The 288,358-nt window shown below is 45.1% G+C and overlaps 1 protein-coding gene and 1 pseudogene across 7 annotated transcripts; both read right to left on the bottom strand.

Moving 5' to 3' along the window:
- Positions 1-14,691: 14,691 nt before the first annotated feature.
- On the bottom strand, positions 14,692-14,871 carry LOC139225940 (U2 spliceosomal RNA; annotated as a pseudogene).
- A 40,408-nt stretch (positions 14,872-55,279) lies between these two features.
- Positions 55,280-250,822, bottom strand: LOC139281419 (voltage-gated potassium channel KCNC2-like). 7 transcript variants are annotated; one of them, XM_070901579.1, is made up of 6 exons: positions 250,274-250,822; positions 60,453-61,383; positions 58,497-58,505; positions 57,040-57,195; positions 56,137-56,220; positions 55,280-55,472 (listed from the first exon to the last, which is right to left on the bottom strand). In XM_070901579.1, exons 1-6 carry the CDS (start codon positions 250,820-250,822, stop codon positions 55,411-55,413), a joined length of 1,791 nt encoding a protein of 596 aa, XP_070757680.1. In that variant the 3' UTR covers positions 55,280-55,410. The 7 variants fall into 7 exon arrangements, with proteins under 7 accessions (XP_070757680.1, XP_070757683.1, XP_070757685.1 ...); XM_070901582.1 differs by lacking the exons at positions 56,137-56,220; positions 58,497-58,505 and having other exon boundaries at positions 57,040-57,204; XM_070901578.1 differs by lacking the exons at positions 55,280-55,472; positions 58,497-58,505 and having other exon boundaries at positions 56,084-56,220; positions 57,040-57,204.
- Positions 250,823-288,358: the final 37,536 nt, after the last annotated feature.

The following is a 288,358-nucleotide window of genomic DNA, read 5'->3' as shown; positions in this document are numbered from 1 at the left end:
ATTACTTTAAGCTGTGCAAATGTTAATGTGCTGCTGTCTCTGTATCGGCACAGTGCCTCAAAACTTTAAGAAGCAATTGGCTCTAAACTGAAAAATGTAATCAACGGTGTTGGAGATGAAGAAGATAACAACCAAGTAACAAATTATATAAAATTACACTTCATAAAATTACACTACTCCACAGTCCATGCAGAAGTAATGAATTAAATTAGCACGTCTGTTTTTATACCAGTGGATAGAAAGCAGAAGGTATAATACTATCAGTTTTGTTTTGTTCCTTTAATTAAACGAAATGGAACTGGATAAAATGCTTCCATTACACCTTTATTATCCCCTGTCATAAGGTGATGAACAGAATTTGCTGCAGGTATAGTAGAAATGAAATTACGCAAAGTGGTGTCATTTCTTCCCTTGGTTCAGTGCCATTTAAAAGTGTATCAAATATACCATCGTTTCTGAAACTAATTTTCATTCAACTATGGCTGTTAGCTTGTACTCCCGAACCTCTTGAGATGCATTTTAATGAGCATATTAGAAATCCAATATTCCACAGCAAGAAAATAGGTCAAATAATAAGAAATGGATAAGGCATAATGTTTCATTTCAGCAAAGTAGGCATCAGTCTTTACTGATGTATTCAGGCTTAATTATAAGTGCAGACTACGAAAAAAAAACAGTAATGTTTCTTTTGAGGTGAAAAATGTATTGGAATTGGCAAATAAGACACAACAAAAACAAAAATTGAATTTGTATAGAGATTCAGATGGAACACTGAATAATGTTACTGAAATCACATTCCATGTACTTATTTTACAATACAGTTCTATATCTCATGTAAAGACATATGTCAGTTTCTGAAAACCTACTTGAATGGTCTGTCTCTTGCTCCTTCTTGACAAAGCCGTACACTTAGACCTGGAGCTGCAGCATTTTATCTCCCACAGGAATTCAACAATTTAGTTCTCACTGAACGGCACATGGAATTTAGAAGGGGGCATCTCTCCCAGTTCTGTGACTATTTCCACTTAGAAACATAGAAACATAGAAAATAGGTGCAGAAGCAGGTCATTCGGCCCTTCGAGCCTGCACCACCATTCAATATGATCATGGCTGATCATGCAACTTCAGCATGCCATTCCTGCTTTCTCTCCATACCCCTTGATCCCTTTAGCCGTAAGGACCACATCTAACTCCCTTTTGAATATATCTAACGAACTGGCCTCAACAACTTTCTGTGGTAGAGAATTCCACAGGTTCACAACCCTCTGAGTGAAGAAGTTTCTCCTCATCTCAGTCCTAAATTGTTTACCCCTTATCCTTAGACTGTGACCCCTGCTTCTGGACTTCCCCAACATCGGGAAAAATGTTTCTGCATCTAACCTGTCCAATCCCATCAGAATTTTATATGTTTCTATGAGATCCCCTCTCATTCTTCTAAATTCCACTGAATACAAGCCTAGTCGATCCAGTCTTTCTTCATATGTCAGTCCTGCCATCCCGGGAATCAGTCTGGTGAACCTTCGCTGCACTCCTTCAATAGCAAGAATGTCCTTCCTCAGATTAGGAGACCAAAACTGTATGCAATATTCAAGGTGTGGCCTCACCAAGGCCCTGTATAACTGCAGTAAGACCTCCCTGCTCCGATACACAAATCCCCTAGCTATGAAGGCCAACATGCCATTTGCCTTCTTCACCGCCTGCTGTACCTGCATGCCAACTTTCAATGACTGATGTACCATGACACCCAGGTCTCATTGCACCTCCCCTTTTCCTAATCTGCCATCATTCAGATAATATTCTGCTTCCCTGTTTTTGCCACCAAAGTGGATAACCTCACATTTATCCACATTATACTGCATCTTCCATGCATTTGCCCACTCACCTAACCTGTCCAAGTCACCCTTCAGCCTCTTAACATCCTCCTCACAGCTCACAATGCCACCCAGCTTAGTGTCATCTGCAAACTTGGAGATATTACACTCAATTCCTTCGTCCAAATCATTAATGTATATTGTAAATAGCTGGGGGCCCAGCACTGAACCTTGCGATACCCCACTAGTCACTGCCTGCCATTCTGAAAAGGACCCGTTTATTCCTACTCTTTGCTTCTTGTCTGCCAACCAATTCTCTATCCACATCAATACATTATCCCTAATACCATGTGCTTTAATTTTGCACACTAATCTCTTGTGTGGGACCTTGTCAAAAGCCTTTTGAAAGTCCAAATGCACCACATCCACTGATTCTCCCTTGTGCACTCTACTAGTTAAATCCTCAAAAAATTCCAGAAGATTTGTCAAGCATGATTTCCCTTTCATAAATCCATGCTGACTTGGACTGATTCTGTCACTGCTTTCCAAATGCTCTGCTATTACTTCTTTAATAATTGATTCCAACATTTTCCCCCACTGCCGATGTCAGGCTAACCGGTCTATAATTCCACGTTTTCTCTCTCCCTCAATTTTTAAAAAGTGGGGTTACATTAGCTACCCTCCAATCCATAGGAATTGATCCAGAGTCCATACAGGGCCTTGGTAAGGCCACACCTTGAATATTGTGTACAGTTTTGTCTCCTAATCTGAGGAAGGACATTCTTGCTATTGAGGGAGTGCAGCGAAGGTTCACCAGACTGATTCCCAGGATGGCAGGACTGACATATGAGGAGAGACTGGATCGTCTGGGCCTGTATTCACTGGAGTTTAGAAGAATGAGAGGGGATCCCATAGAAACATATAAAATTCTGACGGGACTGGACAGTTTAGATGCAGGAAGAATGTTCCTGATGTTGGGGAAATCCAGAACCAGGGGACACAGTCTAAGGATAAAGGGTAAGCCATTTAGGACCGAGATGAGGAGAAACTTCTTCACTTGGAGAGTTGTGGGCATTTGAAATTCTCTACCACAGAAAGTTGTTGGGGCCAGTTCGTTAGCTATATTCAAAAGGGAGTTAGATGTGGCCCTCACGGCTAAAGGGATCAAGGGGTATGGAGAGAAAGCAGGAATGAGGTACTGAAATGCATGATCAGCCATGATCATATTGAATGGTGCTGCAGGCTCGAAGGGCCGAATATCCTACTCCTGCACCTATTTTCTATGTTTCTATAGAATGTTGGAAAATGACTACCAATGCATCCACTATTTCTAGGGCCACTTCCTTAAGTACTCTGGGATGCAGACTATCAGGCCCTGGGGATTTATCGGCCTACAATCCCATCAATTTCCCTAACGCAATTTCCTGACTAATAAGTTCCTACTTGTGATACTTGACGGAAGGGCATTTAAACTATCTTTTATATGCTGAATAAAACATTAGTAAAGAAGCCTGCCATTATAATATATTACAGAATTATGATTTCGTTCTTTACAAAATGCTTTTACAAGCATAACAGCTAATAAATTACAGGGAAGTGGTTAAAATAATCCTTCAAGTTACAACTAAGTTTAAAATCTGCAAAGTTATGGGGCTGAATTTGATCAAACACATGGTCCGCCCGTTTTTCGGTGGTCCGCAGGTGGTGCATCGTTCTCTACCATCCGGTACCGCTGGGGCTGAGTGGGTGGGAATTCCATTGAATTTTTCTCGGCGGTAAACCGAGCGGAGTGCAGCGGGCAGTGTGCGGCGGAGGAGGCCCTTTGACTCAAGAATCTACGGCTCCCGATATGTGCGTGCACGCGCGGCTGTGAAGCTCCGCCCCCGTGAGAGGCACCGACGAGAGGCCAGAGACTGCTAGCCTGAGAGTGCTGTGTGGGGTGGGGGGGGGGAGGGGGGCAGAACTGTTGTGGGGGGGGTGGAGGAGAGAGATCACTGTGAGGTGGGGAGAGAGATCACTGTGAGGTGGGGAGAGAGATCACTGTGGGCAGGGGAAAGAGAGATCGCTGTTGGGGCGGGGGGGAGAGATTGCTGTGGGGTGGGGAGAGAGATCACTGTGGGGGGGAGGGGTGGGAAGAGATCGCTGCGGGGGGGGGGGAGAGAGATCACTGTGGGCGGGGGAAAGAGAGATCGCTGTGGGGGGGGGGTGGCGGAGGAGAGATTGCTGGGGTGGGAGGGAAGAGTTCACTGTGGGGCGGGGGGGAGGGGAGAGATCGCTGTAGGATGGGGGAGAGAATGCCGTGTGTGGCGGTAAGGGTGGGAGTTCGCTGGGTTGGGAGGGGAAGAGATCGCTGTGTGGCGGGGGGGGGGAAGAGATCGCTGTGGGGGGTGGGAGGGGAGGAGAAATCGCTGTGGGGGGGGAAGGAATGATCGTTGTGGTGGGGGGCGAGAGAATACGGTGTATGCGGGTTGGGAGCGGAGATCGCTGTGTTGGGTGGAGAGATTGCTGTGGGAGGGGTGAGATTGCTGTGCGGGGGAGGGTGGGGGGGAAGAGATTGCTGTGGGGGGGGGGGAGATTGCTGTGGCGGGGGGGGAGAGATCGCTCTGGGGGGTGGGGGTAGAGATCACTGTGTGGGGTGGGGGGAGCGTGAGATTGCTGTGGAGGAGGGGGTGAGATCGCTGTGTGGGGGGGGGAAAGAGATCGCTGTAGGGAGAGGGTGGGGGGGGAAGAGATTGCTGTGGGGGGGGGGGGAGATTGCTGTGGCGGGGGGGGGAGAGATCGCTCTGGGGGGTGGGGGGAGAGATGTGTGGGGTGGGGGGAGCGTGAGATTGCTGTGGAGGAGGGGGTGAGATCGCTGTGTGGGGGGGGAAAGAGATCGCTGTAGGGGGGGAGATCGCTGCGTGGGGGGGGGAGAGATCGGTGTGTGTGGGGACGAGAGATCGCTGTGGGGGGTGGGGGGGTGGTGGTGTGAGAGACCGCTGTGGGGGGCTGGGGGGGGGGGGGAGATATCACTGTGCGGGTTGGGGGGGGAATGAGAGACCACTGTGGGGGGGGGGGAGATCTCGCTGGGGGGGGGGGGGAGATCGCTGTGGGTGGGGTGAGAGATCGCTGTGGGGGTGGGGGGGCGGGGAGATCGCTGTGGGTGGGGGGAGAGATCGCTGTGGGGGGGGTGGTGAGAGCCCACTGTGGGGGAGGGAAGAGATCGCTGTGGGGGGGGGGGGTGAGGGAGAGATCGCTGTGGAAGGGGGGGGGAGAGATCGCTGTGGAGGGGGGGGAGAGATCGCTGCGGGTGGGGGGAGATCGCTGTGGGTGGGGGGAGAGATCGCTGTTGGGGGGTGGGGAGGGAGAGATCGCTGTGGAGGGGGGGGGGAGAGATCGCTGTTGGGGGGTGGGGAGGGAGAGATCGCTGTGGAGGGGGGGGAGAGATCGCTGCGGGTGGGGGGAGATCGCTGTGGGTGGGGGGAGAGATCGCTGTGGGGGGGGTGGTGAGAGCCCACTGTGGGGGAGGGAAGAGATCGCTGTGGGGGGGGGAGAAATCGCTGTGGGGGGGGAGAGATCGCTGTGGGGGGGGGAGGGAAGAGATCGCTGTGGGGGGGGAAGAGATCGCTGTGTGGGGGGGAGAGATTGCTGTGGAAGGGGAAGAGATCGTTGTGGGGGGGGAGGGAAGAGATCGCTGTGGGGGAGGGAAGAGATCGCTGTGGGGGGGGGAGGGAAGAGATCGCTGTGGGGGGGAAGAGATCGCTGTGTGGGGGGGAGAGATTGCTGTGGGGGAGGGAAGAGATTGCTGTGGGGGGGGAAGAGATCGCTGTGGGGGAGGGAAGAGATCGCTGTGGGGGGGGGGGGAAGAGATCACTGTGGGGGAGGGAAGAGATCGCTGTGGGTGGGGGAGGGAAGAGATCGCTGTGGGGGGGAAGAGATCGCTGTGTGGGGGGGAGAGATTGCTGTGGGGGAGGGAAGAGATCGCTGTGGGGGTGGGGAGAGATTGCTGTGGGGGGGGAGGGAAGAGATCGCTGTGTGGGGGGGAGAGATCGCTGTGGGGGGGGGGAGGGAAGAGATCGCTGTGGGGGTGGGGAGAGATCGCTGTGGGGGGGGGGGAGGGAAGAGATCGCTGTGTGGGGGGGAGAGATCGCTGTGGGGGGGGGAGGGAAGAGATCGCTGTGGGGGTGGGGAGAGATTGCTGTGGGGGGGGAGGGAAGAGATCGCTGTGTGGGGGGGGAGAGATTGCTGTGTGGGGGGGAGGGAGAGATCGCTGTGGAGGGGGGGGAGAGATCGCTGTGGAGGGGGGGCGGAGAGATCGCTGTGGAGGGGGGGCGGAGAGATCGCTGTGGGGGGAGATTGCTGTGGGGGGGAGAGAGATCGCTGTGGAGGGGGGGAAGAGGGAATGCTGTGGGGGGGGCAGAGATCGCTGTGGCGGGGGGGGGAGATCGCTGTGGGGGGGGAGAGGGAACGCTGTGGGGGGGGTTGAGATCGCTGTGGGGGGGGGGAGATCGCTGTGGAGGGGGGGGAGAGGGAACGCTGTGGGGGGGCAGAGATCGCTGTGGTGGGGGGGAGAGGGAACACTGTGGGGGGGGCAGAGATCACTGTGGGGGTGGGGGGCAGAGATCGCTGTGGTGGGGGGGAGAGGGAACACTGGGTGGGGCAGAGATCACTGTGGGGGGGGGGGAAGAGATCGCTGTGGGGGCGGGGGAAGAGATGAAGAGATCGCTGTGGGGGGATGGGGGAGAGATCGCTGCGGGGGGAGAGGGAACGCTGTGGGGGGGGGCAATCGCTGTGGGGGGGGGAGAGAGATCACTGTGGTGGGGGGGAAAGAGTTCCCTGTGGGGGGGAGAGATCGCTATGGGTGGGGGGGGGAAGATTGCTGTGGTGGGGAGGTGGAGAGATCGCTATGTGGGGGGGGGCAGCGAGAGATTGCTGGATTGCTGTGGGGGGTGGTGAGATCGCTGTGGGGCGGGGGGGAGAGATCGCTGCGGGGGGGAGAGGGAACGCTGTGAGGGGGGGGAAGAGTTCCCTGTGGGGGGGAGAGATCACTGTGGGGGGGGGGGGGGGATGATCGCTGTGGTGGGGAGGTGGAGAGATCACTGTGGGGGGGGGGGACGATCGCTGTGGTGGGGAGGTGGAGAGATCGCTGTGGGGGGGCGGGGGGTGCGAGAGATTGCTGGATTGCTATGGGCGGGGGAGAGATCGCTGTGGGGGGGGCGAGATCGCTGTGGGTGAGGGAGAGATCGCTGTGGGGGGGAGGATGGGGAGTTAAGAGACTGGGGGTGAGAGACACAAAATTTTTTTATTGTAGTTAATTAATAAAGCAGTAAATAAGGCTTTATTAGAACATTTATATTATTACCTTACTACCATCCATTTAAAAATGCATTAAACTGTGGAGAACTATAAAGATCAAACAAACCTGTCAGCTTTGTGTACATACTGCCCATAAAATATCGACTTAAAAGCACATTCTCCAGGACAGTATACAGCGCCAGTGGAAGTCACGAACATTTGGCGGTATGTCAGCTGTCTGCATGGGTGGGCAGTGTTCATATCGCCCGGTGGTATATCACTGATGAATTTTCCGCCGGGCGGTATGTTGGCGATATGAAGGCGATGTTTGACGAAAATTGCATTTTTGGGCGGTATGCCGGCGGTACACGGCCTGTAAGGGGCGGTATGCCCACCAATTTAGGGCCCTTAAATTGCTACACATTGCATTTGAGGCTTTTCTTTTTTTTATTATACATCCCAGTAGTTCAGTGAAAAGGTGATTTACTGGGTTATGCAAGTTCTGCAAGCCACGTTCAGTGATGATTTATTTTCCACGCGATATTAATTTCACATTCTTTAATCCATTAGCTAAGGATTACATTGGCTATTAATTTAGAGTTTATTTAAGTAGTTTACCCCAACAGGTTAAGAGAACATGGCAACATGGAAGGCAGCAGCACGTCCCATTGATGATTGTGGCTTTTGGTGAATTCAATGCAGAGGTGCCCGGACTGATGTATGTTTTATTCATGTATGTCATAACAATGTATAGGACTGGAAAAGATCATTGCAGCCCATCTGGTTGGTCCAAAAGTTCAAAATGAATACTACGATTATACTCGCATAAAGCCTTTAATCGCTTGTTTCATCAATAAACCATCCAACTCCCTTTTGAATTTGTCAACATTAACCAACTGAGACCCTGAGCAGACTGTTCTACACATTCATACCATCTGTGAGATAAAGGGGCGGGAAATTGCGTTGTGCACCGTTTGAGGGCGGTCACAGCCACGGAAGTCCCGCCCCACGACCTAGATTCGGGTTACTGCTCCCGGGAGCAAGTGGAGCGCAAAATATACGTGACATTTGCTCAGTGGGGTGGGAGCAGAGCAGAAGGGATCAGTGAGGGGCAGAGCGCTACACGGCCGTGTAGACAGGGCCTTTCCCTTCATTAAAGGGGAGGGCCAAGCTTCCGACTCTGTGGGGGAAAAACGGCTCCCTACCCCACCAGCGGGGTGCCGGGCTGGAAGATCGGGGCACGGACCCTGAGATTCAACATCCAGCAGGCCGCGACCGGTAAGTCGGACAATTTTTTTTTCAAATCGTCACCTCTGCTTTAAATTTCACACCGCGAGCAACCTACAGCCCGGTATGCGCCCCCCCTGAAGCTATGACTGCCATCGCCCCGTGCAGCTTCAGGGGGGCGTTACTGAATTTTCGCTTCGGGATGAAATCAGTTTGCTGCGCGCGGTGATGATATCATCATCGCCGGCGAAATGGGCGCTACTGGTGACCTCCATCGCTAAACTCCCATGGAATTCCACGCGAGTCATTAGCGGTGCCGCGCACGGGCGAAAAATCCTTTGTGTCCCATTAGCGTCCCCCAGGGGTGCTAACGGGAAGCGTAAACACCCAGAATTTCTCGCCCCCACTTTCTTTCTTATCATCTTAAGTCTATTTGTTATCAAGCAATTTACCTATTGCATCAAGCAATTTGTTAGGGTCCAAGTTATCTGTATCTCTTACGATCCTAAAGACTGGTAAGGGCTCCACCGGGCCTTCATTCTTCCAGTGCAAACATTTACAACTTCCACAGTAGTTCCTCACAGCTCAGGTTACTACTCCTCAGCATTAGATTTGTTTGGGTGCCCTCCCCTATACTCTAGAGTGTGGAGGAAGTGCATCTGGGAGGGCGCTGAGCACCTCGAGTCTTGTCGCCGAGAGCATACAGAGACCAAGTGCAGGTAGCGGAAGGAGCATGTGGCAAACCAGTCCCACCCACCCTTTCCTCCAATAACTATCTGTCCCACCTGTGACAGAGACTGTAATTCCCATATTGGACTGTTCAGTTACCCAAGAACTCACGTTTAAAGTGGAAGCAAGTCTTCCTCGATTTCGAGGGACTGCCTATGATGATGATGATGACTCTTTGCAAAACCAGGTTGTCCCCACTATAGTAAAGTGACTAAAATTGTATATTGTACTTTAAGTAGGGCTGAGCCAGGGCTCAAAACAAATTATAGTCCATCCCTCTGGCTTTACCCCTTTATTCTGTTTGCTTTTTTAATTTTATTTTTTACAGTATCTTGGTGGTTAACAAGCTATGCAGCTTTATCCTGAGATCCTTCTCTTGTAGTGTATAGTGTAGTTTACTACCATTCATCTCATACTTTTGCTGCTTATTCCCTTGTGCCGGTCTCATTACCTTGCATTTTTCCAGATTAAACAACATTTGGCCTTGTCAGTTCAAGCGCCCAATATATCTGGATGCTTCAGTATTTGGAACCAATAATCTCCAGGGAAAGGATGCTGTAGCAAAGATCTGGCACAGCGGATCACTCATCCGTTGTAGAACCTGCACAATTTTCATCCCATCTGAATGAAAACCAGGCTGATTGTACAATGGGCAATATGCCCCACCTGCCCAGGCAGGTGACTTTACTGTACAAAGGGGACAACTTCATGGATGCAATATACATGGTTAGTTGCAATTTTTATAGAAATATACCGCATTCCTAGCTATTCAAGGCAGAAGAATATATTATTATTTCTCCATCCATGCATAGTTACTGTAATAATAATATTCTATTTGCAAACCCAGTTAAAGCAATGTGAGCATTTAGTGCTTGAGACCTTGTTCGTCAGTACTGTCAATGTGGCATTAGAAAGATAAACGTAACTCTAGCTGTCAGCTTAAATGTGCATGATATTTGCTGACAGAATCTGGACGCCAGTTTTTAAAGACTTCTCTCATCTATTAACTGGTGTTCCATCAACTTTTCTAATGTGATGCAAATGATTCACAAAGTTGGTGAACTACTTGATCCTAAAGAGTCAGCATTGCAAAACATGAAGGTTATTTTCCAATATCTGGTGTAGTGTCAGACACTAGACAGGAATTTAAAAGTTGGTAGTTTCTGTTTCTGTGTACTGTCTTTGAAATGTAAATATAGACTAGTGATCTAAATGGATGGAATTTCATCTTATTAGACTTAATTTCTGAATAACTAACAACACAGGAAGATTTTCTAAGATTGTCCAATTCAATCTATCTTCTATATTATATAACGTATAGAAAGATGCAACAGTATGATCTGTTTAGGATCACTTATGCTTCTTTAGTTTATATAAAACTCTGGGAATGGAAGGCAATGTGGCATTTTAAATATCTTATTAACATACGCCAATCGTGTGTTACTTCTTAAATACATTAAGAAATCAAGAAATTAAACCAAGCAGTATATATTGCTCCAGTCACCAATGTGAGCAAAAAGGTGGTTTTCCTGTTGCCCATTTAATACTAGTGCTGACTTTTTGCAGAGAAAGCAGAGAAAAAGGCTTCTATAATGTTGAGGTGCTCTGTTTTAACTGGCAGAACTTGGGCAGAAAAACTGTTGAAAAACATTTTGAATTATATAACTAGTTCTGTAAAAAATAAATCATTAAACGATATAGAAAATAAATATTAAAGTATTTTAAGACCACTTAGTTTTTGAAAGACAGGGTAGATTTAAGTGAATATATGGTATACTATCAGCTAAGTATCGAATATTTAATGTAATTCCTCATCTTACTTAATATCTTCTAATTATTAATAATGGGAGGTGGGTCACAACATTCCATTTCAAAATGCATTGAAAACTATGGTTAGCTGTATCCTGTGGATCATCCCATTATATAAGTGTCTACATTTAGCTGCAACACCTATCAGGTCTATGGATGATGCTGTTATAGGGGTATTTAGTGTTAAACTTTGCTAACATTAGCAACACAATAACGTCTTATCTCAAGAACAAATGTGGAAAAATCATAACATTAAGGGTAAGCATTGTTCTGCTTTGTAAAAATTAATTAGAGCCCTTTCAAACCTGAAATAATAGAACCTCTTCACGACCAGAAAAATCCAGGCCTCCTTAGTTATTGGATGATCGGAAAGTTCCACTGGGCCCCCCCTCCCCGTTGAAGTACTTTTCAATTCCCTCTCCCCACTCAAAACTGAGATACTGCTCCACCCTCCCCACTGAGTTCCATTTCCAATCGCTCCTTTCCCCTTTGAGTTACCTTTCGGAAGTTTTGCACTGCTGCAAGGCAGTCTCCAATTGCAGCAATATTAAAGTTGCAGGAGAGACCCAGAATCAGAGACTGACCTGCCGGAGATAATGGGGCCAAGTTTCGGCCTGAGTTGCTCCTGTTTTTTTGGAGCAACTGGTTAAGAATGGAGTATCTTAGAAATTTGAATTCTCGGCATTTAGTTTGCTCCAGTTCTAGTCAGTTAGAACAGTTTCACTTTGGAACAGAATTTTTTTTTCAAAAGGGGGCGTGTCCCGCTACTTACGCATGTTTTCAAAGTTTAGGCAGTGAAAACTTACTCCAAACTAACTTAGAATGGAGTAAGTGAAGATTTTTGTACGTATGAAAAAAACCTTGTCTGCACTTTAGAAAATCAGGCGTAGGTTACAAATTAGGCGTAGGGAATGGGGTGGGGGGGGGGGGGTTTAAAGGGAAGTTTACAAACATTAAACACTTCAGTTTTACAAATAAAGAGCCATCAACAATAATAAATGACAAATACATCAATAAATCAACCAATAAATCAATCAAAAAAAATATATAAAAATATATTTTTTTAAATAATCAATAAATAAAACATTTTCTACTTACCGACTGCAGCACCGGGAGTCCTCCAACAGCATGCTGGGACGGCCCCCCCCCATAGTGTGTCTCTGTCAGTGTCTCTATCTCTCTGTCTGTCTGTGTGTGTGTATCTCACTCTCTGTCTGTCAGTGTCTGTGTTTCTGACAGCGAGGGGAGGGGGAGAAGGGGGGTGGGAAGGGGAGAAGGGGGGTGGGAGAGAGGGAGGAGGAGGGGGGTGGGGAGGAGGAGGGGGTGGGGGGGTGGGAGGAGGAGAGGAGGTGCGAGGAGAAGGGGGGTGAGGAGGAGAAGGGGGGGAGGAGGAGAAGGGGGGGAGGAGGAGAAGGGGGGGAGGAGGAGAAGGGGGGGAGGAGGAGAAGGGGGAGGAGGAGAAGGGGGGGAGGAGGAGAAGGGGGGAGAAGAGAGGAGGGGGGAGAGGGGGAGAAGGGGGGAGAGGGGGAGAAGGGGGGAGAGGGGGAGAAGAGGGGAGTGGGGGAGAGGGGAAGAAGGGAGAGAGGGAGAGAGGATGGAGGGAGGGAAGGAGAGAGGAGGGAGGGAAGGAGAGAGGAGAGAGGGAGGGAAGGAGAGAGTAGGGAGGCAGGGAAGGAGAGAGTAGGGAGGGAGTGAAGCAGAGAGTAGGGAGGGAGGGAAGCAGAGAGTAGGGAGGGAGGGAAGAAGAGAGTAGGGAGGGAGGGAAGGAGAGCAAAGGGAGGGAGGGAAGGAGAGCAAAGGGAGGGAGGGAGGGAAGGAGAGAGGAGGGAAGGAGAGAGGAGGGAGGGAGGGAAGGAGAGGGGAGGGAAGGAGAGAGGAGGGAGGGAGGGAAGGAGAGAGGAGGGAGGGGGGAAGGGCCGGGCCCAGGACTTCGGGCTGGAATTACAGGTAGGTGGCGTCGGGTCTCGGGGGGGGGGGGGGTCGTGGAGGTCCGGGGGGGGGGGGTAAGAGTCGTGGAGGTCGGGTGGGGGGGGGAGAGAGAGTTGCGGAGGTCAGGGGTTGAGAGAGTCGCGGAGGTCGGGTGGTGGGGGGGGGAGAAAGAGTCACGGAGGTCGGGGGGGGCGCGGAGGTCCGGGGGGGGGCGCGGAGGTCGGGTCGGGTTGCCAGGGGGGGAGAGCAGGGGTCCGGTCCGGTCCGGTCGGGTGGGAGGAGTCTTATCCACGCAGCCCCAGTGAGGCCATTCGGCCAGGGCTAGGGGCTGCGTGCTTCGGGCCCCTCCCACAGTTTTAGGCGCCTGGAGCTACTGCACATGCGCGCCCACTGTAGCGTGCATGTGCAGAGGTCCCGACACTGTTTTCAGCGCAGGGACCTGGCTCCGCCCCCCACAGCTTGTACTGCGCAGTGCCCAGCTCCAGAGGACCTGCAGGGAGCCGGAGAATAGGTAAGTTTTTTTTAGGCGCACTTTGTGGCGCGAAAAACGGGCATCAAGGCGCGGCCCGATACTTGGGCCCTATCACACAACACTACGTGGAATCTAAGCAGAGGGGCTTTACGAAGTGCTCAGGGAATTCCTTGAATATTTGTTAAATTTATCTGCTGCCTGAATTCACTAAATGTTTAAGTGTTAATGGCTGAAAAAGGACCCCTGTGCAAGCTTAGACACAAATATGGGCAGAGCTTTCTTCCAGCAATTGGAAATTTAAATGTTTAGAGAGCAGGGAGGATAGTGGAATGCACACTCTTTAAATATTTAAATTAAATGAATGTTGGTTAGCTTTAAAAAGTGTCAGGAGGTCCAAACACCCCTTTGTAAACCAAAAGTGAAATGGGACTGCCGTCTCCAAGAAGTCCCATTTCATTTTGCTCCTGAACTGGATCAATGATAAACTTGCAGTATAAATGCACCAACGAGTAGGATTAACGTTTATGCTTTTTCCAAGCACTGAAACCTTGCTGTACTAGGACTGGGAGTGCTCGACACCAACACTGAATGTAGCATCAGAAAATGTTGCAGCTCTGATATTTGTCATCTTGATGAGCACAACATTCATTCAAAATAAAATAGCTGCTTAAGAGTGATGTAATTAATAACATTTTATTAATGTGATACAGCTATGTAAATTAGACATTTATCAATGGCATAACAATTCTAACATTTGCTCCAAAAGCTTTTGTATTAATCACCGTCAGCTGAGCATCACAGCTATTGCTATTGAAAGCCTCTGGCCTAGAAATTAGTGTTCGCCACGAGGTAACGGCCGCTGAAAATGGCCTCAACGCTAAGGAGAATAAATTCGTCTGGGGGTGCTGGAGATTGGTGGTGCAGCGCTAACCTTCTTTGCAACGCCTTCCTGTTGGCGTTAGTGGAGACCTCCGGAGCAAAGTTCCATCCTGAAGTGGTGCTCGAGCTTCGCGCAGCCTGTGGGAGCGAGGCTATTGTGCTTGCAAGGAATTGTGGGCAATTAAAAGGACTATGAATTAAAGGGGCAATGCACTCAGAACTAATGCAAATTAAAATACAGTGCAAAAATACAATTTTTAGGCCTTCCTGCCTTTCAAACAAAAATTTAACGTTAAAAAGAAGTTCCAAATCTGATTATTCAGCTCTGAAAGCTGAATTCTCTTCTGAACCTCAAAAAATGGAATAACTGATTTAGCACTAACACAAATAATTCAGCAAGCCGGGGAAGGGGCACCCAGGGTCTCGCACGCAGCACTCCAACTTTGTGCAGGGGTTTAAATCTGCAAGACAGATTTATTTTTTCATTCTTGTCAGATCAACTCCAGCGCCAAAGATCACTTTGCGCAATTTACACTTGATCTTAGCCAAAAGGCCGAGAGGGGAAGCTGCACCGTTCCTGGAAACACTGCCATACCAGGTCGGTGCGTGGAGTGGACGGAGCAAGCCCCTGTTCCATCTCCCTGTTCCAAAAAACAATTTAATATTTGGTCCCCATAGGGGATATTAAACTGATAAGAACAGATACTACACTTGATCTTAGCCAAAAGGCCGAGAAGCGACAGATTCTCTACCACAGGGGCCAGGAGGCCCTCCAGAAAAAAGGATGCGGGACTACATCACCGAGGCCAGCAGTGCTGCCCCCACCACCTGGCTCCAGTGCCCAAAGAAGCTTCATGACCTCAGACCACTGGTCAAGGTCAGTGAATGCATCTTCAAAAGCTGTCTCCTACCAAGTGCATCACTAGCCTCACACACTGCTCAATGCATGACTCCCACCCCGAATCACTCAACGACCAATAATCTGCACCATACACAAAGCACATCTCCCATTCCTAGCCTCACCTCACCTCTTGGAGGAGACGGTGCAGAGCATTCTTGGCAGGGGCATGGTAGAGCCCTTGGCCAGCAGCAGTGCTGAAGGGAGCAGCATCGCGAGAGGAGGTCGGCAGGTGAGCGGGACTACAAAGGGCGGCAGCTGAGAGCGAACAGTGGCAGAGAGGGAGCAGCTAGCTGCAGCTGCAGCAGAGGCCGGTAGTAAACAAAGAAGTAAAAAGTAATCGAGGTGTGACATCATAGCCAAGAGGGTAAGTGATTGGCTGGCTGATTGGGGAGTAGTTTTTCTTTTTTCTTTATCTTTTTTCTTTTTCTCATCAGTAGGAAACCTTTGTCATTGTTGCCAAATTAAGCAAATTAAGTAATTTAAGGGTTAAGTCATGCCAGTTGAGCACAGCGCCGTGCCATGTTATTCCTGTGCTACGTGGGAAATCAGTGTCCAGCTCCAGCTCCTGACAGACCGCATTGCGGCACTGGAGCTGCACATGGATTCACTCTGGAGCATCCATGATGCTGAGGATGTCGTGAATAGCACTTTTAGCGAGTTGGCCACACTGCAGGCAAAGGTTACTCAGGTAGAGAGGGAATGGGTGACCAGCAGGAAGAGCAGTGGAAGGAAGGTAGTGCAGGGGTCCCCTGTGGTCATCACCCTCCAAAACAGATACACCGTTTTGGGTACTATTGCGGGGGAATGACTCATCAGGGGAGGGCAGCAGCAGCCAAGTTCATGGCACCATGGGTGGCTCTGCTGCACAGGAGGGCAGGAAAAAGAGTGGGAGAGCTATAGTGGTAGGGGATTCTATTGTAAGGGGACCAGATAGGCGTTTCTGCGGTAGCAACCGAGACTCTAGGATATGTTGCCTCCCTGGTGCAAGGGTCAAGGATGTCTCGAGTGGCTGCAGGACATTTTGGAGGGTGAGGGTGAACAGCCAGTTGTCGTAGTGCATTTAGGTACCAACAATATAGGTAAAAAAACGGGATGAGGTCATACAAGCTGAATTTAGGGAGCTAGGAGTTAAATTAAAAAGCAGGACCTCAAAGGTAGTAATCTCAGAATTGCTACCAGTGCCATGTGCTAGTCAGAGTAGAAATAGCAGGATAGCTAAGATGAATACTGAGCTTGAGAAGTGGTGCAGGAGGGAGGGATTCAAATTCCTGGGACATTGGAATCGGTTCTAGGGGAGGTGGGACCAATACAAACCGGACAGTCTGCACCTGGGCAGGACCGGAACCAATGTCCTAGGGGGAGTGTTTGCTAGTGCTGTTGGGGAGGGCTTAAACTAATATGGCAGGGGGATGGGAACCTATGCAGGGAGACAGAGGGAAGTAAAATGGGGGCAGAAGCAAAAAATAGAAAGAAGAAAAGTTAAAGTAGAGAGAAACCCAAGGCAAAAATTAAAAAGGGCCATATTATAGCAAAATTCTAAAGGAACAAAGTGTGTTAAAAAGACAAGCCTGAAGGCTCTGTACCTCAATGCGAGGAGTATTCGTAATAAGGAGGACGAATTAACTGCGCAGGCAGCTATTAAAGAATATGATATAATTGGGATTACGGAGACATGGCTCCAGGGTGACCAAGGCTGGGAACTCAACATCCAGGGGTATTCAACATTCAGGAAGGATAGACAGGAAAAGGAAGTGGGGTAGCGTTGCTGGTTAAAGAGGAAATTAACACAATAGTAAGGAAGAATATTAGCTTGGATGATGTGGAATCTGTATGGGTAGAACTGCAGAATACCAAAGGGCAGAAAAAGATAGTGGGAGTTGTATACAGACCACCAAACAGTAGTAGTGAGGTTGGGGACAGCATCAAACAAGAAGTTAAGGATGCGTGCAATAAAGGTACAGCAGTTATCATGGGCGACTTTAATCGACATATAGATTGGGCTAACCAAACTTGTAGCAATACGGTGGAGGAGGATTTCCTGAATGTATTAGAGATGGTTTTCCAGAACAATATGTCGAGGGACCAACTAGAGGCTGGCCATCCTAGACTGGGTGATGTGTAATGAGAAAGGACTAATTAGCAATCTTGTTGTGCGAGGCCCCTTGGGGAAGAGTGACCATAATATGGTAGAATTCTTTATTAAGATGGAGAGTGACATAGTTAATTCAGAGACGAGGGTCCTGAACTTAAGGAAAGGTAAATTTGATGGTATGAGACATGAATTGTCTAGAATAGATACTTAAAGGGTTGACGGTGGATAGGCAACCGCAGACATTTAAAGATCACATGGATGAACTTCAACAATTGTACATCCCTGTCTGGAGTAAAAATAAAACGGGGAAGGTGGCTCAACCGTGGCTAACAAGGGAAATTAGGGATAGTGTTACATCCAAAGAAGAGGCATATAAATTGGCCAGAAAAAGCAGCAAACCTGAAGACTGGGAGAAATTTAGAATCCAGCAGAGGAGGAAAAAGTGTTTAATTAGGAGGGGGAAAATAGAATATGAAAGGAAGCTTGCTGGGAACATAAATACTGACTGCAAAAGCTTCCATAGATATGTGAAGAGAAAGAGATTAGTGAAGACAAACGTAGGTCCCTTGCAGTCAGAATCAGATTAATTTATAATGGGGAACAGAGAAATGGCAGACCAATTGAACAATTAGTTTGGTTCTGTCTTCATGAAGGAAGACATGAATAACCTTCTGGAAATACTGGGAGACCGAGGATCTAGTGAGAAGGAGGAACAGAAGGAAATCCTTATTAGTCAGGAAATTGTGTTAGGGAAATTAATGGGATTTAATGCCGATAAATCCCCAAGGCCTGATAGTCTGCATCCCAGAGTACTTAAGGAAGTGGCACGAGAAATAGTGGATGCATTGGTGATCATTTTCCAACAGTCTATCGACTCTGGATCCAGTTCCTATGGACTGGAGGGTAGCTAATGTAACATCACTTTTTAAAAAAGGAGGGAGAGAGAAAATGGGGAATTATAGACCGGTTAGCCTGACATCAGTAGTGGGGAAAAGGTTAGAATCAATTATTAAAGATGAAATAGCAGCACATTTGGAAAGCAGTGACAGGATCGGTCCAAGTCAGCATGGATTTATGAAAGGGAAATCATGCTTGACAACACTTCTAGAATTTTTTGAAGATGTAACTAGTAGAGTGGACAAGGAAGAACCAGTGGATGTGGTGTATTTGGACTTTCAAAAAGCTTTTGACAAGGTCCCACACAAGAGATTGTTGTGCAATATTAAAGCACATGGTATTGGGGGTAATGTTTTGACGTGGATAGAGAACTGGTTGGCAGACAGGAAACAGAGAGTCGGAATAAACGGGTCCTTTTCAGAATGGCAGGCAGTGACTAGTGGGGTGCCGCAGGGCTCAGTACTGGGACCCCAGCTATTTACAAAATACATCAATGATTTAGATGAAGGAATTGTGTGTAATATCTCCAAGTTTGCAGATGACACTAAGCTGGGTGGTGGTGTGAGCTGTGAGGAAGACGCTAAGAGGCTGCAGAGTGACTTGGACAGGTTAGGTTAGTGGACAAATGCATAGCAGATGCAGTATAATGTGGATAAGTGTGAGATTATCCACTTTGGTGGCAAAACACGAAGGCAGAATAATATCTGAATGGCGGCAGATTAGGAAAAGAGGAGGTGCAACGAGACCTGGGTGTCATGGTTCATCAGTCATTGAAAGTTGGCATGTCGGTACAGCAGGCAGTGAAGAAGGCAAATGGCATGTTGGCCTTCATAGCTAGGGGATTTGAGTATAGGAGCAGGGAGGTCTTACTGCAGTTGTACAGGGCCTGATGAGGCCTCATCTAGAATATTGTGTTCAGTTTTGGTCTCCTAATCTGAGGAAAGACATTCTTGCTATTGAGGGAGTGCAGCGAAGGTTCACCAGACTGATTCCCGAGATGACAGGACTGACATATGAGGAGAGACTGGATCAACTGGGCCTGTTTTCACTGGAGTTTAGAAGAATGAGAGGGGATCTCATAGAAACATATAAAACTTTGACAGGACTGGATAGGTTAGATGCAGGAAGAATGTTCCCGATGTTGGGGAAGTCCAGAACCAGGGGTCACAGTCTAAGGATAAGAGGTAAACTATTTAGGACTGAGATGAGGAGAAACTTCTTCACTCAGAGAATTGTGAACTTGTGGAATTCTATACTGCAGAGAGTTGTTGATGCCAGTTCGTTAGATATATTCAAGAGGGAGTTAGATATGGCCCTTATGGCTGAAGGGATCAAGGGGTATGGGGAGAAAGCAGGAATGGGGTACTGAGGTGAATGATGACCCATGATCTTATTGAATGGTGATGCAGGCTCGAAGGGCTGAATGGCCTACTCCTGCACCTACTTTCTATGTTTCTATGTTTCTCACATTCACCTTTTGCTTTCCTGCACTCCCATCACCACAACTCCACCCTTGTACCTTCCTCATTTCACACACCCAAGAAATGCAGCCTGCCCAGACAGTGGTTGACCACGAAGTGGGAGAGGGCAGAAGAGGATGAGGAAGAGCAAGATGAAGAAGCGTCACTTGATTTGACACTCCCAGTTACCAGCTCCTCAAGGTTGACCAACAAGGCCATCTGCTGTGCCCCCCCACTGAAAGTCAGCAGCCTTCCATCAGCCATGCTGCAGCCACTGGGGTAGCACTGCATTACATCAGTAGGATAGGCAAAGGCACTAAGAGAATGCATAAGGGCAATGAGTTGATTTCTTGATGACATATTGGATGGATAGACGTATAGAGTTGGATTGAAAGTTTGCTTTGTGGTGGCTTTAGTTTCAGCATTGAGGCCAAGAGGATGCTGTGATGGTCAATAACAGAGGGAAGGTAAGGTGTGGGACAAATGTGGGAAGGGGAATTGGGATTATGGTCATTGGTACCACAGGCAGATGATTCCATCCCGGATACTCTGGCCAGAAAGGGGCTGTCTGGATTGCATCCTTCTGCTTCTTCCTCTTCTGTGTCTTCCTCGTCCCTCTGCGAGCAGAGGCTGTAAATCTGAAATGACAGTATAAAATGCCGAAATTACTCAACTGGTCAGGCAGCATCTCGACTTGAGACATGAACACTTATTCCCTTTCCACGGATATTGCCTGACCTGCTAAGTATTTACAGCATTTTCTGTCTTCTCAGAGGCCTTCCTTTACCATCTCACAAGCGTCGAGCAGCGTTCGCTCGTTCCACTTCCTGTTAGGGCAGTATCCAGGGCGCTACTGGGGCACGTCTGTCAGAGCGTTTCAATGCCCTTCTTCGGCGGTTAAAGGGGAGGCCCACTGCACACTCTGCTGGGCCTCTGATGGGCTCCACTGGGCCACCAGGGTGGCGTGGTGCTGAGGCCGCAGTCGGGACACAAAACGGAGTGCTGTGCTGCACAATGGCGGCCCGGACCAAGCAACAGAGGAAGAAGTCGGGCCGACCAGTGAGCCGGCCAAACTGGCAAGATGGTGGCGAATGGGCGATCCCCCCTTTTCCTTTACCTATCGGCCCGCGAGCGGATGTTGGCTCGGTTCACGACCGGTGAGACTGGCGCTGACGCCGCTCCCGGCAACCTCGCTGAGCTTTGGCCAAATTCCGCCGCGGGGCGGAAAGGGTTCGCCGCGCACGCCGATGACATCATCGTCGGTTGCGGGGCGGCCCCAGGCGCTCCCGGCGGGTTGCAGCGCCACCGCTAACACCCATGCAATTTTGCGGGAGCCGGTAGTGCCCCCCTTCCCCCGGAGGTGCTAACCGGCGGCGCTAAACAGGGCAATTTCGACCTCTTAACATCTATGGCAGCAAGCCACTACTTCCATCCAATCAAAGAAACGCAGTCCAAAAACTTAAATCCAAACTTACCTGAAAGATGTGTGTGTCCCTTTAAGAGATACTGACATCGCCGCTGTCACCCTGGTGCGCTCAGGACCCAGTGCTGAATTCAGCACTAGAGTTGAAGTTCGGAGTGGCAACGTTAAGTCGTCGATTTATGTCGAATAAGGTGCCATCATTTATTTTCCCCGGGCATTGCCAGTTACCGGCAGTGCAAGAGGAGGGAGGAAAATGGTGGCCGCCCCGGGACCTGCCACCAGCTGGCGAAAGAGTGGCAGCCGCCATTGTTACGCCATTTCCTGGTGCTGCGGAGTGGCGGTACGCAGATAAATCTCTAGCTCCCTGTCTTTGAATGACCTCCAACTAGTTTTTATAACTTGTGTTGTCCTGCCACTGTTTGCCACTGCTCAGAAGAACTCCAATTCATCCATATTAATGTAATATTCTTCTTGCAGCATGGCTAGCTTTTCATTCGGTTTTTCTCATATAAATTGCACAGTGAATGAACAATTGGCAGGGAATCTGCTACTGATACTCAGCATGTTCTTCTCACGGCAAATTACTGCCCAGCCTCCTATATACTTATTATTTCTCATCTCAATGGCCACTATTGATCAATCTCTCCATGGTCCAACTGTTAATTTTAATTCATTAATTTTGCTTACTTTTTTCAAACAGGTTATGCCTGGTATTAAAATTATTAAGACTGCTCTCTCTAATGTAAGAAAAAAATGAAATTCTTGTCAGATCCACCACCATTTCAGAATATATAATTACAATCAACATATTGGCCTTGAAATCCCGGCCTCCCCGGGTCCGTACAGAGTGTGTACAGACCCGCAAGCGCCAAAAAACGGCTTTTACGATCTGTCAAGTCTGAGATCGCACGCATCTCGGCAGCAAGGGCAATCGCGCGGGCGAGATTGTGGTATTTGCCCATCTCTTGCTCAGCGCATAGCCTACTGTTACCAGCATAAGAGTTTTAAAACATATAAAAAACATATTAAAAAAGAATTTCAAGTCACATTTTTATGTTAAAAATCCTGCCCACTACGGTAAGTTTAATTTAACCCCTAATTACAAGCCTTAGAAAAAAAATATATTTTTCTGATTTTTTTTTTAAGACATTTATTAACTTTAATTTCAATTAGTTTTAATTATGTGAGGTACATTTTTTATTTTTTATGTTGTGTTTAGTGTGTTTGTTTTTTTTTTCAATGGCCCTGAAATCCCGGCCTCCCGGGGTCCGTATGGATTGTCTACGGACCCAGGAAGACATCGCAAAAGCTGTTTTTTGGTGCGCAATGTGCATGCGCCGAAAACCGGCTTTTCCGATCTGCCAAAGTTTCTGGCTTGACAGATAGCCACATCTCGGAAGCGAGGACATACCCACGGCAGAGATTGCGGGATTTGCCCATCTCATGCCCAGTGGATTGTCCTTAAGACTCTTGTGCCTGGTAAAAGCAGGCGCATAGCCTACTTTTACCAGCGTAAGAATTTAAAAACATATCAAAAACATGTAAAAATAAAATTTAAAAATACATATTTATGTTAAAAATCCTGCCCAATCAGGTAATTTTATTTTAAACCATAATTAAAACTTTTGTCAAAAATCGGCAAATTTTTTTTTTTCAAAAACATTTCTATCAACTTTAATTTCTGTGTGAGGTGTTTTTTTTAATGTTTTATATCGTGTTTGGGTGTTTGGAGATGTTTCTCATTCATAGTAATAAGAGCTTCGGACTTACGAAACTCCTATTGCTACAAATGAGAAAATACTTTACCATGATTGGGTGTCCAGGCCCACACGACTCCTACGGACGTCCCAACGTGAATGCATTCCGTTGCGCAAGAAGAGGATTGCGAGTCCGGGATCTCTGGCGAGCGTTCGACCAAAAGGTGAGTGCGCATCTTTTCTCCTATTTTTAGCTGAACGCCCGCGGGAAGAAGAAACCGGGATTTCAGGGCCGGTAAAAGCAATGAGAGCTCGCAGATACGGAGTTCTCATTGGTATTAATGAGAATACTGTAACTGATTGGTTGAGCAGTCACACGTGACCGCACCTTCTGCATTGGAACCTCGAGCACGGGGAGTGCGCTCCGCAGCGTGGGAAGAGAAGGCCTCCCCACCGGAATCGCCAGCTCCTCCGGGACCATCAGGTAATTTCGTAAAGATTCTCGGGTCAGGGGCATTCGTCCGAAGGAAGCCTCCGACGGGAATTTCGGGGCCTATATCTTATCCCCTTGTGGCTTTGTATTTCTTTCTGCACACTAGCTGCAACTTGGAACCACCCAGATACCAACTAGAACATGCAAGATTGGCATGGCATTTTGCGAAATCATCTCGGTAGTAATTTTAAAATCAAGAAACCAGTTATAATGTAAGAACTATCACATCATCACTCCAATTATCCATGCAAGCGAGATCATTCCTTGTGTGATAGTAATATAAATATTGACCATATTGAGCCATTCACTGACAAGATCACTGAATGAGCGGGTGAGCAGTTGCCAGATTCTTCTTTGTTTTGGAATTGATAGAGGCATATGACAAGTGTGCTTGTTATCGTCCGTTATTCCATCTATATTTAGAATGAATTATGGGTTAACTTGAAGACGTCGACATTGATGGAATAAAAATTAACAATCTGTGGTATGAAGATAGTGTCATACTCCTTGCTGAATTAACAAAAAACACTCAGATTTATAGCAGGCTTTGGATAAGGTCACCTTAGTCTTTGACTGAAATTATGACTGAATGCATAAAAAACAATGAGTTGGGAAAATACAACAGAAATTCAGCATCAAAATATGTCAAGCTCAACTAAAACAAGCCAATGCCTCAATTAACTTGGAGCTTTCATTAAAGGATTATGAACATGTATTTTTTGGAATATAAAGTAGATTTGCAATGGCAAACACTGTTTTGTCGGGACAGATAAGTTGTCTAGATATAAAGGGACCAAAAATAGCTGATCGCAATCCTGACGATTATGCCAAGGCTGTGCCCGCCAGTGCATTTCAGTGGTCACCCCTCCAGATTTGCGAGGTCAGTGGGAGGGCACCTCACAGGCACATGACAACCTGAAACTCTGGCACCAACCAATGCCTTGGTGGATCCATTGCCCCAGGCACGCCCATCACCAGCCATGTCCTTCTCGTCCAATCTCCCTTTTATTTAAAAATAAGTGGGTTCAGGCCACTTTCCGTGAGTGCCCGGCCCTGGCTCCGCCCTCTTGCCATAATTTGTTTTGTAAGGGTTGGGCAGAGAGTCCACCCTTCTCATGGCAAAATGGCAGAGACTTGACGTTTTCTGGAGGGTTCCACCCGTCTCCTGTCAGACAAGGGGAGACAGGTGAAATCCATGAGGAATTTCGGCCCCTCAGTTCTGCTTGCTGAAGGCTGAAGTTTTTTATGGGGTGGGGGCAGTTGGGTGCCAGATGTGCACAGAAACCCAACACCATGCTTAAGTGTTTCTAAACCAAGCTAATGAGAAATCTAATTCAGTAGAGTTCCCTTTTATCTGACATGAATGCCTAATCTCTTAGTGCAGGGATGCATTCCACATACCTAAGGCAAGGCTTGAAGACCACAAGGGCTAGATTTTACCAACCTCGGCAGGTTTGGGGCGGGCGACCTCCGTTGGGTCCGAACTCCGCAACTGTGTTGATCCGGGCCTCTGACATGATTTTACCGTGATGGGGTTTGTTAAACCCGTCCTGCGAGGTTCCCGGCCAATGAGAGGAAGCGGGTCTGATGATGTCATCTGATGATGCGTTATCGGCCGGTTTCCTTAAAGAGACCATGGCCACATACATTTTGATATACAGTTGTGCTGTCAGTGTTCTACAGCATTGAGCTGCTGCAAACACTGACATGCACTGCACAAAGGTGCACAGCTGCACCCAGGCTCTCCTATCACACCCTCCAGATGCTTAGGGAGTCACAGCATGCAGGGAGGTTCTCTTCCCTTTGAACGGACAGAAGAGATCTCCGCAGGACACCAGCACAGCCTGGTTGCACAGGACACAACCAGGGATTTCATCAGGAGGACCTGGCTGCAGTGGCGCAAACCTTTCAACGATCTCAGTGGATCACGAAATGTTCCATCCCTGGCGTCCCGGGCAACAATGTGGTCAGGTGCAGATGCCCCGTGTCCTGTGTAGCATCAGGTGATTGTGGAGAAGGTTGGTGTTGCTGTTGGTGATGCTGGTGTGCCTGGCGATGTTGGTGTTGGGGCAGATTGTGAATTCCAAATAAAGCTGAAAGGTCTATTCCAAATCCTGAAGGCTCCAGCTTCTTTGATTATAAAATTGAACAGCTGTGAAATGGTAGCTTTTATCGCACTTCTGCAGCTGTCAACTAGTCAAAGCAATCCAGAGTTATTGAGAACCTGACATATTAACCTGACGTGATATCCGAAGAAATGTGAACCTCATTAAAAAAAAACTTGGAAAAATCCCCCGGAACTGGTAAAATGCTGCTTAAAATAGTTTTAGGCAGCTTGTTAACTCGTACAATTGTCGGACACATCGCTTAGTGCCAGAGCCCGGCATTTTGAAATTCACATGGAGGCGGGTTCAAAGCGGACTTCCGCCCCGCTGTCAATCACGACCATTTTGACTGCGGGCCCGCCTCCAAAACTCGCACTGGCAGGGCTGGTAAAATACTGGCCCAAGTGTGCACAGGGGTGCTGCTTAAGCTTAACAGGCTTAAAGATCAGAGCTATCCTCCGAAGCTCCGAAGCTATGGCTGATGAACCCACTGAAAAGACCCTGAACAGCAGTTTTGGGGCCCACAATATAGGAAGGATCTTGAGGCAGTAGAGAGGGTGCACAGAGGGTACTCGGATGAGGAAAAATTGGGGCTGTTTTTGTTAGAAGGTGATTTAATAGAGTTGTTTAAAATTAGAAAAGAGATGCGACATGGTAGATAGAAACAGACTGTTTCCAGTGGTTGAGAGGTCTCAAACGAGGGAGCATAGATATAAGATTAAATGTAAAAGATTTAAGACAGAGAGCAGGAGAAATGTTTTGACACAGAGGGTTGTGAGGCTGTGGACTGCACTACCAGAGTTAATGATTGAAGTCGAGACCATGTCAACGCTTAAGAATAGATGAGATGGGTAGTTGAAGGAAAAGGGAATGAAGGGGTAGGGAAACGGTGTAATGTAATTCACTGAGAGATATTGTGGAAGAAAACAATCTATGTCCTGTAGTAAAGGAAAGGGTTAAATTCACTTTTTGCTTATTCTGTAGAATTACTGGGGCTAGAAAAACACTCAAACTTCTCAGCCTTGAAACAAAGGATGTTGTTTTTTAGTGACCATCTGGTGTCTGTAAGTCTCAAGATACCCGCTTATCAGGATACGGACAGGGAGAAACTATGCAAGGACAGTTAAAGTGTGCCTTCCAGGATGACCTTTGTATTCACAGAATGAATGATTAATGTTCATGCATGGTATGTTTAAGAAAAACTCCTGTTTTGACTGTATAAATATAGAGCGGGTTTGCTTGTAGAGTTCAGAGTTTTGCCTCAGTGCGGACTGAGCGGACTCTCCGAGATATCTTGTTAGAAAATAAAATTCTCTCGAAGTGCAATTCTGAAAGTCTCCGCCTGAGTTAATTTAAGCTAAAATTTCCTCGACAGATATAAAATGTAATTATGTGATTGGAACAAAACGTAATGGCCGAGACATTTGGGCCTCATTTCCCTGAAGTGGGCAAGCTGCATAGAGTATGAGGCAGCTCTCCCAGCGAAGTGACGCTGAAGATCGGGCCACCACCATGCTAACAGTGGCTCTCAGGTAAGTGAGGAGAGGGGGCAAACAGAGGCCAGGGAAGGGGAGGAATTGCTGGAGGGAGTAGGAGCAATGATAACTGGGGAGAGGGAGAGAGGGGGTCAGGAGGAGCACTATTTACTCCCCATCCCATCCCCTCCTGGAACCTTGCTTCCGTAGGCCTACAGTCAAATTGTAATATAGCTCTTTCGTATTCTTCAGTTCTTTTCACATTTAAAGTTTCTGGACTGTCCTCTGCAGGCGATGCCTAGTTTCATTCTTAACTATAGCCCAAGGTTTGTCTCTCTAATACACAGACTTAGTATCTCACCTACTTGAATAAAAGTCGGTGAAGTATTAGATTAGAAATTATAATTTCAGAATATTCTGATTTCAATAATAATCAAAATAATGTGAGCTGATGTGATTCAGACAACTTTTCCACTCCTGACAACTTTACATGTCAAATATTTTGTTTGTTCTACACTTATGTCCTGTGACTTGTCACCATTACTTTCCCTCAGAGTCACCTCTACGCTGTTCCTTCCTCTGTTCCTTCCTCTGTTCTTTCCGTCGCCCCTCGGTCAAGGGCAGGCATGACCTAGAGGATTTAATGTGTGGCCCTTTTTTTATTACTGTGACTTAGTGGGACAACTATCTATTCTGCTGACTCATCTCTCAATTTATCGCTGCTGCTGCCATAACAACCTTCTGAAGCAGAAGCAACCACAGTAATCATGACAATAAGCTGTATTTTCAACACTTGTAAACTTTCATGTTTATGCAGATTATTAATTCCTGGATCCACATTACATAGAATTATGTACAGCACAGAAACGGACCATTCTGCCCAACTGGTCTATGCTGACATTCATGCTCCATACATTTTCCATGTTCCCTCAACATGTTCATATTTCTCGGACTGCTGTTATGTTACTTCCCGAAATTTGTGATCAATTTTTTAGTTAAAAATACATATATTAATGATTCTACAGCCATTTATTAAATAACTAATGCTATTGTCAGAACATTCCAAACGATGTTAAATGCAAGTTAATCTAATGCTCTGATCATGCTTTGGTCCATCTGAAACAAAGTGTTACCAATTTTCATTGTGAGTATAGCAATATTTTATCATCTTTAGCTTGTACATGTTTAACTGGTAAATATTTATAATACAAAAATTGGACATCAAAGCCATAGTTGGAAAATATGCATGATATTAATGCTTCCCTTAAATTTGCCAAGCTGAGCAACCATGATTGATAAGTTCCACTCATACGGAAATGCAATTTTAGATAAATATTTGTACAGAGAAAATCTGCACAGAAGAGAGTAGCTTTAATACTGAAGTACTGAAGGGAAGTTATAAATATTCATTTGGTTTTTATAAATTTTCAACCACTCAGTTTTATTTATGGAATTTTCAATGTTAAAAAGCAGGGCCTTGTCAAAATAATTTTATCACTTGTGGTATGAAACAGCAAGCCCCGGAGGCAGCTGAATACATTCAGAGTTCTTTTTGGCTTTATGTTTTGTGTGTAATTGAATGGAAGGCACAAAAAATCTCCATTAACTATTAATTTAAATTGAATCTTTTATAATTGTCCACATCAGCTACACTGTTGTTCCACACACAAGCATAAAGAGGTCTTTAATCGGCACAGGGTCAAAGGACACAGAAAGGGCACCGCAAGACTTATAGGTACATTCATGAGAATTAATATTAAATCCGTTCAGAAAATGCTGAGTAAACTCAGGATTTTTTAGGGCAGGTTTATCACGGAGAATGGAGACCAACTAATCTTCTACCAAAGCATCCATTACCAAACTGATGGATATCACAACAGGCCATTTTCAGTTGTTGAGGACATTTTGTCACATAGCTACATTTTTTAGTTTTCTGCAAAATTACAGATTGAAATATTTTGATTGGTACTGAAGTCAGAATTTTCTGAAATTATCGTTTCAATTTCCTAGCTGCCACAGTGGGATTTGAAGTCATGTCCCTGGATCATTCACCCAGCTCTCTGAATGTCTACTCCAGTAACATAGGCCCCTATTTTCACCACAATTGTGCGCCGTTTTTGGGCGTCCAAATTTTTTTGGCCGTGAAATACTCATTTTCCAACTTTCGCCAATGTTTGGATGCTGTGCCGACCATGTGCGGCAGTTTGACATTTTTTTTTGGTGCAGACACGAGTCAAAACGGGATCAGATGCCGTTTTTGTGAACTTAATCAATTTTGGCCGTCCATGATTTTTTTTCAGCATGGCACACATTGCCCAAAAGCCCCGCAAAAAAAAAACATACATTAGCTTAAGGAATCAGCGCGGCACACAAGTGAACAGGAGCGAGGCAATAAGTATACACAATAAAATAGCTTTTTTTTCCCACAGGGAACTCCTTTTGGAGCAAGGGAAGAAGATTTCCGAGCCAAAAGGACTGCAATCCTGGGCCAAAAGGACTGCTCCCCACCGGCTGGACCCGCTGCAATCCTGGGCCGAATAGGCCCCCGCTCAGTCCTGCTCCCCCTGCGAGTTGAAGTTCGGGAACCTTCTCGAGGGCAATTAGGGATGGGCAATAAATGCTGGCCTTGCCAACGAAGTCCACCTTGCGTGAATGAATTAAAAAAAATTAAGAACCCTTGACTAGATTGAATAAGTCTCAATCTAAAAGGTTCAAAAAATGTTAACTTGGTGGAAAGGACACTTTCAATAACATTCATTATTCTTTGTCTCACAGCAGAGCAAACAGAGGTCTTGTTCGAGTAACCCTTCCAGATGGTGGAGAAAGTAAGTAGGATGGTGTAAAAGATAAAAGGTAACAGGTTCAGACATCAGGTCTGAACTAAGTAATTCAGGCATTTTGTGATGCTATCTGAACCCCTCAATTGTTTTGCTACCTTGTAATTTACTCAATACACAGTCTATAGATAAAGGGACAATTGACAACCCTGTAATACTGGCTACAGGCTGATTGAAAAAGAGCTATGACCTAACTGTGAGTCTCTTAAAATCACACAGTTCACTGTGAGGATTCATCAGATTATTTTAAAATGATAAAGGACAATAATGGTCTGAAAGATGACTGTATTCTTCCCCATGATTTAATGTATTTCCAATGGAATCTTTGACAGAGTAAGTTATTGACCTTCCATTTGTGGCAGTTGAATAAACTTGCAATTATCTTGCAAATTAGACCTGATACTCACTGCACCCAATGCTCCTTTCTATTGAAGTTATGGAAGGCAAATTGGGCGGTGTCTAACAGGCGGTTGATCCGTTGCATCTTAAAAGTACTTCATTGGCTGGAAAACAATTTGGGACATCCAGAGGTCGTGAAAGACGCTATATAAATGCAAGTTCTTTCTTTCTTTGAATATGAATCTCACCCGGACTTCAGAGTCTGCATTCTCAAGCAATTATTTCATAGGGCTTAGTTAATATGGATATTGTGGCACAAGGCTGATTATGTTAAAGTCAGCCATCATTTTTGGTCTTTTTACAATTTCCTTTGATTTTATTCTGATTAGTTACTTCCAATTATCCTTAATATCAACCGAATCTTCATTATACCATGCCTTAATTAGGTCATGAGGTAACACTTATGCGATGTAGGGGTAGAAATTGCCCCCCCACCGGAAATAGGGCGCACCTACCATTTTTGAAGTGTTCTGGCCTCCGCAATGATGCAAAATTCAGCTCCTCAGGGGTTTTTTTGTCCAGCGGGGTGGAAGTGGATCATCCAGGGGGCGGAAGTGGGAATGGAACGCAGTGGCCATTACTAGCGGGGCGGAAGTCGAGGCTGAATGGAGAGTCCACAGCTGTCAGTCATCAGCGCTGTGCTGATGATGTCACCGCGCTGGTGCGTCACAACGTCGCTCCTCTTCAGTTAAAGGGGAGGGCTGCTGCCAATTCTGGGCCTCCAGGGAGGGATTCGACCGGCCAGCGGCCTGGCACGCAGGACAAAAAAAAAATAACATGGCGGCTGCGGCAGTGCGCCCTCCCCTTTAAAGGCGGTGGCGCCGCCATTTCACACAGAGCGCACCGACAGCAAAAGCTGTCGGGGGCACCGGCCTGTGGCGGGGCTACTCACACGGTGCAATTTCGGATTGGGGCGATTTTGCAAGGGGGTCCCCGCCAGACGGTAAGGGGTCGGCATACGCACGCCGTGGTGGTCCCGGACACTGCTCCACTCCTGAGGAAGGGCAAATTCTAAAATGGCGGCCCCTCCACAGAGAGTCGGCGGCCATTCTGCACTGCCCAGTGGCCGCTGCTTTCCAGCGGTTGGAAGCCTTATCGAAAGGGGCAATTTCTGCCCCATAATTTTCATAGATCTTCTATTTGGTGACACACTTATTCTAACATGTGAAACTATTATTCTATTTATTCTGTTTACATTCTCAATAAAATAATAAAATGATTTTCTGAATTTAAATAATGCTGAATCAATCATGTCAAAACATTCAAAGTGCATCACATAATAAATTACTCGTAAAGTGCAACGACTCTTGTTATGTTTACAGTGGAGCAGAGCAGATATCATTCACTAGTTGAATATGGTATTTGAATAATCGATGGATACAATACCATGACATATTCACAGTTATCTCGTGGCCTACTTGCCAGATAAATACTGTGCCTGGTGGGTCACTTCTGTGCATTTTCATTTATTAACCCATCGTATATGCAGTATTAATCTAAGTGACTCATTGTTTGTGCCTAATATCAGATAAACCATATCAATACTTGGCCGATTTCAAATTGAATGTAATTAGATTGATTGCATCTGTTTGAGCGAATCAATGTGTGTGGCATCTAATGATCAGGATAGCTAAAAGCAAGCTGGCTGACAGAGAACGAGAAAATGGGTGTACTCCCAGCTGTCTATATATATATTTTTTAGTTTAATCTGTGTTTGAAAAACAAGAGAGCAAAACTGGCAAGCTTGAAGCAAGGATACAGGTCAGATCGTTTCTCACCCCACAGAGTAGAAATGTGGAATAAACTCACACCTTAAATTCTCAATAAGAGAGGACAATATGCATGAACTCATTGAATGGCGGTGCGGGCTCGAAGGGCCAAATGGCCGACTCCTGCACCTATTTTCTATGTTTCTATGTAACAGCTCAGCAAAACCGGAAACTATAGGGCCCAAGTTTTTTGGAGCAACTGGTGTAGAACGGATTATCTTAGAAATTCAAATTCTCGGCATTTAGTTTGCTCCAGTTCTAGTCAGTTAGAACAGTTTCACTTTGGAACAGAATTTTTTTTTCAAAAGGGGGCGTGTCCGGCCACTTACACCTGTTTTCAAAGTTTCGGCAGTGAAAACTTACTCCAAACTAACTTAGAATGGAGTAAGTGAAGATTTTTGTACATTCCAAAAAACCTTGTCTACACTTTAGAAAATCAGGCGTAGGTTACAAATTAGGCGTAGGGAATGGGGGGGGGGGGGGTTTAAAGGGAAGTTTACAAACATTAAACACTTCAGTTTTACAAATAAAGAGCCATCATCAATAATAAATGATAAATACATCAATAAATCAACCAATAAATCAATCAAAAAAAATTAATAAAAAATAATTTAAAAAAAAAATCAATAAATAAAACATTTTCTACTTACCGACTGCAGCACCGGGAGTCCTTCAACAGCGTGCTGGGACGGTCCCTCCAGTGTGTCTCTGTCAGTGTCTCTATCTGTCTGTCTGTGTGTGTGTCTTTCACTCTCTGTCTGTCAGTGTCTGTGTTTCTGACAGCGAGGGGAGGGGGAGAAGGGTGGGAGGGGGAGGGGGAGGGGGAGGGGGAGAAGGGTGGGAGGGGGAGGGGGAGGGGGAGGGGGAGGGGGAGAAGGGTGGGAGGGGGAGGGGGAGGGGGAGAAGGGGGGGAGGGGGGGGAGGGGGAGAAGGGGGGGAGGGGGGAGAGTGGGGGGGGGGGGGAAGGGGGAGAGGGGGAGAAGGAGAGAGGATGTAGGGAGGGAGGGAAGGAGAGAGGATGGAGGGAAGGGAGAGAGGAGAGAGGGGAGGGAAGGAAGGAGAAAGTGGGGGAAGGAGAGAGGGGGGAGGGGGAGAAGGGGGGGAGGGAGAGAAGGAGGCTGAACGGCCAGGCCCAAGACCTCGGGCTAGATTTTACAGGTAGGTGGCGTCGGGTCTCGGGGGGTGGGGGGGTCACGGAGGTCCGCGGGGTGGGGGGGGGAGAGAGAGTCGCGGAGGTCCGGGGGGGGTGAGAGAGAGTCGCGGAGGTCCGGGGTAGGGGGGTGAGAGAGTGTCGCGGAGGTCCGGGGGGTGGGGTGAGAGAGTATCGCGGAGGTCCGGGGGTGGGGGGGGGGAAGAGAGTCGCGGAGGTCCCGGGGGGGGTGGGGGAGAGAGCATCGCGGAGGTCCGGGGGGGGGGGGGGGGGGAGAGAGTGTCATGGAGGTCCGGGGGGGGGCGGGGGGAGGGGGGAGAGAGAGTCGCGGGAGCAGGAGCCGGGTCCGGTCCGGAGGAAGCAGGAGCTGGGCGTGGGAGGCAGCCTTATGCACGCAGCCCCAGTGAGGCCATGTGCAGAGGTCCCGGCACTGTTTTCGGCGCAGGGACCTGGCTCCGCCCCCAACAGCTCGTGCTGCGCCGCGCCCGGCTGCAGAAGACCTGCAGGAAGCCGGAGAATCTGGAAGTTTTTTTTAGGCGCACTTTCTGGCGCAAAAAACGGGCGTCCAGGTCCGGGCTGCGCTGTTTTAGGCGCGTCCTGAAACTTGGGCCCAATATCATAAAACACCACTGTGGACTTTTCAGGTTGTTGGTCAGACCTCACATAGTCAGATCTTGACACACAGTTATGAAATTATGTTTCCCATTAAATATATCCAGCCATGTAGCATTGAGCTTGCACTAAAACAGTACATTTTATAGCACCTTTAAAGTAGAAAAATGTCCCAAAGCAATTTATAGATGGTGATTGGGAGTGAATGTGAAGCAAGGAAGATAGAAAATAGGGTTGTAAGTGTGGCTAAGGAAATAGGTTTTGATAATATTTTTAAAGGTGAAAAGAGAGATGGAGAGGTGCCGATGTCTGAGGAGAGAATTCTGGAGAGCAAGACCAATGCGACTTCAGGATCTACATCCCATGTGGGAGTCCCAATATAGCTCACCTGATTCAGTTCTGTGCACCATTGGTTGGCCCCAGATGGTAAGATCTGAGGAGCGGGGGTTTGCAACCACAGAAGGGGGGAGTCTGGGACACCAGCAGCCCAGATTATTTTGATGGAGCCTAGAGGACCATTTTTGCTCCTCTTGACTCCACAAGCATACTTTTTTAAAAACCCATCTTTGAGGGCCTCCATGTCTTGACTAACAGGTTCTACTGAACAAAGCATCTACAGCAGATGCTCTGCCCAAGAAGCCATAATAATGGCTTCAGATTTCTATCTGGGTATTATGACCCTATTTAAATGTATTCATGAGGCTCCTGCCAAATCGGGGTGCAAGGCAATTTCACCCCCAGAAAATCATGCAAATAAAAAAGTCTCTGTGAGCTTGTAAAACAGAAACGGAAATGTGAAGCTTTGTTTGTTAATAAATCAGTTGATAACGGAGATAAGCGTCAATCTAGTTTATGAAATAGTGTCAAAAAGTGAAATCAGACCTGAATAGATTGGTCGAGTAAAGAATATATTCAGCATGCCTAACTTTGATCCACTGAAAATCTTCGATTTCAGCAAAACCATGTCAGAATTGCAAGAAGGCACCACGGAGAAGGAAAGGTCAGCTTTCTTGTTTTTAAAATGGGAAAGGAAGTGGAGGACATTTATAAAACATTCACATTTCAGATAAAGAAACCAAAAAATACGATTAAAAAGTAATGCAAAAATGTGATGACCACTTTGTGCTAAGATTATAATCAGTATGATAGGACATTAGCTTGGATTTTCCCATTGCAGAGTGTGTGGGTTTGGAAGCGGGTCGGCGGTTAAAAGCGTGGAAATTGACATCGTGTCGGCAACACGGCATCGTCCTGCTAACTTCCGCATTTAACTTGGGCGCATTTCGAGGCATGTCACTGGCCTGCTTGGGAGAGACGTGCGGCCTCATTGAGGAACTTCATTGCTCGTTTACTCTTAACTGCCTTTTTAATGTCAGGTTTGGACTTTAACTTGTTGCGCGAGGAATTCATGCACCTTGGGAACATTGCCTGTGAAGGAAAAGCGGGAGCTCAGTGGCCATTGTGCGAGTTCATTACAGCTGGAGAAAAAACACACGCTCACACCATACACCCGCTTCCTTGTCTCACGGAAAGGCTTTTGCTGACACCAATTTGTGCAGGGATTTAGCTTCCAGGGGTTTGCAGGTCATCTCACCACATTGCTGGTTACTCTCACTACGTTGAAGGATTGTGCCTCTGATCTTCACTTTACGTGCCATCTATCAGATCAGCATGGGTGCCGCTCATGCTGTCTCACCTTGGACCCCAGAATCGGACCAAGATGAGCCCCAGCATCAACAACACCAGCCAGACCAGCAGCAACAGCCACAACACCAGCAGCAGCAGCAACCACACCAGCAGCCATCTCCCCACCGAGCTGATGCTCCACAGGAGGGGGAGGATCAGCAGAGGGGCGCAGCGCACTGGAGGCGATACCCCCAACACAGGGTATACAGGCAGAGGATGAGCTTCCTGGACATGACTGAGCAGCAGTGCTAAAGAAGGCTCACGCTATCACACCAGGTCGTCGCAGACATTTGTACCTTACTGAAAGAAGACCTGCAGCCCAGAGGAGCGGGTGGACTCTCCTTACCAGTGGCTGTCAAAGTCACCACCGCCTTCAACTTCTTCGCTTCAGGCTCCTTCCAGGGATCTGTAGCAGACATTTGCGGGATCTCCCAGTCGGCTGCCCACAGATGGATCACCCAGGTCACCGATGCCATGTTTCACAAGTCAGCCAATTATGTCTGTAATGTCTGTAAGCTTGTAATGTTTGTAGTTCGACACTGTGGATGTGGATGTATTGTGTACTGCAACTACAGAGTTAATAATTAAACAGAAGCAGCAGGTTCCGGAGGCACCCGAGAGAGCTGCCTGCCATGTTAGAAAGCTGTGTGTGCTGTGCTCTGTGAATATATCACATTTGGCGGCGAGATGGGATTTTTCGGATGATTTACAGCTGAAATTTTGTTGCTGAAGGATTTAGCCAGCCGACAGAGAGACTTTGGAAGCTTCTGACTTTGGAAAAAGCTACAAAATCTGAGGTAAAAAAACAGCACACTGTGAACAGCTAGAAATTAAAATGGCAGCACTCGCAGGTGTAATGGGACATTTGGGGGAATATAGACATGACCGGGAACGCTTTAAAGTTTATGTGAATCGGCTAGAAATGTATTTCACTGCAAATAACATAATCGAAGTTCCAGACAATGCAGTCCAGAATCAGGTGATATTGGAATGGAAGCGAGCTATCTTCTTATCGGAAGCTGGACCGGAATTGTTTGAAACTCTGATAAATCTGCTTGTGCCTGATGAGCCAAGGACACAACGCTTAAAGAGATTTTAATGAAGCTGGAGCAGCACTATAACTCTAAACCGTTAGAAATTGCTGAAAACTATCATTTTGGTATACGAAGTCAAAAGGCTGATGAAAGTATCAGTGATTACATTGTAGCATTAAAAAAGCTATCTATTCACTGTCATTTCGAAAACTTTCAAAACTGAGCATTGCGGGATCGTTTTGTTTGTGGGGTGAAAAATGATGCGCTCAGAAGGAAGTTATTGACGAGGGATGACTTGACTTTTGAGATTGCTTGTCAGACAGTGAGGTCGATGGGCATGCCGATAAATATTCCCGAGAATTAAATAATAATTACGGTCATGAGTCAACCGAGGTGAATTGCCTGCAGGTTCAAAGTAAAAGACGGTGGGGGCCCAAAGTCTCAGAAACTGGAAATTGTAACAGAGCATCGAAGTCGTGCTATCGGTGCCTGGGACAACACATTGCTCAAAGTTGTCCATATGTGAAGGCAGAGTGTTTCTTCTGCAGAAAGACTGGGCATCTTGCGAAGGCATGCCAACTGAAGGGTAAACCAGCTTTCAAAGCTATGAATCCAGTTTTCAAAGCTATGAGTAGAAATCCTCAGAGACTACATAGCATGGAAGAACAACAACAGGACATGGAGATGTTAGAGTTACATGTCATCAGGAGCACGAGGTTAACGGACAGCCATTCAAAAAGTATCAAAATCCACATAGATGTTGCGGGATTCAAGATACCAATGGAATTTGACACGGGTGCATCCATGAGTGTAGTATCAGCGTTGCTGTACCTCGACAAATTGCGTGATTTCCCATTGGAGAAATCCAAGATGGAGCTGCGAGGCTACTCGGGAGAGAAAATTCCTGTGGTATGTCGTATCACTGTACCGGTGAAATACAAGGACCAATTTCAGAACTTGCCTCTAATAGGAGTGAAAGGAGACAAGCCTGCTTTACTAGGAAGAAATTGGTTGAGATCTCTGATGCTGGATTGGAGTGAGATTTTTTGTATTGAAACGAGATTTGCATCAACGGATGATATTATCAAGAGTTATCCAAAGGTGTTCTGTGAAATGGGCAGTCCAATCCAAGGCTTCAAGGCGAGTGTCAGGGTACAAAAGGACACTAGATCTTACTGCAAGCCACATTCCGTACCATATGCACTCAAGGAGAAAGTTGAGCAAGAACTCAAAAGATTAGAGACTGAGAACACTATTTGTAAGATAGATCGATGTAATTGGGCTACACCCATTGTTGTTGTACCTAAGTCCGATGGTAAGGTAAGATTGTGTGGTGATTATAAAGTAACCGTAAACCAGGTTCTAGAGGGTAATGTCTCCAATACATTGCCAAATATAGAAGATTTGTTCACAACACTGATAGGTAGTCAGATCTTCTCAAAACGGGATCTTACGAATGCCTACTTACAGCTTGAACAAGATGAGGAATCCAAGTTATGTTTGACTATAAATACTCATCTAGGCCTATATCAATTTAATAGGCCACCGTTTGGAGTATCTTCCGCCCGTGCCATATTCCAAGAGGTGATGAACCAGATTTTGCAAGGTATTGAAGGGGTAGTATGGTATTTAGATGACATACTAATTTCAGCACCAAATAGGTAAATTCATAACATATTGAATGAAGTCCTCAAACGACTAGAGAAACACAGAGTGTGAGTGTCTGCTCATAAGTGTGAGTGATTTAAAAACTCAGTGGAGTACTTAGGGCACAGAGTAGACAAAGATGGTTTACGTCCAACCATGGGAAAGTTGGATGCAATTAGAAATGCACCCACTCCCAGGAATGTCATTGAACTTCGTTCATTCTTGGGTCTTTTGAACTATTATGGGAAGTTCCTACCAAATTTGGCTACAGTATTACATCCACTGAATGTACTATTGAAAAAAACAGGTCCATTAGAAGTGGTGAAGAGAATGTGATGCAGCATTCAAGGAGTGTAAAAGCAAATTGATAGAGAGCAGTATGTTAGTTCACTTGGTCTCCAGTCGTCTTGGTTAACCCTTGCCACTGGATCAAGACCTAGTTCTGTTAAGCCCTTGTGGTGGCTGGTGTGCAATGGCCACCCCACGTTAAAAGAATCCACGCACAGGCATGCTCTACTCTTCAATATCTAGTTTGGGACCTAGAATGTCACGTCCCTCATTGAAACACCGGTGAACTCATCCCTTTTTGGTGTGGAAGTGGGTCACCCTCGATGCGAGTGATTGCCTAATACTAATACTAGTTCACTATGACATATCTAAGGCGATTAAGCTAGCATGTGATGCCCCTCCATATGGAGTTGGGGCAGTGATCTCTCATGTATCACGTAGTGGGGAGGAGAGACCAATTGCTTTTGCTTCACGCACTCTCAGTGCCAGTGAGAGTAATTATGCACAAACTGAAAGGGAAGCTTTGGCATTAATTTTTGGGGTCAAGAAGTTCCACAAATACTTCTATGGTCGTAAGTTTACCATCGTTACGGACCATAAGCCCCTAACAGCAATCCTCCATCCAAAGTCCCCAGTTCCAACATTAGCTGCAGCCCGAATGCAGAGATGGGCTTTGATTTTGTCAGCATATACATATGATATTGAATACAGATGATCAGCTGCTCACAGTAATGCTGATGCAATGTCTAGATTGCCTTCCCCATCACAAGTTGCACCCGAGAGGGAAGAAGTGTTTTATTTTTCATACATTGATGAACTGCCAGTCACAGCTGAAGAGATTGGTAGAGCAACCAAATGAGACCCAGTGATGTCAAAGGTGTATGATTATATTGCAAATGGATGACCAAACTATATAACAGACAAAGATATTCATCCATTCTTCATTCGTAGGAATGAATTATCAGTCGACAAAGATTGTATCATGTGGGGTGCAAGAGTGGTTATACCAAATAAATTCAAGTCCAAATTATTAGGAGACCTCCATGACCAGCACCTGGGAATGTGCTTGACCAAGATTTTTGCACGCAGTTATTTATGGTGGCCAGGTCTTGATAAAAATATAGAGTACATCGTGAGTCTGTGTCCGACATGTCAATCGGTAAGCAAGCAACCACCATCAGTACCATTACAGCCATGTAAATGGCCTCCCAGGGTGTGGCGAAGGCTACATATTGATTTTGCTGAGCTAGAAGGACAACAATTGTTCAATGTGATTGATAGCCATTCGAAGTGGTTAAGGTGTTCCCAATGTGGAAAATAACAAGTAAAACATTGGACAGTTTGCGAAGTTTATTTTCTTCATTTGACCTCCCAGAAGAAATTGTTTTGGATAATGGACCATAACTTTGTTCCGAAGAATTTGCACAGTTCACGAGAAAAAATGGCGTGAAACATACCAATGTTCCACCGTACCACCTTGCCTCGAATGGTGCAGCAGAGCGCACTGTACAAATTCTAAAACGTGTCTTCATAAAACAAGTGTTAGATCCAAAGCCATTGGATCACAAATGAGCTAATTCTTTGATTATATATCGTGATACTCCTCATACAACTACTGGTTAAACACCAGCAGAGTTGTTTCTCAAACGACAGCCATGAACCAGATTTTCGTTGTTAAAACCAAATTTGGCACAGTCCGTAGAAGAGACACAATTAAGACAGAAAGAGAATCATGATAGAGGTGGAGTAAAAGAGAAAAGTGTGAAATTAAACCAGAAGGTGAGAGTGAAGTACCATCACCATAAATGGTTAAAGTGGTTACCAGGAAGAGTGGTAAAGATATGTGTTCCTCGCACATATTTGGTCAAGATGTTTGATAATGGACAGGTTAGGTTTGTTCATATTGATCATATTTTACCTACAGACATGGAAGGAGTTGAAAGCGGGAATGATTCAATTATTTCTGACTCATCAGATAGTTTTGATATACCAGTAGCATATCCTACATCCAATGTACTGGAAATAAATCCAAGAGAAAATCAGAATGTAAGTCTCTGAGTCCGAGTTAGGAAAACAAACAGCCTGAAGTTAGAGTGAGTTCAAATGAAAATCAAGGAAATTCCGTGGAGGAAAACATTCCTCAGGATGAGTCTCGAATGAGTTTAGATTCAACACCATGTTTGGAAGGATCTGTTCGAGAGTAAAGGTATCCTCTTCGAAACAGAAAACAAGTGATTAAATTAAATTTGTAAATATGGAAAAAATAAGTCTATTTCCTGTGTTATGTATAAACATGCAAATTCTGTATGTTGTTGTAACTTCTTCATTAAGGAGGGAGAAGTGTAATGTCTGTAAGGTTGTAATGTTTGTAGCTCCACAATGTGGATTTGTACATATTGTGTATTGCAACTACAGAGTTAATAATTAAATAGAAGCAGCAGTTCCGGAGGCTTCTGAGAGAGCTGCCTGCCATGTTAGAAGCTGTGTGTGCTGTGCTCTTTGAATATATCACCGTCAACTTGGCCACTGATGAGGCCAGTGTTAGTGAGCGGGCGCTCGGCTTTGTGCTCTGGCTGGCTTCCCACAGGTGCAGGGTTTTATCGACTGCACACATGTGGCCACCAAGGCACCCCCACATCACCCAGGAGTGTTTGTGAACCGCAAGGGCTTCCACTCCCTCAATGTGCAGCTTGTCTGCAACCTTAAAAAATCATCATGCATGTGTGCGCCAGATTCCCTGGCAGCTGTCATGACTCTATGGTGAAATCTCTGCCCCACAAAAGCCTTGCTCACTGACAGCACATCATGTGAAACATTGGCCAAATTTCCAAAGTGTGGTTCCGGTGAGCAAACTTCCCTGCTGGTAGCACAAAGTTGGGAAATTACCCCGCTAACATACCGTGTGCTTAGTGTTTCCATGACCCAGTGCAGCATTCTCCATTACGTGTACAAGTGAGCAAGAATAGCATTTAGACAAGAGATTGAAATTTCTCTAATGATTTTTTTCAGCCTTAATACAATTAGAAAGCGACGCAGAAAAATCTAGCATAGCATCATTATTCTCTCTCCGAATATCTTGAACAATCAGGATCAAAACAATTTTTGCTAATGATTGTAATTGTAGCAGATGGGAGCCTCAGTCTTTGAAAAGGTGGTGCTGGAATTGAAGCTGGAAACTGGCAGGGCCTCAGGAAGGAAACTGCAAACCTAGTAGAAATAATTGCTCACCACCTCAGGAGGGAGGTGATGACTCAGAGACAGGGCAGGATATGGATCCTGGAATGCTACAGTCTCAGCTTATTTGGACCAGATGTTTCCCTCAGTTCAAGGATATTAGAGATTTTCAATTTGCAATGGTTCAGCACGAGAACAGGATGAAATGGAAAAACATCAAACATTATTTGATGTGCGCAACCATCATTGGCTAGGAACCAGTAGAGAGTAATCACGTCATAATTGCAGACCTAATGCTAAAACGTGCATAGAGATATGAGGACTGACTTTCAGGTCCATGTGTGAGGATGGGTAGGAACCATACATATCCAATTGGATAAATTGGCCCAGTCAGGACTTTTGGGGTCAGCCTTATTTTAATAAAGGGGTGCTAAACTCCTGGTCATATTGGGCCTGGCACTGGGAGCTCATCGAATCGGTTTAGGACATTGTGTGGGTAAAAACCTTAAAGGGCTGATTACAAGGGATGACGGGAAAAAATTAGTCTTGACAAAGGTTGGAAATACTTTTAATGCAGATTTGAATTTTTTGAAAAGCTTTGTGGGACAAGCAAATGGTGGGCAAGACCCAATGGTTGTCAAAATCGTCATGTAATCAGAATATGGAGTTTTTGCATTAGCAATGGAGCAGTACATTGAACTTGGTTTGGCGGCTGCTGAAATGAGGTGTTGCTGTATGAGGTGCTGTGAGGCATTTTGCCCTGTATGTCACTCCAGAGTACTCTCCACAGAGGACAATATGCCTCATAGGAGGAGAAAGCCATGTTCAATGCTACACACAGTTCCACAGGTCTGGGAGCAGAAGTGGAAGTAGATGGAATGTCTTAAGCTGTCAAGATAAGCCCACCCAGCAATTTCATTTACCAGGCTAGTGACTATACATGCATGACATTTAAGTGTTGCTGGGCAACCTGTTGCACATTACTGCTAGCCCATGCCAAGGCACACATATTGCTGACCATAGCTACCCAAGGGGAAAAAATATAGCTTAACATTCAAAGCCTTGGCACAACCCCAAGTGAATTTCTGTCGGAAAGTCTTGTCTGCGGTAACTTTGGCAGAAGAGGCATGGAAACTCCAGAAAAATAGCATAACTGCTGTGTCAATCCTAGAATTCCCTACTTAATACCATTGGGAATAGTCCAAGGAGAAAATCCACCCACCACCACCTTCTCAGGTCATTTATGGATGGGTAATGAATGTGCCTTTAGCAACATCACTCATATGGCGAGAAAAAATAACAAACAAATCTCATTGCTCAGTGTGTGGGACCTTGCTGTGCGCTAATTGTCTGCCACATTTGTCTACTTAACAGGAGTGATTATACTTCAAAAGTAATGCATTAGCTATTTGGGAAATCCTACTGATGTGAAAGGCACTTTATAAATGCAATTTCTTACCACCAGTGCTTACATTTTGTCTCCCGTTTATCACTCAGTCCAACAGAGGCATTCACACAACAACACAAACAGCACATTAAACTAAGATACAACGCTGTGTCTTGGAGACAGCTTTGTAACATTAGTCACTGTTTTGCCGCTTTAAGCCTGCGACAATAGCCTCCCAGTGCTGCCAACAGGCCTTGGCAGCACAGCACCTCACAGCACCCTGCATCTCACTCACCAACCTTACCTTCCCAGAGGATGCAAGTTGTGAGCTTGAGGGGATAAGACAGGGTATCCGAGGGCACAGATGATGAAAAGCCAGTAGTACTCCCATAAGAGAAGCAGGAACCTTCTGATTTACATCAAGGACACCATTACGTTGGGAAATGCAGGTGTTTGGTGACACTGGATAGCCGTGCTACACCTGTATTACATGTCGGCAGAAAAGCAGATGATATACACACCAGGTCCCATACATCTGTGGACATCACACTGGCTACAATGCAGATGACGCGAGCTTGGTAGTAGGCAGAGCCAAAACAAATGAGTGGACCCGTAACATTGCCCATCAGTGATAGTGCCAATCCCATGGCACAGGTTGGTAGCAGGATCGTTCCAGCATTTGGCACAAAGCTGTCACAGCTTCCATTGGCAAGCTTATCCGATGCAGACACCGCACCTGGGATTAATCCAGGTAAATCCACCACTGCATGTGCGTCCGGTTGGGAGGGTGATGGCGACTAGGTGCAGTCCTCCTCTGGCTCAATCTTACCTGCTCGGCATCCCTCCACTCCTCCTCTTCTCCCTGCAGGAAACATAAACGTAGCAGATTCCCATAAGGAAATCTACTGCCACAATTTGCAACATCTATTATAGTATAGAATCATAGGAGCACAGGAGGCCATTTGGCCCATCGTGCCTATGCCGGCTCTTTGAAAGAGCTATCCAATTAGTCTCACTCCCCTATTATTGCCCCTTGGCACAATTTTCTTTTCCTTTTCATGTATTTATCCAATTCCCTTTTGAAAGTTATTACTGAATTCTGCTTCCACCATCCTTTCAGGCAGCGCATTCCAGACCTCATGTCACCTTTGGGTCTTTTTCCAATTACCTTAAATCTGTGTCCTTTGGTTACTGGCCCTTCTGTCACTGGAAAGTTTCTCCTTATTTACTCTATCAAAACTCTTCATGATTTTGAACACGTCTATCAAATCTGCCCTTAACCTTTACTGCTCTAGTCGTGCCAGAACCCATAGCATTACATCCTTTTCATCAACCTAGCGAATCAGAGAACACTTACGCAGAAACACTTACAAAGCATTCTTTCAAGCCTGGTCTTGATCATGCTCTATCCCTTTAAAGAAAGACGTTAACTTATATGGTTACCCAGCAGCCTTAGATGCCCATTGCAAATTAACATAATTAATGGAGAGCACAAATCCGGCAGGAAGGCTGAGGGATACCGAGATGTCTACCACCCATCATTAAAATGCTGAAAAGACAGCCCTGCCTGTTTCAGCAGATGCTCCATGCATTATGTATAATGCCCATGAGAAACCACAGAATGTTACAGCATACAAACAGGCCATTTGTCCAATCATGTCTGCTTCCGTGTTTGTCTCCACATGAGCCACCTAGATTCCCACTCCTGCCTGCAGTGCCTCCAACACACGATACATCAGCAAGAGGCAGACATCCAAAACTTCACAGTGGCACAAGTGGAGCCCTTCAAAGGGGCAAAAGCCAATTTCTTTACAGCAGTTGTTGCAAAGTGACTTCTTCGAAAGAGGCACCTTCTTGATATAGAATCAGAAAATGCTGGAAATACTCAGCAGGTCAGGCAGCATCTGTGGAGAGAGAAAGAAACTGAGTTAACGTTTCAGGTCAATGAGGTTGCCGACCTGAAAGGTGAACTCTGTTTCTCTCTCTCCACAGATGCTGCCTGACCTGCTGAGTATTTCCAGCATTTTCTGATTCTATTTCAGATTTCCAGCATCTGCAATATTTTGTGTTCATGGCACATTCTTGATCTTTGCTTTCATCTACTATTGGCCCAGCCTGCCCCCCCGCCTTCCCACTGTCCTCCCCCCATGCCTGCCTTCCCACTCCCTTCCCTCCACCCTCGCCTTCCCCAACCCTCCCCTCTCCCCCCTTCCCACTGCAGCTGGCCCCGCTGCATATTCCTGCCCCTATCACCTAGCAGCAGCCAAGCTGTGCTGTACTGGCCTAATTGCCCAGCACCTACATGCTAATTACCTGAACCCGCAATTCCAATGGGGTCAGCTCCTAAGTCACTGGTGAATCGGTGGCGGAGCTGGATCATTGGTTTATTGGGTCATAGCATTTTTAAAATTTAAATACAAAATGACTGAAATAAACCCACAGCCACAACCTTTAGAAGAGAACAGAATAAGGTTTTGTGTAATGGTTAATAATTGCCATACCTTATCAGAATATTGGAAAGAAAAGAATGAGAGAGGTTCATTTTAAATACTTCCACTGTCCATGTAGAGTCTGTTGAATATTAGTCACCTGTTATATACAGAAAACTCAAACAATAGGACTGATTATATTCACTGTTAGTTTCAGCATTAATAGCATAAAGAGACACAATTTTGGTATTCTATTAATGGACAACGCAATGTTATGCATCACTTATAACCTGTAAATTCCACTTTAGACATAAATCAAAGAGTGTAAATTATTTTGTGTACTATTATAATTAACTGGCTAATAGGCAAAATTTCTTAGTTGGCTATTTTAACAAAGTTAATTATTGAAAATGGTTACACAAGGGGAATTTTTTTACTTCAGCAATCTCAGTGCATGGCTAGAGAAGCTACATGACTATAATATCAGTTACTAGGGTCAATGGAATGTTGGCCTTTATTGCAAGGGGGGTGGAGTATAAAAGTAGGGAAGTCCTGCTATTACTATACAGGGTATTGGTGAGACCACACCTAGAGTACTGCGTACAGTTTTGGTCTCCTTATTTAAGGAGGGATATACTTGCATTGGAGGCAGTTCAGAGAAGCTTCACGAGGTTGATTCCTAAGATGAAGGGGTTGACTTATGAAGAAAGGTTGAGCAGGTTGGGCCTATACTCACTGGAGTTTAGAAGAATGAGAGGTGATCTTATTGAAATGTATAAGATTCTGAGGAGGCTTGACAGGGTAGATGCAGAGAGGATGTTTCCCCTCGTGGGAGAATCTAGAACTAGGGGGCATAGTTTAAGAATAAGGGGTCACCCATTTAAAACGGAGATGAGGAGGATTTCTTCTCTCAGAGGGTCGTGAATCTTTGGAATTCTCTGCTCCAGAGAGTTGTGGAAGCTGGGTCATTGAATAAATTTAAGGTGGAGATAGACAGATTTTTGAGCGATAAGGGAGTGAAGGGTTATGAGGAGCGGGCAGGGAAGTGGAGTTGAGGCCAAGATCAGATCAGCCATGATCTTATTGAATGGCGGAGCAGGATCGAGGGGCCAAATGGCCTACTCCTGCTCTTATTAAAATTGATATCACCTGCAGGATGGCTGACTCCAATCAGTGAAGCTTGGCACATGATCTTAAGAGCTGCTCCTTCTGGGAATCCTGCCAAGTGGGTGCCCGACCGGCAAAAGAACAGGAGAATAATGTGCGAGGGCTGGGAACACCATCTACCGCCTCATTGAAATGACTACCTCTGGTCTACACCTATTGCAAGTACAGATAGTCTGCCCCCTTGCAGGAGGCCCTGAAAATCCTGGTACAATGTAAAGAGTGATGACCCAACATCTCTGCCTCTATTTACTGGAAGAACGCATTGGGGACAGACCGCCGGAAAATTGGTCCTAAAGGTCCTGAGATTTGTATAAAATCGATATGAAATCTGAATTAATTTAATCCAACCACTCAACCCAACTCGAACTCTTGTTAATAAATCAACTTATTAATATTTAATATGCTCCATTTATATTTAATTAGTTGAACAATTATTCTTGTGCCATGCAAAGATTTATTAGAATATGGAATGCAATACTGCAAGTGATGATTTATGTTGAATTAATCATGGTATTTAAGAGGGAATTGGAGAAATATTAATGGCTATGGGGAAAGAGAGCAGGGAAATGGAATTTGAGTAGGTAGTCCTCATGTGGAGTGGTACTGCCATGGGCATGATGGGCCAAATAAGCTTCCTTCTGTGCTGAAATTCTAGTTTTGTCGGGTATCAGTGATTAACTTTCCAAAAGCACACAATCCACAGTCTGTTAACTTGGAGGGAGCTGACTGTCAGAAAGTGATCTAAATGAATGACTATTATACTGAAGAATCTGTTGTCGGGTTAACATTTTAAAAAAAACTCACAAATACTGAAAATCCAAAATCTGAAGGGCCTGCAGCTGAAATGTGAACCTGCATTTTCATTTTTTAAAAATCAAATCTGTGCATTGCCAATACCTGTATTGTATTAATCTCATGTTTGTGAAGTAACGCTAAAATAATGGATTGCAGGAAGTATGCTCCAAGGCTTGAGCTCTTTACCACCATCAACTGACCCTCATCATATGTTATAACTTTCAAAAATGTGTTTTTTTTGTGTAATATATGTAGAAACCAAAAAAAAACTCACCTCATGATGAAATTCAGAGGCAATGAGCTGAGCAGTTGTATGTTCCTAGAAGCCCTGATTGGCACAAACAAAATGCAATCACAAGTGTACCATATAACTCTAATGAAGTGATACGAACTTTCATTTGATTAATATAAGGAAATAACATGCCTTGATTATATCAGAGAGAAACTGTACATCTAGTAAATATTGCACTTGGAATGATTACATTGCATAGTATAATTCAAACATTGTAAACTCTACAATGCAGCATTCAAATACTTAAACACTCTCCATTTATATTGGAATATGCAGATTGTGTGATTATACTGGGACCAATCTTCCTGAGCTTTGCCCCCAAGAAACACCTATTCCCAAGGTGCAGTGGTTAGGAATATGGGGATGGAGACCAATTATACCAGGTCTTTCCCCCCGTTATAATGCTCCAGGATTCTCGGGACTTCCCTGTGGAAGGGTAATAGGTGCAGGCCCAGTGTTGCTCGGGTAATGAGTAGGAAGGGACATTTCCATCCTCCTACCTCTATTTCCTCCAGTAACATACATGGGACACCATACACAAAATCACCTCAAAAAGTTGGCGATGGGACTTGTACCAAGACCCTGGCTCAGATTAGAAGGTTTGAGGAGCAAGCTGAAGAGGACCAAAATAGATACGTTTCACTTTTTTGCCTACTTACCATATGGCTCTTTGGTAGCCAAAAGACCTTGAAACCATTAGCCAGGATTACACCTGCAGGCCTCTTAGACCTGGAGCTGCACTCCTCTTTCCTCCCTCATTGGCCAGTGAAAGGCCCTGCTTGGAGGTGGGCCTGAACTGGAGATGTGTCCAGACCATGGTAATGTTACTGGCCTGATACATTCAATGCTGCATAAGCTGGATAGTTGCAGCACACGTCAGGTCGACTGAGCCAGTCCAGTGTCAGGACACGGGGTGCCAAGAAAATCAGCCTCTGAATGATGCCAGTAATTTCTGATGAACACATTAATGGCAAAGAACCTCAGCCGCACCACTATGTACTTGGAACCTTTAGGCCAAAACCTTATCATTATCTTGAATCCAAATTACTCAGTTTTGTGTGATGCTGAGTGAGCAATGGCATCCTAAAACCCTGCCGTTTGCAAGCTTCCTTTTTTTAATATTACCTAACTGCATGTTCAGTTTGGCTTAGTTTCAGAACCTTTCTTGTTTTTATTGGTTGAGATGCTCTTGCTAAATTAGGACAATTGTAGACATCAATGGGACCCAATATCAACAACTATCAAACACAACCCCCTGGCATTTTATAGCAATATTGGATGTAAAGGTGTGTGTTTGTACCTGTGTCTTTAAGTCTGAGCATATCAGTGGCTGCTCCAGTTTCACCTCCCAAAATTCAAAATCCTGGTACATCATTTTTTATGTTAATCTTTTCAGCTAGGGTTGAATGTTTGGATAAACTTGGAATTCAGAATCAAATTGCTGCAAAATTTGGATGATATAAATCTGAATTTAACCTTTGAAAGAAACTGACTGGGATGAGCAGGGGTGAAGGAGATTTTTTAAATTTGAGGTAACCATAAGAAACGCGCATCACCAATATACAGAGCAGACCACTGGAGAAATTGACACTATAGGCCGTTCCCCTCTCCCGCTGAATTGCTGGACAACTGTTATCTTTAAGCTGTCATTGAAAGAATTATCACAGATAGAGACCCTCGTCTTCAGGATATGGACATTACAGGCCCAAATCATCCCCCAAATCATCATGGAAATTGGTGCTATAATTACCAAATATACTACAGAAAGCTGGAAATAACACTAGACTACCACAGTATTAGATGCCACGGACATATAGTGCACCACATCACCATGGAAACCAAAATTAAATAGGCACAAACAATTTTGTTTTAATCAGCTACTATTCCCTTCCTGCCATGCAGAGACAGAAAAATGGAAGGACAAATGTAAAAATAGTGTTGACATGCACATGATAACAAAGAAAGTATTCATCTATTAAAACTGATTTAAAGCCACAGAAACTTTCAGCACAGGAGGAGGCCATTCGGTGTCCGTGTCAGCTCGCTGCTAGTGCAATCCCAAATTAATCCCAATGCCCCACTTTGTCTCCTATATCAATCCCAAATTAATTCCATTGCCCCACCCTCTTACCATAACCCTGTATCAATGCCAAGCTAATCCCAGTGTTCCACTCTGCCCACAGTCCTGTATCAATCCCAAACTAATAGCATTGCTCCACTCTCTCCCTGTAGTCTTATATCAATCCCAAACTAATCCCAGTGTCCTACTCTCTCCTCTTAGTCCTGTATCAATTCCAAACTAATAGCATTGCTCCATTCTCTCCCCGTAGTCCTATGTCAATCCCAAACTAATGCCCTTGGCGCACTCCCCCCATAGTCCTGTATCAATTCCAAACCAATCCCACTCCTTCCCTCGCTCCCGATAGCCCTGTATCAATCCAAAACTAATCGCACTGTCCCATCTTCTCCCCATACCCCTATATCAACTCAAAGTGCTTACAACAACTTGAAATTACATCGTGCTTTTCACGTAGAAAAACAACATTTGACACCAAGCCACGTAAGGAGATATTAGGACAGGGAAGAGGTCGGTTTTAAAGATCGTCTTAAAGGAAGAGAGGTAGATTTATTCAATATTTATATAACTGCGCATAATAAGTGTCTGGAAGTCTGCTTAAATTTATATCTACAGATATATATTCATTTTATGTTCTATGTGTGTTTACACATTTTCACAAAAGGAAAACAGCAACAAAAGACTCTTGCTTGCTAAATTCCATGACAAACACACATCTTATCATCAATTATCTAAACACAGTTCTCAGATTTGTTGTACATAACAGTAATTATTGCATAATATGGCCTCCTGTGCATCCCCAATTTTAATCGCTTCACCATTGGTGGCCAGAGCTGATTGGGCCCTGAGCTCTGGAATTCCCTTGCTAACCTCTCTACCTCTCTCTCCTCCTTTAAGACGATCCTTAATGACTACCTCTTTGACCAAACTTTTGGTCACTTGTCCTAATACCTCCTTATGTGATTCGCTGTCAAATGTTGTTTGATAATGCTCCTGTGAAGCGCCTTGGGACGTTTTACTATGTTTAAGGTGCTATATAAATTCAAGTTGTTGGTGTGTGTTTTGGTAATCTGTGGATTTTTCTGGTAGACAACTGCAAGTTATTTCTTAATGAATTATGATAATGACGTGCCAATCATTAATCCTCTGTGTGAATTTCAGTGAAGCATCAATGACCAGGAGCATCCATACTGAAAAGTGCTGTCCTCACAAAACTGGGTCACAAATTAGAAAAAAGTGCTCCATAAAAGTGTATATAATTAGTTGATCTTCCATGGCATGGCTCATAGACAAAAATAAAGATAGAAATTGTGTGCCTTTTCCTGTAGTAGCTATTCAGTTTCAATCCACTTGAGTGTTCATTTCCCCTCTCTGTGCCTCTCTATATACGGGGCTCATGTTTTCTCTTGCTGTCATCTCTGTACTTTTTTTCATATCTTTTTCCTACATTTTGGTCCTTTTCTTTCTGTAAGCCTGCCCTTCTCTGTGTGTCTACTCTCCTCTGTACGTTTGAAAAAAGTGTACTGAGACCTACAGCTCTAAGCTGAAACAGGAAAGGAACACATGGGTCTAGAGATCTGAATCTGAAGAGAGAAGATTTGAGGCTTAAGAAAGACAGGGGAAAGAGTAACTTTGTAATTCCTTTGTATTTAGTTACCAAGGGGTGTTGCTGGCCTTAAAGTCGGTGCAGACCTGGTATTGATCTGGCTAGCAGTGCCAGTTTCAGGAAGGCACATTAGGATTGGAACTTCAGCTGATTTCCTGAGCTGCCTCTCTGCTTTAATTTTTAGAATCAGTAAGAACAGTGCCTGGAAAATCTCAAAGTCTTTTATGCACCGGTACTGGGACCACTGCTTTTCTTGACATGTAGTAATGATTTGGACTTATGTGTACGGGACACTATTTCAAAATTTGCGGATGGCAGAAAACTTTGAAGTATAGTGAACAGTGAGGGGGATAGGGATAGAATTCAAGAGGGCATAGACAGGCTGGTGGAATGGGCAGGCATGTGGCAGATGATGTTTAATGCAGAAAAGTGTGAAGTGATACATTTTGGTAGGAAGAATGAGGAGAGGCAACATAAACTAAAGGGCATAATTCTAATGGGGGTGCAGGAGCAAAGAGACCTGGGGTAAATGTGCACAAATTGTTGAAGTTGGCAGGACAGGTTGAGAAAGCAGTTAAAAAAGCATACAGGATTCTGGGCTTTATAAATAGAGGCATAGAGTACAAAAGCAAGGAAGTAATGATCAATCTTTATAAAACATTGATTCGGCCACAACGGACGTATTGTGTCCAACTCTGGGCACTGAACTTTAGGAAGGATGTGAAGGCTTTAGAGAGGATGCAGAAAAGATTTGCAAGAATGATTCCAGGGATGAGGGACGTCAGTTACGTGGATAAACTGGAGAAGCTGGGGTTGTTCTCCTTAGAGCAGAGAAAGTTGAGAGGGTGGTTGATCGAGATGTTCAAAATCATGAGGGGTCTAGACAGAGTACATAGTGCAGGGGCCGAGAACCAAAGGACACAGATTTAAGGCGATTGACACAAGATCCAAAGGCGATATGAGGAAAAACTTTTTTTGCAGCGAGTGGTTATGATCTGGAATGCACTGTCTGAAAGGGTGGTGGAGGCAGATCCAATCATGGCTTTCAAAAGGGAATTAGGTAAGTACCTGAAGGAAAAAAAATCAGGATTATGGAGAAAGGGCGGGGGAGTGGGACTAGCTGAAATGCTCTTGCAGAGTCCCGGCACGGGCTCGACGGGCCGAATGGCCTCCTACTGTGCTGTAACCATTCTATGATCCACTTAAAACTCAGATTCCTGGTCTGCACCATCCTGCTGCACCAAAGTTGTGGAGTGGGGTTTGAAGCCAAGAGCGCAGAAGGAGGGGGGTCATGGAGTTTGGAGAGCGACAAGAGGGGCAAATGGCACCGATAAGAGTGACTTTATAGTAAGATAACAAATGTTAGTTTATTGTCATACTTCCTGTCCTCTTATCCTCCATACATGAGTAACTATATGCAGCTTACATCAATTCTCATCACTTAAAACATAAGACCACTGAGGGATGACTGCCAAACAAAAAAGAAGCCAACCATAATATAAATGGCCAACAGTGCACAGCGCCCTGGGGAACTCAACTTGTTGAGAAGCCAAGAAGGTAAGCATGCTCAATTATCAATTACTTTTTGGTTTTTTAGTTTGGCTCCAACTGTTTCTGATGTTAGTTTTCCAAACAGGGATAGAGATAAGTAACCAGAACCAACTGTCACTAATTTTGATTTCTGAAAATCTCTCTGGGGGTTAATTTTATCTTTTTGTATAAGTAATAAAGTGGTTGATATCGGATTGGCCGCCCATTATACGTCTCTCCTGATTTTCCTTTCCATTGACTGACACTAACACCAAAAGTTAAACTGACCCCCTCTGCTACTTTATTGAGAAAATCATTCTGTAGTGGCAATTCAACACCTCATACTTATATTAAACACAGTTTTTTCCTGTTCATCGGGGAAATATTTCCAGGGCAGAAAGTATGAAATGACTAGTTGGGTTATCACAGTCAAGTTTTTAAAGTTTCAAAATTTTGCAAGGGACTTAAATTTATAAATGACGACAACAGTATTCGGCTGAGGTAATTCCAACATACGGCTAATCTGTGAAAATGAACATCTTGCATCATTCTTGTTACTCCAGTTATTATTTATTTGTTGTATGCAATGTGATTCATCTCTTTTGCTGTAGAGCTTGAGTTCCTATGTGATTGTGCGAATGTTTTTGAGGCTTGTGCAGCACAAATGATTCATCCAAAATATCCATAAAGTTGTAATAGTGGCCAGTTTGAAAAGTAACTTATTCATTGCGTGGAAAAGTGATCTATCTTAAATGCTGCTTTGAGGAAAATTTCACAGTACAAGTGTGAGGCCCAAATCGTGTCACTCCCAACTTCAGCTTTATCATGCCAACAAGTTAAAAGTGTCAATAAAAAGCTTCACTGTATCGCAGCATCACAGTGTGGTTCCAAAACAAATCTTGCTCATTATTCTGCTATTCAATGTAAGGAGAACACTTAAGAGAACTGACCCATATTGTCGTCTCTCCCAACATAGTCTGTAATGTGATTAATCAATCAGTAACTAAAACTGGTTACTGCTACCTTCTCTAAAGTTGCTGTCGCTAACATTTTGGGTGTCTGTATTCTGAAAAATCTACCGAGGTCATACTCAGATCATGAGCTACAATGTTCAGCCCATTATACGGCTCCCACATTATATGGTGCTATTTTCATTACACATATGGAGATAATAGAACATCCTGATTGTTTAAATCCAGGTGCCTGTCTTCCTTTCAATCATATCAGAGGAAATCAAGGTGCTGAAAAAGCAACTACACTGCCATCAATGAACAAGAGGCCTAAACTAACCAATGGGAACGTTTTCTGCAATCACAGCCATGACAATAGTGACAGAACCAATTATTTTGCTTTGAGATATCACATCTTCCACCTCACATTGTTGTAAAGTGCCACATCACCAAAGACCCACAAATTTTAATTCTATTTTTGAAACTATTCTAATCTAAGGAGAAATTAATCTTTATTTCTGTTGATACCTCTGATAGTTGACTTGTAACACACTTGCAGTTTTCCATGCATATATCATTTAGTCTGCTTGTTGGGTGAACATTGTACCCAATAGGCCCCTAATGCATATACTCTATTTATATTCTGGTGGTGCTGTGATTTTTTAAAAATAAAAGGGTCAATGTTATCAAGTTAGGTCTTCCTTTGGCTTACGTCATCTGATACTAGAAAATAACACGTTCTTTTATTCCATCTATTAGAAATAGGACTATGCAGTTCAGTTATTTTATGTGATTAACAAGGAATGACATTTTCTCATCCATTATCTTACCTTTAACACTACTACGAATCTGAGACAAATAGTTTAAGGATTTGCAGACTGTACCTATATCATGTACATTACAGACCACAAAAACATACAGTAAATTAAAAAATAAATGTTTAATATGTTCATATGTTCACAAACATAAAATATTGAACAATAACAATAGGTTGTAACAAAATTGCACAAAAATATTTTATATTAACGACTTCACAAAAATAGCAGAAAATAATTCAAGATGGATATGATTAAATGTCAGATGATTTTTAAATTTTTATTCCAGCAGTGTTTCCTGTAATTGCGTGCTTGTACATGTCTAAAGCACTAAAGTGTAGACTTATTGCAGGGAACAGGGTTAATACAGAAAAACATTGCTATTATCAATGATATACATGTTTTATATACAGTTTCAGTAATGACTGATTTCAGCATAACTAGACCCTGCCTCAGTAAACAACCAAAGCACCCCATACCGCATATACACAATATTTATAATTCGCTCATCCACTTTACCACTTATTTACTTCATGGACAACTGATTCCAGATACTTACATTTGTTAAATGATATTTTAACTCAATTTAAATCTTTCCAATGACACTTCTGAGACAAGCTATGCTTAACACCACTTCACATGCAGCATTTGTCCAGAAAAATCCTTATTATGGCTAAAATCCCTTTACCTTTTCAAAAGTCTAAAATCCTTGATACCAGTATAACACTGCAGTCAGTAACAGCAGCACCAATATTATATTAAATCCATTGCTGAAATCTTTAAAATAAATATATTTGCTGATGATGTTAACAAAATTGAACAATGTACATCTCTAAATATCAGAAATGTATATTTCCATTGATACATATTTTACAAGAAGTTATCATGCAGATCATGCTTATAGGAATAGAACTATATACACATAGTAACTAATCTAGTTAACAGGTACATATATATGTTGATAATTAAGACATGAATATGGATGTCCAGTATGGTTTCAGTTAAACCTGCTAGGCATTTCTTGTTGGATTGAAATGTTACCCCAGATGATGGATATGTTACCTCTTTTCATGTTTGTGCCTTCCTGAAGCCATTAAGATTGAGCGCTTGTCTCTGCTTGCGTGTAACCAGTAAAGACAACATCTTTGCAGTTATCTGCATGTAAACAATCGGAAACACTCAGTTCTATACACCATTACTCATCGGCTCTATAGAACAGTAATAAATTCCAACATGCAGCACAGTTGGCCAATGCTTTGTTCAGCAAATGGTGCAATACACACATATATCCAGAGCCATCCACGTCCTAGAAAGTGCACATTGCTTGCAGACGATGAGACAGAATGTTCCATGCAAATGATTTAACCCAAGCCACACTGCGTGGACTCAGACAGAAGTCAAGACATCTTCGAAATGGATCAAAGTCACAGAAATGAAGTTCCAATGGAGTGATATCATTTGGAAGCACATATTTGTATTCAGTATCTCCCTGAAAAACACTTGTCATTGAACATAGTGGCTAAGCAGATCTTCTAAATGCCCTTAGTTTGCAACAGTAATGCAATAAAATTAACATATAAGCAAGAAGCATTACTTTGCAAAGATTAAATGCAAAGGTCAGAAACTTCAGCTAATGCAATATCTTTATATTTACAGTTATAACATGCAGTTTTTAAGTCTTGCTACTAGGTCTACGCTTAAAGCTGTTGTCTTAATTATATTATAATGCGGTAGAAGGTAACTTGAATAAATTATTCTAAGTTTGTTTACAGTATAGATGGAATGGGAGATCGAGAACGTCTCAAGGGACAAGGTGAGCTGTAGGGTGAAGCTACTGGAGACAGTCTTAGAGCATTACCAGCCAAGCCAGTTATGTTGTTTAAGCTTCTGGACTTTTCATATCCTTTTACGAAAAAAAAATGCACAGATATCAGTATGCATCAGTTAACAGCCATGAAAACAACATTACAAAATGCAATGCAATCAAATGTGCTTTTCTTTACTACAAGCTGGTTTGTTTATAAACTGTCACTTTAAGAGTGATCTGGGGTTTGTAGTTACCTCTGTGCCAAAATGCATTATGAATGTGCTAAAATAATGCAGAGAGGAATTTAGTACAACATATTAACTAGATGTGCTGCAAATAGAGCACAAAGGAAATTACATTTCTAACTGTTAAAAGGACACTAACTATTTGTAGTAATTTTTATAATATGGTTAATTCTGACCACTGGAGAAAATATGGCCAACATATACAAACAGATAAGCACTTACAAATGTAATAGCTTTTGGAACTACATCATTGTATAGAAATTAGAAACTTACAGTGTGCATCTTTTACTTAATAAATATACTGCGGTAAAGGCAAGTAAAGTAGAAAAATTTGTTTGGCTAAGGATATTCTGTGCTATTTTAAAGAATCAATTGAAGTAACAGAACGTAACTTATTGGTTAATGTTAATGGTGAACTATACAGATATGTCTGTGCTAATTGAGGCATTAATTGACTTATATGTGTGAGAACTGACTGTAATTTGATTAAATTTAAAACATACACAAACATACACTTAAAAATGTATACCAGGATGTTCTTTAGTTAATGCATTACAAGAAACATGATTGCACAGAAAAGAATGATATGAAAAATGCACCACGGTTTCTAAATTAGTTTATTCAATTAATTTCAAAACTTCTTTTTAGCTTTCTAAGTAGAATTGCATACCTTTCCTTATCCCTCCATCAGCAGTACACGCATAATCACCTGTTGTCAGCAAGAAACACGTTCCCCTTCTTCTGTTTTTGTCCTTGGCGCTAGACCGTCTGACTGGAAGCCTGTCTTCAGGTGATAGCGGCTGGTCACTTCCTGCACTGTCTTCACCTGACAACATTGTTCACATCACCATTCTATTTATTGTTTCTGAATGCATACCACTAGTTCAAAACAACAGTTTACAATCTGTATTCATAATAGAGACATGCAAGTTTGCAGATGATGTGGCCTCTTGAAATATTTCTTTCTTATCTGGAAACAAATTACTGAGGCATGGCGAAGCAGCGAAAATGCCAAACACATCAGGCAAGGGGAAGAGACACTCACTGGGGAGTAGAGTTTCATGGTGGCCTACAGTTATCACATGAACATGCATATACATATACAGCATATATTGATGCAGTCACAAAGAGAGACTTGCCATCATGCACTACTGTTGCAAATACAGCTACTGATTATTATATAGACCATTCCTTTTCAAATGCGTCAGTACATCATGAGCAAAAAAAACACTGTCCTTCAGTACAGCAATCAGCAAACTATATTATTTATTAATCAGAAAGCAGGCGTCTAAGAATGTTGGTTTCATTTAATTGCACTAAAATCTGGCATTTAATAAAACAATTCTGGTCCATTCTCCTTTTTATTCAATAACAAACCTAAACGTTAAGGACTTGTTTGCATAGAACTCGCAAGAAAATGGCAGATTTAAATCAAATTAAAGTTTAGTTGAAAATGTACACAGTTAAAAAATATAATTTTTTTACGCAAAGTTGCGAAGACTTTCATGTAAATGTAAAGAGAAAATATATTTTATGAAACATAACAGAGTGCCTGAGAAATCTGTGCTGTGGGTTTATATTTTGTAGATTGTATTTCATTTTATTTGCACTTTAGATCCAATGTAACCAAGACTCTTTTGAATAGGAAGAACTAGTGTTACAATCATTCAAAATTCTCACGGGTTCTTGATAGCTTATACTACATTTCACATAGAACTGGAGGGCTGATTTTCTTCCTCTTGTGCATAAGCGTAAAGGATTGACTGGGCACAGAGCATTGAGAAAGCTCACGTAATGGAGTCTGGCCAGTAACTTCAATGGATGAAAAGTTAGACATGATCCACATGCGCATGCAATCCTCCCCAGCAGCTATCCATCTATGTTCTGCATTCAGATGATCATTTATACCAAAAAGGAAAATCTGCTCTAAGATTTCCACATAAACTAAATTTGTCTTGGCAGTGATGTTAAATGGGCGATAACAAATAGACAGCTCTTTTGGTCATTCCGCCCAATGTCCTTTTCCATTCCATGCCAATTCGCTGCTTCCCATTTTGTGCTACAGCCCAAGACAAATTTTAACCTCACTGCTGACTAAACGCAGTTATTTTGAAGCTGATATTCTACTGTCCAGAACTAATGTTAATATTAGTGTAACATTCTGAAGCAGAAAGTTACAGAAATGTTGGGTCATCACTTAGAGCAGCAAACTTTTATCAGTTTATCATGGGTGTGGAGGAGGGAGTTGTCCGGGTCCCACATGAATAATTTCAAACTTACCTTTGCTGGGTCTCTTTGGCTCTCAGACCCCAATTTGCCTATTGAAAGGGGACTACTGCCTAAAACAGGCAGGCGCAATATGGTGCCCAGCGATAGGCCTCTTTCAAAATGGCACTGGCTGCATTGTCAGGGTTAACTAGGCAGTAAGGCCACCAACCCCATTTTGAGGCTGTTACCACCCCATTAATGCCAAGCGCAACAAGTTATAATCGCTGCAGTTGTGTGTAAGCATCAAGCACTTTTTGGATATTAAGGGAATTTTCGGATATTAAGGGAATCAAGGGATATGGGAATAGTGCAGGAAAGTGGAGTTGAAGTAGAAGATCAGCCATGATCTTATTGAATGGCGGAGCAGGCTCAAGGGGCCGAATGGTCTACTCCTGCTTCTAATTCTTATGTTTTTATGTACTTTAACATGCTCTCATGACATTTCTTTAATTTGCCACCGGTTTATTTGAAATGGGTGAATGCATTTGTTAAAATAGTGGTCAGAGCAATTGAATATGAACACACGTCGCATTAACATTGCACAGTGGAATTTCAATCGAATAAACATTTTTGCGGCCTGCAGAAAGAGTTGCTATGGAAAATTCTACAGAAAATAGTGCAACTGCACTTCTTCAATGATAAAGAAATGTTTAAAAAAACTCACTAAAGGCATAGCTAGATATTTTACTGCAAGGCACACCCTGGGCGATCTTTAACTTCCGTTTGAAATTGGCATGAAGTCAGTAGAGTGGTTGTGCTAACCAGCCAAAGCCGCCAGTGAGCTGCAGGCGTGAAACAGGAAAGAACAGTACCTCCTGGCATCACAAAAATAAGCACTGAAACTTTACTTGGCCATTTTTTTGAGTTTCCTCTAACAATCCCTTTGAGGATACCCTGGTTAGGCCTCGCAATGCCTGGTACAAATGAGCAGAGGGTGCACAGTGCAACTTCGCCGATTTGTACCTGAAAATTGAAACCGAGGTCCGACAACCAGCGTAGGACCAGGATTTGAATACTTAAGCAGCCTCCCACTGGAAACAGGTGAAAATTGTATCAGGCCGGCCTTGGGTATCGATTGGGCAACCGGGGTCCCTGCCTCCCTGTCCAGTTTTATCGGCCTCTCATTTTACAGGTGAGAAACAGGTGAACATCAGTTGAAAAAACCCAACACTTCTTCACCCAGAGAGTGGTGAACCTGTGGAATTCTCTACCACAGAAAGTTGTTGAGACCAATTCACTAAATATATTCAAAAAGGAGTTAGATGTAGTCCTTACTACTAGGGAGATCAAGGGGTATGGCGAGAAAGCAGGAATGGGGTACTGAAGTTGCATGTTCAGCCATGAACTCATTGAATGGCGGTGCAGGCTCGAAGGGCCGAATGGTCTACTCCTTCAACTATTTTCTATGTTTCTATGTTTCTATGAAAATCCCCCTCGTTAGAATTAAGCCTGGTTTCCTTTTTTTGAGGAGATGAGCATTTGGTGAATGGGAATGTACATTTAGTCACGTACTGATTCAATCCCATCAAATCTATGTTGATTGATTAACAGGGATAAATTGGAGAAAGGTAAGCGTTGCTTAGCACACGGATATCTCTATTAGGAGCTTGAATTGGGCCTGAAATGATCAAGCTAATTTATTTTAGAACAATTCCATCCCATTGTACAGATCCATGCATCTTGACGTGCTCATGACTGAGGTTAAAAAGTTAGACAATCTAACTTTTTAAATTGACCAGATGTAGACTGCAGTCACTTTTCAACTACAATGAGTGGACTGGTTTACTTCCAGAATTCACTGCAGGTTTGCCTTACCTGTTCTGTCGCGCTCCAGCTTATCTTTCCCAAAAGGACATACATCGCTCTGAGTGCTGTTGCAAGGTGTATTCAGATCTGTTTTGCAGTACGTTGGAGACCCTGCTTGAGGAGCTTGGGATATGTGTTTCTTTCTCTTTCTTGGAAGCTTCTGTTTTGCCATGGCCAGTGAATAGTACATTCCAAAATTATTGACAATAACAGGTACAGGCATTGCTATCGTAAGCACACCTGCAAGGGCACAAAGTGCTCCGACTAACATGCCTGACCAGGTCTGAGGGTACATGTCTCCGTATCCAAGTGTTGTCATAGTGACGACTGCCCACCAGAATCCAATAGGGATATTTTTGAACTTAGTATGGTCACTGGCAGTTGGATCATTTGGGTTCGCTCCAATTCTCTCAGCATAGTAAATCATAGTAGCAAATATCAACACACCCAGAGCCAAGAAAATGATTAAGAGTAGAAATTCATTCGTGCTAGCACGGAGAGTGTGTCCAAGTACTCTTAGTCCCACAAAGTGACGGGTTAGCTTGAAGATTCGTAAAATTCTGACAAATCTTACCACCCTGAGGAAGCCCAGCACATCTTTCGCAGCCTTCGATGAAAGTCCACGGAGTCCCACCTCCAAGTAAAAGGGTAAAATTGCAACAAAGTCAATGATATTTAGAAGATTTTTGATGAATTCAAGTTTGTCAGGGCAGAACATAATTCGGACTAAAAATTCAATAGTAAACCATACTACACATACACCTTCAACGTATGTCAATGCCGGGTCTGTTTCTATCTCAAGGTTTTGGATTAATTTAGATGAATTCCCATTTTTTATGCGTTCTGTTTTGTTAACAATCTTGTTAAATGCCTCGTGCGTCTCAAGGCAGAAGGTGGTAATGGAGACGAGGATGAACATTAAAGAGGCAAAGGCAACAAACTGAAAAAGAAAGAGCAGAAATGCAATTATTTACATTTTAAATGATAACAGTTTCAAGCGATGTGGTTAGTAAAAAAAAAACTAGAAACAGATTACTCACATTTAAATCTGTTTATGACAGCATTTTTACATCTAATCTTACAAAGATATTGTTTTACAATATTCAGAAAGTGCCCAGAGATGACGAAGCTATTAGTACCATATACCTTCTCACTATATTTTACAAGTATAAATAATATATTTGTGCATGTATTTTCTTATTAAACTAAGAATGCACAACTATACATGGCTAATGTCATCTTGCATAACCAGTCTTCAATCATAACCTCAATTTTGCAGTGCAGTATGCGCAAACTGCACTATTATTGTTCAATTGCATCTTATTAAATGGTCTTATTGAATGGTGGAGCAGGCTCGAGGGGCTGAGTGGCCTACTCCTGTTCCTAATTCTTATGTTCTTATGTTAACACTTTTTACATTACCATTTGCATTCATGTAATCCAGTATCTAAATATATTTTATAATCTATCAGCATTCAAATGAAAAGTGATTCCTCATAACTTTACTAATGTCTTTTCTGAAACATGAGAAAATTGCAGAAAAGCACTCTTATAAGTGTTTATATCATACAAAGTGTTGTCTTTGCAAATTTTGAGAGCTGTAAAGGGAATGTGGTAGACGGGTTTAAATTAACAAAATAACCTAGAATGCTCACCATGTGTCTAAAAGCAATACTTACTTGTATTTATTGAAGTATACTCAAAACAAGGTTTGGGGAAATTTACTCAATATGCTCTGTGAGATCAGCTATATTACAAATAGCATGTAACTAAACTGCCAATAAAAATGCTCCTGTAATAATGCTGCTGAGCCACTTGCTAAACTGATAACCACGACGGTAATGAGCGTAAACCAAAAAAGTTAGCTAATTCCACTGTGTAGTGCATATAGCTCAATTGTTTTTTGTTCTGATTGGCACAGGTAAAAGTTTGGACAACCTAAGGTACCCTCAATTCCCTGCATTTGCTCACGCCTGTATTGGCAACCATTCTACTTTATACTTATAAAATTACAAGTAATTAATTGCAGCAATTCTTCTTGTCATTTTCATATGACCACTTCTACCATGTGGTAATGCCTCTTTGGATGACTAAGTTCTGTAAGAGGCAACAAACCACAATGCTCTTGGAGACCTTCAGAGAGCTATACTGTAACATCCACTTCATCTGTCAATGTATCAGAACCTTTGTTTCAATATTCTGATAGTCTACTCAATCATGATCCTGTTGGTCAAGTGTTATGATATGGTTCCTCAGCTCTTGCTTGTGGCTGTCCCAGATAGGTCATGAGTCATGACTAAAAGTGGTGACTCATGGGGGCCGAAATTCATCACCTCACCGCCCGCTGTCGCCGACTGCCGCCCACTGCCGCCGACATTGCTCTTGCAGATCCGTCCAGTGCCACTTTCGAGGTGGCCTGGAGCGGGCAGGAAGGGAGAACCACTGGGAACCGCCCACTGACGTCAGCGGACGGCCGAGTGGCGCAACTGACCTCCCGCCTTCCGAGCTCCCATATTGATGCGGGCGGGAGTCGGCGGCAGAACGGGGGTGGACCGCTGGCTGGAGGCTGGTCTGTCCCCGACGGCAAGTCTGAAGAACCTGAAAAAAAGGTCAGTGAACATTTGACATATTCTTTTTCCACAGCCACTTACCTGGATGGGGGTCACCTGAAGGTCTTCCGATAGTTTATTTATTTTTTTACTGTTGATTTTTTTTTTCAGGTCTTCGACCCTCCGTGGGCCCGACTCCATCCTCGGCAGCACTTGGGCGGCAAGCGCCTCTGCCGCCGAGAATGAGATCCCCTGCCCGCTGCCGCCCAGGTTGGCGGCGTACATCATCCACTTACCGCCCGCCGACCTTCGAGGGACCTCGGCGATGAATATTACGCCCAAAGTACCGCCTGGTACCTCAGCATCCATCGGCGGCACTTTGGACGGCACTTGGGCGAGCGGACGCCTTGGTGCAAATCGGCCCCATTGTGTCTGAGCACTAAACTATGTTGTCTTTCTGACCCTTTAAACAATGGTGATATAATTGAGAGCCATGGAAGAAAGGACTATGACTGCTGCTAAGATAGCAGTCAATCACGTGCATCATTTTCATCATCATCATCATCATCATAGGTGGTCCCTCGAACGAGGATGACTTGCTTCCACATGAGTTTGCAGATGTTTCAATGAAGGACCCGATGTTCCAGTCCTGAACTCCAATTGAGGGGTGGAAGATGCCTGTGCGTACAGCAGAGGAGCGGGAAGGTCGTGGCAGACTTGCGACACGTGATCGGGGCGGAGGAGCGGCGAGGGATCGTGGCTGAGATTTGGTGGGTGATCGTGGCGGAGGTTCTGCGAATGTTTGGTGCGGTGGGAGATCGTGGCGGAGGTGCGGCAAGTGTTTTTGTGGCGGAGGAGCGGCGCGGAATCGTGGTGGACGTACGCCGACTGTTTGTGGCGGAGGAGCGGCGAGGGATCGTGGCGGAGATGCATTATACCAATGTTGACAGATGAGCTGCACATTAATGGAGCCCAAATCCTTTCTGTAAAGAGATGAGATTGGGAGTGGGGACTTGGACCTGTACTTTGAGGAAAGCAGCTACACTGCACTGCGTTAGGTTTGAGTTTGGAAAGATTTACTCAGTCACTTGAGCTGGTTGCATTTCTATCATGCCTTACATGCATCAGTTCAATAGGGTGTAATAGACTGGAAAGATGGGTATAGACCTTTAACACCTGGTTTGCACTGTTCTTTTATCAGATGCACATTTCTGTGGAACTCGTGGTTGGCACAGGAAGCATCTGCCTCATATATATATAATCATATAATTTTGTTAGCGAATGGACACAATTTTAGCGCCAATTCTGCAGTGTTTGACTATTTTTTCCCTACGGTGTCGATTATTGCCACCCATCGGAAAACCTTGAAGATGTGAAGTTTTTTTTTAAGAGGAGCAAGAGGAAAATCAGTGAAGAGATGCCATTTAGGTCGAGTTGCACCAAAGGTTTTCTGGACCCATCTGACAGTATGCTCATTATCTCATCGAAAAACAGAAGGGCTTATAACTTGTTTTGGAAAATCATTTATCCTATTCCCAAAGGAAGTTGGGACAGCAGGCACAATGGTGCATGTAAGATATATGAAGACCTGACTAACCATAATGCTGACTAATTTTTTGAATTGAAAGAAAGAAAGAGTTTCATTTATATAGCGCCTTTCACGACCACCGGATGTCTCAAAGTGCTTTACAGCCAATGAAGTACTTTTTGAAGTGTAGTCACTGTTATAATGTGGGAAAAGCGGCAGCCAATTTGTGCACATCAAGCTCCCACAAACAGCAATGTGATAATGACCAGATAAACTGTTTTTTTGTTATGTTGATTGAAGGATAAATATTGACCAGGACACTGGGGATAACTCCCCTGCTCTTCTTCGAAATATTGCCATGGGATCTTTTATGTCCACCTGAGAGAGCAGGCGGGGTCTTGATTTAACGTCTCATCTGAAAGACGGCACCTCAGACAGTGCAGCACTCCCTCAGCACTGCACTGGAGTGTCAGCCTGGATTTGTGTGCTCAAGTTCCTGGAGTGGGACTTGAAGCCACAACTTCTGACTCAGAGGCAAGTGTGCTACCCACTTTAAAAAATATATAATTTATTCAGCATTATAAACATTTACAACACAGTGATCATTCCATTGTATCATACAAATCCTTTCCGCCACTCTGCACAACCGTTTCTCCAACACATATTAACATCAAAACCTGAAGTTTAATTTGTCTCCCGTAACATATATTAATCTATTGTACTTTAAAAATTGATCATAACCGAACTCTTTCTAGGATATCCTCATCCCAAAAGGTTTCTTGCAGACACAACAGGTCAGTGCCTTTAAAACACTGCAACAACTGCTGCAATTTCTTCTGCCCCCTCAGTCCGTTCACATTAATCGAGACCAATGTAATCACGGCTCCTATTAAAGTAAATGTGCCTGATAATCCCCCCATCATTTAATCTCCGGCTGTTCGCTCCTCTCATGCTCCTTCCCAACTTGTTGGACAGCTGTTGCTTTCTTCGGCAACCTCTGGCTCTTTTTCACCTCCTGTTTGAACCTTCCCTGCTATTTCAGCCTCTTCCTTACATTAGGTTCAGACCGAGGAGCTGCCCCTTCTCCCTCCTTCTGCCCCTCACTAACCTTTCCCGTTCCACATGATGCCACCTCACCCCCCACTTCCATGTCTCCAACCCCCCCCCCCCGACTCCTCACTCTTCTGTAATCTCCCGGCCCTGCTCCCCGTCGGCTACCCACGTTCCAGGATAGTATCTCCTCATTATTACCCAGAAAATTTGAATGCCCCACGACTGCAACTTTTTTAGTAGCACATCGTCCTCAATATAAAGCGGCAGGTTTAAGAATGAGACCACCACCTCTTCAGAATACAGCAGAGATACATCCAAGACCTCATCACCGACCTTCAGGCTCAGTAAAAGTCTTTCCACCTCCTCTCGGCCACTGACCGTCACCTCGAACCCAACATTCGGCTTTGGTCGGCAAGCAAAGCAGCTTCCCTCACTGCAGTCCTCATGTACTGCCTTGGATGATATCCCAAGCTCGCATCTCCTTATCCTCGCACTGAACCACCACCGTGTTTTCTTTTCCAAACCTCCTGGGGTCCTGGCACAAATCTTTGGACCTTTTATTCTCCCTTCCCCCAACATTTTCTCCCCAGATTAAATTCAGCCTGGGAACATTGTCTTATGATGGGCCCGGCACCCCAGGCCCTCAGCATCCATCTTGCTGCTGTTTATGGGCCAAAAAGGAACTAAAACCTTAAAAAAAAACACCAACTTTTTACAAACTCACTCCAACTCCCTGCAGTAATCAAACACCCAGAACACCTACTCACTCCTAGCCCCTACCACCGAGAGAGTGCTGCCCATTGAGCTACAGTTGAATGCTTTATCACAGTGGTACTGCATGAAGTGAAGTAAAGCATATGAGGGTCATCCACTGCCAATATAGTTTGGCTATATTCATCACAATGTCACTGACCATACCTACATGTATTAGGGCACCTCTCTGGCAATGAACATGGAGAACTGCCTTTACATAGTCCACATCAGCAGAGAGGCAGATGCAGAGTTTAGGCATCTGTTGAAAAGTGTACCTGCAGCTAAGCTGCAGCACAGGACTGGTACGGCCAGTGATAGTAATTGTCAAGTTTTGGGCATGTTGCAAGGCTAACAATGAGGATGGTGCCCTGGAGTGATAAACCAGGACCCATCCTCTCATCCACCTCCTTCACCATCACCCCATTTCAGTAGCCATCAAACACGGGGTTGGATACTGGGATGCACTGTTACGTCTAGCTGAACAGTGAATTTCCTATCTCTTCATGCTTTCCGATCATTTCTTCGCCCTTTTTCCCATTCACCTCGGGAAGAGCCCTCCTGCCTGTTTCAGGCAATAGCTATGGCTGCCCAGGGGTAAGCGCTTTCCAAAGGTGGCATCCAAAACGCAGAATTAATGGAGTGGTAAGTCTACCAACCCCATTTTGAGGCCCTTACTGTCCTGTTAATGTGGATTTGCGGAGTTAAAATTGATCCCCTAGTGTGTTCCGGGTACATGTCCAAAATTGCACCTGGAGCTGTGAATAATTATACAAATGACCCGACCCATGAAAATTCGCGATTATTATTACACTTCTCATCAACCTTGGCAAAAGGGATGAGAAGCCTTTTGAGCCTTTTCTAAAGGTTGTTAACATTTGTTCATCCTACTGTTCTGCCATTTCTGTTAAATTGTTTGCACCCATTTAAATGTTACTTAAATGCAATTTTACTGTTTCCACCATTGTGGATCTACTTTCACTTTTTGACAGCCAGTCAGTGGACCACACTGGCCTGAGCCTCATTAAAATCTGCCCGCTGAGCAGCAGACGCCAAATGGCCAGCTCACTGGTGTTGGACCACAGGACTGTCGGCCATGTGGGGAATCGGTGGCAGGCAGGTCCCAGGAGGGTAGGGGAGGCCAGCCTGAGGGGGGTGAGCCCGGGAAAACACTGGCCCGTAGAGTTTTTGTGAAGCGAGGAGCAGCACTCCTGTTCCTTCCGACTCTACAAAAATACAAATTTGTGTGTCCATTTCCTGACCGCTGCTTAGGCTACTCAGTACCAGTATACATGTCTCAGGCTCCACCCATGTGTCCCTTAAAATTGCAATAGGGGTGATAACAAAAAAGCAAATGGTATGTTGGCCTTTATTACAAAAGAGGATTTGAGTAGAAGAGTAAAGACGTCTTACTGCAATTATATCGGGCCCTGGTGAGACCGCACCTGGAGAATTGTGTGCAGTTTTAGTCTCCTTATCTAAGGAAGGATATACTTGCCATTGAGGGAGTGGAACGAAGGTTCGTCAGACTGATTCCTGGGATGGAGGAATTGTCCTATTAGGAGAGATTGAGTAGACTAGGCCTATATTCTCTGGAATTTCAAAGAATGCGAGGTGATCTCATTGAAACATACAAAATTCTTACAGGGCTTGACAGGGTAGATGCAGGGAGGATGTTTCCTCTGGCTGAGGAGTCTAGAACTAGGGGTCACAGTCTCAGAATCAGGAGTCGGCTATTTAGGACTGAGATGAGGAGAAACTTCGTCACTCAGAGGGTGGTGAATCTTTGGAACTCTGTACCCCAGAGGGCTGTGGAGGCTCGGTCTTTGAGTATACTCAAGACAGAGATTGATAGATTTTTGGATATTAATGGAATCAAGGGATATAGAGATAGTGCAGGAAAGTGGAGCTGAGGTAGACAATCAGCCAGGATCTCACTGAATGGCCAAAGACCACCCTAAGTAGAGGAAGAACATCTGGGAGGCCGCCGAGCACCTCGAGTCTCATCACCGAGAGCATGCAGAAATCAAGCGCAGGCAGCGAAAGGAGCGTGCGGCAAACCAGACTCCTCACCCACTCTTTCCTCCAACGACTGTCTGTCCCACCTGTGGCAGAGACTGTAATTCCTGTATTGGACTGTACAGTCACCTGAGAACTCACTTTTAGAGTTGGAGCAAGCCTCGATTTCAAGGGACTGCCTATGATGATTTAGAATGGCGGAGCAGGCTCGAGGGGCCGAATGGCCTACTGCTGCTCCTAATTCTTATATTCATATGTTATGTTCTAACTGCATCATTAGGACTCTGATTTTATTCAGTAAGAGCCCTACCGCCTGTTTCAGGCAATAGCTTTAGCTGCTCAGGGGTAGGCGTCTTCCGAAATTAATGAAGCGGTATGTCTACCAACCCCATTTTGAGGCCCTTGTTGCACTGTCAAGGTGGATTTGCCGAATTAAAATTGACCCCCTAGTGTGTTCTGGGCACATGATCAAAATTGCACCTGGAGCTATGAATAATTATGCAAATGACCCGACCCATGAAAATTGAGTGTTATTATTACACTACCACTCTAGCCAGATTTGTACCCATTATTAACCATTTCGAACTGACTTCCACCGACCGGTACATGAAAACCGGCCCCGCTATTCGGAATTCCGAGCGAAGTTTGACCATTTTATCATATCCCTGACATTAGGAGCAGAATAGAAATGTGCTTTACGAGTCGACAAATGTTATAAATGTGATATTCTGAAGGCCATTTGACAAAAATGAGGAATAATGATCCAAATAGAAAATGCAGCCTGAAGCAAGGTTGTTGTCATTGCCAGCCTGCTTAGTAATAACAAGATGGAGTTTAATTGGGAAGTCAAGGAACAAGAGGCACTATCAGAGAAGCAAATGACTGCAGCTACTTTGGATGAAACATCACTGCATATTAAAAATCTAAAAATGTCAATGGGTGACGAAGCGACGGGTACCTATGACAGGAAATAGTATCTCTGACAAGAATATCTTTGAAGGGATGATACTTTGAAAAAAGTTGAAACTAGTGAATTTAAAAATAATGATGATCAGACAACTCACTCAAGACGAAACAATTCCAAACATGTGGGTTTCCCAGCAGGTGTGGAAGGCACCAATATGTTTCTTCGGAGAATGATGTTGGTAATTTTAAATCTATCTGTAGTGTGATTCGTTGGATACATAGGGCTTCCCAATGGCAACAGCAGGGGAATTTTCTCGGCAGTGGAGGAAATGGTTCTTGCTGCTGGGTTGGTGATGGGGGGATGGGGGCGGGGGCGTTGGGGGGGGGGGCGCGCGCGGCGGAGGGTGAGGTCGCTGCCCTCTGCAGGCTTAAATGGAAAGACCAATTCACAGACAAAGAAATTCCAGGTAAGTAAAGTCAACCAGGACCAATGACAAGCTGATGAAGAATGGGTTTACTCCCACTGGTTTTGTATTGGTTGGTGTTAGTGTTGCCAGGATATGGGAGGGAAGAAGTTTGTTACTTGGGTTTTTTTCAATGATGTGTTCCACTTTTTGCACAGTTGTGTGTATATCTAGGCAGTCTAGCCTAATCTGGAGTTTGGGGAACAATTTATATTTGAAGAATTTGCAATTTCAGGCAGAAGATTGGGGTCAAAATTCGGTATCGCCCCGTTTGGGGTCGGTAACCGAGGCGAGTCCTGTCCCGGCCGTGAAATTGGGGTTACCGCCCCCGACAGGAAGTGGAGCACAATGCCAGCAGCTCCACTTCCTCTCAGGATGGTGGTAAGCACGTGCATTTTCCAGCACTATGCAGCCTCTCTGGGCTGAGATCAGAACAGGGCCCTCCCCTTCCGTTTAAGGAGAGGGCACGCTGCGAGCACTGCAGTGGGACAAGGGGTCTCCACTAGGCCACCAGGGATGTGGCGTGCTGTGGCTACAGCCCAGCACAAAGGCAGAGTGCCGGGCTGCACCATCGCGACACAGAACCCACAAAATACACCATGACCGACTGGACCGTTGATTTTCGTCCTGCGAGCGGAGTACGGCCTGGTTCGCGACCCGCGTGGCTGGTGCCAGCGTCGCCCATGTCGGCCTCACAGGGCGCGGCCCAATTTCCACTGCTGGGCGAAAATGGGTTCCTGCGGGGTTAAAATGGGTTGCTGCGCACGGTGATGACGGGAGGCGCAAGCAACGCGAATCTTTCCCCCAACGTCTTCCTAGAGGACAGTTACGTATTGGTTAGAATTAATCTGAAATTTAGGCCGCGATTTCGCGGTGGGTTAGCGGGCGGGATTGGTGGCGGGTCAGGTTGGAAACGGTGTGAACCCGCTGTCATCCCGCTGCCACACGCCTTTTTCAATGTCGGGTCTGTCAGCGCTGAGCAGACCCGACAGGCAGTGGCGGACGACCCAATTAACAACATTAGCGTCGAGTTGACAGATGCATAACAGGCTTTTTTTAACGTACTTTTTGACTTCAACTGCAAACTGCATGACCACGGGAATCACACTAATCAGGGACCACGTCTGTCATCCTGAGACGGGAGTTCAATGGCCATTGCTGCAGCTGATTACTTGACAGCTTCAAATGTACAGTAAAAGCTCCCACCTGACAGATCATGATTTACCTCAGCCACCAACTGTTTCTCAGTCCATTTCGAGCACAGATTCTACAGGCTTTCCACTTTCCATCCAATCTCACCTTATTGGAAGAACTCTCTCACCATTTACAGAATGCTTCTGTCATCTCTACTTTACCGGCTATCTATTCCATCAGCAAGGTACTGTCTCACCTTGGTCCTCAGAATCCGACCATGGTCAGCTGATGCTGCACAGAACACCAGGGATGGCCTCACCATTCCAGATTTACTTCACTTGACGCTGTACACCCTGGCTGCCACATGATGTGCCAGGTTGGCACCACCCAACACCAACACCTTAAAGCATCCCTGCAATGTCCAAGCCATTCCTTTCACACTCATCACCATTCACTGCAACTCACTAGGTTACTCCCAAAGACTCACACAAATCAATCCAAGAACGAAAAGTGTTGAAAATAAAGGTTCCAATGTTTGACTGCATATTAACAGAAACAGAGGGGTAGCTAGTGAGATGGGGATGTGATAATGTAGATAGAGAGAGAGGGATGGGTGGAGGTGTAAGATAAGCTGGTGTGAGTAAGGATGTGCAGGAGTAGGGTAGGGAAGGCAGAGTGTTGGGGATGTGATGCGAGGCACAGCAGGATGAAGATGAGTGTGGCTTTGTACTAACGCTTCGTGACCTAATGAGATTATTGAAAGGTTTGCGCCACTGCAGCCTAGTCCTCCTGACCACATCCCTGTTTGTGCCCTCCTGTGTAATGTGCAACTAGGCTGTGTTGGTCTCCTGGGGAGGTCCCTTCCGCCCATGGAAAGGGAAGAGGACCTCCCTGTGTGCTCTGACTCCCTCCATAAACATATGGACAGAGTCATGGAAGAATCTAGGTGCAGCCCTGCACCTCTGTGCAGTCATTGTCAGTGTTTCCAGCACCTCAATGCTGCAGAACACTGACAGCACAAATGTCAAAAGTAAAATGGCCATGGCCCCTTAAAGGAAACCTGCTGATGATGCTTTATGAATGACATCACCAGACCCGCTTCCTCTAATTCAGCCGGGAAACACGCTGGGTGAGCTTAACAAGCCCCGTTGAGATCATTTCATTTTCCAGAGCGGGATGAAGCCAACATCGGGACTGTGACCCACCACCAATATGGCCCACCCCAGACTCGCCAAGGTAAGGAAAATCTCGGCCTTAGTTTTTATTGGCACATCAAATGTGAAATCATTTTTCTTTTCACCAAGGTGATAACTAAACTGGCTCAGTAGTCAGGGAATTTATTGAGAGTGACTGTAACACACCTGAATGTTTGACAGTAGTCAATATATACATCGGGTTATCAAAAAATAAAAAATAATGACTTGAATTTATAGAATGCCTTTCATGGCCTCAGGACATCCCAAAATGCTTTACAGACATTTAAATATTTTTGAAGTGCAGTCACTGATTAATGTAGAAACGCGGCAACCAACTTGCGCACAGCAAGGTCCCACAACTAGCAATGTGATCATTACCAGATAATCTGTTTAAATGATGTTGGTTGAAGGATAAATATTGGCCAGGACACTAGGCAAAACTCCCCTGCTCTTCTTCAAAATAGTGCTATGGGATCTACCTGCGAGGGCAGACGGGACCTCGGTTTAAAGTCGCATCAGAAAGACGGCACCTCCGACAGCGCAGCACTCTCTCAGTACTGCACTGGAATGTCAGACAAGATTTTAGGGACAAGTCTCTGGAGTGGGACTTCTGACTCATTGGCAAGAGTGCTACCCACTGAGCCATAACTGACACCTATTTGGAAGCCATAGTTCAGTTCTAAAGTAAAATGGGACTATTATATTGATGAAGAATTAACGTCAGCCTATGAAAGGAGCATATAAGCCAATTATTTTCCCCAAAAACTTACCAGAGGTCACGGTTAGTTTGAGGGTATTTTCTGAATTTACATTTTTACTTATTATTTGCTATCTTATATACCTCTATAAGTTTGCACCTCAGTCCATCTCCTTTCCAGACTGAAAAGAAATAACTTTTATTTATATAGTGCCGTTACACCCTCAGGATGTCCCAAAGTGATTCACAGCCAATGAAGTACATTGGAAGTGTAATCACTGTTGTAATGCAGGGAAATATCGCAGCTATGAAATAAATGACTGGATAGTCTATTTTAGTGCTGCTAGCTGAGGATTAAATGTTGGCCAGAACAGCTCATCTGCTTTTTTTTTTCCAAATAGTGCCATGGGATCTTCTATATCCACCTGAAAGTGCAGCTGGAGCCTTAGTTTATTTGTTCATCCAAAAGACAACATCTCTGATAGTGCGGCACTCCTCAGTACTCCACTGGAGTGACAGCATAGATTATGTACTCAAGTCGCTGGCCCTTCTGATTCACAATAAAGAGGGCTACCACTGAAACAAGGCTGACATCCGATGCTCAGGTTTCTCCCACCTCTCCTCACAATTCCTCTGATACGACAGGAATAAGTCCTGTGGCACTTCTCTGAAATTCCTCCACAATGTGTCTTAATGGTCAAAACAGAACAGAATGTACAAGGTGTGGCATGGCCATATCACTGATCAGTTTGGGCATAACTTCTGACTTGTACTCTCCTGTTCTGGCTATGTCATTCAGCACTCTGTTTGCTTTGCTAATTGCTGCTCTGGATATGTTGAGTGTTGAATCCATTAAAACATCTACATCACTTTCAAATTATCCATTATTTTGACACTATCATGGAGAATAAAAACTCTTCTAATATGCAGTACTTTACAATTGTTCATATTATGTTTCATTTGCCAGTATTCTGTCATTTTTGGGATAATCTATTCAAGTGCTGCGAGTTACATAGAAACATAGAAAATAGGTGCAGGAGTAGACCATTCGGCCCTTCGAGCCTGCACCGCTATTCAATAAGATCATGGCTGACCATTCACCTCAGTACCCCTTTCCTGCTTTCTCTCCATACCCCTTGATCCCTTTAGCCATAAGGGCCATATCTAACTCCCTCTTGAATATATCTAACAAACTGGCATCAACAACTCTCTGCGGTAGAGAGTTCCACAGGTTAACAACTCTCTGAGTGAAGAAGTTTCTCCTCATCTCGGTCCTAAATGGCTTACCCCTTATCCTTAGACTGTGTCCCCTGGTTCTGGATTTCCCCAACATCAGGAACATTTTTCCTGCATCTAACCTGTCCAGTCCCGTCAGAATTTTATATGTTTCTATGAGATCCCCTCTCATTCTTCAAAACTCCAGTGAATACAGGCCCAGTCGATCCAGTCTCTTCTCATATGTCAGTCCTGCCATCCCGGGAATCAGTCTGGTGAACCTTCACTGCACTCCCTCAATAGCAATAACGTCCTTCCTCAGATTAGGAGACTAAAACTGAACACAATATTCCAGGTGAGGCCTCACCAAGGCCCTGTACAACTGCAGTAAGACCTCCCTACTCCTATACTCAAATCCCTTAGCTATGAAGGTCAACATACCATCTGCCTTCTTCACCGCCTGCTGCACCTGCATGCCAACTTTCAATGACTGATGTACCATGACACCTAGGTCTTGTTGCACCTCCCCTTTTCCTAATCTGCTGCCATTCAGATAATATTCTGCCTTCAGGTTTTTGCCACCAAAGTGGATAACCTCATATTTATCCACATTATACTGCATCTGCCATGCATTTGCCCACTCACCTAACCTGTCCAAGTCACCCTGCAGCCTCTTAGCATCCGCCTCACAGCTCACACCGCCACCCAGCTTAGTGTCATCTGCAAACTTGGAGATATTACACTCAATTCCTTCATCTAAATCATTGATGTATATTGTAAAGAGCTGGGGTCCCAGCACTGAGCCCTGCGGCACCCCACTAGTCACTGCCTGCCATTCTGAAAAAGAACCTGATTATCCCGACTCTCTGCTCCCTGTCTGCCAACCAGTTCTCTATCCACGACAATACATTACCCTCAATACCATGTGCCTTCATTTTGCATGCTAATCTCTTGTGTGGGACCTTGTCAAAAGCCTTTTGAAAATCCAAATACACCACATCCACTAGTTGTCCCTTATCCACTCTACGAGTTACATCCTCAAAAAATTCTCGAAGATTTGTCACGCGTGATTTCCCTTTCATAAATCCATGCTGACTTGGACCAATCCTATCACTGTTTTCCAAATGCGCTGCTATTACATCTTTAATAATTGATTCCAACATTTTCCCCACTTCCGATGTCAGGCTAACCAGTCTATAATTCCCCATTTTCTCTCTCCCTCCTTTTTTAAAAAGTGGTGTTACATTAGTTACCCCCCAGTACATAGGAACTGATCCCGAGTCGATTGACTGTTGCAAAATGATCACCAATGCATCCACTATTTCTAGGGCCACTTCCTTAAGTACTCTGGGATGCAGACTATCAGGCCCCGGGGATTATCGGTCTTCAATCCCATCAATTTCCCTAACACAATTTCCTGACTAATAAGGATTTCCTTGAGATCTTCCTTCTCGCTAGATCCTCTGTCCCCTAGTATTTCCGGAAGGTTATTCGTGTCTTCCTTCGTGAAGACAGAACCAAAGTATTTGTTCAATTGGTCTACCATTTCTTTGTTCCCCATTATAAATTCACATGATTCTGACTGCAAGGGACCTACGTTTGTCTTCACTTATCCCTTTCTCTTCACATATCTATAGAGTTGAGGATATTTTGTCCAATTCTAGCTGTTCGCACAGAAACAAATGTTCATTTTAGTTTGATATCATTTACAAATATAACATACTTGCATTGAGTTTCTGAATCCAAGTTGTTAATGTAAATTAGAAACAGCAGTGTCACTCCATTCACTGCCTCCACCACCCTAGCTTAACATGCAGGTACAGCAGGTGTTGAAGGAGGCAAATGGCAGGTTGGTCTTTATAGCGAGAGTATGAGAGTATAGGAGCATGGAGGTCGTACTGCAGTTGTACAGGGCCTTGATGAGGCCATACCTTGAATAGAGTATACAGTTTTGGTCTCCTAATCTGAGAAAGGACATTCTTGCTATTGAGGGAGTGCAGCGAAGGTTCACCAGACTGATTCCAGGGATGGCAGGACTGACATATGAAGATAGACTGGGTCGACCAAGCTTATATTCATTGGAATTTAGAAGAATGAGAGGGGATCTCATTAAAACATATAAAATTCTGACGGGATTGGACATGTTAGATGCAAGAAGAATGTTCCCGATGTTGGGGAACTCCAGAACCAGGGGTCACAGTCTAAGAATAAGGTGTAAGCCATTTAGGACCGAGATGAGGAGAAACTTCTTCACTCAGGGAATTGTGAACCTGTGGAATTCTCTACCACAAAGTTGTTGAGGTCAGTTCATTATATATATTCAAAATGGAGTTAGATGTGACCCTTACGGCTAAAGGGATCAAGGGGTATGGAAAGAAAGCAGGGATGGGGTACTGAAGTTGCATGATGAGCCATGATCATATTGAATGGTGGTGCAGGCTCGAAGGGCCGAATGGCCTACACCTGCACCTATTTTCTATGTTTTCTATGTTTCTATGCAACACCTCTCAGCAAGTATACACTGTTTTTTTACCCTTCAGACAATTTCTGATCCATTCCCATGTTTCATGCTGAATCCTCACTACTTCGAACTTAACTAATAGCCTTTCATGAGGAACTCTCTCAAATGCTTTTTGAATCTTTTGCTGGGATCTCGCAATAACAGAAACTATGGACAGAACTTTCTGGGGGTTTAGCGGGTAGATCAGTGGTGTGTCAGGTGGAAAAGTGTTTTATTTTCACAGCGGGTCATGACCCCGCTGTCAACCTGCCACCATGCGCTTTTCCAAATGTCGGGTCAGTCAGCACTGAGTAGACCTTAGCTGTTCACTTTATCCGCTCGCCCATGGTGTCCATGCTGCTCGGGGATCATGTGTGTTAAGCTGAGGCGGGATTTGAATGGCCATTGCAGCAGCTGATTACTTGACAGCTTGAAATGAGCTATGAAAGCTCACACTTTCCTCAGCCACAAGCTGTTTCTCAGTCCATTTCCAGTACAGATTCTGCAGGGTTTCCACTTTCCACTCTCCATCCAGTATCACCTCTTTGGAAGGACTCTCACCTGTCATCTCTACTTCACCTGCCATCTATTTCATCAACATGGGTGCCCTTTTTACTGTTTCAGCTTGGTCCTCAGAATCTGACCATGATCAGCCCCAATACCAGCAGCACCAGGCACACCAGCAGCACCAACAACACCATCAACCTGATCCGCAATCACCTGATGCTGCACAGGACAGAGGGCATCAGCACCTGAGTATATTGCTGCCCGGGAGGCCAGGGATGGCCTCATCATGGCCAGATTTACTTCACTTGATGCTGTACACCCTGGCTGCCACATGATGCATCAGGTTGGGATCAGTAGGTGGAGGTGCAGGGTAAGTTGGTGTGAGTAAGGATGTGCAGGAGTAGGGTAGGGAAGGCAGAGGGATGGGGATATGATGAGAGACACAGCAGGACAAAGGTGAGTGTGGCTTTGTACTAATGTTTAGTGAGCTAATGAGATCATTGAAAGAATTGTGCCACTGCACCCTGGTCTTTCTGATCACATCCTTGCTTGTGTCCTCCTCTGCAATGTGCAACCAGGCTGTATTGGTCTCCTGGGGAGGTGTCTTCTGCTCATTTGAAGGGAAGAGGACCTCCCTGCATGCTGTGACTCCCTCCATAAGCATATGGAGTCATGGGAAAACCTGGGTGTAACCCTGGACCTCTATGCAGTAATTATCAGTGTTTGCAGCACCTCAATGCTGTAGAACACTGACAACACAAATGTCAAAATAATTTTGGCCATGATCCCGTTAAGGAAACTGGCTGATGACGTGTCATGAAATTACTTCACCAGACCTGCTTCCACAAATTGGTCCAGGAAACGCGCAGGGCAGGCTTAACAAGCCCCATCAATGGAAAGTAATTTAACAGAGCGGGATGGAGCCAGCAGCAGGGCCGTGACCCACCACCAACATCGCTCGCCCCGGACCTGGCGGGGTAAGTAAAATTGTGGCTTACATGTGAAATTATATGATTTCAGATCAAACTCTGAAATGGCAAACCCATCTCCCTCTCTCACAAAAGAAAATGCACCATTAAAGCCCTGTAATGGAGATTCAATATTAACTCACTGATAACAAGAGAAAACACAGAGATAATCTGAAAGGAAATGAGAGGATTGCTGTCGATCAATCTGTGGAATCAGATGTTGCCATCTGGGAAATTCTCAGGGGGACTATAATTAGTTATGCAGCTGGAAGGAAAGGGCTGGTGAGATAACACCATAAATATTCTCGAGAAAGAGCATATCAGGGAAAGGGATGTAGGGACTTTCAACAAATCAACAAAAAAGAATCATTAAATGGCTTTATCCAGAACATCAGGAAATTGCATTACACGTAACCAATCAATTATTTTACAATATGAAAGGTGTAATGAGCTAGGTATCTTGAGCAAAGTTGCAATATATAAATAGATTTAATAGGATGGTTGGGCATTGTCAGATTTAACCTGACAAATCTGAGAATGTTTGAAAAGCAGGATGCAGCTCAAGTAGCAGTGTTATAGCAGGCTTAGATGTTAATAGCTAAAGTCTAAGGCCTAGAAATTCGGACGCACAGCACCCATTTCTCGGGCACGAAGTGGCCTTCAAAGCCTTCAATATGGCGTCTAGGAAGCACATGCTCATATTGGTAATGGCGTTCAGTTCTTTGCATGTGCAAATAAGAGGCCTCATGCCTGTTTGAGGCCCCCACTGTAAGAGTGGTTTCCCCCGAGGAGCCTCATGCCTGTTTGAGGCCCCCCCTGTAAGATTGGTTTCCCCCGAGGGGCCTCATGCCTGTTTGGGGCCCCCCCCCTGTAAGATTGGTTTCCCCCGAGGGAGCTGGCGCCAGCTGCACTCAGGAAAACCAGGTCTACGCACGGCCTAACGTGGAGCATGAAAAGGCCTTAAGATTGTAAACATCGTAACAGTGGAACTTTGTTATACTGATCACTGCTTGTGGTGATCAGCCACTTCTAATGATCAAAATCTGCTTTCCAAAACCACAACACATTGGATACTGCAAATTTTTATATCAGTCAATTCGTCAATTCAGTTTAGGTCAATTCAGTGGCAGCTCCCCATTGTCTTAGTTGCAGCATTGTTAAGCGCTATGATATAATATATGAATGTTGTCATGTATGTAACCATCATGCAACGGTACTCTTCATGTAACTGTAACCTTCATGCAACTCCTGTACACTGTACTTATACCCTAGAAATGCACACCCTGACCACAGGGGGTGAACTTGTGGGAGACACTCCTCACCTGGGTTTCCAGGTATAAAAGGGGAGGCCCCACCCAGGGTCAGCACCTCTTGGTCCTGGGAATAAAGGTTAAGGTCACGTAGTGACTGTGTCTGCAGTACATGCCTCGTGTGAGTTTGTAGTACGGTGCAGGGTCACCGCAAATGTCATCACTAAAAGGCTGTTATTTATGCCTAACTAGTTTTAAGTGGTTAAATGTAAAGGATCCTGAAGATACCTTGGTGGCTTGGTACTCAGCAGCACTTTAGAAAGATTTGCAGTGCTCAACTCAGAATGGATCAAAAATAATGAATGGAACAAAAGCACTAACATTCTTTTCACAGCTCTATCATTCTGAGCAACACATTGCAATGATAGATGAAGAAGCACTTTAATCAGTTGATTAAAATGTTAGTGAGTACTGAGTAACAGTGCTCATCAGTACAGTATGCGTCATGAGGGTGAATTTCCCCAGCGGTTCTCCCACTTGTCCATCGTAACTTCGGTGGATGAGCCTCAGAGACCTTGGAGACCCGTGTAAACACGGCTTACACTGTGTTTCTGACATTTATGTTTACACCATTTTTTTTTGCATTTCCGCCAATGTTACAGTGGATGAGCGGGAGATTCCCCACAGAATCTATGGGCCCAAATTTCCCCCATGAGTTGCATCGTTTTTTTGGTGTAACTTTATTTATATGGTCTATCTTTTTAGTTGCAAATATGGGCATTTAATTTGCGCCAGTGTAAGTGAGTTAGTTAGGTTTTTTGTTAGGTCAGTTTTTTTTAAAAAAGGGGGCGTTCCCAGCCACTTACACCATTTATGCCAATTTGGCCAGAAAAAAGTTTTACTAAACTAACTTAGGGCAGCGTATGTGTCCACTTTTGTCTGCACAGAAAGAGCTTACTTACAGTTAAGGAATCGACGCAAGTAACTACATTTAAAGCACCACCAAGCACCAAACAAAGCACAAAAAGTAATGAGCAATTAATTAACAAATAAAATAGAAGGAACCCTGCCCCTAAAGCACCAAAATCAATCAGTAAATAACAAATAAAAAAATAGAAGTCCTACCTTAGGGGCCGCCGATGAGGGAGCCCATTTGGCCAGGGCTCGGGACAGCGTGCTTCGGGCTCCTCCCACACAGCCTACAGCGCGCGTTTGCAGAAACTGTCTGCCAGGAGCTACTGAACATGCGCGCACTCTAGCGCGCATGTGTAGAGGTCCCAGCATTGTTTTCAGTGCCGGGACCTGGCTCCGCCCCCAATCCATTGGGCCACGCTGCGTCACAACGGAGGAGAGGCTGGGGAGTGGCCAAAGTACTCAGGTCTTTTTTCGGCGCGCTTGGAGGCGGGCAAAAGCGGTGCAGTTTGAGTGAGGGCGCCAGAAAATGAGGTTAGGGAAATTTGGGCCCATTGTGTGTCACAGAACATTCAACATGAACTCAAACCCAAGCACTATTAAGCAAATAAATAGGAGCAAGCAAATAAATAGGAGCAAACAAGGCTATTTTCTTCAGTTAATCCATGTATACATCACACATAAGGGCTGATTCGGTATGCTCAGTGGAAAGCGTTCACAAAGAATGCATTATGGATAACCATAGGTGCATAGATGATACAATTGAAGTGACTTTTGTTCTGTAGGTATGCAATCTGCGCATAGCTAATGAAGTTGTCCAGAATCCAGAATTATTGTCCAAAAAACACATTCTTTGAGGCAAAATCCAAAATCCAGCATGGATTCGGTCGAGGATTCCGGATTTCAGAGAAGAAAATCAAGTCTGAAATTAGGAATCCTTGATCAAATCCGTGCCAGATTTCGGGTTTTGCCAGATTTCGGACCTCATCGCTCAAAACCAGACACGGATACGGAAAAACCCAAAAAGCGGAATGGACTATATCCCGAGGATTCCGGATTTCGGATGTTGTACTTGTATTGATAGATGCAAGAATCAGGACTAAGACAACTATGTGCTCCTCTTCAAATAGCACCGTGGGGTCCTTGCATATATGTGAACCATTGGATCAGACAGCCAAAACCACAGTGTAACATCTAATTTTCAGATTTGACAACTCCACTATTTCAGTATTCAATATTTGTTGGTTCTTTGCAATTCTTCAGCAAATCTACATGAATAAATGTAGACAGTCAAGTCTCCATATTTCTGTACCAATTTCATTTTGTTTAAAGCATTATTTAAATGATATTACAACAATATACTTTGAAATAGGAACACTGTAGCTTAAATAACATACTTTTAAACTTCTCAGAATAAAATGAGAAAGGGTAACAGGATTAAAACCTGTTCGAGACACTTTAGCTTTCATAATACTTTTTTCATATAATGTATCTTCAAAAATTAAATTTCTTTAAGTTTGTAGTGGAAAACGTAAGAAAGTAAGAATTACAGAAATGCATGTAAACTAACAATATTATTTAATGTTATTGTATGTTGACTATAACCATGATATTTGTTGTATATGCTAAAGCTTCATGCATATTTTTGTGAAGATATGGGGAGTAAGGTATAGGGTAGTTTATAGAGTTCTTTTTACCAAAACGGCAATCATAAACTATACATATGTCACCTCCATAGTAACTGGTAAAATGCTTGTAAGTCTTGTATTATTTTTAATTTTGGAGCAACAGTATTTCTGCACTATTCAAAAGGTTTAAACATTTTAGGTTATTCTAAAATTACTTTAATTTTAAGCACTTTTGTGCTTTTTTACATACCATTTTAAAATTATAACAAAATATTTATGGAGAATATCTTGAAAAAGATATCACATGAAATTGAGATGCATATATTGGAACATGGATACTGAAAGGGATAAAAAAGATAGCGCTCACACTTGTTAAAACTTGACTGGAAAAGTTCACGATGAGAAGTATTGAATTATCATGGACACTATTTGTTTCCCAAAATTAAGTAATTACGAAGCTTTTAAGATGGCAGAAGGTACATCTTATTAAAAAGTACTTCATCCGAAGGCTGTGACATATCATGAAAAATTTTATCTATTTATAAAGAGTACTATGTCTTTTGATGTATTTTGAATAGAAAATGGTAATGGTGGTACAAATGACAGTACTGCATGGAAATATCCTGTATTTAGTCTCCACCTACTGTCCTTACATGACCTGGCATCCATCACTGCATTGCATGATATCCAGTCCATCAATACAAGAGACGGCTCCTGGCACTAAACAACACATGCTCAGAAACATGAGAGACTTGCAGATAACTGACAAAATAATCCTGTCATTAATGATTAACATTTTAGGACCATTCCTGTCTAAATTTAGGGCTTGCCATTTTAATTTAAGAATTCTCAAGCCACAAAGAAAACAAACAAAATGTTTTTCAGCAGAGCAATCAGTAAATCCACTGGCTCTATTATGTCCTTTCATTTCTATTATCATTGTAACCACAGAACAATACAGCAGGTTTTAAATACAGATGCAGTTAGTTCTTCACATAACAGTGCCTGTATAATTTGATAAAAAGCAGATAGAGACCAAGTTAACTGACAGGCTCCAGAGTGTCCACATATACTAATGTGTAAGTCAAATTGTTTTCCAAAAATAAAACAAGGAAGAGGCACAATAAATCAACATTGTGCTGGCAGAAAATGTAAAGTTCGAACTTTCCATTTGCTTCTTTAAAGTTACTGAACAGATACTGTACATTGAATGGATATTTCATCCAGCATGTTTACCCACTCTACAACTGTAATACTCACACTCCTTCCACTCCATATGGAAGGTATATGGTGAGTTTTGCTGATTTACTGAAAGATTGAGACACAGAATGACATTGGCTGTATAATTCATGGCCCTGCGTCACACTGATCTAATTTGCTTGGTTGCATTTTTCCTATAAATTATTGACTTCCATTGTACATTGTAGGTACAAGTGCAGCGCCTAAAATCCGGAACCCTCGGGACCGAGGCTGTTCCGGATTCCGGGCTTTTCCAGACTTTCGATTTGTTTTCTGACGTCACGAATCCGGAAACACCTGAGCCCAGGTTCGATTATTTCCGGATTTTGTAACATCAGAATGGGGGGTGGGGGGGATTCCCACCGAGGAGTTGTTCGGGCTTGTTCAGCCCCGCCAAGGAGGATGTCTGGCTGTCCGGCCCCACTGAGGAGGTTGTTGTCGGGCAGGACCCCGCCGAGGAAGATGTTGTCGGGCCGACCAGCCCCGTCGAGGTTGTTGTCGGGCGGGCCGGCCTCATCGAGGAAGTTGTCAGGTGGGCAAGGCCCCGCAGAGGAGGTGTTCCTGCGGGCCGGCGAGGAGGCCTCGAGGTAAGGGCAGCGGCAGTGGGGCGAGGCCCAAGGCCGGGCAGCAGCGGGGGCCCCGAGGTCAGCAGGGTCGTCGGGTCCGGATTCCGGATTCCGGATTCCGGAACACTTTACGGATTCCGGACGACCCTGCCACGGATCGGTCCGGAGTCTGGATTCCGGAACATTCCGGAACTCTGGATTTTCGATGCTGCACCTGTATCACATTGAAATAACTATATGGGGTGAATCGTAACCCTACCCCCCCACACACACACAAAATGGGTGGGTTCGGTTCGGGTGGATGTTAAAATAAAAATCTCAAACATGACCTGACTTCCGGCTTTAACGGAGGTGGGACAAGGGGCGAGCAGCCAACCCGCTCCCAGGAGACAGGTTGGCAATTTAATTATTTTAATCAGGCGGCAGCCTCTGATTGAACCTGTTTTTAAGGTTTAACAGTGGCCAGCCAGGTTTCCAAGGCCTCGGGAAACCCGACAGCTGAAGGGAGATGTGGTCAGCTTTGGGGAGAAGGTAAGTTCCACTGCTTGTAGACGAGGAGGAGCAGGAGTTCTACCACCAGACCCGCAAGCTCTCTCCTCCCACCCCCACGTCCCCATCAGACCCCCAGGGCCGAGCACTGGAATCCCCTCCCCCCACCCTGGGGTCGGGCTTTAAAACCTCCCTGGGATCGGATCACACGCACACTCCCAGTCACAGCTTCAGGCTCCCTACCTGCTCCTGTGGCCTGCTCCGGAGTCCTCCCTGCCCGACTGGATGCCATGCCTGTCAATCAAGCTAACTTCCAGGCGGGAAGCCTGTCAAGGTGAAAAGTCGCATGCTGTGGAGTTAACTGTGATTAAACTTGGAACCATCTTGTTTGATGCGGATAAGTACCACATTGAAACTCCACACCGGGTTTCCCATCTGAAACTCTGCCCCCCCCCACCTAGCTCCGCCTACGCAACCCGCCCCATGTCTATATCAGGGCCTACATCTTTAGTTGGATTACTTCTGTATCCTATGTTGTCTAATTTTACAAGTTGAGTTGCATTACTTTTAAGAATCACATTACACAATGGGAGAAATTTTAACCCTCACTGTTTTGGACAGTAAACTGGCAAAGCCTGTCATTGAACCTACCTAATTTCCATTAATCTGAGAAATAATCCACACAAATAAGCCATCAATATATCATTTGATTTTTTTTTTGTAGAAGATTTTCTTCATTCCTGGCTGCTGTCATCATTGCAGTTCTATTTGCGTAGCTGGGAAATAATCTAAGGAGTCAAATACAACCAAACAAAAATCTCTACATGTGGATAAATCATCTGATAAAAAACAAAAACAAGTTCAACTAAACAATGAGTGTTCGCAAGCAGTTTGGTGTGGAGTGGGGCTGTTTGGAGGTTAAGACATGACAGAGGAGTCTGATGCTGACCCGTATGACATCTTCCAATAGGAGTTCTGGATTGCAATCAGGAGGGGGAATCCTGGCTAACTTTTTCCCCCAATCTAGGTTGCAGATATTGAGATTAATTGTTGTATGTGCATCCTCAGCCAACCCCTCTCCCCCAGTCTTCCCCATTGTCTCTGCTGAGATCAGCTAACTCAACAGACCAGGGATTAAACTTGGAATCATCTTGGTTGATGCGGAGAAGCACTACATTGAATGATGCATTTAACAAATGAGCCATCACAGGGGACTGAGAATAGAGGGCCAAAATTCAGCAGCCGTTCTGGTAGGAGAGGACGCAAATTAGGTGGGACCTGGGCATTCCATGGGCCTTGTAATAGGTAGAGCCTCTCCCCATCCCAATGAAGACTACTGACACAGTAAGGGGCAGGATCAGGGGTGGAGACTCCCAATGCCTGGAGTTTCTGTGTCTTTGACCTCTCAGTAGTCACAGACGACATCGGCAGCCAAACAAGGCAGACCAGGTAGCTGTATGATGGATGTGGGCCACACATGGGCATACAAGCCTGGGTCATGACTGAACCACCGAAGATTCTACAAATATTAGATCATTGGCCCCCTCACAAAAAAGGCAACTCACTTGCCTTTTTGGAGAGGAACCTGGTACCCCGTGTGAACCCAGAAACCAGTCACAGTTTGCAACCTCCTTTAGCAGGTAGCCCGCCCCCCCCCCTCAGTTGGGCGGGCACCCACTGTAGTTATGGTGATGAGAAATGTCTGCTGGGATAATAAGTGGAGGTTTCCGATGAGTATATCTTGGCACTCGCTCCGAGAGGCATCCCTACAAAGCTTTGGCCTCCACATTTTAGGACAATCATAGACTGGAAACTAATATGATTGTTTGTTAAAATGCTTTCAGTAGATCAATGATTTTAATGAAATTATTTTTATAACATTAATTTTTCCTTACATTACTGAGTTGCTGCCGTAAATAGATCCTCTGAATGTGTGTAAATAATATGATACAGTATTTAAAAGTAATTACATAGAATAACGCTTAAAATTTAAACCACTGGCTCTTCACTCAGCTTTCATTCCAAACTCTTATTTAGGCGAGACTTGTAACTTGCTCGTTGGTAACCATTATGTTACATTATTTATGATTATAACAAAAGGAAAATCTCCAAATATAGAAACAAATGAAGCCCTTGATATTGCAGTATTAAGTATCGGATGCTGAGACTAACTCATTCTTGTGGTTATTAACATGTATAGTTTATGACATTCTGAGAATTCTAATTATGTTTTCCAGCTGCTTGCTTTGTGCTTGACTTAACAGAACTACAATTCCCAATGTGTATTACAGTCAACACTGCTGCTATTTCATGGTTTGATCGTGATTTTTCTGGTTTTCTAAAGTTATATTTTGAAAACAAAATATTTACGGTTTCCTCCTCCTCCTGAGGTCCCCACCATCACAGAAACCAGTCTTCAGCCAATTCAGTTCACGCCACATGACATCAAGAAATGGCTGAGCGCACTGGATACAGCAAAGGCTATGGGCCCCGACAACATGCCGGCTGTTGTGCTGAGTACTTGTGCTCCAGAACTAGTCACGCCTTTAGCCAAGCTGTTCCAGTGCAGCTATAACACTGGCATCTATCCGACAATGTGGAAAACTGCCCAGGTATGTCCAGTCCACAAAAAGCAGGACAAATCCAATCCGGCCAATTACCGCCCCATCAGTCTACTCTCAATCATCAGCAAAGGCTTCATCAACAGTGCTATCACGCGGCACTTACTCATCAATAAACTGCTCACCAGTGTTCAGTTTGGGTTCCGCCAGGACCACTCGGCTCCAGACCTCATTACAGCCTTAGTCCACACATGGACAAAACAGCTGAATTCCAGAGGTGAGGTGAGATTGACTGCCCTTGACAAAAAGGCAGCATTTGACTGAGTGTGGCATCGAAGGGCCCGAGTAAAACTGAAGTCAATGGGAATCATGGGGGAAAACTCTCCACTGCCTAGAGTCATACCAACACAAAGGAAGATGCTTGTGGTGGTTGGAGCTCAATCATCTCAGCCCCAGGACATCGCTGCAGGAGTTCCTCAGGGCAGTGTCCTAGGTCCAACCATCTTCAGCTGCTTCATCAATGACCTTCCCTCCTATCATAAGGTCAGAAGTGGGGATGTTTGCTGGTGACTACACAGTGTTCATTGCCATTCGCAACTCCTCAGTTAATGGAGCAGTCCATGTCCGCATGCAGCAAGACCTGGACGACATTCAGGTTTGGACTGATAATTGGTAAGTAACATTCACGCCACACAAATGCCAGGCAATGACTATCTCCAACAAGTGAGAGTCCAACCACCTCCCCTTGACATTCAATGGTTTTACCATCGCTGAATCCCCCACCATTAAAATTCTGGGTGTCACCATTGACCAGAAACATAACTGGACCAGCCACATAAATACTGTGGCAACAAGAGCGGGTCAGAGGCTGGGTATTCTGCGGCGAGTGTCTCACCTTCTGACTCCCCAAAACCTTTTCACCATCTACAAGGCGCAAGTCAGGAGTGTGATGGAATGCTCTCCACTTGCCTGGATGAGTGCAGCTCCAACAACACTGAAGAAGCTCGACACCATCCAGGACAAAGCAGCACAGTTGATTGGCACCCCACCCACCACTTTAATCATTCACTCCCTCCACTACCGACGTACCGTGGCTGCAGTGTGTACCATCTACAAGGTGCACTGCAGCAACTCGCCAAGGCTTCTTCGGCAGTACCTCCCAAACCCACGACCTCTACCACCCAGATGGACAAGGGCAGCAGGCGCATGGGAACACCACCACCTTCACGTTCCCCTCCAAGTCACACATCATCCTGACTTGGAAGTATATCGCCGTTCCTTCATTGTCACTGGGTCAAAATCCAAGAACTCTTTCACTAACAGCACTGTGGGAGTACCTTCACCTCACGGACTGCAGCAGTTCCAGAAGGTAGCTCACCACCACCTTCTCAAGGGCAATTAGGGTTGGGCAATAAATTACATGCGACGCCCACATCCCATGAACGAATACAAAAAAATGTCCAGCTCTTTTTTTCAAAGTTCTTAGTAATTCAGGTAAATTAATTTCAGATTTTAGAAAATAATGACTACTGGAGATTTATACATTTTTATTGTAATGAGACCAAATATTAAAAAATCACATAGCACAGAAAAGGTAGACCATTCGGTCCATCTAATTCACCCTTCCTTAGAACACTGTGATTTCCCTTATCCCTTGTCACAGGGTCTAATTGGCATGAACATTTTTATGATGCTAGCTACCTTTTATAGTGGCATTAATCAGGTGACCAGTATTGCAAAAATGAGCAGGAGTTCAGTTTCACCACAGTCCATCCACTTTTTCTGTGTCGAAGTCTCCGGACAGTGGGGTTCAGTGACATGGGAAGCATCTGTCTTAAACAACCACTTCATTTAAATATAAATGTGAAGGCACATCTATTCTGCATAATGTTATCTCATGTACACGCATGCACATCGGCAGTTCTAAAGGACGCTCATTTAAAATGGGCATCCCGGTTTGTTAGAGAACCAGCTGTGAGGGTTGCTGATTTAAAGTAGACAGGTAAGTTATGTTAATATTTCAGTCAATTTTTTGACAGTTTTTATTTTTAAAAATTGATGCTACTTAGGTTCTCAGGTGCCTTGGTGTTACCATGATTACGCTCCACTGTGCCTCCATCCTTATCTATCTTATAGGTGCCAAGGTTGTATACCTATTGTACAAGTTCAGGCTCACAGAGTTTTTCTGTACTGGTTCTTTCTGATTCCTGTTCCTGCAGCATGGAGTCATAAGAACATAAGAAATAAGAGCTGGAGTAGGCCATTTGGCCCCTCGAGCCTACTCCGCCATTCAATAAGATCATGGCTGATCTTCTACCTGAACTCCACTTTCCTGCACTATCCCCATATCCCTTGATTTCCTCAATAACCAAACATTTATCGGTCATTGTCTTGAATGTACCCAACGACTGAGCCTCCACAGCCCTCCGGGGTGGAGAATTCCAAAGATTCACCGCCCATTGAGTGACAAAATTTCTCCTTATCTCAGTCCTAAATATACGACCTCTTATTCTGAGATTGTGACCCCTGGTTCTAGACTCCCCAGCCGGGGGAAACATCCTCCCTGCATCTACCCTGTAAGAATTTTGAATGTTTCAATGAGATCACCTAAACTCTAGAGAATATAGGCCCAGTCTACTCAATCTCTCCTCATAGGACAATCCCCCCATCCCAGGAATCAGTCTGGTGAATCTTTGTTGCACTCCCTCTACGGCAAGTATATCCTTCGTTAGGTAAGGAGACCAAAACTGTACACTATAATTTAGGTGCGACCTCACCAGGGTCCTATTTAATTGCAGTAAGACGTCTTGGGGAAGAAATTGCCCCGTTCCACGATTGGGGGCGGTAACATCCGGGGCCAGGGCTTTTATCGTATTGTCCGGAAGTCCCACCCCCGACGCTGAACTGGGCCTACCCGCCCCTCAAAGGAAGCTCTCTCCGGCGCTCCGCTTTTTTTGGGGGGGGGTGGGTCCAGGGGGGCTACCGCGGTGCTGAACCCAACGCTACATGGATGCTCCGTATAGTGCTACAACGCCCCTTCCCGCCCCTTCGATTAAAGGGGAGGGCCGCTGCACACTCTGCAGGCCCTTTGGTGGCCGCCACTGGGCCACCAGGAAAGTGTGAGACCGGGCCAGCAGCCCAGCACCCAAGACGGAGTGCCGGGCTGCACGATGGCCTCCATCGTCGAGCCGACCTGAGAGTCGGCCGACAAACAAAGATGGCTGCTCAGGGCGCTGGCGCCCTCCTCCTTAAGGGATGCCCTGAGAGCGGATTTCTGCCAACTTCGTGAACCGCGATGGGGTTGGCGTGGGGTGTTGATGGGTTACTAACCGCAGGACGTGGCGCTGCTGAGTCATCACCTCCAAAACCTCCAGGGCAATTTCCAGGAGGCAGTACCACCGCCCTCCCTCAGGCGAAAACTGCCTTGCACCCCAATAGCGCCCCCCTCCCCCACCCCCAAGGATGCTAACGAGTCTATAAAAAGGGCCAATTTCGCTCTCCTTAATGTTATACTCAAATCCTCTTGTAATAAAGCACAACATACCATTTGCTTTCTTAATTGCTTACTATACCTGCATGTTAACTTTCAGTGATTTGTGTACAAGGACATCCAGGTCCCTCTGAACACCAACATTTCCCAACTTTTCTATTTTTCCGACCAAAGTGGATTTCTCCACATTATATTCAATTTGGCACGTTCTTGCCCACTCACTTAGCCTGTCTATATCCCCTTGGAGCCTCTTTGCATCCTCCTCACAACTTACATTCCCACCTAGCTTTGTATCAGCAGCAAACTTGGATTATATTACATTTAGTCCCTTCAACAAATCATTGATAAAGATTGTTGATAGCTGAGGCCCAAACACTGATCCTTGCGGTAGCCCACAAGTTACAGTTTGCCAACCTGAAATTGATCCGTTTATTCCTTCTCTATTTTCTGTCCATTAACCAGCCCTCAATCCATGCTAATATATTATCCCCAATCCCTTGAGCCCTAAATTTGTTTAATAATCTCTTGTGTGGCACCTTATCGAATGACTTCTGAAAATCCAAATACACCACATCCACTGATTCCCCCTTCTCTATTCTGCTAGTTACAACCTCAAAAAACTCTACCAGATTCATCAAACATGATTTCCCTTTCATAAATCCGTGTTGACTCTGCCCAGTCCTATTATTATTTTCTAAGTGGCCTGTTACCATGTCGTTAATAATAGATTCCAGTATTTTCCCTACGACTGATGTCAGGCTAAATGGTCTGCAGTTGCCCACTTTCTCTCTCCCTCCTTTCTTAAATAGTGGGGTTACATTTGCTACCTTCCAATCTGCGGGAACCATTCTAGAATCTATGGAAGTTTGGAAGATGACAACCAATGCATCCACTTTCTTAGCCACCTCTTTCAAAACACTAGGATGTAGGCTATATCAGGTCCAGGGGATTTATCGGCTTTCAGTCCCATTAATTTCTCCAGTACTATTTTTTTTACTAGTACTAATCTCTTTCAGTTCTTCACTAGACCCTTGGTTCACCACTATTTCCGGGAGGTTATTTACATCTTCTTCCGTGAAGACACAAAATATTTATTTAAGTTCTCTGCCATTTCCTTATTCCCCATTATAATTTCTCCTGTCTTGGCCTGTAAGGGGCCCACATTTACTTTCGCTAATCTTTTTCTTTTTACATACTTATAGAAGCTTTTAAAGTCTGTTTTTATGTCTCTCACTAGTTTAGTCTCATATTTTTTTCCCTTTCTTTATCAAGATCTTGGTCCTCCTTTGCTGAATTCTAAAATCCTCCCAATCCTCATGCTTCCTCTTTTGGCAACATTATAAACCTCTTCATTATCTAATACTATCTTAACTTCTCTTGTTAGCCATGATTGGACCACTTTTCCTGTGTGGGTTTTGTGCCTTAAAGGAATGTATATTTGTTGTAAATTATGTATTAATTCTTTAAATGTTAGCCATTGCTTGTCTACCATCATACTTTTTAATGTTGTTTCCCAATCTACCTTAGCCAACTCGCTCTCCATACATACGTAGTTTGCATTGTTTAGATTTAAGACCCTAGTTTCAAACTTAATATAAAGTTCTATCACTTTTCCACAAGGACCCCTTTACTACAAGGTTATTAATTAACCCTTTTCATTGCATAATACTAAAAGTAAAATAGCCTGTTCCTTGACATACTGATCTAGAAAACTATCTTGTATACAGTCCATGAATTCGCCCTCCACACTATTACTGCAAATTTGGTTTGCCCAGTCTATATGTAGATTAAAGTCTCCATGATCACTGTATTACTAGTGTTACCTCTAATTTCCTGATTTATACTCTGCCCTACATTACAACTATTGTTTGGGGGCCTATACACAACTCCCACCAAAGTTTTCTGCCGTAGCTCCACCCAAACTGATTCTACTTCGTGATTTTTGGAGCTATGATCCTTTCTCTCTACTGTCTGTATCCCGTCCTTTATTATCAGGACAACCTCTCCTCCTTTTCCATTTTGCCTATCTCTACTAAAAGTTTCCTGGAATATTTAGTTTCCAACCCTGGTCACTTTGCAATCATGTTTCTGTAATGGCCATTAGATCAAACCTATTAATTTCTATCTGCGCTATAAATTTATTTATTTTGTTGCGAATGCTTCACGCATTCAAATATGGTGCCTTTAGCTTTGACTTTTTTCGATTATTCGCTGATGTCACCTTAGTCACTGATGCACTGTTACTCGCTCTGTCCTTTCCTGACCCACTCTGCTTATTTTTACCCAAGTCTGCTCTGCTCTAGAGCCTTGACATTTCTCTTGCTGCTTTTAAATTTACTCTTTCCTGATTCCTCCCATCTTCCCCTTCATTAGTTTAAAGCCCTGTTTAATGCTCTAGTTATTCGATTCACCAGCACACTGGTTAAAGCCCGGTTTAAGTGGAGCCTGTTCCAGAGAATATTATCTTTGATGTTCTGCTTTTTAATTTGGACTCCAACTCCTCAAACTCTCTCAGCAGAACCTCATTCCTAGTTGTACCTCTGTTATTGGTTCCCAACTGGAACGTGACAACGAAATCCTCCCCTTCCCACTCCAACCATGATAAGATGTCTTTAACCCTGGCACTGGTCGGGGAATACAACCTTTGGAACTCCCGGTTGCGGCTGCAGAGAACAGTATCTCTCCCTCTGACTATACTGTCCCCTACCACAACGACATTCCCTTTCACTCCCCCGACTTGAATAGCCTCCGACACCATGGTGCTAAGGTAAGCTTGCTCATCCATCCTGCAGGTTTTTCCCTCATCCACACAGCCAGCAAAAATCTCATGCCTTTTGGATAAGGACAAATGCCAAGGGTGCACAGTTGCAGTCACACCCTCCTGTCCCTAATCACTAACCAGACCTGTACCATTTCCTAACCTAAGGGGTGTGACTGCCTCTTGGATCTTAGGGCCATAATTTGGCCAGGAGTTGCTGGTTTTTTTTGGAGCAACTTGATTTTTCTGGAGTATCTTAAAAATCCCCATTCTGCACATTTAATTTGCGCCAGTGTAAGTGAGTTAGTTAGGATTTTTTTTAGTTTCGTTTTTTTTTCAAAAGTGGGCATTACCAGCCACCTATGCCTGTTTTGGCCATTTAAGCCAGTTTGGACAGCTAATAGTTGCTCCAAACTAACTTAGGCCAGCGTATGTGGCCACTTGTGGCACGCACAGAAAACCCTTGTGGAGAGTTAAGAAATCAGTGCAGCTAAGTACATTCTAAAGCACCAAGCATTAAACAAAGCACAAAAATAAGCATTCCATAACAAATAAAAAATACAAGGACGCTGAGAGAACCTGCACATAGCACCAAGACTTACAAAGCACTAAACAAAGCACAAAAAGTAATAAACAATTAATTAATAAATAAAAAATAGGAGAAACCCTGCACCTAAAGCACCAAGATCAAAGTAATAAGCAATCAATCAATCAATAACAAATAAAAAATAGAAGTTCTACCAAAACACCTCCCGGGAAGGCAGTGGGTCGCCGATGAGGAAGACCATTCGGCCAGGGATAGGGGCGGCGCACTTCGGCTCCCCCCACACAGCCTGCAGCACACTCTCACAGATTCTGAGTGCGAGGAGCTACTGCGCATGTGCGCACACGCGAGCATGCATGTGCAAAGGTCCCGACACTGTTTTCAGCGCCGGGACCCGGCTCCGCCCTCAAATCCAGTGGCCACGCTATGCTACCATCGAGGAGAGGATGGGGAGCGGCCAAACTCGGCCCAAAGATTTTTGGAGCATTTCGAGGCGGACAAAAGCAGTGCACCGCTGGTGAGTGCGCCAGAAATCTGTACTGGCCAAATTTTACCTTAGAGTGTCCAGGTAACTCTCCCCCTCCCTGATGTCCTGCAATGTCTGCACCTCTAAAGTTTCTCAAGATGCAGACATTTACTGCATACATAGAAACATAGAAAATCGGTGCAGGAGTAGGCCATTCAGCCCTTTGAGCCTGCACCACCATTCAATAAGATCATGGCTCATCATCCACCTCAGTACCCCTTTCCTGCTTTCTCTCCATACCCCTTGATCCCTTTAGCCGTAAGGGCCATATCTAACTCCCTCTTGAATGTATCCAATGAACTGACATCAACAACTCTCTGCGGTAGGGAATTCCACAGGTTAACAACTCGCTGAGCGAAGAAGTTTCACCTCATCTCAGTCCTAAATGGCTTACCCCTTATCCTTAGACTGTGTCCCCTGGTTCTGGACTTCCCCAACATCGGGAACATTCTTCCTGCATCTAACCTGTCCAGTCCCGTAAGAATCTTATATGTTTCTATGAGATCCCCTCTCATCCTTCTAAACGCCAGTGAATAAAGGCCCAGTCGATCCAGTCTCTCCACATATGTCAGTCCTGCCACCCCGGGAATCAGTCTGGTGAACCTTCGCTGCACTCCCTCAATAGCAAGAACGTCCTTCCTCAGATTAGGAGACCAAAACTGAACACAATATTCCAGGTGAGGCCTCACCAAGGCCCTGTACAACAGCAGTAAGACCTCCCTGCTCTCATACTCAAATCTCCTAGCTATGAAGGCCAACGTACCATTTGCCTTCTTCACCGCCTGCTGTACCTGCATGCCAACTTTCAATGACTGATGTACCATGACATCCAGGTCTCGTTGCACCTCCCCTTTTACTAATCTGCCGCCATTCAGATAATATTCTGCCTTCGTGTTTTTGCTCCCAAAGTGGATAACCTCACATTTATCCACATTATACTGCATCTGCCATGCATTTGCCCATTCACCTAACTTGTCCAAGTCACTCTGCAGCCTCTTAGCGTCCTCCTCACAGCTCACACCGCCATCCAGTTTAGTGTCATCTGCAAACTTGGAGATATTACACTCAATTCCTTCATCTAAATCATTAATGTATATTGTAAATAGCTGGGGTCCCAGCACTGAGCCCTGCGGCACCCCACTAGTCACTGCCTGACATTCTGAAAAGGACCCGTTAATCCCGACTCTCTGCTTCCTGTCTGCCAACCAGTTCTCTATCCACGTCAGTACATTACCCCCAATACCATGTGTTTTAATTTCGCACACCAATCTCTTGTGTGGAACCTTGTCAAAAGCCTTTTGAAAGTCCAAATACACCACATCCACTGGTTCGCCCTGGTCCACTCTACTAGTTACATCCTCAAAAAATTCCAGAAGATCTGACAAGCATCATTTCCCTTTCATAAATCCATGCTGACTTGGACTGATCCTCTCACTGCTTTCCAAATGCACTGTTCTTTCATCTTTAATAATTGCTTCCAACATTTTCCCCACTACTGATGTCAGGCTAACCGATCTATAATTACCCGTTTTCTCTCTCCCTCCTTTTTTAAAAAGTGGTGTTACATTAGCTACTCTCCAGTACATAGGAACTGATCCAGAGTCGATAGACTGTTGCAAAATGATCACCAATGCATCCACTATTTCTAGGGCCACTTCCCTAAGTACTCTGGGATGCAGACTATCAGGCCCTGGGTATCTATTGGCCTTCAATCCCATCAAATTCCCTAACACAATTTCCCGCCTAATAAGGATATCCTTCAGTGCCTCCTTCTCACTAGACCCTCGGTCCCCTAGTACTTCCGGAAGGTTATTTGTGTCTTCCTTTGTGAAGACAGAACCAAAGTATTTGTTCAACTGGTCTGCCATTTCTTTGTTCCCCATTATAAATTCACCTGAATCTGACTGCAAGGGACCTACGTTCGTCTTCACTAATCTTTTTCTCTTCACATATCTATAGAAGCTTTTGCAGTCAGTTTTTATGTTCCCTGCAAGCTTCCTCTCATACTCTATTTTCCCTGTACTAATTAAACCCTTTGTCCTCCTCTGCTGAATTCTAAATTTATCCCAGTCCTCAGGTTTGCTGCTTTTTCTGGCCAATTTATAAGCCTCTTCCTTGGATTTAACATGATCCTTAATTTCCCTTGTTAGCCACAGTTGAGCCACCTTCCCCATTTTATTTTTACTCCAGACAGGGATGTACAATTGTTGAAGTTCATCCATGTGATCTTTAAATGTTTCCCACTGACTGTCCACCGTCAACCCTTTAAGTATCACTCGCCAGTCTATTCTAGCCAATTCACGTCTCATACCATCAAAGTTACCTTTCCTTAAGTTCAGGACCCTAGTCTCTGAATTAACTGTGTCACTCTCCATCTTAATAAAGAATTCTACCATATTATGGTCACTCTTCCCCAAGGGGCCTCATACAACAAGATTGCTAATTAGTCCTTTATCATTACACATCACCCAATCTAGGATGGCCAGCCCTCTAGTTGCTTCCTCGACATATTGGTCCAGAAAACCATCCCTAATACACTCCAGGAAATCCTCCTCCACCGTATTGCTACCAGTTTGGTTAGCCCAATCTATATGTAGATTAAAGACGCCCATGATAACTGCTGTACCTTTATTGCATACATCCCTAATTTCTTGTTTGATGTTGTCCCCAACTTCACCACTACTGTTTGGTGGTCTGTGCACAACTCCCACTAGCGATTTCTGCCCTTTGGTTGTCCAGGATCACAATGCTCTCCACAAACTCCCACATGCTGCAGTTGTGGCACACCACCTGCACTGCCGTCCCTATATTACCTTGTTCTATTTACTTAAATTTGTATTTAAGTAACGTAGTTTACAGTCTAGTTTCTTGACTACTTAATTTATCTTGATTAAGTTATGGGTAATGAAATGAAATATCTACCTGTAACACAAAGCATTACAAGTAGTGCAGGCAGAAATCAGCAACTCCTTTCCCCTCTTCTCCAAATTTGCACTTTTTCCAAATTCCCAAATAAAACACTCTGTTTAATCCCACTCTGTGCAGACCGCCATGGTTCACTATTTCTCTCCATCTGTGGTTAGCCACCTTCTGGAATGTATCTTCCAGAAATACTCCTCCCTGCATATGTTGCGTTGTGTTGCTAGTTGATCCTTTTGCTCAGTACTCCTCTGCTTGAACAGCACAACTTTCTGACACTCGATGCATGTATATTGCTTACGTCTGGTATCCCCTACACTGTGTATGCCATCGTCATCACAAGTCTAGCTCCTGATGGTACCATTTTGATTATCCCAGCCGTTGTGCTATTCCCAGCTATGAACTCTTGAAGCAATTTTTTTTTTCTGGGTCCCATTCCTTCTTAGTACCAAACTTTCTCTTATAAGAAATAATAGCAGTAGGCCATTCGGCCCCTCGAACCTGCTCCACCATTCAAGAAGATCATGGCCAATCTGATCTTGATCTCAACTCCATTTCCCTGCCCGCTCCCCATAACCCTTGGCTCCCTTATCTTCCCTCAGCTCAATCTAGCTCTGTCACCTTTTGGCTCAAGTGGCCTCTTGTGTCATGAGTGCCCTCGCACTTGCACACCAACTAATTTAATGCCATTTTTTTACAGTTGCTGTGCATATCGTTCTGTCGGTGGTCTCACACTCTCATTTACTGGCATAACATAACTTTAAATATCAGAAAGGTCAAAATTCTTGAATCTGGGAAGGCACTTTCTGATTAATTTAAGGCAGGGCTTAGTTCTGCCGGATCACTTTTGTAGATGATGCAAAATTCCTATGGGAGAGGAGTCAGGCGCTCCAGTCATCCACCTTCCCAGTGCTGACATCAGAAGAGGAGGCAGAATTGGCCACAAGACATCCATCAAGTACCTGCTGTGATTTGACATTTTTGAAAAAAGATAACTCATCTCACTGAAATAATGTAACTGTGTACTTTAAAACAGAAGAATACAACCTTCAGAAATGTGCACAACAACAACACACACATATTCATAAATCATAAATAATGTATTATAGTGATTACCAAGGAGCAAGTTACAAGTCTCACCTAAATAAGAGGCTGGAATTAAATTAACAACAGCTGAGTGAAGAGCCAGTAGTTTAAAAATGGTTTTAAATTTTAAATGTTATTTTACGTAATAACTTATAAATAATGTATTCACATTCAGAAGATCTATTTACGGCAGCAATTCAGTAATATAAGAAAAAACATTTTTTTTAAAAAATAATTCCATTAAAATAAGTGAATCTATTTATAGCATTTTAACAAATAATCATATCCGTTTCCAATCTATGATTGTCTGAAAATGTGGGGGGCAAAGATCTGCATCCCAGTGTAAGTGTCGAGATGTACCCCTCGGGGATCTCCACTGCTTTTCGCAGCAGACATTCCTCATTACCATTAAAATACTGGCTGCCCGCACAACTGGGGTGGTGCCAGCAAAAGAAGGTTGTAAATTGTGAATTGTTTCTGGGTTCAGATGAGGTGCCAAAAGGACAAGAGAGGTGCCCATTTGTAAGGGAGCAACAATATGATTCTTATTGTGCCGAATCTTCAATGGTTTAGGCCATAACCCAGGCCTAGATGCCTGTGTGAGGCCCACATCCATTTTCAGCTGCCTGGTATGCCTAGTTTTGCTGCCTATGTCCTGTGTGGCTACTGAAAGGTTGAAGACACCGGAACTCTAGGCACTGGGAGTCTCCAGCCCTGATCCTGCCCCTATTATATCAGCAACGTTGATTGCGGTTGATAGGGGCTCTGCCTTTTACAAGGCCCATGGAATCCCCAAGCCCACCTAACTTGCGCCCTTGCCGACCAGAAGGAACGTGAATTTTGGCCGTATATTCTCAGTCCCTGTGATGGATCAATATTTAAATGCACCATTCCATGTAGTGCTTATCCACATCAACCAAAGCTGATTCCAAATTTAATTCCTGGAATATAGGACAGGAGTCAGCTATTGAGCTCCTCGAGCCTGTTCTGCGATTCAATGAGATCATGGTTCATATTCCTTAATACCTTTGGTTAACAAAAATCTATCAACCACAGAGATAGAGAGACTGAGGGAGAGAGAGAGAGAGAGTGGGGGAGTGAGGGAGAGAGAGTGGGAGAGAATGAGAGAGAGAGAGAGAGTGGGGGAGAATGAGAGAGAGTGGGGGAGAAAGGGAGAGAGAGTGGGAGAGAATGAGAGAGAGAGAGAGAATGGGGGAGAGAGCAGGAGAGAGTGGGGAGAGACAGAGGGAGAGTGAAAGTGAGAGAGAGAGTGGGGGGGAGAGTAAAAGAGAGAGGGAGAGAGTGAGAGAGAGTGGGGGAGGGAGAGATTGGTGGAGAGGGAAAGATAAGGACTGGGGGAGAGAGAGAGTGGAGGAGAGAGTGGGAGAGAGTGTGGGGAAGAGAGAGAGGCAGAGCGGGAGTGAGAGGGGGGCAGAGAGCGCGTGACTCGGGGAGGGTGGGGCAGAGAGAAACTGAGAGGAGGCAGAGAAAAGGGAGGCAGGGAGAGAGAAGTGATGGGGAGAAGGGATTGGAGGAGGAAAGAGAGGGAACTCAGGGAGAGGAGGTCAGGAACTTGGTGGGATGGGGTTTAAAGAGCACGGAGAGCACAGTGGGGATGGGGAAGAATGCGATCCCGGTCTAAGCAGGGGGTTGAGAACGAGAATGTGATTCAGAGGGTAAGATGGATCATGTTCTTCCAAACCCACCCCCTTTAACGCATCACTTTCTGCCTCTCCTCTCCCTGCACCTGCTTCATTTCTCAGAAAGTTCACTGCATGTATGCCACGCCATGTGACATCATTGGACTGGGCAAAATCTGGAAGTCATGGCACTGTCACTATTCACTTCATACCCAATAAATCCAATATGGGGGAGAAGGTCATGAATCCATGGAGGAGGAAATTGGGCAGGGGGATGTAGGGGAGGACGAAAACCCCCTCATTTTACCCAGAAGGAAAGGGGCTGTGGGATCGGTCTGTGCTGTGAATTGAAACCGATGGAAGGAAAACTTTGGGACACAAATGGAGACCCCCCCCCGTGTTTGGACTCATAGGAAAGGGAATTTAATTTGGAACTATCTACCAGAAAGTTTGAAATCCTAAAGTGCACATGGAAGAAACTATGAACTTTAATCGAATTTGGGATTTTTTTTAAAGGTCTGCAAGAAAAGGGGTGGAGTCAATATCAAAAGGGCCAGTTTGGACATTGGAACTAATCAAATTGTCTGGGAACTGTATACCCTCGAAACTTGCCCCTTGAAAACATTAGCATTTAAACAATGCCACATACATATTCCAACACCTTTTTCATCAGGCATAGAAATATCTGGCTCAGGCCAGACTAGCACAATGGCTACAGGAGGCCAATGCAATCAACACCCACTCAAACCTTGAGTAGGTTAAGATCAGTGGGGAAAAAAACCTAAAAACCTCAAACTGTTGCATTTTTCAAAATCAAAAGTCCACCAATGAGAAGAATCGACTTCAGCAGGAGAGGCGGACTGGATAATCTGGCTATAAAAAAAGGGGTTTCTGACGTAGTGAAGGAGAGGAGTGATGATTTTCCCTGCCCTGGTGATTCAACAACCACAACCACAGGCCTCTCGACACGGAAGGAAAACCAGTGTCCGAAGACACTGAAGATAGAAGAAACAAACCACCAGACTGCAGAAGGCACAGTAGTGAGTATAACCTCTGGTCCCCAGAACTCCCAACTCAGTTAGGTCAGGAAAGGTGGGAGGTTGGGCATTGTACTGCTAAACTGGGGTAAAGATTTTCGTTGTGTCCGTTTAGTGGGATTTAGGGGGATTGTTTTGTTGGTGTATTGCTGTTTTGTTGAGTTACACCTTGCCAAATAAATTGGAAGCCTAAAGTTCCTCTTGGAATCACCTTGTCTCAGTTCTATTGTATTACATCTCCTGATCGTGAGTCTTATGTCAGAACCGTGTAAGGGAAGCTAGGAGCGCCTCGAAAACGCTCAACTGTGTGTCACAGGCTAGGGAAGAAGGGGTTAGGAGTGTTTGACACTCACAGGTGCCTCACAGGCTAGGCATAAGCTGTGGGGACGCACGAGTCTCAAAACCCCCTTCATAAGCTGTGGACACAGTCTCTCCAGGGGTGCTCTTGCAGCACTCAGGGTACCTCACAGGCCAGGCATAAGCTGTGAGGGCAGAAGCCCAGAGAGAGACACCCAAGGCACAACAACAACCCTGTGAAAACCCCTTACAGGGAGAAGATCAAAAACCTGGGGGGGGGTGGGAAGAAGGTCAGGAACTTGGGTAAGGGGAGAATGTTAGAAACTCGGGCAGGTGGAGAGGGACAGGAACTTGGGTTGGTGGGGTGGGGGGCAGGAGGTCAGGAACTTGGGCTGGATGAGGGTGGGGGAGGGGGGAAGGTCAGGCACTTGGGTGGGGTAGAATGTCAGAAACTGGAGGGGGGGAGGTCAGATATGTGGGCTTGGGGGGGAACATCTGAAACTTGGGCTGGAGGGGTGTGGGGGAGGAACTTGTTTAGGGCGTGGGAAAAGGTCTTAACCTGTGAGAGTGAGCCATGTCTGTTCCAAGTGAGTCTTCTGTCTGGAATCGGCAGTCAGGATGGCTCGAATTACACTTTGCAAAGTCACTGATTACGTAGGCAGAGCAGTTCTAATTACACATTCGAGAGAAACAGCTGAGTGTGTCTTATCCTCCAAGGGGACCAATCAGCAATTGGTCTTGTGATCAAGGGGACCCAATCAGAGCTTTAGCTGTTGCAAACTAACGCGTCCTTGTTTAATTGTCCACCACCATTCACGACTGGATGTGGAGGACTGCAGAGTTTTGATCTGAGCCGTTTGTTGTGGAATTACTTAGCTCTGTCTATAGCACAATGCTTCTGCCGTTTAGCATGCACGTAGACCTGTGTTACAGCTTCCCCAGGTTGGGACCTTATTTTTCGGTAGGCCTGGTGCTGCTCCTGGCATGCTCTTCTGCACTCCTTATTGAAGCAGGGTTGGTCCCCTGTCTTGTTGGTAATGGTAAGAGTGAGGCAAACACTGGGCCATGAGGTTACAGATTGTAGTGGATCTCAGCAGAGGCAATTTGGAGGGACACATACAACAATTGATCTCAATATCGACAGCAAAGCTAGCCAGGGTTCCCACTCCTGATTGCAATCCAGAACTCCCATTTGAAGTTGTCATATGGGTCAGCATCAGGCTCCTCTGGCACACCCTAACCTTTCAACAGCATCATCAAACTGCTTGTGGACTCATTATTTAGTTGAACTCATGAAGAATGGTATTTTGGATGAAGAACTGAAGAGTTGCCAAGTTCCAACCCAAGCAAAGGTCACTCCTTCAGGAGAGGAAGGGAAGAATTTTGGGGGTGGGGCGGGTGGGGGGGTGGTGGGCAAAATATTTCCTGAGGATTTATTGACTGATACCAGTTTACTGTTAAATGCTTACCAGTATTTCTACACAGCAAGAAATAAATGCTTATAATTGGTGAATTTGATCCTGTTTGCGCCAGTATATTGTAAAATTACATTTCCCACATTACAACAGTGACTACACTCCAAAAGTACTTCATTGGCCGTAAAGCACTTTGAGATGTCCGGTGGACGTGAAAGGCGCTATATAAATGTAAGTCTTTCTTTTAACACAAAATGCCCAGGAACATGCCCTTTAAGTTTAAGTTTCTCTTGAAATTATGGAAAGTATAATAGTGTCATAAATTACACCTTATTGAGCTGATCGTCACATCAAAGCCACATTACAGCCAGATCAATCAATGTTTCTGCTTTTTATCAGAAAAGATCTATCACATTGTTTGTGCACACTGTAAGGTTTTGCAGCACCAGTGTCATGTACCTGCTGTGATTTGACATTTTTATAAAAAGTATCTCATCTCATTGAAAGAATGTAACTGTGTACGATAAAGCAGAACAACAAAAGCTTTAGAGACGCGTTTACTATGCAGAAGAACAGCACATGTATACATGCATAATGCATTCAGTGGTTACCAAAGTGCAAGTTAAAAGTCTTTAGTTTCTAAATAAGCGTTCCAAATCAAATTACCAACAGCTCAGTGAAGAGCCGGTAGTTTAAAAATTATTTTACTTTTTAAAGAGGTAATTTGCATATACTGGCCCCGTAGGTGCCGGGACATGCCTGTCGAGAACATTCACCGCTGACTCCCAAGTAATTCCGGGTTCGGGGTCCCGGGGCAATCTCTAATTCTAATGATTTGGGTGGAAGCCTGTGTCACTGGGTTGCATCTTGTTGCCCATCGGTGAGACCGCAAAGCTGGACCGAGGTTATTCGCTCGGTCAACGGGGTGCTGGGGTTCCTCCAGAAAACTGATGGCTTGTGACTGAACAAGCCTCTTTATAAAGAGGCAAGCAAATCCTGCAAATTGTCAAAATTCTCCATTGGCTGCCTCCTGGAGCAAAAGGTCCAGGTAACTTTCTCCCTCCCAGATGTCTCGCAATGTCTGCAGCTCGGACTCCAGCCAGTGTCTGAACTGCTTTTTGGTGTACTTCATTCTCTGTTACACCAATATTACAATGCCTCATCCTTTCTTATCTACTCTGTCCTCTTTAAAATATTATAACCAGTGGCCACTCGTGCCCATGGATATTACATCAAATTCAAATGATTTAAAATAAGCAAATAAACTGATCACAGATTACTACTGCAATTATACCCACTGAGAAGTAGCAATAAGCTTGAGGACTGTTAAGACATTTTCAAGGGAATCAGCACTGTGACATTTTAGTTTAATTACTTCAAGCTGTGGGGCTAAAGATTTGATTTCCTGAAGTCTGTGGGGGTCTGCAAATCTGTGGCAGTAGAGAATAAGTATTTCATGTGCTGAAAGTGATCAGTTTATTTGCTTATTTTACATCATTTGAATTTGATGTAATATCCATGGGCACGAGTGGCCACTGGTTATAATATTTTAAAGAGGACAGAGTAGATAAGAAAGGATGAGGCATTGTAATATTGGTGTAACAGAGAATGAAGTACACCAAAAAGCGGTTCAGACACTGGCTGGAGTCTGAGTTGCAGACATTGCAAGACATCTGGGAGGGAGAAAGTTACCTGGACCTTTTGCTCCAGGAGGCAGCCAATGGAGAATTTTGACAATTTGCGGGATTTGCTTGCCTCTTTATAAAGAGGCTTGTTCAGTCACAAGCCATCAGTTTTCTGGAGGAACCCCAGCACCCCGTTGACCGAGAGAATAACCTTGGTCAAGCTTTGCGGCCTCACCGATGGGCAACAAGATGCAACCCAGTGACATGGGCATCCATCCTTGTGGGGCTGGTCGGAGCACGCTTATTCCTTCTGGCCCGCAAGAAAATCTAATAGAAATTTCTTAAAAACCTCTTTGTGCCCCATTTTCTGCTGTCTCCAGGCTTGGCTCAGTGAGGGAAGCCAATGAGAGCTTTCTTGCACAGGTCTTTTGTTACTATTGGAACAAGGGCCCCTCCAGCTTTGCAGCAGTTTATTCGCTGCATACAATTCAAAATTGTAGTCGGCAGGATTGAGGCAGTAAGTGCCCCATTCTATTTTAACTGCCCCTCCCAGCGCCGTTTGTAAGGAGTAAAATCCCCCCAAACACCATGTAATAGATTATTTAATGATGGGAATTAGCTCATAAACTCAACTTGCCATTACATTAAAAAAAATCCTAAAATTAACTTAGCTTATCTTCCCAGATCAAGATCGCCAGATTCTCAGTAAAGTAAAAGCTGGACTTTAAGTCCTTCCCATTAAGATATAGATCAACATAACTCTTAGGATTGGTTAGTGCATCACCATTCTCCAGATGAGAAATGAAGTGTTGGAAATACTGCTTACGTTAATTTTTTCCATCTGCTAAAATTACTCCGAGAATAAACAACTGTACGACACTGACCCTGTATTAATGGTGCTTGTTAAAAACTTGCTAAGGAGCAAGTGACGGATTTATCCTTAAATCCCACAGGTTTGACTTTTCGCAGAAGTGGAAGGGTTGGGAAGATGTATAAAGTTACCTGAAACAGGAAAAAAAAAGTATTTTTTATGTACTGAAAATCTGACAGGTTCTATAACGGGAAGGTGAGCCATTGTGCCACACTGCTGCCCAGGGAATGAAGATGAAAGTTTACCCTCTCTGTTGATGTCCAGGACATGTGTTACCACTGATATCGAGGCTATCTGATAAGTTGTTGTGGTACAGTATATCTGCACTTCAGAAGGAAAAGTTGCAAAGTGACAACAATCTATTTTAACTTATTAGTTACTTAGGGTCAGCATTTTACGAACAGGACTACCCACATTTAGCACAGCCAGCCTGGTGTTAGCATAGCAGGATTGAATTTGACTTTTCTGTGTAACACAGCTACTCAAATTGTGAAAGTAGAAAGGACATGCCATCATAGGCAGTCCCTCAAAATCGAGGAAGACTTGCTTCCATTCCAAAAGCGAGTTCTCAGGTGACCGTACAGTCCAATACTGGAATTATAGTCTCAGTCACAGGTGGAGGAAAGGGTGGGTGGGGAGTCTGGTTTGCCACACGCTCCTCCCACTGCTTGCGCTTGTTTTCTGCATGCTTTCGGTGACGAGACTTGAGGTGCTCAGTGCCCTCCCGGATGCTCTTCCTCCACTTAGGGTGGTTTTTGGCCAGGGACTCCCAGGTGTCGGTGGAGATGTTGCACTTTATCAAGGAGGCTTTGAGGGTGTCCTTGAAATGTTTCCTCTGCCCATGTGGGGCACGCTTGCCGTGTAGGAGTTCCGAGTAGAGCGCTTGCTTTGCGCGTCTTGTGTCGGGCATGCAAACAACGTGGCCTGCCCAGCGGAACTGGTTCAGTGTGGTCAGTGCCTCGATGCTAGGATGTTGGCCTGATTGAGAACACTAACGCTGGTGCGTCTGTCCTCCCAGAGGATTTGCAGGATCTTGCGGAGACACAGTTGGTGGTATTTCTCCAGCGATTTGAGGTGTATATGGTCCATGTCTCTGAGCCATACAGGAGGGCAGGTATCACTATAGCCCTGTAGACCATAAGCTTGGTGCATGATTTGAGGGCCTTATCTTCGAATATTCTCTTCCTCAGACGGCTGAAGGTCATGTAATTAAAGGACATGTAATTAAAGGCTGTGTTTTGTCAATGGGAACTGACTGAGTATAAGAGATGGTTTCTCCTACTGCCAGGCCAGGAACACTTGCCTGCCTTGTCACTTCTTTATTACTTACAAATATCATGAATATGTATTTGCGCAGACATCCCCAAAATTATAGTTGAAAATCATCGTCATATTCAATAGGCAGTCCCTCGGAATCGAGGAAGACTTGCTTCCACTCCTGAAGTAAGTTCTTTGGTGGCTGAACAGTCCAATATGAGAGCCACAGACTCTGTCACAGGTAGGACAGACAATCGCCGAGGGAAGGGTTGGGTGGGACTGGTTTGCCACAGGCTCCTTCCGCTGCCTGCGCTTGACCTCTTCACGCTCTCGGCGTTGACTTGAAGAGCTCAGCGTCCTCCCGGATGCACTTTCTCCATCTAGGGTGGTCTTCGGCCAGGCACTCCCAGGTGTCAGTGGTGATGTTGCACTTTACCAGGGAGGCTTTAAGGGTGTCCTTGTAATGTTTCCGGTGCCCTTTGGCTCATTTACCTTGAAGGAACTCCGCGTAGAGTATTTGCTTGGGGAGTCTTGTGTCTGGCATGCAAACTATGTGGCCTGCCCAGCGAAGTTGATCAAGTGTGGTCAGTGCTTCAATGATGGGGATGTTAGCCTTTTTCGATCTTACAAAGGCCTTTGACACTGTCAACCGTGAGGGTCTATGGAATGTCCTCCTCCATTTTGGATGCCCCTAAAAGTTTGCCAACATCCTTCGCCTGCTTCACGATGACATGCAGGCCGTGATCCTTACCAACGGATCCATTACAGACCCAATCCACGTCCGGACCGGGGTCAAGCAGGGCTGCGTCATCACCCCAACCCTCTTCTCAATCTTCCTCGATGCCATGCTCCACCTCACAGTCAACGAGCTCCCCGCTGGAGTGGAACTAAACTACAGAACCAGTGAGAACCTGTTTAACTGGTGCCGACTCCAAGCCAGGTCCAAGATCATCCCAACCTCTGTTGTTGAGTTGAAAATAAAAGCAGAAATCTGGAAATAAATAACAGGCTCATCAGTATCTCAAAAGTGAGGAAGGGGTTACCATTTCAGGTGGATTTCTTTCATCAGAACCACTGAAAGGGAATCGAGGGAGGTTGGGATCGGGCAGGACAGTGGAGTTGAGGGCGAAGATCGGCCAGGATCTTATTGAATGGCAGAGCAGGCTCGAGGGGCCGAATGGCCTACTGCTGTTCCTAATTCTTATGTTCTTATGAAAGGCAAATTCCTATCGAAGCATTAGTCTATATTTTGTCATTTCAAATGCTGAGGCACCTGCTGTATCTTTTCAGCATTTCTGTTTTCATTTTAAACTTCCAACATTTGTACTTTTTTCCTCTTGAACATTTCATTGCATCTCCTACATAGGACGGGATAACACTTTTCAGCTCTAACTCATACTTCCTGTTGAAACCTTTAACGTAGTAAAACACCCCAATGTGCTTGCTATACAATTTCATCCTCACAGTTTAAAAAAATAATTGACCTGTTCCCTGCGTTAATGTTTAGGTGTTTTGAGGCTGGTTGTAAGTCATAACAAAAGGGACAGCAAGGAGTTCCCGCAGTCACAACAAAAAGTACTCAAAGTGCGGCGAGCATGAGAATGAACTAACCTTTGTAGGTTTGAGCTCATTAATTGCATTGCTCGCAGCTTAACAATGGCTTGGAAGCTTTATAGTTGGTGCAGGCTGATTGGCTGCTCAGGAGTTTGATCGTTGATATACAATAACCTCACAGAAAGGGCACCGAGTAAAATTCACAGACCTGTCAGTGCTGCAAAAAAGGAGAGTAGAAACTGGCTCTCATTTAACACATTCTCAGTGTGCTATGAAAAAAAGAATCCCTCTATAAAGCCCAGCTGTGAAATATAACACGTTTAAGCAAAACAATTAAATGATTTCTACTTCGTACAAGTTGAAATCCATCACTGTATTATTTTTAGCACACCGGTTGATGTATTTTGTGGCAATTGTCTATGCATTACTTTGACAAAGTCATTAAATTATTTATATTAAGCTTTGGTTCATAAGAGCTTTCTAATATTATAGATCCAAAGAACATACTTAACTAGTTCAGCGTTAAAGCAATTTCATAATGCTGCAAAGCAAGTATTGACCCGTCCAAGATCTTACACATACCAGGTACAAATTTATGTGAATCCTTTTTTCTCTTTTCGCACCAATGTTCTTCTCTCCTCTCTCGAATGTGTTGACTTACGATTCATTAAATTCTAACTGTTCTCTGCCACTTCACTAGATGTTTTCCACCACATAATGTATGTGCGAGCGTTGGCGGTGAACGTTTGCAGACTATTTAACTATGTAGAGCATCACATCCACGCCTGTTCCTATTCTCACTAAATGTCATACATAGGCACCTCCAGCAGGTAATACTGGACAGTAGTCAGGAACGAGAAGCCTGCCTGATTTTCTTCTCCCGAAATCAGTATCACCAACAACAACAACACGAGTTAGATGAAGTCCTTACTACTAGGGGGATCAAGGGGTATGGCGAGAAAGCAGGAATGGGGTATTGAGGTTGCATATTCAGCCACGAACTCATTGAATGGCGGTGCAGGATAGAAGGGACGAATGGCCTACTCCTGCACCTATTTTCTATGTTTCTATGAATTTGTATTTAACATAATAAAACATCCCAAAGCGCTTTACAGGAGTATTATAAGAAAAATAAATTGAGACGGAGCCACATAAGGAGAAGTTAGAGCAGGTGACCAAAAAAGAGGTAGGGTTTAAGGAGGGTCTTAAAGGAGGAAAGAGGGAGAGAGGCGGAGAGGTTTAGGGAGGGAGTTCGAGAGTTTAGTGCCTTGGCAGCTGAAGGCACGGCCACCGATGGTTGAGTGATTACAATCAGGGATGCTCAAGATGACAGAATTAGAGGAGTGCAGATACCTCAGGGGGTTGTGGGGTTGGAGGAGATTATAGAGATAGGGAGGGGCGAGGCCATGAAGGGATTTGAAAACAAGGATGAGAATTTTGAAATCTAAGGCCAATACTGGTGACCCTATCATGGGTCTGGCTGCAGCTCAGACAAGACAGGGATTGAAACTCATTTTCCTGGTCTATATGATTCAGCTGCTATTGGATAAACTTGCTAAATGGTTGGGGAGCTCCAGGTTTGAACTTTGATGGTCAAAATATTGTTAGGCTGGCTGAGACACGGTATAGGGCCTAAAATGGATTTAACAATGCTAACTGGCTAGTCGCATATCAATTGTACATTGGGTAATCTCGGTGTTTGAAGTAGTTTGTTTACAATGCACTGATTATGGAAGTGTATTTTAAATGAGTTACAAATTTATTTCAAATGCACTACAATAATGCAGACAGGAAGATAACATGAAAGCAGTAACCAGTGTGCTAAAAGTACACAGAATAAATTAGACTGAACAGTTACTATTGTGAAAGACCAACGGCAATAAAAGAACAGGCAGGATGGGCAGTTTCTAAGACCATTTTGGGCAAAATTTTATCTCATAATACTCCTGTGAAGCACCTGGAGACATTTCACTATGTTACAGGCGCTATATAAATACAGGTTGCTGTTGTTGTGAGAGAGAGTAGAAACTCTGAATCAGCTTCATAGATTATAACTAATAATGATTAGGTTATTGCCAGTCTTAGAGTTCACCTCGGCTGGTAAAATAATGTGTACAATATGATCTAGGAGTAACTTGCTCGATGCACTAAGCTGGTGCACGTGTTATTGCTGCGTGAAGAATAGTAACATTGTGACAATGTCAACTTTTAAAATTTTTTTTGCGACGTAGTTGATATAGACTAGGCCACATTTATTGCCCATCTTAGTTGCTTTGCCAACTGAGTGGCTTCTAGGCCACTTCAGAAGGCAATAGCATGGGCTAGAGTCACTCATAGACCAGACTAGGTAGGGGGTGGTATGTTTCCTTCTCTGAAGAATATTAGTGAACCAGTGTGTTCTTTTTAATGAAAATCTGGCAACCTTCCTCATCATATTGCCTGGGGCCAGCCCACAAATGATCATATTTCTTTCAATTTGAACTCATGACCTGAGTTGCTAGTCCAGAACCATTATCATTGTACTACAATACCATCATCGTCATAGGCAGCCCCTCGAAATTGAGGAAGACTTGCTTCCACTCCAAAAATGAGTTCTTAGGTGACTGAACAGTCCAATACGGGAATTACAGTCTCTGTCACAGGTGGGACAGATTGTCGTTGAGGGAAAGGGTGGGTGGGGAGTCTGGTTTGCCGCACGCTCCTTCCGATGCCTGCGCTTGTCTTCTGTATGCTCTCGGCGATGAGAACTACCATACACCAATTGTGGGGGTGTTAACCTTTTCTACACAACTTGTTTGTGAGAGTACATATTTCTAATCCATGATAATATACAGAACTGACATTAACACTTCTTTTGGTTGTTAACTGGTGGTTAAGTAGCCAGTGCTGTATAATGTATGGATTTACTCAAGATTTGTTTAATCCCAACCTTGTATTATTTTTTCCTATTTGATGTTACAACACCAAAGGAAGATGACTGAGCTCCAATGGTGAACAGAGAAGGGCATATTGTTAATGGAGGAACCTTTTGATGATCGCTGCAGTATAAATCTAATAGTAGATCCTTTGGAAGAGGAAGAGTAGCAAAAGCAGGAATGTTGACACCATAGGAGGAGGATTTGCTGCTGATCCATCATCTATCTGGACCTCAGCAAAGAACAATGCAAAAAGAGGATGCTCCTTGAGGTATCTGACTTCAAATTTACGTCAACTCCTGCAGTCGTGGAGCAAAACCTAGACAGATCCTCCGTGCGCGTGAAAATGACCACTGCATGCACATTCTATACTATTGGGCTTTAGAGCACCAACAAGAGTTGCAGTTCATTAATGCATCACTGGGGTAACAAGTTTTCTCTTTTGCCACTTCTCCCTTACACTCAGATGGTATGCAACCTTTAGCAAGAAGTTATGCAAGTTAGTACTTGTGTTCTGGGAAGTGCTTATGACACACACATGTTAAAGGAATCAGCGTTCCACAACTATTTCAGGAGAAGACAGAATACAAAGTTTGCTTCTGGGAGATATGTATTCCCGATCCAAAACTGGCTATCAAGTCCACATGTCAAATCCGTTATGTCCAGCTGAATTCTCCTGTGAGAATTATCGGCACCAACACCCTGGCTGCACGTGCTTGCAAACATCACATCACCATACCTACGCCGGGGATATGCAGTCTCCAAAGAATACAATCACTACACCAGCAAAGACATGCTGATCCAGGCCGACTTGAACAACCTACCACCAACCCATCTCAAATCTAGAAGGCCATTTTGGACCATCGCTGAAGCCCTTCAGCTTTGATGATCGATGGCAAAATGCTCGGAAGAACTGCGACGTACGGAATAGATTACTTAGAGGACGCCACAGTACAACCTGTAGGATCAAACCTTCCTCGCAAACAGTGGACAACCATCAACTGCCTCAGAACTGGTCATGGTAGGTGCTGCCACCTTCTCCACAGGTAGAAGATTAAAGCATCGCCATCATGCGACTGTGGAGCTCCTAATCAGACCCTGGAGCACATCATTGAGCACTGCCCTCAGAGGAAATGCACCGGCAGCCTACAAGATATCCACACTGTTACACTGGAAGCTTTGGCCTGGACATTTGATATGCTGTGCTACTACCATACAAGAAGAGGAATCCAAACATGGCTGTTAACACCATTGAATGATCTCATAAGAATGGGGCTACAACAATGTGCTTTCGTACGGCTGAAATATAAAGGAACAGACTACATTTCCTAAAATGTTTCTGATACTTGGATCACACTGGTGGTACCTTACAGAATGAGCAAGTTGGCAGAATAATTGTATATTGGCATGCAACACAATGTTGCACTGAAAAAGAGCTGCAGAAAGGCAAGCCCAAGGAAGAGGATGAGGGGTGGGACATAAAGCAATGAAGCATATCAGCTAGAGCCCCACATGTCACAGAGTGATGGGAATTGATCAATGCTTTTATTTACTCTTGACTCTTGCACACAGCACTTACTGAAAACAGGATAGAATGTTGCATTGTACATATCCATTTTAACTAAAACTGTTCCATATTTTTAGAGGACCTACAAGAAGTGCTTCCTTTTCTTTGCCATGTTTATAAGGAAAACAATGTATTTTTTTCATTAGTTTGGCTATGAAAAAGTACGATTACACATGTTATGTAGTGTAAGAGTGCATCGGTGCCATATAATTAACATGATATGCCACCTCGCCATCCTCCTGGGCTTTCTGGCCTCCTTGTATGAGTTAAGTGGTTTTATCTGTGGTCTGTATCACCAGCTGAGGCACAGTGCTACCTGCTGAAGGCCATCTACAAAGGAAAATACAATATGCATAATTTTACAGAGAGAAGCAATGTCTGTACAGCTGTGTACCTATTGTCAGGTCTAGTAGAATGAAATCTAAAATATCTTTCTAGTTGACTTTGGAACAGCAGACCAAGTGCTTTAGTGCAGCCAGTTCTGTCTGTGCATGTTCTTTCTCATGTACTGCTTCTAAGTGATAGCCAACTTAAAGTAGTATATGGGGAAGATTCAGGAGAGGTCTCCTGTGGACCTGTTTATCAGTAAGATGTCTACCTAAGATGTGCGGCAACCCCTCACCTTCCTGCGCTGACCCCTTAATGCCCCGTGGGGGAAATTGCCCCATGAGGTACGAAACTGGCGGACATCCACTTGCGGAGCGCTGTTTAAATGGGAGGCCTGCAGCGGCCTGGGCTGCCATCTTTATGTGTCTGCCAACTCTTAGGTCGGGTCGAACACGGTGGCCTCTAGCATAACCTGTGCCGCCATCGTGCAGCCGGCACTCCGTCTTGGGTGCCGGGCTGCTAGCCCGGACTCACACTGCCCTGGTGGTCCAGTGGCGGCCATCAGAGGCCGTGCACTGTGCACAGCAGCCCTCCCCTTTAATCGAAGGCGGAGTGGGGTTCAGCACTGCAGGAGTGCCCCAGGTCTGCTCCTAGAGGAAGCGGAGCACTGGAGACAACACTCCGCTTCCTGTCAGGGGCAGCAGGACTTCCGGACCGGGTGATAAATGTCCCGGCCCCGGAAGATTACCGCTCCCAATCGGGCCGAGGGGCAATTTCCCCTCCTTTATTTTTCTGCAAAAAGAACAGTATGCAAAACTGGACATAAGTTTGAAAAGAGAAAGAAAGCTATAAAAATGTATACATATTGCCAGGTGTATTTGAATGACATCCAAATCCCTTCCTTGTTAAACATGGAAAAGCAGCAGGTACTTTTGTGTAGCCAGTTCTATGTGTGCAAGGATAGATAATGAACGTATTTTCTCAATTGCTGAGAAGCAAGTCTGTCTTTTTCGAACCTGTTGTAATCGTTCTGAAATATCCTCATTACCTTTCTTTTGCGCCTCTGGCTAAATGCAAATTAATAATAGTCTCATGAAAACTATTCAAGCAAACATGGTTGACACCTGCAAACTCCTTAGATAGAACTGAGTAAATCTGCTGTCAAATTATAGGGTTACTTTCATTGCGTGATTTTAGTGTCCAGTCAGAATGGTGGTTCACTGGGTAGGGAAGCAGATGGTGTCAATCAAACAAAATCGAACTCCTTACGTTTTGGGTTGAGCACCTTTAGATCCTGGATGAAAACAAGAAGCCAGATAGAGTCAGACAGCATTGTGCTTTGAACCTTCTCAACAGAGTTACTGATATTGATCAAATTCCTTCATGCTGAGTTTATATCAGTTACAATTTCCATACACACATCTGTTTACTTATATTACATGCTCGAAAGGGATCTACATTGCCAATTGGCCTTTCATTGGTCCAGTCACCTGAAGTGGCAACTTCTTCATGCTATCAAATTTTGTTTGATAACGCTCCTGTGAAGTACCTTGGGGCGTTTTACTATGTTAAATGTGTTATATAAATGCAAGTTGTTGTTATAGTCAAGAGTACTCAAGGTCATACATTTTTCATTGAAAATACAGATGTTTTTAGAAGGTTTTTGCAGGGTTTAGAAGATTTTACAGAACCTTTTTACAAGAAGGCTCAAGAAAGATTCTTGCAAATTGAGAGAGGGTTTAAATTATAAAGTTAGAAGGGTCACGAAAGGTTAACTTGTTCAAAAGTTTAAAATAGAAGTAGGCAATGCAAAGTGTGCTACAATAGTTAATTCAATACAGAGGCAGATATGGCTTCCCAAAGCAGACATGGGATTGTTTGACGCAGACACGGCGGCCTGGGAGCAACATGGCGGGATACCACTTCAGGGAGCAGTGCAAGCTGGTGCAGCAGGTCGACGGCTGGATTGGATGTCACCATAACCCAGGGCGGTGATTGGAGCGTGGGCAGGTACAGCAGGAGCGGCAAGATCAGGGCGAAGGAGCGGCGAGAGATCATGGAGCGATCGGGGCCCAGGAGAAGCGTGAGTTCGGGGCCCAGAAGAGGCGTGGGCCCAGGGACAGCACGGGCCAGCCCATACTACGATATGTGTGCGCACTAGGTCTGTGCAGCAGAGCTGGTCTCCAGTTGTCTTGGTTTACCCTTGCCACTGGATCAAGACTTAGCTCTGTCAAGCCCGAGTGGTGGCTGGTGTGCATTGGTCACCACATGTTAAAAAAATCCACGCACAGGCATCTTCCATCCTTCAACATGTAGTTCGGGACCTGGAATATTAGGTCCTTCACTGAAACACCTGTGAACTCATTGAACTCATCCCTTTTTGGTGTGAAAGCAAATCATCCTCGATTCGAGGGATCATCTAAGAAGAAGAAGGGATTGTTTGGTATGCTCAGGGGAAAAGAGGCTTCCATTCACAGGGGCATTCGGCAAATCTCCCGGTTTCTCAAATAGCTTGCCCGCTACCGATTGAATAGCTTAAGGGGGAGAAATTTGGCTGCTTTGTGCCTCTCGTTAGTGTCAGCAGTGGGCGGTAATGGGGCGCTAAGGGGTTATTGACCAGATGCGGCCAATTCTCAGATGCCCGCAAACTTCCCTGGCGGTTTTGCGTTGGCGCTAACACTTACCGCCTCGCTCTCTTGCGCCCCATAGATCGCGACGTCATCTGGTGCGCAGTGCCCTGTTTCTGCCTCGGATCTGATATTCGCTCCCGCCCCTTGCTGCATCATCGGGCGTCAACAACGGCAGCAGCAGGAGGGGTTGTCACCTTGGCTGGCCACTTAGGTAGCAGAATTTAAAGGCAGTGCTGGTCAGGTAGGGCAAATTTTATTCTTCGCACCAGTCTGGTGCCTGCTGATTGTTTTTGACGGTGTATTGCTGCCCGATGTCCAAGCCCTCCACTCTCTGAGAGTGCTTAGGGCTGTAATGAAAGTCGTGCATGTCCCTTGGCCCCATAGAAATCAGAGGAAGAATCTTGCAACCCAGCATTGGCCCTTCCCTTTAAGTGCCTCTGATGCTGGCAGCACTGCACTAAACATTCTTCAGTGCTCTGCCGCTACTGCCCGGCTCAGGCACTTTAGCGCTCTAAGAGAAGTGGTAGCGCTTGATTTAGCGCTCCACTTCCCTCTTGGAGCACTAAAGTTGAAGTTCCTGGGATGAAAAAAGGATTATCGCTTGGCGATACTTTTCTCACCTCATAAGTTATCGGTCCAAATGGGGCGCAACGGAATATCTAGCCCAAAGTTTCTAAACACAAGAAAAGATGCCGTATAATAGCTCATTATAGCTCAACTGAGAAAGTTATGTATGTGCAAGGTTGGCCAAGGTTAAGAAGAAAGAAGATCATTGAAAAAAGTGAAGATGACAAATCGTAGACACAAACCAAACAGAGAAAGCACAGTCTGACGCTGCTGCCAACCTACCACTTGGGAGAGGATGTATGATTTTATGCTTATATTACCAAGAGACAGGAAGCCTACCAGTGATACATTGATTATAGACTGTAAACTTAGCCTTGTGAAGTCCATAGTGTAATCTTGGACATTGAACCTAACTCTTCTATAGTTGTTAAGCAAAATCCAGCTAATGCCAAGATATTCGGCCTTAGAAAATGTCTCCTAATATCTCAGAATCAACTGAAATTTGCTCAGTAACTGTATGAGAATTATATTCAGTGTTCAAGGTTACAGTATCACTGGTAGACTTCTCGTGTTCGGACTGTCTCTTGGTAACAGTAAGCATAAAATCAGACACCATCCCGAGTAGCATGCAAACTGCAGTGACGGGCAATTCTGTCTTCCTCTGTGCTGCTTTGGGTTCTGTCCAATTTGGATGAAAAATTATAGGCAATGCACGCATGATTTTTTTTGCAGAGTCACTCACTGCATACAAGGCCCCATTAATGGTGCGAGGTCTTGGAAAATTCCGCAAAAGAAAGTTTCCTGCAATTAAGTTTTGATTCTGTTGACTGACATTAAGTATCGATTTAATTCTACTGTAATCAATAATGCCACAACTTGTGATGGTTCCAATTGCATTATTGTAGGTATAGTTGATTGAAATACCATTAGTAACTTATCTCTGTCTATGAGAAGCATCTGAATCCTCTGGCAAGTAATTGTTTAATTGTATTTTGCTGTGAACTGTGGTCTTGCTGTGGGAAAATATGCTTTGGTTATTTTTTGAACTGGGTAACATAGAACAATTCAAAACAATCAAATGTAGGCATCATATATGAAACCCTTAGCATAAGTAATACATCTTGATTTAATTTTCATATATAATATTTATATATATTAGTGGAAGAGGGGGGATGATTCATCTGATACCATTCCATTAATGCAAGTACATATTGCAATTTCTCAACAAATCGATACTTAATGTCAGTCAACAGAATCAAAACTTAATTGCAGGAAACTTTCATTATTTTGTGGAATTTTCCTATGTTTCCGCCCAATTAATCGGTATGAACTGGGTGAATGTGACCAAAAAAATTGGATGGAGTTCCTTTAAGTTATCTCCACTCCTTTTGTTCTTGGCCCATTTCCCACTGTTACATCCAGTTAAGTAATATTTACCAATGAACTATGCTCAGGTACATTAAGAAAATCACAGATGCATTGCTTGCTAGAGCCTGTACTTTCATCTTCCCAATGGACAAACAGCAGCAGCATAATAGCCCGCTGCAATTTTATAGAGTGGTCGGAATACAGAACGACCAAGGAATCATAGATTGCACCCAAGCGGCAGTATAGACGCCCAGTTACAGCTGTGTTAACAGGAAAGGATTCCACTCTCTCCATGTGCAACTCCTCTACAACTGGTGACAGTGCATCATGGAATCAATGTCCACTGTAAACTGCCACGATGCCTTCAAGGCAGTCCACCATGCAAGCACCATTTGACCCAGGTGGCTCCTCAGAGACCAAGGCTTTTCTCTGCATTCATGACCCATGACATCTGAAAGTTGTTCCTGGACACAAGTTGAGCACCATAGTATTAATTGTACATACTTTGGCACGTTGAAGGCATGCTTCTAGTCCTTGAATCTATGTGGAGATGTCTTTCAACATAGTCTAGCTGGAATCTCAAACATCTTGATTGTGTGCTGAATGCTGCACAACTTTCCTTTATAAAGAGGCCTCATTGTGGGGGCTTCAAGGGAGGAAGGAACAAATGGGCAGCAAGCGAATAGAGAAGAGGAGTAGCAGCAGCATAAAGAGAATGTGATGGACATTCATTCCACTTCCATATAGTAGGTCATGCCTTGGCTTTACATCTGACCATTGTACTAACAGTCTTATCCATATCTTCCTCCTTCCCTCCACAAAGATATCATTGCCCATAAACCTATCTCTGTGCACAATCATTGACCAGCTCTTATTGATGCTACCTGCAGGAAACTACTTTTACACATCTGCAAAAATAATGGCTGGACTCCGAACAACTTTAGTGTTGTCATAATTTTAATAAAAACCAATGTGCTAGTCCTTTTCAACAGTGCTTTCCATTTGTGCCAGAGCCTGAAGTCTGAGTTCATGGGGCCGAATTTTTTCTCGGCGGCCCCTGGGCAGCACCTACCTTTTTGCCGCTGGCTACCGCCGGGTCCCGTTGGGAACCACTTTCGGCTCCGTTGTGTGGGTGGCAGTGGCAGCGGCAGGCAGGGGCAGTCGGCAGGTGGGAACGGGCGGGAGCAGGCGGGAGCGTGAGTGAGCGGCCAACGTCATCAATGTGTGGCAGTTGGAGGCCTCTCCGCTCGGGGATCTTTGGAGGGCCTCCAATGCGATTCTGCCTATGTTGCCATCCTGAGAGACTGGATCATCATCCATGCCTGTTCCTTCTATCTCACTAGTACTGAGCATTGGCTTAGCATGGCCAGTGATCTGCAGGAAAAACAGCCTTAATGATCCAAATGTGAACAGTGATGTTTTTCTGCAACCTATCCCCAATTGTTTGGAGGCCCTCCGCAATCTGGCTCCACAGGATTCTACAGCAGCGGTCTGAGCATTGATGAAAAAAGCATAGACTTCCCTGAGACCCATTGTCATGAAATTCTTTGCTACAAATATCTCTGGAGCTGCTCCATGCTTCAAGTTGGACTGCAGAGTGGCGAACCTATCCTCCAACATCATGTGCATGATACGAGTGTATATTTTCAATTGAGCCAACCATCTCCAGCACTCTGCCTGGTATTGCCCCAACATTTCTGAAACCATCAGTCTTTTAAAGTCTGGCTCCGAGATCCTGAACCCCAGGTTCTTTGTCTGAGGGGCTTTGCAAGCTGGTCCTCCAGCCAGCAACATCTTTCTCCTCGTCTGCCACCAACAGTTTCTCTTGCTCACATGTGCTCCATGTGTCATCCAATACACTCCCCTCTGTGTCACTCTCTAACTTCCCACAATGCAAATATCTGAGTTGCTGTTTGGCAGGGCTTGTCTCTTATTCCTCCGAGAGGCTACAATGGCTTCATGCTGAGCATAGTTCACATGCAAATTGTGCAGAGTTTCATGATATGCTGTGCTGACAGTTCATATAGGATATAGTAGAATGAAAAGGAATAGAAGCAAATGTTTATGCCAAACATATAGCTGACACATACCTTCCTCCCTCCCCAGGATTTGCTGCACTTGCTTCCTGTAGGGGATGAGAGGTCAGAGGTGTGCGAGGCCACCACCTGTTGCAGATCCCTCTCTCTCTTTCGTTGCACGGGTCATCTTTTGCTTGCAAAACAATGTAAAAAGTGAGAACTAGCTTCCGTCACCATGACATGCAGCAAGAACCAGGTGTCAGCCTGCAGCCCATCATGGACATAATGACAGCTGCATGCAACAAGCAATAGGTTTTATGCAAGGTTCTTGTAGGTGTATACTTGTAAGGAATGGATTAAAAGTACACTTCCAGTTGAAGGATATGGGTGCCAACTGCATGGGACTGCCTCAGGGCACTGATGGCAAGTTATCAAACTTTAACACAGTCTGACGGTAAGGTAATGTAAATAGAAGATGTGCTTAGTACAGTGCATTCTTGGCTGCCTTGATAAGGTCATTAAACTTCTGGCACTGGCTGGCCTAGCAGGGGCGCAGTTGGCACTCACTGTCCTGGCAATCTCTTGTCATTGCTTTTGGTCAGCTTTCTTTGAGGCCCTGTAACTCTATGTGGCAAAGAGTATCACCTTCCTTTTCCTTACTTCTTGCAGCAATATTTCTGCTGCTCCATCACAGAATCTGGAGGTTCTTCGTCCTCCAATAGGTCTGGTAGCAATTCTGCAATCTCATTTCTTCTTTTCCTGAACACAAACAGTCATGATGATGCCTGCTCCTTTAAGCTACCACAGGCACACTCTTCTCTACCTCAAGCAGGAAAGCTCTCAGTTAGCGGGGGTTCGAATGCCTGAAGTTCACCCAAAATGTTATAATATGGCCTACTCCAGGAACTATGTAAACCCTCATCAAATTGCACGTCACTGTATGTTCAGTTAGGCTTGCACCTGATCAGAAACACAAGCTATATGGTCAGTATTATGTGGGATTTAGTGTTCACATATCGACATGCACGGGGATGTAAAATAGTTGGCAGTCATTTATCCATGTATAGCAGTGTAACATAACTGACGGTGATCCTCGTTGCTTACCTTGGCACCTCCCTTCAAATTGGATACATTCTCCTGCACAAGTAGAGTGGGTTACTTCCCATGTCAGTTCAGTAGTGGGTTGCCCTTCTGACCTGCAGGCTACTTTTCTCTGAAGCTTCATGTTATCTATAACAAACTGCAAGCCTTCTTCAGAAAATGACCCTTTCTGTGTCGTATTGCCTGCATCAATTGCCAATTTGCAGTCTATGGTTATTTCTTACATAAGATATACGGCACAGAAACAGGCCATTGGGCCCAACCAGTCCATGCTGGTGTTTATGCTCCACTCGAGCCTCCTCCAGTCTTTCCTCATCTAATTCTATCAGTGTAACCCTCTATTCCCTTCTCCTCATATGTTTGTCTAGCTTCCCCTTAAAATTACAGCTTATATTTATAATTACAGTTGCACACCTATTAGATAGGATTAATATTGAATGGTATTTCAACACTATTCTTGCTGATTTTTTCTGATTGTCTCGTCAGTTAGTTGTAAAATATTTCAGCTCCAAGAATACACTGTGAGTGAACCTATGTACTCCCGAAAACGTGGTAACAAAAATGGGGGAAAAATTAACTCTCACTTAATTTAAAATCAGGATGCTAACACCAAATTAAACCCTTTAATAGCTGAAAAATATGGTTTACATTTAACTTTTTTTGAAGTCTGAATAGTCAACACCTATTCAGAATCTATTTTCAAACATATAAATCCCCAATAGTTGCTCTTTCCTCCTTCCCAGAGTATGGTCAAGAATTGAACCGCCCTGTTTACCAGCAGTTGCAAAACATACGGTTTGAAATTTCACTGTGTTTATAGTAATAAAGGTGTTCACACATCTGTATGAAATTTCTACTTCAATCATGTTAATCTTCAAATTCTGGACAATGGAATTTCATATGAATGTGTGAACACAATTATTGCATTTCACAATTTCAACCCAATCGAAAGGTAAATATAACAAGATCCAAGGAATCAGGCAGAGAATCTTTTGTCACTGTAATCTGGCTTACTGGGTGCAGCATGTGCTGTCAAATGATCCCTTAATTTTGTTTCTTTTAAGATTCATTCACGGGATGTGGGCGTCGCTGGAAAGGGCAGCATTTATTGCCCATCCCTAATTGCCCTTGAGAAGGTGGTGGTGAGCCGCCTTCTTGAACCGCTGCAGTCCGTGTGGTGACGATGCTCCCACAGTGCTGTTAGGGAGGGAGTTCCAGGATTTTGACCCACCGCCGATGAAGGAACAGCGATATATTTCCAAGTCAGAATGGTGTGTAACTTGGAGGGGAACGTGGAGGTGATGGTGTTCCCATACGCCTACTGCCCTTGTCCTTCTGGGTGGTAGAATTCGGGGGTTTGGGCGATGCTGCTGAAGAAGCCGTGGCGAGTTAGTGCAGTGCATCTTGTGGATGGTAAACGCTGCAGCCATAGTGCACCGGTGGTGGAGGGAGTGGATGTTTAAGGTGGAGGATGGGGTGCCAATCAAGTGGGCCACTCTGTCCTGGATGGTGCCGAGCTTCTTGAATGTTGTTGGGAGCTGCACTCATCCAGGTAAATGGTGAGTATTCCATCACACTCCTGACTTGTGTCTTGTAGATGGTGGAAAGGCTTTGGGGAGTCAGGAGGTGAGACACTCGCTGCAGAATACCCAGCCTCTGACCTGCTCTTGTTGCCACAGTGTTTATGTGGCTGGTGAGTTAAGTTTCTGGTCAATGGTGACCCCCAGAATGTTGATGGTAGGGGATTCGGCGATGGTAATGCCGTTGAATGTCATGGGGCGACGGTTAGACTCTCACTTTTTGGAGATAGTCATAGCCTGGAACTTGTGTTGTGCAAATTTTACTTGCCACTGATCAGCCCAAGCCTGAATGTCATCCAGATCTTGCAACATGTGGGCATGGACTGCTCCATTATCTGAGGAGTTGCGAATGGCACTGAACACTGTGCAGTCATCAGTGAACATCCCCATTTCTGATCTTATAGAAACATAGAAAATAAGTGCAGAAGTAGGCCATTCGGCCCTTCGAGCTGCACCATTATTCAATAAGATCATGGCTGATCATTCACCTCAGTACTCCTTTCCTGCTTTCTCTCCATACCCCTTGATCCCTTTAGCTGTAAGGGCCATATCTAACTCCCTCTTGAATATATCCAATGAACTGGCATCAACAACTCTCTGCGGTAGGGAATTCCACAGGTTAACAACTCTCTGAGTGAAGAAGTTTCTCCTCATCTCAGTCCAAAATGGCTTACCCCTTATTCTTAGACTATGTCCCCTGATTCTGGACTTCCCCAACATCGGGAATATTTTTCTTGCATCTAACCTGTCCAGTCCCGTCAGAATCTTATACGTTTCTATGAGATCCTCTCTCATTCTTCTAAACTCCAGTGAATACAGGCCCAGTCGATCCTGTCCCTCCTCATATGTCAGTCCTGTCATCCTGGGAATCAGTCTGGTGATCCTTCGCTGCACTCCCTCAATAGCAAGAACGTCCTTCCTCAGATTAGGAGACCAAAACTGAACACAATATTCCAGGTGAGGCCTCACCAAGGCCCTGTACAACTGCAGTAAGACCTCCCTGCTCCTATACTCAAATCCCCTAGCTAAGAAGGCCAACATACCATTTGCCTTCTTCATCACCTGCTGTACCTGCATGCAAACTTTTAATGACTGATGTACCATGACACCCAGGCCTTGTTGCACCTCCCCTTTTCCTAATCTGCCGCCATTCAGATAATATTCTGCATTCGTGTTTTTGCCACTAAAGTGGATAACCTCACATTTATCCACATTATACTGCATCTGCCATACGTTTGCCCACTCACCTAACCTGTCCAAGTCACTCTGCAGCCTCTTAGCATCCTCCTCACAGTTCACACCGCCACCCAGCTTAGTGCCATCTGCAAACTTGGAGATATTACACTCAATTCTTTCATCTAAATCATTAATGTATATTGTAAATAGCTGGGGTCCCAGCACTGAGCCCTGCGGCACCCCACTCGTCACTGCCTTCCATTCTGAAAAGGACCCGTTTATCCCGACTCTCTGCTTCCTGTCTGCCAACCAGTTCTCTATCCACGTCAGTATATTGCCCCCAATACCATGTGCTTTAATTTTGCACACCAATTTCTTGTGTGGGACCTTGTTAAAAGCCTTTTGAAAGTCCAAATACACCACATCCACTGATTCTCCTTTGATCACTCTACTAGTTACATCCTCAAAAAATTCTAGAAGATTTGTCAAGCATAATTTCCCTTTCATAAATCCATGCTGACTTGGATCGATCCTGTCACTGCTTTCCAAATGCGCTGCTATTTCATCTTTACTAATTGATTCCAACATTTTCCCCACTACTGATGTCAGGCTAACCAGTCTATAATTACCCACTTTCTCTCTCCCTCCTGTCTTGAAAAGTGGTGTTACATTAGCTACCCTTCAGTACATAGGAACTGATCCAGAGTCGATTGACTATTGGAAAATGATCACCAATTCTAGGGCCACTTCCTTAAGTACTCTGGGATGCAGACTATCAGGCCTCGGGGATTTATCGGCCTTCAATCCCATCAATTTCCCTAACACAATTTCCTGCTAATAAAGATTTCCTTCAGTTCCTCCTTCTCCCTAGACCCTCAGTCCCCGAGTATTTCCTGAAGGTTATTTATGTCTTCCTTCGTGAAGACAGAACCAAGGTACTTGTTCAACTGGACTGCCATTTCTTTGTTCTGCATTATAAATTCACCTGAATCTGACTGCAAGGGACCTACGTTTGTCTTCACTAATCTTTTTCTCTTCACATATCTATAGAAGCTTTTGCAGTCAGTTTTTATGTTCCCAGCAAGCTTCCTCTCATAATCTATTTTCCCCCTCCCAATTAAACCCTTTGTCCTCCTCTGCTGAATTATAAAATTCTCCCATTCCTCAGGTTTGCTGCTTTTTCTGGCCAATTTATATGCCTCTTCCTTGGATTTAACACGATCCTTAATTTCCCTTGTTAGCCACGGTTGAGCCACCTCCCCATTTTATTTTTACTCCAGTCAGGGATGTACAATTGTTGAAGTCCATCCATGCGATCATTAAATGTTTGCCATTGCCTATCCACCGTCAACCCTTTAAGTATCATTCGCCAGTCTATTCTAGCTAATTCACGTCTCATACCATCGAAGTTACCTTTCCTTAAGTTCAGGACCCTAGTCTCTGAATTAACTGTGTCACTCTCCATCTTAATAAAGAATTCTACCATATTATGGTCACTCTTCCCCAAGGGGCCTCGCACAACAAGATTGCTAATTAGTCCTTTCACATTACACATCACCCAGTCTAGGATGGCCAGCCTCTAGTTGGTTCCTCGACATATTGGTCTAGAAAACCTAATACACTCCAGGAAATCCTCCTCCACCACATTGCTACCAGTTTGGTTAGCCCAATCAATATGTAGATTAAAGTCATCCATGATAACTGCTGTATCTTTATTGCACGCATCCCTAATTTCTTGTTTGATGCTGTCCCCAATCTCACGACTACTGTTCGGTGGTCTGTACACAGCTCCCATTAGCGTTTTCTGTCCTTTGGTATTCCGTAGCTCCACCCATACCGATTCCACATCATCCAAGCTAATGTCCTTCCTTACTATTGCATTAATTTCCTCTTTAACCAGCAATGCCACCCCACCTCCTTTTCCTTTCTGTCTATCCTTCTTGAATGTTGAATACCCCTGGATGTTGAGTTCCCAGCCTTGGTCACCCTGGAGCCATGTCTCTGTGATGCCAATTACATCATATGATGGAGGGAAGGTTGTTGATCGAGCAGCTGAAGATGGCTGGGCCAAGGACACTACCCTGTGGAATTCCTGCAGCCATGTCCTGGGATTATGGTGATTGGCCTTCAACCACCACAACCATCTTCCTTTGTGCTAGGTATGACTCCAGCCAGTGGAGAGTTATTCCCCTGATTCCCACTGACTTCAGTTTCACTAGGGCTCCTTGATGCCACATTCGGTCAAATGCTGCCTTGATGTCAAGGGCAGTCAATCTCACCGCACCTCTGGAATTCAGCTCTTTTATCCATGTTTGGACCGAGGCTGTAATGAGGTCTGGAGCTGAGTGGTCCTGGCGGAAGCAGTGTTGGCTAAAAACAAACACACTATCAAAACATAACATGGACCACAAATCATTAGATAAATGCATTCAATGTTAAACAGGTAAATGAACAACAAATAAAATAAAAGATTTACAGTAAATACAGACTTCACAATTCTCCTCAAATCAAAAACAACAAGCTTGCTTCCCCTGCACTTACTTACCATATAAAAGCCACCTTTGAAACAGTTCCTTAGATTAGCCACGTACCTCTGATGGTCTCAGGTTGATTTCCATCTTGCTGCAAAACAGCCCAAATGCTTCAAATTCCTTTGAAGACATCCCGGAACAAAGGGAATTTAAAATACATGTTTCTCCAATACAGACAGAGCTGTCAATCAAACACATACTTTAAAATGTTCCACAGGATGTCAGATCCAAAGGCTATTTGTTGGTTAGGTAATTCTCTCGAAGCATTTGAAGCAATTGCAGATATTTCACATTTTGGCTCAGTGGTCACGCTCGCATCTCGGAGTCAGAAGGTCATGGGTTCAAGCCCACTCCAGGATTTGGCTACACAACCCAAGTTGACACTTCAGCGCAGTACTGAGGGAGTGCTGCACTGCTTGCAGTGTCCTCTTGTAGCTGATTAGCCATGCTTAATTTTAGTTAGCCATGCTTAATTTTAACCCGATGTGTATTGTGACCAGCAAGATAGAATCCAATAAATAATCCATAATTGAACAACATTCGTTTCATCGAATCCCTTGTGAAGGGCATGTAAGAAGCTGTAAGCCGTACGGTTGTCATCAGTAACACCTTGAACTTCAGAGAAATCCTGTTATGTGAAACGATTGCAGTCTCCTGCCAGTTGCTAATGGTGAACAAAGTATCAGTTACCTACTTGATATATCTGTGAGCCGCAGGTTTGACGGGCCATGTTGATTCAATGTTCCCATTAAGCCACGTGGCCACGCAGCTGTCTACAGGTTCCGTGCAAGCCTTTACAATGGGAAAAACCGCGCACGCAAGGAAATCTGAATGGGCCGCTTAGCCCATTAAAGGGGCCACGCACCTCCCCAAACAATTAAAGGGAACATTGGTTGATAGTCCCTGTAACAGCTTGAAATAAGCCAGTCATGTAGAATTTCAGGGTTAAGGAGATCTTGTGAGCCACTGACATTCCCATTCCCAAATGGAGGTTAGCTGGAGGTCAGCTTCTAAGAAATGGCATAATTCCGTCATTCCATCCCTAGCCTAAAAAGGAAGTTTTACTCCAACACTCGAAGATAGCTGTGTCTCTGCTTGTGGATACAGTCATGCTGCCTTGGTTGCAATTTGACCAGCCTTGTTTCCCTCCCATCATTGTCTTTTTTTTCAATTCAAAAGAGAGGAATCTCCATTGGAGTGACCTTTTGCAAAATCAGAACTGCAGTGATAAAATGCTGTGGTTACTAGAGCAGGTCAGAGGCAGTGCATTCTGTGGCAAATCCTTCTGACTCTCCAAAGCCTATCCAACACATGCAAGGCACACGTCAGGAGTGTGCTGGAATACTCTCCAGTTGCTTGGATGAAGTACAGCTACAACAACATCCTGCAACACCCATGAAGTTCAACACCATCCAGGACAAAGCAGTCCACTTGATTGGCACCGCACCCACTGGTTAAGCAACCACTCCCTCCACCATCAGTGTACCATGGCCGCAGTGTGTACCAGCTACAGAAAGCACTGCACAAATTCACCAAGGCTTCTTCAGCAGAGCCTCCGAAACCCGTGACTTCAACTACCTAGAAGAACAGGGGTAGCAGGTGCATGGGAGCATCATCACCGCCAAGTTCCTGTCCAAGTCACACACGATGTGCTGACTTGAACATAACTCACTGTACCTTCATTCAATATGGGTCAAAATCCTGCAACATTCTTCATAACAGCATTGTGGGAGCAGCTTCACCATACTGACTGCAGCGGTTCAAGAAGAATGCCCCAAACCACTTTTTCAGAGCTACTAAGGATTGGCAATAAATGCCAGCCTTGCCAATATTGCCTAAATCTTGAGATTGAGTGAACAAAAAAATAAAAAGGTTAAGAAAAATGCTACTTTCTGAGGTTTTTCTCAAAACTCGGTGGCTCCCCCTTAAATACTGACTTTTTATTAGTCTAGAACATGGTATGCAGGTACAGTAAATGATCAGGAAGGCCAAAGGTATCTTGGCCTTTATTGCAAAGGGGATGGAGTATAAAAACTGGGAAGTCTTGCTACAGCTATATAAGGTATTGGTGAGGCCACACCTGGAATATTGCGTGCAGTTTTGGTTTCCATATTTACGAAAGGATATATTTGCTTTGGAGGTAGTTCAGAGAAGGTTCACTAGGTTGATTCCGGGGATGAGGGGGTTGACTTATGAGGAAAGGTTGAGTAGATTGGGCATCTACTCATTGGAATTCAGAAGAATGAGAGGTGATCTTATAGAAACGTATAAGATTATGAGGGGGCTTGACAAGGTGGATGCAGAGAGGATGTTTCCACTGATGGGGGAGACTAGAACTAGAGGGCATGATCTTAGAATAAGGGGCCGCCCATTTAAAACTGAGATGAGGAGAAATTTCTTCTCTCAGAGGGTTGTAAATCTGTGGAATTCGCTGCCTAAGAGAGCTGTGGAAGCTGGGACACTGAATAAATTTAAGACAGAAATAGACAGTTTCTTAAACGATAAGGGGATAAGGGGTTATGGGGAGCGGTGGGGAAGTGGAGCTGAGTCCATGATCAGATCAGCCATGATCTTATTGAATGGTGGAGCAGGCTCGAGGGGCCGTATGGCCTATTCCTGTTCCTATTTCTTATGTTCTTACGTTCTTATACCTGCTTTCATAACCTATTTTAGTTGGGAAAATTCAACATTGTGGAGCTTCTTTTCATTGCTGTAAAATAATCTAGTGGAGTGTCATGGAATAATATTGGCAGAACTATCATCAGAATAAAGTATGTGCTACAAAATTATGGCAAGATATCCGAGACAAGAGAACCACGGCAATACTTTTTCCACGCAATGTGTACCAATATAAATTAAAATTTACAACCCAATAAAATGATGTAATTGTGTTCATTAGATGAAGCAAAATTCCCAAATATTTGCCACAACTGTGATTTCTCTTCATATGGTTCTTCCTTCCTGCCCGCATGATCACCTCTTGTGTCACAGACTACATCCTCAGTGCCTCGCATTCATCATTTACATGCTACACTTAGCAACATCATCACAATGGTCAAGTTTCAGATTTATGTGGATGGTACCTGTACCCCGGGTTGCCTCTCTGCCACCAGCTTTCGCTCGAGAACTGTTGGTTAACTATTCAACAAGTCCTGGATCAGTCAAAATATCCTACAGCTTAACTTTGACAAAATATCCTACAGTTTAACTCTGGCCATTCTGTTTGGCTCTCACCAGCATCTACACACCTTTGGCTCAGGCTCCATCAACGTCTCTGGTTGTCCACTTAGGCTAGATTGTAGTTTGATCCTAGTCACCAGGAATTTCTCCTTTCGTTTTATGCCCTACCTCACCTCACTGTTGAAACTCTTATCCATGCCGTCATCATTTTCAGGGTTTCTTTTGCTGGCTTCCCCACCTTCAATTTTCACGAATTTTAGTTAATCCAGAGCTCCCCAGCCCAGGTCCCCATTTTCCAAAAGTCCCAGTCATCCATCCTCCAGTCCTTGCCAGTGTCCACTAATTCACCAATCATTTGATTTGAAGATTCTCATCCTCATTTTAAAATCCTTCCACTGACTTTCACTAACCTATGTGAGAAATCTCCATTGCTCATATGTCCCAGCCTTCAACTTCTGTTCCTCTACACTCACACTTCTTCATGTTACTGCTATTGGAGGCCAATCTTTCATCCATTATGAGAAACCAACTTGAACTTTCTAACTCTTATTCGCTCTTGCTTTCAAATGCATCATTAAAATCTCTCTTTGTACTATCTCTTGGGTGACCCTATCTAAATTTCATCACATTTTGCTTGTTATCCACCACTTGCCCTTGCATATTGCACTGAGATGTTCTTTCATGTGAGAAATGCCATTTAAGTATAAATTGTTGCAGTATTTCCATGTTCATTTCCTATTCTGCAGACTGGAAACAGTAGGGTAGAAGTTAACTATTGAGTGGCTGACCTAGTGGTAGAGCATGCTGACTCCAGTCTTGTGCAATACTGAGTGACCCAAAGCCAACCTGGCCAGCAGCAAGGAAGCAACAGTGGTTCGTGCTGGGACCCCAACTATTTACAATCTATATAAACAACTTGGAAGAAAGGACCAATTGTAACGTTGCCAAGTTTGCTGATGATACAAAGATGGGAGGAAAAGTAATGTGTGAGGAGGACACAAAAAATCTGCAAAAGAACATATACAAGCTAAGTGAGTGGGCAAAAATTTTGCAGATGGAGTATAATGTTGGAAAGTGTGAGGTCATGCACTTTGGCAGAAAAATCAAAGAGCAAGTTATTATTTAATGGAGAAAGATTGCAAAGTGCTGCGGGACCTGGGCGTACTTATGCATGAAACACAAAAGGATAGTATGCAGGTACAGCAAATGATCAGGAAGGCCAATGGTATCTTTTATTGCAAAGGGGATGGAGTATAAAAGCAGGGAAGGTATTGGTGAGGCCACACCTGGAATACTGCGTGCAGATTTGATTTCTATATTTACGAAAGGATATATTTGCTTTGGAGGCAGTTCAGAGAACGTTCACTAGGTTGATTCTGGGGATGAGGGGGTTGACTTATGAGGAAAAGTTGAGTAGAATTCAGAAGAATGAGAGGTGATCTTATCGAAATGTATAAGATTATGAGGGGGCTTGACAAGATGGATACAGAGACGATGTTTCCACTGATGGGGGAGACTAGAACTAGAGGGCACGATTTTAGAATAAGGGGCCACCCATTTAAAACAGAGATGAGGAGAAATTTCTTCTCTCAGAGGGTTGTAAATCTGTGGAATTCTCTGCCTCAGAGAGCTGTGGAAGCTGGGATATTGAAACATAGAAACATAGAAAATAGGTGCAGGTGTAGACCATTCGGCCCTTCGAGCCTGCACCGCCATTCAATAAGATCATGGCTGATCATTCCCTCAGTACCCCTTTCCTGCTTTCTCTCCATACCCCTTGATCCTTTTAGCTGTAAGGGCCATATCTAACTCCCTCTTGAATATATCCAATGAACTGGCATCAACAACTCTCTGCGGCAGGGAATTCCACAGATTAACAACTCTCTGAGTGAAGAAGTTTCTCCTCATCTCAGTCCTAAATGGCCTACCCCTTATCCTAAGACTATGTTCCCTGGTTCTGGACTTCCCCAACATCGGGAACATTCTTCCCGCATCTAATTGAATAAATTTAAGACAGAAATAGACAGTTTCTTAAATGATAAGGGGATAAAGGGTTATGGAGAGCGGGCAGGGAAGTGGAGCTGAGTCCATGATCAGATCAGCCATGGTCTTATTGAATGGCGGAGCAGGCTCGAGGGGCCGTATGGCCTACTCCTTCTCCTATTTCTTATGTTCTTATATTCTTATTATTCTTCTGCAGCCTGGAGGAGTAAGCCCACAGAAATAATTTAAACTTATCGTTTTTTGCCTCTTTGGCTGTACTGCTGGGTAAAACTGGGCAGAACATTCACGGCCAGTTTTCTCCCAAAATGGCAATCAGGGTCTTACCTAGGTTGTGTTAACAGGACCTACTATCTGAAACATGCAGATGCTTTGGCCGTCCAGTGGTCGGCTCCTTTGAGGATGGCATCGACTGGATTGGGACTTTGAACAGGGCAGTAAGATTTACCTCGCAAGTATTGGGACGTTACTTACTGCCCTGGTTCAGCCCTTTGGTATCCATCAAAATCTCCACCAGAAAAAAGAAAATCTGTAAATGCTGTGAAGTTGTAATTAAAACAAGTAGTGGGAATACATAGTAGGTCAGTCAGCATCTGTAAAGAGAAAAGGGTGGTTAACATTTTGGGTGTAGGCAATTCAGCAGAACTGGAAATGATAAAATAGAGTAAGAACAGGTTAAAAACAGAGTTAATAACGTTACCTTCTGTCACACAGATGCATGTAATGGATTTACTGTTTTTTTGAAAGAGGTAAAAATATACAGAGGACTTCTCAGTGAGGTCATGAAAAGACATTAAAAGATATGAAAATAATTTATTTTTCCAGTTCTGATGAAGGATTTATACGCAAAACATTAGTTAGTGTTTCCTTTTTTCAGATGATATCTGTAATGAATCCTTTGGTACGGATCACGGTCTGCATGTCGTCGTGGAGCAGGCAAAGGATGTTGAGGAACTTTTGGGGGCATCCGAAACGGTTGAAACGAATGGCTCCATAGACCCTCACGGTTGACTGTGTCAAAGGCTTTGTAAGGTCAAAGAAGGCCATGTATAAGGCCTGGCGCCGCTCCCTGCATTTTTCCTGCAGCTGTCGCGCTGCAAAGATCACATCCGTTGTGCCCTGTAGGGGACGAAATCTGCACTATGACTCCGGGAGCAGCTCCTCGGCCACAGGGAGAAGATGGTTGAGGAGGACTCTAGTGATAACATTCCCAGTGGCTGATAGCAGGGAGATTTCTCTGAAGTTGTCGCAGTCAGACTTGTCCCCTTTTTTAAAGATGGTCACGATCACTGCATTTCTGAGATCTCCCGGCATGCTCTCCCTCCCTGCAGATGAGAGAGGTGAGGTCATGTATCTGTGCCAACAGCGCCTCTCCACCATACTTCAGCGCCTCAGCAGGGATTCCACCCGCTCCCGTAGCCTTGTTGTTCTTGAACTGTCTTATGGTTTTTCCTACCTCGTGCAGTGTTGGGGTCTCACTGAGGTGGTGGCGGGTCGCATGCTGCGGGATGGAGTCGAGAACACTCGAGTCAAAGGCAGAGTCTCGATTGAGGAGATCTTCGAAGTGCTCCTTCCAGCAAGCCCTGACTGCCTCGGTGTCCTTGATGTGTGATTCCCCATTCTTGGCCAGCAGTGGGGTGGGGCCTTGGGAGTTTGGACCGTAGATGGCCTTGACTGCGAATCCTCGCACATCATGGCTGTCGGCCAGTTGTTGTATCTCCTGTGTTTTCTCCATCCACCACCTGTTCTTTAGGTCCCGGGTTTTTTGTTGGACCTCAGCCTTGAGCCGCCTGCAATCTTGCTTTGCTGCTCCCGAGTTGGGTTGTTGCTTAAGGCTCAGAAATGCTCTGCGCTCTATTAGTTCTTGGATCTCCTGATCATTCTCATCAAACCAGTCCTGGTGTTTCCTGTTTGAGTGACCAAGTGTCTCTTCGCAGGCACTGGTTATGGAAGCCTGGAGGGCAGACCAAGCGCTGTGGGCATTCAGCATCTCAGGGTCATCAAGGCACACCAGGTTAGCTGTGAGGCACTGGCTGTATAGGGCTCCCTTAGCTGGGTCTGTAAGTGCCCCGGCATGGACTTTTTGTGGCACTGCTTCTGCTGTCCCCTCCACTTTAGGGCTATGTTAATGTCGATGATGGATCGGATTCGGCGGTGGTCTGTCCAGCAGTCGTCAGCTCCTGCCATGGCGCGGGTGATGCGCACATCCTTGTGATCTCTGGCTCAGACGATGACATAGTCGAGCAAGTGCCACGATGCCTTGTATTTGTCCCTCTGGGGGAACAAGGTTTTGGTGATGAGGAGTTCATGTTCTAGACATTTTGTCAGAAGTAGGGTACTGCTGGAGTTGGCTTTCCCTATTCCCTCTCTGCCAATCACGCCTCCCCAGAGGGCTGTGTCTTTGCCGACCCTGGCGTTGAAGTCATCTAAGAGGATCAGTTTGTCGCCCACGGGGACGCGGGACATGGATTTTTCGAGGTTGGAGTAAAAACCCTCTTTAGTCTCATCCATTGCATCAAGTGTTGGGGCGTATGCACTGATGACTGTGGTGCATTGGTTCCGGGATAGGGTGAGTCGAAGAGTCATGAGGCATTCGTTAACCCCGCAGGGAGAGTCTTTGAGGTGGTCGACCACCTCGTTTTTAACATAGAAACATAGAAAATAGGTGCAGGAGCAGGCCATTCAGCCCTTCTAGCCTGCACCGCCATTCAATGAGTTCATGGCTGAACATGAAACTTCAGTACCCCCTTCCTGCTTTCTCGCCATAACCCTTGATCCCCCGAGTAGTAAGGACTTCATCTAACTCACTTTTGAATATATTTAGTGAATTGGCCTCAACTACTTTCTGTGGTAGAGAATTCCACAGGTTCACCACTCTCTGGGTGAAGAAGTTTCTCCTCATCTCGGTCCTAAATGGCTTACCCCTTATCCTCAGACTGTGACCCCTGGTTCTGGACTTCCCCAACATTGGGAACATTCTTCCTGCATCTAACCTGTCTAAACCCGTCAGAATTTTAAACGTTTCTATGAGGTCCCCTCTCATTCTTCTGAACTCCAGTGAATACAAGCCCAGTTGATCCAGTCTTTCTTGATAGGTCAGTCCCGCCATCCCGGGAATCAGTCTGGTGAATCTTCGCTGCACTCCCTCAATAGCAAGAATGTCCTTCCTCAAGTTAGGAGACCAAAACTGTACACAATACTCCAGGTGTGGCCTCACCAAGGCCCTGTACAACTGTAGCAACACCTCCCTGCCCCTGTATTCAAATCCCCTCGCTATGAAGGCCAACATGCCATTTGCTTTCTTAACCGCCTGCTGTACCTGCATGCTAACCTTCAATGACTGATGTACCATGACACCCAGGTCTCGTTGCACCTTCCCTTTTCCTAATCTGTCACCATTCAGATAATAGTCTGTCTCTCTGTTTTTACCACCAAAGTGGATAACCTCACATTTATCCACATTATACTTCATCTGCCATGCATTTGCCCACTCACCTAACCTATCCAAGTCACTCTGCAACCTAATAGCATCCTCCTCGCAGCTCACACTGCCACCCAACTTAGTGTCATCCGCAAATTTGGAGATACTACATTTAATCCCCTCGTCTAAATCATTAATGTACATTGTAAACAGCTGGGGCCCCAGCACAGAACCTTGCGGTACCCCACTAGTCACTGCCTGCCATTCTGAAAAGTACCCGTTTACTCCTACTCTTTGCTTCCTGTCTGACAACCAGTTCTCAATCCACGTCAGCACACTACCCCCAATCCCATGTGCTTTAACTTTGCACATTAATCTCTTGTGTGGGACCTTGTCGAAAGCCTTCTGAAAGTCCAAATATACCACATCAACTGGTTCTCCTTTGTCCACTTTACTGGAAACATCCTCAAAAAATTCCAGAAGATTTGTCAAGCATGATTTCCCTTTCACAAATCCATGCTGACTTGGACCTATCATGTCACCATTTTCCAAATACGCTGCTATGACATTCTTAACAATTGATTCCATCATTTTACCCACTACTGAGGTCAGGCTGACCGGTCTATAATTCCCTGTTTTCTCTCTCCCTCCTTTTTTAAAAAGTGGGGTTACATTGGCTACCCTCCACTCCATAGGAACTGATCCAGAGTCAATGGAATGTTGGAAAATGACTGTCAATGCATCCGCTATTTCCAAGGCCACCTCCTTAAGTACTCTGGGATGCAGTCCATCAGGCCCTGGGGATTTATCGGCCTTCAATCCCATCAATTTCCCCAACACAATTTCCCGACTAATAAAGATTTCCTTCAGTTCCCCCTCCTTACTAGACCCTCTGACCCCTTTTATATCCGGAAGGTTGTTTGTATCCTCCTTAGTGAATACCGAACCAAAGTACTTGTTCAATTGGTCTGCCATTTCTTTGTTCCCCGTTATGACTTCCCCTGATTCTGACTGCAGGGGACCTACGTTTGTCTTTACTAACCTTTTTCTCTTTGCATACCTATCGAAACTTTTGCAATCCACCTTAATGTTCCCTGCAAGCTTCTTCTCGTACTCCATTTTCCCTGCCCTAATCAAACCCTTTGTCCTCCTCTGCTGAGTTCTAAATTTCTCCCAGTCCCCAGGTTCGCTGCTATTTCTGGCCAATTTGTATGCCACTTCCTTGGCTTTAATACTATCCCTGATTTCCCTAGATAGCCACGGTTGAGCCACCTTCCCTTTTTTATTTTTACGCCAGACAGGAATGTACAATTGTTGTAATTCATCCATGCGGTCTCTAAATGTCTGCCATTGCCCATCCACAGTCAACCCCCTAAGTATCATTCGCCAATCTATCCTAGCCAATTCACGCCTCATACCTTCAAAGTTACCCTTCTTTAAGTTCTGGACCATGGTCTCTGAATTTACTGTTTTATTCTCCATCCTAATGCAGAATTCCACCATATTATGGTCACTCTTCCCCAAGGGGCCTCGCACAATGAGATTGCTAATTAATCCTCTCTCATTACACAACACCCAGTCTAAGATGGCCTCCCCCCGAGTTGGTTCCTCAACATATTGGTCTAGAAAACCATCCCTTATGCACTCCAGGAAATCCTCCTCCACCGTATTGCTTCCAGTTTGGCTAGCCCAATCTATGTGCATATTAAAGTCACCCATTATAACTGCTACACCTTTATTGCATGCACCCCTAATTTCCTGTTTGATGCCCTCCCCAACATCCCTATTACTGTTTGGAAGTCTGTACACAACTCCTACTAACGTTTTTTGCCCTTTGGTGTTCTGCAGCTCTACCCATATAGATTCCACATCATCCAAGCTAATGGCGAAGTTGACTCCGTGAAGGCGGCATTCGTCCTCTGGTTTCCCTTTCCACAAAAAGGTGTAACCTCCACTTTGTTCCCTGAGTTGGCCTTCCCCTGCCCGCCGAATCTCGCTTAGGGCGGCAATGTCGATGTCAAACCTCTAAGTTCACATGCAACTATGGCGGTGTGACGTTCCGGCTTGTCGCTGTTGGAGTTGTCCATGAGGGTCCTGACATTCCAGGTCCCGAATTTCATGTTAACGGAGTAGAAGATGCCTGTGCGTGAGTTCTTTTAACATGGGGTGGTCGTTGCACACCAGCCACCACAAGGGCTTAGCTGAGCAAAGCCTTGGTCCAGTGGCAAGGGGGTCCAAGACGACTGGAGTCCTGGTACTGCTGTACGAGCCTAATTGCCTACGGCGCGATGTTGGCCGCAAGCTTGGCGCCGGGTAGCGCCCTTGATGGTAGGTGGTCCAAGGCTTGGTTGGGGGCAGGCATTGGGAGGGTCAGTAGTCCGCTGGAGATCCGAGTGGGAGGTCAGCAAGGAGTGGGAGGGTGGAAGAGTCATAGCCGTGAAGCTCACCAGTAGTAGAGACCAGGTCACCAGTGGGGAAGGAGAGGTCCAACCGTCAAGGAGGAGCGGGCCGATTGCCGCTGGAGGGATGTAGGCCTGCTGCAGGAGGGTGGGGTGATGTCCCGGTCGCCTGGTCGGAGGTTCACCTGCTCACCGGGCGTCGCCGTGAGTAACCCGGTTTCAAATGACTGAAAATGATGCTAATAAAACACACCAAACTATTTTCTAGTTAGATTGGGGTAAAGTAAACATTTTTAAAAGACAATAATAGGCCATGATTCTTACCAATGGATCCATTACAGACCCAATCCACGTCCAGACCGGGGTCAAACAGGGCTACGTCATCGCCCCAATCCTCTTCTCAATCTTCCTCGCTGCCATGCTCCACTTCACAGTTGACAAGTTCCCCGCTGGAGTAGAACTAAACTACAGAACCAGTGGGAAGCTGTTTAACCTTCGCCGTCTCCAGGCCAGATCCAAGACCACCCCAGTCTCTGTCGTCGAGCTACAGTACACGGACGACGCCTGTGTCTGCGCACATTCAGAGACTGAACTCCAGGACATAGTCGACGTATTTACTGAGGCGTACGAAAGCATGGACCTTACGTTAAACATCCGTAAGACAAAGGTCCTCCACCAGCCTGTCCTCGCCGCACAGCACTGCCCCCCAGTCATCAAGATCCACGGCGTGGCCTTGGACAATGTGGGCCATTTTTCATACCTTGGGAGCCTCTTATTAACAAAAGCAGACATTGATGAGAAGATTCAACACCTCCTCCGGTGCACCAGTGCAGCCTTTGGCTGCCTGAGGAAAAGAGTGTTCAAAGATCAGGCCCTTAAACATACCACCAAGCTCATGGTCTACAGGGCTGTAATAATACCCACACTCCTGTATGGCTCAGAAGCATAGACCATGTACAGCAGACAGCTCAAGTCGCTGGAGAAATACCATCAACGATGCCTCCGCAAGATTCTACAAATCCCCTGGGAGGACAGACGCACTAACATTAGCGTCCTCGGCCAGGCCAACATCCACATCCTCAGCACTGAAGCACTGACCACACTTGATCAGCTCCGCTGGGCAGGCCACGTAGTTCGCATGCCAGACACGAGACTCCCAAAGCAAGTGTTCTACTCGGAATTCCTTCATGGCAAACAAGCCAAGGGTGGACAGAGCCTCCCTGATAAAGTGCGGCATCCCCACCGGCACCTGGGAGTCCCTGGCCAAAGACCGCCCTGAGTGGAGGAAGTGCATCTGGGAGGGCGCTGAGCACCTCGAGTCTCATCGCCGAGATCATGCAGAAATCAAGCGCAGCAGTGGAAGGAATGCGCAGCAAACCTGTCCCACCCTCTCTTACCCTCAACGACTGTCTATCCCATCTGTGGTAGGGACTGTGGCTCTCGTATTCGACCGCTCAGCCACTTAATGACTCCTTCTAAGAGTGGAAGCAAGTCTTCCTCGATTCCGAGGGACTGCCAGTGATGATGATGATTTTCAGATGGTAATGAGCCTGTCATATACTTCCATCCTTTTGTGTTTTTATTTAAAGGAGTCCCATTCCTATCTGAATGCACGTGTACTAAATCATGATATGATCACTTTTGTCAAACAAAGTCATTGATCTGAACAAAGGTTTAATTTGACCAGAGTTAAAATTGCATTATTACCTTGGGCATTGGATTTCATAGTAAGTGGTATTAGATTAAAGTGTATGGTCATTTATGGCTGCCATCATGTTCTAAATGTTACATATAGAGATAAGAATCAAAGTTGAAAACAAATCAATAATCTGTATAGAATTAACCTTTAATGTGTGTAGGTTGGAGAACAGGAAAAGGCATTATACATTCGATATTGTAGAGCAATGCCAAGGCAATTCTTTTATCATGTTAGCAGAAAACTAAATCGGTTGCTCGACCTCTGTTTGATTACGCACAAACTGAGGACCATAGGAAAATGCAAAACCAAGCAAGTGCATTTGGCTGGAGAGGACAGTAATAATAATTCAAGTGTCTAGATTTCTAAAATGAGGGAAGAGCCCATGCATCAGTTCAACAAACCCATAATTTCCGATGTCTACTCCTTATACTCAGAAAATATTTCTCTCTCGTTTTACTACCTCCATTATTTCCTGCTTTCAGTCATTCACATGAGTGCTGAACCTGCTGTTTCATGCGCTTAGTATGGATGTCCTTCCCTGAGGCAGGCTAGTCAGAACCCAGCAGATCTTGTCAGAGAGACCGCAAATTGAATCAGGGTCTTCCAGTACAGCAAGTGCCAGTATTATTCAATCTACGTAAAAAATATCCCACTTCTGCCACTGTTGCTATCTTTAACAGTGCCAGTGGAGGGTAAAGAATGTTGTGAAATATTTAACCTGAAGAAGGTGCAATCCAGCATTAAAGGAAATTTGTTGTTTTTACAAATTTTGCAAACTCCATTGATTTATATTATGAGAGGACATGATCATTATTGCAGAAAGAAGCCCCAGAATAAAATATAAGAAAAGGCAAAGAAACCAAGAGAAATTGTACAAAAGAAAAGGGCAGATTGATTTATTGATTTAAAAAAATGAAAGTAGGTAAAGAGGAAAAATAGTTTTTTTTTAAATGACAGGAGGCTGGAGTTTCTGCTTTGGGCAAAATTGGCAATCCGGGCACAAATTGCGCTAGTTTTCTGAATTGAAGTTGTGGTTCAAGTTTTCGGTCAAGCTCACTTGCATAATCACAAACGTAAACTCTTCCATGAATCAGCGCAATCAGGCGGTATTTTAGAACAAAACTGTTTTTCTTTCCTTGCTTTAAAAATATTCCTTGATGTATTTAATAACATAAGAACATATGATATAGGAACAGGAGTAGGCCATACGGCCCCTCGAGCCTGCTCCGCCATTCAATAAGATCATGGCTGATCTGATCTTGGCCTCAGCTCCACTTCCCCGCCTGCTCCCCTTATCCCCTTATCGTTTAAGAAATTGTCTATTTCTGTCTTAAATTTATTCAATGTCCCAGCTTCCACAGCTCTCTGAGGCAGAAAGTTTCACAGATTTACAATCCTCTGAGAGAAGAAATTTCTCCATCTCAGTTTTAAATGGGCAGCCCCTTATTCTAAGATCATGCCCTCTAGTTCTAGTCTCCCCCATCAGTGGAAACATCCTCTCTGCATCCACCTTGTCAAACCCCCTCATAATCTTATACATTTCGATAAGATCACCTCTCAATCTTCTGAGTTCCATTGAGTAGAGGCCAACCTACTCAACCTTTCCTCATAAGTCAACCCTCTTATCCCCGGAATCAACCTAGTGAACCTTCTCTGAACTGCCTCCAAAGCAAGTATATCCTTTCGTAAAAATGGAAACCAGAACTGCACGCAGTATTCCAGTTGTGGCCTCACCAATACCTTGTATAACTTTATTAAGACTTCCCTGCTTTTAATACTCCATCCGCTTTGCAATAAAGGCTAAGATACCATTAGCCTTCCTGATCACTTGCTGTACCTTTTGTGCTTCATGCACAAGTACCCTCAGAATCCGCTGTACTGCGGCACTTTGCAATCTTTCTCCATTTAAGTAATAACTTGCTCTTTGATTTTTCTCTGCCAAAATGCATGACCTCACACTTTCCAACATTATACTCCATCTGCCAAATTTTTTCCCACTCACTTAGCCTGTCTATGTCCTTTTGCAGATTTTTGTGTCCTCCTCACACATTGCTTTTCCTCCCATCTTTGTACTGTCAGCAAACTTGGCTACGTTACACTCAGTCCCTTCTTCCAAGTCATTAATATAGATTGTAAATATTTGGGGTCCCAGCACTGATCCCCACTAGTTACTGGTTTCCAACCAGAGAATGAACCATTTATCCTGACTCTCTGTTCTCTGTTAGTTAGCCAATCCTCTACCCATGCTAATATATTATCCCCAACGCCATGAACTTTTATCTTGTGCAGTAATCTTTTATGTGGCACCTTGTCAAATGCCTTCTGGAAGTCCAAATACACCACATCCATGGTTCCTCTTTATCCACCCTGTCCGTTACATCCTCAAAGAATTCCAGCAAATTTGTCAAACATAACTTCCCCTTCATAAATCCATGCTGACTCTACCTGACCAAATTTTGCTTTTCCAAATGTCCTGCTATTGCTTCTTTAGTAATGGACTCCACAGAGTGATAACCTGATGCAGTTTTAATATAGCTGAAAATGGGTTTATCATAAAAAATAAGCATTTTAATAAACATTTTTAATAAGTCCACCACCTCAGAGTGACCTGATTTTAAATATCTGAAAATGACATTAAAAAAACTACATTGATCCATTTACTAGTTTCACTGGTGTACGTGAGTCAGTTTCTAAATAAATGTAAAATTATACTTTTAAAAGGTGCCTATTAGTGTCTTTGCACCTTAATAAAAAAGGCTTAATTTTAAGACCCTCTTCAAAGGGCCACAAATGGGCACAATTAGTGGAAACTCCCTATGTTGATCAATTCGATCTGGGGGACATGCTCACTTTTGTGGTTCGGGCCTGCTTCCAGCGCAATGGTTTTAAACCAGTGCAAAAGATCATGGAAACAGGATTTGCACTAGACGTTACTTGCATTTGAAATTCCTCGATCATTTGTGTGGTTTAATCTAATCATAGCCAGAGAATCACCTCCAATGGCTTCTCTTCCCTCCCCTGCATCGTTACCTCTTGTGTACCCAAAGGATCTATCCTTAGCCCTCTTCTATTTCTCATCTACATGATGCTCCTTGACGACATCATCTGAAAACACAGCATCAGTTTCCACATATTAGCTCATGACACCCAGCTCTACCTCACCACCACTTCTTTCGACCCCTCCACGGTCTCTAAATTGTCAGACTTCTTGTCCGACATCCAGTTCTGGTTGAGCAGAAATTTTCTCCAATTGAATATTGGGAAGACCAAAGCCATTGTTTTCAGTCCCCGCCACAAACTCCATTCCCTAGCCACTGACTCCATCCCTCTCCCCAACTTTTGTCTGAGGCTGAACCAGACTGTTCGCTACCTTGGCATCATATTTGACCCTGAAATGAGCTTTCGACCACATATCTACAGCCTAACTAAGACTGCCTATTTCCACCTTCGTAACATTGCCCATCTCCACCCCAGCCTCAGCTCATCCACTGCTGAAGTCCTCATCCATGCCTTTGTTACCTCTAGACTTGACTATTCCAAAGCACTCCTGGCTGGCCTCCCACATTCTACCCTACGTAAACTAGAGCTGATCCAAAACTCAGCTGCAGGTGTCCTAACTCGCACCAATTCCCGCTCATCCATCACCCCGGTGCTCATTGGCCTCGAATTCAAAATTCTCATCCTTATTTTCAAATCTCTCCATTGCTTCGCCCCTCCATGTCTTTGTAATCTCCTCCAGCTCCACAACCCCCTGAGATGTCTGTGCTCCTCTAATTCTGCCCTTTGAGCATCCTGATTATAATCGCTCAACCATTGGTGGCCGTGCCTTCTGTTGCCTAGGCCCCAAGCTCTGGAACTCCTTGCCTAAATCTCTCCGTCTCTCTACCGCTTTTTCCTCCTTCAAGACGCTCCTGAAAACATACCTCCTTGCCTTCGCTAATTTCTACGTTGTCAATTTAAAAAAAAATCTCATAAAAGTCCTGTGAAACGCCTTGGGACATTTCACTACGTTAAAGGCGCTATATAAATACAAGTTGTTGTTGTTGTTGTTTGGCTGATTCCCGGCAAATTGCACTTGAAAACCAGCGCAACCCAGCAGAAACTCTATCCCGGGTTAGTTTCTTTTTATTCTGCCAACCGGGAGAACCTGTATATGTCTCCGGCAGAGCCCTGGAAGGATCCAGAGGCAAAAAACATTGAAGGCGGTGGTGACTTTGACAGCCACTGGTGACGTGTGACTACCAGGTCCAGCAAGGAATCGGCTGTGTGTGCATATGCGAATGTATATCCATATGCATAATCAAGCAGTCTTGTGAGCAGCTTGCTAATAAAAGGTTTCCATCACATGCTGCCCATTCAACTCGAATCCAATCTTCATTGCCCATAAGTGACGGAATTTCTGAAATTGTTTATCTTGTCGGACACATCTAGGAGGCTGCAGATGTCTCACACCATCTGACGCCACAACCTGAGCCTCCTGAGACTGCTGTTCCGGACATGTCAAGGAAACTCAGTCTCTGCCTGAACACCCCGTGTTGTGGGTAGTGCCCCCTGTAAGCTGCACCCCTCTGCAGCATCCCTCTCTGCTGCTGTGCAGGTCACTGAACAGCAGGCTGGTTCTGCTGCTGGTCATATTGGTCCCAGTCCGAAGTCGAATCTAAGGCAGCTGTAGTGCCACCCATCCTGATGTGATTGAGGAAACCTCCAAAGTGTAGAAAGTAACCTCTCAGCAAAAGTACTGTGAACAAACCCTTTGCCACGAGCAGGTAAGGCAGCAGCTGAGAATACTGGGTAATTATTGCAGTATTTCCATGCAATTGAGTCTGGTCCATCAATTATCGCTGTGTTCTCGCCATGACTTAATTGGGGAGTCTTAGGAAGCCCAGGAAACCCGTTAAATTTAAAAGTGAGTTGAAATATCGCTGCAATGGAGCAACCGGCATATGTCTCCTGGTGGGGTGGCACGCGCGCAGCCTAACGCACTCCAGTTAAATGCGGAAGACCAGCGAGTTGGAGCCAGCTATCCAATGCACTGACATTCTTGCTGGGTTTAACCGCCCGCCTCCCCCTCCCGCCCTCACACCCTCACACCCAAACCTACTCACTCCTCCAGGTGACAATTCCCCTCATAGTGGTGGAAGAAAACTGATTAAACAAAAAAGTACTTCACATTTCCACATTATACAAGTGTAACTTGTGTAAATTTGCAAAGCAGAAATGCCACTGGTTTGATATTCATTTATAGGCAATTCCATCATGTTCAGACAACGAGTACAGAACACTCACCTGGTTTCTTACTTTTATTAGCATTCTCCTTAGGCTAATTTTTTCTTACGAGAATTCTGCAAAATCTTTACATTTAGATACAAGCAATATTTGTTAGAATTGATTATTAATTTACCTTTAATACTTAGTTCTCCGCAAGGAATAACTTTAATATCTGGATTTGCAGTGCACAAATAATTAATGTGAAATACTCGTCTGGCCCGAATCCAATTACCAGCAAAATAAATTCATTGTAATGAATGATATCAATGTTTTACTGAATAAACAAATTAGGCAATTTTAATTTGAATTACAGTGGTACCCCTTTATAATTGTTATGTGCCATATTAAAAGGTTATTACAAATGGGGTTTCAATCTAACGGGAAGTGCTGTAGGTGGGCTCAATGGTTTCCCTTTGTGAATTTGTTGTACTGTATCTAGAGACAATGTGAGCACTGATTCTATAATGTTCTGGTTTGAGGGTTCAAATGTTTGTGCTTTTAGTTGTACATCACTGTCAGAGCCACCTCCCTCCACAAAGTGTAATTAGAGGGAGGTTTAGAGGAGATATGAGGGGAAATTTCTTCACCCAGAGGGTGGTGGGGGTCTGGAACTTACTGTTGAAAGGGTGGTAGAGGCAGAAACCCTCACCACATTAAAAAAATGTGCACTTGAAGTGCCGTAACCTACAGGGCTACGGACCAAGAGCTGGAAAGTGGGTTTAGGCTGGATAGCTCTTGGTCGGCCAGCTCGGACATGGGCCCTCCACCACCACACCCTCTCCCCTGCCATATAGGGCCCATTAATGGGTTAACTCCCACCTGCAATGTCTGCCCATGTATCTGAGGCGTCTGAAGCTGTATTTACACAACTTGTGGCCCGTAATTGATGATAGGGCCAGCACTGCAATCTGAATGCTGGGTTTGTCCCACAGTTCCTCAGTTGTGACAGCATCTTGCGCTATTAGATCTTTGGGCCCAAAGATGTTTATCACATCAGTCTGTGTCAGACTCAAACCAAACCAAAGCTTTGGAGGTGAAAGGTCAGTGCTCTAAGTCACTGCATAACCAGTTCCCCCATTGAAATATATTTTAATGGATTCATAATTTATTTAACTTACCTATGATGTAAAATAAGATAATCTCAATTAGTCCATTGGCCCTAATTATTCCATAAAGGTTGACGGTGGATAGTGTTAGCTGAAATTACTTAATATGGACATGTATCACTATGTCTTGAACAGACAACATATACAGGAGACTATTTTAATAAATAGCTGTCAGCTGTGGCTCAGTGGTAGCATTCTCGCCTCTGAGTCAAACGGTTGTGGGTTCAAGCTCCACTCAAGAGACTTGAGTGCAACCTCTAGGCTGACACTCCAGTGCAGTACTGAGGGACTGCTGCACTGTCAGAGGTGCCGTCTTTCAGATCAGATGTTAAACTGAGACCTGTCTGCCCTCTCAGGTGAATGTAAACTGTTACAGGGGGGAGCTCCCTCGTGTCCTGGTTAATATTTATCTTTCAATCAACCTCACTAAAACAGAAGGTCACATTGCTGTTTGTGGGATCTTGCTGTGCGAAAATTGGCTGCCGCGTTTGCATCATTGCAACAGTGCCTACAGACTACACTTCAAAAATACCTAACGTTAAACATTTCTGATCCAATAACCTGGTTGTGAAACACTTTAGGACACCCTGAGGTTGTGAAAGGCGCTATATACATGAAAACTTTTAAATAAATGCTTTGAAAACCATGCTCGGTACATACCCAAATTTCCCATTTTTGCTTAGCAAGTGAAGCTCCTTGCTGGGAGTGCCAGGTAAGAAGATTGTCCCTAAAGTGCAAAGACCAATTATGGAGCCTCTTAGACTTGGTTTGGAACTAAATCAATGGAGCACCAGTCCATTTAATCCACATAGTCTGGCAATTTGTGCATAAGCCTCTAAGTAGTGATTTAATTCTGTTCGTAGCTGAAAACAGTTTCAATGATTGCAAAATCTAAAAATGGAGCTTAATTGCATTTTAACAACGTCAGTAGTACTTAAATGTCTGTAAAAAAAGCATATCTTTTTTTATTGATTGCAAAGGGAAAGGTTTAAGAACAATTAAGCACTTATATGATTGGCAAAAGAACCAAAGGAGACATAAGAAAAAATGTTTTTTACACAGGGAGTGGTAAGGATCGCAAATGCACTGCCTGAAAGGATGGAGGAGGCAGACTCAATCGCAGCTTTCAAAAGGGAGTTGGACAAGGAACTGAAAGAAAAAAAATTTGCAGGACTACGGGGAAAGGATGGGGGAGTGGAACTAGCTGAGGTGCTCTTGCAGCAAGCTGGCACGGGCTCGATGGGCCGAAATACCTTCTTCCGTGCTGTAACCATTCTATGATTTTATGCTTAACTCCAAGGAGGTGAAATTCAGCCTCCTGATAAGATCTGCCACTGTCGGAAAGAGGTGGCCACGCAGCGGAGTCAAATGGCCGGCAATTCTTTGTCGAATGGCCGCCGCCAGCGAAATTCTCCTCAGTAGTTTTTCTGGCGGTCCCCACTTGCGCCCCGCTGAACCCTCATAAGTGCGTCATCAAAGCGCGCACCGACGATCTCCCGCCCTGCAAGCAAAATTCACCACAAAAAATCTTGCGGCTACTGCTCGTGCCCCCAACATTTTCTTTCTGACGGTGCACTGTGCTTACAGTGTGTGCAAATGAAAGGGGAGGGCGCACTGCCACAGCCACCATCTTATTTTTTTTTGACTGCCAACTGCCGGGTAGGCCCGACAATTATGCACCCGTGTTCAGCCGGGCCGCCAACAGGCAGCCTGGCACACCCTCTTGGGTGCCAGGCTACTGGCTCGGCCGAAACCCTTCCTGGTGGCCCAGTGGATCTAACTAAAATAATCGTAGAGCTCGCAGCGGTCCTCCCCTTTAAGTGAAGGGGAGAGACATGGTGACGTGCCAGCGTGATGATGTCATCAGCGCCACGCTGATGACTGACAGCACCCGACATTCCGCTCGCCCCCCCCCCCCCCACTTCAGCCCCTCTTATGACGGACATGTCACTATCGCCCCGACTTCCACCCCCATTATGACCCACTTCCGCCCCGCTTGAAAAAATAAGAAAAAGAGTGGAATTTCGCGCAAGAGGCCGCCGTATCCCCCACGGCAGTGAAAACACAGGAGAAACAGTAGGTGCGATCCATTTCCAGCGAGGGTGAATTTCAGCCCCCCCGCCCCCCCACCCCTCCAAAGTCTTTTAATCAAAGGAAATGGTTTCTTCGACACCAACATTTCTTTCAAGATCCTTCAAGCAATTCAAAATATTTTAGCCAAGGATCCTAAAAAGATAGGCCTAGAAATGCGGTGCATTTACACCTCACATTACCACCCCCAGGGGGCGCTGACAACAACTCCCGCCATATTGGGCGGGGGTTTAGCGGCAGTGCTATGGCGTTGCGCCCCGATCTCCTGCACCCGGAGATTGTGACATCATCGCCACGTGCATGGCCCGGCCCCGAAATTGACGTTCGCCCCCTGCAGCAGCGCCGGGTGAAAACACCGGCAGCTGCAGGGGGCGTGTATCGGGCAGCCAGCCGTTACCGGGGCGATGATTAATGGCGAGGTGGCTGAGGTAAGTAAAAAAATTTACATTTGTTTTCGCTGTGTCATCATCATCATAGGCAGTCCCTCGAAATTGAGGAAGACTTGCTTCCACTCTAAAAAGGAACAGTCCAATATGGGAATTACAGTCTCTGTCACAGGTGGGACAGACAGTGGTTGGAGGAAAGGGTGTGTGCAGCGCTGCTGAAGTGCTGGATTTAGCTCTCCAGTTCCTTCTGGGAGCGCTAAAGCAACGTTTTTGAGAGGGGGGGAAACTTTAGCGCCTGGGGCAAATGGGGCGATAATCAAGTTCTCCCTCGTAATCTTTAAATAAAATGCTAATACAAATAGACTTTCAACTTCATTACATGAACAATTAGACTGAATGACTGCAAATAAGTCATTGCATGTCTCCCTGGAAGGCTCACTGGATGAATTACCAACAGTAATCCTCTGGTTGAAATGTGACTGTGTGGACAGGGGCTGGGGACTAAGTTGAGCTGTGATGTCCGCCCCAACCACCAGTTGAACATCCTGGTGTCAGTCACTGTCTGGGGTAACACATTAAGAAATAAAGGGCAATGATAAGTTACTGACGCTCTGTTGAACCACAAACCAGCAAAAAGCCAACAACTTTGGGAGAGGTAGGTGCACGGAGAAAAATGGAGAATGAAAGCAGAACGAGAAAAATTTCACATGGAAGAGACCTTAAGGGGCCGAAACTGCCCACCGCTGGAAACGGGGTGCATGCACCCCATTTTTAGTGTTTTTACCGCTGCGATGGACGAGGTGGTCTCTTGAGTGAAATTCCACTCTTTGGCTTTTTTTTCAGCGGGCCGGAAGTCAGTCACAATGTGGGCGGATATGCGGCAGTAAGCACACTGGAGGGGTGGAAGTTGGGGCGGGGTGTGGTGCCTGCCGCTGCCAGTCATCAGCATAGCGCTGATGACGTCATCACGGCGCCGCGTCACCGTGGCTCTCCCCTTCACTTAAAGGGGAGAGTCTGCGCGGTTTTTAAAGTTCGGTTCACTGGGCCACCCAGGGAGGGTTTCTGACGGGCCAGCGGTCTAGCACCAGTGAGAGGATGCCAGGCTGCCTATTGGCAGCCCAGCCGAACCCAGGGGCATAATTGTCGGCCCGACATGGCAGTGGGCCGACAAAAAAAAAACATGGCGGCAGTGGCAGTGCGTCCTCCCCTTTAATGGGAGCCGCACCACCATTTTAGAAGGCCACAGCCTCAGTGGACTGCCAGAAAAAAGCAGCTTTCAGCACCGCCCGGCAGGAGGAAGATTACCTCGACAGAATTTCACCATAGCGGGGGGGGGGGGCCAGGGGCAGGGTGGAAACAGCGGTGATGCGCACTTTGATGACGCACTTAGGATGGATCGGCAGCAGCGGAGCAGTGGGGGGGGGGGGTGGGGGTGGGACGGATCACCGCCGGGATACCGCAGGAGCGGAATTTTGATAATGGCGGCCATCACATGAAAAATCAATGGGCATTGCACTCCGCAGCATGGCCGCTGATTTCCGGTGGTAACAGGCCTTAAGGAAAGGGGCAATTTCAGCCCCTAGACGTTCTGGAGAACATAGTGTGAGAATAGAATCTGCTCTTTAGTGCATGATGTATGCACATTCCTGCTACAGTTCAAGGTTATTCATCACCATTAATATTATTGTTATTTTACTGCCATGCAGTCAGAATTGGTGAAAGCGCTACTTCCCAATTATGTGGGAGTTGAAAGCATTTCCCATTTCTTGATTCACTCAGTATAACTTTGGATTGGATATTTTGGGCACTTTCGACCTTAATTTCTGATACACGCTTCTGGTGGGTACATCTCCTTACCTCGAGCGTGGACTCATGAAATTAACACCATTATCTTTACTTTAATAGAAGTTGATAGAAATGTTTGTCATTTTCAGCAATAATGGTTAATTTCAGGCAGGCACGTAAGAAGTCACATGTGCCAATGTGGAAAAAGTTATTTCAGTCTTATTTAAACAGTAACGGGAAGACATATGGGGCTCAATTTCCCCGAATGACGTTGTTTTTTTGGCTTATTTCAAGAGTTACGCCCTTTTTTTTTGGCCCCGACTACTCCAAAAAAATAACTTGAAAGTTTCCGCGTTCTAATATTTATAATTGGCGCTGCACAGCCTATCCTTTAGCTTCGTGGGTGGAGCCTAATGTGTGCGCCGAAAAAATGATGCCCCCTCTTCTGCGCATGCGCGGGGAAAAAAGTGATGTCTTTTACATGACTGCTATGGGCGCGCATGCCCACTGCATCCCCGGTCTGCATTCGGCCATTTTTAAAGAGCCAGTTGTTTGTGAGAACTGTGTGAGAACTTCCAATTATCAGTGGAAAAAAATCGGAGCTGCAAGATGCAATGCAGCTGAAGGAGCAAGAATTTCTCACAAGAGGAAATGGAGGCACTGGTTACTGTGATTGAGGCCGGATAACACGAGCTGGACACCAGCAGAGGTCACATAAAAGTTGCACCGAAACAAATGAAGAAACGCTAGAACCAACTTGCAGAAGATCACTGTGCAATGGTGACCACCCCGAGGTCTGGAGGCCAGTGGGAAAAGAAGTGGCAGGACCTTGGTGGAGTAGTTAGTGTAAGTAATATTTTCATTTATTCAATGGAATTGCAATTGTAAATGTGACCATCTATATGCCCCACCCAGCAGAAAGACACCCACTCTAAAAAGTTATATTTTCATCTTTGCAGAGGAACACAACAAAAGAGAGACAACGCGAACAGGAGGGGGTCTGGCAAATCTACACCCACACTGACACGCTTGGAAGACAGGGTCGCTGCTTTGATGGGTCCTGCCTGGAGAAAAGCAACCACCACTGCACAAGCTGGGCCCTCACTCGAGGGAGAGGGTAAGTCCGGCAAATTCCACGGTCTGGCTTTGCTAAATGTTAAGTACTGCACGGACTAGCAATGCTTCGGTTCATGGGGATGTCTCCGTCAACTACGCTTCGGTTGATGTAATGTGCTATCATTCATTGTGGTCCTTCAAATGAGCCTGCTGCCTGCGCTGTGTGAGCCTACTCATGCCACCCACCCTGCCCCCTCCTCTGCTGCTAACTATTTGTCAGTTCTGTTATATTTTGCAGAACTTAAGGCCAACCCTTACGAGGGTGAAGCTGTTGCAGAAGAAGATTCAGACGAGGACGAGCCTGAAGAGGAGAACATCTTCCAATCCCACCTTCCAGACCAAGGGCATAGGGGTGAGGGGGAGGGGGAGGGGGAGTAGCAGGGGGAGGGGGAGGATGAAACCCACACTGTTGTATTTACTCTGGAGGAGGTGCTGGTGCCGCCCATTGTGGTGCCAGCCATTTTCCTGAGCGGTACGAGTGTTGGGACATTCCATGGTTTCACACAGTCCGAGGCTGCAGGTCCCAGTGGGTTGCACCGAGCCACAACCAGAGTGAGGAGGGGAAGGAGAGCTCGACAAGCACTCTCCTGAGGTGCAGGATGTAACAGATGTGGTTCAGATGATGGCAATGAGTAGGGAGAGCATTGACCTTACGCGATCACTCCTGGACACCGTCAGTGGGGTGGGTGATGAGGTATCGGGACTGTCGGGAGAAGTAACAACACTCTCACGAAAAATGGGAACACTGTCTGGGAACATGAGGGAGGGAATGTCGCAATAAGTTGAGATGCTGTCAGGGGACATGAGGGAGGGAATGTCGGAGTTAGCTGCTGCAAAAAGGGAACACGCCCAGACCCTGCGGCCATTGACGGAATCAACAGCGACTCTCACTCCAATCCCCAGACCAGCCTCTAAAGAGGCCCAAGCTGGGCCTTCCACGTTATCGCCTGCCCAAGACCCCCATCAAGAAGTGTGCATTACACGAGATGCTCGAAAGAATATGCTTGGTACCAACCCGAGAAATGCTGTACCACGGCCTGCGGGCAGGGATGGAATCTCCAAGACCAATCTTAGCGGGCGGTCTTAGAGTAAGGTGGGAGAGATGGGTGCAGCCTTTCTTTGCTGCTGTTGTTATTATTATTATTGTTACTGTTGTAACTGTTGTTCTCAAATTAAAAGTTTTTTGTAAGTTATGTAAATTTACAAGTTTATAAGTTTGTAAGTGATCTTAACTGAAAACTTTAAAGTTTGATTTAAGAATATTTTAATTAAAGTTAAGTTAAAGTACAAACACATCTTAAACTTTTGAATAAAATATATTTTATATTATAACTGAATCAATTACATTATTTGTTCCATTATTAACACAACTTTTTGAACTAAAGAAGAATCATTTACATTATTTGTTCCATGAACACAACACAACATTACGGAACAGGTCCGAACAGTAAACAAGGTCCATTTTGAATAGTTGCCACTGAGCCTTCAGGCAGCAAAGCGTTCACGGATGAACTGATGGCGCAAGGCTCGCGCAATCGTTAAAGGGACACGACGGCCCGCCCTCCTCTGCCGCCCTTGCTCTGGGTTCAGATAGTTACATGGCTCCCTTGTCCTCCTCCTCCTCGTCATCTGCATCTTCCTCATCATTATCATCAGCCACTCTCACCTCAGCTGAGTCTTCTACTACCAGCTGCTGCTGTCTCATGATGGCTAAGTTGTGCAGCATGCAGCACACAACAGTGAACTGACCGACAATCTCAGGGAAATATTGCAAGTAACCTCCGGAATGGTCCAGGCATCAGAAACGCAGCTTCAAGGTGCCAATGGTCCTCTCTATTATGCTGCGTGTTGCAATGTGCGACATGTTGTATTCCCAGTCAGCATCCGTCCGGGTTACGCGTAGGGGCGTCATGAGCCAAGTGGCGAGGCCGTACTCTTTATCGCCCAGCAGCCAGCTCTTCCCTTCTGGCTGCTGCTGCTGAAACATGGCAGATAGAGCGCTCTCGCATAGGATGAATGCATCATGGGTGCTCCCAGGGTATCTCGCATCAACTGACATGATGCGATGCATGTCGTCACACACGAGCTGCATGTTAATGGAGTGGAAGCCTTTTCTGTTCCTGTACATCTCAGAATCCTTCAAAGGTGCTCACAGGGTGTTGTGGGTACAATCAATGTAGCTCTGTATCTTTGGGAAGCCAGCAATCGTGGAGAAACCCATGGCCCTGTCACGCATTGCCTGGGCGGTCATGGAAAACTTTATGGAGTCATTCCTCCGGGCATATAGTGCAGCAGTCACCTGCCGAATGCAGATATGTGGTGCATGTTGAGAAATGGAGTACACATCCCCAGTTGTGACCTGGAACGATCCAGATGCATAAAATGGAAGTGCAGCTGTAACCTTCACTTCAACTGACAAAGCAGTCCTCCTGACGCTTCTAGGGTGCAGGTCTGCTTTTATTAACTCACAGACCTCAGTTACAACTTCTTTGCGGAAACTCAGCCTTCTCTCACAGTCTGCATCAGTCAGGTGCACGTATGAACACCTGTCTCGATATACCCGATGTGGGCAAGGCCTCCTGCCCATCATCCTATGTGCTCTGAGGCTCCTCATGTGATAATGTCGAATCAATCTTCTCCTCCGCAGCACAATCATGCAGAAGCCTTGCACGAGGTAAGGCATTGTCAATATTGCCCCCATAATTTAATTGTAGCTTTGCAAGAAGCTCAAAACAACAGGACAAAGCACTCACACCTTCTTTCCTCTCTCTCTCCCCATGGTGGACGCCCTAGTATGGACCACACTCTGGACTGCGCATGCGTAATAGGCTGGCTTTGAACAGGAAGCTAGGCATTCAATAAAGAAACAAAGTCTAACGCGATTCTTCAATGTTTTATTTTTTTCCAAGTACCACCCCTCACCGGGCTCGAGGGTCGGCCAGCAGAATCGTTCCCTCACCCAGACACAGGGGCTCGGCATCCACCCCTACCCCTCCCGAGCCCCAAGCCCCTGTTTCCGGGCGAGGGAGCGACTCTGCCGGCTGATGCTCTGACCCTCGGTGGAGGCTTTGTACTTTGAAAAAAAATCAAAAATTAAAGAATTGCATTAGACTTCCATTTTCTCCATTTTGACTTTGAAAAATGTAAGCTTTATGATGCATATTCTTTGCCTTCTTGACTCCTTCTAAAACTTCGCCTAAAAACAATGGCGCCTTTCTGCACCAATTTTTTAATGTGCGCTGCTTTTTCTTAAGTGCCCAGAAGCTTTTTTGCGAGTGGTCACATACACTGTCCTCGGAAAAATGTAAGTTGGCCAAACTTGCTTAAATGTGAAAAACTGGTGCAGACATCAGGTTACGCCCCCGATGACACAAAAAAATACTAAGCTAAAAAAATTGTAACTAACTGAGTTACATTGGCGCAGAAACTTTGGGGAAACTGGGAGATTTTAATTTACGCCAAAAATAGTGGCACACGCCAAAAAAACAGCGCAGATAACTGGGGAAAATTGAGCCCAGGGCTTGTTGTTCCTTCATCACCATTTTTCTCAGAGGATTGGAAATGGCATGTAAGGCAACGTCTATAAAGTTGCTGTCTGCAATTAAGTCTCTGGGATTCTAGCTTGGTGGGATCGGGGGAGAGGAAGTTAGCATGGGGGGCAGGTGACGCAAAGAAAATGACCTGTTATCACGCTAAGTGTTAATCTAAGATATTGGGATAAAATCATCCAATTTTTTGTTGCTTAATGGCTATCCTAAGTATTAGAAGTCAATGGCTTTACCTGACAGCTGAGTACCTTGTGCTTTACAATTATTGCTACATAATAGAATAATAGATTTATGGAATGATACAGCACAGAAAGAGGCCATTTGGCCCATTCTGTCTGGGCCGGCTCTTTGAAAGAGCTATCCTATTAGTCCCACTCCCCTGCTCTTTCCCCATGTCCCTGTAAATGTTTCCCTTCAAGTGTTTATCCAATTCACTTTTTAAAGTTATTATTGAATCTGCTTCCACCACCCCTTCAGGCAGTGCATTCCAGATCACAACTCGCTACGTTTTTTTTTTAAAGTTGTCATGTCGCCTCTGGTGCTTTTGCCTATCAATAAATCCGTGGCCTTTGGTTACCGACCTTTCTACAGTTTCTCCTTATTAACGCTATCAAAACCAATCATGCTTTTGAACACCTCTATCAAATGCGCACTTAACCTTCTCTGCTCGAAGGAGAACAACCCCAGCTTCTCTAGTCTCTCCACGTAATTGAAGACCATCATCCCTCGTAACATTCTAATCAATCTCTTCTGCACCTTCTCTAAGCCTTGACATTCTTCCGAAAGTGTGGTGCCAAAAATTGAACACAATACTCCAGCTGAGGCCTAACCGGTATTTTATAAAGGTTTAATATAACCTCCTTGCTTTTGAATTTTATGCCTCTATTAATAGAGGACATGCTTATTTGCAACAGCAAAATGCTCTGATTGGGTCTGCTTGATCACATGACCTGATTGCTGATTGGTCCCCTTGGATGATAAGACCCAGCATTTTCTCTGGAATGTGTAATTAGAACCGCCCTGCCGACGTAATCAGTGACTTTGCAAAGTGTAATTCGAACAATCTGACTGCCGACTCCAGACAGAAGAGAGCTCACTTGGAACACGGGTTAAGACCTTCTCCCATCCACCCAATCAAGTTCCTGCCCTCGCATCCCACCACCCAAGTGCCAGACCTTCCCCCCCCCCCACCCCCCCAAGTTCCTGACCTGGTTCCCCTGCCCAAGTTCCTCCCCCACGGAATTATGATCAACTTCCCCCCAAGTTTCTGACATCACCCCCGCACCCACACCCCCAAATTTATGACCTCCCCCCCAAGTTTCTCATATTCTCCTCTCCCCCCACTCCCATGGAATCATGACCTTCTCCCCAAACAAATTCTTGACCTTACCCTCCTCCCCCCCCCCCCCCACGCCACGCCATAGATGCGGCACTTTGTGTGGGTCATGGATTGTTAACAGGTTTATTCGGTATGAAGTGAATAGTGACAATGTCATGACTTCCGGATTTCATCCACTCCAACGCTGTCACTTGTCACACACGCACCGAGCTTTCCGAGAAATCAACCAGGTATAGGGGGAGGAAAGGGAGAATGTGGTGCAGGTGTAATGGGGGTGGTGTTGAAAGAACATTATCCATCTTCCCAGAATTCCCTCTCTCTCTCCCCTCCAATTCCCTCGCCCCCCAACACCCCCAAGTCTCTCGCTCTCACCTCCCAATCTCTCTCTCTCTGCCCCACTCTCTCTCTTCCTGCAGTCTCTCTTTCTCCCCCAGTCTCTCTCCGTCTGCCCCAGTCTCTCTCCCTCTCCCCCAGTCTCTCTCTGCCCCAATCTCGCTTTCTCTCTGCCCCAGCCGCTCTCTCCCCAGTCTCTCACTCTCTCTGCCTCTGCCTCAGTCTCTCTCTCTCTCTCTCGCTCTGCCCCAGTCGCTCTCTCCCCAGTCTTTCAATCTCTCTGCCTCAGTCTCTCTCTCTCTCTCTCTCTCTCTCTCTCTCTCTGCCCCAGTCTCTCTTTCTCTCTGCACCAGTCGCTCTCTCTCTCTGCTCCTATCTCTTTCTCTCTTTCCCCCCCAGTCTCTCTTTCTCACTTTCTCCCACCTCCAATTTTTTCTCTCTTTCAGAAAGCCGCAGAAATGTTCAGGTTATCACAGAGATATTCTAGGCAAAAGTTGTGGAGATAACCCAAAAGTCCTCGAAACAGCTCCAGCTCCAGGCTGAAGTGGCAGTGAGCTCCATGCAGTTCGTGGTTTGGCAACACTTCCGGCTTCCTCGTATATCGCACTGCGCATGCGCGGCAGGATCGAGCGCGCATGCACAAAACATGGTCGGAGTCCGCGGGCGCGCAGGTGCAGAAGAACACAAAAAAGTTGTTGCAAATTATCACTCCGATTAATAAAGCTAAGGATCCTATATGCATTTTTAACAGCCTTCTCAATTTGTCTTAACACCTTCAAAGATTTGTGTACATACACCCTACATCTTTCTGTTCCTGCACCCCCTTTAAAATTGTACCATTCATTCTTCCTACCAAATTAAATAGTTTCACACTTCTCTGTGTTTCATTTCATCTGCCATCTGTTTGTCCATTTCACTAGTCTATGCCCTTCTGAAGTATGTTCCTACCCTGCTCATTGTGTACTGCGTATCCGAGTTGCATGTCATCTGCAAACTTTAAAATTATGCCTGTATACCCAAGTCTAGGTCATTAATATACGCAAAAAAAGAGCAATGGTCCTAATACTGACCCCTGAGCAACACCATTATATACTTCCCTCCAGTCTGAAAAACAACCACTTACCACTACGCTCTGCTTTCCAGCCCTTAACCAATTTCATATCCACGTTGCCACTGTCCCTTTACTCCCATGGACTTTAATCTTTCCTTACAGGTCTGTTATGTGGTACTCCATCAAACGTCTTTTGAAAGTCACACATCATCAACAATAGTACCCTCAGCAGCCCTTTTCATTATTTTATCAAAGACCTCAAAAAATGTTAGTCAAATACGATTTGCCTTTAACAAAGTCGTGCTGACTATCATTTATTAGCCCATAATTTTCCAAGTGACAATTAATTTTGGCCCAGGTTGTTGTCTCTAAATATTTCCCCACCACTGACGTTAGGCTGACTGGCCTGTAGTTGCTGGGTTTATCTCTCTCCTCTTTTTGAACAAGGGTGTAACATTTGCAATGCTCCAGTCCTCGAGCACCACCCACACATTTAAGGAGGATTGAAAGATTATGGCCAGAGCCTCTTTAATTTCCACCCTTACTTCAGTCAGGAACCTAGAATGCATCCCATCCAGATCGGGTGACTTTTCGACTTTGAGTACTGCCAACCTTTTAAGTACCGCCTCTTTATCTATTTTACTCCTTTCCAATATTGCTACTACATGCTCCTTTACTGTTACATTGGCAGCATCCTCTTCTCTAGTGAAGGCAGGTACAAAGTACTCATTTAGTATCTTAGTCATGCCTCTGCCTCTTCAAAAAGATCTCTTTTTTGGTCCCTAATCAACCCCGCCCTTGCTTTGACTATGTTTTTTATTAACTTTTTATATGTTTATAAAATACTTTTTGGTTCCCTTTTATGTTAGCGGCTAATCTATTCTCAAAATCCCTCTGTGTACCTCTTATTCCCTTTTTTAGATCTGTACTTTCTGTATTCAGCTTGGTTCTCAACTGTATTATGAACCTTACATTTGTCATAAGGCTGTTTTTTCCGTTTCATTTTGATCTCCAGATCTTTAATCATCAAGGGAGCTCTAGCTTTAGAATTCCTTCCTTCCCCCCCCCCCCCACCCCCCATCTCCCGTTGTGGGAATGAGACTACACTGTGCCCAAACCATCTCCTATTTGAAGGCCCCCCATTGTTCAAATACTGCTTTACCGACCTATTTTTGATTCCAGTCCACCGGGGCCAGATCCCTTTTAACTCACTGAAATTAACTCTCCTCCAGTTAATTATTTTTATGCTTGATTGTTGCATGTCCTTTTCCATAACTATTCGAAACCTTATGATATTATGCTCCCCCACTGAAACATCAAGTCGCTGGAGATATATCATCAACGATGTCTCCGCAAGATCCTGCAAATCCCCTGGGAGGACAGACGCACCAACATCAGCGTCTTCACCCAGGCTAACATCCCCAGCATCGAAGCACTAACTACTCTCGATCAGCTTCACTGGGCAGGCTACATAGTTCGCATGCCAGACACGAGACTCCCTAAGCAATTGCTCTACGCGGAGCTCCTTCATGGCAAACGAGCCAAAGGTGGGCAGCGGAAACGTTACAAGGACACCCTCGAAGCCTCCCTGGTGAAGTGCGACATCACCACTGACACCTGGGAGACCCTGGCTGAAGACCGCTCTAGGTGGAGAAAGTACATCCGGAGGGCGTTGAGCTCTTCGAATCTCAACGCTGCGAGCGTGAAGAGGTCAAGCGCGGGCAGTGGAAGGAGCGGGTGGTAAATCAGTGCCCTCCCTCCTTCCCCCGATGACAGGGTCTGTGGCTCTCATGTTGGACTGTTCAGCCACCGAGGAACTCACTTTAGAAGCAAGTCTTCCTCGATTTCGAGGGACTGCCTAGGGTGATGACTGAAACATGCTCCACTTGCCTCACTTCATTCCCCAGAACGATATCCAGCACTGCTGCCTCATTGGGCTGGAACACACTAATCAAGACATTTCTCTTGTACACTTTTCAAAAATTCCCCCCCTTTGGTGCCTTGACACTGTTACTATCCCTGTTTATATTAGGATAATTGAAGTCTCACATTATGACTACTCTATAGTTCTTGCATCTTTCTGTAATTTGCCATTTGGTGGCCTATAGTATGCATCCAGCAGCATAATGGCTCCTCTATTGTTCCTTCATTATAACCAAAATAGATTCTGTCTTTCACCCCTCAGCTACATCATCCCTCTCCAGTGCTATCATAGTTTATTTGATCGATCCTGCCACTCCCTTTATTTTCTTCCCTATCTTTAATCAATACCTTGCAGCCAGGAATATTAAGTTCCCAATCCTCCCCTTCTTTGAGCCAGGTCTCTGTTATTGCCACCGTGTCATAGTCCCATGTGGCGTCTTGTGCCTGGAGCTCTTCAATCTCATTTATCATACTATGTGTATTTACACAAATGCACTCGAAACCCGTCTTCGAATCATAGACATTGACAGCACAGAAGGAGGCCATTCGATCATCATGCAAGCCAACAAAGGGCTATCCAGCCTAATCTCACTTTCCATTTCTTGGTCCGTAGCCGTGTAGGTTACGGCACTTCAAGTGCGTATCCAAGTACTTTTTAAATGTTATGAAGGTTTCTGCCTCTTCCACCCTTTCAGGTACTGAGTTCCAGACACCCACCACTATCTGGGTAAAAAAAATTCTTCTCAAATTCCCTCTAAACCTCGTACCAAATACTTTAGATCTATGCCCACTGGTTATTGACACCTCTGCGAAGGGAAATAGGTCTTTCCTATCCATTCTATCTCGGCCCCTCATAATTTTAAACACGTCAATAAGGTCTCCCCTCAGCCTCCTCTGTTCCAAAGAAAACAACCCCACACTATCCAATCTTTCCTCATAGCTAAAACTCTCCAGTCCAGGCAACATCGGCGTAAATCTCTTCTGTTCCTCTCCAGTTTTATACAGTTCAAGCATAACCTCCCTGCTCTTATACCCTATAAAGGCAAGTATCCCTTATGCCTTCTTAACCACCTTATCCAGTGGGTGTTTTTATGACTGGAGGGCTGTATCCAGTGGGGTTCTGCAGGGCTCAGTGCTGGGTCCCTTGCTTTTTGTGGTATATATCAATGACCTGGACTTGAATGTTGGGGGTATGATTAAGAAGTTTGCAGATAACACTAAAATAGGCTGTGTGATTGATAATGAAGAAGGAAGATGCAGATTGCAGGAAGATATCAGTCAGGTGGGCAGAACAGTGGCAAATGGAATTCAATCTGGAGAAGTGTGAGGTAATGCATTTGGGGAGGTCTAACAAGGCAAGGGAACACACATTAAATGGTAGGACACTGAAAAGTGTAGAGGAACAAAAGGACCCTGGAGTGCAGGTCCACAGATCCCTGAAGGTAGCAGGCCAGGTAGATAAGGTGGTTAAGGAGGCATATGGAATACTTGCCTTTATTAGTCGAGGCATAGAATACAAGAGCAAGGAGATTATGATTGAAATGTATAAAACACTGGTTAGGCCGCAGCTGGAGTACTGTGTGCAGATCTGGTAACCACATTACAGGAAAGATGTGATTGCGCTGGAAAGGGTGCAGAGGAGATTTACAAGAATGTTGCCTGGACTGGAGAATTTTGGCTATGATGAAAGGTTGGAGATGCTAGGTCTGTTTTCTTTGGAACAGAGCTGGCTGAGGGGGGTCCTGGATAGAGTGGATAGGAAGGACCTGTTTCCCTTGGCAGAGGGGTCAACAATCAGGGGGCATAGATTTAAAATAATTGGGGCGAGGTTTAGAGGAGATAAGAGGGGAAATTTCTTCACCCAGAGGGTAGTGGGGTTTGGAACTCACTGCCTGAAAGGGTGGTAGAGACAGAAGCCCTCACCACATTTAAAAAGTACTTGGATGTGCACTTGAAGTGCCGTAAGCTATAGGGCTACGGACCAAAAGTTGGAAAGTGGAATTAGGCTGGATAGCTCTGGGTCGGCCGGCGCGAACACGAAGGGCCGAAATGGCCTCCTTCTGTGCTATAAATTTCTATGTTTATCTACCTGGCCTGCTACCTTCAGGCATCTGTGGACAAGCACTCCAAGGTCCCTCTGTTCCTCTACACTTCTCAGTGCCCTACCATTTATTGTGTATTCGCTTACCTTGTTAGCCCTCCCCAAATACATTATCTCACATGTCTCCGGATTGAATACTATTTGCCACTGTTCTGCCCACTTGATCAGTCCATTGATATCTTCCTACAGTCTACAGCTTTCATCTTCATTGTCAACCACACAGCCAATTTTTGTATCATCTTCAAATTTCTTCATCAAACCCCTTACAATCAAATCTAAATCATCAATATATACCACAAAAAGCAAGGGACCTAGTACTGAGCCCTGCAGAACCCAACTGGAAACATCCTTCCAGTTACAAAAACACCCATCAAGCATTACCCTTTGCTTCCTGCCTTTGAGCCAATTTTGGATCCAACTTGCCACTTTGCCTTGGATCCCACAGATTTATACTTTCATGACCAATCTGCCATGTGGGATCTTATCAAAAGCCTTGCTAAAATCCATATACACTACATCAAACGCACTATCCTCATCGACCCTCCTTGTTACCTTCTCAAAAAATACAATCAAGTTAGTTAGACACGACCTTACCTTAACAAATCCATGTTGACTGTCCTTGATTAATCCATGTCTTTCTAAATGAAGATTTATCCCGTCCCTCAGAATTTTTTCCAATAATTTTCCCACCATCGAGGTTAGGCTGACTGACCTGTAATTATCCGGTCTATCCCTTTCTCCCTTAAATTGGCAGACTGCTTGTCCGACGTCCAGATCCAGATGAGCAGAAATATTCTTCATTTGAATATTGGGAAGACCGTTCTCTGGACACTGACTCCATCTCTCTCCCCAACTCTTGTCTGAGGTTGAACCAGACTGTTCACAACCTTGGTGTTATATTTGATCCTGAAATGAGCTTTCGACCAAATATCCACAGCATAACTAAGACCACCTATTTCCATCTCCGTCTCCGCCCTTGCCTCAACTCATCCGCTGCTGAAGCCCTCATCCATGCCTTTGTTATCTCTAGACTTGATTATTCCAAAGAAGTCCTGGCTGGCCTCCCACTTCCTACCCTATGTAAACTAGTGGTGATCCAAAACTCGGCTGCGCGTGTCCTAACTCGCATCAAGTCCCGCTCACCCATCAACCGTGTGCTCGCTGACCTACATTGGCTTCCGGTTAACCTCGATTTCAAAATTCTCATCCTTATTTTAAAATCCCTCCATGGTCTCTCCCCTCCCTATCTCTAATCTCCTCCAGCCTCACAACCCCTCGAGATGTCTGCGCTCCTCTAATTCAGCCTTCCTGAGCGTCCCTGATTATAATCGCTCAACCATTGGTGGCCGTGCCTTCTGTTGCCTTGGCCCCAAGCTCTGGAACTCCCTGCATAAACCGCTCTGCCTCTCTACCTCGCTACGTCTCTTTCCTCCTTCAAGATGCTCCTTAAAACATACCTCTCACCTGCACTAATTTCTCCTTATGCAGCTCGGTGTCAAATTTTTATTGCATAATGCTCCTGTGAAGCGCCTTGGGACGTTTCACTACGTTAAAGGTGCTATATAAATACAAGTTGTTGTTGTTGATGTGGATGTGACAAGTATGCAATAAATGCAATGGTGAGATTGTGCCAGTCCAGAAGCAGACTCCTGGCTCTATAGAATTTATAGTGAGTTCGCTGATTTTGTCTCCAATAGGTAGACTAATCAAGCAATGTGTATGAAATGCAACCATACCTCATGCTCTCATTATTCTCCATCCTGGTGTGGGTGGATTTCGAATGATTTACTATTATCCAATTGTCCTGCATCTAATGTTACAGGAATTTACTGATCCACTTCACTTCACTAAAAGTTCAAACACTTGTGCTGTAATTCATAAACTAAATTGGACAAAAATGGGAAGACTGACAGTCTGATCATGGAATAAGACAATGGCAGCTTTTAACTTCAATACTTTTGGCTTGTTCATTATTTGTAGAGATCTTACAAACATCAGCCAGCCTGCCATATATAACATTTTAAGCAGTTTATGGCTGATTAGTCAACTAAGTAGGATTTATATATCTTTTTCCTATGACATGGTTTCTTTCATGTGTGCCTGTTCAGCTCAGATGTGCTGAATGGCTTGTTCCTCAGTTCCCTTTTATTTATCATCAACACGCTACCCCTCAGGGGCATTATCTGCGAGCATACATGCCAACCTAAAAAACTAACAAAATCTGATCTTCAGCTTCAAAAAGGCAGACACAGTTTCAAAAAGCTACCAGACCAAACAAATCCCAGAAAAAAAGAGTGCTTTTTTGCCAAGGTGTTCTTATAGTGGCGCGCATATTGAGAAACAGCGTGTACACAGCCCATGATTTAATGCCCATTCACTTTGGCATTTTCAACGACATCAAAATGTGTGTACATCAAGCTCAAAAATCATCTTCTTTATAAGGAGTTATAGGGAACAGGCAGGGAAGTGGACCTGAGTCCATGATCGGATCAGCCATGATCGTATTAAATGGCGGAGCAGGCTCAAGGAGCCATATGGCCTACTCCTGCTCCTATTTCTTACGTTCTTATGTATAAACCATGTAAACCAACAAAATAATACACAAATGTAAAATTGCAAAGTGAAAAAAATACAAAACTTAAAATGATGCTTTGCTTAACCTCTATTCACTATCAACAAGGGCAGGCATCGACAACAACATCCAACACCGCCTCCAGTGCGCCAGTGCAGCCTTCGGCCACCTGAGGAAAAGCGTGTTTGAAGACCAGGCCCTCAAAACTGCTACCAAGCTCATGGTCTACAGGGCTGTAGTAATTCCCGCCCTCCTGTATGGCTCAGAGACATGGACCATGTACAGTAGACACCTCAAGTCGCTGGATAAATACCACCAATGATGTCTCCGCAAGATCCTACAAATCCCCTGGGAGGACAGATGCACCAACATTAGCATCCTTGTCCAGGCCAACATCCCTAGCATTGAAGCACTGACCACACTTGATCAGCTCCATTGGGTAGGCCACATAGTTCGCATGCCAGACACAGACTCCCATAGCAAGCGCTCTACTCGGAACTCCTTCACGGCAAACAAGCCACAGGAGGGCAGCGGAAATGTTACAAGGACACCCTCAAAGCCTCCTTGATAAAGTGCAACATCCCCACTAACACCTGGGAGTCCCTGGCCAAAGACCGCCCTAATTGGGGGAAGTGCATCCGGGAGGGCGCTGAGCACCTTGAGTCTCGTCGTCGAGAGCATGCAGAAATCAAGCGCAGGCTGCGGAAAGAGCGCGTGGCAATCCAGTCCCACCCACCCCTTCCCTCGACAACTGTTTGTCCCACCTGTGACAGGTCTGTAGTTCTCGTATTGGACTGTTTAGCCACCTAAGAATTCATGCTAAGAGCGGAAGCAAGTCTTCCTCGATTCCGAGGGACTGCCTAAGATGATGATGATGATGATTCACTTCGTAGAGGTATATATATATTTATTAAATTACACCTATTAGTCAACTGAGTTGGGGTTATTTGCTCTTGAGCTCTTGTGTGACACAAGAGGATTCTGGGTGGCCCTCAAAGGAAGGGTTGGTGTTGATATCCTTTGTTGGCCTAAATCTCTGAAGACTGCCAATGATTACTCAGATGCATAGTATTACAGAACTCCCTGAGAGACCTGACTCAGAAACTTTTGGACCTTCCAACTGACTGATGTCTTGGGGATTTTTTGCTTTGTTCTGTTCATAGGCTGCATGAATTCAAATCAGCACACTGACTGCAGTATTGACATGCTGACTAGATTCAGTCATCTTGAAGGGGAGAAGAAATAAAGAAGGAAAGATGGAAGGAAGAAAAGATGGGAGGAAGGAAAGAAAAGAAAGAAAGAAGAATTTCTGCATATGGGGGACAGAATTCTTAGCAAAACAATGGCTTCGATATTAACCACCTCCGCCCGCCCCTCCCCCAAAATGACGGGACCCCAACCTGAAATGTATGTGCCTGCTGCCGTGCCCTGTGAATATTAACATACTTAAATCAGGCTCCCACAGTGCAATCGGGAGCCTGATTGAGATTTAACTGCTGCCGGACTGGTTTCCCGAGTCCTGGAAAACCCACCAGTAAAAAGGAGGTGGGAGAACTGCCTCCCGAAGGTAAGTGCTATTTACCGCACTGCTTGTGGGCCAGGAGGCACAGGAGTGCTCCCTCGGACTCTCAAGGAACCCTGCGGCCTCCTTTCTGCCAATCGGGCCTCTTTCTCGCCCCTGCCACGATCCGTAACCTCCCACCGTCCGTTCCCTGACCCCTGCCCCTAAGCCCCGGTCTGCACTGGGATCTGAATGCCAGAGACTGTCCCCAAGGGTTCCCGACTTGCTGCCTCCTGCCATTGTTTTTCCCACCTGGCAGCCGGCTTGCCTGTCAATTTGTCAGCTGCCGGGACAGAAACGGAATAAAGAAACAATAATAAGGTCCTACCATTAACCGGCAGGACCTCGGTGTCCTGGCCTTTGGGCCTCCCCCACCATCTCCCTGCCTACCAGTAAATATTGGGCCCAATGTCTATGAAGGAGTTCTGCAGGCAGCAGAAGTAGTGTCTAGAGCTTCAAAATAGACTTTCTGAACTGATGATGAAGTGCAATAACAGCAGTTATAGTTCCAGAATAAGGGGTCGCCCATTTAAAATGGAGATGAGGAGGAATTTCTCTTCTTAGAGAGTCGTGAATCTGTGGCATTCTCTGCCCCAGAGAGCTGTGGAGGCTGGGTCATTGAATATATTTAAGATGAAGATGGACAGGTTTTTGAATGTTAAGGGAGTCAAGGGTTATGGGGAGCGGGCAGGGAAGTGGAGTTGAGGCCAAGATCAGATCAGCCCAGCCATGATCTTATTGAATGGCGGAGCAGGCTCGAGGGGCCAAATGGCCTACTCCTGCTCTTATTTCTTAAGTTCTTATGTTCTTATCGTATTCCTGGCAAAACTATACAGATAAGTTTAAAGCACTACGCTGTGATGCCTTGGTTGTAGAGCTCTTCCAGATCAATAATAGGTTGACCACATATCTCCTGCATTGTAGAGGATGGGCTCGTAATGTAATAAGCCATCTTTGAAATCTAACCAAATACTATATATAGCTGCTATATGTTACTACAATATGTGTAGTGTGCAGTGGTCTTGTATCTGAAATTTGAAACAAAGAGGGAAAGAACAGACTGTTACCATGACAGTGAGAATTACGAGATTCAATAATTAAGGACTAATGGCATTAGTAAGGAACGTCCATAAATACACTGCAGCTATTTGACCGCATGCCCTGCAGCACTGCAAGCAACAAAGCTTGAAGCATTTAAGGTTCTTACTTTAACAGAGATTTAAACAAAAAATGTCAATTTAACTTTTTAATTGCACACTTTTATACATATTCAGAAATAATAGAAAATTTTAAAATGCATTTTAAAAACAGGACTGATTGAAATAATTGGAATACTGGTACAATTTACATAATAAAGGACTTAAATTGATAATAAATTGATCATTAGCACAGATTCTAAATGTAATTTTAAACCATTTTACAATGTTATTAAAAGCAAATTTCATAATATATGTCCGTCTGGATTGTGAGAATCTGGTGATGCCAGTGAGGCTCATATTGGACTGGCAAACTAAGCAGATTACTATTACTCATCCTTCTCACTGCACCCTCAGGCACCAGATCATGTCTCTGAGTGCTTCATAGTCTGCATCTATACGAGAACATAAGAAAACATGGAACGATAACAGACATTTTGATACATCAATCCCACTCCTTCCACAGACCATGTACCACTTACTCTCGCATGGGCTCTCCTCCACCTATTTAGTCCCTAATCCCCAAAATTAATCAAGCCAAAATATGTATTCATTCCTACCCCTCCTCTATTCAATCTAGTTGATTGCCCCCTCCCCACCCCGCACAAACAACAACCTCCATCCCAAAGCCCCAGCAACACCGCAGTCTTCATGTTCCGTAGACTTCAACGCCAAAATCTACATCATTAACCTTCAATCCCATTCTCACACAGATTTGTATTCAGCTTGTCCTTTTGAAACAATTAATCGGCAGAACATCATATTGCTTTTGATGGGAGTCTGTCCCGCATATTCACTATCTCTGGGAAAAACATTTCATCTAGAAATATCCCAAAACACCTCATAAACAATGAATTAATTTGAAATGCAGTTATGCAGGCAACATGCAGTCATTTTATCCACAGCAATAACCCACAAACAGCAATTAATTATTCATTTAATCTGATCTTTGGTGGTGCTGGATGAGAATAAAATGTTGACCGATGCGCCAGCTCTTTTTCAAATAATGACGTTGGATCAGGCAGAACCTGATAACACCACCAGAAATGTGCTCAAATCCTAATCGGAACTTGAAAAGAAATCCTTTAGAGCCAGAGGCCAGTGTTTTACTAACTGAGCCAAACAACAGCAACAACTTGCATTTATATAGTGCCTTTAACATAGTAAAACGTCCCAAGGGGCTTCACAGGAGTGCTACAAGACAAAACAAATAAATAAATTTGACACCGAGCCACACAAGAAGAAATTAGGGCAGATGACCAACAGCTTGGTCAAAGAGGTAGGTTTTAAGGAGGTAGAGAGGCGGAGAGTTTAAGGAAGGGCGTTCCAGAGCTTGGGGCCCAGGTAGCTGAAGGCACGGCCACCAATGGTTGAGCAGTTACAATCAGGATGCTCAAGAGGGTATAATTTGAGGAGTGCAGTTATCTCGGGGGGTTGTGAGGCTGAAGGAGATTACAGAGATAGGGAGGGGCGAAGCCATGGAGGGATTTGTAAACCAGGATGAGAATTTTGAAATTGAGGCGTTGCTTAACTAGGAGCCAATGTAGGTCAGAGAGCACAGGGGTGATGGGTGAACAGGACTTGGTGCGAGTTAGGACACGGGCTGTCGAGTTTTGGATGACCTCTAGTTTACATCGGGTAGAATGTGGGAGGCCAGCCAGGAGTGCTTTGGAGTAGTTGAGTCCAGAGGTAACAAAAGCAGATGAGCTGAGGCAGGGGCAGAGACGGGCAATGTTACAGAGGCGGAAATAGGCGGTTTTAGTTGTGGCCGGAAGCTCAGTTCAGGGTCATATATGACCCCAAGGTTGAGAACAGTCTGGTTCAGTCTCAGACAGATGCCAGGGAGAGGGATGGAGTCAGTGGCCAGGGAACACGGTTTGTGGCGGGGAACAGAGACAAACTAGTCGTAGCACCCGACATGTGACTTTATTCCCACTTATCATTCCTTCTACTTCCTATTGTCAAGTCAGTTTTCAAACCAGCTACCTAATTTGCCATTCTTTTCATGAGTGTTAATTTTCTGTAAAACCTTATCAAATGCCTTTTGAAAATCCATGTCAATTATATTTGAGTAAATTTGAGTAGGACTTCCCTGCTGGGAGCGTCTGATCATTTATATCCACTGGTCTGCTGCCATCCACAAGTTTATTTACCACCTCAACGAACTCAAGCTTATTAATAATAGTAGAAAAACTGCGAGCAACCATAATAAGGAAAAGATTCGTGAAATCAGAGATAATCAGTGTGGATTTGTAAAGGGCAGGCTACACTTGACTAGCATAACTAATTCTTTGAAGGAAATTGCTGAACAGACGGATAAAAGGGAATGCAATAACTTTGATATGTTTGGAATTCAAGTGCTGCATAAGAGAATTGTTACAAAGACCCAAGATATTAAAGTTAAAGTTGGATCGAAGGATGGATGAGAGTTAGAAAGCAGAGAATATGAAGGGTCATTGACCTGAAACGTTAACTCTGTTTCTCTCCCCACAGATGCTGCCTGACCTGCTGAGTATTTTCAGCATTTTCTGGTTTATTTTGCTTTCGAATACGAGTAAATAGATGTCCTCAGGTTGGAGAATTGCATCATGCCCCAGATCTATGTGGAATCTCACTTCACTTTCATATACATAATTGAACTGGTAATGAGCATAAAGGGGATAATACATAATATCTACTTATGGGGACATGGCAAATTGTGTCAAAGAATACAGGACATTACATTGATAGGTTAGGTGAATTGACAGACATATGGCAAATGCAGTTCAATAAATATGAAGAGCGAAAACAAAGTTAGTGGAAATATACCTTAGAATCCTAGGGGTCAAGTTTCGGGCCGCGCCTAGAACGGCGCAGCCTCGACATGGACGCCCGTTTTTCGCGCCTAAAAGCGCGACAAAAATCTACCTCGTAATTCTCGGGCTCCTTGCTGGTCTCTGGGAGCTCGGTGCGGCGCACAGACAGCAGCGGGAGACAGAGCCACAGAGGCACGCCGATTCTACAAGTGGAGGGGGGCGGGGCTAAGTCAAATGAGGGAATGTCGTGCCGGCAGCCCTGCGCGTGCGCATTGGAGTGCGCGCGCATGTGCAGTAGCCCAGAAACATTGGCACTCGGCCATTTTTAAAGGAACTTAAAGAAAAGTGCTGATTTGTCTCGCGGACCTCTGGAAAGGCTTGGGATTGAATTTTGGTGATTTATTGGTGTCTGAAGGAGTGCTTTTAGCAGCACTGTTGAATAAATTACCTCCTGAAATCATTGAGTGCTGCTTTTCACTGCTAAACTTCCGGAACAGGTGCTGCATAGGTGCATGCAAACTAAGGACTGTGTGTTTTGAAAAATAAGAGTGTCAATTCAATACAGCAATGGAACAACGTCCACCAAGAAAAAAGAATTTCTTGCATGAGGAAGTGGAGATATTAGTCAACGTCATTGAGCAGAGATGGCAGGAGCTAGATACCAGCAACAGAGGTCGTATAAAAGTGCCACCTAAAGAAATGAAGAAACGTTGGAACCAAGTTGCAGAAGATTACTGCGCAGTGGTGCATACCATGAGATCTGGAAGCCAGTGTAAAAAGAAATGGTACAATCTTGGTCAAGTAGTCAGTGTAAGTAATATTTTCATTTTTTAATGTAATCGTAATTATAACGTGACTATCTGTATGTCCCACGCTGCAGAAAGAAGCACTCTGTAAAAAGTTATATTTTACTCTTTGCCCACAATAAAAGGGAAGCAACTCGGACAGGAGGAGGCACGCCCAATCTGCATCCACTGACACCCTTGGAACAGAGGGTAGCTGCTATGATGAGTCGTACATGGAGAAAAGCAATCAGTACAGCACAAGCTGGGCCCGCACGCGAGGAAGAGGGCAAGTCCTGAAAATGCATCGTGGCCCTTCAAATCAACCTGCTGCCTGGCCTGCTATGTGTGAGAGTACTCATGCCACCCATCCTGCCCCCTCCCTTGCTATTAAACATTTGACTGTTTTGATGTATTTTGCAGAACATGATGATGATGACGATGATGATGATGCTGCCAACCCTGAGGATCCTGAAGATACAGAACAAGAACCAGTACAACCAGATGCGGACGATCCAGACTGGATGATGGCAGCGATGACTGAAATGTCTACAGGGGAGAGCTTCCAAATTAATGTTTATGAGCCCCCATTAAGGGGCATCAGAGTTTCAACCCCTTGTATAGGTTCTGGTTCCACCTTCCATGGTTTTGATTCCGATGTTGTGGGTCCCAGTGGTGCTGCTGGTGTAATGCAGCATTCTACAGTCACTGCACTACCGTCCGAGCCTGCGCTTACCACTCGCATAGGTTCTGGTTCCACCTTCCATGATTTTGATTCCGACGTTGCGGGTCCCAGTGGTGCTGGAGCAGTTTACACCCATTCACCCACCATCCCAGCCCACGGCTCGCACTCGAGTGCTGTCATCTAGAACACTGAGCGCCCCACCTTCCCAGCCCGCACCTCTCTCTCTAGTACTGTCATCTGGAACACAGAGCGTCCCACCATCCCAGCCCGTGCCTCTCTCTCTAGTACTGTCATCTGGAACACAGAGCGTCCCACCATCCCAGCCCGTGCCTCTCTCTCTAGTACTGCCGTCTGGAACACCGAGCGTCCCACCGTCCCAGCCTGCGCCTCCCGATATAGTGGTGCCGCTTGCAACACCGAGCGTCCCACCATCCGTGCCCGCGCCTCCCAGTGTAGTGCTGCCACAGGGCAGACCAGGCAGAGGAGAAGGAGATTGGAGATACGCTCTCCTGAGATGCAGTGTGCAACAGATGCGGCTCAGATTGTGGCATTGGGTGTGGAGACCAATGAGCTTACCCGATCACTCATCGGTGGCGTCAGTGCAGTGGGTGAAGAGGTGACGGTCCTGACGGGAGAAATAGCAGTAATGACACGGGAACTTAGGGAGGGAATGTCCGAGGGAGTGCAATCGACGGCACAGGCCGTCAGGGAGGGCATGCAAGTGGCAGCACAGGCCATCAGGGAGGTAGCTGCTGCAATAAGGGCACACAGCCCCACCAATCAAATGACACCCCCATGAAGAAGTGAATTGAACATTCACTGAGATGTGGATGAGACATGGTTGCAGCCTTTCTTTGCTGCTTTTGTTCTTGTTCTTGATGTAGCTGTAGTAGCGTTTTTCAAATTGTAACTTTCCAACTTATAAGTGATCTTAGGGTTTTTAAGTGATCTTATATATGTAAATGCTCTCATATTTTGTTTCTTATTTGATTTTGCATCTAAAAAGTGATCCTGAAGTCTAAGTGATCTTAAGAGTGTAAGATTTTTCACATTGAAATTGTTTTGTAACTTTACAAGTTTATAAGTGATCTTAAAGTTTTTAAGTGATCTTTAAGAGTCATATTAAAAAGTAAAGTTTGATACAACAAATATTTTACTACAGTGACGTTAACTTTTCAAGAAAATATTTTTTCATTAAAACTGATTCATTTTCCATTAACACAACACAATGTAGGAACAACAGCAAAGAATAAACATGTCCATGTGCAACAGTGGTCGCAGAGCCCTCAAGCATCAGTAGTTGAAGCGTTCACGGATGAGCTGCTGGCGCAAGGCTCGAGCAATCGTTAAAGGAGCACGATGGACGGCCCTCCTCCGACCTCGTGCTCCGGCATCAGGCACTTGCATGCTTTCCCGATCGTCGTCATCATCCTCATCCTGCTCTTCCAAAATACTATCATCATGCGCTGGACCCTCACGTGAGTCTTCTGGTTCCACTACCAGCTCCTGCTGCCTCATGATGGCTAAGTTATGGAGCATGCAGCACACAACAGTGAAGTGACCGACAATCTGAGGAGAGTATTGCAAGTGGCCTCCGGAATGGTCCAGGCATCGGAAACGCTGTTTCAATATGCCAATGGTCCTCTCAATGATGCTGCGCATCGCAATGTGCGCCATGTTGTATTGACGGTCAGCTTCTGTCCGTGTCACACGTAGGGGCGTCATGAGCCAAGTGGTCAGGCCGTACCCTTTGTCTCCCAGGAGCCAGCTCTGCCCTTCTGGCTGCTGCTCAAATATGTCAGATATAACGCTGTCGTGTAGGATGAACGCATCATGGGTGCTGCCAGGGTATCTCGCATCGACTGACATGATGCGCTGCTTGTCGTCACACACGAGCTGCACATTGATGGAGTGGAAATCTTTTCTATTCCTGTATTGCTCGGAATCCTCCACAGGTGGAGGCTATGTGGGTACAATCAATGCAGCTCTGTACCTTTGGGAAGCCGGCAATCCTGAAGAAGCCCACAGCCCTCTCATGGATCGCTTGTGCGGTCATTGGGAAATTGATGAAGCCATTCCTCCGCGCATACAGTGGCAGCCGTGACCTGGTAAACGCAGGCATGTATTGCACGTTGAAAGATGGCGCACACATCTCCAGTTGTAGCCTGAAACGATCCCGAGGCATAGAAGGCAAGTGCAGCTGTTACCTTCACTTCAACAGACAAGGCAGTTGGCGTTCTGCTTCTGGGCTGCAAATCTGCTCTCAGCATATCACAGATCTCAACGACAACTTCTCTGCGGAAACGCAGCTTTTGACACAATCAGCCTCGCTCACGTCCAGGTATGCGCGCCTGGCTCGATATTGCCGACGTGGGCAAGGTCTCCTGCCCATCAGCCTAAGGGCGGTGAGCTCTAATCAATTCTCTCCTATGCAGTGAATTGCTGGCGAACCATTGCATAATCCGTGGTGTTGACAATGCAGCACCCATTCTGCAATTACAAATTTAAGTTTCAAACTGGCTGCCTCTCCCTGTCCCTGGCCGAATGGCCTCAGCTTCCCTCACAGCTCAAAGGCTGCTTGCTGTGTCTTCGGCCGCCGTCAGCCACTGCCGCCGCCCCTGTCCCTGGCCGAATGGCCACAGTTACCCTCGCAGCTCGAAGGCTGCTTGCTGTGCCTTTGGCTGCCGTCAGCCACTGATGCCGCCCCTGTCTCCGACATGGAAGGAAGGCCTGCATTAAGCACTGCAGCTCGAAGGCCGCTGCTGCTTCACACAGGTAAGAATATTCAATATTTTGTATTTGCTTTGTTTATAATCTTTTATTCAGGATGGCTCTTTATTTGTATAAGTAAGACTGTTGAAATTTAAATACATCCCTTCCCCGCCCCGTCTCATTCCCTACGCCTGATTTGTAACCTATGCCTGACTTCTAAAGTGTAGGCAAGGTTTTTCTGAGCGTACAAAAATCTAGACTTACTCCATTCTAAGTTAGTTTGGAGTAAGTTTTCACTGCCTAAACTTTCAAAACAGGCGTAAGTGGCCGGACACGCCCCCTTTTGAAAAAAAAATCTGTTCCAAAATGAAACTGTTCTAACTGACTAGAACTGAAGCAAACTAAATGCCGAGAATTACAATTTCTAAGATACTCCATTCTAAACTAGTTGCTCCAAAAAAAATTGGAGCATCTCAGGCCGAAACTTGACCCCATAGAATCATAGAAGTTTACAGCACAGAAGGAGGCCATTTCGGCCCATCGTGTCCATGCCGACCAACAAGAGGCTATCCAGCCTAATCCCACTTTCCAGATCTTGGTCCGTAACCCTGTAGGTTACGGGACTTCGGGTGCACATTCAAGTACTTTTTAAATGTGGTGAGGGTTCCTGACTCTGCCACCCTTTCAGGCAGTGATGGTAAAATTCTCAATTGAGTGCAGGAACATAGTGATCTAAGCGTACAGATATACAAAGGATTGCACATGGGCGAAGCCATATAAAGGCAAATGGGATTCTGGATTTTATAATTGAATACAAAAGCAAAAAGCCATGGAGATGGCATAATGCAGACTCAGCAGGATTAACTTGTGCTCCTGGCAGGGAGCAATGCTCACAAGAAGCTCATTGCGGAAAACTGTGCGTGCAAAGGCTGTGAGTCTTTGCCCATTGAGGTTAATTGAAGCACAGGAGAGCTGCATTGGGCCAATAGTTACGATGAGAGCCTTGAAAAAATAATTGCCAAAACTTTCAACTTTGGCAGGGGCGTAAAACCGGAGAAAGTGGATCGGCTGCCAATTATATATTCCGCCCGAATTTACTTTCCATCGAAGTCAATAAGACAGAATTTGACTTTGTGTGATAGTGATGTCAATGGAAATAAAAGTCAGGAGAGATGTTAGACAGGCTGTCAATTCGCTATCACCCGTTTTGCTCCATCGCACAAAGTCAAGGAATATCCCAACTTGAAATTAAAACAAAAACTGCTGAAAGCAAGTCAGACAGCATTTGTGGAGAGAGAAACAGAATTATCGTTTCAGGTCAATGACCCTTCATCAGAACTGGGAGATATTGGAAATGAACAGCTTTTAAGCATACACTGAGCTTGGGAAACGGGGAGGGGGCAGGAAAGAACAAAGGGGGTGGTGCTGGAGGTGGCGGAGGGTGATCCATTGTATGTGGAGGTTGGTGGGGTAGAAGATGGGGACTAGCGAGTCACTATCATGGTTCTGGGAGGGAGGGGAAAGGATGAGGGTGGAAGTGCCAGAAATGGGATGAACACGGTCAAGGGTCCTGTCAACCGCAGTGGGGGGATTCCTCAGCTGAGGAAAAACAAAGACATTTCAGATGCAACGGAGACAGATAAATTGGGAGAATAGAGACCTTGCAGGAAGCAGGGTGGGTGTAAGTATAACCAAGGTAGCTGTAGGATTCGTTGGACTTGTAGTAGAAACCCCAATGTGCCCTAACCAATGTTCGTCCCTCAATTGACATCACCAAAATGGATTAACTGGTCATTTGCAGTGTGTGGGATATTGCTGTGTGCAAATTGATTGCTGCATTTGCCGACATAACAACTGTGACTGAACTTCAGGAGTAATTCATCAGGGGTGAAGTGCTTTGGGATGCCTCGAGGAAGTAATAAGGAGCTACATAAACGTAAGTTCTTTCTTTTCTTTATTCACTGGAGCAGCGATCTAAGACAAGTGTGCAAGATTATGGAAGGGTTTGAGCGGGCAAATAGTGAACAATCATATCCACTGGTTAGTGAATTGATAACAAGGGCACATAAATTAGAATTAGTGTTGGAAACATTAGGGGGAGGTAAAAAGAAATGGTTTATCTGAATGGTGACAGATTAGGAAAAGGGGAGGTGCAAAGAGACCTGGGTGTCATGGTACATCAGTCATTGAAAGTTGGCATGCAGGTACAGCAGGCGGTGAAGAAAGCAAATGGCATGTTGGCCTTCATAGCAAGAGGATTTGAGTATAGGAGCAGGGAGGTCTTACTGCAGTGTGTACAGGGCCTTGGTGAGACCACAACTTGAATACTGTGTACCGTTTTGGTCGCCTAATCTGAGGATGGACATTCTTGCTATTGAGGGAGTGCAGCGAAGGTTCACTGGACTGATTCCCGGGATGGAAGGACTGACATATGAAGAAAGACTGGATCAACTGGGCTTATATTCACTGGAATTTAGAAGAATGAGAGGGGATCTCATGGAAACATATAAAATTCTGACGGGATTTGACAGGTTGGATGCAGGAAGAATGTTCCCAATGTTGGGGAAGTCCAGAACCAGGGGTTACAGTCTAAGGATAAGGGGTAAGCCATTTGGAACCGAAATGAGGAGAAACTTCTTCACTCAGAGAATTGTTAAACTGTGGAATTTTCTACCACAGAAAGTTGTTGAGGCCAGTTTGTTAGATATATTCAAAAGAGAGTTAGATGTGGACCTTACGGCTAAAGGGATCAAGGGGTATGGCGAGAAAGCAGGAATGGGGTACTGAAGTTGCATGATCAGCCATGATCATATTGAATGGTGGTGCAGGCTCGAAGGGCCGAATGGCCTACTCCTGCACCTATTTTCTATGTTTCGATGTTTCTATGCAAAGGGTTATCAGCATATGGAATGCATTATTATAAACACCTATTAAAGCTTTCTTGATCAATATCTCCCTGCTTTTTAATATCAAGTTAATGGCCCAGAATTTGTGGTCTGTAGCGAAGCGAAGGTGATGCCTTTGTTGGAGGCTGTTAATGACTGACCGCAACTTCAGGATTAATCCCCAACGCTGCCCAAAAAACGGGCCGATATTTGCTCCATTTATTCAGAGCTATATCCTGTGTTCATAAATATCCTCAAAACATTGCTAAGTAGCTTCATCTACTTTTTCTCTCATTTTCTTTTGGATTCTTGGACATGTTTTTATTTATTCTGGGGATGCAGGTGACACTGGCAAGGCAGCATTTATTGCCCTTCCTTAATTGCCTTAAAGGCATTAAGGCTCAACCATGTAATGTGAAACTGGAGTCACATGTAGACAGGGTAGGTGAGTCAGAGTCCCTTACAACAATCTGACAGCTTTCATGTAATCTTTCTGATGCAAGCTCATAAATTACCAGGTTTATTTAATTCAATGTTATACCTTGTCGTGGTGGGATTTAAACTCACAGTCTCTCGTTGCTAGTCCAGTATCACTAGGCTATTATACCCTCACCTAGCCCAACTGTTTTGTCAGAAAGATGCAACTAGCATTAATATAGCACGTTCCATGTCCTCAGGTATCCCAACGTGCTTCACAGGCAAATAATGATTTTTAATGTCTAATCACTGTTATGTAAGCAAATGCAACAGCCAGTGTGTGCGCAGCAATGTCTCACAAAATAACCAATGAGATGAAAGACCAGGTAGTTTGTTTTGGTGGAGGGATAAACGTTTGTCAAGGTATGGGAAAAACATTTTGCTCTTCTTCAAACAGATCATAGCATTTTCTGCATCCACTTGAACAAGCAACTTCAGTTTAATGTCTCATTTGAAAGACGCCACTTCTAAGCAGAAAGCTATAATACTCCACTGAAATGTTAGCCGAGATTATGTGCTTAGTAATTGTGTGCTCAAGTGGGGTTTGAACCTACAACCATATAACTGAGGGGAGTGAGTGCTTCCACTGAAGCAAGCTGACATGGCAGGCATTTGAGGGTAAAAATTACTCTCAGTAATGTGATCATATGAATGGTTAATTGCTTTCTCCACTATTTTAACAGAGGCATTAACTTTTTTTTATTTTAAATAGATTAAAACATCCATTAAAGTGACAGAGAAAAGATTTTGACTCAAGTTAATTCAGTGTTTATATAACTTTGCCAACAATAATATCTAACATTTAGTTGACCAGCTCATAGATTTTAGTGCCTTTATAAAAAATGACATTTGCTCATATTTGTGGCAATATCTGTGATTCAGTGCTTGGTCACTGTATAGGATGCATGGAAATATTTTGTATACAGTTTTGCTGGTTCTGCCTGTCTTATATTTCCAGCATGTCATAGTTGAGTGCTATTATAGAAGTTCTGTGTGGTTCAGTAGTGCCTCTCAGTCAGAAGGTTGTGGGCTCAGGTCTCACTCCAGATTGTGTGTTCCAGGTTCTAATACAATTTTTTCCCTCCCCCCCCCCCCCACCACCACCTCCTTCCACTATCTTACAGTTCCCTGAATGCTTACCATGCATGGGCATTGTGCAACACGACAACTTTTGCACCAGCAATTTTTCCTTCTGTCATCATCATCATTATAGGCAGTCCCTCGCGGTCGAGGATGACTTGCTTCCACACTAAAAACGAGTACTCAGGTGACTGATGAACTCATTTTAAATGGTGGAAGATACCTGTGCGTGAATTCTTTTAACGTGGGGTGGTTGTTGCACACCAGCCACCACACGGGCTTGACGGAGCTCGGTCTTGGTCCAGTGGCAAGGGGATCCAAGATGACTGGAGACCAGACTCCGCTGCATCTATCACATATATAAAGGGATACAAGCCCCTTAACATTCTTACATCTGAGTGTAGCTACAGGGCCGAAATTGCACTCCGCCCGTATTAAATTAATATTCTCCGTCCGAATCCATGGGGCGGAAAATAGAGGGAAATTGACCTCTTTGCATACTTTTAATTGTCGGGGCAGTGTTTGGGGTGGCTGAGGGGTGGAAGTGGTCTGGGAGCGGGGCGGAAGGCGGGCGTTGTCCTCAGCGCCCCGTGCTGAGCACGTCAACACGTCGCTGATGATGCCAATGCGGCATGGTTGTGACACATCGTGCTGACGCTTGTTGGCGGCCCGGCCGACATTGTCGGGTCGACTTCAGAGTCGCCTGACAATTAAAATAAAATGGCGGCCACAGCGGTGCCGATGCGCCACCCGGCCACTGGCAGCTTCCCGCCGGGAAAAGCTGTCCGGGGCACCAACCTGCAGCAGCCGTGCTCCTGCGGAACAATTTCCCTCGCGGGACGGAAAGGGGACTCCGTGAGGCGGTAAGGGTTGGCACGTGCCGGACGGGACAGGAACACGGGGCGTGACGGAAACCTGCTTCCCTCGCCTCCGGCCCGGGGGAAATTTCGGATGGGTCAGCCCATCCGCCTGCCGCAGGTCGGAAAGGCCTTACCGTCCTTTAGAGACGGTCGTATGGCTTAAAGATAGGGGCAATTTCACCCCCATGCTGCGGATCCATGTTCACACCCACAAGGGGCTGCAGGACATTAAAAGACTCTTACGTATGTTCCTCTGTTAAAAATCAAATTCTCAACCCCTACCCTCTGTCTGGAAGATTATGAGGCATCACATCTGCTGACATGGCAGAGCCAAGGGCTGGGTTACCTCAGTCCCAAGAGACTCCTGCTGACACACAACACTCTACCAACTTACTTACTCCATCATAAGGGAGCACCTTGAGGGACTGCTAAGTTAGGATCTCGAGCAAATAAACCATAAAACAAACACTGGGATGCTAAATACAAAGCACACACACATACTTGTCACTTTTAGGTCATTAACATTTGGTTACACTTCAGCTCAACTGTATACAGATAGTGTCCTTTATATAGTGTTGCATAATGGCTCAGTAGAAATAAGGAATGTGATCCATGGTGCAGAAAACAGGTGAGGCTGTATTTGGGTGCATCATGGTGACGATGCAGAGATGGCTACTGATGCTTTGGGAAGATGAGCTACTTAAGCAAAGGTTTCATCTCTGACAGCCGGTAAAGGTGCTTCTGCAGGAAGATACTCTGGCTTTTCCTGTCCGTGGTCCTTGTCTCCTGGCTACAGCTGTGGGTACTCGACCAACTGCTCCACACTTCTGCTTTGTTGCATGGCAAACTTGTACAGCTTGCAACCGATGGCAGTGATAGGAGAGTTGTTCTGGACTGCACTGGGGCATGCACCCTGACATGTCATGCCGTCTGAAATACCGCTTCAGGATCATTACCGTGTGTTCTCTTATAATCCTCACAGCTGTTTGCACCTCATTGTACCCGCTGATGTTAGCTGTTGCCAGACTGGTGTCGTAAACTATGACTCGAAGTGACAACCTTGACCACCGAGCAGCCATACTTGCATTTTTCTGCCTGACTCAAATAATGGAGGCACCACTGAATTGCTCAGAATGGTCAAGGAAGAGTAGACCTTGCCGTGCGTGACGACAATCGAGTTGTGAGTAAGGGCCACATGCTTTAGACTCTGGGGAATCTGGCTCTGGGGAAAGATTGCACATCACTCTCTCATGCTACTGCAGGTATTCCAGAGGGAATGTGATGAACTGGTTTGCTCATGCAAGCAATGCAACAGTGATCTGCTTTATACACCTGAGCACTGCTAATTGATATATGTGGCTGATGTCCCATGTGGCACCGTTGAAGTACCAGGATAAAAATTGAGCGGTATAGAAACTTTAACAGCCACTGGCAGGGTCATACTTGTGATGGAGTGTGGCTGGAGATCAGTTTGTAACATGCGGCACAACTAGGTCACAATCTCTCTTATGAAGTATAGCCTAGAAAGGCACAGTACCTCACACAAATCCAGGTAGGTGCTTCTCCATCTGTAGGTACAGGTTGGATGGTAACAATAGATGTAATATGTACATCTCCAGTAAAAACCTTGGGGCTGAAATTGCCCTTTTTTATAACCTCGTTACCGCCTCGGGGAGGGGGCCTAACAGAGTGCAATGCTGTTTTCAACCAGGTGAGGGGGGGGGGAGGTGATTGCGCCTCCTGGGAAATTGCCCTGGAGGTTTGGGGGGCACTGCCCCGGTAGCACCGCGCCCCACAATCAGCGCCCCAGTCCGGCGCACGCCCGACGATGACGTCACCGCCATGCGAGAGCCGATCCCTTTGCGCCCCGTGGGGGAAATTGCCCTGCGGGCCACAAGGCTAGCGTGGGCGGACGTCCGCGCTGGCTTCGTGCCAAAGGGAGGCCTTTAGCGCCCCAGGCCGCCATTTTATTTTGTAGGCCGTCACTTGCATGGGCCCATCAGTGGCGACCCTCGCATCGAGCGGACGGCATCTTTCAGCCCGACATGCTGTTTTGGGTGCTGGGCCGCTGGCCTGGTCAATGGCATCCCTGGAGTCCCAGTGGCTGGCTATTAAAGGGCCTGCAGAGTGCGCAGCGGCCCTCCCCTTTAAATGAAGGGGAGGAGTGTTGTAGCGCAGTGCTCCTGGACTCAGTGCCACGCTCCCACCCCGGGCACGCCCCTCCCCGGAAGCGGAGCAGGGGAGACAGCGCTCTGTTTCCTTTGAGGGGCGCACATGCCCAATTCCGTATCGGGGGCAGGACTTCCAGGCCGGGCAACAAAAGTCCTGGCCAGGACGGTTAACGCCCCAATCAGGGCACGGGACAATTTCGGCCCCTTATCTGCTGAACTTCCCTCCTTTGCTTTTCCTCCTCTAAATAATATAAATATTGAAGGATTCCTCAGTATTTAGAGGATACCCCACGCTGTTAGTTGAAGTAACACCATAAAGCGTACCACCAAAACCATTGTATCAAAGTTAATCCCAACAAAATGCTGGCAAAGGAAGTACATAGACCACCAACAATATGCATGTACTGCACGCTGCACATCTGATAAACAAAAATTGCCAGTAGAACTTTAAATCCCCTAAGTCCTGCCTAACTGCAAATTGTTGAAATGTGCATAAAAATTGTGGCTGTGATGACCTTAACAGTTACTGACTACTCAGATGGAATAAATTATTAAAGAATCTTCCCTATAAAGTTTCTGATGAATTAGAACAAAGTTTAATTTCTGATTGGCTATTTCAGCCTTATTTTGTCATTTCACACTCAAATCCTCATTTACCTGCAGATCATTTGAACAACCACTTCCCAATAGAACTCCAGTAGCCTTCCAAGGTCCTACTTTCAACCTCTTAGGGGTGGAAAACATAAGTTCAAAGAAATATCTAGGGTCACCTTTACTGCATAACATCAAAAAATGTCTCGAGACCTGATGAGCATATGAGATTGCTTGTAGAAACAAACAAGCCTCCCGACAGAAATTCAAATACAACTAAAAACAGGAGATAGATTGTACAACATACAGCTCACGACTGTATATTTCTATGTTGTACGAACAGTCTACTGTGTGGAAATGGACAGAATTCACAGAGCATTAAGAAAATCTTAAAACATACAAACAAGTCCACATCAATCCAGCAAACAATGAAATGAACCATTTTGATCTTTTGACCAAATATACTTCTGAACTAAATGAGTCACACATTTCAAACTGCAACACGAGGTATTGCTGAACCTGATGCCTCCATGGGCTGGATTTGCCTCAAACTTCTGGCTGCTACCACCACCTCGGCCCAGCCTCCTCCCTGTGGCCTATTTAACTGTACAGGAAAAGCTCCCAGTGGACCCTTCATTACCATGAGGTAGCCTGTCACCACGAGGAATGAAATGCAGCCAAGATTACAGCAGAAGACTTTTTGCAGGAGTCTTTTGAAAGGGAAAGAACAGCCTTGAAGATTATTTTTTTCCTTTTTGCCAGCACAACCTTTGAAAAGAGGTAAGGGAGCCTTATGAGAAGGAAAGGATCCCACTACTAGACCCTCTCTCTCCAACATGGTGCTCAGCAGCATTCCCTGTGTTGCCCTCAGGGGCCTTCATCCACCCTTCTCCTGGCAGTCCTTTCAGCCAGTGATGTAAGGCCAACAAAGCAGGCCAGTTCCTGGGTTCCTCCTTCCCTCCACCGTTTACACACAGGTGAGCAGTAAAAGTGTGACCAGACGGCCTTCCCAGCTGGGGAGGAGAGAGGAAAATGTAGGTCAGGGAAGGTGTGTGGTGATAGGTCTCCCTGCCCGATTTTTCAGCTGCTTCCGCCGGTATACCATCTTACTTAGGGTGGCATAGCACAGGAAAATCCAGGCCCATATAACTATCACTAGAAATTATGTCATTGACGTTGTTTTTGTAAGACTTCAAACTGATAGCTCTGGTTCAGAAAGTGAGCTGCTCAGCCAAGTGGACCAGGAGGTTCAGACTGAACTCCCAGGCTTTGCTGAGTTAGCTGATCTGAGCTGAAGTGATGGTAATGGTGTAACAGATAGCCTCCACACAAAGGTAAGGGAGAGGAATAGCAGCTAGGGATCCCACTCCTGATCGTTAGTCAGTGGTTCCTGGGAGAAAAAGTGTGTGGATGTTGACAGGTGAGGACTGGCTTGGGCCTGGTTATTATTCCCCTGCTGTTGAATAGCTTACCAACACTCACTCAGCTTGCCACCTGGACATAAAACTGGTGGTGTTGTGGATCAGCCAGCCATTATAGAAACACTCAGCCTGTCCTCGCCGCATAACACTGCCCCCCAGTCATCAAGATCCATGGCGCAGCTCTGGACAACGTGGACCATTTCCCATACCTCGGAGCCTCTTATCAACAAGAGCAGACATTGAAGACGAGATTCAACACCGCCTCCAGTGCGCCAGTGCAGCCTTCGGCCGTCTGAGGAAAAGAGTGTTTTAAGACCAGGCCCTCAGAACTGTCACCAAGCTCATGGTCTACAGGGCTGTAGTGTTACCTGCCCTCCTGTATGGCTCAGAGACATGGACCATGTACAGTAGACACCTCAAGTCGCTGGAGAAATACCACCAGTTATGTCTCCGCAAGATTCTACAAACCCCTGGGAGGACAGACGCACCAACATTAGTGTCCTCGACCAGGCCAACATCCCCAGCATTGAAGCACTGACCACACTTGATCAGCTCCGCTGGGCAGGTCACGTCGTTTGCATGCCAGACACGAAACGCCTACTCGGCAAGTGCTCTACTCGGAACTCCTTCACGGCAAATGAGCCAAAGGTGGGCAGAGGAAACGTTACAAGGACACCATCAAAGCCTCCCTGAAAAAGTGCAACATCCCCACCGACACCTGGGAGTCCCTGGCCAAAGACCACCCTAAGTGGAGGAAGTGCATCCGGGAAGGCGCTGAGCACCTCGAGTCTCATCGCCGAGAGCATGCAGAAATCAAGCGCAGGCAGCGGAAAGAGTGTGGGGCAAACCTGTCCCACCCACCCTTTCCCTCAACGACTGCCTGTCCCACCTGTGACAGGGACTGTGATTCTCGTATTGGTCTGTTCAGCCACCTAAGGGCTCATTTTAAGAGTGGAAGCAAGTCTTCCTCGATTCTGAGGGACTGCCTTTGATGATGACTCAGTTTTTAATGGAAGTGTAAATCCATCAGTTTCTGTAATGGGCGACTAATCCGCAACACCGGTTTCCCACACTAAGTTGAAAATCTACCCTCACGTGTTAATATAATGAAAATCATAATTGTGCCACTGTGAGTTGCAATCACTATTATTGAGACGGGGAAAGAATGGACCCAACATACAAAGAAGTCTGAAGACGACAGGCAGGCAGGAACTGGGTGCAGGGAACAATCCCTGTGCTGGAACAGGTAGCCCCCGAAGGCCGAGCAATTTTGGGGCTTGGACCTCATTATGATAAGTTTGGTGAGCTGCGGACATCTAACTCCAAAGCGGCTCGCCAGCAAAGCAAGGGTGAATGTCGGGCTGCTGCAATGCTCAGCTAGGAACTGTGAGGAGAAGAGAAGGGGAGGTGATCAGGATGGGGGATGAGCAGAGGCTGACAGCAGCCCACAGGAGTGCTAAGGAGCAGGATAACTTACCTCATTGATGGTGGCTGCCAGCAGTCCCTTTGAACCGGAGAGGGCAAAGAATTTCCAGAATTTCCGGAAAGTGTGAGGTCATGCACTTTGGCAGAAAAAAATCAAAGAGCAAGTTATTATTTAAATGGAGAAAGCTTGCAAAGTGCCGCAGTACAGCGGAACCTGGGGGTACTTGTGCATGAAACACAAAAGGATAGTATGCAGGTACAGCAAGTGATCAGGAAGGCCAATGGTATCTTGGCCTTTATTGAAAAGGGGATGGAGTATAAAAGCAGGGAAGTCTTGCTACAGCTATACAAGGTTTTGGTGAAGCCACACCTGGAATACTGCGTGCAGGTTTGGTTTCCATATTTACGTTACTTGCTTTGGAGGCAGTTCAGAGAAGGTTCACTAGGTTTATTCCGGGGATGAGGGGGTTGACTTATGAGGAAAGGTTGAGTAGGTTGGGCCTCTACTCATTGGAGTTCAGGTGAATGAGTGGTGATCTTATTGAAACGTCTAAGATTATGAGGCGGCTTGACAAGGTGGATGCAGAGAGGATGTTTCCAGTGATGGGGAGACTAGAACTAGAGGGCATGATCTTAGAATAAGGGGCCACCCATTTAAAACTGAGATGGGGAGAAATTTCTTCTCTCAGAACGCTGCATATCTGTGGAATTTGCTGCCTCAGAGAGCTGTGGAAGCTGGGACATTGAATAAATTTAAGACGGAAATAGCCAGTTTCTTAAACGATAAGGGGATAAGGGGTTATGGGGAGCGGGCGGGGAAGTGGAGCTGAGTCCATGATCAGATCAGCCATGATCTGAGTGAATGGCGGAGCAGGATCGAGGGGCCGTATGCCTACCCCTGTTCCTATTTCTTATGTTCTTATGTTCCTAAAACAGCGTTAGGCACTTCACTAATATATTCAAGGGGCCCAGGGGCAACACGTGCCAGCCCACACTGCGATATTGGGGGTATTGGGGGTAATGTACTGATGTGGATAGAGAACAGGTTGGCTAACAGGAAGCAGAGAGTCGGGATAAACGGGTCCTTTTCAGAAGGGCTCAGTGCTGGGACCCCAGCTATTTACGATATACGTTAATGATTTGGATGAGGGAATTGAGTGTAATATCTCCAAGTTTGCTGATGACACTAAGCATGGATGGCAGTGTGAGCTGTGAGGAGGATGCTAAAAGGCTACAGGGTGAATTGGACAGGTTATGTGAGTAGGCAAACGCGTGGCAGATGCAGTATAATGTGGATAAATGTGAGGTTATCCACTTTGGTGGCAAAAACATGAAGGCAGAATATTATCTGAATGGCGGCAAATTAGGAAAAGGGGAGGTGCAGCGAGACCTGGGTGTCATGGTACATCAGTCATTGAAAGTTGGCATGCAGGTTCAGCAGGCGGTGAAGAAGGCAAATGGTATGTTGGCCTTCATAGCTAGGGGATTTGAGTATAAGAGCAGGGAGATCTTACTGCAGTTATACAGGGCCTTAGTGAGGCCTCACCTGGAATATTGTGTTCAGTTTTGGTCTCCTAATTTGAGGAAGGACGTTCTTCCTATTGAGGGAGTGCAGCGAAGGTTCACCAGACTGATTCCCGGAATGGCAGGACTGACATATGAGGAGAGACTGGATCGACTGGGCCTGTATTCACTGGAGTTTAGAAGGATGAGAGGGGATCTCATAGAAATATATAAAATTCTGATGGGACTGGACAGATTGGATGCAGGAAGAATGTTCCCGATGTTGGGGAAGTCCAGAACCAGGGGACATAGTCTAAGGATAAGGGGTAAGCCATTTAGGACTGAGATGAGGAGAAACTTCTTCACTCAGAGAGTTGTTAGCCTGTGGAATTCCCTACCGCAGAGAGTTGTTGATGCCAGTTCATTGGATATATTCAAGAGGGAGTTAGATATGACCCTTACAGCTAAAGGGACCAAGGGGTCTGGAGAGAAAGCAGGAAAGGGATACTGAGGTGAATGATCAGCCATGATCTTATTGAATGGTGGTGCAGGCGCGAAGGGCTGAATGGTCTACTCCTGCACCTATTTTCTATGTTTCTATGTTTCTATGATATGTGCGCGCACTAGGTCCGTGCAGCAGAGCAGGTCTCCAGTCGTCTTGGATAACTCTTGCCACTGGACCAAGACCTAGCTCTGTCAAGCCCGTGTGGTGGCTGGTGTGCAACGGCCACCGCACGTTAAAAAAAATCCACCAACAGGCATCTTCCACCCTTCAGGATGTAGTTCAGGACCTGGAATATTAGGTCCTTCATTGAAACACCTGTGAACACATCCTTTTTGGTGTGGAAGCAAGTCATCCTCACTTCGAGGGACTGCCTATGATGATGATGATGATACTTAAGTGGCCCAACGTCTGATTTAGGTTGATCCAGTGACACCTCTACACTACCCGAAACACTTCGCAAGAATGGCAGGTTGTCCCCTTAAATTGGACCTTTCTGCCAGGGTTTTTCACCCAGAAAGTGGGTGGACTGAGGTCTAATTTCACCCCAATATCTTGGTTTCAAAGAGAGAATAATACAGTAGCCGATGTTCATTCAATCGCCTGCCAAAAAGTGGACTGAAACTACATTTTAAATTTTAATATCAAAATTGATTTTAAACCTTTTCTTTATTCACTTGATAAATTCCTGAAGCCAAAGTTAAAATTCATTTACGCTGAATTCTGTATCTGGCTTTCTGCCCATAGATAATATGGAGAAGTGAAGCAATGCCTGCAGTCTGTATTTAATATCCATTTATTATGGTGACTTTTGCCAACTTCAGGGATGGCATTAGTGGCCTGATTGAAAATCACTTGTGTTCTGGTTCCTTTGCAATGTTGAGTAACTGGGTGGAGGTACCGAGGCAAATAACGCATCTTAAAATAAATAAAAGACGGTCATTATTAAGTTGGTGTGAAAATTAAAACCACATTCCCCTGATAATTTTCCACTATTGATCACTTGTTATTTTGAAAATTGACAAACTGTGATAGCAAATCGCTTTGAAAATTCAGCAACACTAATCTCTCGATAGCAGCACTGATTGACAAGTTTCCTAATACCTTGTCCTGCTCTGACACATTGCTTCCTGACAAGCCAATTAAGTTCAATTTTATGAAAAATCACTAATTCAGTTACCACCGCATTTAACTGGTCACAATTTCCGTGCTAGCCTTGACAAGACTATATTTGAAAGTTAGGTTGAAAATAAAATTGACAGATGTGTTGATGGTCGGCTGGGGAAGTACTAAAGTGATTTTGGCTGCAATTTACATTACTGGTTTGAGTGCAGTAGTTTTAGTACAACCGCTGAAACAAAAGCTATTCTATAGATTGCACCTGGCTTGCAACTTATATTCTGTTGTCCCAGAGGACCACTTGTAAATCCGTGCTCAGAAAGAGAGTTTGACATTCCTGGCAGCTACATTTTAATGTTAGGAGTGTATGGGTGGCAGCGTCCACTTTCTAGTAACATTAAAAATATGCAATACAAAGTGCGCAAAAGATCTAGTGGATTATCTAACCATTCTTCAAATCTGGCTTCACTACAAATTGGAGCTATATTCCAAACATGGTGATCTGATTGGAGTTTTCAGGATATTAAGGGGAACAGATAGGGTAGATTGAGAGAAACTATTTCTGCTGGTTAGGGATTCTAGGACTAGGGGGCATAGTTGAAAAATTAGAGCCAGACCTTTCAGGAGTGAAATTAGGAAACACTTCTACACACAAATGGTGGTAGAAGTTTGGAATTCTCTTCCGCAAATGGCAACTGATGCATAGAAACATAGAAACACAGAAAATAGGTGCAGGAGTCTCCGAGCCTGCACCGCCATTCAATGAGTTCATGGCTGAACTTGAAACTTCAGTACCCCATTCCTGCTTTCTCGCCATACCCCTTGATCCCCCGAGTAGTAAGGACTACATCTAACTCCTTTTTGAATATATTTAGTGAATTGGCCTCAACAACTTTCTGTGGTAGAGAATTCCACAGATTCACCACTCTTTGGGTGAAAAAGTTTCTCCTCATCTCGGTCCTAAATGGCTTACCCCTTATCCTTAGACTGTGACCCCTGGTTCTGGACTTCCCCAACATTGGGAACATTCTTCCTGCATCTAACCTGTCTAAACCTGTCAGAATTTTAAACGTTTCTATGAGATTCCCTCTCATTCTTCTGAACTCCAGTGAATACAAGCCCAGTTGATCCAGTCTTTCTTGATATGTCAGTCCCGCCATCCCAGGAATCAGCCTGGTGAACCTTCGCTGCACTCCCTCAACAGCAAGAATGTCCTTCCTCAAGTTAGGAGACCAAAACTGTACACAATACTCCAGGTGTGGCCTCACCAAGGCCCTGTACAACTGTAGTAACACCTCCCTGTCCCTGTACTCAAATCCCCTCGCTACGAAGGCCATTTGCTTTCTTAACCGCCTGCTGTACCTGCATGCCAACCTTCAATGACTGATGTACCATGACACCCAAGTCTCGTTGCACCTCCCCTTTTCCTAATCTGTCACCATTCAGATAATAGTCTGTCTCTCTGTCTTTACCACCAAAGTGGATAACCTCACATTTATCCACATTATACTTCATCTGCCATGCATTTGCCCACTCACCTAACCTATCCAAGTCACTCTGCAGCCTTATAGATCCTCCTCGCAGCTCACACTGCCACCCAACTTAGTGTCATCCGCAAATTTGGAGATGCTACATTTAATCCCCTCATCTAAATCATTAATGCACAATGTAAACAGCTGGGGCCCCAGCACAGAATCTTGCGGTATCCCACTAGTCATTGCCTGCCATTCTGAAAAGTACCCATTTACTCCTACTCTTTGCTTTCCGTCTGCCAACCAGTTCTCAATCCACGTCAACACACTACCCCCAATCCCATGTGCTTTAACTTTGCACATTAATCTCTTGTGTGGGACCTTGTCGAAAGCCTTCTGAAAGTCTAAATACACCACATCAACTGGTTCTCCCTTGTCCACTCTACTGGAAACATCCTCAAAACATTCCAGAAGATTTGTCAAGCATGATTTCCCTTTCACAAATCCATGCTGACTTGTTGATCAATGCTCGATCAATTGTTAATTTTAAATCAGAGATTGCTAGCTTTTTGTTAACCAAAGGTACTAACTGATATGGGCTAAGGGCGGGTATATGGAGTTAGATTGCAGATCAACCATAATCTCGTTGAATGGCGGAACAGGCTCGAGGGGCTGAATGGCTGACTCCTGTTCCTATGTTCCCTGTGCAAAGTGCAGGTACGTTGAGGCCTGGCCTCTGGAGAGGTCTCACACTGCTTAGCTTTGATGTACTTGAGAATCAGAATGGATCCTGACGCCGGTATTACATTGCCATTTTTGCATTGATGCGTGCCTGAAACAGCTCTGTAACAATAATACGGCAGTACTACATAGAAACATAGAAACTAGGTGCAGGAGTAGGCCATTCGGCCCTTCTAGCCTGCACCGCCATTCAATGAGTTCATGGCTGATCATGCAACTTTAGTACCCCTTTCCTGCTTTCTCTCCATACCCCTTGATCCCTTTAGCCATAAGGGCCACATCTAACTCCCTTTTGAATATATCTAACGAGTTGGCCTCAACAACTTTCCACAGGTTCACAATTCTCTGATTGAAGAAGTTTCTTCTCATCTTGGTCCTAAATGGCTTACACCTTATCCGTAGACTGTGACCCCTGGTTCTGGACGTCCCCAACATCGAGAACATTCTTCCTGCATCTAACCTGTCCAATCCCGTCTGAATTTTATATGTTTCTATGAGATAGCCTCTCATTCTTCTAAATTCCAATGAATATAAGCCTAGTTGATCCAGTCTTTCTTCATATGTCAGTCCTGCCATCCCGGGAATCAGTCTAGTGAACCTTCGCTGCACTCAATCAATAGCAAGAATGTCCTTCGTCAGATTAGGAGACCAAAACTGCACACAATACTCAGGGTGTGGTCTCACCAAGGCTCTGTAGAACTGCAGTAAGACCTTTCTGCTCCTATACTCAAATCCCCTCGCTATGAAGGCCAGCATGCCATTTGCCTTCTTTACTGCCTGCTGTACCTGCATGCCTACCTTCAATGACTGATGTACCATGACACCCAGGTCTCGTTGCACCTCCCCTTTTACTAATGTCACCATTCAGATAATAATCTGCCTTAATGTTTTTGCCACCAAAGTGGATAACCTCACACTTATCCACATTATACTGCATCTGCCATGCATTTGGCCACTCACCTAACCTGTCCAAGTCCCCCTGCAGCCTCTTCGCGTCCTCCTCGCAGCTCGCACTGTCACCCAGCTTAGTGTCATCTGCAAACTTGGAGATATTACATTCACTTCCTTCGTCTAAATCATTAATGTATATTGTAAATAGCTGGGGTCCCAGCACTGAACCCTGCGGCACCCCACTAGTCACTGCCTGCCATTCTGGAAAGGACCCGTTTATTCCCAATCTTTGCTTCCTGTCTGCCAACCAGTTCTCTATCCACGTCAATACATTACCTCCAATACTATGTGCCTTCATTTTGCATGCTAATCTCTTGTGTGGGACCTTGTCAAAAGCCTTTTGAAAATCCAAATACACCACATCCACTGGTTGTCCCTTGTCCACTCTACTAGTTACAACCTCAAAAAATTCCAGAAGATTTGTCAAGCATGATTTCCCTTTCATAAATCCATGCTGACTTGGACCCAATCCTGTCACTGTTTTCCAAATGCGCTGCTATTACATCTTTAATAATTGATTCCAACATTTTCCCCACCACCGCTGTCAGGCTAACCGGTCTATATTTCCCTATTTTCTCCCTCCCTCCTTCTTTAAAAAGTGGGGTTACATTAGCTACCCTCCAATCCATCGGAACTGAACCAGAGTCTATAGAATGTTGGAAAATGATCACCAATGCATCCACTATTTCTAGGGCCACTTCTTTAAGTACTCTGGGATGCAGACTATCAGGCCCTGGGGAGTTATCGGCCTTCAGTCTCTTCAATTTCCCTAGCACCATTTTCTGACTAATAAGGATTTCCCTCAGTTCCCCCTTCTCGCTAGACCCTCGGTCCCCTAGTATTTTCAGGAGGTTATTTGTGTCTTCCTTCGTGAAGACAGAACCAAAGTATTTGTTCAATTGGTCTGTCATTTCTTTGTTCCCCATTATGAATTCCCCTGATTCTGACTGCAAGAGACCTACATTAGTCTTCATTAATTTTTTTCTCTTCGGTACCGGTACAGCGACCCCACCCCCCCCGCCAAACCGCCAGGACAATTTCCCCGGAGACGCTACCGCCCCTTCCCCTGGGCGACAACTCGAATAAAAAGAGTCAAGTTTGGCCCCATAGTACAGTCGAAAAGGTCCAATTGAAGTGAAGGCACAAGTTCACGTCATTTTGTGCTGGAAATGGCAGGCAACATGGTATGCATAATAAAACAGCATCTATAGACTTTAGAGCAAGCAGTGTGACACAGTATAAATTATTTGTATCAACATGAGCTCTTATTTTGGTCAACTGCATTCTTTTTCAATGGTCAATTCCTTTATCTGCAAATCTATATCGGCAACAAGATGATTAATTAAAGATATTGGGAGCGAAATTGCCCCTTGCCCCGATTGGGGGCGGTAACCTTCTGGGGCTGGGATTTTTATCGCCTGGCCCTGAAGTCCCGTGCCCCGCCGTAGAATTGGGCTGTGCGCCGCTCCACAGAAGCTGTCTCCAGCGCTCCCGTTCCGTGGAGGAGCACTCACGGGGTAGCAGCGCAGCGCTGATTCCAGCGGGGCACTGAGGACGCCAGCGTTACGTGGCTCCACGTAGTGCTGGTGTGCTACAACGCCCCTCACCTTCAATTAAAGGGGCTGCTGCACTCTCTGCCTGCCCTCTGCTGCCACTGAGTCACCAGTGATCCGACTGACCCGGCGGCTCGGCAACCAAAATGGACAAAATGTGTCGCCGTTGTCAGGCCGATGCAAGAGTCGATCGACAAAATAAAGTGGCAGCCCAGGGCGCTAAAGGCCTCCCCTTTAAGGGGCGGCCCAGCGGCAGATGTCCGGCAGTGTTGCGCCCCGCGAAGCTGGCGTTGACATCGGCCCGTGCCAGCCTCGCGGCTCATGGGGCAATTTCCCCCACGGGCCACGAAGGGGTTGGCGCGGGGCGGTGATGGGTCGGTGCGCACGGAAATGACGTCACCGTCTGGTGTCGGTCCGGAGGCGCTAATCGTGGGCTGCGGTACCGGTACAGCGCCGCCCCCCCGCTTTCCCAAACCGCCAGGGCAATTTCCCTCGAGGCGCGAGCGCCCCTTCCCCTGGGTGACAACTCGGATAAAAAGGGTCAAGTTCGGCCCCATAGTACTGGCTTCCACTGACTATTCTATGATCTGCCAGCAATGGAAATAATCGGCTAAAAATTATTTGCGTCCCGTTTCCGGGCGCAAAATAGGCGACAAGCTGCAAGTACCGCACCAGAAGCCGGTGGCCCGAGGCTCACCTGAAATTGGGCCTTGGGCCTCATTGTATATGCTGGAGCTGCTGGCATCCAGAGGAGCTCGCCCAATGTCGGAGGTGAAATTTGGGACTCACTGGCAACGGTCCCCAGGTAGCTCCTGAAGGGCGGGGTGGGGGGGGGGAAGAGAATGTTGGGGGAAATTGTGAGTCAGCAGCCATTCTCTGGAGTGCTCCTCCTGGCTCCATGGGAAGATAACTAAAATAAAAATACTTATGGTTTGATAGAGGCCACTATTGAGATCGCAGCAATCCGTCCAAAACCGACACCTGCTCCGCTGAATGCTGACCGATGTTGCTGAGGGGTCGTTACACTGGCGTTAGGCCCCTTGTTAGCATATGTAAGGGGCCTAATGCCTGTTTAAGACAGTCACTTGGGATGCCTGAAAATCATCCAACGCCAATAAGGTGTCAGACATATTTCAGGCGTCCTTGAGCCAGGAGGTTGTGGGTTCAAGTCCCACTCCAGAGACTTGAGCACAAAAATCTAGGCCGACACTCCAGTGCAGTGCTGAGGGAGTGTTGCACTGTCGGAGGTACTGTCTTCCAGATGAGTCGTTAATCCGAGACCCCATCTACTCTCTCAGGTGCCCCCAAAAGATCCCACAGTATTATTTCGAAGAAGAGCAGGGCAGTTATTCCCGATGCCCTGGCCAATATTTATCCCTCAATCAATATAACTAAAAAGCAGAGTATCTGCTCATTATCACATTGCTGTTTGTGGGAGCTTGCTAGCCTATTGGCTACCACATTTCAACAGTGACTACACATCCAAAAAAAAAACTGCGTTGGCTGTAAAGTGTTTTGGGGCATCTGGTGGTCGTGAAAGTTACTATATAAATGCAAGTCTTTCTTTCTTTTGAGGCACAGGACATAGTCCTGCAAAATTGGTCTTTTTGTCTCTGTTTTGCACCTAGAAAATGGGCATAGTGGGGACCAATTACTACCCCAGTAACTTCAATGCAGTGTTAGTATGTTACATGGAAAATAAGCATTTATGAATTGTAAAGTATTTTGTCATAACATGTGAAAAACACAGCTTTATACATGTAGAATGTTAGTTGTATATGTAATATAGAGCTCCCCCTAGTGGGCTACTGTGGTAATGCAACTGTTGATGTAAATACAATAAAGGGTCATGTGACAAGGTCACATGATGACAAGTTCCTGTAGAGCCATCTTGTGTATGTGTGTGTTTGTGATATCATAAAGAATATATCACAGTATAGGTATAAATGCTGAAGCAAAAATGACTTGTTGCATCATGACAATGTGAGTTAATGCAAAGTGGAGGGTCTGCAGAGAGTGGGGGGGGGGATTACATGCAGCAGAAAATAAGATTAAATATTGTGCAAAGGAATGTAATTTATTAGCAATTTACTTCCATGCCAAATGTGTTACCTTAGGGCTTGAGTACACCTGAGTCACCATGGAGGAAATGAATCATACTCTACATTGTGTTAATCGGTGACTCAAAAAACGAATGATTTATTGATTGGTGTGTTCAATTCTAACTTAAATTATCATTGCATCTAGAATAATTGATATTGGACAGGGAGTTGTAACGTTGCTTCAAATTCAGGAGTGTCACTGACATCATAAGCCATGAGTACAACTCAAGTGGTTTATGAACATCAGCAAAACCCCTACACTGAATCACAGCTTGAATCTCACTTACATAAGTAGTCATTATGTATAATTTATTGAAATTTTTTTTCACTGTAACATGGTCAACTTTGCTGCTGACACAAAAATGGAGAGAGCAGTAGGGACAGAAAATACAGCAAACGATTTAGAAAAGATTAATTGTACAATTGGACAGAGACAAGGAAAAAATGAATTCAAACATCTAGAATTTTTAAAAAGTGGGGCAAAAGTGTACAATTAATGGATCTGAATTAGGGAAAGGGATCTGGGAGTACATATGAATACAAGAAATAGGAGCACGAATAGGCCATATGACCCCTTGATCCTGCTCCGCCATTCAATAAGATCATGGCTGATCTTCTACCTCAACTCTACTTTCCTGACCTATCGTCATATCCCATTCTTCCTTTTCTGTGCCCAAAAATCTATCGATCTCAGTCTTCAATATGCTCAATGGGTGAGCATCCACAGCCCTCTGGGGCAGAGAATTCCGAAGATTAAAAACTCTGAGTGAAGAAATTTCTCCTCATCTCAGTCCTAAATGGCCGACCCCTTATCCTGAGGCTATAACCCCAATCTCTAGACTCTCCAGCTAGGGAAACAGCATCTACCCTGTCAAGCCCTCTAAGAATTATATAAGTTTCAATGAGATCACCTCCCATTCTTCTAAATTCCTGAGAATATAGGCCCATTCTCGTCAATCTCTCCTCATAGGGCAACTTTCTCATTCCAGGAATCCGTCTAAAGAACTTTCGTTGTACCTCCTCTAAGGCAAGTATTTCCTTCCTTAGGTAAGGAGACCAAAATTGTACACAGTCCTGCAGGTATAGTCTCACCAAAACCCTATATAATTGCACAAAAACTTCCTGGGGCCGAAATTGCCCCTCCCCATAAGGCCTCTGGCCACCAGAAAGTGGGGGCCACGGAGCGGCGCGGAATGGCCGTCGATTCTCTGCAGAGGGGCCGCTATTTTAGAAAGTGCCCTAACTCAGGAGAGGAGCGGTTTAGGGACCCGCTGAACCATTACCATCTGGTGGGGTCCCGCTCGCGAAATTGCCCTTGACCCGAAATTGCCCCGACCCGAAATTGCCCCTGACCCAAAAATTGCCCCGCAGGAGAGGACCCGCTGCTGGCCGGTGCCCCCGACAGCTTTTGCTGTCAGTGCACTCTGTGTGAAATGGTGGCATGATCGCCCTTAAAGGGGAGGACGCACTGTCGCGACCACCATGTTATTTTTTCTTGTCGGCCAACCGACAGGTCGACCCGACAATTTTGCCCCCGGTTCGGCCGGGCCTCAACAAGCAGCCTGGCACCCCCTCTTGGATGCCAGGTCACTGGCCCAGCCAAAACCCTCCCTGGTGGCCCAGTGGACCTAACTAAAATATCTGCAGAGTTCACAGCGGCCTTCCCCTTAAACTGAAGGGGAGAAACGTTGTGACGCGCCAGCGCGATGATGTCATCAGCGCGGCGCTGGTGACTGACAGCTGCGGACACTCCGTCCCGCCCCACTTCCGCCCCGCTGGTGATGACCACTGTGCTCCACTCCCACTTCCGCCCCCATGATGATTCACTTCCGCCCTGCTGGACAAAAAACCCCGAGGATCTAAATTTCGCCGGATAGGGTGAACACTTCAAGAAGGGTAGGTGCGTCCCGTTTCCGACGGAGGGCAATTTCTACCCCTCTTACTCTTATACTCCACCTGCTTGCAATAAAGGCTAACATAGCATTTTCCTTCCTAACTGCTTCATGTAGCTGCATGTAAAATTTCTGTGATTCATGTACAAGGACACACAATACCCTCTGCATGCCAACATTTACTAGTCTCACCTTTTAAAAAAGATTCTGCTTTTGTATTCTTCCTACAGAAGTGAATAACTTCACAGTTCTCCACATTATATTCCACCTGCCACCTTCTTGCCCAATCATTTAGCCTGTCTTTATCCTTTGGCAGCCTCTTTGCATCCTCCTCACAGCTTACTTTCCCACCTAGCTTTGTATTGTCAGCCAACTTGGATACGTTACACTGAGTCCCATCATCTAAGTCATTGATGTAGATTGTAAATAGCTGAGGCCCCAGCACTGATCCTTTCGGCCCCTTACAAGTTACAACTTGCCAAACTGTAAATGACCAGGTTATTCCTACTCTCAGTTTTCTGTCCGTTAATCAACCCTCAATGCAAGCTAAGATATTACCCAACCCCATGAGTCCTAGTGGTAGAAATTGCCCTCCACCAGAAACGGGGCGCACCTACTGTTTTCCTCCACCTCAGTCCATGGAGCCAGCATCCTGATCAGGCATCAGCGCCGTGCTGAGGTGTCCCAACGGCTCGCCCCTTCAATTAAAGGGGAGAGCCGCTGCGAACTATGCAGCCACTGCAGTGGCCCCCACTGAGCCACCAAGGAGGGTTTTGGCCGGGCCAGCGGCCTGGCACCCAAGTAGGTCTCCGCCCCTGCCTCAGCTCATCTGCTGCTGAAACCCTCATCAATGCCTTTGCTACCTCTAGACTTGACTACTCCAACGCACTCCTGGCTGGCCTCCCACATTCTACCCTACGTAAACTTGAGGTAAACCAAAATTCGGCAGCCCATGTCCTAACTCGCACCAGTTCCCGTTCACCCTTCACCCCTGTGCTCGCTGACCTACATTGGCTCCCAGTTATGCAATGACTCGATTTCAAAATTATCATCCTTGTCTATAAATCCCTCCATGGCCTCACCCCTCCCTAAAAACAGATACAAACCCTCAAGGTCAATTTAGGGAGAAAAGAGATCTTGAGAAATTCCTCTCCTACCTCCTAAGTCAATCAAAACTAGTCCAGGAGACTAGAGTGACCATGATTTATATTATCTAGTATCGCACCTGCCTTTTGTACACCATGATTTCTGCCCCAGCTAGGTAGTCTCCTTCAGCATCACAACCTCCCGAGATATCTGCGCTCCTCTAATTCTGCCCTCTTGCGCATCCCTGATCATAATTGCTCAACCATCGGTGGTCACGAAGCTCTGGAATTTCTTCCCTAAACCTAGCCACCTCTCTTTGCACTTTAAGATGCTCCTTAAAACCTACCTCTTTGACCAAGCGTTTGGTCAGCTGCTGTAATTTCTTCTAATGTGGCCCGGTGTCAAATATTTGTCTTGTTACACTCCTGTGAAGCACCTTGGGAAGTTTTACAATGTTAAAGGTGCTATATAAGTACAAATTGTTGTTGTTTACTAATATTAATTACTTTAAGTTCCTCACTCTCATTAGACCCTTGTTTCCCCACTTGTTCCAGTATGTTTTTTGTGTCTTCTCGTGTCTCTTCTTATAATTTATTGTATCTCTGCCTCTAAGTGACTGCATTTACTTTCCTAATTTCTTCCTTTTGCCTACCTGTAGAAGCTCTTGCAACCTGCATTTACATTTCTTGGTAGTTATTCTCAAATTCTATTTACTCCCTCTTCATCAATTTCTTGGTCATCCTTTGCTGACTTCTATAATCCTCCCAATCCTCAGGCTTACTACTCTTTTTGGTGACATTGTAAGGCTCTACTTTTAATCTAATACTATCCTTAACATGTCTAGTTAACCACGGTTGGACCACTTTTCCCGTGGAATTTTTATTCCTCAAGGGAATTTGTTCTCATTGCGAATTATGAATTTTGAGTAATAGTGTCCAGATAATAGGGGAGGATTTCCTCGGTCTGTGTCAAGCTTCACTGATGACCTTGGGTGCAGTGGATATATATTTTTTTAAACTCGTTCACGGGATGTGGGTTTTGCTGGCAAGGCCAGCATTTATTGCCCATCCCGATTTGCCCTGGAGAAGGTGGTGGTGGTGAGCCTCCTTCTTGAACCGTTGCAGTCCGTGTGGTGAAGGTACTTCCACAGTGCTGACTTGGTTGTAGCGATTTGGTGCAACGGAATGGCTTGCTAGACCATTTCAGAGGGCAGTTAAGAGCGAACCACATTGCTGTGGGTCTGGAGTCTCATATAGGCCAGACCGTGTAAAGACGGCAGATTTCCTTTCCTAAAGCACATTAGTGAACCAGTTGGGTTTTTCTGACAATCTGGTAGTTTCATGGTCACCATTGCTGATACTTGCTTTTTAAAAATTCCAGATTTATATCATGAACTGAATTTAAAGTCTCGGGAAATTGGAAAGGTCGGAATGCAGCATAGCTGCAAAGGAATCTGCCAGATTCCATCAATTTAAATTAATAGGGTTGTGTTTATTAGAACAGAGGAGATTGTGGACTAATTTGGTCGAGGTGTTTAAAATGATGAAGGGGTGGGATAGAGTTAGATAGAAACTGACAGTTTTGAGTGGTTGAGGGGTATGGAATGGGTGGGGGGGGGGGAAGGAAAGTGATACAAGATTAAACTTCAGAGAGAATAGGACAGGGAGCAGGAGGAACTTCTTTGGACAGGGTCGTGAGGCTGTGGAATCAATGATTGATGCAGATATTTATCAACTTTAAAAAATAGTTTAGGAAAGATGATTGAAGACTGGTTGGGCGGAACAGCCTGTTTCCATGTTGCAGTCTCAGTGTAATTCTATGTCATCCAGTGTACTTCACACAGACCCAGAAAAATCTCCCCTAACAAGTTTATTCAACCTCCTAATACTCACTGCAAAAGGCAACATCCATAAGCAGGCTTGCGCCTCTAACCAACCAAAATATAATCTGATATATGTAGTGAATGGGATGCAGCATGCCACAGTGCCAACAACTTACGCTTTCTACCCTCAGTTAACCTACAAATAACACAAGGTGCCCACTGTATACTTTTGATCTTTCCAAGAAATTACAAAAACTCCACACTGCTAAATAAGAACATAAGAAATAGGAGCAGGAGTAGGTCATTTGGCCCCTTAGCTCCACTTCCCTACCCGCTCCCGATAACCCTTCACTCCCCTATCATTCAAAAATCTGTCTATCTCCACCTTAAATATATTCAATGACCCAGCCTCTACAGCTCTCTGGAGCAGAAAATTCCACAGATTTAAAACCCTCTGGGAGAAGAAATTCCTCCTCATCTCAGTTCTAAATGGGCGACCCCTTACTCTTAAACGATGCCCCCTAGTTCTAGATTCCCTCACGAGTGGAAACATCCTCTCTGCATCTACCTTGTCGAGCCTCTCAGTATCTTAGATGTTTCAATGAGATCACCTCTCATTCTTCTCAACTCCAATGAGTACAGGCCCAACCTGCTCAACCTTTCTTCATAAGACAACCCCTTCATCTCAGGAATCAACCTAGTGAACCTTCTCTGAACTGCCTCCAATGCAATATATCCCTCCTTAAATAAGGAGACCAAAGCTGTACGCATACTCTCGGGGCCCGAATTTGGTGAACCTATTGCCGGCTACCGCCAGCGGGGAGAGAAGACCACTGGGGAGCTTCCGCTGATGTCCGCTGGCGTGAGCCAACGTGCAACGCCGATAAAAGTACTCCCTCCTGCTCCCTCCCGCGATTGGTCTGGGCGGTCCTCCGCTCCAGCAGCAGAAAAGACCGCCATGTGGAGGCAGGTCTTACCTGGAAGGTAGTTATGAAGACCTACAAGAAAAGGTTAATGAAATGGTTTGCTTTATTTCTTTTCCAGTGATTTTGTTTGATAGGGTCCTCTGAAGGATTTGTAATGGTTTGTTTTTCATTTGTTGAAGATTTTTTTTTCCGTTGCCTCTCCCTGAACCCGACTCTAGCTTCAGCGTTACTTTGCCGAGGATCGTATTTGCCGTCGAGAATCCGACCCACTGCCCGCTGCCACTCAGAGTCGGCGTAAAATGCCCCTTTTTAGCGCCGGGCGTTTTTTTCCCCATTTTTTCATCAAACTTCCACCCAAGATACCATCAGGATCTTAGCGGTCTTTTCGATGGTAAATGGGCAGCACTTAGGTTTGGGTTTGACCAAATTTGGGGCCCATAGTGTGGTCTCACCAATATCCTGTACAGTTGTAGCAGGACTTCCCTGCTTTTATACTCCATCCTCCTTGCAATAAAGACCAACATTCCTTTTGCCTTCCTGATTACTTGCTGAACCTGCATACTAACTTTTTGTGTTTCATGCACAAGGACCCCAGATCCCTCTGTATTGCAGCATTTTGTAATCTCTCTCCATTTAAATAATTTTATTTTTTATTTTTCCTACCAAAGTGGATAGCCTCACACTTTCCCACATTATACTCCATCTGCAAATGTTTGCCCACTCTCTTAGCTTATCTATATCGCTTTGCAGATTATTTGTGTCCTCCTCACAACTTGCTTTCCCACCCATCTTTGTGTCATCAGCAAACTTGGCTACATTACACTCAGTCCCTTCATCCAAGTCATTAATATAGATTGTAAATAGTTGAGGCCCCAGCACCGATCCCTGTGGCACCTCATTAGTTACCATTTCCCAACTGGAAAATGTGCCATTTATCCCGACTTTTTGTTTTCTATTAGTTAGCCAATCCGCTATCCATGCTAATATATTACCCTCAACCCGTGAACTCTTATCTTGTGCAGTAACCTTTTATGTGGCATTTTATATAATGCCTTCTGGAAATCCAAAGACACCACATCCACTGGTTTCCCCCTTATTCATCGTGCTCTTTACATCCTCAAAAAACTCCAGCAAATTTGTCAAACATAATTTCCCTTTCATAAAACCATGCTGACTCTACTTGACTGTATTATGCTTTTCGAAATGTCCTGCTACTGCTTCCTTAATAATGGACTCGAGCATTTTCCCAACGACAGATGTTAGGCTAACTGGTCTATAGTTTCCTGCTTTCTCCCTCCTTCCTTTTTTAAACAGGGATGTTACATTTGCGGATTTCCAATCCGCTTGGACCACTCCAAAATCCAGGAAATTTTGGTAGATTGTAACCAATGCATCTGCTATCTCTGCAGCCACTTCTTTTAAGACCCTAGGATGCAGGCCATCAGGTAAAATCAAATATTTTAGACTAAGCTGCAAGTTGTTTATTGTGATGCAGAACTAAATGAAATCAGATGATAAAATAACAATACAGTACTCAGTTCTCATATACTTTTCACTATTTTCATAGAGCTCAGCAACAAAGATTCTTGCAGTTATTTTTTAGAATCCAAACAAGAGCTTTTCACATAAGCACACAGCCCTGTGTTCATGGAGTTCTGTCTCAGCACCTGGAAATACAATTGAACCGAGTGACCTAATCATAAGCAGTGATTGCAAGGGATTTATGTCAGGGAAGCCTTTTATGTCGCAGGTGCTAATTTTTAGATCTTTGTCATTTTCATGGAAGGATAACCCCAATGGGCCAACCATTATGATTAATAGCTCATCTCTTTCTCACAGTGACAAGCTCCACACACTGCCTGAGCAACAATGTTGTCTTAATCGGTAGCTTTAATTAATGTAAATGGAAGTCAAACATACTTTGAAACTGGCATCTATATTCCAGTCTATAGCCCCGATTTTAGATTTGGGGTTTTAGAGTTTTGGGCGGATAGGTGGCAAGGTTACTCGCTACTGCAGAAATCAGGCTCAGGCTATTTTAACTCCCAGACCTCATTAACATTCTTCCCATGTGTTCCAGGCGGGAAGCAACTGCTGGCCTCCAGAAAATCGGGTGCCCCATGACCCCCTGATTTTGTCAGCTGATTTGTGGCAAGTGGCATTCACGGTACACAGTGTCAGGTAATAACCAGCTCCACTAGAGAGAGAATAACCACCTGCCCTGACATTCAAATGATATTACCATCACTGGGTCCCCTACCATCAACATTCTGGGAATCATCATTGACCAGAAACTCAACTGGACCAGCCATATAAATGCCGTGGCTACAAGAGCAGATCAGAGGCTGGATATTGTGTAGTGAGTAGCTCACCCCCCTGACTCCCCAAAGCCTCTTGAACACAAGTCAGTTGTGTGATGGAATACTCTCCACTTTCCTGGATCATTGCAGCTCCAACAACATTCAAGAAGCTCGACACTGTCCATAACAAAGCAGTGTGCTTGAGTGCGAGCCCATCCACTGGCCTAAACATCCACTCTCTCCATGATCGCATACCATAACTGCAATGTGTACTATCTACAGGATGCACTGCAGCAACTTGCCAAGGCTTCTTCTGCAGGACATCCTAATCCTGCGACCTCCACCATCTATAAGCACCAAGGCAGCAGATGCATTGGAATATCATCCTCTCCAAGTCACGCACCAACCCAACTTGGACACGGGTCAAAATCATAGAACTTCCTAACTAACAGCATGAGCACCTTCAGCAGACAGAGTGTTCAAGAAGAAGGCCTACCATGCGCTGTATTAGGCGCATAGTACGATGGTTAATGCCAAAAAATGGGCACTGCAGCTGAATTTATGGGCCACTATCATTATGGAATAGGTGGTAAACTTGGTTTGCCATATTAGATCTCTACAGTCAATAAAAGTGCACATACTATTGGATGAAAATGATATTTGCCTATTTAAATTCTTTGGGGAGAAATTGCCTCCTTTGTGCCTCCCGTTAGCACCTCTGGGAGTGGGGGGGGGGTGGGATAACGAGGAGCAAATGGGTTTACAATTGGACACGGCGAATTTATCGATGCCCGTGAACTTCCCTGCCGGTTTTGCGCTGGTGCTAACATTTGCCGTCTCGGTCCCTACCGTCCCGGATCAGAAATTCCATCTACCTCCACAACAACAGGAGGAGGAGTCAGATGACCGCAGGAGGAGCGATATTTAAAGGCGTCAGCGTCCGCTTTATTTGGTTGGCAAAGAATGCTGCCGTATCAGTTTGACATTGGAAAACAGCCCACTTGGGCGATTTCAGCGTTTTCACTTTCATGTGTCTTCTGCCTGAGAAATATTATTCAGTATCATTTAGGTGAGATTTAAAAGTGCAACATTTCCATACGTTACTGGGGGCTGTACTGGCACATGACCTCGCCCTCCAGCATCAACGTCGGAGACAGCAGAGGCAGAGAGAAAGATTGCAAAATGTGGCCAGAGGGAAGTGGGCCAACAGAGCTCTCAACAAACGGCCTTACCGTCCCGGGGTATTCCGAGAGCACTTCTCCTACATCAATTTCACTGAGGAGCAGTGTCTTAGAAGGCTCCGCTTCATCAAGGACATGGTTACAGAGCTCTGCCACCTCCTGCAAATAGATCTCCAGCCTCAGACCAGGGTGACCACAGCTCTCTCAGTGGCAGTCACGGTCAATTTCTATGCCAGTGGATCCTTTCAGCGTGCAACAGGAGACATATCTAACATCTCGCAGTTCGCCATCCATCGCTGCATCCGAGAGGTCGCAGAGGCTCTCTACAGAAGGAAAAGGGACTACATTTCCTTCCCCATCCCCAGAGAGAAGCAGCATGAGCGTGCATGTGGCTTTGGAGGAGGGGGAGGAGCAGGAGGAGGAACAGGAGCAGGAACAGAAGTGATGGAGGAGGCAGCCACTCAATTGACCTCCTCATCAGACATCTGTTCCCATGAATTTGAGGCAAACTTCCCGGTTGCTCAGCACTTCCCCATTATTCCATCAATTTCTCATTCCATATCACACCACAAAGGTGAAATGAGACACAGCACCAAATCTGTCACATTGCATTAATAATTTTATCCAAATTCAGTAACCACATATATACAACAACAATATTATCGAATCACCCTTGTGCAAATCCTTACCTCCCCTCCTTACAGTGCTTTTTCTTAATCTACTGCTCCTACATAGTGTCTCCTGAGTAGTTGCAGCAGGGCTGGTGGAAGACTGCTGAGTGTCAGGGCCAGAGACTACAGATGCCCTTGCAGGCCGCCCTCGACTAGCTCTGGGCCTGGAAGGCCTGGCTGTAGACTGCACCACCTCAGGCTGGGCGGCGGCAGTCTGGACTGGCTGGATGACAGGCAACGACAAGCAAAACAAAAAGCAGGAAACTATAGACCAGTTCGCCTAATATCTGTGGTTGGGAAAATGTTGGAATCCATTATTAAAGAAGCAGTAGCAGGACATTTGGAAAAGCAAAATTCGATCAGACAGAGTCAGCATGGATTTATGAAGGGGAAATCATGTTTGACAAATTTGCTGGAATTCTTTGACAATGTAACGAACAGGGTGGATAAAGGGGAACCAGTGGATGTGGTGTATTTGGACTTCCAGAAGGCGTTTGACAAGGTGCCACATAAAAGGTTACTGCACAAGATAAAGGTTCACGGGGTTGGGGGTAATATATTAGCATGGATAGGCTAAATAACAGAAAACAGAGAGTCGGGATAAATGGTTCATTCTCGGGTTAGCAATCAGCAACTAGTGGAATGCCGCAGGGATCAGTGCTGGGAGCCCAATTATTTGCAATCTATATTAACGACTTGGAAGAAGGGACCGCGTGTAACGTAGCCAAGTTTGCTGATGATACAAAGATGGGTGGAAAAGCAATGTGAGGAGGACACAAAAAATCTGCAAAAGGACATAGACAGGCTAAGTGAGTGAGCAAAAACTTGGCAGATGGAGTATAATGTTGCAAAGTGTGAGGTCATGCACTTTTGCAGAAAAAAATCAAAGAGTAAGTTATTATTTAAATGGAGAAAGATTGCAAAATGCTGCAGTACAGCGGGACCTGGGGGTACTTGTGCATGAAACACAAAAGGTTAGTATGCAGGTACAGCAAGTGACCAGGAAGGCCAATGAAATCTTGGCCTTTATCGCAAAGGGGATGGAGTATAAAAGCAGGGACGTCTTGCTACAGTTGTACAGGATATTGGTGAGGCCACACCTGGAATACTGTGAACAATTTTGGTTTCCATATTTAGGAAAGGATATACTTGCTTTGGAGGCAGTTCAGAGAAGGTTCACAAGGTTTATTCCGGAGTTGAGGGGGTTGTCTTATGAGGAAAGGTTGAGTAGGTTGGGCCTCTACTCATTGGAATTCAGAAGAATGAGAGGTGATCTTATTGAAACGTATAAGATTATGAGAGGGCTTGACAAGGTGGATGCAGAGAGGATGTTTCCATTGAGGGGGAGACTAGAACTAGAGGGCATGATCTTAGAATAAGGGGCCGCCCATTTAAAACTGAGGATAAATTTCTTCACTCAGAGAGTGTGGATCTGTGGAATTCACTGCCTCAGAGAACTGTGGAAGCTGGGACATTGAATAAATTTAAGACAGAAATTGACAGTTTCTTAAATGATAAGGGAATAAGGGGTTATGGGGAGTGAGCAGGGAGGTGGATCTGAGTCCATGATCAGATCAGCCATGATCGTATTAAATGACGGAGCAGGCTTGAGGGACCATATGGCCTACTCCTGCTCCTATTTCTTATGTTCTTATGACAAAGGCAATGGTGGAGTGGCAGTGGGATCAGAAATGCTGTCATCCTGAGAGAGGACATCAGGTTCCTGCTCCACTGACCCACTGCCACTCCCCCAGGGCAGCACATCAGCATCCATACCTATCTACTGGAGCAGTTTGCTGACCTGCTGCGACACCTTGAGATCCCCGGTGGATTGTGGTGGACCCAGCGATGATGGCAGCAGTCAGAGCTTGCGTGGCATCCAGCTGAGACTGCATGAGAGCAGTCTGAGACACGATGCCACCAACCATTGACTGCACTAAGATGTTGCATGGCTTCTGCAATGGAAGTTGCCACATCGTCCATGACATCATGAGGTCTGGATCCGCATGGTCTCTCTGGGAGTCCACCATCGTCTGCAGAATGGAAGCGATGGGCACCATGGTGTGCACAGAGCTCTGAGCAATGTTGGAGGCGGACTCCTCTACGCTCCTTACTCTTGTCGAGAGGCTCTCGGGCAACCTTGCCATTGGAACTATCATCTCGGAGTGCATGGCCATCACCCTTGTTGTGAACGCTTCCCCATCGAGGTCCTCATCTGAGTCCTGTGCAGCAGAACTCACCCTCCGGGGAGCTGGCTCCCGAGCTACCCTTTCCCCCTGGCCTTGCTGCAGCCCACTCCTCCCCGGTGCATCACCTAATGCAGACCCCTCGACTAAACCTGCCTCGAAAGATTGCGTAGTGCAAGTATCTGAGGTGGTGCCTACGGGTGAGAGATACAGTGACGCAATGCTTTGATCCTCCTCCTCTTCTCCCGCCTCACTCTCAGTGGGGGGGCTGAGCGGCAGGCTGCTGATCTGGTTACTGATTATCTGCAAGCATAAAGGCACAAGACTCGTGTTAAGGTGAAGGCAGGGGGAGCAGGAATACAGACATAATCAGGAGCTAGAAAGGCTTGTGGTGTGAGGGGGAAGTGGGATGAGCGACGGTGAGGGGATGAAGATAACATTGTTGCCCCCAAGGGGCTCAATGTCGGCCACAGCACCTACCACCTGCTGCCCAATGAGTTGCAGCACTTGCTCCTCAAGGTCTGTAAGGTGCTGGAGCTGTGCAACGCCCCCACCTGTTCTCTGCTGCTCCCTCTTATTGTGGGCCACCTTGGCCTGCAAGAGAAACAAATGTGTGTGAGTGAGTGCAGCTATGTGTTTAGGATATATGCGTGCTGCAGTTAAATAGCTGTAGTTGTAGGCAAGGCCTGAGATGTGGATGTGACCTTTAGTAGGTGGGGATGCTTGGTGGGTGTGTGGTGCACGTGTCGTGGTTCGTGCAGTGTGTACAGACTGAAGTTCAGATGCTGGTTTGAAGGACCTGTTGAAGCATGTATTCACCCTCACTACCCGAGTGAGGACGTTGAATTTCTTCCGGCACTGTGTCAGGCTCCTCACGACCACACTGCTGGCCGAGACCTCCTGGGCCACTTCCCTTCACATTGCCCTGAAGATCTGGGGCAATGACCCCCGTCCAGTGGCCAGGAGCAGCACTGCCCTCCCTCACTCCACTCCCACGGCCAATGCCTTCAAAGCCTGGTCCGTGAAACGACGAGCTCTCTCCCTGGGAGTGGGATCAGTCATGACAATCAGTGGATTCAGTTGGTTGCAGATCGCCTTCACAGGAAGGAGCCAGTGTGAAGGATCATTGCCGATTGCATTGCACCTGAAATTCATGACCGCTCTGCTGTTAGTGTCCCTGTAGCACCCTAATGAGGTCATTAGCACTTGATTTAGCGCTCCAGTTCTTTCCTGGGGCACTAACAGCCAATTTAGTGGAAGCTCAGGATCATTAACGCCTGGCGGTAATTTTTCAAGATTTTAAAATTTCTAATTTCTCGCTCTTTAACTAATTTTGATACCACACTACCGAATCCAGTGTACTATGTTTGCAATGTCATTTTCCTAGTTTTGGTTAGGAAAAAAAAATGTGTCCTTAAATACGTACCTTTCCTGAATGATGTTTTTTGCATAGATCCTTTTGTAAGTACATCAAATGACATTAAAGATTTTTAAAAATCCACTTTTTTGAACTTTTCTCAAGCAAACTTTTAGAAGCATGAGGGTAATATATAATGAAGGCATATTGGAAGACATAGGTTTGCACGAGTAATTCAATACCCCACAAAGGGAGTTACACATCTTTTTTATTTGTTCATGGGATGTGGGTGTCACTGGCAAGGCGAGCATTTATTGACCATTCCTAATTGCCCTCGAGAAGGTGATGATGCCTTCTTCAACTGTTGCAGTCCATGTGGTGATACTACTTTGTAGCAGTTTGGTACAACTGAGTGACTTGCTGGGCCATTTCAGAGGGCAGTTAAGAGTCAGCCACATTTCTGTGGGTCTGGAGTCACATATAGGCCAGACCAAATAAGGACAGCAGATTTCCTCCCTCTGATATATTCACAGAGCACAAGCACACACAGCTTCCAACATGGCAGGCAGCTCTCTCGGAAGCCTCCGGAAATCTGCCTGGTTCTGTTTATTATTAACCCTGCACTTGCAGTACACATTCACAGTGCGGCACTACAAACATTACAAGCTTACAGACATTACACTTCTCCCGCCTTAATGAAGAAGCCATCATAACAAACATCATACATAACTTTCATGTTTATACATAATATAGGATATAAACTTTTTTTTCCATATTTACAAATTTAATTTAACCACTTGTTTTCTGTTTTGAAGAGGATACCTTCGCTTTCAAACAGAACCTTCCAAACATGGTGTTGAATCTCAACTCATTCGAGGCTCATCCTGAGGAACGTTTCCCTCCATGGAATTTCCTTGATTTTCATTGTAAATCACTCTAACTTCAGGCTCTATGTTTTCCTGACTCGGACTCAGACTTTCATTCTGATTCTCTCCTGGATTTGTTTCCAGTACATTGGATTTAAGATTTGCTACTGGTATATCAAAACTATCTGATGAGTCAGAAATAATTGAATCATTCCCACCTTCAACTCCTTCCATGTCTGTAGGTAAAATATGATCAATATGAACAAACCTAACCTGTCCATTATCAAACATCTTCACCAAATATGTGCGAGGACCACATATCTTCACCACTCTTTATGGTAACCACTTTTACCACTTCTACCATTTATGGTCTAATTTCACACTTCTCTCTTTTACTCTACCTCTATCATGATTCTCTTTCTGTCTTAACTGTGTCTCTTCTATGGATTGTGCCAAATTTGGCTTTAACAACGAGAATCTGGTTCGTGGCTGTTGTTTGAGAAACAACTCTGCTGGTGTTCTACCAGTAATTGTATGAGGAGTTTTCGATATGTAATCAAAAAATTAGCCAATTTGTGATCCAATGACAACTGTCGTTTCCTTGGATTTGGATCTAACATTTGTTTTATGAGGGCATGTTTTACAATTTGTACAATGCGCTCTGCTGCACCTTTCGAAGCAGGATGGTATGGTGGAACCTTGATATGTTTCACTCCATTTTTGCTCGTGAATTGTGCAAATTCTTCTGAACAAAATTGTGGTCCATTATCTGAAACAATCTCTTCAGGGAGGCCAAATGAAGAAAATAATTTTCGTAAAATGTCCAATATTTTACTTGTTATTATTTTCCACATTGGAAACACCTCAACCCACTTCGAATGGCTATCAATCACAATGAACAATTGTTGTCCTTCTAACTCAGCAAAATCAATATGTAGCCTTTGCCACACCCTGGGAGGTCATTTCCATGGCTGTAATGGTACTGGTGACGGTTGCTTGCTTACCGATTGACATGTCGTACACTGACTCACGATGTACTCTATATCTTTATCAAGACCTGGCCACCATAAATAACTGCATGCAAAAGTCTTGGTCAAGCACATTCCCAGGTGCTGGTCATGGAGGTCTCCTAATAATTTGGACCTGAATTTATTTGGTATAACCACTCTTGCAGCCCACATGATACAATCTTTATCGACTGATAATTCATTCCTACGAATGAAGAATGGATATGTATCTTTGTCTGTTACCTGGTTTGGCCATCTATTTGCAATATACTCATAGACCTTTGACATCACTGGGTCACGTTTGGTTGCTCTACCAATCTCTTCAGCTGTGACTAGCAGTTCATCAATGTATGAAAAATAAAAAACTTATTCCCTATCGGGTGTAACTTGTGATGGGGAAGGCAATCTAGACATTGCATCAGCATTACTGTGATCAGCTGATCATCTGTATTCAATATCATATGTATATGCTGACAAAATCAAAGCCCATCTCTACATTCGGGCTGCAGCTAATGTTGGAACTGGGGACTTTGGATGGAGGATTGCTGTTAGGGGCTTATGGTCCGTAACGATGGTAAACTTATGACCAGACAAGTATTTGTGAAAATTCTTGACCCCTAAAATTAATGCCAAAGCTTCCCTTTCAATTTGCGCATAATTACTCTCACTGGCACCAAGAGTGCGTGAAGCAAAAGCAATTGGTCTCTCCTCCCCACTACTTAATACATGAGAGATCACTGTCCCAACTCCATACGGAGAGGCATCACATGCTAGCTTAATCTCCTTAGATATGTCATAGTGAACTAACATAGTGCTCTCTACCAATTTGCTTTTACACTCCTTGAATGCTGTATCGCATTCTTTTGACCACTTCCAATGGACCTGTTTTTTCAAAAGTTCATTCAGTGGATGTAATACTGTAGCCAAATTTGGTAGGAACTTCCCATAATAGTTCAAAAGACCCAAGAATGAACGAAGTTTAGTGACATTCTTGGGAGTGGGTGCATTTCTGATCGCATCCATGGTTGGATGTAAACCATCTTTGTCTACTCTGTACCCTAAGTACTCCACTGAGTTTTTAAATAACTCACACTTGTGAGCGGACACTCGTACTCTATGCTTCTCTAGCCGTTTGAGGACTTCATTCAATATGTTATTATGAATTTGCCTATTTGGTGCTGAAATTAGTATGTCATCCAAATAACATACTACCCCTTCAATACCTGCAAAACCTGGTTCATCACTCCTTGGAATATGGTAGGGGTGGAAGACACACCAAACGGTAGCCTATTACATTGATATAGGCCTAGATGAGTATTTATAGTCAAATATGACTTGGACTCCTCATCTAGTTCAAGCTGTAAGTAGGAATTCGTAAGATCCAGTTTTGAGAAGATCTGATGTTGTGAACAAATCTTCTATATTCGGCAATGTATTGGGGACATTACCCTCTAGAACCTGGTTTACGGTTCCTTTATAATCACCACACAATTTTACCTTACCATCGGACTTAGGTACAACAACAATGGGTGTAGCCCAATTACATCGATCTATCTTACAAATAATGTTCTCAGTCTCTAGTCTTTTGAGTTCTTGCTCAACTTTCTCCTTGAGTGCATATGGTACGGAACGTGGCTTGTAGTAAACCGATCTAGCGTCCTTCTGTACCCTGACACTCGCCTTGAAGCCTTGGTTTGGACTGCCCATTTCGCAGAACACCTTCGGATACTTCTTGATAACCTCATCTGTTGATGAAAATCTCGCTTCCACTCAGAAAATCTTACTCCAATCCAACTTCAGTGAGCTCAACCAATTTCTTTCTAGTAAGGCAGACTTGTTTCCTTTCACTACTATTAGAGGCAAGTTCTGAAATTGATCTTTATATTTCACCGGTACGGTGATATGACCTACCACAGGAATTTTCTCTCCTGAGTAGCCTCACAGCTCTATCTTGGATTTCTCCAGTTGAAAATCAAGCAATTTGTCACGGTATACTGACTCCGGTACTACACTCACGGATGCACCCGTGTCAATTTCCATTCAATCTTGAATCCCGCAACATCCATGTGGATTTTGATGCTTTCCGAATCGCTGTCCGTTAACCTCGTGCTCCTGATGACGTGTAACTCCAACATCTCCTCATCATGTTGTTGTTCTTCCATGCTATGTAGTCTCTTGGGATTTCTACTCATAGCTTTGAACGCTGGACTCATAGCTTTAAAAGCTGGTTTACCCTTCAGTCGGCATGCTTTCGCAAGATGCCCAGTCTTTCTGCAGAAGAAACACTCTGCCTTCACGTATGGACAACTTTGAGTAATGTGTTGTCCCAGGCACCTATAGCACAACTTCGACGCTGTTAGAATTTCCAGTTTCCGAGACTTTGGGCCCCCACCATCTTTTATTTTGAACCTGCAGGTGATTTACCTCGGTTGACTGATGACCGTAATTATTATTTAATTCTCGGGAATATTGTTCGGCGATGCCCATCTGAAAAGCAATCTCAAAAGTCAAGTCATCCGTCGTCAATAACTTCCTTCTGATCGCATCATTTTTCACCCCACAAACAAAATGATCCTGTAATGCTCAGTTTTGAAAGTTTCCAAAATTACAGTGCATCGATAGCTTTTTTAATGCTACAATGTAATCACTGATACATTCATCAGCCTTTTGATTCTGAATCCCAAAACGATAGCTTTCAGCAATTTCTAATGGTTTGGGGTTATAGTGCTGCTCCAACTTCGTTAAAATCTCTTTAAGCCCCTTGTGTCCTTTGGCTCATCAGGCACACGCAGATTTACAAGGGTTTCGTATAATGCCGGACCCGCCTCCGATAAGGAGATCACTTTCTTACGTTCCAACACAGCCCTGTAATGCTCACTGCATTGTCTAGAACTTCAATTACGTTATTTGCAGTGAAATACATTTCTAGCTGATCTACATATGCTTTAAAACATTCCTGGTCGTGTCTATATTCCCCCAAATGTTCGATTACACCTGCCATTTTAACCTCTCGCTGGTCACACCATGTGCTGTATTTTACCTCGGATTTTTGTAGCTTTTTCCAAAGACAGAAACTTCCAAAGTCTCTCAGTCGGCTGGCTGAATCCTTCACCTACAAAATTTAAGCTTTAAATCATCTGAAAAATCCCATCTCGCCGCCAAATGTGATATATTCACAGAGCATAAGCACACGCAGCTTCCAACATGGCAGGCAGCTCTCTCGGAAGTCTCTGGAAATCTGCCTGGTTCTGTTTATTATTAACCCTGCACTTGCACTACAAAATACGTCCACATCCACAGTGTGGAGCTACAAACATTACAAGCTTACAGACATTACACTTCCATAAAGGACATTAGTGAACCAGATGGGTTTCTGCGACAATCCGGTCAGTTCATGGATACCATTACTGATACTAACTTTTTAATTCCAGATTTAATTCCAGATACTACTGGGTTTTATCATTTTGAGGAAACAAGTGATGAAGGGGTGTTTTCCCAGAGACAAAGAAGGAAAATGAAAGTGTCACTTCTGGGAAGCTTTATTGGTACATCCTACAGATTGATTACAAAGAGAAATTGGCAGAGGCCTAAAAATGAGTGAATGATCTAATGTATTGTCAAGCACAGTGCTCAACACAAGAATACCACATAAAGAGATGGAAGAAAATAACATAGGTAGACATTCCAGTCATCGTCATCATAGGCGGTCCCTCATATCGAGGATGACTTGCTTTCACGCCAAAAAGGGATGAGTTTGCCGGTGTTTCAATGAAGGACCTGATTTTCCAGGTCCCAAACTACATGTTGAAGGATGGAAGATGCCTGTGCGTGGATTTTTTTAACCCAACAGTTAAATAGCAGAACCAGAACGCAGTGAGCCTTGGCTTGCTGAAGTCACGACCATCCAAATCATGAGGGTTCATGAGGTTAAGCATAATAAAATCTTGTTTCACCTGGGCCTGTTAGCAGGAGCTTGCTGTCAGAGGGAAGTGCAAAGTAGCACACAACTACAACTCTTAGAGGTTAGAACTTCTATTCGAGAGGGCTCCTTGATTGTTGTGGAGTACAGACCTTGGCAGTAGATGTCCAAGGATGCAGAGCACCTCCATTATCTGATGCTGCCCTGAAGGTGCTTGTGCAAGTTGTGCAGCAAAGAAGGTTGCATTTTTAGTGCCCCCGGGCACCCACCCCACAAGAGCTCCATCCTCTCTATTTGGCATGTGGTGGAACATAGATGGTGTGCCCAACAGTTAAAGAATGTGGAGACAGATGAGGAAAGCGTTTAACAGCTTGAGATAGTCTGCAAAGTGGATTGGCAAATTATGCATTCACAATGAGTTTTCTCTCTCAAAGTTAAGTCATAAGTGTGGATGCATGCCAGGTCCTCAGGAAATAGCTCCTTTGAAGCTTCACAGGCAGGTCCAAGCTGTAGCAGGGGAGACCTTATTATGGCAATTCCACGTTGGAACTAGTTTCATATTATTTCAAAGGTTAGCCCATAGAGTAACCTTATAGCACACATTGCAGCATGATGTATGTAATTTATTCATACAGAAGCTGGGATGCAGGGTGGACACAGTTTATTTACTCTTCAAACTTCTAACATCTTATTTGTACTTCTCTGTAAATAATAGGGAAAGCAAATCTGAATGGGAGGAGGGCCCACTCATTTTGCAACTTTGAGTTAGATTGAATCGGCCATGCATAGGACTAGAGAACAAAAAGGAAGTGAGCCAGTTTGAAGTCGGATACCTTCCCAAAGCTCAGAGTCCCACCTCTTTTCCCTGTAATTCTTTCTTCAGACACATTTACTCACTCGCAAACCCACATACGTTCTCGTATATCATAACAACATGGAAGCTCTGTTTGAAGGAGTGTCTTACAGTCAGTACTCTTGTTTCCATCGGTGCATCATCATCATCACAGACAGTCCCTCAAAATCGAGGAAGACTTGCTTCCACTCTAAAAGTGAGTTCTCAGGTGACTGTACAGTCCAATACGGGAATTACAGTCTCTGTCACATGTGGGACAGAGTGTGGTTGAAGGAAGGGGTGGGTGGGGAGTCTGGTTTGCCGCACACTCCTTCCGCTGTCTGCGCTTGATTTCTGCATGCTCTCGGCGAAGAGACTCGAGGTGCTCAACACCCTCCCAGATGCTCTTCCTCTACTTAGGGCGAGTCTTGGGCCAGGGACTCCCAGGTGCCGGTGGGGATGTTGCACTTTATCAAGGAAGCCTTGAGGGTGTCCTTGAAACATTTCCTCTGCCCACCTGGGGCACGCTTACCGTGTAGGATTTCCGAGTAGAGTGCTTGTTTTGGGAGTGTCGTGCCGGGCATGCGGACGACGGAACTGGTCAAGTGTGGTCAGTGCTTCAATGCTGGGGTTGTTGGCCTGAGCGAGAATACTGATGTTGGTGCATCTATCCACGTTGCACCGAGCGCTACACTGCGTATGAGTGAGCAGGAACAAGCAATGGTGGTAAAGCATAAACTGATTGACGGAGGGCCAGTGCACAGCCTTCCCAGGGTGCAAAGCACAGGGACTTGGACCTTGCAAGGCCAACATTTAAAAGGAGGATGATATCTGGGCACCAATAACGTTTGCTGCCATGAGAGAATGTGTCAAGTGCCCTGAAAGGTCTGTCAATGACAGGGGAGAAGTTCACTACCAGCATCAGAGCAGTTGTACACAACCACTTACCAGAAGTACAGTCCAGTATATCTCCAGGGACATCTTCAATGCGGTGGTCTCGGGTTGGTGGATCACTGCAGCCTACGGCAGCAGTCAATTCTGTTGGGTGGTCCTTCGAGCTGTTGGAGGTGTGAGGTTAGTAACCAGCATCCATCCACCTCAGAGGCTGAGAACTTGAACAAAGTGTTAGGCTGCAGCCAGCAACCTTGAGGAAGCTTCCGCCCCTAACTACCTCTTTGCCCTTCCCGTTCACCCACTTTTATACTTCATTTTGATGTGCTGGTGGATAACTGGTGTCAATCATCTTTACCCATCCTATAGAGGGTATCACCAACAATCCCCTCCCCCTCCTCTTAAGGCCAGCTTCATTCCTATCTCTGTGCTAGATGTCTTGTTATATTTCTTTATTGTCTTACTGGCTCCACACTGTCTTCTCTAGGCACTTCTAGGAGCATCTTGTTTATTCTACTGCTCTGTGCTGTGCTCCTTTATCACTTCAAGCATGTCTAGGGAGGTCTTGTCCTTGTTTACCTCTAGGCCTTTGTTCTTATCGGATCTTGGTTAACATTCCTTTAGCCAGCTTTCAGCTGCTGGGTTACAAAGCTTGTTTTTCACAGGTTTATTATCCCTTTATAACTTTAAGGGCTCAATTTTCCCCAGTGATTTGCGCTGTTTTTTTGGAGCAGGCCGCTTTTTTTGGTCTAAATTTAAAAAAAAACACTTTCCTCAATCAATTTGCACCAGCGTAACTCAGTTAGTTACGATTTTTTTAGCTACTTTTTTTTCAGCCAAAGGGGGCGTAACCTGCCACCCGCGCCAATTCTGGTCATTTAGGGAAGTTTGGCCAGCTGAGAGTTACTCCAGTTCTGCTCAGGCTAGCGTATGTGGCCTCTGCAGAAAAACATTCCGGAGAGTTAAAGAAATCGCCGCAGGTAAGGAAATCGCCGCAGGTAAGGAAATCGCCGCAGGTAAGGAAATCGCCGCAGGTAAGGAAATCGCCGCAGGTAAGTGCAGCAGATGGCTGGACAGCAGCAGCAGGAAAGGCTAGAGAGAGGGGGGGAGAGAGAGGGTGGGAGGGGGTGCGGGGTGCGGAGAGAGCGTGGGTGGGGGGTAGGGGGAAGCCTTTCGGCTGTAGTTAGGTGTGGGGACTGGAAGGGAGGAGGCCATTCGGCTGTAGTTAGGTATGGGGACTGGAAGGGAGGAGGCCATTCGGCCTGGGATAGGGACGGGATCGGCAAGGCACTCGGGGCTGAGGGGCGGGCTAGGGAAGCAGACCGGCAAGCCCTTCGGCCAGGGCTAGGGGTGGGGGAGTGGGACTGACACCAGCAAGACACTCGGGGCTCGGGCCAGCAGGGGAACAGACTGGGAGGCCCTTCGGCCTGGGATAGGAACGGGGATTGGCACTGGCATCGGAGGTGGGCGGGACTTTAATAATTGAAGGTAAGTTGCTGCAGTGTATTTTAATGTGTTTTAAGTTGATGCAATGTATTTTAATGTGTTGCGAGCTGACTGTATGTTTCACTTTGCAGCCTCAGCCCACATTCTGTCCCTGGTTACAGTGACAACCCGATCTTTTTGGCGCAGATCAAGGCTCCACCCCCAAAACTAAAGGACGGGTTAGGCCACGCCAAAGTGAAGAAATCCAACGGGGAAACTTAGAATTTTTTCTTTTGGCGTACTTGGGCCCCCAAAAAATGGGTGTAACTCTTCAAGTATGCCAAAAGAAAGCTTTGGGGAAAATTGAGCCCTATGATTTCTTTGGATTTAAAATCCTACTTTGAGATGTAACGATTTCTTACAGCCCCCAGTGACAGAGATCCAGTTCAGTCAGAATGTCTCTCAGGAATGCTCAGACTGCTGCAATTGAGGCCTTAAGCTCCAATCAACATTCTTGATGGGGGAATCAGATGAAGAAAGCCATCATGCTTGGCTTTTAGCCCTCCTAGTTGCTCAGAGATCTGCATCCGTTTAGATCAGCGGACTTGCTGAGGTAGAGCCAACAGCAGTGGATGGCTGGAACAAGCACAGAGGAAGCTGTTGCCTCTCAGGATGAAGCCACATTTACAAAGCCACATCTGCCCATCCACATCTATCCTCCCCCACCCAAATGACAGGCAGGACTACCCAATCATCACAATGTCACACAGTGGGAATGTATACCCCTGATTTGTCTATACATAAGAAGCACTGCTTCTCTTCCTCATACAAAGGTGATTAATTCAAATTATCTGCACATTTTTTTTTTAGTACTAAAGTCTCACTTTGATGTATTTACCTTACTCCAAATTATTGGATAATTCATCCTTTAGCATTCTTTAGACTTCGAATTATCAGTCAACTGTAGTGTGCCTCATAATAATCCTTGGTTGCATTGGACTTATATCTTTATAGGACAACTGTGGTTGGCTGTCTCAATGATGTAAGCAGCCAAGGCTGAAGAGAGTAGCGGATGCCTACCATATTCTCATGTCTGGTGAGACCATACCTGGAGTACTGTGTATGGTTTTGGTTTCCAGCTGTGGCTCAGTGCGTAGCACACTTGCCTCTCAATCAGAAGGTTGTGGGTTCAAGTCCCACTCCAGGGACTTGAGCACAAATCTAGGCTGACACAACAGTGCAGTGCTGAGGGAGGTGCCGTCTTTCAGATGAGATGTTAAACCGAGGCACGTCTGCCCTCTCAGGTGGACATAAAAGATGTCATGGCACTATTTCAAAGAAGAGCAGGGAGTTATCCCAAGTATCCTGGCCAATATTTATACCTGCATCAACATAACAAAAATAGATTATCTGATTATTATCACATTGCTGTTTGTGGGAGTTTGCTGCACGCAAGTTGGCTGCAGCATTTCCCACATCACTCCGAAAGTACTGGCTGTAGCGTGCTTTGCGATGTCCAGTGGACATGAAAGGCACTATAGAAATACAAATCTTTCTTTGTTTCCTTACCTAAGGAAGGATATACTTGTCATAGAGGGAGTGCAACAAAGGTTCATCAGACTGATTACTGGGATGGGGAGGGTGGTTGTCCTATGAGGACAGATTGAGTAGTCTAGGCCTATATTCTCTAGAGTTTAGAAGAATGAGAGGTGATCTCATTGAAACATTCAAAATTCTTACAAGGCTTGACAAGGTAGATGCAGGGAAGATATTTCCCCTGCCTGGAGAGTCTAGAACTAGGGGTCACAGTCGCAAAATAAGGGGTTGGCCATTTAGGACTGAGATGAGAAGAAATGTCTTCACTCAGAAGGTGGTGAATCTTTGGAATTCACTACCCCAGAGGGCTGTGGAGGCTCAGTCATTGCGTACATTCAAGACAGAGATCAATAGATTTTTTGATATTAAGGGAATCAAGGGATATGGCGATAGTACAGGCAAGTGGAGTTGAGGTAGAAGATCAGCCATGATCTTATTGAATGGCGGAGCAGGCTCGAGGGGCCAAATGACCTACGGCTGCTTCTATTTCTTATTTTCTTAAGTCTTTACTGAAAGGAAGTGAAAATCAGATTGTTAGCTCAATGGCCCTGAAATTCGGGTCGGAGGCTTCCTTTCGAGAATTTTTTCCGAAAGTACCTGGTGGTCCTGGAGGTGCCTGAGATTCCGGTGGGAGGCCTTCTCTTCCTGCACTTCGGAGCGCACTCCAGTCCTCGAGGTTCGCATGTAGAAGCTGGAGTCACGTGTGACTGGACAACCAATCACAGTACAGTATTCTCATTGATAGCGATGGGAACTCCGTATCTCCGAGTTCTTACTGCTATCAATGAGAAAAAACTCCCACAACACATTAAACTCAACATAAAAAAATAAAAAAACACCACACATATTTAAAATTAATTGAAATTAAAAAGTTAATTAAATGTTTTAGAAAAAATATATTTTTTGGGGATTTTTTTTGTGTTTTAATAGGATTTAAAATAAACTTACCTCAGTGGACAGGTTTTTTTTAAACTTGAAAATGTGTACTTAAATTTTATTTTTATATGTTTTAAAACTCTTACGCTGGTAAAAGTAGGCGATGCGCCTGCTGTTACTATGCGCAATAGTTTTAAGGACATTCGCTGGGCAAGAGTTGGGCAAATAGCTCAATCTCGCCCGCGCGAATGTCCTGGCTGCGGGGATGCGTTCGATCGGTCAAGCTAAAGCTTGCTACATTGCGCACCTAAAACTGGCTTTTGTGGGGCCTTGTATTCCATACGTACTCCGTACGGACCTGGCGAGGCCGGAATTTTAGCCCCAATATATTCAGTCTAAAACTAAGTCAGATTTATTTACCATTTAAATAATATACAGAAGCAGAAAGATGTAGCACACTATTGAAAGATGGAATCAGTCCACGTGACGTTACAATACTCTCTTAAACTGTATTTCTCACATAGCTTAATATAGGTTCAGAATGTTTGAATAAAATTGTCTATTCTAGATCTTCACGATGTAATGCAGTGTATCAGTGACACAAACTTCTAATTCATAGAGTTCATCTCTCTAGACAGAATTAAAGCTTAATAATGAGAGTTGTAATTGATTGCCATGGGAATCCTTTCACATTACAATTCTGGCTTTGAAGTCAGCTCTTGTACCTTATGAAAAGTGCTGCTAATCTCCAGATGTTACCATCTTCCTGCAAGCATCTCGCTTTGGTGGTTCGGCAATCGGAATAATTAAATTTGTCTATTCCATGGACTATTAATCTGCATCAGTGAACAATTCAAGCACCCAGTCCCAGTAACTTCTGACTTTCTTTATTTTAGAACAGAGGTGTGGGCACAATCCAGGCCAGAATCTTCCATTGCTACCATTTGATTGGGCAGCCAGTTTTGTGTATTGGTCACTATTGCCAAATAAATAATGGGGGTCATTTTTAACGTCGGCTGGCGCAGAAAATTGCCGGTACCGAATGGGTCGTCTGCTATCTGTCCCAGCTGAAGTGGGTGGGGTATATAACAGCGAGCCGATCAGCTGTTACGGGTTTTCCACGCACCAAAGTTGAAAATGACCTCAATGGCTTTTGCCCAGTAATACAGCTGGCTAAAGCCATTTCTCCTGTCTAACTAATTATGAGGGAGAAAGGAATAGAAGGATGTGCTGATGGAGTGAGATGGAAAGGGCTGGAAGGAGCATAAACAACAGAATGGACCAGTTGGGCCCAATGGCCTGTTTCTGTGCCGTAAATTCTACGTAATTCTGTGTAAATTATGGATAAAATATAATAAAGCAATTCTCCATTCCACCTCAAATGCACAAGATTATGACAGATTTAAACCTTTACAATCCTCTGAATATATTATAGGGCAATATAGTAATTAATTAAAATTACTTCAACGCCTCTTACAGAAATATTTGACAGGCCTTTACATGATCTAATTCTTCAGCAAACACATAATTTTGAGGATTTAAAATACAAATACAGTAAAAATATTATGTTTTTTTTTAACAACAGACTTTTAAAATAAATGCAACATCTTCAATCTAAAGTGAACAATCTCGTTCCAAAATGTTGGTATCACTATTGGAACTAGCTAACAGCTACTCAGATCATCAACTGCTGTCCCAGAAATGGTAGCAAATCCAGTTGCTAAATTAAATATACCATTTCAAGTGACAAGTTTGTACCCGTTTAATTGTAGGTACAAGGGATATCTAATTAAACTGAAACTTCCATTATCTTTCATTAATTTTTTTAAATAATGACAGTTAAACTGTATAAACTGTCACTAATTAAACATGCACATCCACTCAGAATAAATTTATAATTTATAATCGGCTACCTGCATCCCGTCAGGAATTTAAGCTGTCTTTAATTTTAAACTTTCCGATACTATTGTGAATGCAGGATTACTACTCAAATAGGACTTCTTCATTTAAATCCTAAAATAGAAACACCCAGAAACTTCATTCCTGGCACTGTGAACTTTGTTGTTATTGTTACAGTTCTCTTGTCAGTTGCGGCTCAATAGGTAGTACCCTCATCTCTGAGTCAGAAGGTTGTGGGTTCAAGTCTCCCTCGAGCACAAAAATCTAGGCTAACACTCCAGTGCAGTACTAACGGAGTGCTGCACTGTGGGAAGTGCCATCTTTCGGTTGAGATGTTAAACTGAGATCCCGTCTGCTCTCTCAGGTGGACGAAAGAGATCCCATGGCACTATTTTGAAGAAAAGGAGGGGAGCTATCCCTGGTGTCCTGGCCAATATTTATCCCTCAATCAACATAACAAAAAACTGATTATCTGGTCATTATCACATTGCTGTTTGTGGGAGTTTGCTGAGTGCAAATTGGCTGCCGCATTTCCCATATTACAACAGTGACTACACTTCAAAAAGTACTTAATTGGTTGCAAAGTGCTTTGGGATGTCTGGTGGTCTTGAAAGGCGCTATATAAATGCAAGTCTTTTTTCTTCACAGATAATAATGAAGTATTAAAGATCCTTTGATAAAATGTAACATCCCCACCGACACCTGGGAGTCCCTGGCCAAGACTGCCCTAAGTGGGGTAAGTGCATCCGGGAGGGCGCTGAGCACCTCGAGACCCACCGCCGAGATCATGCAGAAAGCAAGCGCAGGCAGCGAAAGGAGCGTGCGGCAAACCAGACTCCCCACCCACCCTTTCCTTCAACGACTGTCCGCCCCACCTGTGACAGAGACTGTAATTCCCGTATTGGACTGTTCAGTCACCTAAAAACTCATTTTAGACTGGAAGCAAGTCTTCCTCGACCTCGAGGGACTGCCTGTGATGATGAAAGATACTATAAAACTTTGCAGTGTTTGTCCAAATCTTGAGTCTCCAGGGATAGACTTATATTAAGTCCACTATATGGAGAATCACTATTTCCTTCGCACAGCCACAGGAAAAAGGGAAGTGAGGGGCAGGGGATGAGGGGGTTAAGAGACATCAAATGTTTGCTCTGTCTTTCATGTCTCGGGATTTCTTGGAATTGCCCCAACATGTGTAACTTAGGCTGCATTAAATAAGTGTAGGATTGCATCACAGAAGGAGGTCTTTCAATCCGTCGTGCCTGTGCCGGCGCCCTGAAAGTGCAGGACCAGCCTGCTGCTTCAATCTGTAATCCCAATCCATGATTGTCACACCAGAGGAGGGGTCTCTGTGGAAAGTTGGTGCAGTGGCCTGTCCCCAGACCCGTATGAACTGGAAAGTGTGTCGGGGTCTCAGAAACAAGCTGCATGCAGGAATTTTTGTAACAAAATTTGCAGATGACACAAAGATTAGTGGGAAAGCGGGTTGTGTAGAGGACACAGGAAGGCTGCAAAGAGATTTAGATAGGTTAAGCGAATGGGCTAAGGTTTGGCAGATGGAATACAATGTCGGAAAATGTGAGGTCATCCACCTTAGAAAAAAAAACAGTAAAAGGGAATATTATTTGAATGGGGAGAAATTACAACATGCTGCGGTGCAGAGGGACCTGGGGGTCCTTGTGCATGAATCCCAAAAAGTTAGTTTGCAGGTGCAGCAGGTAATCAGGAAGGCGAATGGAATGTTGGCCTTCATTGCGAGAGGGATGGAGTACAAAAGCAGGGAGGTCCTGCTGCAACTGTACAGGGTATTGGTGAGGCCGCACCTGGAGTACTGCGTGCAGTTTTGGTCACCTTACTTAAGGAAGGATATATTAGCCTTGGAGGGGGTACAGAGATGATTCACTAGGCTGATTCCGGAGATGAGGGGGTTACCTTATGATGATAGATTGAGTAGACTGGGTCTTTACTCGTTGGGAGTTCAGATGGATGAAGGGTGATCTTATAGAAACATTTAAAATAATGAAAGGGATAGACAAGATAGAGGCAGAGAGGTTGTTTCCACTGGTCGGGGAGACTAGAATTAGGGGGCACAGCCTCAAAATACGGATGAGCCTATTTAAAACCGAGTTGAGAAGGAATTTCCTCTCCCAGAGGGCTGTGAATCTGTGGAATTCTCTGCCCAGGGAAGCAGGCGAGGCTAGCTCATTGAATGTAATCAAATCACAGATAGATAGATTTTTAACCAATAAGGGAATTAAGGGTTACGGGGAGCGGGCGGGTAAGTGGAGCTGAGTCCATGGCCAGATCAGCCATGATCTTGTTGAGTGGTGGAGCAGGCTCAAGGGGCTAAATGGCCTACTAATGTTCCTAATTCTTATGTTCTTATGTGCGCAGCTCAGCCCAGATTCAGGCCTATGCCTAGAGACCAACCAGGCTCAGAAAATAGCCCAGGGCAGGAAAAACAAGGGAACAGGCCTCCAGAAAGGTGGAGAAAACCTCAGCTGTGCTGTGTCTGTTGGCCACTCACTGGGCACCCATGGACAAGAATCTCCCCTTAAATGTATTTATTATTCTAACATTTTATTCTATTTAAAATACTAAACAATTCGGTAGCAAAGTAAATTAGAATGTATCATTCTATCTCTCGGATTTGGGCGTGAAACTAATTGTGAGGGTTAAACTTTCCCCAATGTCGTTTTTTGGCATAATTCAAGAGTTACGCCCATTTTCTTGAGCCCGACTACTCCAAAAAAAAACGACATGTAAGTTTCCCCATTCTAAATTTTGAATTCGGCGCCGCGCAGCCTGTCCTTTAGCTTCGGGGGTTGGGGGGTGGAGCCTAATGTTTGCGCCAAAAAAACAATGTCCCCCGTCCCCGTTCAACCCCCGCTGCCCCCCCCCCCATCCGCCTACGGTCTGCGCAAACTCGAAAAAAAAAGACGATTTTTACGTTACTGCTATTGGCGCGCATGTCCAGTACACCTCCCGGTCTGCATTCGGCCATTTTTAAATAGCCAGTTGAGTGTGAGAGCTGTGTGAGAACTTTAATTCTCAGTGGAAAAAAAATCAAGACTGCAATATGCAATGTGGCTCAAGGACCAAGAATTTCTTACAGGATGAAGTGGAGGCATCATCCTGAGGCCAGATGGCACAAGCTGGACACCAGCAGAGGTCACATAAAAGTTTCACCAAAAGAAATGAAGAAACACTGGAACCAACTTGCACAAGATTACTGTTCGATGGTGACCACCCTGAGGTCCGGAGGCCACTGCAAAAAGAAGTGACAGCATCTTGGTCAAGTAGTTAGGGTAAGTAATATTTTCATTTATGCACTGGAATTGCCATTGTAAATGCGACCATAAGAACATAAGAAATAGGAGCAGGAGTAGACTATATGGCCCCTCGAGCCTGCTCCGCCATTTAATACAATCATGGCTGATCCGATCATGGACTCAGGTCCACTTCCCTGCCCGCTCCCCATAACCCCTTATTCCCTTATCAATTAAGAAACTGTCCATCTCTGTCTTAAATTTATTCAATGTCTCTGCTTCCACAGTTCTCTGGGGAAGCGAATTCCACAGATTTACAACCCTCTGAGAGAATAAATTTCTTCTCATCTCTGTTTTAAATGGGCGGCCCCTTATTCTAAGATCATGCTCTCTAGTCCTAGTCTCCCCCATCAGTGGAAACATCCTCTCTGCATCCATCTTGTCAAGCTCCCTCATAATCTTATACATTTCGATAAGATCACCTCTCATTCTTCTGAATCCCAATGAGTAGAGGCCCAACCTACTCAACCTTTCCTCATAAGTCAACCCCCTGATCTCCGGAATCAATCTAGTGAACCTCTCAACTACTTCCAAAGCAACTATATCCTTTCGTAAATATGGAAACCAAAACTGTACATAGTATTCCAGGTGTGACCTGTATAACTGTAGCAAGACCTCTGCTTTTATATTCCATCCCCTTTGCAATAAAGGCCAAGAATCCATTGGCCTTCCTGATCACTTGTTGTACCTGCATACTAACCTTTTGTGTTTCATGCACAAGTACCCCCCGGTCCCGCTGTACTGCAGCACTTTGCAATTTTTCTCCATTTAAATAATAACTTGCTCTTCTGTCACAGTGCATAACCTCACACTTTCCAACATTATACTCCATCAGCCAAATGTTTGCCCACTCACTTAGCCTGTTTAAGCCCTTTTGCAGATTTTTTGTGTCCTCCTCATACAGTGCTTTTCCTCCCATCTTTGTATCATCAGCAAACTTGGCTATGTTACACTCAATCCTTTCTTCCAAGTCATTAATATAGATTGTGTATAGTTGGGGTCCCAGAACTGATTCCTGCGGCACCCCACTAGTTACTGATTGCCAACCCGAGAATGAACCATTTATCCCGACTCTCTGTTTCCTGTTAGTTAGCCAATCCTCTATCCATGCTAATATATTACCCCAAACCCCCAACCGCAAGGTTCAGTGATGAGACCCCAGCTATTTACAATATGCATTAATGATTTGGACGAAGGAATTGAATGTAATATCTCCAAGTTTGCAGATGACACTAAGCTGTGTGGCAGTGTGAGCTGTGAGGAGGATGCTAAGAGCCTGCAGTGTGACTTGGACAGGTTAGGTGAGTAGGCAAATGCATGGCAGATGCAGTATAATGTTGATAAATGTGAGGTTATCCACTTTGATGGCAAAAACAGGTAGGCAGAATATTATCTGAATTGGACAGATTAGGAAAAGAGGAGGTGCAACGAGACCTGGGTGTCATGGTGCATCAGTCATTGAAAGTTGGCATGCAGGTACAGCAGGCGGTGAAGGTGACAAATGGCATGTTGGCCTTCATAGCGAGAGGATTTGAGTATAGGAGCAGGGAGGTCTTACTGCAGTTGTACAGGGCTTGGTGAGTCCACACCTTGACTATTGTATACAGTTTTGGTCTCCTAATCTGAGGAAGGACCTTCTTGCTATTGAGGGAGTGCAGCGAAGGTTCACCAGACTGATTCCCGGGATGGCAGGACTGACATATGATGAAAGACTGGATAAACGAGGCTTATATTCACTGGAAATTAGAAGACTGTTAGAGGACCTCATAGAAACATATAAAATTCTGACGTGATTGGACAGGTTAGATGCAGGAAGAATGTTCCCGATGTTGGAGAAGTCCAGAACCAGGGGTCACAGTCTAAGGATAAGGGGTAAGCCATTTAGGGCCGAGGTGAGGAGAAACTTCTTCACTCAGAGAATTGGGAACCTGTGGAATTCTCTACCACAGAAAGTTGTTGAGGCCAGTTCGTTAGATGTATTCAAAAGGGAGTTCGCTGTGTCCCTAACAGCTAAAGGGATCAAGGGGTATGGAGAGAAAGCAGGAATGGGGTACTGAAGTTGCATGATCAGCCATGATAATATTGAATGGTGGTGCAGGCTCGAAGGGCCGAATGGCCTACTCCTGCACCTATTTTCTATGTTTCTATGTTTCTATCTTGTGCAGTATCATTTTATGTGGCACCTTGTCAAATGCCTTCTGGAAGTCCAAATACATCACATCCACTGGTTCACCTTTATCCACCTTGTTCATTACATCCTCAAAGAATTCCAGCAAATTTGTCCCCTTCATAAATCTACGATGACTCTGTCTGACCGAATTATGCTATTCCAAATGTCCTGCTACTGCTTCTTTAACAATGGATTCCAACATTTTTCCAACCACAGATGTTAGGCTCACTGGTCGAGAGTTTCCTGCTTTCTGTCTGCCTCCTTTTTTAAATCGGGGCATTACATTTGCAGTTTCCAATCTTCTGGGACTTCTCCAGAATCCAGGGAATTTTGCTAAATTACAACCAATGCATCTGCTATCCCTGCCGTTATTTCTCTTACGACCCTAGGATGCAAGGCATCAGGACCAGGGATTTATCTGTCTTTAGTCCCATTATCATTATGACCATCTTTATATCCCACCCAGCAGAAAGACATAGAAACATCGAAAATAGGTGCAGGAGTAGGCCATTCGGCCCTTCGAGCCTGCACCGCCATTCGATAAGATCATGGCTGATCATTCCTTCAGTACCCCTTTCCTGCTTTCTCTCCATACCCCTTGATCCCCTTAACCGTAAGGGCCATATCTAACTCCCTCTTGAATATATCCAATGAACAGGCATCAACAATTCTCTGCGGCAGGGAATTCTACAGGTTAACAATCTCTGAGTGAAGAAGTTTCTCCTCATCTCAGTCCTAAACGGCCTGCGTCACCTGGTTCTGGACTTCCCCAACATTGGGAACATTCTTCCCACATCTAGCCTGTCTAGTCCAGTCAGAATCTTATATGTTTCTATGAGATCCCCTCTCATCCTTCTAAATTCCAGTGAATAAAGGCCCAGTTGATCCAGTCTCTTCTCATATGTCATTCCAGCCATCCCTGGAATCAGTCTGGTGAACCTTCGCTGCACTCCCTCAATAGCCAGAACGTCCTTCCTCAGATTAGGAGACCAAAACTGAACACAATATTCCAGGTGGGGCCTCACAAAGGCCCTGTACAACTGCAGCAAGACTTCCCTGCTCCTACACTCAAATCCCCTTGCTATGAAGGCCAACATACCATTTGCCTTCTTCATCGCCTGCTGTACCTGCATGCCTACTTTCAATGACTGATGCACCATGACACCCAGGTCTCGCTGCACCTCCCCTTTTCCTTATCTTCCGCCATTCAGATAATATTCTGCCTTTGTGTTTTTGCCCCCAAAGTGGATAACCTCACATTTATCCACATTATACTGCATCTGCCATGTATTTGCCCACTCGCCTAACCTGTCCAAGTCACCCTGCAGCCTCTTAGCGTCCTCCTCACAGATCACACCGCCACCAAGTTTAGTGTCATCTGCAAACTTGCCAATATTACACTCAATTCCATCATCTAAATCATTAATATATATTGTAAAGAGCTGGGGTCCCAGCACTGAGCCCTGCAGCACTCCACTAGTCACTGCCTGCCATTCTGAAAAGGACCGGTTAATCCCGACTCTCTGCTTCCTGTCTGCCAACCAGTTCTCTATCCACGTCAGTACATTACCCCCAATACCATGTGCTTTAAATTTGCACACCAATCTCTTCTGTGGGACCTTGTCAAAAGCCTTTTGAAAGTCCAAATACACCACATCCACTGGTTCTCCCTTGTCCACCCTACTCGTTACATCCTCAAAAAATTCCAGAAGATTTGTCAAGCATGATTTCCCTTTCATAAATCCATGCTGACTTGGACCAATCCTATCACTGCTTTCCAAAAGCGCTGCTATTTCATCCTGAATGATCGATTCCAACATTTTCCCCACCATCGATGTCAGGCTAACCGGTCTATAATTACCCGTTTTCTCTCTCCCTCCTTTTTTAAAAAGTGGTGTTACATTAGCAACCCTCCAGTCCATAGGAACTGATCCAGAGTCGATAGACTGTTGGAAAATTATCACCAATGTATCCACTATTTCTCGGGCCACTTCCTTAAGTATTCTGGGATGTAGACTATCAGGCCCTGGGGATTTATCGGCCTTCAACCCCGTCAATTTCCCTAACACAATTTCCCACCTAATAAGGATATCCTTCAGTTCCTCCTTCTCACTAGTCCTTCGGACCCTTAGTACATCGGGAAGGTTATTTGTGTCTTCCTTTGTGAAGACAGAACCAAAGTACTTGTGCAATTGGTCTGCCATTTCTTTGTTCCCCATTATAAATTCACCCGAATCTGACTGCAAGGGACCAACGCTTGTCTTGACTAATATTTTCTCTTCACATGTCTATAAAAGCTTTTGCAGTCATTTTTTATGTTTCCGGCAAGCTTCCTCTCGTACTCTATTTTCCCCCTCTTAATTAAACCCTTTGTCCTCCTCTGCTGTATTCTAAATTTCTCCCAGTCCTCCGGTTTGCTACTTTTTCTGGCAAATTTGTATGCCTCTTCCTTGGATTTAACACTATCCTTAATTTCCCTTGTTAGCCACGGTTGAGCCACCTTCCCCGTTTTATTTTTACTCCAGACAGGGATGTACAATTGTTGAAGTTCATCCATATGATCTTTAAAGGTTTGCCATTGCCTATCCACTGTCAACCCTTTAAGTATCATTTGCCAGTCTAATCTAGCCAATTCGCGCCTCATACCATCAAAGTTACCTTTCCTTAAGTTCAGGACCCTAGTTTCTGAATTAACTTTGTCACTCTCCATCTTAATAAGGAATTCTACCATATGGCGGTCACTCTTCCCCAAGAGGCCTCGCACAACAAGATTGGTAATAAGTCCCTTCTCATTACACATCACCCAGTCTAGGATGGCCAGCTCTCTAGTTGGTTCCTCGACATATTGGTCTAGAAATCCATCCCTAATACACTCCAGGAAATCCTCCTCCACCGCATTGCTACCAGTTAGGTTAGCCCAGTCAATATGTAGATTAAAGTCACCCATGATTACTGCTGAACCTTTATTGCATACATCCTTTATTTCTTGTTTGATGCTGTCCCCAACCTCACTACTACTATGTGGTGGCCTGTACACAACTCCCACCAGTGTCTTCTGCCCTTTGGTATTCCGTAGCTTCACCCATACCGATTCCACATCATCCAAGCTAATGTCCTTCCTCACAATTGCATTAATTTCCTCTTTAACCAGCAACGCCACCCCGCCTCCTTTTTCTTTCTGTCTATCCTTCCTAAATGCTGAATACCCCTGGATGTTGAGTTCCCAGCCTTGGTCACCCCGGAGCCATGTCTCCGTGATGCCAATCACATCATACCCATTAACTGCTATCTGCGCAGTTAATTCGTCCACCTTATTCCGAATACTCCTCGCATTGAGGCACAGAGCCTTTAGGCTTGACTTTTTAACACACTTTGACCCTTTAGAATTCTGCTGTACAGTGGCTCTTTTTGTTTTTTGCCTTGGATTTCTCTGTCCTCCACTTTTACTATTCTCCTTTCATTGCAAAAGTTTCTATAGATATGTAAAGCGAAAAAGGTTAGTAAAGACAAACGTAGGTCCCCTGCAGTCAGAATCAGGGGAAGTCATAACAGGGAACAAAGAAATGGCAGACCAATTGAACAAGTACTTTGGTTCGGTATTCACTGAGGAGGACACAAACAACCTTCCGGATATAAAAGAGGTCGGAGGGTCTAGTAAGGAGGAGGAAATGTGGGAAATCCTTATTAGTCGGGAAATTGTGTTGGGGAAATTGATGGAATTGAAGGCCGATAAATCCCCAGGGCCTGATGGACTGCATCCCAGAGTACTTAAGGAGGTGGCCTTGGAAATAGTGGATGCATTGACAGTCATTTTCCAACATTCCATTGACTCTGGATCAGTTCCTATCGAGTGGAGGGTAGCCAATGTAACCCCACTTTTTAAAAAGGAGGGAGAGAGAAAACAGGGAATTATAGACCGGTCAGCCTGACATCGATAGTGGGTAAAATGATGGAAACAATTATTAAGGATTTCATTGCAGTGCATTTGGAAAGAGGTGATATGATAGGTCCAAGTCAGCATGGATTTGTGAAAGGGAAATCATGCTTGACAAATCTTCTGGAATTTTTTGAGGATGTTTCCAGTAGAGTGGACAAGGGAGAACCAGTTGATGTGGTATATTTGGACTTTCAGAAGGCTTTCGACAAGGTCCCACACAAGAGATTAGTGTGCAAAGTTAAAGCACATGGGATTGGGGGTAGTGTGCTGACATGGATTGAGAACTAGTTGTCAGACAGGAAGCAAAGAGTAGGAGTAAATGGGGACTTTTCAGAATGGCAGACAGTGGCTAGTGGGGTACCGCAAGGTTCTGTGCTGGGGCCCCAGCTATTTACACTGTACATTAATGATTTAGACGAGGGGATTAAATGTAGTATCTCCAAATTTGCGGATGACACTAAGTTGGGTGGCAGTGTGAGCTGCGAGGAGGATGCTATGAAGCTGCAGAGCGACTTGGATAGGTTAGGTGAGTGGGCAAATGCATGGCAGATGAAGTATAATGTGGATAAATGTGAGGTTATCCACTTTGGTGGTAAAAACAGAGAGACAGACTATTATCTGAATGGTGACAGATTAGGAAAAGGGGAGGTGCAAAGAGACCTGGGTGTCATGGTACATCAGTCATTGAAGGTTGGCATGCAGGTACAGCAGGCGGTTAAGAAAGCAATGGCATGTTGGCCTTCATAGCAAGGGGATTTGAGTACAGGGGCAGGGAGGTGTTGCTACAGTTGTACAGGGCCTTGGTGAGGCCACACCTGGAGTACTGTGTACAGTTTTGGTCTCCTAACTTGAGGAAGAACATTCTTGCTATTGAGGGCGTGCAGCGAAGGTTCACCAGACTGATTCCCGGGATGGCGGGACTGACCTATCAAGAAAGACTGGATCAACTGGGCTTGTATTCACTGGAGTTCAGAAGAATGAGAGGGGACCTCATAGAAACGTTTAAAATTCTGACGGGGTTAGACAGGTTAGATGCAGGAAGAATGTTCCCAATGTTGGGGAAGTCCAGAACCAGGGGACACAGTCTAAGGATAAGGGGGAAGCCATTTAGGACCAAGATGAGGAGGAATTTCTTCACCCAGAGAGTGGTGAACCTGTGGAATTCTCTACTACAGAAAGTTGTTGAGGCCAATTCACTAAATATATTCAAAAATGAGTTAGATGAAGTCCTTACTACTAGGGGAATCAAGGGGTATGGTGAGAAAGCAGGAATGGGGTACTGAAGTTGCATGTTCAGCCATGAACTCATTGGATGGCAGTGCAGGCTAGAAGGGCCGAATGGCCTACTCCTGCACCTATTTTCTATGTTTCTATGTTTCTATGTTTCTATCTTGTTGCTTCTGTCTCTATTTTATTCCCCTCTGTCTCCCTGCATAGGTTCCCATCCCCCTGCCATATTAGTTTAACTCCTCTCAAACAGCACTAGCAAACACTCTCCCTAGGACATTGGTTCCGGTCCTGCCCAGGTGCAGGACCAGAACATCCTCTCTAAAACGTTATATTTTCAATTTTGCAGAGGAAGGTGGCACACAACAAAAGAGAGAGAACACGAACAGGAGGAGGCCCAGCAAATCTGCACCCATTGACATCCTTGGAAGAGAGAGTCACTGCTTTGATGGGTCCTGCCTGGAGAAAAGCAACCAGTACTGGACAAGCTGGGCCCACACTCGAGGGAGAGGGTAAGTCCTGCAAATTCCACAGTCTGGCTTTGCTAAATGTTAAGTACTGCACGGACTAGCAATGCTTCGGTTCATGAGGATGTCTCCATCAGCTACGCTTCGGTTGATGCAATGTGCTATCATTCATCGTGGTCCTTCAAATCAGCCTGGTGCCTGCGCTGTGTGAGCCTACTCATACCACCCACCCTGCCCCCTCCTCTGCTGCTAACCATTTGTCTGTTCGGTTATATTTTGCAGAACTTGAGGCCAACCCTGATGAGGCTGAAGCTGATGCAGAAGAAGATTCAGATGCAGACGAGCCTGAAGAGGAGAACATCTTCCAATTCCACCTTCCAGATCAAGCGTATGGGGGTGAGGGGGAGGATGAAGCCCCCACTGTTGTACTCACTCTGGAGGAGGTGCAGGTGCCGCCCTTTGAGGTGCCAGGCCCTTTCTTGAGTGGTACGAGTGTTGGGACATTCCATGGTTTCACACAGTCCAAGGCTGCAGGTTCCATTGGGGGGCAGTGAGACACACCCAAGGTGAGGTGGGGAAGAAGAGCTTGACAGCACTCTCCTGAGGTGCAGGATCTAACAGATGTGGTTCAGAAGATGGCAATGAGTGCGGAGAGCATTGACCTTACGCGATCACTCCTGGACACCATTAGTGGGGTGGGTGATGAGGTATTGGGACTGTCGGGAGAAGTAACAACACTCTCGCGAGAAATGGGAACACTGTCCAGGCACATTAGGGATGGAATGTCGCAGGCAACTGATACACTGTCGGTGAACATGAGGGAGGGAATGTTGCAGGTAGTTGAGATGCTGTCGGGGCACATGAGGGAGGGAATGTCGGAGGTAGCTGCTGCAATAAGGGAACACGCCTAGACCCCGCGGCCATTGACAGAATCAACCGTCACTCCCACTCCAATCCCCAGACCAACCTCTGAAGAGGCCCAAGCCGGCTCTCCACATTACCGCCTGTCCACACCACCCATCAAGAAGTCCGCATTACCTGAGATGTTCGAAAGAATAAGCTAGGTACCAACCCGAGAAATGCTGCACCACCGCCTGCGGGCAGGGGTGGAGTCACCAAGACCAAGCGCAGCGGGCGGTCTTAGAATAAGGTGGAGGAGAGATGGGTGCAGCCTTTGTTTGCTGCTGCTGTTGTTGTTATTATTATTGTTGTTCCTGTTGTAACTGTTCTCAAATTAAAAGTTTTTTGTAAGTGATGTAAATTTACAAGTTTAAAAGTTTGTAAGTTATATTAAAATTTGTAAGTGATCGTATAGTTTGTAAGCGATCTTAAAGTTTCTAAGTGATCTTAACTGAAAACTTTAAAGTTTGATTCAAGAATATTTTTATTAAAGTTAAGTTAAGTGCAAAGAAGTGTTAAACTTTTGAATAAAATATATCTTAAATTATAACTGAATCATTTCCATTATTTGTTCCATTATTAACACAACTTTTTGAACTAAAGAAGAATAATTTACATTATTTGTTCCATTAACACAACACAACATTACGGAACAGATCCAAACAGTAAACATGGCCCATTTGGAATAGTTGCCGCTGAGCCTTCAGGCAGCAAAGCGTTCACGGATGAACTGCTGGCACAAGACTCGAACAATCGTTAAAGGGGCACGATGGCCCACCTCCTCCGCCATCGTACTCCAGGTTCAGGAAGTTGCATGGCTTCCTCATCCTCCTCCTCCTCCTCCTCCTCGTCATCTGCATCTTCCTCATCATCATTAGCTACTCACACCTCAGTTGGGTCTTCTACTACCAGCTGCTGCTGCCTCATGATGGCAAAGTTGTGCAGCATGCAGCACATAGCAGTGAACTGACCGACAATCTGGGGAGAAACGCTGCTCAAGATGCCAATGGTCCTCTCTATTATGCTGCGTGTCACAGTGTGTGACATGTTGTATTCCTGGTCAGCTTCTGTCCGGGTTACGCATAGAGGCATCATGAGCCAGGTGGCGAGGATGTACCCTTTGTCTCCCAGCAGCCAGCTCTGCCCTTCTGGCTGCTGCTGATACATGGCAGATGTAGCGCTCTCGCGTAGGATGAATGCATCATGGGTGCTCCCAGGGTATCTCGCATTAACTGACATGATGCGATGCATGTCATCCTACACGAGCTACACATTCACACAGTGGAAGCCTTTTCTGTTCCTGTAAATCTCAGAATCCTCCAAAAGGTGCTCGCAAGGTGATATGGGTACAATCAATGCAGCCCTGTATCTTTGGGAAACCAGCAATCCTGAAGAAGCCCACAGCCCTGTCACGTATTGCCTGGGTGTTCATGGGGAACTTTATGTAGTCATTCCTCCAGGCATATAGTGCAGCAGTCACCTGCCAAATGCAGATATGTGTTGCAGAAATGGCGCACACTTCCCCAGTTGTGGACTGGAATAATCCAGATGCATAAAATGAAAGTGCAGCTGTAACCTTTATGTCAACTGCCAAAGCAGTCTTCCTGACGCTTCTAGGGTGCAGGTCTGCTTTTATTAACTCACAGATCTCGGTTACAACTTCTTTGCGGAAACACAGCCTTCTCACACAGTCTGCATCACTCAGGTTCAGGTATGAACCCTGTCTCGATATACCTGATGTGGGTAAGGCCTCCTACCCATCATCCTATGCGCTCTGAGGTTCCTCACGTGATGATGTCTATTCCATCTTCTCCTCTGCAGCACAATCATGCAGAAGGCTTGCATGAGGTATGGTATTGTCAATATTGCCCCCATAATTTAATTGTAGCTTTGCAAGAAGCTCAAAACAGCAAGACAAAGCACTCACACCTTTTTTCCTCTCTCTCCCCCATGGTGGATGCCCTAGTATGGACCACACCCTGGTCTGCGCATGTGCAATAGGCTGGCTTAGAACGCGAAGTTAGGCATTCAATAAAGAAACAAAGTCTAATGCAATTCTTTAATTTTTGATGTTTTTCACCCCACCACCGAACCTCTCTTCACTGGGCTCGAGGGTCGACCGGCAAAATCGCTCCCTTGCCTAGACACAGGAGCTCGGCTTCCACCACACACCCCACTCCCCACCTCCTGCCCCCCCCCACCAGCGGGCTTCTTTTGAAGCTGCTAGAAAGCCAAGGGTTCTCATCCCTTATATAAGTGGCTGGCAGTTCAGTTCGGCTTCCATCTCACCTAACCTCCCCTCCGGCTTCTTCTGAAGCGAGCCCCGAGCCCCAAGCCCCTGTGTCCGGGCGAGGGTGCGATTCTGCCGGCCTGCACTCCGACCCTCGAGCCCGGTGAGGAAACGTTCGGTGGAGGTGTGGTACTTTGAAAAGAATCAAAAATTAAAGAATTTCATTCGACATCCATTTTCTCCCCTTTGACTTTGAAAAAAATTAAGCTTCAGAATGCATATTCTTTGCCTTCTTGACTTCCTCCAAAACTTCGCTTAAAAACAATGGCGCCTTTCTGCGCCTATTTTTTAATGTGAGCTGCTTTTTCTTAAGTGCCCAGAAGGCTTTTTGGCAGTGGTCACATACACCGTCCAAGCTTGCTTAAATTTGAAAAACTGGCGCAGACGTCAGGTTATGCCCCCTATGACGCAAAAAGTTCCTAACCTAAAAAAGTTGTAACTGAGTTACTCTGGTGCAGAAACTTTGGGGAAACTTGGATATTTTAATTTACTCCCCAAAAAATTGCGCATGCCAAAAAAACAGCGCATATAACCGGGGAAAATTGCGCCATGTAAGTCTACACTTTTTGCTCGAGGTAAGGGACCTACAAGAAATGAGTTTAGGCAGCCTCAATTAGTCACAATTTTAAGGGCATCACTGTTTTACATTTTCCCTTTTCCTTCCTCCTTATTTGCTTTCACTTAACTCCAAGCATTCTCTTTCAGTGAATATGATGAAATGGTCCAAACCACAGCACTTCAGTGCTGCTCAGTGCTCATTTTAAAAGTGGTGACAAAGTGGTGTGTAAGTCAGTATTAGTTTACCTTTGGTCATCCATATTCTAATTAATATTTAAATAATATGCTTTTAGGGCATTTCAACTGGCAACTCTACTAAGAATGCAACTCATAGCATTTGTTTGTTGATTTTGTCAGCATCTGGTTGAACAATATTCTAGCCGTTCAGCTAAATGTTTTTCAGCAACGCATAAAATTGATTGATTTTGCATTGCACAACTTGCAACAATGCTTGTTTATTCATGTTACATTTATTCCATGCTGTGCTACTCGCTGATCATAGATGTGGTACAATGTTTCATAATAGTGAAAATAAAACTGTTGTTCTACCTAGTTTAATTTCGGCATGCATTACTTAGCATGGAGCTCACTCGCGTTTATTGAATCACAGTCTACCCTTAATGAGAAGCACCTCAATTTGTATTATCTGATATTTCAATTCATTTAGCTCTGAATTCATTCTTTATTGTATTATTTACATTGCTGAGTTTTTTTTTAGTGCTAAAAATGACTTTGAATTATTAGGAGTTGACTGTGCAAGATGATTCACTAAGGTTAAGACTTGAAGAGGAAAATTGCATTCTATGTCAGAAACTGATGTTGGCACTTGATCACTTGGGTCAGAGCTTTCTGAGCACAAACTAGATTGAGAATTGTGTTTATGAAAAATCGCTGGCAAAGTTATTCTCATTGTTTCATGACGAATAAATGTCAGAAAATCTGTAGGTCATTGTTGCCATGACAATGTCATGAACAAGTGATGTGATGATGCGTTTGATATGATTCATTTATTTGCATAGTGTGTTTGTAAAAAGGAGAAAAAAAGGTTTGCCAAATATCTTGTCACAAAGACAGTACCCTTTGGTGTGAACAGCATTTAGAAACGTCTTAGTTGCCTTTGGGGATTTTCTGATGATTATTTTTGATAATTACAATCGTAAAATGAGCTAACCATAACACATCACTCTGTATAAAACCTGTGTGCTGCTGATACTAATTTACAATTACAGCTACAAAATCATTGTTCTTTGTGCTCACTTGTACACTTTATGGTGTAAGCTATTTTTTACTAGTAAATTAAAATTCCTCTCTATTGAATACATAAACTGACAAATGTGAAAATATATTTTCTTTGTGTTCTATTCTCAGTCCAAGAAGTGCTTTCACATTCACTTAGTGAAACCATTTCAGTGAAAGCATCCTGTTCTCAGGTCACAAGCACTCATGTCATTTCTAGTCATTGCCACTACGGTCTATTCTATTTAAAAGTATTGAAGCAAGGGGGTTCGCTGTTCTCAAGACATATTCCATTCCACGTGACATTTTAGTATTAGGTTCTTCTGGCTGTGTTTTCAGATTCTACTAGATATTCTGACAGACATCAGAGCAAACCACGTAACTGGTAAGGTATTTGAGGAGGGATAACAAGGCAAGGAAATACACAATAAATGGTCGGACATTGAGAAGTGTAGAGGAATCTTGGAGTGCATGTCCACAGGTCCCTGAAGGTAGCAGGACAGGTAGATAAGATGGTTACAGGATACTTGCCTTTATTAGCCAAGGCATAGAATATAAGAGCAGGGAGGTTATGCTTGAACTGAATAAAACACTAGTTAGGTCACAGCTGGAGTAATACGTGCAGTTGTGGTCACCACGGTACAGAAAGGATGTGATTGCACTAGAGAAGGTACAGAGAAGATTTACGAGGATGTTGCCAGGACTGGAGAATTTTAGCTATGAGGAAAGACTAGTTAGGTTGGCATTGTTTTCTTTGGAACAGAGGAGACTGAGGCAAGACCTAATTAAGGTGTTTAAAATTATGAGGGGTCTAGATAGAGTGGATAGGAGGACCTTAGCAGAGCGGTCAATAACCAGGGGGAATAGATTTAAATTAATTGGTAAAAGGTTTAGAGAGGATTTAAGGAAATTATTTTTCACCCAGAGGGTGGTGGGGGTCTGGAACTCACTGCCTGAAAGGGTGGTAGAGGCAGAAACCCTCATAGCATTTAAAAAGTACTTGGATGTGCACTTGAAGTGCCGTAACTTACAGGACTACGGACCAAGAGCTGGAAAGTGGAATGAGCTTGGATAGCTCTTTGTCGGCCGGTATGAACATGATGGGCCAACTGATTTCCTTCTCAGCTGTACATTTCTATGATTCTATGATAACTGGTAAAAATTTAACAAAAACAAAATTTTTATTTCTTTGAAATATTCATGCTTAATCTAAGCAGACAGCTTTTCTGGGAAAACTGGAATTGAAGTCATGAAAATGTGTAAGATTTCACCCTCACAACATGGTTGTCTGGGAAACTTGTGACTGAAGGAAGATTTAAATACAGAACCATGACACCAAGAAAAGCTACTAATGGCTTCAATGATATTCAGAATAATAAACCTTTGACAATTCAGCACTCATATCATTTTGGAACATTACTATGCATAACCTGACCTCACAATTACTTGGGATCACATGCTCCGATTTTAACTTTGGGCGAGCGGCAAGCTTGTCCCAGCTCCCCAACCTGAGGCCTAGGTCATTTTCACTCCTGGGCCTCATTTATATACTTTCATTCCCTGTACCACGGCTGCAGTGTGTACCATCTACAAGATGCACTGCAGCAACTCGCCAAGGCTTCTTCGACATCACCTCCCAAACACGCGACCTCTACCACCTAGATGGACAAGGGCAGCAGGTGCATGGGAACACCATCATCTGCAAGTCCCCTCCAAATTACACTCTATCGTGACTTGGAAATATATCGCCGTTTCTTCATCATCGCTGGGTCAAAATCCTGGAACTCCCTCCCTAACAGCACTGTGGGAATACTGCCATCACATGGACTGCCGCATTTCAAGAAGGCGGCTCACCTCCACCTTCTCAAGGGCAATTAGAGATGGGCAGTAAATGCTGGCATTGCCAGTGACGCCCACATCCCAATAAAAAGGCCTGACAAGACCCCCAAATCCGGCATCAATGACTTCCGGCGGGTAGGTGGGAGTCGGGAGGCTGTAGATGTGGACCCATGGCAATGGGTCTTGGCAGACAGGTATATGGATCGTAGTGGGTGGTAGGTGATCACGGTCCAGGTTTTCTTATTTTGGACCAGGAGGAACAGGACTACTCCTCCTGGCTCACAAGGGAATTCTGGACAAAACCAACCTGACCAATTACCGCTTCATCCCAATCATCAGCAAACTGAGGGAAAGAGTGGTCAACAATGCTATCAAACGATATTTACTCACCAATAACCTTCTCAACGAAGCTCAGTTTGGGTTCTGCTTGAACCACTCAGCTCCAGATCTCAGTACAAGCCTTGGTCCAAACATGAACACAAGAGCTGAATTCCAAAGGTGAGGTGACATCAAGGCAGCATTTGACCGAGTGTGGCACCAAGGAGCCCTAGTAAAACTGAAGTCAGTGGGGATCAAGGGAAAAACTCTGAAGTGGCTGGAGTCCTATCTAGCACAAAGGTAGGTCATTATAGTCATTGGAGGCCATTTGTCTCAGCCCCAGGACATCGCTGCAGGAGTTCCTCAGGGCAGTGTCCTAGACCCAATCATCTTCAGCTGCGACATCAATAGCCTTGCCTCCATCATAAGTAGCACTTTTCATTAATGATTGCACATTGTTCAGCTTCATTGGCAATTTCTCAGATAATGAATTAGTCCATTAGCATGCAGCATTATCTGAATAATATCCAGGCTTGATCTGATTTGCGCCAAGTAACATTTGCGCCATAGAAGTGTCAGACATTGATCATCTCCAACAAGAGAGAGTGTAACAACCTACCCTTGATATTCAATGTCATTACCATCACTGAGCCCCCCACCATCAACATCCTGGGCATCCCCATTGATCAGAAACTCAACTGGACCAGCCACATAATTACCATGGCAACTAAACAGGTCAGGGGCTGGGTATTCTGCAGCTAGTGGCTCACCTCCTGACTCTCCACATCCTTACTACCAACTGCAAGTGCAGCGAAGGTTCACCAGACCGATTCCCGGGATGGCAGGACTGACATATGAAGAAAGACTGGATCGACTAGGCTTATATTCACTGGAATTTAGAAGAATGAGAGGGGATCTCATAGAAACATATAAAATTCTGACAGGTTTGGACAGGGTAGATGCAGGAAGAATTTTCCCGATGATGGAGAAGTCCAGAAAAAGGGGTCACAGTCTAAGGATAAGGGGTAAGCCATTTAGGATCGAGATGAGGAGAAACTTCTTCACTCAAGAGAATTGTGAACCTGTGGAAATCTCTACCACAGAAAGTTGTTGAGGCCAGTTCGTTAGATATATTCAAAAGGGAGTTAGATGTGGCCCTTACGGCTAAAGGAATCAAGGGGTATGGAGAGAAAGCAGGAATGGGGTACTGAAGTTGCATGATCAGCCATGATCATATTGAATGGTGGTACAGGCTCGAAGGACCAAATGGCCTACTCCTGCACCTATTTTCCATGTTTCTATGTTTCAGGAGTGTGATGGAATATTCTGCACTACCCTGGATGAGTGTAGCTCCAACAACACTCAACAAGCTTGATTATCTGGGAAAAGCAGTCCACTTGATCGGCACTCCATCCACTGGCCTAAATATTCACTCCCTCCAGTGTCGGCATCCTGTGGCTTCAATGTGTACTAGCTACACAGCTTCTCCAGCAGCACCTCCCAAACCCGTGACCTCCGCCATTTAGAAGGACAAGGGCAGCTGCTGCATGGGACCGTCATTTCTCCAAATCGCGCACCATCCTGACTTGGGCATATATCTCCATTCCTTCAATATGTGAGCACCTTCATCACACAGATTTTAGTGGTTCAAGAAGGCGGCCAACCAACCACATCTCTCGGGCGACTCGGAATGAACAATAAATTACTGCCTTGCCAGTGACACCCACATCCTGAGAATGAATATAAAAAATATATATTACAAGTTTTGCTAAAAGATATATTGTGCAGAGAAACAGAATATTAAAAACCTATTCGTTCCCTGCTGACAACAAGTTCAAATCCATTTAGACAAATAAAATGAAATATTGTCAGAAAGGCCATGAGCATTTAAGTAAGCATCACAGAAATGCCACACTGTTGTGATTTTATTCCAAAACTAAGATAATACAAAGAGAAGGCTGGATTACACTTCACTTCTGCCTACATCCAATTACTGAGCATCATATCATAAATGGACACCAACAGTAACAATTATTCAATGTCCTACAGTTGCCATCCTGTCACCTCTCTTGGGTGAGATTACCAATTGAATCCTAACTCGTGCCAAAACTGAGGCAGTTTTTTGTTACGTCCCCATGCCCACTAGGAACTGAGCTGAAACTGTCCCGACTAGAACGCTTGCAACCGAGAGGGAAAGGAGCTTTCCATCCTATCAACATAGGGTGGGTTAGAACTCAGGCCGCTGAGGGGAAAGAATGGTGTCTGTCCTTGTTTAACCGAATCTAACACTGTTTTTTAATTATTTAAAGTTGTCAGTTCAAGCCGCACTCCAGGACTTGAGCGCATAATTTAAGTTGACAATTTTCATTCCAATACTAAGGTAGTGAGTGCTACATTGTTGGAGATGCCATCTTTTGGATGGGATGTTAGAATAGAGGCCTCAGTTTATCTGTTCAGAGAGATGGAAAGAATCCTATGGCACTTTTTCAAAAATGAGCAGTCAATTGTTCTGATGTCCTGGTCAACATTCATCACTCAACCAACATCACCAGAAGATTAATTGGTTATTCATGTCCTTGCTCTGTACAAATTGGCACCTGTGTTTGCCTACAAAACAACTACACTTTAAATGTAATCATAGAAACATAGAAACATAGAACATCCATTAGCTGTGAAGTGCTTTGGGATTTTCTGAGGACATGAAAAGCACTATATAAATGCAGATTTTTTTTTTCCTTTCTAATTTTATTTGAGGCTGAGAATTTTCCTATATGTTATTTGATGCCACACCACACAGTGAGCTTCAACTTACTGACTGAACAAGGTGGGGGTGGTGGGGTGGTGGGGGGAAGGTGGTTGTAATAGAGCTCCACTTAGTGGACTACTGATGTAATGCAACTACTGATGTAATAATAAAAGGTCATATGGCAAGGTCACATGATGACAGTTTCTGTTAAGGAGCCATTTTGTAGGGTGTGTAGCTGAATAAAGATATCACAGTGGTGATAGTCTATTATTAACATATACTGATAGTACCCAAACTGTTTTCTCTTTGAAGGCCTCCCATTGCTCACTTGTTGTTTTAGCTGCTAAACACTTTGCTTCCAATCCACCTGGACAAGATCCTTTTTCAACTCACTGAAATTAGCCTTCTTCCAGTTGCGTATCTTCGCTATTGATTGTTCCTCTTCCCTTTCCATAACTACTCTAAGCCGAATGATATTTGTGATCACTGTTTCCCAAATGCTCTCCCACTGAAACTAGCTCGACTTGCCCCACTTCATTTGCTACATTTAGATCCAGCACTGCTTCCTTCCTCGTTGGAAAGATACTGATCAAAAACGTTCTCCTGTACACAATTCAGGAATTCCTCCCCCCCCTCCTTGCCCTTAACACTGTTTTTTTCCCTCTGCAGTCCCTATTAGGATAATTGAAGATCCCTATTAACTACTCTATTGTTTTTCCATCTTTCTGAAATGTGCTTGCAGATTCGCTCCTCCATCTCCTGCCCACTATTTGGTGGTCTATATTGCATACCCAGCAGCGTAACAGCACCTCTTATGCCCCTTAGCTCTAACCAAATAGATTCTGTCTTTGAACCCTCTGGCACATCATCCCTTTTCAGGGATGTAACAGTTTATTTGATCAATATTGCAGTCCCCTCCTTTTTTCCTTCTCTTGCCCTCCAAAGCAAACAGGGTATTGGGTTGTATTAATAGAATCATTCAATAAAATTCAAAGGCTGCCATCCTGTCATTAGGTAGGTCTTTAGTTAGAGCGCATCTGGAGTACTGCATCCAGTTTTGGTTCCCTCACATGGTGGGTGATATAGTGGCCTTGGAAAAGGATCAAAAGAAAAATGCAAGAATGATCCTTAGCTTAAAGAACCTTAGTTACACAGGTGGGCTTAAACAAAGGAAAATAAAGACTTGCATTTATATAGCACCTTTCACGACCACCGAATGTCTCAAAGCGCTTTACACAAAATGAAGTACTTTTTGAAGTGAAGTCATTGTTGTAATGTGGCAGCCAATTTGCGCACAGCAAACTCCCACAAACAGCGATGTGATAATATCCAGATAATCAGTTTTTTTTGTAATGTTGATTGAGGGATAAATATTGGTCAGGACGACGGGGATCACTCCCCTGCTCTTCTTCGAAATAAGAAGAACATAAGAACATAAGAAATAGGAACAGGAGTAGGCCATACAGCCCCTCAAGCCTACTCCGCCATTCAATAAGATTATGGCTGATCTGATCATGGACTCAGCTCCACTTCCCCGCCCGCTTCCCATAAACCCTCATCCCCTTATCATTTAAGAAACTGTCTATTTCTGACTTAAATTTATTCAATGTCCCAGCTTCCACAGCTCTCTGAGGCAGCAAATTCCACAGATTTACAACCCTCTAAGAGAAGAAATTTCTCCTCATCTCAGTTTTAAATGGGCAGCCCCTTATTCTAGAATCATGCCCTCTAGTTCTAGTCTCCCCCATCAGTGGAAACATCCTCTCTGCATCCACCTTGGCAAGCCCCCTCATAATCTTATACGCTTCAATAAGATTACTTCTCATTCTTTTGAATTCCAATGAGTAGAGGCCCAACCTACTCAACCTTTCCTCATAAGTTAACCCCCTCAACCCCGGAATCAACCTAGTGAACATTCTCTGAACTGCCTCCAAAGCAAGTATATCCTTTCGTAAATATGGAAACCAAAACTGCACGCAGTATTCCATGCGTGGCCTCACCAATACTTATATAGCTGTAGTAAGACTTCCCTGCTTTTATACTCCATCCCCTTTGCAATAAAGGCCAAGATACCATTAGTGCCACGGGATCTTTTACACTTGAGAGAGCAGACGGAGCCTCGGTTTAACATCTCATCCAAAAGGCAGCATCCCCTCAGTACTGCAGTCATCCTAGATTTTTGTGCTCAAGTCCCTGGAATGGGACTTGAGCCTACAGCCTTGCTGACTCAGAAGCACGTATGCTACCCACTGAGCCACAGCTGACACAGAAACTGAAGCGTCTATTTACTTTAGAACAATGAAGACTTAAACGATACCTGCCAGAGGTATTGCATATAAAATAATGAAAGGGCTGGATTGCATGCCAAGTGATAGATTACTTCAGTTTGACAAATTGGGGAGGACATGGGGACATGCGCTTAAACCACATGGCAGGAGGAATAGACTAGATGTTAGACGGTTCTACTTTTCCCAGAGAGTAGTGAGCCTCTGGAATGTGTTACCAGTTTGTGCAGTATGTGCTGACTCTCTGCAAGTCTTCAAAAGGGAGCTGGACTAATTCTGGGTTGAAGCAGAGATCGCATCATATAAAAGGTAAATGGATTTACAGTTTACATCGGCATGGTCAATGTGATCTATTGGATTGGCATTGATCACCTGAGGGGGTTGGAGAAGAATTTTCCAGAATATTTTTCCCTTATGGCCCTGTGTTTTTCTGCATTTTTTTTTTACCTCTCCCAGGAGATTAAATATCTGTGAGGGGTTAGGAAGGGTTGCGCCATAATGCTCCAGGCATCATGAGTGTGGGGCAGGTCCTTTCTTGATCATCATTTTCCTATGTTTGTATGCATATATTGCAGCCAGGAATGTTCCTATTTCTGCTCTGATTTAAGCCAGATCTCCATTATTACCGCTATATCTCAACCCCATGTGGCAGCTTATGCCTGCAGCTCACCAGCCTTGTTGGTTATGCTCCGCGCATTTGCGATCCAAAACTGCCTTCGTCTGCTTTTACTTTCTCCCCTATCTGATTGCTCTTATTTCTGGACTACTTTTTATTCTTGCCGTGTAGGAGTTCTGAGTAGAGCGCTTGCTTTTGGAGTCTCAATGTCAGGCATGCTGACGATGTGGCCCGCCCAATAGAGCTGGTCGAGTGTGGTCAGTGCTTCAATGCTGGGGATGTTGGCCTGATCGAGAACACTAACGTTAGTGCGTCTAACCTCCCAGGCGATTTGCAGGATCTTGCGGAGGCAGCGCTGGCGGTACTTCTCCCGCGCTTTGAGGTGTCCGCTGTATAGAGTCCACGTCTCTGAGCTATATAGGAGGAACTCCTACACGGCAAGCGAGCCCCGGGTGGGCAGAGGAAACATTTTAAGGACACCCTCAAAGCCTCCTTGATAAAGTGCAACATCCCCACCGGCACCTGGGAATCCCGCCCCAAGTGGAGGAAGAGCATCCGGGAGGGCGCTGAGCACCTCGAGCCTCGTCGCCGAGAGCATGCAGAAACCAAGCGCAGACAGCGGAAGGAGCGTGCAGCAAACCAGACTCCTCACCCACCCTTTCCTTCAACCACTGTCTATCCCACCTGTGACAGAGACTGCAATTCCTTTATTGGGCTGTACAATCACCTGAGAACTCACTTTTAAATGGAAGCAAGTATTCCTCGATTCTGAGGGACTGCCTAAGATGATGATGACTCTTTATTCTAATGCTATGTGTCTCTCCCTGTCCTTTATGCACATTGTTTCTCCTCTCTGATGTTTCATCCTGGTTTTCCTCTCCCTGACAAATTATTTTAAACCCTCCCCCACAGCACTAGTTAACCTCCTCGCGAGAACATTGGTCCCAGCCCTGTTCAGGTGCAACCTTGTACATGTAGGTTCCCTTTGTCCCAAAATTGGCTCCAATACCCAGGAATCTGAAGCCTGCTCTTCCACACCCTTTCTCCAGCCACGCATTAACCTGCTTTATCTTGCTCTTCTTATACCCACTTCTGGCTGTTTCCTTTAACCCCGCAGAATATTCTGCACCCATTCCTGATATCTTCTACCTGGCATCAGGGAATCAACACACCATGCAAGTCTCACGTCTGTAGTTGCAGAAATGACTATCTATGCCCCTGACCATCGAGTCCCAATTGAATGACATTGACAATTTAGTGCCAATCTGAGCGTAGTTTTGTACTGTGGACACATGTCCATTAGATCTAGTTTAAGACTGTTCAAACGTGCTTCATACAGGATTATTACATCAGGCAGAGAGAGGAGACTTTCAATCCATCTGCTTTTCCTGGATTTGAATCCAGCTGTTCCTGTAACTCAAAGTCCCACCTGTTCCCCAGTTGCAATGAGTTATCATTATACGAACTTCGAAGTGAAATTACTGCCTTGAGAACACTTTGATGCATCATTTTTGTGTGTAATATTTATTTTCTGGGGGCAGTTTTATTCCATTTTTTAACTGGTGGCAAGTGTCATTATGAACACTGGACAGCCGGATGTCCAATAACTGGCACACGATGTTCTAATAACTGTTAATTAATAACATCAAATTTAACAATAACAATCTACAGTTGATCTATGGGAGATAACAGTGTTAGTAGACATTATGCCACCATATAAAGATTTAAACATCAATGCAAATATTTAATCATCTACACATCAGAAAAGTATCAATTTCAAGCTTGCATTGACATCAATGGCATGAACTACAGCTTGACATTTAGAATGATAAAGTAGATATTAAACAAAATAATGTAAAAATCAAAAATTGCTGAGGATTTCAGCTTATCTCTTAATTCAGTATCAACTAACTTTAACTGTTATTTGCATAATCAAATGATATATTTCCCCTTGTTAAATTTCAACATTTTTTTTACTGTTTTGACTTTGGTCATAAGATCATTGAATATAAACTGTATCTGAAACAAATTTCGGCTGCTTTAACTAAAATTTGAATGCTAGCTGCTTGTTAAAATCCAATTTTGCATAACCAAGCCAAATGTAATCAAAGTTTGCTATGCTCTTTTTTTCATTCTCATTTTAGTGCTCCTTATGATGTTGGTGCTGGAAAATGGAACACTCTCTCATTTTAACTAATCGCTAATAATCCTGTCAGCTATGTAAAATAATAGCATAATATGAACCAATATAAAGGAGGAGCAAGGGAAAGGTTGAATAGAGTTTAATTGGGTGACTTTGATGAGCTTGATAGTATTCTCAAACTATTGCTGCCGACTCACAGAATTCAGCAATCTAAGAACCATCTGTAGAAACGCAAAATGCTAATTACATTTTCACATCACTTCAACACCATGGAAATGTAGGTCAGTTAAAGGCCATTTAAACAACTTGCAGCCTTACTGCTTCAAATTACTACTTGGTAATCCTTTTCATATTCTAATGTTATTGTTTTTTAAATGACAATATATGTTACGCAGTGCTATCAGCTCCATGAGAACAGATGGTACTGTGAATAAAAACTGTCACAGTGATGCCATTAAAATCCACTGTAATCCATATAGCTCCCAGTTAAAATTAAAGTAACATCTAGTTTTTGACAACTTAAGTTATTTGTTTAACATGCATACATGATGAGGTGCCAAGAAATATGATCTGTATCGTACTTGAGACACTGACAATGACTCACTTGCTGATTTGCAAAACAGTAAAGTAATCTCAGTTTTAGTTGCAATTTCTGCAATCTTCATGAACCTGTTTATTCAAAGTAAGGACAAGATAAAAGTTCACGGGGTTGGGGGCAATATATTAGTATGGATAGAGGATTGTCTAACTAACAGGAAACAGAGAGTCGGCATAAATGGGTCATTTTCCGGTTGGCAAAGGATAACTAGTGAGGTGCCGCAGGAATTGATGCTAGGGCCTCAACTATTTACAATCTATATTAATGACTTGGATGAAAGGACCAAGTATAATGTGGCCAAGTTTGCTGATGATACAAAGATAGGTGGGAAAGCAAATTGTGAGGAGGACACAAAAAATCTGCAATGTGGGAAACTGTGTGGTTATTCACTTTGGCAGAAAAAATAGAAAAGCAAATTACTATTTAAATGGAGAAAAATTGCAAAGTGCTGCATTACAGAGGGAGCTGGGGGTACGTGTGCATGAAACACAAAAAGTTAGTATGCAGGTACAACAAGTAATCAGAATGGCAAATGGAATGTTGGCCTTTATTGTAAGGGGGATGGAGTATAAAAGCAGAGAAGTCCTGCTACAACTGTACAGGGTACTGGTGAGGCCACACCTAGAGTACTGTGTACAGTTTTGGTTTCCATATTTAAGGAAGGATATACTTGCATTGGAGGCAGTTCAGAGAAGGTTCACTAGGTTGATTCCAGAGATGAGGGGTTGACATATTAGGATAGGTTGATTAGGTTGGTCCTGTACTCATTGGAGTTCAGAAGGATGAGAGGTGATCTTATGAAAACATGTAAGATTGAGGAGTCTTGATAAGGTGGATGCAGAGAGAATATTTCCACTCATAAGGGAAACTAGAACTAGGGGACATAGTCTCAGAATAAGGGGCTGCCCATTTAAAACTGAAATGAGGAAGAATTTCTTCTGAGGGTTGTAAATCTGTGGAATTCTCTGCCCCAGAGAGCTGTAGAGGTTGGATCATTTAATCTATTTAAGGCGGAGATAGACAGATTTTTGAGCAATAAGGGAATAAGGGGATATGGGCGGCGGGCGGGGAAGTGGAGCTGAGTCCATGATCAGATCAGGCATGATCTTATTAAATGGCGGAGCAGGCTCGAGGGGCCAAATGGTCCACTCCTGCTCCTATTTCTTATGTTCTTATGTTAAGCAGTAGGTAAAACATGTGTGTGTGGTGGGAGGGATCATCCCCTTCACTGTAACCAGTCAGGTTTACACGGTGCTATACTGCTGTGAGGCCCCAACAAGTTGAAGGCAAGTCAGAAGGCATGACCAGATGACACTGGAGTTTACATTGTGCAGCTAATTGGTGAGCTCGCTGAAGGAGCAGAAACCCGTGAGATAAACCAGATAACATTCGTGCCAAGAAAGGAATCATTTGATTTCCCAGGGAATAAACAGTTTAAAAACAGTTCCTAAAATAGTGCTGAAATATATATGTGCTGCGCTGAAAGGGTTCTCTTTTCTTATCGCTCAGCAACACTTGCCTCACCGGGATGCACAGGCAAGAGACCAGATTTCAGTGCAAAGCAGAGACCGGTCGCTATGGCAACCAGAACAGCAGCTGTGCGGCCAAGCGAGGTGCTGGTGGAAAGGGAAGGGAATGGAGAGAAACAGCGCTTGTGCACAGGGTCCCAGACAGCCGCAACAGCCTGCTTCCCTTCCACCAAAAACTCATTTTACACCAGCCAACAGGTTCCTTTCCCGTGCAGAAAAAGACAAACGTGCAGCTGTTGAATGGAAACATGCCTTCCCACCACCACATTTCATTAAAGAGTGGCGATTCATCCAACCGTTGCTAATTGCGTTGCAATTGTTATATAGCTACTAGCCATTGACTGTAAGAACTGAACGGAATTGTACGAACATTAAGTGAGTACAAATGATTGCAAATATATGACGGTCTTTCCCAATGACCAGATGCTAACGCCCTTCGCTGGCGGAATCTTCTCAAATATGAATTCTTTCATATTTCATGCATTCCCACCGTTTTCACTCGCCCTCCCATCAGGCTGGCTAACGCTGTGTATGTTTAATGGCATTGTACAAATTCCCCGAAAAGGAATATTTGATCATATCCTCAGGGGCCACTTATAATCCCCACAATAGAGAAAAATACAGGATTCTCAGCATTGATGATTACCAGAGTTGAATTAGTATTCTTCTATGATTGTCTTTGTAATTGGACGGAAAACAGTATTTCCAACCCCTATCCCAAACCAATCACATAATTCGGTCCATGCCAAGTGTGTAAGACCTTCCTCGAAGCTGTAACTGTGAGTGAACGTGAAGCTAGGAGGACTGAATGAAACAAATCCTGACAATATCTCAAGGCGCCCTTCTTGCTTCGCATTCACCTGCACATTTCATCAGTTACCTCAGATTTTAATGTCATGGTATTTTGGGGGTGCCTAAAGCTTCCTATTGTCTCAGATTACTTCAGAAAAAGTTCCTAAGCTCAACTTTTGAGATGTTGGAGTGTGTCCATTATTTATCGATGGTTATTAATTACATAATATAGGTATTTTCCGAATATTCGGGGGCGGGAGTTTTTTTCTTTGAGTGACAACTACAGGAACTTCGTGTAATCATGAAAAAAACGTGAATTCAATAATTACTTTTTTAAAAAGCAGTTCACATCGTCTTTTGCGCGTCTTATTGCAACAGGCTATCATTGCTACTCCGCTGGCATCTTAATGTCTACGTCTTTTTGGTGGTAGTAATATATTACCGGAGTTAATTGGCATTTATAGGAGGAGCTGCTGCATGTTCGCTGAGCGGGTTTCTCTGTAATTGTCACTTGCCTTCTATCGAATCTCATACGGATACTGTGATCGGTCGCTAAAAGCAATGCGAGAAGTTTAGTCTGAATACTATGCACGCTTGTTGCACGTCAGAGAAGTCAAGGAATGTAATTCAGGGAGCATTCTATCGATTGATTTGTGTTCGGTTAAAACTTGTGCAATACAAGGGAGTGAATTAAACTGAGCGTCTGCAATTTCTTGGTTCCTTGCCACCTATTTGCAGAAGTCAATTCAAAGAAGCTTCTAATATAGTTGTGATCACTATAACACTGTGCGTATTATGTGGCGCGTTAAATCAGTAGATGCTGGTTAGAAGAGTCAAACACAATTGTATATGGTAAAGTTCTCCAAATACAACTGGTTCAGATTATCTACATCAGGAGGCAAATTCAGAATGCCATCAAACTGTAGCCGACAATTGCTCGATCGGCGGCTGTGGCGGGGGATAACGTGAGCAGGTGTAAAGTCTCAAAAGCTGGTGTTATGCTGTGCGTGTATTTACCCAACACATGCATAGCCGCGCAACCTGTAACACTCTCCATTCAAGAAAAGATAACGCGGAGCAAATCCCCTTGTGAAGTTAGACCTCGGGGCTGTTAATCTCTTCTGCAAAAAACACACCGACAGCAAAAACAAATCTGTTAAAAGGCAAAAAAAAAACAAATGAAGGGGAATTAGTAAGAGTGGCAGGTTAAGCATAGGGTTTGGGGGGGGGGGGGTGCTCCTTGATTGTAAACCCCCCCACCCACCCATGTGCCTGCTTGGCTTCTTACCCGAGCGGCTCTGGAAGAGTATGGGTCTTCGAAGAGTGCCCACATCCTGGGTTGCCACCTCTTCCAGCGACTGGCTTTAGCGGCGGCGCCGCCGGGGCTGCACTGCCCGACGGCCAGTCCCATGCCCAGCTCCGCCTCGTCCTCCGCGTCCTGCAGCTCGCCGCTCAGCAGGTCGGGCGTCTCGAAGATGTCGAGCGCTTCCTCGGCGTCGCGGTGCTGCCGGTAGGTCATCCAGCAGCAGGGCTCCACGTCGGTCTCGTCGATGCCCCAGAAGGCCAGCTCCTCTTCGAAGAGTGGCCCGCACACGTCCGACGGGCAGTGCAGCTTGCCGGTGCGGTAGTAGTTGAGCACATAGGCGAAGACCCCCGGGTGGCGGTCGAAGAAGTACTGCTTGACTCGGGGGTCATAGTCGGGGAGGCTGGGCCCCTCGGGGTCGGCGAGCAGAGCTAGCCGCGTTCCGGGCAGGGTCCTCAGAGTGCTCCGGTAAGTTTCATGGCGAGTTCCCCCCACGTTCAGCACTATCCTCTCGTTGTCCTCGAGCTTGCCCATCTCTCCGGCTCAGACATGACTCGGAAAGGGAGACCCGAAGCTGCAAAATGTTTTTTTTTCCTTTTCCTGTTCTTTCTTTTAATGTTCCTTCATCGCCACATCCTCAGCGCCAAGCTCGCAGTTTCGCCACCCCCCTCCCCTTGCGCGCCGTTCCCATTCGCCGCATCCCCAGGTGAAGTCAGCCGGAATGACAAGTGCTTTTTGCTTTTTTAACATTGATCAGCCAGTTCACCTTTTCTCCCCTCCTCGGGGCGCCGGCGACCTCTGAGAGACAGCCAGCCAGGCAGACAGAGGGGAGGGGGGGGGGGGGGGGGTGGAAGTGATGGTCCTATCTCCACAAAGTACGTGACCGTGTCTTCTGTCCACGAAAAGGCATCAGGCAACACCCTGCTCCCTGCCACCACCTAATGCTTGTGTGTCTGTGTGTGTTGGTAACATCTCTTCCCAGTCTTATTATTTACAAACTGCCTTTGAAGGTCGCTGGGGATGACAACACGGCTGGAGATAGAAGACCAGGCATATTTTTTATTATGTTTGTTTTTGAAAATGTTCGTTTCGTCTTGACTGCGCAAAGACGTTCCAGCCCTACTGGTAACCCGCGCCGCTGCCCGAAGCGGAACTCACACCCCGACAACAAGTTGCACTGTGCCCCGTTACGCACGTTTGCAGCGGCATTTTCCGCTGTTTCAGGCACCGAGATGTTGATACCTCTCAGACTGCGCTCTGTGCATTGAGCAAGAGATTTCACAGGCTTTCCGAAAAGCTCAATGATTGACTGGCACTATCTGTCGAGGCGCAAGCATTTGTTTTTAAGGTGACGGTGTTTCACTACTATGATGATGATCTACCCTATAAACATCTCCCCTTTAAACACCGATCGACGTAAACCATAAAATAAACCTCCCGATTCATACAGAAATAAACCGGCGGCGATTCGGTGGAGGAATCTCCTGAGACATTTGTTGAACGAACTATGCATCTTGTTTTTGGAGATAGCGCATATTAGCGGATCAGCATTAAAAAAAATATTGGCAGTTAACCCTGTAACATTTTCAAGTACCATCGCCACTATTAGTGTTAAACTTTGCGTTTGCTCAACCAGCGACAGTCCCCAAGGTTAAGTTGCCTGTTTCAACAGATGGTGATAAAGCGGCCTCTAGCTACAGGTGCGTATCTTGCCAACTCGCAGCTGCCGACAGCAGCATTGCAATAGCTGCTCTGCACAAGGCATTTTATCACCCTACATTTTCTGAATGCATTTAACAGAAGATGCATTTCACTCGGGCACACTCGGTTAACGTGGTCTCAATTAAAGAATTGGGTTGAAATTCACAAATCTTCATCACTACGTGCCGTCAGCATTTATTAATAACTTCAAGCAACACCTTTCATGGCTCTGTTGAAGACCCAACATACAGTTTACGAACGATCGTTCGGTTTTGCCAATACATGAAGAACGGAGAAAGGAACCCTCATAAATTGTTTCTAAATATGAAAAACCGAATGTGCAAGCAAGTGGGTAGTGTGAAGTGAAGCCAACAAGTTGTTGTTTAGTTCATAAACACAAGTATTGGAGGACTTGGATCTAGGTCAATCACTTTTGTACTTTTGCAGTTATTTTTCAGCAGTTTCTTTCCACTCATGGTAATGCGTATTGTGTGTGTAAGGGATTCTAGTAATGACTCCACGAAGTAAGATATTGTACTTGAACTATGGTGACCTTAGTCCATTTATTGCAGCTCCTGAGTGAGGGTACAGTAAGGTGAGAGCTCCCTTTTATACCTGGTTACCTGGTGGTACAGGCACAATGTATACAGTGTGACGATACATCCAGTGATCTTATGTAACTGTACATTGAGTGTACAGGGTATCTACTCATGTTATACATGCACAACAACAGGACCCGCCTTTTCTGCATTATCACAGGCCTTTTCATTACACGATTCTCAGCTATGTCATCTGAAGCACCATCACCGTTTACTAGCAAAAGACAAGAGGGTTCTTTATATATACCGCCTTCCTGTTGTACGGGGACCATATTATATTATGTAATACAGAACCATTATTATTCGGTTGCTAAGGCGTAGCTGTGTCACTTTGAGGCCACAAAGTCCAGTTGATGTTAAGTAAACATTGAATGAAGTCCGAGAACAACCCTGGATTGCTTTCTCTTTTTTTTAAGTGTAGTTGGTGAACGTGTCCCTGAGTCGGATGACTGCCTTTGTTCGTTTATAATTTTAAGTGTAACACAGAAATCTGAGTGTGACACTCAAAGCGTGACGGAGACGTGCGACAGATGAGGAATGCATATTAACTTCACTTAAACCCAATTCATGAAACATGGGTAACAACTTGACAATATGACACTTTTCTAGATGGGACACTCAAGTACTGTTCCTGCCCCCATGCTTATTGGCACTATTAATAACTTCCTTTGCGGAGGCACTGCCCCTCCTTTTCAAAACTACTACAGTTGCCTCCATCCTCAAAAAAAAAACATCCTTGATCCACCCATCCTCCCCAATTATTGCCCATTCTCTAACCGCCCATTTCTCTTCAAGGTCTTTGAATGCGCTTTTGCCTCCCAGAACTACACCCGTATCTTTCAAACCTCCCCACTTAAGTTCCTTTAGTCCAGCATTCACCTTGTTTGGAGCTCCTAAACCAACCTGGTCAAAACCAGAAATGATACCCTTCTGCAACTGCAGCCCTGGTGCATTATTTCTCCATGCCCTCTTTGACTCTCCTGGTTCTGATAACCATAGCACGCCTTTATTCATGCAATGTCATCGAAAGCATGGCATATTGTGATTGGAGTGCTTTCAATGAATCATAGGACATTAGATAAAATTCCCCCAAGTTACTTACAACTACTCTTTCAACTTCATTGCCTGGCATTTGCCCATCCATTCACCACCATGTAGCTGTTGATTTTCTCATTCACTCCCTAAATGTTACATATGATTGCCATCAGTAAAACCTTCATTGTCTCCCATCACAGTCATTCCCCCTGGTACAGCCGGCAGCTTTGCTCTTTCAAGCCTAAGGGGCACAAACTTGAGCATATCTGGCAATCAGTTGGTTTAACTATGCATCGCCAGATCTGGCTGGAGCACATCCAGCTCTGCCAGGCCTCACTGCTTACTAAAACTGTTCACTATTCCAGGAATATACTGGAGAAAAAGGATAACCTCAAGCTTCTTTTCTACAATACCAACTATCTCCTCAAACCCCTCTCCCCACCTCTCTGCCCTTATTTCTAACAGCAAGAGCGACGAGCTCATAGATGCTTTTGTCCTCAATATATTATCCATTTGTTCAGCTGATTTTGCTGCTTCTCTTTTCCCTTTGCCCATCAAACCAAGCTTCCCTCCAGGACTCCCCTACACTAGCCCTGAACCATCAGTTGTCTCTAGTTTCCTTCCCACCATTCCCCATGCCCTCTCAGAACTTATTTCATGCATGGGGCACACCTCCTGCTCCTTCAACCCTATTTCCATTAAACTATTGACTGCCCAGCTTTTTTTTTGGCTCCCTTGATAACTGACATTGTAAATAGTTCCTTTTTATCAAGCATTGCCCCTCCTGTATTCAAAATCATGGTCATCACACCCTCCCCTAATCCCCACCTTTAACCCCTTTTTCCTTGCAACCTTCGTCTGAAACCTTTCTTTTCTCTCCAAGGTTCTTGAACATGTTACCTCCCACATCTATGCCCATCTCTCTGAAATCCCTGATCAAATACATCCATCAGGTTTGCTTCATTCTCATGCCACTGAAAGGATGCATTACCAAAGTCACAATCGACATTCTCTTCGACAGTGATCATGATGCATTATCCATCCTCATCCTCTTCAACCACTCCGCAGCCTTCAAAACTGTTGAGCATACTATCCTCCTCTAACACATCTATGTTGTCCAGCTCCTGTTGTGGGTTTGACCTTGCTGGTTCCACGCTTATCAATCCAATTATAGCCAGAGCATCTCTACCAATGCCATCTCCTCCCATCCCTGCATCTTCATTTTGGAAATCCCCCAAGGTTCCATCCTATGTCACCCCCCTCCTCCCCCTCTTCCTCATCTACATGCTGCCCCTTGGCAACATCATCTATAGAAATGACATCTATCTTTGCACCATCTCTCTCAACCACTCTTTGTTATCAGTCTCTGTTGAGGCACAATTTCCTCCAGCTGAACATTCGGAAGATCGATGCCATCATATTGAATGCCTCCACAAACTTTGTATACTTGCTAGAAACTCCATCCTGCCACAGTTTCAGGCTGATCTGATCTGTTTGGCACCTCGGCATCCTATTTAACCTCAAGCAGAGCTTTTGATCCCATATCCTCGCCATCACAATGACCACCTACTCCCACCTCTGTAGCATTGCCCACTAGCATTGCCCACCTCAGACCAATATACCAAAAAAAACCTCATCCATGCCATTGTTATCTCCAGATTCAATTATTTAAGCACTCTCCTGGCTGGCCTCTCATCCCCCATCCTCCTTAAACTTCAGTTAATCCATAAATTTGCTGTCTGTACCCTATCTTGCAGCAAATCTCACTCAACCATCATCCCTGTCTTTGCTGAACTACATTGGCTTGAGGTCCCCCAAAGACACAAGTTAAAAAATTACACCTTCAATTTGAAATCCCTCCATGGAATTGCCCCTCCTTATTTTCAGTCATCACCTCCAGCGCCACACCTCCACCCTACTCCAGAATTCTCCAGTCCCTTCAGCCACTTTTGCCACATACTCTGGAATTCCTTCTCTAAAGCCCTCTGACAAACCTGCTCCTTCTCTTCCTTTAAGATCCTCTTTAAAACCCACCTCTGACAAAGATTTCGGTCACCTTCCTAGTATCTCCATCTTTGGCTCAGTGTCCATTTTTCCATTATGCCCCCATGAAGCGACTTGCGATGTTTTTTCTATATTAAAGGTGCTATATAAATGCAAGTTATTGTGGTTGTTATGATTAGGCAGCCATTTACTTATCATGGTATCATCGGGTCTGCTGTCCCAGTTTCTTTTGGGAATATTAGCCGACTCATGTACTAATCAACTGCCAGATGCAGGTATGTGGGAACTGTCTGTATGTGGACACAGCCCATTGGTTGTGCAATCTGAGCTGTTTAGCATTTCTCCATTCATTCTCTTCCTCTTCCAAATATCTTTGTTTGGGGTGGGTCCTTTGAGCAAACTACGATGGCAGTAATGATGCTGAGGGCAATCTAATTTTTTTTTAAAGTATTAACATAGAAATATAGAAAATAGGTGCAGGAGTAAGCCATTCGAGCCTGCACCGCCATTCAATAAGATCATGGCTGATCATTCCCTCAGTACCCCTTTCCTGCTTTCACTCCATACCCCTTGATCCCCTTAGCTATTAGAGCCATATTTAACTCCCTCTTGAATATATCCAATGAACTGGCATCAACAACTTTCTGTGGCAGGGAATTCCACATGTTAACAATTCTCTGAGTGAAAAAGTTTCTCCTCATCTCAGTCCTAAATGGCCTACCCCTTATCCTAAGACTATGTCCCCTGGTTCTGAACTTCCCCAACATCGGGAACATTCTTCCCGCATCGAACCTGTCCAGTTCCGTCAGAATCTTACATGTTTCTATGAGATCCCCTCTCATCCTTCTAAACTCCAGTGAATAAAGGCCCAGGTGATCCAGGCTCTCCTCATATGTCAGTTCAGCCATCCCTGGAATCAGTTTGTTGAACCTACGCTGCACTCCCTCAATAGCAAGAACGTCCTTCCTTAGATTGGGAGACCAAAACTCAACACAATATTCCAGGTGAGGCCTCACCAAGGCCCTGTACAACTGCAGTAGGACCTCCCTGCTCCTGTATTCAAATCCCCTAGCTATGAAGGCCAACATACCATTTGCCTTCTTCACCGCCTGCTGTACCTGAATGCCAACTTTCAATGACTGATGAACCATGACACCCAGGTCTCATTGCACCTCCCCTTTTCCTAATATGCCACCATTCAGATAATATTTTGCCATCGTGTTTTTGCCCCCAAAATGGATAACCTCACATTTATCCACATTTATCTGCCATGCATTTGCCCACTTACCTAACCTGCCCAAGTCATCCTGCAGCCTCTTAGCGTCCTCCTCACAGCTCACACCGCCACACAGTTTAGTGTCATCTGCAAACTTGGAGATATTACACTCAATTCCTTCATCTAAATCATAAGAATTAGGAACAGGAGTAGGCCATCTAGCCCCTCGAACCTGTTCCGCCATTCAACAAGATCATGGCTGATCTGGCCGTGGACTCAGATCCTTACCCGCCCACTCCCCGTAACCCATAATTCCCTTATTGGTTAAAAATCTATCTATCTGTGACGTGAATACATTCAATGAGCTAGCCTCAACTGCTTCCTTGGGCAGAGAATTCCACAGATTCACAACCCTCTGGGACAAGAAGTTCCTTCTCAACTCGGTTTTAAATTGGCTCCCCCGTTTTTTGAGGCTGTGCCCCTAGTTCTAGTCTCCCCGACCAGTGGAAACAACCTCTCTGCCTCTATCTTGTCTATCCCTTTCATTATTTTAAATGTTTCTATAAGATTAACCCTCATCCTTCTGAACTCCAACGAGTAAAGACACAGTCTACTCAATCTATCATCATAAGGTAACCCCCTCATCTCCGGAATCAGCCTAGTGAATCGTCTCTGTACCCCCTCCAAAGCCAGTATATCCTTCCTTAAGTAAGGTGACCAAAACTGCACGCAGTACTCCAGGTGCGGCCTCACCAATACCCTATACAGTTGCAGCAGGACCTCCCTGCTTTTGTACTCCTTCCCTCTCACAATGAAGGCCAACATTCCATTCGCCTTCCTGATTACCTGCTGCACCTGCAAACTAACTTTTTGGGATTGATGCACAAGGACCCCCAGGTCCCTCTGTACCGCAGCATGTTGTAATTTCTCCCCATTCAAATAATATTCCCTTTTACTGTTTTTTTCCCCAAGGTGGATGACCTCACACTTTCCGACATTGTATTCCATCTGCCAAATCTTAGCCCATTCGCTTAACCTATCCAAATCTCTTTGCAGCCTCTCTGTGTCCTCTACACAGCCTGCTTTCCCACTAATCTTTGTGTCATCTGCAAATTTTGTTACACTACACCCTGTCCCCTCTTCCAGGTCATTTATGTATATTGTAAACAGTTGTGGTCCCAGCACCGATCCCTGTGGCACACCAGTAACCACCAATTTCCAACCCAAAAAGGACCCATTTATCCCGACTCTCTGCTTTCTGTTCGCCAGCCAATTCTTGATCCATGCTAATACATTTCCTCTGACTCCGCGTACCTCTATCTTCTGCAGTAACCTTTTGTGTGGCGCCTTATCGAATGCTTTTTGGAAATCTAAATACACGACATCCATCGGTACACCTCTATCCACCATGCTCGTTATATCCTCAAAGAATTCCAGTAAATTAGTTAAACATGAATCCATGTTGCGTCTGCTTGATTGCACTATTCCTATCTAGATGTCCCGCTATTTCTTCCTTAATGATAGTTTTAAGCATTTTTCCCCACTACAGATGTTAAACTAACTGGCCTATAGTTACCTGCCTTTTGTCTGCCCCCTTTTTAAAACAGAGGCGTTACATTAGCTGCTTTCCAATCCGCTGGTACCTCCCCAGAGTCCAGAGAATTTTGGTAGATTATAACAAATGCATCTGCTATAACTTCTGCCATCTCTTTTAATACCCTGGGATGCATTTCATCAGGACCAGGGGACTTGTCTACCTTGAGTCCCATTAGCCTGTCCAGCACTACCCCCCTAGTGATAGTGATTGTCTCAAGGTCCTCCCTTCCCACATTCCTGTGACCAGCAATTTTTGGCATGGTTTTTGTGTCTTCCACTGTGAAGACCGAAGCAAAATAATTGTTTAAGGTCTCAGCCATTTCCACATTTCCCATTATTAAATCCCCCTTCTCATCTTCTAAGGGACCAACATTTACTTTAGTCACTCTTTGCCATTTTATATATCTGTAAAAGCTTTTACTGTCTGTTTTCATGTTTTGCGCAAGTTTACCTTTGTAATCTATCTTTCCTTTCTTTATTGCTTTTTTAGTCATTCTTTGCTGTTGTTTACAATTTTCCCAATCTTCTAGTTTCCCACTAACCTTGGCCACCTTATACGCATTGGTCTTTAATTTGATACTCTCCTTTATTTCCTTGGTTATCTCCGGCTGGTTATCCCTTTTCTTACCGCCCTTCTTTTTCACTGGAATATATTTTTGTTGCGCACTATGAAAGAGCTCCTTAAAAGTCCTCCACTGTTCCTCAATTGTGCCACCATTTAGTCTGTGTTTCCAGTCTACTTTAGCTAACTCTGCCCTCATCCCACTGTCGTCCCCTTTGTTTAAGCATAGTACGCTTGTTTCTGACACACTTCCTCACCCTCAATCTGTATTACAAATTCAACCAATACTGTGACCACTCATTCTGAGAGGATCTTTTACGAGGAGATTGTTTATTATTCCTGTCTCATTACACAGGACCAGATCTAAGATCTAAAATCGTTAATGTATATTGTAAAGAGCTGGGGTCCCATCATTGAGCCCTGCGGCACCCCACTTGTCACTGCCTGCCACAAATGCTCTTGAGAACCTAAGGGCCAGCACAATAAAACAAACACATGGTGAAGAAATGGCTGCAAAATACTTGCTTTCTCATTACTGTGTCCTTTAAATAAACCTCTGCAAACTTACAAATAAGATTGAAATGCTATAAAAAGACAGTAAAAGTTATTGCCCATATTACATGCCTAGTAACCCAGGGTGATCAGTTCATACAAGCACAGATATGAATGGATTTGCTGTGTACTGGGAAATGGAGCTAGGATGACTCTGCCCTTAAATTATATTTTACCTGAAGCCACCACCTGTTTTAAGAGGGTGCTTTGCCTGCATGTTTTTTTCACCCCATGGAAATGCACGCAATGTGTATGGAGATCTAGCATAAACCAGAATGGAAAGTCCATACAACAAAGTATTATTGCAGAGATGTTTGATGAAACAGGAAAGAATCAAATAAGATTGAAATGCTATAAAAAGCCACAATGTAAACAGATAGACAGTAAAAGTTATTCCCCATATTACATATAGATTGTTAATTTAAGTAACTGTGGCGTTTATTTATCTACTTGCAATGGGTAAGAATACCACTATTTATTTGCTAGAACCAATCACAAGTACTTATTTCAGTAGACCTAGAGAGATCTCTTATAACAACAACAATTTGCATTGATATAGCTTACTCCACCCTACCTACGTCAATGTAATCCCACCACAGGACCTCTGGCTATAACTCTGGGCTCCCTCCTATTATCTTCTCTCTATTCCCTGTTTATTACCAGGTCGGAGCTATCCTAATCTTGTTATGCAAACCGGCCTATGTAAAACTTGAGTTTCCCTGTATTCATTTTGGCTGCTGCTCTGGAACCGAGCCCACCACTTCTATTTTCCCTTTTTTACTTCTTTAGTGTTTACCCTTCCTAGGCCCCCCTCTCTTGTCGTCATACATCCTTTCATTTCTCCCCTCTCGAGTACTCTGCCATCCCAAATCCGCACTCCTTGACCTTCCTACTCTTCTGCCACCGTCCCGGGCTTGACTCCCTCTTAGATAAGCCTACAGCTTCCCTCTGTGCCTCTTCTGGAATCCTCCGAAGGGCCGATCAAGGCAGTTATCGCTATGTCCTTATGAGCACAACCATAACCCCCATCCTACTTTCTTGCTGACCATTTTACCCAGCATGCCCACTACAGGCTGATCTTTCCAACCACTTTCCTGTACCACTCACCCCTCCCAATGCTGACCTTGTAGACTCCGCCTGTAGGTCAGCTATCATCGCCCATTTCTGCATCTCCCTCCAGAATGTCCGTTGACTTGTGACCAAGGCTCTTGCTATCCATGAACTTAGTGTGGATGATTTCATTGACTTCATCGACTTGAAGGAAGCATGGCTTATGAGTGAATACACCTTCCTCCTTAATGAAGCCATCCCTCCTGGCTATATTAAGGGGCCCGAGTTTGGCCGACTTACCGCCGGCTGCCGTTGAGTTTTCTCGGCACTCTCGATGTTTTCTGGACGCTCTCCCCTCCGAATGAGTTTGGTCAGGTCATCATGCCAGCGGGGAGAGAAGAGCACTGGGGAGCGTCCGCTGGCTTGCGCCGGTGTGCAACGCCCACAAGAGTCATCTTGCCCGCTGAGTCCCCAGTTTGGTACGGGTGGTCCTCCGCTCCAGCAGCAGAAGAGACCACTGCGTGGAGGCAGATCTTACCTGAACGGTAAGTATGAAGACCTGCAAAAAAAAGGTTTGTGCACTTTTCTTTATTTCTTTTGCAGATATTTAGGTCGATGGATTACTAGTATTTTATTTTAATTGTTTTGAAAGTTTTTTAATTTCGCCGTTCTCCCCTCCCTGGGCCCGACTCTATCCTCGGTGGTACTTTGCCGGGGATCGCATTTGTCGCCCAGAATGGGACCTACTGCCCGCTGCCACCCAGAATTGGCATGCAAGGCCCATTTTTACCACCGGGTGGTTTTCCCCACATTTTTTCACAAAACATTCGTCCAAAGTACCGTCAGGATCTTAGCGGTCCTTTGGATGTTAATTGGGCGGAACTTAGGTTTCACCAAACTCGGGCCCAACATCACTTGCCCTGACCAAACCTCCATGGTGGTGGTGTGGCTCTTATCAGCAAATCGCATGCTGGTTTGTCCTGCTACTCCTCTGGCACTTTCTCCTCCATTGAGCATCTCAACTTGTTCCACCCCTCTTGCCTCTTATTTAAAATTCTTGTTCTCTACCACCCACCCAAGTACCATTCCAAGTTTCTCACTGAGATATCTTCACTGCTTTCCTCCCTCAGCCTCTGCACCGAATGACTTCTCATCCTTGGTGATGTCCACTGCCATCTCAACTCATCATGCTCTCTCTCCTCAGAGTTCACTACCCTCCTATTCTCCCTAAATCTCTCCCTCCATTTAACATTCATGGCCAACCTCCTTGACATTGATATCTCACTCTCTACTCACAGCGTGTTAAACACAGATAAGGTCATCTCTGATCACTTCCTTGTTTCCTCCTCGACCCACATCTCCATTCCCCCTCGCAACCCATTTCCTTCTGTGTCCGCCCCTAGAAAAAACTCTCCCACAAGTCACTTACAACTGCACTTTCATATTGTCAACTGCCTAACCTTTGGCTCGCCATTTGCTACAATATTTCTGTAGCTACCGATCTGCTCAATCACATCCTCACCTCCACATCTGATGCACTTTTTCCTATTAAAACCATTACTCTCACCCTGGTCAATCCCCTTAGTATGGCCATCACCCCTGCATTTATGGTGGACAACTGGTTTAGCCACTCATCACCAGATCTACGTTAAAGGCGCTATAGAAATACAAGATGTTGCTGTTTTTGTTAACATAGTAAAATGGCCCAAGCTGCTTCACGGGAGCATTACCAAACAAAATATGACACCGAGCGACATGAGAAATTAGGGCAGATGAGCAAATGCTTGCTCAAAGGGGTGGGTTTTAAGTAGCATCTTAAAGATGGAGAGACAGCTACAGAGGTGGAGAGGTTTAGGAAGGGAATTCCTGAGCTTAGGGCCTAGGCAGCTGAAGGCATGGTTGCAACTGGTGGTGCGAATAAAATCCAGGATGCGCAAGGGGCCAGAATTGGAGGAGCACAGAGAACTCGGAGGGTTGTAGGGCTGGAGGAGGTTACAGAGATAGGGAGAGGTGAGGCCATGGAGGGATTTGAAAATAAGGATGAGAATTTTAGAATCTTATAACGTCTTTACAAATTCTTTTACACAACATGTACCTCCTCCACCACTTGAACAATCAGCATCCCCACTTGCAACAATAAATGCCACAGAAGATATATGTATGAATAAAAGTTGTATTTAGCATGCATCCATCACAATTCAGATATTACACTTTGTTACAGATACAAGCCAATGAAGACATGATACAAGGACATTTCAGAATCGGATAGCTGCCACTTGAACAGCCACCGCAATCATCAGTAGGGACATGGATTTATGGGCTAATGGAAAGGTGATGGCTGGAAACAAGCTGCCTGATACCGGCATCTCTCAGGATAGCAGCATATGCCAAGCCTCTGGCCTTCCTCCTCAGACCACTACTTCAGTGGAACATAGGGGTCAACATCAGACTGCCCCTTTAAAGGTCCAGAGATGCAGCCGCAAGTGAGTTGGCAAGAGAGGAGGGACACCTCAGTCTAATAACCCTTTTATGGACCATGAGCAGTCAATCACCTCTTGTTCTACTAGCCCTCCGGTTGCACCTAAATAGATGCACTGGCGTAAGTTAAAGAAAGGCACATTTAGACACCAGGGAAAGCATGGTGTTAATAAACAGTAGGTTGGCTAGTGTTCACTTTGGACTTTGTTATAGTAAAATAGAACATGCACTTGTGTACTCATTTGCTATTCATGGACGTTAGAGTCAAACAGGTAAAGAGGGCAATCATTTGGTGCTGATATATTCAATCAGATAAGAATAAAAGAATTAGAAGCAGGAGTAGGCCATTCGGCCCCTCGAGCCTGCTTCGCCATTCAATAAGATCATGGCCGATCTTCTACCTCAACATTTTCCTGCACTATCCCCATATCCCTTGATTTCTTCAATATCAAAAAATCTATCGCTCCTATATTGAATATACTCAAAGACTGAACCTCCACAGCCCTCTGGAGTAGAGAATTCCAAAGATTCGACACCCTCTGAATGAAGAAATTTCTCCTCATCTCAGCCCTAAATGTCCAACCCCTTACTCTGAGACTGTGACCCTTGGTTCTAGTCTCCACAGCTAGGGGAAACACCCTTCTTGCATCTTCCCTGTAAAGCCCTGTAAGAATTTTGAATGTTTCAAAGAGATCACCTCTCATTCTTCTAAACTCTAGAGAATATAGACCTAGTCTACTCAATCTCTCCTCATAGGACAATCCCCCCATCCAGGAATCAGTCTGGTGAACCTTCGCAAGGAGACCAAAACTGTACACAATACTCCAGGGCCCCGAACTTGTTGGAAGCTAAATTCCACCCAAGTGCCACCCAAAGGACAGTTGAGATACCTAACAGTACTTTAGGCGGGAGTTTCGTCGAAAAGTCCTGAAAAGACTGCCTAGCGGCAAAAAAGTGACTTACGGCAACGGGCGGGAGCTCCCAATTTCGGCGGCAAATGCAATCCTTGGCAAAGTACCGCTGAGGATTGAGTCAGGCCCAGGGAGAGGGGAACATAAAAATAACAGTTTTCAAAAACGAAAAAAAAATCCACTGGAAAACCTTCAGGGGACCCCATCCACCTGAATCGCTGGAAAAAAATAAAGAAAATAAGTTCACTAACCTTTTTTTGCAGGTCTTCTCACCATTGAGGTTAGAACTGCCTCCATGTGGCAGTCCTTCCCCCTACTGTCGTCGACTCCGCCCAGACCAAACTGGCAGCTCGGCGTGCGGGAGGACACTTATGCGCGTTGCGCGCCAGCGGACTTCAGTGGGCGGTTCCCAGCAGTCTTCCTTCCCCGCCGGTGGTAGGCCTCCACCAAACTCGCTCAGAAGGGAGACCGCCCAGAAAACTCGGTGGCAGCGGGTGGTAAGTCCACCAAGTTTGGGGCCCAGGTGTGCTCTCACCAGGGACCTATATAATTGCAGTAAGACATCTTTACTCTTATACCCAAATCCTCTTGTAATAAAGGCCAACATACCATTTTGCTTTCTTATTTATATGCTGTACCTGCACATTAACTTTCAGGGCTGGATTTTGGGCTTTTGCGATTTTCTGGAGTTAATCACAGCGGGGAGTTAAAGATACTGCCTGAAAATAGTTTGCGCCCTCAACTGCAAGATTCGCCAAAAATTTAAGATGGAGAAGCGTTGGCGTTAACTCAGGCAGACAGAATTGTGCGCCCAAGCCGAAACTCACATAAAGTAGGCGGCCATTTTGTGCATGCGCCGTTTTTTCCCGGGTGCAAACACCCAGCAAGATGGAGTGAGGACCACCTTCCTGCGCGCATGCGCATATGAACTGCCCCATTTCTGCAGAGATGGAGGAGCAGGAGGGAAGGCAACATGCCAGGCGCTTCTCAAATGAGGCCACTGAGGCAGTAGGGCACTCTGTCAAGAGGAGGTGGTCCTCGCTCCATCTTGCTGGGGGAGCCAGACCGCTGCCACCAATCTTTAAAAGGCTCTGGAAGGAGATTGCTCAGGAGGTCTCAGCAGCAGACACTGTGCCCAGAACTGGGACACAATGTCGGAAAAAGTTCAACGACCTTACCAGATTCATCAGGGTGACTACTATTCACATTTATGCATGCCTCCTATCTTTCCATCATGAATCTCAGACACTTTGTGAAGTCTTCCATGCATATGATCCCTCTCAAAGTTCTTGCAGTCTGTAGGGAGGGTTTCACAATGCATAAGGAAGATGAAGGATGACGTCTCTACCCATTGCCTCCCACTTGGTCCTTAATCATTGGGAACCTACCTCGCAATACACTTCCACTGCTGCTATGGGTTTCATAAAGATCACCTGGAGCCCCCCTCATCTAACAATCACTCACAAAGCTCATGCAACATTATCACACAGGTTGAAGTGAAGTCATTACAAGATCCACACAATGAAGTATGTTAGGCATATGTGGCACAACAGGAGAGGAACCCTTTCTGAACCACTACTATTTTTCTCTTTGGAATCGAAGCACTCTCACAACAGGAGGGAGGAGCTGCATACAGGCGGGGGTCCACCTCAAATTCCACCACTCACTGATGTTGAGGAATGGGTGCTGGCTCCTCTTATAGGAGCACCAGCTCGGACAGTTGCCGGGGGCGATGTTGAGCCCCCTTCGCATAGTGAGGGTATGTAAATGAATTGCGCGACTGAAGAGACTGAATTGAGACCTATAATGAAGTGGCGGCGGCTTGCAAATGAACATGTGCAATGCCACCTTCCTTCTGTCACCCTGCCCCCTCCCTTGCTGCTAACCACTCGTATGTTTTTTTGTGCTTGCAGAAGAACAGCCACAATCGCACCAGCCTTCCCGTGACATATCGCCATCTGGCCATGATGGTGATAATGAGGCTGCTGAGATAACTCAGATGACTGAGACGCAGAGCCCACCGGTTGCCCCGACTCAAGACACGACACCTGGGGACGATGACAATTTTCCGGGGTTTGAGTCATCGGATGCTGCTGGCCCCAGTCACGTACAGCAACGCAGTGCGAAAGGGGAGTCTCGCAGGCCAGCTCTCGGAGGGTGAGTCGGCAAAGTAGGTCATCTCAACCACAGGCACACTTGAAACTGGACCTGGTGCAAATGTCCAGGGACAACACAGGCATGCACCGAGAGCTTATGGATGCATTGGGTTGGATTCCAGAGAGCATCAAAAAACTTTCTGTGACTGTTGCGGAGGCACGCATTGTCGGTACAACTCAAGACTCTAGCGAGGCCATCATTGCCCAGACACACAGAGACAGGTGGCCTCCAGCAGCGACAGTGGCATTCCAGAGCATGTGGCGTGTGCCCTTTATCATCGCAGCCTCGAGCACATCGCAGGCACAAGCTACGCTGCAGCTTGGTGTTGTGCTGCAGTCGATGACTACTGCCATCCTCTCTGCATTCCCCACTGTCCAACGGGGAAGGGGTAGTGCCGAAACAGGCCAGCAAGTTGTGGAGACACATCATGCTCTGGATGCTGAGGCCCAGTCCCTTCGGAGTGTCAGTGGCTCCCAGGAAGTGGAAGGTGCTGTCCTTCCTCAGGATGATAGCATTCCAGATCTTACCACTGACTCACCAACAATGCACCATACACGGTTGACAGCCCAGTCACCAGTGACTGCTCTGCTGATGATGAGGTGCAGCAGTCCACCGCCGGGCCTGCCAGGCCAAGAGCTGGTCCAGGGCATCCTCATAAGCATCCTCACTGTCTTGCCCCACCAAACACATCAGCCCTCCAGCAACCTTGCTGTTGGCACTGAGGCCTCATTGAGGTGGAGCACAGGCGTGGGAGGGGGAATGAAGGGAGGGGGGGTAATGTCTGTCAAAGAACCATTAAGAGGTGGCAGGAGGCATTGAGGGTGTCCTTGGTATATTTCCTCTACCCACCTGGGGCTCGTTTGCCGTGTAGGAGTTCCGAGTAGAGCGCTTGCTTTGGGAGTCTTGTGTCAGGCATGTGAACAATGTGGCCCACCCAACGGAGCTGGTCGAGTGTGGTCAGTGCTTCAATGCTGGGGATGTTGGCTTGATGGAGCATGCTAACATTGGTGCGTCTATCCTCCCAGGGGATTTGCAGGATCTTGTGGCGACATCGTTGGTGGCATTTCTCCAACGATTTGAGGTGACTACTGTATATGATCCATTTCTCTGAGCCATACAGGAAGAGCATCTGGGAGGGCGTTGAGCACCTCGAATCTCGTCACCGAGAGCATGCAGAAAACAAGCGCAGGCAGCGGAAGGAGCATGTGGCAAACCTGTCCCACCCACCCTTTCCTTCAATGACTGTCTGCCCCACCTGTGACAGAGATTGTAATCCTCGTATTGGACTGTTCTGTCAACCTAAGAACTCACTTTTAGAGTGGAAGCAAGTCTTCCTCGATTTCGAGGGACTGCCTATGATGATGAAGGGGTGGCACAAACTTGTGCTGATGCATAGCTGTACAATGAGTAGATGTGTAAATGTCTCTGAACAATTTACTTCTTTTGGAATGACTTGCTGCAGAATGCTGTTTATTGCTTAGTTTGGATGTGTTTGATCATTGTATCATTTGGGGTTGTTGGGGGGGGGGGGGTGGTGGCAGGGGCATTGTTTTTTATTCATTTTTATAAAAATGTGTCTTTGGCCTTTGCCATTGATGTCGTGTGTCTCATTCCAGAATTCAGTGTAGATCAGCCTTTATGGTGGCATAGAGTCGCGAGTCTTAGCTGCATCCCCACATTCCCCATTCAAGTAAACCGGTGAATTATGAGTTGGCGATGTGTGGCTCTTGCTGCGTCAGCAGGTCTATGCTGCCTCCCCGTGGATGCAGTGGCTCTGCAATCGCTTCCACGCCAGGCTCATCTTCGTTGTCCTCCTCCTCCTGAGGTGGGCCTGCAGTCCCCACTGGCAATGTCTGGTCCTTCATGATGGCAAAGTTGTGCAGCATGCAACATGCCACAATGAATTCAGAACCTGTTGAGGGGTGTATTCAAGGCTGCCTCCAGAGCGGTCCAGGCATTGAAAGTACTGCTTGAGCAAGCCAATTGTCCTGTTCAATGATGTTGCAGGTGGTTGCATGGCTGCCCTTGTAGCGCTGCTTGGCTTCTGTGGTGGGGTTGCTGAGGGGGGGGTCACGAGCCAGGTGTCGAAGCCATAACCTTTGTCCCCGATCAGCCAGCCCTGCCCTTGCCTTTGTCGCTGAAGCATTCATGAGACACTGCTCTCACGCAAGATGAAAGCATCACGTGCGCTCCCTGGATAGTGGGAATTCACTGTGAGGATGTGCTGCACGTGGTCACACACCAGCTGGACATTTAGGGAATGGCAACCCTTTTGGTTTCTGAATATCTTTGCATTGTGTAATGGTGCTCGCAATGTGACGTGGCTGGCAGGCAGGCAGTTACTAGTGGCAGTAGAATGGCAGGCAGTGACTAGTGGGGTACCGCAAGGTTCTGTGCTGGGGCCCCAGCTGTTTACACTGTACATTAATGATTTAGACGAGGGGATTAAACATAGTATCTTCAAATTTGCGGATGACACTAAGTTGGGTGGCAGTGTGAGCTGTGAGGAGGATGCTATGAGGCTGCAGAGTAACTTGGATAGGTTAGGTGAGTGGGCGAATGCATGGCAGATGAAGTATAATGTGGATAAATGTGAGGTTATCCACTTTGGTGGTAAAAACAGAGAGACAGACTATTATCTGAATGGTGACAGATTAGGAAAAGGGGAGGTGCAACGAGACCTGGGTGTCATGGTATATCAGTCATTGAAGGTTGGCATGCAGGTACAGCAGGCGGTTAAGAAAGCAAATGGCATGTTGGCCTTCATAGCGAAGGGATTTGAGTACAGGGGCAGGGAGGTGTTGCTACAGTTGTACAGGGCCTTGGTGAGGCCACACCTGGAGTATTGTGTACAGTTTTGGTCTCCTAACCTGAGGAAGGACATTCTTGCTATTGAGGGAGTGCAGCGAAGATTCACCAGACTGATTCCCGGGATGGCGGGACTGACATATCAAGAAAGACTGGATCAACTGGGCTTGTATTCACTGCAGTTCAGAAGAATGAGAGGGGACCTCATAGAAACGTTTAAAATTCTGACGGGTTTAGACAGGTTAGATGCAGGAAGAATGTTCCCAATGTTGGGGAAGTCCAGAACCAGGGGTCACAGTCTAAGGATAAGGGGTAAGCCATTTAGGACTGAGATGAGGAGAAACTTCTTCACCCAGAGAGTGGTGAACCTGTGGAATTCTCTGCCACAGAAAGTTGTTGAGGCCAATTCACTAAATATATTCAAAAAGGAGTTAGATGTAGTCCTTACTACTCGGGGGATCAAGGGGTATGGCGAGAAAGCAGGAATGGGGTACTGAAGTTGCGTGTTCAGCCATGAACTCATTGAATGGCGGTGCAGGCCAGAAGGGCCGAATGGCCTACTCCTGCACCTATTTTCTATGTTACTATGTGTGTGCAGTCAATGGCTCCTTGAACATTCGGGAAGCCTGCAATTCTTCCAAAAGTCATCTCATTCTGGCTGGCCCTGCTCATTGGGAACATTATGAAGTCCGTTCTGCGGGCATACACAGCCCTTGTAACCTGGCGAATGCAGCAATGTGCAGCGTGTTGAGAGATGCTGCTTATGTCTCCTGCTGCTGCCTAGAAGGAGCTGGAGGCATAGAAGGCCATCGCCACAGTCACCTTTTCTTCGACGGGCAGCACAGTCCTGTTGACGATGGTCGGCTGCAAGTCTGCGTGTAGAAGCTGGCATATCTCTCTCAGCACTTCCTTTCAGAAGCACAGCTTGACGGACCGCATTGCGGAACTGGAGCTGAAGGTGGATTCACTCTGGAGCATCCACGATGCTGAGAATGACGTGAATAGCACGTTTCGTGAGTTAGTCTTACCGCAGGTAAAGGGTCCACAGCCAGATAGGGAATGGAAGACCAACAGGAAGAGCAGTGCAAGGAAGGTAGTGCAGGGGTCCCCTGTGGTCATCCCCCTGCAAAACAGATACACCGCTTTGAGTACTGTTGAGGGGGATGACTCATCAGGGGGCAGCAGCAGCAGCCAAGTTCATGGCACCATGGCTGGTTCTGCTGCACAGGAGGGCAGGAAAAAGAGTGGGAGAGCGATAGTGATAGGGGATTCAATTGTAAGGGGAATAGACAGGCGTTTCTGCGGCCGCAACCAAGACGCCAGGATGATATGTTGCCTCCCTGGTGCAAGGGTTAAGGATGTCTCGGGGCGGGTGCAGGACATTCTGAAAAGGGAGGGTGAACAGCCAGTTGTCGTGGTACACAATGGTACCAACGATATTGGTAAAAAACGGGATGAGGTCCTATGAGATGAATTTAAGGAGCTAGAAGCTAAATTAAAAAGTAGGACCTCAAAAGTAGTAATCTCGGGATTGCTACCAGTGCCACGTGCTAGTCAGAGTAGGAATCGCAGGATAGCTCAGATGAATACGTGGCTTGAGCAGTGGTGCAGCAGAGAAGGATTCAAATTCCTGGGACATTGGAACCGGTTCTGGGGGAGGTAGGACCAGTACAAACTGGACGGCCTGCACCTGGGCAGAACTAGAACCAATATCCTAGGAGGAGTGTTTGCTAGTGCTGTTGGGGAGGAGTTAAACTAATATGGCAGGGGGATGGGAACCAATGCAGGGAGACAGAGGGAGACAAAAAGGAGGCAAAAGCAAAAGACAGAAAGGAAATGAGTAAAAGTGGAGGACAGAGAAACCCAAGGCAAAAAACAAAAAGGGCCACTTTGCAGCAACATTCTAAAGGGTCTAAGTGTGTTAAAAAGGCAAGCCTGAAGGCTCTGTGCCTCAATGCCGGGAGTATTCAGAATAAGGTGGACGAATTAACTGTGCAGATAGCAGTTAATGGATACGATGTGGTTGGCATCACGGAGACATGGCTCCAGGGTGACTAAGGCTGGGAACTCAACATCCAAGGGTATTCAATATTTAGGAAGGATAGACAGAAAGAAAAAGGAGACGGGGTGGTGTTGCTGGTGAAGGAGGAAATTAATGCAATTGTAAGGAAAGACATTAGCTTGGATGATGTGGAATTGGTATGGGTGGAGCTACGGAATACCAAGGGGCAGAAAATGCTAGTGGGAGTTGTGTACAGACCACCAAACAGTAGTAGTGACGTTGGGGAGGGCATCAAACAGGAAATTAGGGGTGCATGCAATCAAGGTGCAGCAGTGATCATGGGTAACTTTAATATGCATATAGATTGGGCTAACCAAACTGGAAGCAATACGGTGGAGGAGGATTTCCTGGCGTGCATAAGGGATGGTTTTCTAGACCACTATGTCGAGGAACCAACTAGGGGGGAGGCCATCTTAGACTGGGTGTTGTGTAATGAGAGAGGATTAATTAGCAATCTCGTTGTGCGAGGCCCCTTGGGGAAGAGTGACCATAATATGGTGGAATTCTAAATTAGGATGGAGAATGAAACGGTTAATTAAGAGACCATGGTCCAGAACTTAAAGAAGGGTAACTTTGAAGGTATGAGGAGTGAATTGGCTAGGATAGATTGACGAATGATACTTAAGGGCAATGGCAGACATTTAGAGACTGCATGGATGAACTACAACAATTGTACATCCCTGTCTGGCGTAAGAATAAAAAAGGGAAGGTGGCTCAACTGTGGCTATCAAGGGAAATCAGGGATAGTATTAAAGCCAAGGAAGTGGCATACAAATTGGCCAGAAATAGCAGCGAACCCGGGGACTGGGAGAAATTTAGAACTCAGCAGAGGAGGACAAAGAGTTTTATTAGGGCAGGGAAAATAGAATACGAGAGGAAGCTTGCAGGGAACATTAAGACGGACTGCAAAAGTTTCTATCGATATGTAAAGAGAAAAAGGTTAGTAAAGACAAACGTAGGTCCCCTGCAGTCAGAATCAGGGCAAGTCATAACTGGGAACAAAGAAATGGCAGACCAATTGAACAAGTACTTTGGTTCGGTATTCACTAAGGAGGACACAGACAACCTTCCGGATATAAAAGGGGTCAGAGGGTCTAGTAAGAAGGAGGAACTGAGGGAAATCCTTATTAGTCAGGAAATTGTGTTGGGGAAATTGATGGGATTGAAGGCCGATAAATCCCCAGGGCCTGATGGACTGCATCCCAGAGTACTTAAGGAGGTAGCCTTGGAAATAGCGGATGCATTGACAGTCATTTTCCAACATTCCATAGATTCAGGATCAGTTCCTATCGAGTGGAGGGTAGCCATTGTAACCCCACTTTTTAAAAAAGGAGGGAGAGAGAAAACAGGGAATTATAGACCGGTCAGCCTGACATCGGTAATGGGTAAAATGATGGAATTAATTATTAAGGATGTCATAGCAGCGCATTTGGAAAGAGGTGACATGATAGGTCCAAGTCAGCATGGATTTGTGAAAGGGAAATCATGCTTGACAAATCTTCTGGAATTTTTTGAGGATGTTTCCAGTAGAGTGGACAAGGGAGAACCAGTTGATGTGGTATATTTGGACTTTCAGAAGGCTTTCGACAAGGTCCCACACACAAGATTAATGTGCAAAGTTGAAGCACATGGGATTGGGGGTAGTGTGCTGATGTGGATTGAGAACTGGTTGGCAGACAGGAAGCAAAGAGTAGGAGTAAATGGGTACTTTTCAGAATGGCAGGCAGTGACTAGTGGGGTACCGCAAGGTTCTGTGCTGGGGCCCCAGCTGTTTACATTGTACATTAATGATTTAGACGAGAGAATTAAATGTAGTTTCTCCAAATTTGCAGATGACACTAAGTTGGGTGGCAGTGTGAGCTTCAAGGAGGATGCTATGAGGCTGCAGAGTAACTTGGATCGGTTAGGTGAGTGGGCAAATGCATGGCAGATGAAGTATAATGTGGATAAATGTGAGGTTATCCACTTTGGTGGTAAAAACAGAGAGACAGACTATTATCTGAATGGTGACAGATTAGGAAAAGGGAAGGTGCAATGAGATTTGGGTGTCATGGTACATCAGTCATTGAAGGTTGGCATGCAGGTACAGCAGGCGGTTAAGAAAGCAAATGGCATGTTGGCCTTCATAGCGAGGGGATTCGAGTACAGGGGCAGGGAGGTGTTACTACAGTTGTACAGGGCTTTGGTGAGGCCACACCTGGAGTATTGAGTACAGTTTTGGTCTCCTAACTTGAGGAAGGACATTCTTGCTATTGAGGGAGTGCAGCGAAGGTTCACCAGACTGATTCCCGGGATGGCGGGAATGACATATCAAGAAAGATTGGATCAACTTGGCTTGTATTCACTGGAGTTCAGAAGAATGAGAGGGGACCTCATAGATATGTTTAAAATTCTGATGGGTTTAGACATGTTAGATGCAGGAAGAATGTTCCCAATGTTGGGGAAGTCCAGAACCAGGGGTCACAGTCTAAGGATAAGGGGTAAGCCATTTAGGACCGAGATGAGGAGAAACTTCTTCACCCAGAGAGTGGTGAACCTGTGGAATTCTCTACCACAGAAAGTTGTTGTGGCCAATTCACTAAATATATTCAAAAAGGAGTTCGATGTAGTCCTTACTATTAGGGGGTTCAAGGGGTATGGCGAGAAAGCAGGAATGCGGTACTGAAGTTGCATGAATGGCGGTGCAGGCTCGAAGGGCTGAATGGCCTACTCCTGCACCTATTTTCTATGTTTCAATGTTTCTATGCACTGCGCCTCAGAGAGCTGGAGGTATGAATGATGGTCCCTGTAAACCCTGGGGGAGTCATGCCTCCTCCCCAGACGCCTGATGTTATGTATGTAAACCCCATCTATGTGTAAGATTTGCCACTCGGGGGCACACCTGTGGGAGACCTATGAATCACCTGTGTACCCTGGAGCAAGCAGGTATAAAAGGCAGTCCACCATGCTGCTGCCTCACTTTGGAGTTATATTAAAGAGACCGAGGTCACAATGGTTTGAGCTTGCAACACAGCCTCGTGGAGTTATTATGAACTTAACACCTGCGACCTCTTCTAATCCGTGGCCCGACTAGGCCGAGAACCCTTCTTCCAGCTTGAAGCTGCCTGCCAATAGCAACCAGCATGATACGCTGGAAAACTAGTATTGCCCCCATTCAAATCTCTCATTGACCTTGTAATGAAACTGTCATGGCACATAAAAGTGCCGTTTGCAATCCGAAGCCTCATGCAGTGTGCTGTGCACAACCGAAACAGTCACTGACAACTGCGATTTCTGATCCTCCAGCCTCCATTTAAATATGCCGCCAATACCGCCGCTGCACCCTGGGACCGCCTGGTTTTTTCAGGCATTTCCTGGGGCGGGCGTTAAATGATGCGTTAAGGCCGAAAGTTCCATCCGGGGCGCCAGCGCAGTGTTGCATGACGATTGACATCTTCATCACACTAAAAATGGAGGGCGGGGCAGTAAGTCTTTGCGTCGGCGCTAATCAGTAGCCGAATCTCCGGGCCGGGCGCTAAATCCTGGATGCCCGGCATTACGTCCAGAAACAGCATTTACCGCCCTGCTGGGACGCAAACAGAGGTAAAAAATCCAGCCCTCAGTGATTCGTGTACAAGGTCACACAGGTCCTTCTGAACACCAACACTTCCCAATCTCTCACCATTTAAAAAATACTCTGCTTTTCTATTTTTCCTACCAAAGTGGATAACTTCACATTTCTCCACATAATATTCCATTTGCCATGTTCGTGCCCACTCACGTAGCCTGTCTATATCCCCTTGAAGCCTCTGCATCCTCCTCACAACTTACATTCCCACCGAGCTTTGCATCAGCAGCAAACTTGGATTATATTACATTTGGTCCAAATCATTGATGTAGATTGTGAATAGCTGAGGCCCAAGCACTGATCCTTGTGGTATGCCACTGGTTACAGTCGGTCAACTCGAAAATGACCCACATATTCCTATTCTGTTTTCTGTCAATTCGATGATTCAATTAGGTGTCAGCCTTAACTCAATGGTAGCATTTTCACCTCTGAGATAGAAGATCATGTTTAAAGATCCTATTCCGGAGACTTGAGCGTATCCTCTTAGCTGACATTTCAGTGCAATACTGAGAGAGTGCTGCACTATTGACCCGCTCATTCAGACTGCCCTCACTTGGTTCCAAGCTCACCTATCCAATCATAGACAGAGGATATCCACACTGCGGGTCCACATGAGATAGGTGGCAGATCTGCCCTATTGCATTTTTGATGAGCGCACGCTTCTTAAAAATGTCTCCTCACTAAGGCCCTCATATGACCTGTGCTGCTTGTATATTCTATGGGGATTAATTCCTAGATACTGCACGACTTTACTTCATTCTATCCTCCTCCTCTATGATAATAGCATACAAGGATATGCCAATAGGGAATGCCATACCTGTTCCTAAGAAGTTCTCACTGTGGATATGGGCTGATGAAAATCTCCCAGTGGTATCACACTGCTCCAAGCAAGTCCTGGTCTGTGTAGGCAGAATGTCAAAAAGAAATACTGCAAAATGTTATTCTCAGGATTAGAAACTGCTGCTGAAATTCTCAACATTCTTCAGGCTCACAAGCACCTCACATCCATCTGACTCCATTGATTCTCGACACGGCTGAACCTTATAACCCTCAGTCGACCTCAACTCAAGTGAATTGTGAGTGAAAAAGCAGGAAACTCTGAACCGCAGCGCCACTGACACTCAGAATAAGTATGTAAATGAGCTTACTGGGGACTTGGCAGCTGGATCGCGGGAAGTATCCCAAAAGACAAGGATTCTGGGGATCAATTTTGGGGCAGAAATCCTGGGTAAATGTGTTTTTCTTTACCATTTTCCTAACAAAAATATTACGTGGCCATATTTTATATATTTATATTATATATTTTTCTACCAAAAGTATTACTTGGCCATATTATATATATGTTTATATTGTATATTTTTCTACCAAAAGTATTACTTGGCCATATTATATATATGTTTATATTATATATTTTTCTACCAAAAGTATTACTTGGCCATATTATGGCCATGTAATATTTCTGGTCGAGAAATGGGAAGAAAACCACTTACCGAGGATTTCTGCCCCAAAATTGATTCCCACGAACACCTCATGCTTTTTGATACCTCCCGTAATCCACCCGGCAAGTCCTGAGTAAGGTCATTTATATATAATTTTGGTGGTCAGTGGCACTGAAACTCAGCGTTTGCTGCGTTTACGCTCACAGTGCTTTCGGGTTAAGGTCGACTGAGAATTATACGGCAGAGCTGTGTTGAGAACCAGCTGAGACGAACGGATGCTGAAATTACATCAATAATAGCATGGAAGTTCTGGGCTCTCAGATATTAGGGGCCCAAGTTTCGGCCTCAGTTGCTCCTGATTTTTTGGAGCAACTAGTTTGCTCCAGTTCTAGTCAGTTAGAACAGTTTCACTTTGGAACAGAATTTTTTTCCCAAAAGGGGGCGTGTCCGGCCACTTACACCTGTTTTCAAAGTTTCGGCAGTGAAAACTTACTCCAAACTAACTTAGAATGGAGTAAGTGAAGATTTACGTTCGAAAAAACCTTGTCTACACTTTAGAAAATCAGGCGTAGGTTACAAATCAGGCGTAGGGAATGGGGAGGGGTGGGGGTTAAAGGGAAGTTTACAAACATTAAACACTTCAGTTTTACAAATACAGAGCCATCATCAATAATAAATGATAAAAACATCAATAAATCAACCAATAAATCAATCAAACAAATTAATAAGAAAAATTTTTTTTTTTAAATCAATAAATAAAACATTTTCTACTTACCGACTGCAGCACCGGGAACCCTCCAACAGCGTGCTGGGATGCCCCCCGCCCCCCTCAGCGTGTCTCTGTCAGTGTCTCTATCTCTCTGTCTGTCTGTGTGTGTCTCTCACTCTCTGTCTGTCAGTGTCTGTGTTTCTGACAGCGAGGAGAGGGGGAGGAGGGGGGTAGAGGGAGAGAAGGGGGAGCAGAGGGGGGGAAGGGGGGGAGGCGGGGAGAGAAGGGGGGGTGAGGAGAAGGGGGGAGGAGAAGGGGGAGGAGGAGAAGGGGAGGGGGAGAGGAGAAGGGGGGGAAAGGAGAAGGGGAGGAAAGGAGAAGGGGGGGGGAGGAGAAGGGCGGGGGAGGCTGAACGGGCTAGGCCCAGCCGGGCCCAAGACTTTGGGCAGGGCCCGTCCCCAGCACCAGATTTACAGGTAGGTGGCGTTGGGTCGGGTCGGGTCCGGGGTCCGGGGTCGGGAGCGTGGGTCGGGGTCGGGAGCGTGGGCCGGATCGGGGGGGGCGGAGGGAGGTCGGGTCGGGTCCGGTCCGGGCGGGGGGGGGGCGGTCAGGAGCACGGGTCGGGTCGGGGGGGGGGAGGAGGGAGGTCGGGTTGGTTCGGGGAGGGAGGGAGCGCGGGTCGTGTCGGGTCGGTTCGGTTCGGGTCGGCGGGGGGGGCGGTGCAGAGGGAGATCGGGTCAGGTCGGTTCATGTCGGGGGCGGGGGGAGGGAGGTCAGGTTGGGTCGGGTCCGGTCCAGGTGGAGGTGGGGGGGTCGGGAGCGTGGGTCGAGTTGGGGGTTGGTGGGAGCGAGGTCGGTTCAGTTCGGGTCGGGGGTGGGGGTAGGGAGGGATGGAAGGAGAGGGAGGTCAGGTCGGGTGGGGGTGGGAGTGAGCGCGGGTCGGGTCCGGTCCGGTCCGGGGCCGGGGGGGGGAGGGGAAGCGGGAGTTGGGTCGGTGTCGGGGTCGGGTTCCGGTCCGGGGCCGGGGGGGGTGGGGAAGCGGGAGTCGAGTCGGGTCGGGAGGAAGCAGGAGCTGAGCGTGGGAGGCAGCCTTATGCACGCAGCCCCAGTGAGGCCATTCGGCCAGGGCTAGGGACTGCATGCTTCGGGCCCCTCCCACACAGTTTTGGGCACCTGGAGCTACTGCACATGTGCACCCACTGTAGCGCGCATGTGCAGAGGTCCCGGCACTGTTTTCAGCGCAGGGACCTAGCTCCGCCCCTCACAGCTCGTGCTGCGCCACGCCCGGCTCCAGAGGACCAGCAGGGAGCCGGAGAATCTGTAAGTTTTTGTTAGGCGTACTTTGTGGCGCGAAAAACAGGCGTCCAGGTCGGCTGCGCCGCTCTAGGCGCGGCCCGAAACTTGGGCCCATAGAGTGGGAGAATTGGCTGAGAGCAGTGGATATTCCAAAAGAACAGCAAAAGCGAGGAGCGACATCACAGGACTGTAGGTAGGTTATTGGTTGATGTGTACTACAGTTTTTTTTAGTCTCTAAGCCAGCTAAGAAACTGTAAATTGCTAGAACTTTAAATTGCTAGAACTTTAATTTAATAAATTAGTAACTAAACTATATAAACAAATTAAGTAATAAAACTAAATTAATTGATAAAAAAATAATTAATTAACTAATCGAATAAATAAAGAAAGTTAAATAGACATGGCAGGGCAGGTGGTGTGCTATAACTGCAGCATGTGGGAGTTTGTGGAGAGCATCGTGATCCCGAGCAAACACATCTGCAGTAAGTGTCTGCAGCTCGAGGAGCTATGGCTCAGAATTGTTGAGCTGGAGTACGGGGTGCAGATATTGCAGGGCATCAGGAAGGGGGAGAGTTACCGGGACACTTTGTTCCAGGAGGTAGTCACACCCCTTAGGTTAAGTAGTACTTTAGAGTTTGTCAATGGTCAGGGACAGGAAAGTGTGACTGCGAGTGAGGCAGATATGGGGACCCAGGAGGTAGTAATGGAGGAAACTCAGCCCTTGACCTTGTCCAACAGGTATGAAATACTTGCTGCCTGTATGGATGAGGAAAAGACTGCAGGGAAGATGTGCAAAGTAACCATGGTACTGTGTTACAGGAGGCCATTCAAGTAGGGGGAGTAAAAAGGAATGTGGTAGTGGTAGATGACAGTATAGTCAGGGGGATAGATTCTGTTCTCTGCAGCCATGACAGAGAGTTCAGAGGTTGTGTTGCCTACCCTGTGCCAAGGTTAAGGATATCTCCTCAAGGCTGGAGAAGAAATTGGAGTGGGAGGGGGAGGATCCAGTTGTCATGGTCCACATAAGAACCAATGACATAGGTAGAACAAAGAATGAGGTTCTGCTGAGAGAGTTTGTGGAGTTAGGATCCAAATTAAAAAACAGATCCTCAAAGATAATTATCTCTGGATTGCTACCTGAGCCTTGCGCAAATTGGCATAGGGATAAACAGATTAGAGGTTTAAATGCGTGGCTCAAAGAGTGGTGTGGGAGGAAGGGGTTTCAGTTCATGGGGCACTGGCACCAGTACTGGGGAATGAGAGAACTGTTCCATTGGGACGAGCTCCACTTAAACCAGGCTGGGACCAGTGTCCTGATGAACCGAATAACTAGGGCAGTAGAGAGGGCTTTAAACAATGAAGGGGTGGTGGGGGGGGGGGGGCGGGGTGATGGGGGGGGGCAGTAGGAGGGCGGTGGTGGTGGCTGGAAGGATTCAGGAAAGAGTAAATTTAAAAGCAGCAAGAGAAATGTCAAGGCTCTAGAGCAGAGCAGAGCTTCGAGTATAAATAATCAGAGTGGCTCAGGAAGGCACAGAGAGAGTAACAAAGATAATAAGGCATCAGTGACTAAGATAACTTCAGGGAAGAATAGAAATAAGTCAAAGCTAAAGGCACAATATCTGAATGTGCGAAGCATTCGCAACAAAATAGATGAATTAATAGCGCAGATAGAAATTAATAGCTTTGATCTAATAGTCATTATGGAGCCGTGGTTGCAAATTGGCCATGGTTGGGAACTAAATATTCCATGATACTTAACTTTTAGAAGAGATAGGCAAAATGGAAAAGGAGGTGGGGTAGCCCTGATAATAAAGGATGGGATAAAGACAGTAGAGAGAAAGGATCATAGCTCTGAAAATCAAGAAGTAGAATCAGTTTGGGTGGAGCTAAGAAGCAGCAAGGGGCAGAAAACATTGATGGGCATTGTTTATATTTTCCCCAAATGTTAGTTGTAATGTAGGGCAGCCTATAAATCCAGAAATTAAAAATGTATGTAATAAGAGCAAGACAGTATTTATGGGAGACTTTAATCTACATATAGACTGGCCAGTAATTTGAAGTAATAGTGTACAGGACGAATTCATGGAATGGATACAAGATAGTTTTCTAGATCAGTATGTTGAGGAACCAACTCGGGAACAAGCTATTTTAGATCTAGTATTGTGCAATGAGAAAAAGTTAATTAATAAGCTTGTAACAAAGAGCCTTTAGAGAAGAGCGATCATAATATGACAGAATTTTATATTGAGTTTGAAAGTGATTTAATTAAGTCGGAAACTAGGATCTTAAATCTAAACAAAGAAAACTATGTAGGTACGAGGGGGGAGCTGGCTAAGGTAGATTGAGAAATTACATTAAAAGGAATGAGAGTAGATGAGCAATGGCTAGCATTTAAAGAATTAATACATAATTTACAACAAATATGTATTCCTTGAAGGCACAGAAACCTCACAGGAAAAGTGGTCCCACCCTCGCTAACAAGAGCAGTTAAAAAAAGTATTAGATCAAAGGAAGAGGCTTATAATGTTGCCAAAAAGAGTAGTAAGCCCAAGGATTGGGAGGATTTTAGAATTCAGCAAAGAAGGGCCAAGCAATTGATAAAGAAAAGGAAAATAGAATATGAGAGTAAGTTCGGGAGAGAAATAAAAACGAATAGTAAAAGCTTCGATAGGTATGTAAAAAGGAAAAGATTAGTGAAAGTAAATGTGGGTCCCTTAAAGGCTGAGGCAGGAGAAATTATGATGTGGAAATAGGAAATGGCAGAGAAATTAAACAAATATTTTGTGTCTGTCTTCACAGAAGAAGACATGAAAAACTTGCCAGAAATAGTGGAGAACCAAGTGTCTAGCGAGAATGAGGAACTGAAAGAAATTAGTATTAGTGAAGAAATGGTACTGGAGAAATTAATGGGACTGAAAGCTGATTAATCCTCCTACATCCTAAGGTTTTGAAAGAAGTGGCTATAGAAATAGTGGCTGCATTGGTTGTCATCTTCCAAAATTCCATAGATACTAAAATTATTCCCGCAGATTGGAAGATAACAAATGTAACCCCATTATTTAAAAAAGTAAGGAGAGAGAAAACGGGGAACTACAAACCATTTAGCCTGACATCAGAAGTAGAGAAAATGGTAGAATCTATTATTAAGTGCGTGGTAACAGAGCACATAGAAAATAATAATAAGATTGGGCAGAGTCAACACGGATTTATGAAAGGGACATAATGTTTGTTAAATTTGTTGTAACTAGCAGAATAGATAAGGGGGAATCAGTGGATGTGGTGTATTTGGATTTTCAGAAGGCATGCGATAAGGTGCCACACAAGGAATTATTAAACAAAGTAGGGGCTCATGGCATTGGGGATAATATATTAGCATGGATTGAGGATTGGTTAACAGACAGAAAACAGAGAGTAGGAATAAATGGGTCCTTTTCAGGTTGGCAGACTATAGCTGGTGGGGTACCACAAGGATTGGTGTTTGGGCTCAGCTATTCACAATATATATCAATGATTTAGATGAGGGGACCAAATGTAATTTATATAAGTTTGCTGATGATACAAGGCTAGGTGGGAACGTAAGTTGTAAGGTGGATGCAAAGAGGCTTCAAGGGGATATAGACATGCTAAGTGAGTGAGCAAGAATGTGTAAAATCGAATATAATGTGGAGAAATATGAAGTTATTCACTTTGGGAGGAATAATAGAAAAGCAGAGTATTTTTTAAATGGAGAGAGATAGCGAAATATTGGTGTTCAGAAGGACCTAGCTGTCCTTCTACATGAATCACTGAAAGTTAACATGCAGGTAAAGCAAGCAATTAAGAGAGAAAATGGCATGTTGGCCTTTATTACAAGAGGATTTGAGTATAAGAGTTAAGACGTTTACTGCAATTATACAGGGCCCTGGTGAGATCACACCTGGAGTATTGTGTGCAGTTTTGGTCGCCTTACTTTAGGAAGGATATACTTGCCATAGAGGGAGTCAAATGAAGATTTACTAGACTGATTCCAGGGATGGGGGGATTATTCTATGAGGAGAGATTGAGTACATTACGCATATATCCTCTAGAGTTTAGAAGAATGAGAGGTGATCTCATTGAAACATGCAAAATTCTTACAGGGCTTGACTGGGTAGATGCAGGGAGGATGTTTCGCCTGGCTGCGGAGTCTAGAACCAGGGGTCACAGTCTCAGATTAAGGGGTTGGCCATTTAGGACTGAGATGAGGAGAAATTATTTCACTCAGAGGGTGGTGAATCTTTGGAATTCTTTACCCCAGAGGGCTGTGGAAGCTCAGTCGTTCAGCATATTCAAGACAGAGATCAATAGATTTTTGGATATTAAGGGACTCAAGGGATATGGGGTAATGCAGGCAATTGGAGTTGAGGTAGAAGATCAGCCATGATCTCATTGAATGGCGGAACAGGCTAGAGGGGCCAAATGGCTACTCCTGCTCTTATTTCTTATGTTCTTATGTTCTTATGTTCTTATGTTCACCAGACCATAAATTATTTTAGTGCAATGCCACAGGAGATTCACTATTTTACATAAAATAAGAAATGGTCATTGATAAAAGTAGTAGCTTTTTGTCAGAACATGATTCTTTGCCCATTTTTATTCGTAACCTCTGTCATTCTATCACACCTATTTTTGCCTCTATTTTATTAAAACTATTGTGGTCATTTTCTTCAGAAGCTATATTCGCTTACTGCGCCTAAGCTCTTAATAAGCGATTCCACACATCGTATTCCCCCTTGTACCCTTACTGTTGTGAAATCAAGATTCATCATGCTATCTCCTACTTTACTATCAGAACCAAAAAATTATGGCTTTTCACCTATATTCTTCTCTTCCTCTTGAAAGCTTCAGGGATTTAAAATCCAAACTTAACATTGACTGACAACCATTGCTTGATTTATCTTATTACCTCAACTTTCATCGAGTCTTGTACTATAGACCTTGCCAGAATTTGATTATTCTCAATCAAATATACACCGGGGAAGCTTGGAATAGGATGCTTTTGCTGAATCCACTCAATATTTTCTCATCATTGTAGGTTGCACAGCAGTATTATTAACCTTCCCAGTATTTATCATGTGATTGGAATGTTAAGGAAAGATAACAAGTATTTCATACACAACACTCTTGGGCCCCCACCCTGGTCAATGTGCCGCCGAAGTTCCGCCAAAAAATACAATTTCTGAGGAAAATCCTCAGAGCCCGCCGATGTGCCATACAGGACCCGCCTGGCGGGAGTTTAATCGGGGAAGTACCGCCGACGGAACTTCCTGCTGACCGTCCATGCTGGAGTCTCAAAAATCGTGATTTTGGTGGCTACAATCCTCTAAGATTCTGCTCCCGCCTGCCAGAACGACCGCTGAGGAAAAGTTGGTCTGAGCTGACTGTAAATTGGGCGGGAGGGACAATCGCACAGAGTGGTCCATTGGTATACAGCCCGGCTCACATCCATATGCTGGACCAGTATAAGACCCTCAGAATGAGTTCACACATGGAAATGACACAGCTCAGAGAGACTTTGCACATGGAAATGAAAAGTGCTCCATTGAAGGGCAGGTGTGGGGTAGAAAGAGGAAATGAGGTGCGACAGACAGTAAAGGCACCATGGAGATGTGCTGTAAGGGTTTTGAGACCATTGGACACAGACCAGAGTTAGTGAAACAACGTGAGTGTACAGATAGTATGAGGTGATATAAAAAAAATGTGTAACAATTAAATCCTGTGAGGATGTGATCCTGAGAACAATGTGAGCTCAATACAGAAGACGGCAAACTATCTATAATGGACTGTAATGTAACTGAACAACATGTCATGTCAGGGCTGTGGTTCGGCGTTGTTACAACTATGAGAATGAGGACTCAAATGCCAACCTTAATGTCTGCCCTCCAAGTTCTGCAACTATCTGTGATTCATTCGGAGCCTTCCTGCACTGGTGACCCTTACTTGTCATTGATAAATTGCCTGATGTCAGGACCCATTAAAGAGTCGCATAATAAGTGCACGGCCAGATATTGCTCAGGGACAAGTACACTTGAGGGAGATTTCTCTGTTTCTCAGCACGTACCCCAGAGTATCTAAAAGTGAAACACTGATCAAGAGATGATAAAAAATGCATCTGTATTGAGTTGTCCAGCATTCGAAAGTGACAGAACATGCAAACACGTGAAGCCAAATCTTTTACATTATTTCAAAAACCATTAAAGTGACAACCAAAAGGAACCATGTGAAACAAGACCAACAACAATAACAAGATTTAACACCATCACCAGCACCCACACCCAACCCTCGACCCACCACCACCTCTCACCCTCCCTTCAATGTGAGGCCCATTGTCCTTTTCATGACTCCACCATCACCACGGCGACTAATATGTCCTTACTATACAGTATAAATGCACACGAGGCCCATACCTGAGAAAAGGTCACTCTGTGACCAGTAACTTTTATTAGCCAGCACTGAAGTGATGAAGGTGGGTGGAGCTTTTCCTTTTATACCTGAAAGTCCAGGTTAGGAGTATCTCCCACAAGTTCACCACCTGGTGGTCCATGTTCTCACAGTGTACAACTTAGGTCAGTTTAGACATGGGTTACAATGACAGTTGAGTACATGACATCACCTCCCCCCCAAAGTCTTATTGGGATCACAGGTTAAGTCTCTCTGGTGGTTTACGCTCCCTTGTAGAGCGCCTGAGATGGGGCTCTGGTTGTTGGGCGCTGGCCTGAGTGTCTGCTGTTTGCGGTGCTTCAGGCCTGTCCGGACTGCCCACAGTGACTGGGCTCTCCTCCACTTGGTTCCGGTGTTCGGTCACCTGTGGTGGAGTGAACTCTACATCGTGTTCTTCCTCTGCTTCTTCTATGGGGTTGCTGAACCTCCTTTTTGTTTGATCCACGTGTTTGCGGCAGATTTGTCCATTGGTAAGTTTAACTACCAGAATCGTATTCCCCTCTTTGGCAATCACAGTGCCTGCGAGCCATTTGGGCCCTGCAGCGTAGTTGAGGACAAAGACAGGGTCATTGACATCAATACATCGTGCCCTCGCATTCCTGTCATGGTAGTCACATTGTGACTGACGCCTGCTCTCAACAATTTCTTTCATGGTGGGATGTATAAGGGATAACCTGGTTTTGAGCATCCTTTTCATTAGCAGCTCTGCAGGTGGAACCCCTGTGAGCGAGTGTGGTTGGGATCTATTGGCGTATTAAGCGGCTTTGTAGGGAACCCCCTTGGATTCTGAGCATCTCCTGTTTGATTATCTGCACTGCTCGTTCTGCCTGGCCATTTGAGGCTGGCTTGAACGGTGTCATTCTGACATGGTTGATACCATTTCCTGCCATGAAGTCCTGGAACTCAATGCTTGTAAAGCACGGGCCATTGTCACTGACCAAGACGTCCAGTAGACCATGGGCGGTGAACATTGCCCGTAGACTTTCTACCGTGGCAGAGGATGTGCTTGAATTAAGAATGTCACACTTGATCCATTTGGAGTCGGCGTCTACTACAGCCAAAAACATTTTTCCCATGAAAGGACCTGCGTAGTCCACATGGATGCATGACCATGGCTTGGCAGGCCAGGACCAGGGGCTAAGGGGGGCTTCCCTGGGCGCATTGCCCAGCTGGGCACACGTGTTACACCTGCGAACACAAAGTTCCAGGTCTGCATCTATCCCTGGCCACCAAATGTGTGACCTGGCAATTGCCTTCATCATGACAATGCCCGGGTGCTCATTATGGAGTTCTCTGATGAACATCTCTCTGCCTATCTGGGGCATGATTACTTGGTTTCCCCACAGTAGGCAATCGGCTTGAATCGAAAGTTCATCCTTGCGCCTATGAAATGGTTTAAATTCCTCAGGGCATGCCCCGTACGTGGCTGCCCAGTCCCCATTCAGGACACATTTCTTGACTAAAGACAGTAGCGGGTCTCTATTTGTCCAGACTTTGATCTGACGGGTTGTCACGGGTGAGCCTTCGCTTTCGAAAGCTTCAACAGACATGACCATCTCAGCAGCATGCTCGGTAGCCCCCTCAGTGGTGGCTAGTGGGAGCCTGCTGAGTGCATCGGCGCAGTTTTCAGTGCCCAGTCTGTGCCGAATAGTATAGTCATAGGCGGCTAACTTGAGTGCCCACCTCTGTATGCGGGCCGATGCATTTACATTTATGGCCTTGTTGTCTGCCAAAAGGGATGTTAGGGGTTTGTGATCTGTCTCCAGCTCAAATTTCCTGCCAAACAGGTACTGGAGCATTTTTTTCACTGCATATACACATGCAAGCGCTTCCTTTTCTACCATCCCGTAGCCTCTTTCTGCCTGGGACAGACTTCTGGAGGCATAAGCTACCGACTGTAACTGACCATTCGCATTAACATGCTGCAACATACACCTGGCCCCATAGGACAACGCATTGCATGTTAAAGCAAGTTTCTTACATGGGTCATATAGCATTAACAGATTGTTGGGGCGTAACAAATTGCGTGCTCTATCAAAAGCCCTTTCCTGGCTGTCCCCTCAGACCCAATTGCGATCTTTGCGTAGGAGCACGTGTAGCAGCTCTAACAGCGTGCTCAATTTGGGAAGAAAGTTACCAAAATAGTTCAGGAGCCCCAGGAACGAACGCAGCTCCGTCATGTTACGGGGTCTGGGTGCTCTCTGGATCGCTTCCGTTTTGGACGCAGTAGGTCTGATCCCGTCTGCTGCTAGCCTCATCCCCAGGAATTCTACCTCTGGAGTTAGGAAGACGCACTTTGCCTTTTTCAGTCGCAGCCCTACCTGATCCAGTCTGTGTAGCACCTCCACCAGGTTGTGGAGGTGTTCTTCAGTATTGCAACCTGTGATGAGGATATCGTCTTGAAAAACCACCGTCCTTGGAATCGACTTGAGGAGGCTTTCCACCTTTCGTTGAAAGATCGCGGCGGCCGAGCGAATCCCGAACAGACATCTGCTGCACTCAAACAACCCCTTGTGTGTCGTGATGCTGGTCAGATTCTTTGACTCACTCGCCAGCTCCTGAGTCATGTAAGCTGATGTCAGGTCCAATTTCGAAAAAGGTTTGCCACCGGATAGCATTGCATAGAGGTCCTCCGCTCTCGGTAGCGGGTACTGGTCTTGGAGTGACACACGATAGATGGTGGCCTTGTAATCACCACATATCCTGACTGACCCATCCGCCTTGAGCACCGGCACAATCGGGCTCACCCAGTCACTGAATTCGACTGGCGAGATGCCTTCCCTCAGCAGGCGGTCCAATTCGCCTTCTATCTTTTCCCGCATCACGTACGGTACCGCTCTGGTCTTGTGATGTACTGGCCTGGCATCCGGGTTTATGTGAATCACTACCTTGATCCTCATGAAAGTGCCAACGCAGGGTTGAAATAATGAGTCAAATTTGTCCAGGACCTGTGAGCATGATACTCGCTCCACAGAAGAAATTGCATTGACATCACCCCATTTCCAGTTCATGACAGCAAGCCAACTCCTCCCCAGCAGTGCAGGACCGTCCCCCAGGACAATCCAGAGTGGCAATCTGTTCTCCGAATCTTTGTGGGTCACGACTACCGTGGCGCTGCCTAGCACCGGAATGATCTCCTTTGTATATGTCCGTAGCTGTACGTCAATCGGCAATAATTTTGCCTCTGGCCTTGAACGCCCACAACTTGTCGAACTGTTTGATACTCATCAGGGACTGGCTAGCCCCTGTGTCTAGCTCCATTGATACTGGGATGCCATTGAGGAGCACTTTCATCATTATCGGTGGCGTCCTGGTGTATGAACTGTATATGTGCTCCACATGAACTTGCTGAACTTCAGCTTCCAGCGATTTCCCCCAGTATTCATTTGGCCTCCTAGGGCTTACATCGGGCCCATCCTCCTCGTACATCAACCTGGCTGCAGGCTTCCTGCACATACGCGCCAAGTGACCGCTGACGTTGCAGTTTCTGCAGGTATATTGCTGATACCTGCAAGCTCTGGCTGGGTGTTTGCCTCCACACCTCCAAATGAGCCGTTGTTGGAAACAAAAGGTCCATTACCAGTCGGTCGTCTCTGACTGTCTCTGTAACTGTCCTTAAGCGCATCATTAACAGGTGTTGATGGCCCCATTACTGGCCGCATTGTCCCTTGCAATGGCACGAATCGCCGTTCAGCTAGCCATTGTCTCTGTTGAATTCCCCTTTTGGGTTCGACTACATGCCCGGGCAGGTCCGATTGCTCCTGCCTGCCTGGAGAACTGTGTCCTGCGTTAACAATGTTGACTCCCTGTCCATTTGCTGCATTTGAGC

Source organism: Pristiophorus japonicus, chromosome 15 (genome assembly GCF_044704955.1).
Source record: "Pristiophorus japonicus isolate sPriJap1 chromosome 15, sPriJap1.hap1, whole genome shotgun sequence".
Lineage (NCBI taxonomy): Eukaryota > Metazoa > Chordata > Chondrichthyes > Pristiophoridae > Pristiophorus > Pristiophorus japonicus.
This window is presented reverse-complemented; position numbering and strand designations above follow the sequence as displayed.

Coding starts and splice junctions, on each gene's coding strand:
- LOC139281419 (XM_070901579.1), bottom strand. CDS start 250,822: ATGGGCAAGCTCGAGGACAACGAGAGGATAGTGCTGAACGTGGGGGGA. Junction 61,384..250,273: donor ACTCTTCCAGAGCCGCTCGG/GTAAGAAGCCAA, acceptor TTTCTTTTTCAG/TTTGTTGCCTTTGCCTCTTT. Junction 55,473..56,136: donor TCCAGTAGCTTCACCCTACA/GCTCACCTTGTC, acceptor GTTTACATGCAG/ATAACTGCAAAGATGTTGTC.